Source organism: Camelus dromedarius, chromosome 34, assembly GCF_036321535.1.
Source record: "Camelus dromedarius isolate mCamDro1 chromosome 34, mCamDro1.pat, whole genome shotgun sequence".
NCBI classification, from domain to species: Eukaryota; Metazoa; Chordata; class Mammalia; order Artiodactyla; family Camelidae; genus Camelus; species Camelus dromedarius.
Genome location: NC_087469.1, coordinates 3,837,164 through 4,074,871, shown reverse-complemented (window position 1 = coordinate 4,074,871; position 237,708 = coordinate 3,837,164). Strand labels below are relative to the sequence as shown.

At 41.1% G+C, this 237,708-nt stretch overlaps 4 protein-coding genes, 1 long non-coding RNA gene and 1 other non-coding gene across 9 annotated transcripts; 3 read left to right on the top strand and 3 right to left on the bottom strand.

Moving 5' to 3' along the window:
* The first annotated feature begins 10,664 nt into the window (after nt 1-10,664).
* On the top strand, nt 10,665-44,382 carry PPP2R1B (protein phosphatase 2 scaffold subunit Abeta). Of its 2 annotated transcripts, XM_031443750.2 has the most exons (16): nt 10,665-10,821; nt 11,651-11,741; nt 12,251-12,351; nt 15,315-15,547; nt 15,825-15,972; nt 20,061-20,216; nt 20,872-20,986; nt 21,417-21,487; nt 21,948-22,082; nt 22,847-23,020; nt 25,896-25,956; nt 30,055-30,209; nt 30,873-31,015; nt 31,469-31,560; nt 35,961-36,082; nt 44,317-44,382. In XM_031443750.2, the coding sequence occupies exons 1-16, from the start codon at nt 10,696-10,698 to the stop codon at nt 44,380-44,382; spliced, it is 1,989 nt and encodes a 662-aa protein (XP_031299610.1). In that variant the 5' UTR covers nt 10,665-10,695. The 2 variants fall into 2 exon arrangements, with proteins under 2 accessions (XP_031299610.1, XP_031299609.1); XM_031443749.2 differs by lacking the exons at nt 35,961-36,082; nt 44,317-44,382 and adding an exon at nt 31,970-34,468.
* SIK2 (salt inducible kinase 2) lies at nt 42,372-156,256 on the bottom strand. Of its 3 annotated transcripts, XR_010378896.1 has the most exons (16): nt 156,007-156,256; nt 144,127-144,243; nt 141,588-141,651; nt 82,485-82,646; nt 69,302-69,426; nt 68,740-68,863; nt 67,184-67,404; nt 65,339-65,491; nt 59,356-59,520; nt 52,330-52,558; nt 51,573-51,857; nt 51,274-51,437; nt 50,408-50,518; nt 49,589-49,680; nt 49,056-49,212; nt 48,749-48,867 (listed from the first exon to the last, which is right to left on the bottom strand). XR_010378896.1 is itself a non-coding variant. In XM_031443747.2 (15 exons), exons 1-15 carry the CDS (start codon nt 156,139-156,141, stop codon nt 48,237-48,239), a joined length of 2,778 nt encoding a protein of 925 aa, XP_031299607.2. In that variant the 5' UTR covers nt 156,142-156,256; the 3' UTR covers nt 42,372-48,236. The 3 variants fall into 3 exon arrangements, 2 of the variants coding, with proteins under 2 accessions (XP_031299607.2, XP_064338102.1); XM_031443747.2 differs by lacking the exon at nt 49,056-49,212 and having other exon boundaries at nt 42,372-48,867; XM_064482032.1 differs by lacking the exon at nt 48,749-48,867 and having other exon boundaries at nt 49,071-49,391.
* An 813-nt stretch (nt 156,257-157,069) lies between these two features.
* On the top strand, nt 157,070-174,818 carry LOC116150231 (uncharacterized). The gene is made up of 4 exons (XR_010378993.1): nt 157,070-157,175; nt 158,485-158,660; nt 162,589-162,835; nt 174,639-174,818. It is a non-coding gene; the product is annotated as an uncharacterized LOC116150231 (long non-coding RNA).
* An 8,799-nt stretch (nt 174,819-183,617) lies between these two features.
* LAYN (layilin) lies at nt 183,618-205,315 on the bottom strand. Its single transcript, XM_064482030.1, has 7 exons — nt 205,231-205,315; nt 202,015-202,312; nt 196,315-196,472; nt 194,399-194,431; nt 193,699-193,782; nt 191,125-191,227; nt 183,618-189,365 (listed from the first exon to the last, which is right to left on the bottom strand). Exons 1-7 carry the CDS (start codon nt 205,313-205,315, stop codon nt 189,002-189,004), a joined length of 1,125 nt encoding a protein of 374 aa, XP_064338100.1. The 3' UTR covers nt 183,618-189,001.
* TRNAA-AGC (transfer RNA alanine (anticodon AGC)) lies at nt 193,075-193,147 on the top strand. The gene has a single exon. It is a non-coding gene; the product is annotated as a tRNA-Ala (tRNA).
* Nucleotides 205,316-207,545: 2,230 nt separating the features above from the next.
* Nucleotides 207,546-228,529, bottom strand: HOATZ (HOATZ cilia and flagella associated protein). The gene is made up of 6 exons (XM_010985948.3): nt 228,275-228,529; nt 227,724-227,762; nt 227,179-227,249; nt 210,562-210,621; nt 209,916-209,968; nt 207,546-207,750 (listed from the first exon to the last, which is right to left on the bottom strand). Exons 1-6 carry the CDS (start codon nt 228,498-228,500, stop codon nt 207,693-207,695), a joined length of 507 nt encoding a protein of 168 aa, XP_010984250.1. The 5' UTR covers nt 228,501-228,529; the 3' UTR covers nt 207,546-207,692.
* Nucleotides 228,530-237,708: the final 9,179 nt, after the last annotated feature.

Genomic DNA, 237,708 nt, shown 5'->3' with positions numbered 1-237,708 from the left:
AAACAAAAGCCTACAATATGCTGCCTGCAAGAGGCTCATTTTAGGGTGAAGGACACACACTGATTGAAAGTAAGGAGATGGAAAAAGATAGTTCATGAAAATGGAAATGACAAGAAAACGGGGGGAGCAACACTCAGGGAAAATAGACTTAAAGATCATGAAGAAAGATAAAGAAGGACACTACATTATGATAAAAGGAGCAATAAAAGAAGAGGACATTACACTGAACATATATGCCCTCAATATAGGCACACCTAAATACATAAAACTAATACTAACAGACATTAAGGGAGAAATTGATGGAAATACAATAATGGTAAGAGACTTAAACACCCCACTGACATCAATGGACAGATCTTCCAGACAGAAAATCAGTAAGTCAACAGAGATCCTAAAGGACACAACAAAACAGTTAGACTTAATTGATATCTTCAGGACATTACATCCAAAAAAACCAGAATATACATTCTTCTCAAGTGCACATGGAACATTCTCTAGGACAGACCACATGCTCGGGCACAAAGGAAGCCTCAACAAATTTAAGAGGTTAGAAATTATTTCAAGCATCTTCTTGGACCACAATGGCATGAAACTAGAAATCAACCACAGAAAGAGAAATGTGAAAAAAAAAAATGATGGCATGGAGACTAAACAACATGCTACTAAATGGTGAAATCAAAGAGGAAATTTAAAAATACCTTGAGATAAATGACAGTGAAAACACAATCACACAAAATCCATGGGGTGCAGCAAAAGCAGTCCTAAGAGGGAAGTTCATAGCGATACAGGCCTTCCTCCAAAAACAAGAACAATCTCAAATAAGCAGCCTAACCTACCACCTTAAAGAATTAGGAAAAGAAGAACACACAAAACCTAAAGTCAGCAGAAGGAAAGAAATAATAAAGAGCAGAGAGGAAATAAATAAAATAGAGATTTAAAAAAACAATAGAAGAAAAAAAAATCAGTAAAACCAAGAGCTGTGTCTTTGAAAGAGCTGGAGAATCAAAACACCTCTGGCCAGGCCTTCCAAGAAGGAAAGAGAAAGAACGTAAGTAAACAAAATAAGAAATGGAAGAGGAGAAATAGCAACCTACTCCACAGTTCTACCAACTGACGGTTACCAAAGGGGGGAAGTGCGAGGGGGATCAGTCAGGAGTTTGGGATTAGCAGGTACAAACTACTATATATAAAATAGATAGACAATGAAAAAGAAAATACGTACATATATGAAAAACTGGATCATTATGCTGTACACCAGAAAATAATGCAACACTGTAAATCAACTAAGCTTCAGTTTGAAAAATTTGCCACTGTCCGCTTACCTCCCTTAGAAATTCTGAGTTAGTAGCCTGAGATGTGCCCAGTCATCATTATTTTGTAAAACACACCTTAGGTGATTTCTCTGCCCACTGCTATTGATATTAGAGACTGGAAAGCAAACCATCACACCAAAGATCAAATATAATTAAGCAGACAAAATGTTTGGTGTCCTTTTCCCATTACAACCCCTGCTGACCCAGGCCTCTTCCCTCCCAGACCCTTTTTTTCTGCTCTTCCTGGCCTATCAAACCTTACCTGCCCCAATCTCCCATTCTGTTTGGGCCCTGCTTTCTGGGAAACAATTAACTAATGTGGTACTGGAGTACACTAATGGATGTTAATAATTTACTGTAGTTCCCTTCTCATCTCAGGACATTTGAATGATAACACATCCAGAACAAAGGAAGGACTGATTTTGGCAATTTCAGATCCAGTCAAGTGCCTTTTAATCAATTTATTTATTCTGTGGGAGGAGAGAGTTTGAGCAGGTAGATCCAACCTTGAGGAGTTCTGCCTGGCCTTTTTCAAACCTTATTGGCCTACTCAGATATGGCCCTGTGGCTGTCTTAAATAGGAGAATAGGAAAAAAGTGTGTGGGTATAAGCCCTCCTGCTCAGGACACACTTGGGAACCTACTTTGTAGATTTTATTAAGCTCTGTTTATTTGAGACAAGTCCAGGGAGCACCTCTCCCTTGTTATTCTGCCACTGTCCTCTGCAGAGCTTCTCTGGACCTGTTGCTGCCCTCCTCGGACATGAGAGCAAAGGTTAATCTCATTTTGAGAGAAATGACCTGAAATGTGTTCATTCAACCAACAAGAAAACATCGTGTATCCTTCAGGAATTGGTCTTGCTTCTTTCTTGTCTCCCTATTAACAATATGTCTCTAAGTATCCTTGGTATTTCCTATGATATGATCCCCCCCCCCTTTTTTTTCTTGCCAGTGAAATATTTGTGGAGTTATGTAGAAAAGGAGGCTGGTTTTTACAGCGCTGCATTTATAAAAGAACCTTACGAATTTTATTTTTAACTCAGCCCCCCGTTCCTTGGGCCTTTTTCTATTATTGTGTTCCCAGACTCTGTGATTACTGGAGATACTCTAAAATAAAGCACCAAAGTTTAAATTTGTTGCCATGCTTTTTTGATTTTGTTTTTGCTCCCAAGTATCACTGTTTCTGAGAACTTGAGGCCGCCTTGTCTGTAGTGTCATCATAGAGGCTTCCCTGGTGTCCAGCAGAGGGCAGCCTGTTCTCACCAAAAATTTCAGTGCTCCTTTTCCTCCGGGGAACTAATTCATTTCACTATTTGGGGTATCCTTGGTGTCAAAATTCCAGTGTAAATTGAAACACACGAGTTGCATTTCTTTAGAATCTGTATACCCTAGAATTACACTGCTATATTTCTATAATTGCAACACTTTCCTGGAGAAAACCATGCCCATAATTTACAGGGGCTGGATCATCCACTGCAACAGTGATTCCCTGGCTGGTAAATGATCCACAGGTCAGTTCTTCCCAGTTAATTACAGTTCTGTTTGACATGACCTTGATGATAGTCATAGGTAATAAAAGATATGAGTTTGCATGAGAGGGGAAAGCAGCTACTTTTAGGAGTAATTACCAGCCATTTATTCATTTTCAAGTTTCCAAACATGAGCAAAACACAGTCTTAACATTGCCTCGGCTAACTTATTGATAACATCACAGGCAACTCAAAGGATGTACGAATGTTCAGCGTTCCTCCCTGTGTCAGATGCCAACACATTATCCACAACACTGTAGCTCAACCCCAGGGAGCAGGGGCTGAGCCCCTAAACAGTAAAAGGTCTTAGAATACCTTTGGTTGCTCCCCATGTGTAAGTCATTGGGTGAAGAGCAAACATTTGCAGAAGGAAGGAGAATTTGCATCTGAACGTGTAGGAAACCCACCCAGGCAGCCTTAGGCCTTTAGGAACAGACAGTTCAGCTCTCTGACAAAGAGATGTCCTTCTTTGTGTGTGTAACACCTCTCTGAACTCAATCGTAGAACTATATGGGGAATATATTGGAGTTTGAGGGGTTTTTTTTGTTTTGGAGGTTTCTCATATTTCTTTGTTTTCTTAACACCCTCTCGATCATCAGATTTGCTCTGTGAAGAAATAATATGGATAATAGGCAACATTTATTAAGCATTTCCTATATATCAAGAATGTTTCAAGTTGTTTTTTCTCACATAATCCTTACAACAACCTTATGAGCTCAATAACTATTATTATCTGCTTTTTAAAGACAGGGAAATTGATACACAGAGATATTACATGTCTTGCCCAAGATCACCTGCGTAGAAAGTTGCAGACCTGGGATGCAAACCCAAGCAGTCTGTCTGGCTCCAGACTCTCTCTCTGGACCATGATACTGCACTCCCTATTTCATGACCTCTTTTTGAATATTTTGTCAAAGTATCTGGAATGATTAGATGAGCAGAGATAAGAACAGGAATTTGTCTGGGGGATGGTGTAGCTCAGTGGTAGAGCACGTACTTATTAGCATGCACAAGGTCCTGGGTTCAATCCTCAGTACTGCCATTAAAAAAAAAAAAGAACAGGAGCTAGTCAGAGCTGTTTCACTTTCTTAACCACCTTTTTATTCTGCCTCCAGTAATCACGGAGCTTGTCCTAGTAAGACAGAGTCTACAGATAATACGTTTAGTCTTTGTAGGGGCTTTTCTAGAACACTGTGAGCCCTCAGCTAACTTGAACCATGTAGCTAGATTAGAAAGGGAGCTGATTTCCTGAAGTCCTAGAAGTTAGTGGAAATTCCGGTTTCTGATTACAGTCCCAGCTACATTTCTGCTGAGTTGGGAGTGGTGTGTCCAGGGGTCTTGGCACTGCTTCTTTCTTACTCCTATGACCTTTTCCTGAACAGTTCTGCTGGTAAGATCAGAAAAGAAAGAGAAAAAGAATACCAACTTCAGGGGACCACAGGGAAAGGCTTTTAGAGGATCAGGAATATTTTAAGTAATCCCTGCTTTTTCCAAATCAAACCTCTGTTTGATAGGAGTCTGAGGACAGTGTGCCCAGATGCTAAAAGCTACTTATGTTGGGGTGTTGAATAATACATGGTGATAAAGGCTTAGAGAAATAAGGGGGAAGAGAGAAATCTGGACTCTACCTTGTGGACGTAGCAGGGCTAGACAAGGAATAGCTGGCAGGAGGGGACTATTAATACACGTCTATGGACCTCATGCAGGAGGCCAGCCAGGGGGAGGCAGACTTCAGTCTACAGTGGTAACCAAGAACCAAAAGGTTTCTTTGAATATGTAATAATGTTTATGGGTCAGAATTCAAAAAACCTAAGTGCAATGTGGTATCCTGGATTGGGTCCTGAAACAGGAAAAAAAATTAGTGGAAAAATGAGTGAAATTCAAGGAAAATCTGGAATTTAGTAAATAGTAAAACAAACAAAAGGATAAATGAGTATACTGAACATTGAAAAATCTCCCTTCCATTTTTATTTTCCGGATACCCATAACCAACCAATGTGATTAGTCATGTGTGTCCTTCTAAAGATTTTTTTTTTTGATGCTTATACAAGCGCCATGTATGTGCATTCTGTTTTATACAAATTGTACGATATTATATGCATTGTTCTGACAGTTGCTTTTTTAAAAATCTTAAGATATTTTAATATTAACTATTGAGGAGCAATCTATTGTTTTCAAACATTTTCAGCTTAAAATTATACTGTGTACCACAAGTTCAATAACACCGTGTACCTTGCTTTCTCACTTAACACTATAACGAAGGGTTTCTATTGGGCTGTGCATAGGACCTGTCACGACAACCAGGGGTCTGTCCTAAGAAGGTTAGAGCCTGTGCTAGGACTGAAAGGCCTGAGACTTTCAAGGTCACCATGCCTGCTTGACCTAGGTTTGTTGTAGGTTAAATCTACCCTTGTGGTCAGGGCAAGTACTAATTCTGACTGCTGTTCTTATGAACTGGGGGCCTACAGACCTTGAACAGAAGTCTCTGGGAGTTCTCTTCTTATGTTTGGCATGGACACCAGATTCAGTGATTCAGTAAGACCATGCAAATCAAAAACATAATTGCTAGGGGAGAGGGTATAGCTTAGAGGTAGAGTGCTTGCCTAGCAAGCACAAGGTCCTGGGTTCAAGCCCCAGAACCTCCATTAAATAAAGAAAGAAAGAAATAAAACCTAATTACCAACCTCCACCCTGACCCCCCCCCAAAAGAACCATAAACAGTGCTGTATGTCAATGATATCTCAATAAAACTGGAAGGAAAAAAAAATTTTTTTAAACCGTAATTGCTAACATTTGTGTTGGGCCTTCTACTTACAAGGTGCCTTACATCATGGGCCTTCTTCCTCACAACAACCCCGAGAGGGAAGTTAAGTAAGATTTGTCCTGTCTTTCCAACAAGGATGCCTTCTGGAAGGCTTTGAGTCAGATCTTCCGACTCTAAACCATGGAGGTCTCATTCATCCTTTCACAGTGGTCCTCCTTGTTGCCAAAGTTCAGTTGATTGGAATTTCTTACCTGCTTCTTCTTCCTGAGTAGATAATCACAATTATTGGCTGGGATTTGAAAGCCTCCTCTTGTCAGGCACTAATCTAAGCACTATGTATGAATTATTTAATCTTATTAACCACAAGAGGTAAGCTTTACAGCCCCAATCTACAGATGAAGAAACCAAGATTCAGAGAGGGTAAGTTATTTGCCCAAAGTGACACAATTAGTAGTTGGCAGAGCTGGGATGTCAGTCTAGGTCTTCCTGACTCCACTGTATACTCTCTTAAGCACAGTATATACTGCCTGGATTCAGAACCGACTGTCTCATTGACTCGTTCTTCCCAAGAATTCAAGCAAAGTTTTCCCCTGGAAATCAATACCTTATTTAAACATCGCAGTAAAGCTGTGACATGGAGGGACGAGGTGAGGCAAGAAACAGTGAGAATCCCTGATCACGAGTTCTGCAGCTGCTTCTGGCTCACTGTGTGCGTCCAGGTAAAGTCTCTTTCTCTTTGTCAAGTGTTCCCAGCCATAAAACTGGAATTAAAATTTTGCCACAAAGCAGAGAAGAGAAAGGAGGTGAAAATACTGAGGCAAGGTTGACAGGAAAATATTGGAGCCCCATAGAAGGAAGTCATTCTTTGTATAAATATACATTTGATGTATCATTAATGCTATGGTGATAATTACCACTTTGCAATAAATTAAGTACAGCCCTGGGAGTCGGTTTCCCAGGGTCATTTTGCTAAAGGAGGAGTTAGAAAATGCCTGTATGTGCCTCAGGTTTTCTGTGCGTGAACTGAGCCATCCACTGCTTTCCTGAAGGCTTTGTCAATGGGAGGACACTACTGGGTCTGCCCGGAGAGAACCACCTACCCACAGTTCTGTCTCCTGCACTCAGCCTTCTCTCCCAGTGGGGTGACTCTGGGGAGCAGATCCACCCTTAAATGAGTGCTTAATTGTAAAGCTCTGTGAGGAAGCGTCAAACTTACTCAACATGACGCACGAGGCAGAACAGGACCGTGTCCTTTAGGCTTCCTCAGGACTGACCTTTTTCTGCTGTGACACCGAGTGCTGTTGATCCTACCTGCCTCTGCATCTCCGTGTGCTCTGTGCTTCATCTGACAGGAACTGGCAAGTCCAGTCTTGTCTGCCCCTGATTCACGGGATGAGCGAACTGTAATGTATATGGGTGTCAGAACTCAGTACTTTTGTGCTGAGCAGGTCACATTGCTTCCTGAGGGTTCCCTTATCCTCAGCCCAATCTCAGCTGCTGCTTCTGGTGCCCGCTGGTCATTAGTTTCTCGTGGTGTGTGTGGGGGGCATGGAAAATGGACCGGGGATGGGGGTTGGGTGGGGGGAGCAATAGAGAGGAGAGAGAGATTTGGAAACACCTCAGGGCCACAGGAGGCGTTTGGCGTCCTTAGCTAACTTCCAGGAATCTAGCAAATGAGGGATCATTTTAATCTGGCAAAAACCACAGGCAAATAGGTGCAGAATTGTTTATTGATAAGCAGTGGTAGCTGTCATTTGGTTTTCTGGCCAGAGGTGGCCTCCAAAGGCTCTTTCCAGACTCTCCCTGAGCCGATGCTTATTGGTTGACGTGGAAATTATTTTTCCAGATGAACTTTTAAAATCAATGACTTCTGAACATCAGTGTACATTAGCCAGGGGTGCACAGTAAAATGTATCCCATTCTCAGGGATTCTGATTCCGTAGATCTGGGTGGAGGCCAGGAATCTGCATTTTTAACAAGTATTTTAGGTGATTCAGATAGTCAGTGAACCATTCTCCCCCAAACAGCTGTCTTAGAATTAGTTCCAGTTTACATTTGGCCCAATTTTTGAAATAACCTCTTTCTGTTGTTTGTTTTAGCCACTTTTTTTTTTACTGAAGGATTTATTAGCATCTCCATTTTTACTACCTGTTTCATTCTCACATCATCACAGTAACTAGAGAGGGAATCAGCAGTGGTTAGCTCCATTTTATTGGGGGTGAGGAGGTAGGAGGTGGGATTGAGGCATAGGGAGAGGTAAGTCACAATGAATCAGAGACAGAGGTGGGCATTGAAGTCCAGAATTGATGACTCTCAAACCAGGCTATTTTCTGGGACCTGTTTCCTCAGCCTGTGATTCGATATTTAATCATAGTTATTCCATAGGTGTCCAATTAATCATGCTTGGGTAAGCAAAGCGTATTTGTGTTTTAAACAGAATAGCTTAGCATCAATCAGTGTGCTAATTTTTGTTTAGCAGGTTGAAACGCATCTAAGCTTGAGCTAATGACCAGATGAGGACATGTGTGGAACTGACTTAGTGTTTCTTTCTGTGCTTGCCTCCTTTATCGTTTCTGAAGACTTTTTACACAAACTTTAAGGGAACAGCCTTCTCCTCCCCCGTGCCAATAGAAGCCCCCTCTAATCTTCTAATTAATAAAGTATTAAATCAAAAAACCTCGTAGCTTTCTATTTCTCAAACTTGAATAGTATTTGGATCCATTTCCAAAGGATAAAGAAAACTTAAAAAGTCTCAGTTTATCTAAATTATTTTATTACAATGTTACTTAAATTTACCAATATAAAGTAGGAATAGAATGTTCTTTTATTTATAGTTCTTATACAACTAAAAACCCCAAAATAGATTTCCAAATTAAATACACAAAATCAATACTACTCATATTAATACTATAGTAATTTAATAAGGGAAATGATGTATTTTGCTGAGACTAAATTATCCCTTGTGTTGGTTTTTTTCAGTTTTTTTTTTGTATATATATTTTTATTGTAGTGTAGTCAGTTTACAGTGTTGTGTCAATTTGTGGTGTACTGCATAATGCTTCAGTCATACATGAACATACATATATTCTTTTTCACCATAAGTTACTACAAGATATTGAATATAGTTCCCTGTGCTATACAGTATGAACTTGTTTATCTATTTTATATATATTAGTTAATATCTGCAAGTCTTGAACTCCCAATTTATCTCTTCCCACCTCCTTCCCCCTTGGTAACCATAAGTTTGTTTTCTATGTATGTGAATCTGTTTGTTTTGTAAATAAGTTCATTTGCCTTTTTTTTTCTTTAGATTCCACATATGAGTGATATCATATAGTATTTTTCTTTTTCCTTCTGGCTTACTTCATGTGGAACGACAATCTCCAGGTCCATCCATGTTGCTGCAAATGGCATTATTTTATTATTTTTTATGGCCGAGTAGTATTCCATTGTATAAATATAGCACAACTTTTTTATTCATTCATCTGTCGATGGACACTTAGGTTGTTTCCATGTCTTGGCTATTGTAAGTAGTGCTGCTGTGAACATTGGTATCCCTTGCATTGACAATGGTATTGCCTCTGAAAGCTCAGCTTGGTATTGCCACCAAGTGAATCTCAATTTTCTCACCACTTTTCTGTTAGAACTACTGTGTCAGGACAGTCCTGTGATGTGGTTTAGCTTTCATTTTGTGCATGAAAATGCCATTTTCATTTAAAATCCCCCTCTGTTCTTTCCTCATTGTCCCAGAAGAGTAAAAGCAGGACTGAAACACACATGCAAACGTGGGTACTGAAATCGTGTGGCAATGCTGGGTTATTAAGTGGTCATCCAAATAATTCAGAATATGCTTATGCAAATCTAAAACATATTATCAAATTGAAAACAAAATTAAAACCCTAGAGAATACATCCACAAACCTAATTTGAGAATGACTGTGCAGATCCCTTGGTTTCCAAACTTTCACTGCTATCTACTGTGTTTACTTCCAGGAACCCCATGTTTTAAAAAATGTCTCCTAAGTTGTATTTACTAAGAATTTTACATTTTTATTAATCAGACACTGAGAATTACCGTTTCAGAGCTGGTGATCACCATAGGTAGTTATCACTCTAAGCTGCTTATAGTCCAAAACAAACAAACAAAAAAGACAGGACATTTTAGTTATTCTGTGCTGCCCTAATAAGGGTAAATGGAAACTTCTCATTATGTTTTGTAAGAAAGAATTCCCGTATCGTCACCTCCTCCTACCGCTGCCTTTGAGGACTCCTGGAGTTGTAGAGAGGTCAGTTTAGCCTTTCTTGTATAAGCAAAGTAGCCATTCCACTGAATTTGGAAGGATTAGAGCTTGTCCTAGTTTCACTTGATTGTTGTACTTCGAGCATGCTAAAGACCTAAAAAATGGGAGGAAGAAAATACAACAGAAGGCACCAATCCAGTACCGAACTGAAAAGAAACACAAAAACAAGAGAGCAGCATGTTTTTAACAGCTTGCATGGAGAAAGAGGAAAAAATATTGACTGGGGAGTTTGGATGGCACTGTTCATTTTCTCTCACCGCCCGCGTTATTTGTCTTACGGAGCACGAGCCAGATACAAATTCTGGCGCACAGGCCGGAGGAAGAGGTGGAGGGGTTTTATGGAAGCTTGAGGATAGTGGGGAAATTAGGGGCTGGAGACCCAAGTGGCTCAGGGCCAGGATGAAGTCAGGGGAGGCGCTAAATCTTTTTTCCTCCTGGCCTCGGGCATCCTCTTTGGTCCACCTGAGTCCTAAGAGGGCACAGCAGGGATCACCCAGGTAGGTCCCCGACGACTTCAGACCATCAGAAACAGGATGAATCTCTGCCCTTGTTTCTTTCGACTGAAGAAAGGGCATGGGGGCTCCTTTCGCTTTCTCAGCCAACCTATCTTCTGGATTTCAGACCTACAGCTCCCGCGTCGGGGGCCAGGCGGGGGCCGCCACCAGCCCATCAGGGTATCGGTTCACCCACCTCGGCGGAACCGGACTTCGGGCCTTAGCCCCGCCTCCCTGGGGGCGGGGCGGGGCCTGGGCGCGAAGCCGGCGGCGGCGACCAGTCGGAGCAGGAAGAACATGGCGGGCGCGGCGGGGCCCGGGACGGGGCCCGGGACCGGACCCGGGGCAGCGGGCGGAGATGGAGACGATTCGCTATACCCAATAGCAGTTTTAATCGACGAGCTCCGCAATGAGGACGTGCAGGTACTGAAGGCGGGCCGGGGAGCGGAGGCGGGCCGGGCCGGGAGCGTGGTAGGGAGCGGGGAAGGCCGACCCCGTGGTGCGGGAGGCCCGGGGACTGAAAGATCACCCTTGGAGCAGAAACTTGGTGGCGGGGAGGGGAAAGATCCGTGAGGGGCGCTGGTGGCTTGACCCGACCGACCGGGAACCTCTCCAGCACTCCTTCTCCGGACCTGCTGGGGCGTCGGCTCGGCGTCCCACCCGGTCCCGGGCGGTTGTGGGAGAACCGGCTTCCCGCCGGGGCGCCCCTTCCGGGCCGGGCGCTGGGAACGCCGCGTCCAGCCCCGGGCCGGCGGTCCCCGTGGCTGAGCGAGCGGGAGGAAGGCGGCGAGGGGCCGGAGCGGGCGGTAGGGATGCCAGGGCGCCTTGTGAAATGCGGGTGAACGAACGCCTTCCCCTCGGCTTGGTGGAATCTGCCTGGGCTTTTTGGGTAGAAACGGGGTAGGATGGCTTACTTACCTAGAGGAGGCGGGCTCTCAGCTCTGATGGAAGGCAGGTGTACCCAGCCGTTTCACCTGCTTCACCACTGCCAAAGTTCTCTCTATTTAAAATTGTCTTACCGGATATTGTCTTTTATTTAATTTTTTTAATGGTGTCTTTGGCGTGTTCTCCTAAGAACTCTTCTTTTGGTTAGTGAAGCCGTGATCCACTGTTTTTGAGATTCTTCATAGAATAAAATATAAATTGAAGCTTTTCTTCATTATTATCTGTATGTCATTATCTCACCTGTTTGCAACTGCTGTGTTTTGGTCTAAATCACAACTGCTCCTTTTTTCTTTCTATTGTTTTAAAGCTCCGTCTCAATAGTATTAAGAAATTATCAACGATTGCTCTAGCACTTGGAGTAGAAAGGACGCGAACTGAACTGCTACCATTCCTTACAGGTATGTGACCCTTTGAAGAAAAGCATGAGTATTTCTGTTTTACAGGGGCTTTCAAAACTTCGACTATTTTTAAAGAATTTGTTGCCCGCGATATTAGTAAGTACTAAGCTGAGCCTGATGCTTTGGATGCAGAAGAAACAGGACATAGCATATTGTGTGTAACGTTGTGGCCAGACACATTCAGACGTTAACTATTTAGCTAATAGGGAAGTAAGATGTAGGATTGTGAATTTCTAATTCATTCTGTAAAACAGATCTAAGAGGATTCTTGACTGAGAAGGAATTAAAGGCTGTTAAATTATGTTCAGAGTTGTTTATGACAGTATAATTCTATGTGAATATTTGGAAAGAGCCTGTTGAATAAATGTCAAACTTGGGGGAAAAAAAGGCTGTGAAGATTGTGACAGGACCATCTAGTTACATATGGATTCTATTGCTGGTTTTGTGTGAGTGTCCAGCTCTGGGCCAGATATCCTTGCTGATGAGTACTGAGTTGTTGTCATTTCCAGATACAATTTATGATGAAGATGAGGTACTGTTAGCTCTTGCTGAGCAGCTGGGAAATTTCACCGGCCTGGTAGGAGGTCCTGACTTTGCCCACTGTTTGCTGGTGAGTATATTCTGCCTACTCCTCTCCTTCTAGAACTTTAACAGTATAAATGGTACATTGTCTGGTGACAGGCACACTGCACCATTTTTTATGCAGATCTTTTTATGGATAGTCACAGTGTTAGTTATAGAGAGAACAAATAATGTAGACACTTCGGACTCAACCCTTTCTTATTTTTTTTCTGACTGTGAATGTAAGAACTTCCTCTTTTCTTAATGAAAAGACTTATTTGTTAGTTTAGAGGTTGGGAGGAGAAAGTTGTTTTGTTTATGGTTTTTTCCCCCCTTATATTGGAAATCTTAATTCTCTTCCAGGAGTGTGATGCCTTTGGGAATGTTTATTAGTTTTGTCTTTAACTGTAAGTGTAACTTTTGCTTCTGACTTACTTTGTGAATTTGATGAGTGCGGTTTAATTTAGTTGACATTTATTGAGAACCTACTATATCAGGCACTGAAATTACAGTGTTAATGTTAAAGAAGAGCATTGTGGATGGAGGGAGGTCTGAGTCCTTATGTGTCAACAAATAATTACTGTGTGGTGTTAGGTGGAAAAATGTGAAGTACATACAAGGGACCCAAGTAACAGAGAAGAGAAAGCAGTTAACCCAGGGTGATTAGGGAAGACCTGTTGGGAGAGAATGTCTGAACTAGGGCTGAAGGGTGAGTAGGAACTTGACTGTTGGACAAGATAGGGATGTATGCTTCAGGGCTTAAATATTATCTATAGGTTATGTTGCTAACATAAATCTTGTGATTTCTGTCTCTACCTCTAACCTTTCCATAGAACTCCAGATACAGATATAGAAAGACAGATATAAATATCTATGTTTGTCTCTCTCTATTTGCCTGATTTTTCTACTTGGATGTCAAACAGGCATTTCGCATTTAATGTGTCTAAAACAGAACTCAGTTTTCTCCCCAAAATATGCCTCCTAATTAGTTGCCCCAATCGCAGTACATGGCGTCACCATCTACCCAGTTGCATGAGCCAAAACCTAGAAGACATTCTTGAATGCTCTTTCCCACATTTCCCACATCTAATCCTTTAGTAACGCCTGTAGATTCTCTATATATTCCCATTCAATCCACTTTCCTCTATCCCTGCTACTACCTAGCTCACCATTCCTCTAGTCTTTCCGGATCACATGATCTTTCTTGTAGATTACTGCAGTAACTTTCTAACCAGTTGCCTTCCCCTCATCCCTCCCATCCACCACACTACAGTTCACTCTTCACCCAGCAGGTGGATCACTCACTCCCTGCAATGGCACTTAGAAAATCCAGATTTCTACCTTAACTTCTGCCTTAGTTTACAAACCTTGCCTCTGTGAGCTCATCTCATATCCCTGCTGATAACCTCATTCCATTCACAGTGGTCTTTCTGTTCTTTGACTAAACCAAGGTTATTGCCTTAAGACTTTTGCCCTAGGTGGTCCCTCTAATAAAATGTTCTTTTGAGCCTCCTGTGACTGGCTCCTTGTCATTCAGACATCAACTTTAATGCATCTCAGAGAGGCCTTCCTGACCTCCCAACCTGAAATTGCCTCCCTGTCACCCCTTGTCACATCATCCTATTCTGTTTCTTTGCAGAGCACTCAGCACCATCTAATTGTTTTCTTGATTAGTTATCTTTCCCCATTAGAATGTAAACTCCACTAGGGCAAGGAAATCATCTGCCTTGTTTCTCCTCTATCCTCTGTGCTAGAATGCAACAATAATTGTCATTTTAAAAGAAAGTTTAAGGGCTGTGGAAGAATGGAAGAGGTTGAGTTGCAGGAATATAAAATGTTGGAGCTGGAGGAGGCGGAAGTGGTGGTGGGGGCAATAGGAAGAGGGCACGGAGAAATAAGCAGAATTCAAATCAAGAGACAAAACTCTGAATCTCAGGAGCTTGCCCTTATTCTGTAGCAGATTATACAATGATACTGCCTGAGAGGAGGTTAGGTAAGGCCTGGGACAGAGCGTGAAAGGCCTTTGCAAGCAAGAAAGCGGTATCTTTTCAAAGGGCTTCTGAAATCCCTCTTAGGAAAACTGAGTAATTTTTACCTCTGTGTATCAAATAACGTTTGAAATGTATTATTGGACAGACATGCCTCTTTCCTTTGACTCATAATTCTTTTTACTTTCTTGGTCAGTTCTACGTGTGGGTTTTGTCTTAATGTTTGCACCTAATGGCATGTGCGGAATCTGCCTGGACCAGATGTGCACCTAGAAGGAGGTTCAGAGAACCAGGCCTCTTTCTGTTTTTACTGGGCTATGACATTCATGCACTGATCCTAGTCCAGACCAACCCCTTTGGTCTCTTCTATTTCTAAAGCTGCAAGCAGGGTTTCCTGCCATTTCTGTACTCATCACTTAATTGTTCTTTTGGAAACTCTTGCTCTGTCTGGCTCATGGAAAGATTTTGGATGTATTCTGAAAAAAGTGATTTTAGACTCAGCCTTTTATAAGTTGGATAAGTCGATGGTGTGGAGCTAGTGGACAAGCATAGCTTTCACTTCCGGGAGTGGTAGACTAATACTCCAAAGGCTGTGGACTCAGTGGCTGGGTGAGATGTCATCATGTAATTATGGTGCCCAATGTTGGTCATGTTTTTGCATTTCCTCTTGAGGACGTACACATGATCCTGTCTGAATTTGGCTACATATCTTTAAGATCTAATGATTCTGCTCACAATAATACTAATATTATGTCAAGTCTCTTCCACTGTGTGTCATTCGTAGACACCATTTGGGAATTGCCATCTGGGACATGAGATCTTGGCTGTCCTACAGAAGTCGTGTCTTCAGGTTGGACACACCATATGTTATCACTGTGTGAACTGAAAGTAACCATTTGGTGTGATGGAGCTAACATTCTGGTTACATGTACCATTTTCCTTCAGTCACTTTAAAAGGTGCTAATCTGTATATAACCTGATTCAGTAAGTTTTCTTCTCTGGTTTTCCTTTTTGATCTATTCAGCCTCCTTTGGAGAGTCTGGCGACCGTGGAAGAGACGGTGGTCCGGGACAAGGCCGTGGAGTCCCTGCGACAGATCTCCCAGGAGCACACCTCTGTGGCTCTGGAGGCTCATTTTGTTCCCCTGGTGAAACGCCTGGCGAGTGGGGATTGGTTCACTTCTCGCACGTCTGCATGTGGTTTGTTCAGCGTTTGCTATCCCAGGGCTTCAAACGCTGTCAAAGCAGAAATTAGACAGTAAGAGCTGGTATTTTTTACTTATTCGGGGCTACTGGGAACTCATAGCTGACAAGTTACACAGTACCTGCTACCAGTGTGTGGCCGGTATCGGATTGATGGCGTCACTTTATTGTCCACTGAATATACCAGTGGAGTTTTCTTTGTTACTTCTACTAATAGAAGCCAATCCCTGAGGTTTGTAAGAGAAAGCCTCTAAAATCTCCGTATGTATGTTGGGGGATGTTTAATCAGTGACCTTTGACAGGAAATACCTTCATTATTTTGTTTGCTGCAGGCACTTCCGTTCCTTGTGCTCAGATGACACACCAATGGTACGACGTGCTGCTGCTTCCAAATTGGGTGAATTTGCAAAAGTTTTGGAACTAGACAGTGTGAAAAGCGAAATTGTTCCATTGTTCACTAATCTAGCTTCAGATGAACAGGTAGGTTAACTCTTAGTAATCAAGGTACACAGACTTGCTCCTCGAACATTTTAAGAATATCTTTGGGAGTTTTGGTTCTCATGTTAGGATCCTTTTTGCAAAGTTAATTCTTAATTCTGGCCTGGATAAAATTTAGCATGATTCATCTCAGTGTCCTTATAATTCTTTCTTAACCGGACCGTGATTTTCTTTTATGTTAGCAACTGTTAAAAGGAGGGGGTGTCAAAAAGGAAGTGGGAGCCATAATTAGAAAGGAAGACCAGCGCTGTGTTGAGGGTGACACACCCTGGGTACTGCAGGCCGGCTTGTTGGGGAGAGTGGTGTCCCCTAGTTTTTGACTTTCAGATAAACAAGCATAGCAGGTGTTAGGAAAGCTCTGTGTCCTCTGTATGAGTCTATAGGATGACTTAGCATTATAGCAACTACAAATTCAAAGATCTGGATCTCAGTGGTGTAGAAATAGCAATAATGAAAGCTAGCAAGCACCTGTAGAAGTCTTTCTCAGCCTGGCTTAAGTGATTCACGTATGTGCCTTAATTAGTCCTTACAGCAGCCACATGAGGTGGATACTCCATTCTACATGTCAGGAAACAGACTCAGGAGATTGAAGGGACTTGTCAGGGCTGCATGGTCAGCGGTGTTGGAGTCGGGATTCCAGACTAGGAGTTTGGCTCTGAAATTCATGGCCTTTGTAGCTTTGGAGGGTCAGCACTTTCTGGACTCTAAATGAACAGCATTTTGGGTTTTTTAATTTGCCAAGTGTCTGCCCTAGAATCACTTCATGTGTACAGGACCGAGAGCACCAGACACATATGAATGAATCTCATTTGCAGATTCTAGATCTAAAGATGGTAAATCTTACTTTCAAAATAATTTTTAAAGTATACTAAAATGTTATATAGAAAACAGCACCATATGAATATGCATCTTAATGAATTACTACAAGTTAATGTCATCTTGTAACTCATCTGTGAAAGGAGACAGAACTTTGACAGCCACTACCCTGGAAGCCCCCCATGGGCTCCCTCCCAACACCGCTCCCTTCCCAGTTCCCACTCCTCACTCCCCGCCTTTAAGACTATCACTTTATCTTGACTTTCGTGGTAACTACCTCCTTACTTCTCTTTGTACTTTTATTACTCATACATTATAGTTTAAAATATCAGTGTAACAGAAATATAATGTAAACTAACTGTTAATTTTAAGGTTTGTAATTGCCACATTTTAAAAAGTAAAAAAACAAGTGAAATTGATTTTTAAAATATATTTTATTTAACCCAGTATATCCAAAATAATTATCATTTGAACATGGGGCACTAGTTACATTTCAGGTTCTCAGAAGCCCCATGTAGATAGGGGTTACCAATTGGACAGCGCAGGTTTACAGTCCTCATTTGGGATTGTGTTGATTATGTTTCTCATGGTATAATTTTTTTTAAATTAAATTTTATTTTTTTTAACATTTTTTATTGCGTTACAGTCATTTTATAATGTTGTGTCAAATTCCAGTGTAGAGCACAATTTTTCAGTTATACACGAACATACATATATTCATTGTCACATTTTTTTTTTGCTGTGAGCTACCACAAGATCTTGTATATATTTCCCTGTGCTACACAGTATAATCTTGTTTATCTATTGTACATTTTGAAATCCCAGTCTGTCTCTTCCCACTCGCCGCCCCCTTGGCAACCACGAGTTTGTATTCTATGTCTTGAGTCCGTTTCTGTTTTGTATTTATGTTTTTTTTTTTTTTTTTTTTTAGATTCCACATATGAGCAATCTCATATGGTATTTTTCTTTCTCTTTCTGGCTTACTTCACTTAGAATGACATTCTCCAGGAATATCCATGTTGCTGCAAATGGCGTTATGTTGTTGGTTTTTATGGTTGAATAGTATTCCATTGTATAAATATACCACAACTTCTTTATCCAGTCTCTCATGGTATAATTTAACGTTTTCTTTTGTCCTCTGTATTTCCTGCAAGTTGGTAGTTGAATCTAGAGTGAAGTTTTGTGAACTTTTTTTGTAAAGGATCAGATAGTAAATATTTTAGGCTTTGTGGGCCAGCCAGTGTCTGTTGTAATGACAAAGCTCTGCTGTGGTAGCACAGTCTAATGTGTAAGCGAATGGGCATGGTGCTGTGCCAATAAAACTTTATTTACAAAAGCTAGCTGCTTTCCACATTCGGCCCTTTTTTGCCCCAGCCCTGATCTAGAGGCTTAATGAGAATTGGGTTTGACCTTTTTCGGGTGATAAGATTACTGCATAGGTGGAGGTTACTTTTCATTGAGGCATGTAATGTCTGATTACATGTGGTATTAGCAGTGATGGATGCTCAAAAAAATATGTGTGTGTATGGAGACTTTAACTACTGATAGATTGCTGCTCCTGCCTTGTTCATTCATTGAGAAAATATTTATTGAGCACCTTCTACATATCAATCACTGTTCTAGAGCTGGTCTACAGTGTTCAACAAGGCGTACAGGGACCGTGCTGTCGTGGCGTTTACATTTTAATGAGGGAAAACAGATAATAAGCAGATAAGCAAAATATTAAGAGTTAATACTATGAAGAAGTAGTAGAGAGTGTAGCACTTTCCTCTAGCCTGGCTGGTCAGAGAAGGGCTGTGAAGAGGGGTTTAAACTGAGGCGTGAACGAAAAATGCCAGCCACGCCCTTTCCTAGAGTGTCAGAGCTCCAGGAACAGGGGATTCCAGGAAGAGAGGACACCCGTGTGAAGGCCCGAAGGTTGGAACATAGTGGGTGAGAGGGACTCTGATAAGAGATGAGTTAGGAGAAGATGCGCAGGGGCCAGGCTGTGTAGGACCTTTAAACCAGGGCATAGCGTTTGGATTTTCTTTTCTAGGTGCCCTGAGAATAAATACATCGCGATTTTAAGCTGGGGTGTGATTTGATGTAATGTACATTTTTACAAGAACATGCTGGCTTCTGGGTGGAAACTAAATTGGAAGAGGGGAGGGTGAGAGTAGAAACAGGAAGACCAGTTGGGAGGCTTCTGTAATCATCCAGGCAAAAGGCAGTGGTGAAGCGTGGTGATCCAGGGGAGGCGGAGGGAGTCTGGAGATGGGAGGGAGTCAGTAGAACGACAGTTGAATTGAATGAAGGGAAGAGGAATCAAGAACTGGATTTTTGGCTCGAGCAACTGGGTGGATGGTGGTGTCATTGCTGTAGTGGAGAAAGTTCCTCCCAGAATTTGTACATATGTGCATATTTACACGTACTTTTACAATTTTAGTCCTGTTTTCTTCTGGGTACTCGTGTTTACTTATTTTCAGTTCCTACTAGTAGGTTTGTGGTTTCCAGATCTGTAGTCTCAATTTCTAAGTTTTCATTGATTTGTCTAATTGTGTATTTCTCCTTGGCACAAAGGACCAATAGGTGTTACACTGATACTTGGCAGTTTACATTTGGAAAGCTGAGTTCATTAATCTCAGGCCTTTCTAACTTTTTCTGCTGGGTTTTTCTAGGCTTGGCTACCTCAAAGTTATTCTGTCCTTGATCATAAACATTTAAATATAATGTTTTTAAAAAATTACTTTTAGGATTAGTTTTTCTCTGTATTTCTTTTCAAGTCATTATCTTACGCCTAGCCTCCTCACTGCCACCCTAAACTGAGGATTTTGAAAACTCAGCTTCCTGAGTGGTTCACTTACCCTTATTCTCTTTCTCTGCTCTGATCTGCTCTAAACAACTTGTGTAAGGGTAGTTTTCAATTTTGTCCCTCATTTCTTATAATGAGGGTTTAGAGACATCATTAGAATGTTCTCTTTTTTCACTTAATCTTTACATTTTCATTTCATTTTCCTTAAAGTCCTGTACTCTAACCAACATTATTACTTTGCAGTTCGCTCAGAACAAAGTCATTTCTGCCTTTATGGCTTTGACATGCCTTCCATTCCAGGCAAAGGGAGCAGCTGTTTCAAGACAGAAAGACATGAGCTGCATATAGTGTGTGTGTGTGTGTGTGTGTGTTTAATGACACCCACAGCACTACCCTACACCAGACACACTGCCGCGTGGCTTTCCGTAAATACCATGTAACAGAAAGAACTTTTATTCGTTAGGATTCAGTGCGCCTTCTGGCTGTGGAAGCCTGTGTCAGTATTGCCCAGTTACTGTCTCAGGAGGACCTCGAGGCTTTGGTGATGCCTATACTTCGACAAGCAGCAGAAGATAAATCTTGGCGAGTTCGCTATATGGTAGCTGACAAATTTTCAGAGGTAAAATTATTGCACTGACATTGTTTAAGAACTAAAGAAAAAAACCAGAAACCCACCGATTTGCTGTTGTACCAAAAGTTTCTGAATCGAAAGTGCTTGTGGCAAAAGTATATATAGATCCCCCTCAAATTATGATGGATTATGTCCCAATAAACCCATTGAAGGTTGAAGGGCATTTAATTCATCTGACCTCCTGAACATCATAGTTGAGCTTGATTGACCTTAAATGTGCTCAGAACGCTTACATTAGCCTGGAGTGGAGCAGGCAGAATCATATAACACAAAGCCTATTTTATAATAAAGTGTTGGCTGTCTCCTGTAATTTATAAAATACTGTCCTGAAAGAGAAAACCAGAATGGTTGTAAGTGTCTGGTTATTCCCCCTGGTGATCGTGTGCTGACTGGGAACTGCGGCGCCCTCCCTCTGCCCAGCTTCACAGGAGCATCGTACTGCATGTCGCTAGCCTGGAAAGACCAAAATTCAAAATCTGAAGTTTGGTTTCTATCATATGTATTGGTTTCATACTGCCATAAAGTTGAAAAATCACAAGTTGAACCTTCATAAGTCAGGGACTGTCTGTATTTGAAGACTGCACTGTTTTGTGTGTTCATGTTATTTTAATGTACATTAAAACCTTTACAAATTCTTTTGTAGCTCCAGAAAGCTGTGGGTCCTAAAATCACCCAGAATGACCTCATCCCCGCCTTTCAGAACCTGCTTAAAGACTGTGAAGCTGAAGTCCGAGCAGCTGCTGCTCACAAAGTAAAAGGTGAAGGAGTTAATTGACGTTGTAGTACGAATCATTCACTTTGGCTCATTTTTTTAATGTCATTGAATTTTGTGTTTTGTTTTTTTGTTGTAGAATATGTTTTCAAATAACTAGAGGTGATTTTAATGTGTTGAAATGTTACATTGTCATATAAAGCTACTCCCTTTATATATAAACCAAACAGCTGTTTTACCCTGTTTTTAAAAAAAAAAAAAGCGTTTCCAGGTTGGGTTGGCATGGTGCACAGTGGCAGGTAGATTGATGGAACCAAGTGTATCTAGAAGAACCCATTTTTCCTCCTTGGAGCTTATTTGCGTACACATACGATTTGATTTAACTTGAAACTGTTGATAAACCTGCTTCAGTTTCCTCATTTGGCTCCTTGTAAATGGCTGTGTAAGCATTGTTTTTTTCTGTTTATCTTTTTTAGAACTTTGTGAGAACTTGCCCATTGAAGGTAGAGAGACCATAATTATGAATCAAATTCTGCCCTATATAAAGGTAAACCTAACTTTAGTTTTTCACTTTGCCATATATGAAGATAGATCAGACCTCAGTTTTTATTTTTTTTTATTTATTTATTTATTTATTTATTTATTTATTTATTTATTTATTTTTCCCTCAGTTTTTATTTTACCTTAAAGCTCTGAGTTTAACCATGAACAGGAGATGAATGGGACAGATGTTAAGGCGTGACATTGTTATTTATCACTTATTAGTGCTTTATAATATTTTTATATAATTATATGTAGTTACATTTATATATACGTATATACTGCTTTATATATAGTTGTAAAATGCACTGTGGTGCATGGGTTTATGTTATCTGGCAGGTAGTCTGAGGAAACATGAACTAACCAGTACTGAAATAGTGCTGTCTTTCAAAATTCCTTGGGAAATGGTATGGAAGTTCCTGTTGTCTTGCAAAAAAGAAAAGCTTCTAATTTTGATTTTATTTTAGGAATTAGTATCTGATACAAATCAACATGTCAAATCGGCTCTAGCGTCTGTCATTATGGGACTGTCTACCATTCTGGGCAAAGAGAATACCATTGAACATCTTCTACCTCTCTTCTTAGCTCAGTTAAAGGATGAGGTGAGTCTGGCTATAAATTCTGTTGTCATTTGACAGTCGGTGATTTGGATTGGTTTTTGTTTGGGGTCTCACTAGAACAGAACCCGAAAAAGTAACTCACTTTAAACCAGTGCCAATGTTTGGGCATGGGGAGTCACAGGCTTCCCAGAAAATAGGCACAAAGAGCCGTTGATAAGGACTTAAAAATGTCTCTCCATTTTCTCTGCCTGATTCCTGCTTATATTCCCTGATTTCTTCTCTTTAAACTTAACATATCTTTGTTTGGAAAGTTTCTTTCATTTAACTATAATAATATCACAGTTATAATGACAGGTGACGTTCGTTGAGTACTATGTGCCAGGCATGCTCATAAATGCTTTGCAGGTGTTCTTGCATGTAATTCTCACGACAGTCTAATGAGATAGGTCTTACTATTATCCCCATTTTACAGATGAAGAAGGTGAGGCACAGAGGTGGGATAACTTACCCCAGGTCTCACAAGGGCAGATTTGGGATTTGGATTCATGTAATTTGATTCCAGAGCTGTGCTCTTTACTTTTCTATAGACTTTTCATTGAAGGTTCTGGTTAAGATCAGTTAAATTTATGTGCTTTGAATTATTCATATAGTCAAGTATTTCTTTCAAGAGTATATACTTTTTTCACCTGAGTCAGTTCTGTCTTATTTTAAAATTTATTTATCAGTTTTTACCTCCTCATGACAGTAGGAATTGGGCAGAGAACTTAAATCTTTACCTATGCTCTTCTGGGCTTGTGTCCTTGCAGTGTCCTGAAGTTCGTCTGAATATCATCTCCAATTTGGACTGTGTGAATGAAGTGATTGGAATCCGTCAGCTCTCCCAGTCGCTCCTTCCTGCCATAGTGGAGCTGGCGGAAGATGCCAAGTGGCGGGTCCGGCTGGCCATCATTGAGTACATGCCGCTGCTGGCGGGCCAGCTGGTGAGTACGTGCGCGCCGCGTGCGAAGGGCGGCAGCTGGTTTACCGCCGCGCGTGGGGGCCCAAACGGCGCGTGCAGCTCTGTTCACTTAGGCACGTGGAAGTGTGGTCTCTCTCAGTTGCCTGCAGAGTGGTTTTTATTTTCATCAGCGCATTAACTCTGACAGAAAGATTCTGTAGAAACACATTTCACCTCGCCACCGTCTGAAAGCATAGCCATAGAAGAATGTCATTCATTTCTTCTTGTGTATAACATAGACTTAGTGATACTTAACGTCTCTGTGACTTAAGCTATATTGAATTGAGAGGAAAAGACACTATGGTTTCAAGATAAGTCCGTTTTGATTTTTGCTCAGGGCAGCTTCCCTGTTTGCCTCTAGTCTGAGCAAAATGTCTCTGGTCACTACTTTTCGTGCATCCTGGTTAAAGGGAGTGAAGACTCTCCACATAGAAAAGGACTGTTGAGGTTTGTAGTGGTAGTGTTTTGGTCCAAGTCCACATGATCACATTCTATGTTACTGTTTTGAGATTCATGGTTAGTTTTACTGATACCATATTAAGTAAAATTTTCATTGCTGGGTTTTATAACGACATCCTTTTTTTTCTTTTTTAGTAGGTGCCCTGGCCAATTCTAAATTTGATATGCCCTCACCATGTGGGTAGCACTTATTACAGCGTATAAACTGTTAAAATCTAGTAGGGGAGATAAGACAGCTGTTATCTTTTAGGGCAGTGACTGTGTTCAGTCTTGCTTCCAGGCACTTAACATCTGTTGATTGTTGAATAAATGAAAACCTGAATATTTTTTGAGAAAGCTCATAATATATCAGTTGACAGCTCACATTACTGTAGTTTGTTTCCCCGCTTTCACCCCCACTTCAGTTCCTTTCAGATCATAGCATATGAGATTAATTTTTTCTTTTCTTGGATCACTGAATTTGTATTGATAATTTTGGGACGCTTAGTTTATGAAATGGGTCTTGTGCATGTCTGTGGCATCATATGTTTTATAAAGTTTCAAGTGCCCCTTTCTTTAGAGTGGATGCCAAAGATATCAGCACACAGGTTATCCCCACTGTCTGGCAGTAGCGTGTTCCTAAGAAAGTTTTTGTGAGCCGAAATGGTGTAAACCGAAGAAGCAGTTGCCTTATGACACGTCTTGCTAACAGATACACAGAATAAATGGAGACAAAGCGCAGATGCTCACAGTTCAGAGCCGTGGCAGCCGGATGCTGAGGTGCTGGGTTAGTTCCCGGGAAAGGAGCTTGACGGTGCCACTGGCTGCCGGGGTGTGTGCTGCCCCTGTAACGGCTCCTTGCAGAACACATGCTGAACGTGATTTTCGCCTTTTTTTTTCGGTAAAAGTGAAAATCCCCATCGGATTTCTTTTGATTAGTTAAAACGGGTACTAATGTAGTTCTTTTGTAAAAGTGAAGTGGTGTAAAGCAAACTGGAAAAGCGGAGGGTACCTGTGTAGCTGATGGGGTCAGGTGGAGTCCTCTTGTCACTGTCTTTCCTCTGTCACTCCCAAGTACTGTGACTGTCACAGATCACCTCTCCAGAGTGGAAAGGAGCAGTAGTCAGCTGGTTTGCTGAAGACTGAAATAACTGTTCAGAAGTTGGGGTGAATTTTAGTACCATTGCTTTTTTCTTCTTCTCTCAGACCCGGGAAGTCTGCAGAGGGGGAGCTGTCTGGGGGAGCGTGGAAACAGGCGTCTGGTGACTTTGACTGCCTCCTGCTTGTGTAGCAGGGGTGACATGCATCAATCGGGAACATTTTGTTACAGAACTTCGACTTAGTATTATGTATTTCATCCTTTTTTGAAAAATCTGTAAGGACTTTTATATCAGGTAGTCCAGTTATAATATAACATTTTTTCAGGATGATGTGTGGCCTGGTTTACGGACCATGGTGAGTAAATGTCAGGTTAAACCGTAAGAATCAGGAAATAAAAGTTAATTAAGACTCAGGAAAGAAAATCTGTGACCTGAAATGAAAAAGAAATCTTGGAGAGCAGACATGGTAATCTCAGTGTATGCCACAGCCTGTTCATAATCTGTTATTATAGAGCCATTTTATCTTATTAAATCACTATTTTCAAAGCACTGTAACTTTTTATTACATCTCTTTGTTTAAAATATATAATCACTGATCAGAAACTTCTTAAGATCCAAAGAAGCTAAAGACTGAACACATAGACCTCAGGAGGGAGGTGCTGGAGGGTCTGTATAAATCAGCTCTCGGAGCTTGTCACCAGTTGGCTGGTCCCCAGCCTGTGCTGGAGTGGCCACCGTTGACGGGGAGAGCAGAGGTGGGAGAACCAGGATGGCCCCCTCGTGGCTGTGCCGGGACCACGCCACCTGCCTTGTTCTCGCTCTGCTTTCTCCCATGCCTCCCAGAGTCCTCTCTTTAATTGGAGGGACCTGTATTTCTTGATGTCAGGCTCTTTATCCTTAAGGATTTACTATGATATTAACCAAAAAAGGGAAAAATTGGAGAATTATTAATATTATTGACTGGGATTTTCCTGGTAGTTCGTTTTTACAGATAGTCTAGAGTTTGCTAGGCAGCCTGCAGCTGCATGCTTTCCGCTCGTCTGCAGCACGGTGCCTGGCTCCCAGCCACCCTATCCTCTCCCGCTTAGCAACGCCTGGGCCATCTCACTTATGCTTTCCTTTATGGTTTCTGTCCAATAAAATAGATTCACAGTTTGTAAATCAAATCCCATGGTATCCCTTTTCAGCTGGTTCATGAATTCAGCTCATTTGGAAATAAGTGTTATTTTAGCTTTCAGGTCACTTTGGTGTAATGTAAATAGGCCATCTTGTTTTCTAAACTTTGGAGACATGTATTAATGGAATCTTCTGTATCCACAGGGTGTGGAATTCTTTGATGAAAAGCTGAATTCCTTATGTATGGCCTGGCTTGTGGACCACGGTAAGTAAATAACTTAAAAACAGATTATTAGTAGCAGGCCCATGGTTTGGCATATATCCCATTTTGTTCATTTATTTCCTTTTCAGAGAGGAGTCCTAATCTGACCATATTTTGCCTTACCAGTGTAGGGGTGAAGATGGGCTTCGATTAAAGTCCAGTTAACTTGCTCTGAGTGCAAGTTTGACATTTCTGTTTTCTTCTGTCTTAAATTTTATTTTCTCCGTTAAACAATCTCTTTGCCCTATTTCTCACCCATCGTATTACTTTATTTTCAGACTTTCTCTTTTATACATGTACTCTTTTCTTATCCCAAGGTCTTCTGCTTGACCAGTCATCTTTGTATCTTCAGCCGCTGTAGACAGGGTTGGACAGGGATTTGAAGCAGATGAAAGGCCTAGGGGAAGAAATAGCTGCTTGGCCTCTGTGAGGTGACGTAGAGAAGGAGGTATACATGGCATTGTAAAGGAGTCTAGGGGTGGAAGTCGTCAGCTTCCCGGGACAGAGAGGGCCCTGATTTCTGGTTTTGGTGAGAGGTGTATGTTACTTCCTGCAGCCTGGCTGCCGCCGCCATGATGCTGAGCGAGGGTGAGCCAAGAACGCAGGGCAGGGTCAGCTGGGACAGTATTTAGAAAATAAGGTTTTTAATATTTTATCTTCTCTTTGCATTTATTGCATAATTCATTTCAATAATCACAGGATGCTTTATTTCCAGTGCTACATACTGTGTTGCAAATAAAAGCTGGAACTGCTGCTCACCAAAATATACAAGGCAATTGATGTTTTATATAAAGCCACTTTATATAGTAACTTGTTAGCTGTTTACTTTTTGACGGGGCCTCAGGTCTGTTTATTTCCTCTTGTCTGCCAGGCAGTGATGGGTGGGAGGGGCTCCTTCTGTACAGATGAGGTCTAGTGCCAGCCCCGTGTCCAGCCTGGCAGCTTCAGTGTGCCTGAGACCTGTTTACATGAGGGCCCTGAGGACTTAGAATGACTTGTGAGCTTTGGCCCCATATTTTGTTGGATATGATAGGTACCCTGTTTCAGTTCCACAGCATCTTATGTGCACTTTGTGTACTGAGCATGTCTCTGTGGGGTCTTCTGGGTAGCGGTTTGGGAGGAGTGGGGATGTTGTATTTGCTTGTACATGTAGTGGTTTTGTTCGGGGCATATTTGGATCATATGGGAAATCATACGAAGGAGGGGAGGAAAAAAATGTGCGACTCTCCTAAAGGCATATATATGTAGATAATTTCATTGCTTCCAGACTAGACTATGAAGACTTTATGTCCATTTTTCTTGTCCTCCAAAACTACTTTCTAAGAGGCTTAATTTTTTTTTCTTTTTAAGTGACACTCTGGTTTGGCAAATCATAGGAAAGAAATTCTTCTCTTTTTAGATATAAAGCGTTTATATTATTTCTGATAAATATTTAATGTTAGTGAGTCCCAGCAGATTGTTCTATAATTTCTTTGAAAGCTCGTATTCTGGACGTTTTTTTTTAGGAACTCTCAAAGTCCTAATGTTCCACCAAGAATTAAATTCCTGACACCTTTTCTATGTAGGATTGCTCTGTAGGATTGTGTCAATGCAAGTTAATCAATACTTCCTCTTTTCTCTGATTTTTTTCTTCCAATTTGGGAGCAGCAGAGACCTTTGGGTCTCTTTCTGCAGCAGCATACCAAAGTGGGCATTGCAAGCATTCTCCAAAGCAATGAAATGTCGGCTCTGAAACTGCTCTGTGCTTAATCACATGGATTATTTTGTTTGTTTTTGCATTTTAGATAACTGGTATGTAGGACCAATGATCAATTAAATTTTTGGAAACTTTTTTTTTTTTCTGATTATTAAACTACTGAAAGAATACTGTGAAAAATCCAGAGAAGTGTAAGGAAGGAAGTAACACTGCACTGCTGCTCCCATGGTTGAGTGAATAGTGTTGATTAGAGGGAGGAATTCAGGAGGGGGATTTATTTTTTATAGGAGAAAGGAAAAAGTTAGTGAGCATATAGAGTGTGTTAGGAACCTTGCAAGGCAGTCAGACCTTGAGGGGAGAGGGAAAAAGGGGGAGGGGGAGGGAGAGAGGCAAAACAAGAAGAGAAGAGAGGCAGAACCGTGGAATGGTTTGCATTCTTTTTGCAGCAAAATTGAGAGGAGCCAAGAACATAGTAGGCATCTGGCCAAGTAGAGTTGAGTGCAGTTAAGGTCTGGGTCAAGGCCGAGTGCATGTGCTCTGTCTCCGGTTACTCTGGCAGTGAGATCCCTTCCTATGGTAATGGCATTAGGATGAGAAAAATCTCCAGCAAATTAAAAAAACAAAGAAGGGAGAAGACACAGATGCTCTAGATGCCCTTGAGGGATAGAGGTGCTGGGGGTTGGGGGGCTGTGCCCAAGACAAAGGCGGTGAATGAAGGTGGGGAATTTGTATTAGGGGTCAAGCTGACTTGAGCTTGTTCCTTAGAGAGTGCTTCTGGGTGTTCCTGGCAGGTTGCTTCTCCCGCAGACTTTGGTCCAGTTGTGTGTTGGTGATAAAGGATGTAGTTCCTTGGCTGTGCTCTCTTGCCTGTTGTCATCAGTGGCGCTTCCTGAAAGGATTTCACAGACCAGGAAGAGCTGGATATTTCCTGTCTGGAAGCCTCGTGTAAATTGTCCAGGATCAGGGCTGTGGCTTGGCTATTGTCAAGCCATTCTTGCCCATTCTGCCACCAGGAAGGCTGGGCTTACCTGGAGAGAGAAGTAGAATAAGGAATCGGTCCCCACCACTCTAGGTCTGTTACTGAAGACCAGATTTTGGACTTACTAGACACGTGAAATGAAGCAGCGCCACACCTGTCTCTGTTAAGTGCTGTGCGCAGAAACTAGTTGTGAGAAGGTAGTTGCCCGGGCCTTTACTGTCTAGATTTATGATGTTGATAAATGATCTTGTAGGGAGTTGTTAGATATTAAAGCAGACATTGGACATGTTGTCTCAACAGAAACATTTTTAAGGGAAAAAGAGGCAAGTCAATCTCAAGTTTCTGTTTGCTGTTGTCTTGGTGATGACGGTGGCCTCTGAATGACCTCCTCGCTGTCATTCTCTCCTCAGCTGTTCTTGCTGCTGCTGGAATCATGCTAAAATACCACATTGGTCATAGGGTCACATCTTTGCTTTAAAAACCCATCATTGGTTTTCTAACAGAGTCTAAATTTAGCTTCCATGATGCTCTGTGTTCTCAGTCCACCCGAACTGTTCAGCCTTACAGTCTCTCAGTCTATGCCCTCGGTAAATATTTTTGCCCTTTCTAGGAATTCTTCCCTTCTTCTCTGTACTTACACAAATCCTCCCTAATCTCTAAGGCCCCGTGCAAGGCCTCTGTTTCTCGAAGCCTTCCCAGACCTCCCCGTTCTCTCTGCTCTAAAGCCCTGCATCCCTCACAGTCTTCGCTGCACAGCTTCGTGACTCGCCGTAGTCGGTCTCAGGCCTCATGACTCCTTGGAGGGCAGCAGCTTTCACTTCTTTGCTGGAGGGTGTGACCTTCGGGGGAAGTTATCTTACACATTCTTTCTGAAACACGTAGCACCACAGTTGCCACTCACGTTTGTTAATTAATGATGCTTGGAGTGAGCTTGTCAGCCATTTCTTGGTCATCTCCTTTCATGCAGGTGGCTCTGTCCCTCTTTAATAATCCTGGGACAAAACACCACCACCTGCGACTTTGCTAAGCTTTTGTTTTGTGCCCCTTGCCCTCTTCCAAACCCTAACCGAAATAAATCTCTCTCCCTCCCACACCTACAGCCTCTACTACAGCTACTCTCTGCACACCCACATTTTCTTATTTGGACTATTACATTAGATTCTGTATTAGTTTTCCTGTCTTCAGTCTTACCTTTTTATTTTTGGTCCCTTTTTCTTGAACATACTGTCTCATTTTGCAACTGTAATAAGACCAGATCAGTAAGTTAGGCGTCATAACTGATCGTGTTTGCTATTGCAGTATGACTGAATGTGGAGTGTTGACAGAGTTTCATTTTTGGTCCATCTTTGGTGATGATGTAAGTAAAAGTAAACTAGGTTCTGCTTATGGTGTGAGCAGCACTGTGTGTCCTTCGCCTCTTCTGCAGTGTACGCCATCCGGGAAGCTGCCACCAACAACCTCATGAAGCTGGTTCAGAAGTTTGGAACAGAGTGGGCCCAAAATACCATCGTCCCCAAAGTGTTAGTAATGGCAAATGATCCTAATTACTTGCACAGAATGACCACTTTATTCTGCATTAATGTAAGTATGACATAGCTACTAGTGCAAAGCACAAATGTTAAAGCAGTTATTCAGTCCTGTGCTTCTGAATTCTGAATACATTGTCTTTTGTTTGGAATATGTTTCTTATACTGATTAATTTGGACAGTTAGGAGATCAGAGAAAAATGTCAATTTTTCAGTTCCTGTTAAAATCTACAGGAGTCAGATCAGTTAGTTATGAATTCTGATCTAATTCTGGGACTCTTTGCTGCCTTTTATCCTTCATTCAGAGGCTCAAACTAGAAACAGTTTCCTGTTGGCCAGTTACTTGCTTATTAAATATTAACTTGTCTCTTTAGATTTTGGGATATTTAAAAAAGTAAAAGTGGTGGGGGGAGGGTACAGCTTAGCGGTAGAGCATGTGCATAGCATGCTCAAGACCCCGGGTTCAACCCCCAGCACCTCCATTTAAAAAAATTACAAAAGAAAAAATAAACCTAATTACCTCTCCTCCTAAAAAAAAAGTATTTGATTTTATTTTACTTTTTTTTTTAAGCAGTCTTTTTCTTTTAGTTTATTAATTTTTTTTTTAAACAGAGGTACTGGAGATTGAACCGAGGACTTAGTGCGCGCTCTGCCCCTGAGGCGTGCTCTCCCCTCCAAGGAAAAGTGTTTCAGAAGTGCCACCTTGTTGTTTTTCTAGGCGTTGTCTGAAGCCTGCGGTCAGGAAATAACCACTAAGCAGATGCTGCCTATTGTACTGAAAATGGCCGGAGACCAAGTAGCAAATGTCCGTTTCAACGTGGCCAAATCTTTACAGAAAATCGGACCAATTCTAGATACTGAGTAAGATTTCCGTATTATTATTATTTTAAAATAGATTAAAATTTTCCCCTTAGAGTAGGGAGTAATAGCTGTAATTAAAATCAGTAATTTTTCACTTCACCTGATTTTTTTTTTTTGTTTTGGTGAGGGGGAGGTAATTGGGCTTACTTATTTTTAGAGGAGGTACTGGGGCTTGAGCCCAGAACCTCATGCATGCTAGGCATGCGCTCTACCGCTTGAGCTATGATACCCTCCTCCTTAACAACTAATTTTGAGGGCGTCCACTCAGACTTTTACATTTAAGCTCTGTATATGTGCAGATCATTGCCCAAAGCTAATTCTGCTAACTTATTTTGTGCTTGTTAAGTGTATATTATAGGTGTTTTAAAATATTTTAAACTTTAAAAATTATCATACAGCATGCATTTCTCTGGCTGAGGCCTGCCTTTCACAGACCATACTGTTGGATTTTAGTGCTTTGCAGGAGGAAGTTAAGCCAGTGCTCCAGAAGTTAGGCCAAGATGAAGACATGGATGTCAAGTACTTTGCACAGGAAGCTATGAGTGGTATGTCCCCGTTTCCTGCTTTCAAGCTTTCACTTCATCTAACGGGGTGTGAGTGGTGGTAAGTGGGCCAGGCAGTGAGCATCTGGACATGGGGAGGAGCTGAGCTCCTGGAATGCTTGTCTCTTCTTCCAGTAGAACCTTCTTGGCCAACCCCTGAGCAGGCCATTTTCTCAGTTTCATGTCTAGGGCTGGATTAGGGGTATGATTCTTACTGATAAGAGCAGTTTTTTCTTTGGATTTTCATCAGTTTTTAAAGATTAACTTTTGATTAGCCAGGCTGAGTAAAGAAACTGGCCATGAGAAGCTGATAGTCGTATGATTTGGGGTCATTGTTGTTGTGCTTAATCTGCGCATAGATAGTCCATGAACTTTCTGTACCACTAACTTGCTTTTGTTTGGAATTTTCCAGTGCTTGCGTTGGCATAATGAGGAACAGGAGGGAAAAGACTTTACTAAATTCTTACCACAGATTTCTAGTCCATGTGTTCTTAAACTGGGTGGAGAGAAAAATGGAAAACCTTCAAGACCTCATCCGAGCAAATGGCAGCAACTTACAAGAAATCAAATTTCAGTGACTTGATTCTTTCTAAAGATGGAGTGGGATTGTTTTATACTTGTCTTCCTTGTTGGGATAATTATATTTAAGCCATTCTTATTGTTTGTGACCCATTCCTGACACTTGGTGCAGTCATTTCTTGATTGTCTCCTAGTGATTTATCCAGCACCATCTGGTCTCCTGCGTCTTCATTGTTCTACCAAGCCTGGATGGGTTTGGACCCAGACGCGGAATGGAGTGATTCTCTTGATGTTTACATATATCTGTGTCTCTGTCATTCCAAAGTTAAGTGTACATGGTTTAGAACAACTTAATTTATAAACACTCTATTTGGGAGACACATCGAGATTTAACTGTAGTGAAAGCCATATTTTCCTGGGTAATAATGGTCTGCGTCAGTGTTGCACATGAAAGGGGAATGTGGAAACTCAGGGTTCATCTGTTGGTTGTTTTGGTGTTTATTTGCTCGATTCTGATTGTAATCATGTCATTCAGAAACCTGGAGTGCAGATGCATCTTGCTGCTGGTGCCAGATGTTGAAGCCTAACTGAATTTCAACAGCTCCCCACTGTGACCACCTTCAAAAATGCTGCCCTCTCTTCTGTCCCCTAAGAAACTGAAAATGTAGTGCCTTCTAACAAGCAGTGGTTCTCCTGTTTGATTGTAAGATCGCAATTGTTACTTCGAATGAGCAGAGGAACCACTGGTCTATATAACACTGTGAGGACCTCTGCTCTCTACCTGGTTCTGCTTCCAGCTGTGTGAACATCTGGTCCTTGCTGCATGTACAGTAGTGGCTTTCCAAAGTGAAGTTTCTTTAGTAATTTTTTGATATGGGTGATGCTGGAATCTTACCATTTGAAATGTTTCTTTCTCTACTTTTACAGTAAAACCTCATTAATTTCTCATGGAATTGAAGATAAAGAGTTAAACTGAAGGGTTTGCTGAAGCAAATTAATGTAAAGAAGCCTGTTGTGTCTCAGCTACTTAACAGTCTTAATGCTCTTTAAAAAAGCACCCTTTTACCATTTGGTATGCGGGTTACTAATCACTCTATTCAGTTATATTAAAATACCTTCCGTGAGGATCTTTATGAAGCCACACTTTTTGTTTTAATTTTATTTTTTGTTGAGGGGGAGGTAATTAGGTTTATTTATTTGTTTATTTTTTAGAGGAGGTACTGGGGATCGAACCCAGGACCTCACGCATGCTAAGTATGTGCTTTACCACTTGAGCTATACCCTCCCCCCACACATTTTTTTTAGATGCATTCAATTTACTATCTTTGATGTGTATACATATGTATTTCATGGAGAATTTAAATATTTTTTCTTTTAAATTTATGAACATTTTTCACCTAATCAAACTTGCCTTCTCCCTAATGAAATTTTTAATTAATGAGGTTTTATTGTATTTATTTTTTTCTTCTGTGCATCATGCTATGTGGTTTGCTTGTTTCTGTTTTGATTTTCAAATTGTTTCTTTCATTCACAGTCTCTTAAACCCAGTGGGCCCTGTTATGATTTGTGGAGGTCCAAAGACTTTCTGTAAAACTTCGTACCCTAGACTGTTTTATAAAGCCAAGTTTTGACCAAATGCTTTCAGGTTTGTCTCACCTTAGAAAAACAGAGCATTTTAAATTAGAATTATCTGCCTGCATTTAAAACTGCCAAGCTACTTTAGAGTAAGTTTCTATTTTATTACTTTTGGGCTAAGAATTAAATATTTTCCTAGGCAAAAACCTTTTCTACATTCTCATTTTAATATCTTAAACTATTATGCTGTGGACATTTGAATTTGGTTTCATGGTTCTTTTTATTTTTTTTATTACCTGCGTGGTATGTTCTTCTTCATTGAATTTCATGTTTGAGAGAGTATTGTCTTAAAACAAATTTACACAACCAGTGCCTTCCTCTGGTTGGAAATGCCATTGATTTTGGGACAGATTTTTAAATGCCCATGTGGACCCCCTGGGGAGCCCTGACCTCCAGCCGAAGACCGTGGGGCCAGGGAGACAGCGAGCCCTGTCCTTCCCAGCCGCGGGTCAGGTAGCTCGGAGGGGCCCTGTCTCTTTGGGTGACCAGCAGGGACCTCATGGTTTCGCTCTGACTTAAACAGTAGGGAGTCCCTTTTGTTACTCCTCACGGGAACTGTTCTTTGGCTCATAACTTGGTCATTTTCTCCACAGATTAGTTTTCTTCTCCTGATTTCACTGGAATGTAAGCTCCAGGAGCTGTGTCAGGGGCAGGGATTTTTGTCTGTTCTGTCCTCTAGGGTGTCACCAGCACCTGGATCAGTGTCTGGTGTACATAGTAGGTGCTCAATAAAAATGTGTTCAATGACTGTCTAAAACCTGTCCTCTGGTGTGTTGTGTGCGTGGAGCAGGCCACCCAAGGTGCCAGACTGCTTCCCGTTCTCCCGTTGACAGTGAAAGGGTTTCACTGCTCTTCAGACACAAGCTCTGTGGGCCCTTCTCCAGTCCGCGTCCGGCACCTGTTCCGTTCGGCTTACGTTGTGACGCCCGGAGTAGACGTCGCCGTAGTTTTTCAGCCCGGCCAGTCTGTGTCAGTTGTTTGGTTGACCAGCAAAGTGAAGTGGACACATACATACCACCTTATGCCAATCAGAGCCTCACCAACCGTGGGGTTCACCTTAGTGTTATTCTTTCTACAGTTTTTGTGGGGTTTACCCCTCACCGGTGTAAGAGACCAGATCTTTCTCTGTCCATGCTGCCGTGATGGGATGAACCTGAAGATGCAGTAAGTGGGTTGCTGTGCGGTTTCTAATGAGGCTTTGTTGAAATAATAACCCTCAGCTCATGGAAATACCACAGCCTGGCCACTGTGGCCCAAGGCCCTGCGGGTCCTTGCTGGACAGCTTGTCCTGACTCAACAGAGACGGCAGCCTGACCTTTGAGCTGCCTTATCCAGGCGTCCGAGATCCTTGTGTAGACCTCCGGGGAATGAGACGCGTCATTCCTGAGCTGGTGACTGGGCTGTGGCAGTGCCGGCTGGTCACAGTTTCATTAATCGCTGTGTTGTCATGGAGTTCAGAATCTGGGGCTTTCCTGTGGAAATCACACTGGCTCCTTCCCCCTGGGGATGGCAGGGCAGGGTGGCCGAATGAGTTGGGTGCTTGTCCTACCCTCTTGCCTTGCTTGAATTCCTCTGATGCTTTTTTTCCTTTTGGCACTTGTATCTTAAAGCCTCCTATTTCTGCCCCGCCTGGTATAAAACCGCAGGGGGAGGAGCTGTGTCACCTTGTTCTCCTTGGTTTAACAATGAAGTGATTGTGGTCTGATGTTATGTAATTTCCCTCTGATTCTCTCATATTCCTGATTCCATCCAATTCCTTGCTCCTCTTTCCTGTTCACTCACATGTCTCCAGTCCTTTTTTTGTACCTAGAATAGTCTCACCATTCCCCATTTGCCTCCACAAGCCTGCTGTTTCCAGGAAATTACATAATGTTCAGTCGAGATGGAAATCTTAAGAGAGTTTAATTACTCATTGGGTAGAAAAGCCAAGTCATTTCTTTATCCGGAGTTGTTTTCTTAAACTGATAGCATCAGCTCTGAGAGGAGCCAAGTCTTTTTTGTCTGGTTGGGGCTCTGTAGGCTGTCAGTGACCCAGATGTGGGGGGAGCACCCGGCTGGCACTGTAGGCCCAGTAGGGTGGCCCTTGCCATGGCTGTCGAGGAAAAGGCACCTTCAGTAAGGTCATGGGTGAACCGGCTTTCTCTGCACGGGGACCCAGCGCTGCGACAGCGAGGTGTCTTGGCCGGGATGCTCAGGTGGGCATGAGCCCTGGTCAGGGACGGTTACAGCGCTGCTGTCTGTGTCTCTAGTGGTGGCCCAGAGGCTGAGGAAGCTAGACTTGCCTGTGAAGGACAGTGACGAGCCCAGTGCCCCTGGGGCTGACAAGAACCACTTCCTGAGACCCAGAGGGCCTGGAGAGGACGCGGGGAAGGTAAGCGCCACACACTCCTGGCCTGAGTCACCCTCACCCCACCACGGCTAAGGTGTGGGCGGAGGGCAGCCTGGTGGCCTGGTGCCCCAGCAGGCCAGGTGGAGAAGCCAGATCCTTACCTCTTTCCCAAGAGGACAGTCAGGTTTTAGGGCCAAGAGGGTATGCTTTTAAAGCCCGTGGTCCTGTTTCTTGTCTTTGTTCCAGGAGTGCTGAGGGGTGGGGTGGGCTTGCCAGCGCTCTGTCACTGTGACTACAGGTCTCTCCCCCGCCTCCATGCAGGGAACAGGGGTGGGCTGGTGAAGGGTTGCTTATTGAAACAGACTGTTCCCACCTACCTCACAGAATATACACGGTTCTTATTTGCTACAGCTCCTCTCAGGTAGTCACTTCCATTCAAGGGAAAAACCATTTCTGTCAACTTTACTATGTGATAGTCCGAATGTTTTCCAAGCCCCACCTGAGGCCACTCTGGAGGAGGTGTGCCAGGGTTCAAGCTCAGCCATGTTGGTGCTGGCCACTGCCCGGGGACTGTTTGTTAGGAGGGTGATTTATGACTGACAGATACGTTCAGAAAAGCAGCCCAGAGGGTCCCGGCTGCCTTGTGCTGATGTCAGGCTGCATTGAGTTTATCTGGAAGATGATGGCAGCCTCCCACCCACTCCCGTGGGTCTGCTTGTGACAATTCTAAGATCAAAAAGTTGGACTTCTAAATCTGCATGGCTTTTCCTTCATTTTTTTGTGAACTGAGGCCATAAGAACCTTTTCCTGTTGTCCAGGCCCTGAGCTGCCACCTTTCATCTTGGAATGTCCTCCCTTCCTGCCCGGCTGCACACGGTTCTCCCAGGGCCTGGGCTGCCAGGCGCGTCAGGGCTGTCCCTGCCCTGCGGGGGGAAGTGCGGCCCAGCCTTGGCGCCCCGGGAGCTGCCAGAGGCGCTCAGACCTTGGCCTTAGGGAAGACACTGTGGCCCAGCCAGCAGGAGTAATTAGTTATACATTTTTAGGACTAAACCACAGACTTCCTTGTGAAGAAAGGCGTCGTGTTTCCCTGCAAACTTAGGGTCAACTAGCCATGCCACACACTTTGCCTGTGATCTGAGTGTGGTAGAGAGGCAGCCTCTCCACGGGACACCTGCTCAGGTCTGTAGGTGGCCCACGATGGCCACATGCTGGGGAACAGTATTAGCTGCCAGGCCTCGAGCCTTGGTAACTGCAGGCACCTTGTCAGGCACTTGGCAAAATCTTACTTAATCCTTGCAACAGCTCTGTGTGGTAGGTGCTGGTGGCTCTGCTTTTCAGGTGGCCAAGAACCTCCCCCCAATCCTGTCGTGTCTACCTGGGGGTCTTTTCCAGCACCGGAGGCCCTTGAGGCTGCAGATCATTTAACCCAGAAAAATCCCCTGCCCCGTGACTCAGGGAGCCTTCCCTGCATTCGTTTCACTTAAGGAAAATGACTCGAGGGGGAGATGGAAAGGGAATTGGCTGTTGCCAAGGCAGAGCCCTGCATGTCAGGGGCCAGCAGCCAAGTGAGTGATCCAGGAAGTCATCCACTTGCAAACCAGAAATTGTTCTTAACCCCTCACTCACTGTCTGTGGTGCATAGTAAATCCGCCCATCTGCCCGTCCTGGGTCAGAGTGGACCCTACCTGCTGGGAGCCCTGGGAACCACCTCCAGTTGCCACTGGCCTCTGGGTCCTGCAGGAGCCATTCAACATCCCAGGGCTCGGGCCTACCACTTGGTCCAAGAGAGAATGGCCCCAAGGTTGTGGTGAGGGTCAGTTTCTTTTGGTGAAGGATACCTGCTTGGTTCCTCCGGGACTGGCCTTTGGTGTTTGCAGAGCAGTCTGTGCTCTGGATGTCACCTGTGTCCCCATGCAGGGCCTGCGGGGGAGCCTCCTGTGCCCGCAGACCCTGGGTCAGCTCAGCCGCTCCTCGCTGGCGGGGCAGATGGGCGGTCTTCCCCCCTGGTCGGGCGGGACCGCCCTCCCCACGTTCTCCGGGGTTGTTCTCTAACCACAGAGCTGCCGTCGGGCCTCTGTCAGGCTAGGGTTAACAGAGGATTTGTTTATTGAATCACAAAGTAGCTGTCACATGATTTTAATCAAAACACCATTTCCCTGACAACAGTGATGTCAGTCTTGTTATTGCAGGAAGGAGCAGCTGTGAGGGGCGGCCAGTCTCCATGCCGAGCCCAGGTTGAGAGACTGGAATCAAGTGAAGCATTGTACATACTGGTTGCAGGCTCCGCCGCACCGAATGTACCCTCCTCTTCCTCTTCTCTGTCCTGACAGTCTGTCCCGCACAGCACTGGCCAGAGCCTGGCCCCTGCGCCCCGGGTCTCTGCTGAGATCCCACCTTCTGCACCCCCTGCTCCTTCTACCCTTCTTTTGACTTCTGGTTTTCTCAGTTTTCCTTATTCTCCCCAAACTTTTGACCCCTAGGATCTCTGGCCTCTGCCTTCTGGCATCTGTCTTTCCTCCAGGGTCTAAACCAGCACTTGCTGGTGATCCAGGCAGTTCCGTCTAGCCTGAGCTGGGGCCGATCTCGGCTCAGAAACCTCGGCTCCCCCGGGAGCCAGGGTTCTGGGGGAGGAGGGGCTGCTTGTCTTATCTTTGTCCCTGTGAGAGCAGGCTAGTGGGGCTGAGGGTCTCCAGGACACATTGAAGGAGCTTGGCTGTGGATGCTGAAGGGTAAGAGCTCCTTAAGGGCCGACCTCAGGGCTGAAGGATTAGCTCTCTGGGACCCAGAAAGACTGGAGAAGGCCCGAGTCCAGTCCGGCTGAGGGGAGGTCAGCAGCAGACCGCTCCCAGCCAGGTGGAGTAGCATCCTCAGGCTCTGCCTCCGGGCACCGTCCCCACCATGGGGACGGAGCAGCTGTCTCTGCAGAGGAAGACTCCTGGCCCTCCAGCCCTTCACCCTGGAGCTTGGCCTAAAAGTTGGAGATGGATGAAAAAGATCTAGGTGGGACGTATGGATGAAAAAGGTCCCCTAGGTGGGACGTGGATTCTCATGATTGTTCTCTTATCTGTGGCACCCATGGCTGGTGCTGCCCAGATCTCATCACTGAAAATGAAGAAATCCCTGGCAAAATTCTTGGTTCTGAACCTGAAGCAGGTGCTCAGAATAGGGCATCCCCCATGAAATCTGTGAAGAGATTTCATAGGCGCCAAAGGTTGCTGGGGAGTCTCCTGGGCACTCTCTTGTAAGAGGGCAGGGCTAGGCCAGGCTGCATTTGTAAAAGGCTCACAGTGAAGCCTTAGTTAAGTCAGCTAGTCTAACAAGTTACCACTGGGGATAATGAGCCTTTGCAGTGATTTGCCCAGGGTGGTGGCAGGGCTGGGAGTAGTGCCAGGGGCCGAGGACTCGGCCAGAGGTTCCCTGCTGCCTCCGGGCTGTCCCTGGCAGAGAAGGGTTGGCTCCACCCTGCCCGGAGGACCTTTCTGGCCGGGGTGGCTGCTCCCGGGGGAGTCGGCGTGGGGAGCAGGGCTCCAGACTTGCTTCTGGCCAAGCCCTCCTTGCCCAGCCCTTTTGTCTCTGGGGCCTCCTCTAACTGCCTGCTTGCCCTTTGGCCCTCTCTTTGCTGGCACAGGAATCTTGCTAAACATTTAGGCTTCTTTAGTGACCAGAGGGCAGTTCCAGTGGGCCCAGACGGAAGAGTCCCTGTCTGCTTCGAGGAAAGGCCTTGGGGGATTTGCCTCAGGTCGCGTCCCACTCCCTAACTGTGCGGGTGGTCCTGGCCTGGTCAATGGATTTATGAGTCAGGGTTCTCAGGCCCCTTTTGGCATCTCAGGCCCATTATTCCTTCCTCTGGGGAGTGAGGAGACTAAGTCAGAAGCTCTCAGACCTGCCCGATGGGCAGAGCCACTCAGTTTTCCCTTTGAGAGGCCAGATCCCCAGTGCCTCTTTCTTCAGGGCCCAGACATTCTGAGCTGTCTGCACAGCCGGCTCTTAGGGGCTCAGCTGAAGGGGGTGTCTGCTGCCCCTGGTGCAGTGTCTCCCTGCCTGCATCTGGGCTCCTTGCTTTGTGGCTCAGCCCTGCACCTGCTTCGCCAGGGCTTCAGACCAGCTCTCAGTCAGTGTGCCTAGGAAGATCCCCTAGAAATGTATACAAAGGGAGGTATCCACGCTCCCTCGGGGTATTTGCAGCTATCAGTCCAGAGGAATTCAGCTGCATTGGTGGGTCAGGACATCTGTAGCAGCAAGGCTCCTTAGTTGAATGGCTGGAGGCACACAGCAAGCTCCCGACTGCCTGACCTGGCTTTCAGGTTTGGCCTCAGTGATTGTAGCCACGGCTTCATGCCTGGGTGGGACCAAGTATGCCAATGACAGCTGGTGTCTGAGATGAGGGTCCAGCTCCTTCACTTCAGTCAAGACCAACATCTGTCTCCCAAGGGACACTGCAAAGGATGAGCCATGCGTAGTGTTCTGTCCCAGCAGGGCTGCTCAGCCTTGTCATTTCTTTGAAGTGACATCATTGGCTGGGACCCAAATGAGAAGGGCAGAGCAGCTGTAGCCTGTGCAGGTGACATTTACTTTGTCACTGTGGGGCACCCAGGGTTTAGTGCTCACAGCCCAGAACTTCCTCCCACGGTGCTCTGGGCCTGTGGGTGGAGCAGAGGGCTCTCTCCTTACCTGGATGCACCCAGGGAGGGATGGGAACACTCAGCCGGGAGAGCCCTACAAGAACTGTGACTGGAGAACATAAGGGGTTGCAGATGGAGAACCTAATGCTCTAAATCAGGGGTTAGAAGCCCCTCTAGCCCCCTAAATGGGCCTTAGGGGGTGCCGGGAACTAACCCCTCCCCTTGAAATTACCCATATAAAGTTGTATGTCTCTGTACGTGTTTCCCTGGAAGAGGATCCAAAGCTTTTATCAGCATGTCAGAGGGATCTGTGCAACCCCAATTTAAGAACTAGTTGGGTAGAAAGATGCAGATGGCTGAGAACAGAGCCTCGGGCAGGGCCCTGACTTGTGGTGATGGAGGTGGGCCCCGGTGAGAGCCACTACAGACGCGGCATGCTTTGGAAGTGTGGGTGCTGTTGGCAATTCTAGTTCCCAGAGCCGCCGGTGGAGGCCCCAGGGCTGGAGCTCAGGTCGCCCTTGCCCCATTCTGCTCCTCCACCCTGTGCCAGGCCTATGGCTCACGAAGGGCACCAAACTGAAGCATGTTCTGGAGAACGTGAAGGTCAAGGGCTTGACTGACTGGCTGCTAAAGTTCTGGCCAGTCTCAGCTGGCAGGTCTGTTATTTTTGCCTGTGCCCTGGACACTGGGGTTGTTCTTGGCAATACAATATAAAAATGATGGAGAAATTTGGTGGGAAAGGGGAAAGTTTGCAAAACATCGTTAGTGAAATTGAGGGCCTTCCTTAAAAAACAACAACAACAAAAAAAAAACAGCAATTGAAACAGCATTACTGAATTCTCGGGTAGCCGAGCAGAGATAGTAGCAGTCAGGACTGAGCGCCTGTAACTGGTGCTGGGGCAGCAGGACAAGTCGACGGGGAAGGCTCTGCTTTCTTCTTGCCCTTGGCTGTGCCTTCCAGGCCTTCCACCGCCGCCCGCAGCCAGCAGATGGTCCCAGTTTGGGAACTCATACAGCATGGGCTCAACTGGAATGGTTTGAGTGAAACCAAATCTTTGTTCAACTTGCTGCCAGAAAGTAGGATTTAATGCTGCCCTTTCACTCAGGGTCTGGCACTAAAACAAGTCGTGAAGGTATGAGCGTGACCACAAATACCTCAGGAAACGGCTTCTCCGGCACCTGAAGGCACTGGGCGGGTGCCTTTCCCTGGGTGGGGCTAGACTGTGCGCATGCGCGGCGTTGAAGCCTTTTGCAGGTCCCAGAGAGGATGTGCCATCGTGAGTAAGTGCCAGTGTCCTTATGGCCGCCCCCATTCACACCCCTTGCCCTGCAGCTGTCGTCAGGGAGCCCCAGGTGCCCGCCTGCCCTCCTCCTCCTGCTGCGGAGGCCCTTCCTTGCCCGACTCCCCCTGTAACCCGGGGGAGCCCGGCCACGTGCTCGCAGCCCGGGCCCTGCCCGTGTGCAAGCTGCGGTCAGCGCTGCTTCCGTCAGCGATCTGCAGCTCCTGTGTGCTCGGGCGATTTCAGAGCAAGGTATTATTTACCCTGCTGACGTCAATGAGAACATATTATCCACTGTCCTTTTCTGGAGCCTGAAATGAGCCCCAGAGCTCAGGGAACACAGCCACCTTCCATAGTTTCAAAATTCCACCCGAGGCCCGACGAGGGAGAGGCCCCATCCTCCGCCTGACATTCACATCACCCAGGCTCTTAGAAAACAAGTTGTTTTTATTTTAGTTCAAGAGGGTTGGAAACGTAAAAACAGTACATTTTCCTTGCAGAAAATTACCCCATTTAAATTACCGTTTGATACAAAGATCATTTATTAAACTGCATTTTAGGCAATTTTCTAACATTGAGTGACAGGTTACATTTTGATTTTTTCACATTGGAGCTATTATGATTTGCACTCAAAATACCAAAGCTATTGAACTCACCATTTTTTCTTGGTAACTGAAAAAAAAAGCACACAGGAAAAATAACTACAATTAGATTAACTTTATCGAAAGTAACTCTTTCACAAACCAGATATCCAGCAGAGACCACCCTCCTCCCTTCAGAAATAAGCAAATAATCTTGCCCTTTCTACAAAGTGCAAATATCTCTGTATCACTTTTATTTCCTAAACTGCAGTCCCCGAAGAGAAGCAAACCTCCTTTTCTGGTTCTTTTCCCTTCAGAGATTTCGGTGGAGGCAGGTTTCTTTCACCATCAGTAGTGGGAAGGCATCACCACATGAATTTCCTTGACTGAGCAAATCGTGAACAGATAGGCATCACACAGCCAGTGGCAAGTCCCAGTTATCTGCATTTGCTAATGTAACATTCTCCCAATCTGGGGTCACGTTTTTTTCCAGGGTGTTATTTTGTACTTCTATTTTTAAAGCTCCTCCCTATCCACCCACTTTGCCTCTGAAAAGACAAAAGTATTCGATCAAAGGATGTTATTTTCTTAACCCTATGAGTGTCTGGTAACACTTCTGCTTGATGGGCCTTAATGGTAAAGAAACTTCATGACCCCCCCTCAGGACTGGGCTGAGTTCCTGATAATTCTCTGCGCAGCCCCCTTTCTTGAGGTTGAGTCGCTGGCCTGCAGTGGCGGCCAAAGCCATTGGCAGTTAAGGAATGGTGTGTCCCGCCATCATAGACTTCTGTGGGAAATTACGATATTGTGTAACTTGGAGAAACTACACATCTTTGATGTGAACCTAAGCTTCTGTGGTACATTGGACACTGGAAAGATCTGTGGGGTCTGTCTCTCCCTTAGCCTTGTTCATGCGGGGCCACCTGGACAACTACAGTTGTCACCTGGAGGGCACCTCTTCCCCCAAAGCCGGGCAACTGTCAAGCGGGAATAAGGTTTCGAGGACAGTGTCACATCCAGTCAGTGCTTGGCCAAGATGGGGGCTTTGTTTATACAGCTGTTTGCTCATGAAAAGGGTCAACTGCTACCGAGGAGGGAGGAGAGTGGAGTGAGAAGCCAGGAAACCCCAGAGCTTGTCTGGCTCGGCCACGCGTGAGCCCTGTGTGCTTAGAGAGGTCACGTAACCTTCCCAGAGCTTGGGTTTCCTCAGCTGTGGAAAATGAGGACTCTCTGCTCAGCTGATTTCATAGTATTGTTGGGAGGATTAGAAGAGATTACTTGTGAAAGTTCTTGGTAAATTAATGCGCAAAGAGAAGCTACTGCTCCTTTTGGACAGACAAGCTGATTATCTGGGCAGGAACCACCAAACCTACCACTGGCTGTGGGCAGCGCTGCTGTATGTTTCTCCATCTACGCACCAGCAGGTGCCCAGTTCTGCCAAGTGTGTTGAAAATTGCGCAGATGAGATGTGGACATAAGATGGTCTAACTGGGGCGGCTGTGAGTCTCCTGGAGTCAGCCAGGACAACGGTTACTGGGGAATAACAGTAAAACAAAGATGTGAGGGGCCGTGTGAGGCCAGGGATACAGGCCAGGGAGGACCATACTGCTGAACTGGTCAGAAGGGATCCATCAATTTGTTAGAATTGGATTTGTCAAGTTTAGAGAGGCAGGTGGTGTTACTCTCGTCTGTCACACATCACTCAGGATGAGTTCTGTAAACATTTCCTGAAGCAACAAAGTGATCAAAGACCCCTGCCTCTCCATGACTCCAACTTACTACCCGTCCCCCAGTTTTCACCTCTGATGTCTCAGTACAGAGGGACAGAGCAGCTCGGGTGGCTTCCGAGGCGGCGGTAGAGGCAGCCCAGTTAGGGGTAGGGATGCAGCCAAGGTCAGCCCCGGCGCGGGGACTCCGCAGCTGTTCCCTGGGCCCCGTGCTGTCCAGTGACCCTACGTATTGTCTCCAAAGAGGAGGAATGTGAAAGATTATCCAGAGTGTGATTTTCCTTAAGCCAACAGGGAGCTTAGGTGAAGCTGCTCACAGGTCTTTACATGTAGTCTAGAGCTGGAAATTCTGACCTCAACACAGAACCCAGTATTTAAGTACCTGGGGCTTGCCTGGAGATGGGAGGACCCTGCAAAGGAAACTGCGCATTTCATCACGTCCACGTGTGAACTGCCCACCCCTGACGGGCTGCTCTGACTGCCATACCCCTGGACCCCCGGCCCACTAGAGTGGAGGCCTCTGCTTTCCACCTGCCTTCAGCTCCTGGCTGGCCACCCGTCACTCTCCAGCTGAGAATACACCCTCTTCCCGACTCTAACAATTAGGTAGAATTCTTTGCTCTGAGAATCCTCCCTTTCGGGTCCTAATGACAGTGTGGGGACAGAGAGGGAGAGGCCAGTGCCACCATGAGTCCCTTCTGCAGGAGCCTTGAGTCGGCTTGGAGGGTGACATTCCCACAAGGTGGTCTCCTCACTCCCCGGCAGGGCACAGGGCTCCCCACTGCTCTGAGCCGAGGACTGCCTTCAGCCTGGACCCCAGGTTGCTCCTGTCAGTCCTACTTAACTGAGTCAGGACACAGCTCACACGTGCGGAAGTTCTTTATTTCTGGGGAAGAAAGGGACTCTGATTTTCTCTTTCCTTGGAGGCAAAGTTGGTGCAGAAAAGGAGTCCTTTAGTCCCATCCCCTAGCCCTCCTTTGGGGGCCCCAGAAGTTTCCCATCAGTGGAGACTGGAGGGTGGCTGGTGTGGAGAACCTTCTACCGCCCCGTCTGTTCCCAAGGCAGCAAGAGGGCAGTGCCGGCCTGGGGGGAACAGAGATGGTGGCAGGGCGTCAGGGGGTGTTCAGTGCAGCTCCCCAGGAGTTTTCAGATGGAACATCCACCCTCTCTGCTGAGCTAACGGGCTCTATTTGCCTTACAGGGACCAGCATATCAGCTGTGTGTAAATCCTAGAGAGACACTTGCCCACCTGGAAATTGTAGGACTAGTGCATTTTTCCCAAAGCAGAGATTAATATCCCTGGATTAAAAAAAAAAAAAAGCACAAACAAAAAATAAAGTACCACACATATTGCACTTTTTGCTGAATGAAATTTTTACCTCTCGTTCATCTCACTGAAGTCTCTTCAGAGGAGCCTGGTTTACAAGACAATAAAGCTAATGGTTATTATACAGTAGTGTTCACGCTGCTAATGTGAAACAGACTGGAAAGAAAGTCATGACCTCAAAGTACCTCTTAGAAAAAGAAGAGTACTAAGCGTTCTTAGTGTTACTTTAGTATTTGTGAAGAGAGGAGACACGCACAGGTCACCAGTGAGGGGACAGAGCAACAGGGCTGATCAGGCAGGGCTGGCGAAACGCCTCACTGACCGACAGAAGCAGTCTCCTCTCACCAGCCTAGCTTTCAGCAAATACAGATTGTTATGGAATTTATTGATTTCTGCTTGAAACAAATGAGAAAAGCAAACAGGTACTTACAACACAGTCCAGCAGGACGGGCCATGCTCTCCCCGGGGGCTTCCGCCCTGCTGCCGGTCAGTTCCCGACAGGCCTGGCCACCGCCGCGCGCTCCCCGGTGTCTACCTCTGGGGCCTTCAGCCTCCCAACAGCCTCTCCGCTGCCTCTTGTCTGTCAGCCCAGCTGACCTGCCGCAGCTCCCAGGTGTCCTGGGCTAAGCGGCTCATGGCCTTGTCTCATGGGGCAGGTGTGTCTGCCCATCTGTAAATGCCACTCTTGCGACTCTGAAATGAGTGGCCCCCGTTTTCGATCTGGAAGGCATTTTAATTTCATAAATATTATAGCGCTTCTGTAGACTATTTTGGGAAAACATCCTTCAGTTTAAACAAATCAAGCCCTGCTTTATAGCTCTAAGGTTAGAGGTCTTAATGAGAGGATCTCTTAAATGAAATGATGTCTATTTCACGGAATCATCAATCTTAAGCACGAGGAGGATTAAACAATCCGCAGAAGGAACCTACTTCCTTCCTGGATTTTTCACTGCATGTTGTCAAGTCACAAAACACTCGTCCTCCGCACCACTGTCGCTCACACCCAGAGCCCGACCCCAAGCGCAGTGCCTCTGCGGAGCGTCCTGGCGCCAAGAGGGGCCAGAACAGAGCTCCTCAGACCTTCCACGCTTCTCCTCACCTGCCTGGACACGTACTACAAAGAGGAAAGGCAACTTAAAGGTGTTCTAGATGCAGCATCAGTGTAGTATCTCTCTTCTTTGTGCTTTAAGGAAGATGCCTTGTGCTTAATGCATTCATCTGCTGATAGGACACGCCATTCTAAAGGACAGAAACGGTCCTCTTTGTAAATAATACTGAATTTGTAACACTTGGATGTTACTGTCCGAATGACAGAATACTCATTGCCTCTAGGCCGACAGTTCACTAGCGGTAGCATCTATTTTTCACTTACTCTGACGACTGAGCTGTAAGGGTCTCAGTTTTACTGGTCATATCACGTGCTTGGCAGATGACCTGCTTTAAATGGTTAACACATCTGTGGTCTTTTGAATATTGCTGTTAATACTTGAACATTTCATTACAAGTCAAAACCTAAGGAAATTAAGGATGTGATTCCCACATGGTGGAAAACAAACTCTGAAGTGACTTTGGATTTAGCATTGACATAAGTGGGAAACTTGGTTTCTACAGAAAAGAAATAATTAAAGCATGATCTGGGGGGAGAAGGCACAGCACTAACCACTTCACATGGGTGATAGAAGTTCATTTCTCTTGTCCTTAAAATTCCTAAGCCCTATATGAAACTGTTCAAATATACAAAGCTCGATAAACGACTAGCCACATCTAGTGTAAAGTCCAAGTAGTTATTACATTTTAAAAGAGACGCCAGGTCCTCTAAAGACCAACTGCCCCAAACTAGAAGTCTCCACAGAAGATCGCAGGAAAAGCCCGTCTTCCCTGGTCCAGGGCTGCGCTCCTGATGGTTTCTCCAGTCTCCTGCCCTTGGTTCCACAGGTGACATCTCTGGAGCCCTGAGGACACACTGTAACCCAGGGCACCTGCTGAAGAGGTGTGTCACCTGTTCTCAGATGGAGGCGACCGCCAGTCTCAGGGGTCAGTACCAGCTGTTCTTTAGTGGCCCCGGAAACAAGGCTCACGCTCTACCCCTTTGCAATGGTCTTGGGGACAACTTGCATCAGCAGCTTAGAACTTATGACTCAGTGGCAAAGTACAACTTTCCTTTATTTCCTGTGCATCAACTTTAATATGTATTCTTGATTTGCCTTTAAGCAACATGCTGTTCTTGGCTTCAGTGAAAAATATTATATTGCCTTTTTTTTTTTTTTTTTGCCTATATGTAATGGCACACTTTCTTTTTCCTGCTTTCACCAAGATTTCCCTCGATAATAAATTGGTGGAGTTTTGCATAAAACCTAGGGCTGGATGTCTTCTTATAGAAACATTTGCTGGTGCCTCTGACGAGCGCCTGCTCCACCTGACCTAAGGGCACGAGCTTCAGCCTTCAACTGTTCCAGCACTGGCCACGGAAACCGTGGTGGGACAAAGCCGGGGGGAGCCACATCCACCCGGCTGGGCCCTCCAATTCCAGCTGGGCGACTTGATTTTTACCCCATTAGGGAGAGGGCAGGAAAATAAGCTTTACATTGAAAAGGCTGGAATAAAAATAGAAATAACACACGCTGTCTTCACTTGACCCGCTTCACTTCCTGCGCCGAGATTAATTTACCAGGACGTAGCCGCTGTGCTGTGGGTCCACGGCCTCCAGCATTTCACAATCGAAGAGTCCGGGGAACTCCGGGAGGGCTAGAGGATCGTAGCTGGAGGGGGCTTCCTGCAGTCCTGAGCTCTGGGGGCAGTCTGGCGCTGCCAGGCGGCCGCTCTGCGGGTCTCCATCCATGGGGTACGAGCAGGGCGTGGGGTAGTCCGACTCCGGGGAGGCGGCGCCCGGCAGCTCACAAGTCTGATAGGAGAACCGCAGGGGCGCGGGGGCGGCTCCCGACTGCGGGGGCGGCGGCGGCGGCGGCGGGGGCGGGGGCGGGGGCGGCGGGGGCGGCAGCGGAGGGGCGGCCCGGGGACCCGGCGGGGACGGCAGGGGCTGCAGCCGCATCTCCCGGTACTGACCGAGGAAGGGGCTGTACTGCATCCCTCCGGCAGCGGGCTCCAGCACGGGGCTCAGGGGCTGCGTCCGGCTGAACGGCGCGGGCGGGTGGGCCGGCGGGGGCGGCTCCTGGCCGGGGAGGGGCCGCTGCTGGCCGGGCTGTGGGTACGAGCTCTCTGCTATCTGCATCTGATTAAAGTATGCCTGCAGCTGAGACTGTTTCTGCAGGAGGAGCCGCTTCTGCTGGAGTCTAAGTCGGCAACACCAAAAGAAAGAATTTTAAATCTTCTTCAGTGATGCCAATTTTAACGTAAATCCAGTACCAGTCATTAGCGTCAGTCCCCCCACTTCTCCGCTTCCCACGGCAGGAGGGAAGAAAAAAAACAAACAAACAGGGGTAGGAGCCAACTGTGTTTGGTTTCTTAAACACAATCTTACTTTTTGTCCCCCGGTTCTGGCTGATCCCTCAGTGCCCCAGTGGACAGGAGTTCTTTTTCTCTAAGACTCTTGCGTTTCTCCTCCCTACGGAGCGAGAGGCTGATTTCCCGTCCGGAGTGTTTCGAAGCGGGGGTGACACCTTGGCCTCTGTGAGTGTCTGCAGGTTGATGGATTAGGGTAATTCTATCTTGGCCAAGATGCTTCTACTAGTGAGGCCTGAGGGCACGAGTTACTGCAGGGGAGGATGGACGCCTTCTCTCCAGTATAACCCACTTAAACCGCATTAGGTCGGGGATTCTGAAAGCTTAGGTCTATTCATAACCCAAAGGGGAAACACTGGAAGAAAAGGAGAACAAAGCACATTTAGGGCTGCTGTCCCCTGACAGGCCCGTACTCCACGGACAGTGGAACATGCACACCAGCGTACTGAAACCTATGTTCCTGGTAGAGGCAAATTGTAGGGAAAAGGACAACCTACCCGGCTTAAGTTCCCACAAAGAGAGTGACTTCTGTGGCTCAAGACCATCTCTCACCTGTGTTCTTGCAGCTGCTGTTCAAGGCTCCGTGGTGGTTCTTTACAATAAAGCTGGCAGGTGTTCTGGGCTTTTGACAGAAGGCTGGGCTTCTGGAAGAGCAGAAGAAATACAAGCATGACGTGTGTCATCCAGGACGCAGTCATTAGACCGAACTTCTGCCTGGAGTTCGAAGCCACGTGAGCCACAGAGTGAAGCGAATGCCACGTGCTCACTGAGACTCTGGCAAAGCCTTTGGCCCAACAGTATCGAGTCAGCAGGCCTGGGCTCTCTCGGGTCTAACCTAGGTCAGTTCTCCATTTCTAAAAGTCTTCTAGGACTGGGAGGTTCATGGAGACTGAAAACAATGAGGAAGTGGAATTAAATTTATAGCAGAGGCCACAGCACTTGTTGAATGAACAAACAGTCCATTCTTTATGGGATCTGTGTTGTATTCGTTGTTAAGGATTTTCAGGCACCGAGCGAGAGTTGATAGTACATGCTTCCTGACTGAAATTTTCATTTTATTTATTATTCACCAAGATGTACACCGTCAGAAGCAAAGAAGCCATTGTTCCCTTTCCTACCGCTCAGTGGCAGTACCCTTTCCTGGGCTCTGAGGACAAACCTTTTTCTGCTGCCAGCACAGAGCATGAGGATAAGTCTGAACATGTTTCCAGACCTAGATGCCTATCAGGAATTAAGAATTAAGCAGCTACCCTAAAAAAATACCAAGCCCAACAGGCTGCTACTGTGCAGAAAGGCAGACCGTGGATGAGCACAGTGAGCTGGTGCCACAAAGCGAGGCGGGGTGGGGATGGGGGGGTGGGGCGCTCCCACCTGGAGTCGGTGCTGCAGGAACTGGGCCTCCAGGCCGGGCCGCTGGCAGAGCTGAGGGTGTGGGCTGCTGGGCAGCGCAGAGATGCTTTTCTGCTGCTGAGAAACTTCCTCCTGAGGAGAAGGGGTGAACACATTTTCAGTTGTCCGTTAGGGGAGAAAGTTTCAATTCTTAGTTGAAGCACATGGGCGAACGTCCAAGAGGAACTCCAGCTCTGCTAAGACAGAGTACTCAAGAGCTCTTCACATAGCCAGTAGGTAGGCTGAGGGTTAACCACTTTGCAGAACGTGTACACATGCATCTCCTGTAGTAAACCATTACCTAGTCAGTACTGGAGCAAAGGCCCTTGCTGTCACCAGAACGTTATTACCTTCATGTGGCATCAAAGTCCGTGATGCACTGGAAACGGACTCAAATGAAATTTATTAGATAGACAGCAATATTTTGTATTTTTAGCATCAATAATTCATTTAATAAGATTTAATGATGTGATATCACATCAAAAATAGCAGCAACAAGCTTCTCATTTTGTGTCAAGATTCTTATTCTTAATTTCTGTGTGTGTGTGTGTGTGTGTGCGCACGTGAGGGGGAGGGAGTTCACGTTCAGTCCGTCCTGTGAACTGAGCAGAGCTGGCCAGTGTCTAGGCCTCCACGTGGTGCGGATCACCTGGGCCTGCGTGGACGGGCCTAACCCGGCCCGTCAGGGGCAGAGGGCTGCAAGAGGGAAAGCTTTCAGGCTGCGGGCTTTCCAAAAGCATCTGTCTGCTCCAGGACTGCAGTAAGTCCTGAGTGAAATGATGCATCTTCAGGACAAAGCCCTGCCAGGTACTCACAGAGCCCCTGCGGCCAGGGCCCGGGGCACCCACCTGAGGGCAGCTGCTGGCAAGGGCTTGGAGCTGAGGAGCAGGTGATGCCAAGGTAGGGTCGGCCTCGGATCCCATCTGCTCGTAAAGCAACTGCACTTTGTTCAACTCTAGGATTCCTTTGGTTCTAGCCAGATTCTGAAGATGCTGTCTGAATGCTACAATTCCTGAGAGAAAGAACAATGTTCAAATAAAACACAAGGCCTTTCAGTGACCACGCGTGTGAACTCACACGGCAGCAAAGCCTGTCAAGTCCTAGCAGCGTAAGGGCTGTGAGAGCCAGCAGAGAAAGCCGCAGTCACCTTGGGTGAGGGAGGTGTCTGACGCCCGGCGGCCCTCTCTGAAGCTCACTGGAGACCTATTGTGAGCCTCTCGTTTCTGGGAGCTCAGAGCCTGCATGGCTGGGTTGGCAGGTCTCAGGCTCACGAAGGGAGACGTCATGCGGGGTGAGGGCTGATTGGCTAACATGATGTCCTTGAGGGAAGGGTTGTCCTCCAGAAAATTCAGGTCCCTCTGAACAGACCCCATGTCATATTCAGAGTCCACACTGTCAAGGGAGGGGTTGTCACCCACAGAGAAAATTTTCCCTTTAAGAGAAAAAAACCAAAACAAAACACATTATCACCACCAACAAATAGCATATTCTTGGAACATAGGATACAAAGCATACAACACAGCCACAACGTTCTTCATCTCCAGCCAAAACATCTTTCCAGAAACTTCTTATATGGCAATTTAATCAGCTTCAAATTTAGTGGGGAAAACACTCCAGAACCTGTACCCATAAGATCTCTGCCACTCAAAAAGAGCCAGAGAGCCGATGAGTGTCACAGCCCTCAGATGGGTCCTGGGAGTTAGAGGAGCCATCTCAGAGATATTCCATCTCAATCTTTGTGGCTGTTGACCAGGTCTGATCTTCCAGCCCGCTGAATGTGGTCCATGAGGGAACAAGACCCAGACAACATTCTGGGAACCGGTTGGTACTGTTACCAGTTCTTGGAGCTTGGAGAACGAGGTGACGCTGGGAAGACTTAACGTCGTGCTTACTGCCTACTGTACCTGAACCAGGCATCACCACCAGCTGATTGGTCACTTCCGACAGAGTGTGCCGTCTCTGCCCACTGCGTGTGGACTGGAAGGCGTCGAAGGCCTGACTGGGGTCTTCCTCGGCGTCTCCTTCTGTCTCCACGCCCTCATCAATGGAGGTCTCCATCACGTTGCCAGGCAACGACTGGCACCCCTTCCTCGCCAGGACAGGGGGCACAGGGTCCAGCAGACAGCCATTCACCTAAACACCAGCGTGAGAGGGAGGCGGGAGGAGACCGTTAGTGGCTGCTCTGCTGAGACATCAGGAACATCCACACAGGAAAAAAGATTCGAGACCTGTGGCAAGTCGGAAATTACGCGTAATATTCAAGATGTACACATTTGTTACTAATGACAACCTGTAGCTGGGAAGTTGAGGGAAGTCAGCTGCAGTGCTTAGAGACAGAAGCCCTTTATGACCCAAGCTGGCACTGCCTCCCAGGTTTCTCTGAGTCATCTTTATTACAATAAACAATTTTTTTAGTGGTTTCCAGATGAATAGGGTCTATTAGCTTCAGGCCTGCCAGTTATTTTTTTTTTTTTCAATAAGGGAAATGAAGAGGGCGAAGATGAGATAAAAAAAAAAACCCAAAAAACAACTGCATGGCTCATAGCTAAGAAAAAAGAGCAGTCGCCAGCATTCTTCTAATTTTCAACCACAGAACCTATTGGAAGGCTCTAGACATACGTTTATGTTCATAATTTAAGTACCTGCCTGTTTGATTTAGTCTTTAGTTGGTTCTATGTGCCTGAGGAATGGGAAAAAAAAAAAGAATTCTTTAAAGGCAGACATATCACAAAAAGGAGTGGAAAAAAAAATCAAACAGCAAACAGCCAAAGCCTTCCATTAAAGAATAACAAATGACTCGCAGGCCCCAAATTCCAGCAGGGGTTAATGAGCACTAGTGGACTGACTTCTCTCTCCTCCAGCAGCACAGAGTGTCCATCCCGCAGGGACGAGCTCAGCACAGCTCCTGAGTGAGAGCTTGGCCATCCTGCAAGTTGCCAAGCAAACCACCTCATGGCGGGCAGAAACAGCACCCAGAGGGGAGCTGTGGTTGTGAGTTCTTCTGGCTGGGAAAAGCCCCAACGAGGAGGCAATTATTTACCTCATTACCTTAACTAGTCCCCCGTGGAGATCAATCCAGTTTTCTCCTATGAATGGCTGCTCAGGAGCAGCCAGGGTAAGATGCGGAGTTGCCAGCAGGACGTTCACCTGGAATACACTGCGCGGAGCTATTGTTTCCCTTGGAAGCAGGAGAAGCTCTCGTATGTGAGAGGTGACGTGGGACATCCCTGGGCCAGACATAGGAAACTTTCCTCTTATGGCAACCGATCTGAAGGCGCTGCGAGGCCCTTTATTTGGAGAGGGAGACTTGGGTGACTCAGATCTTTGTTTGCTTGGGGGAGGGGACGGTTATTCCATAAAAACTGTCCTGCGGCCAAAGCTATTACTCGGACATGGTGGCTAACGCACTACAGGGTTTTAAAGTGACAAGTGGTCATTTAAAAGGAAGTGGCAAATGCTTTTTCCTAGACCCGGACCAATCTTCCCCATAGCACTGGGAAACAAAAACTCTGAAATCTGGCTGGCAACTCTTAGGCTCCCTTGACCCTTCCCCAGATACGTGTTCCCTTTTTGACCACACTTACAAGTTTTCTCGTAAGAAAGAATGGTTTGGGATCTTAACATTCATACCTCTATGTTCCTTAACTGTTTACTAATGTAATTTTCTAAGACTAGCCAAGGATGATTTAGAAATGGATAAAGCAACAGAGAAAAGACTGTAATCAGGTAAATTATCTCCCAAGCATCTTTATGTTTTATAGCCTCGGTCAAAATTTTATCAGCTATTTCTTGCAGTATAGCCTTACAACCAGGTTCTTTTTTTCATTAGTAAAGTCACCATTTTTTTCTGAGTACTCAAAAAACCTTGCAGTCCCCCTAAATTTGTGATTTTTTTTCTTAAACTGCTTATAAATGTATCTCCTCATCTAGACTACAAGAAGAATTATATCTTACGTTTAAAAGAGTTTGCTGAGTTTGGCTTCACCCTGAGACAGGTGGGTGACAATGATCTGGCTTCTCAGATGGTGACTGAAAACGCTGTGGTGGCCCATTCAGAGTAAAGCAGTACAGACAGAAGGCGGCCCTGCGGCCCATCCAGAGTTTACAGGTGCGAACACTTTCAGCTCTGAGTTCACTTCCTAAAACAGGTGATAGTCATGCCACCCTTGCCGGACAACTTACCCAGGGACTTGTAACAAATTCAGCTCTAGGATTTTGTGGCTGAAATATTGGGCTGATCTACCTTCGTGACCTAAGCTGCTAGAAATGAGTCCTTCTGCTCTAGGAAATAATCTAGGCTAACCGCAAACTAGAGGGCTTCCAAATACAACGTGGATGAAATGCACATCTTCCAACACACTATTTTTGCCGTTCCTTACAGCTCAGCCGACCCCTTCACTTCCGATACGAGACTTCGTATTCAATAGGTGGTATACATGGAGAAGTCAAACTCTCAGAAGCTCCACCGCTAACTGCCAGCACCCTTGAGCTCTCCAAAAATACAAGATTCAAGCACAGGAGACTGATAGGCTGTTATGGACTGAGTGTGTCTCCCCTTAAATTCATATATTGAAGCCCTGACCCCCAGCGTGGCTGTATTTGGAGATGGAGCCCCTAAGGACATGTAATGAAATCAGGTCATAAGGGCGGGGCCCTGAACCATTAGGTTAGTGTCCTTATAGGAAGAAGCACTAGAAAGCTCTCTCTCCTTAGACAGGAGCGCAGAGGAGAGGCCATGGGAGGATATGAGAGCGGGAAGACAGTCCACACCAGACATCACACTGACCACAACCTTATCTGACTTTTAGCCTCCAAAAACGGTAAGAAAATAAATTTCTGTTGTCTAAGCCACCCAGCCTGTGGCGCTTTGGTGGCCTGAGCTGACTAATAAAGAGACTGACACAGGACTAGCCAGTGAGCCTGGAGGCTGGGAATGTGCTGTATTTAATTTGTATCCTAAGTGCCTGCGAGTTTGGCACGTATTAAGGAGCCTCAAACCTCAGCTCCACTTATTAGGCAAGTGGCTTAGCGTCTATAAAGCTCTTTTTTTTCTCCTCACTTATAAAAAGGGAGTAAAGTCATCTCGGAGGATTAACTAAAACACTGTATGTATATATTACCATTACTTCTTGACCAAAAAGAATGCTTTATAACAATAAAAAATTTTAAAAGCATGAGTATAAAACAACAGTTTCTTTTAAAACATTTTTACTATCTTGAGGCAAATTAAAATAGACCACCAGATGAGGAAGCAAAGAAGTGGGTAATGCCAGCTCTAGAAATTTATCCTAAGGAAATGAAGGTATAGTGGAAAATCTAGACACAAGGATATTCACCTGAAGCATATATGAGGAAGCAAAAAAATTTAAAGTACTTGATGTCCAAAGACAGGAAAGTAGGTAAATAAGGGTACATCTAAGCTAATATACTAGGCAGTTGTTAACTATAACTCATGCTTTTATGGTATGGGAAAAATGCTCATGATCTTATAAAAGCAAGGTACAAAATTACATCTAATACAATACAATTTTGTTTTAACAAGTCTACGTACGTCCTGAGTCACTCTGTCTTCATCCACCCACCCATCTGTCTATCCATCCATCTAGAACCCACTCTAAGGAGACATGCCACAATGGCTTACCTTTGGGTAGGGGGATTATGGATACATTAACTTTTTGCTTTATCCCTCTCTGAATTTTCCATGTATGATTCTGACTGGTTTTACCTTTTTCAATTACAAATTAAAAAATTCAAATTCAGAAGTAGAAGTACAATTTCTATTTCTCCCCTTTACAAAGTCTTAGCGGTTAACACGATTACCAGTTTTCGATGAATGTCCTTTTTAGACCATCTCTTATGTGTACTACCTTTATAATGAAAAAAAGGTATGAAAGATGCCAGTAGACACGGAACACAACGTCTACACTTGCATTTTCATAGTTTAGCCTCACAGTTCCCTTCGGCTATCCAGCTATGAAGATGGTAACTTGGAAAATCCTTTTATTATAATCTCTAATAAATGTTAAAGTGACTGGTGTGTGTGTGTGTGTAAAGTCCATTATTCCCAAAGAAACTCTCAAAAGAGAAAGACTGGCCCTACAGGGCTTGCATCTGCCCAGATACGGGCTCTGTGCTGCTCGGTTACTGCTCACAGTTGGGTCGCTGTCTCAGAAAGGTGCTATTTTTGGGAGCAATCCCAAAGCGATGTTTCAGTGCAGACTCCCTAAGGGATTTTACTGACAGTTTTAAGTTGAAGACTTTTGGGAGGGAGGGAGAGGTGAAAATTCTGAGGGGCACAATTCCTGCCACCAGCTGAGAGCTGAAATGACTGGGCAACACGTGCAGTCACGCAGCACCTTTTAGAAAACAGCAAACGGGCGTCGGAGTAAGTGCATACGAAGCGATACGAACAACAAAGGGCCGGTATCTCTGTCTGACAGTTTCGTGCGTGTGTGTTAATTACGGGCCCCAGAGAAAGAGGTGCGAGGGAGGGATGGACGGTATTGCTGACATACATGAAACGGTCCACAAGTAAGACCAGCAGGTGTCTGGAGCCTGGCTAAGTGCCAAGGTGGCCCTGCCAGTGTGGGTGGCCAGTTCCAGCGTGGCACTGCTCTTCCTACGAATGCAAATAGGCCATCTAACTACTGTCTGTATCTTTCACAAAATCATTCATTTCCTGTCTGTTTCCTAGTGACGGTAACAATCACAAGCTTTAAAAATAGCTTGCCCTATATAATACGGCAGACAGAGCCCAATCTGGGTTTCGGGCCTGGTGCCCTCACAGCCAAGCTTTTAGCAGACTGCATTTAATTTTTTTTTCAAGGGAATTAGATTTTAAAAATAAGTGAATGATGTTGCCCCAATTTGTGTCTAAATTTCTGGGTGGGAATGTAATAGCAGTATGTGATGTTACTGAACATGCTGGGCAACCAGGGACAGAAGAACCACTGTCCACAGGGAGTGGCCTCGTCCTCAGGGGCAGGGACACGAGCTCCTCATGGTCAGCCACTTGGCTTAACACCTGCTTACGCAGCTGAGCGTCAGGCCGCCTTGACTACGCTCCAGCTAACTCGTCACTGCACTTCTGCACCAGCCCTACCTCCAGAGCTCCCGAGGTCAGAAGGTGGCCTGTGTCACCCTCCCGTCATCTTGGCTCAAAGCACTGTTAGCGGTTTGGACTTCTTTCCTCTGGACCCTCACGGTCTATCAGTTTTCTCTGTTCAGTCCCTTTTACGTCAGCCCCGCCTCTCCAGTTTCATGAGCACTGTCCCAGGGCAGGCCCTCATCATCTCCCCGCCTTCTGCTGTCCTCGTCACCTTGCTCTAACCTTCTACTGTCCTTGTCCTCAGTCTCTCCCCTCTCCACCAATGCAGGCCATGTGCCCTTCCAGGCTCATTTCTGAGGCACAACAGGGATCACAGTGCTTCTTTATCAAAAAATCTTCATGCAATATAATGTGTATGTGCAGTCGAACTGTAATAATTCTACATAATAAAACTGGAAAAAAATAAAAATTAAAAAATAAAATAAATGTATATTTTATAATTAAAAAAAAAATCTGCAACTGTTTCCTACCACCTTGGAGAAGTCCATTTGGAAAAACTGGCTCGATGATCCTGAAACACGTTCCCACGTTGAAAAGCCCAGCCTAGAGAAAGAGTGCAGCCCCCGACCTGCCAACCAGAGCTCAGCTACTGTCTTCATTCTGTACAATCCCCCTTCACGTGCCCTCTTCCTGGGCGCACTGCCCTACTGCTCTGACTTAGCTGGACCCGGGCTTTCCCGATGTCCGCTGTTGGCCAGGCCTTTCCATCCACTGAGATATCACCCCCTGGGTGCCATCCAGCCACCTCTCAATTCCCAGCTCTGGCAGATCACCCAGACATTCCTGATCAAACAAGCTCAAAGCAACTGCCCCGCCCCTTCTAATCGCGCAGCCCTGTGGTTTATATCTCTTTAAGGGACCGATCACATTTATCGATCTATTCAGGACCTGGCACGCTGTCTCCAGTTATGCACCGTGCCCCTTCTGCTAGACTACAAACTCTGAGGCAGAATTAACGTCTGAGTCATCTTTTTATTACCCAAAGAGGCTAAAAAGACAGGAAACCGATATTTATTGAGTGTCTACGATCTGCTCAGAACCTCACACACAGCCTCTCAGTCCTCACAAGCCTCATAGAGCTGGTATTCTTATTTTACACAAGAGAAAGCGGACGTCCAAAGATGTGAAGTCCCTCTGCCCGAGTGCACAACAGCTAGTAAGGGACAGAATCTATTTTAAAACCCTCTAGGACCTACCCATTAATATGATCCTCTGAATACCTCTTGATGCTAAGTATATAAAACACAAACTCGAAGTTACACAAATATCCACTAAATGAGAGAAGCCGTCATCTTCCACATACTAAAAGCCAACTTTATGCGACACACCAGAATAGACTGCTCTCCTGTAAGTATGTTCAAACAGGACCAAAAAAGATGTTTAGCTGATCAAAAAAAGATGGCCCCTCATTTTATAGCTGCAGCACGTGCAGCAGGAGAGAGGCCATAATCACAGGGGCAAAGCCCAATTCAGCACAATAGTTGTATCTTTGTTTTCAGAATTACAGCCGATTTTTTAAAAAAGCCAAAACCTATGAGGCACCGAGCAGCTTGAGAGAAGGAACTGGTTAAGGAAAGAGAACGAAGGATGCTGAAAAGCACACATGAGGTCTGACAAGTTACATAAAACTCGTAATGACGACACGCTGAACACAGCCGACTGTAAGCCCTGGATGCTTTTCTCAGATCTTCTGCACAAAAACACCACTCTTGAGCGACCTGACGAAATGACAAAGTTCAGCAAAGCCGAAGTACAGCGTCTCTGGACCAGGCTGAAGTCTCCAGCCAACCTGCAAGCTCGGAGCCTCTTAACACAGCTGTACCTTTGGGGTGTCGACACACTCTTCCTCCATGAACGCTGCTTCCGCCTGACAGCCGGACGCAGGAAACGCGAAGGCGTCCACGTTGGGTGCCTGTGGGAGGAGGGCAGATCGCATCAGCCGCACGTTCGGGGGGTGCACGGTCATTGGGAGCCCCACGGTCTGTGCCTGCAGACATGGCAAGAAGAGAAAGTTGGGGAACATTAGTACTTTCTATATAAAGGTACAAAATTCTTAAAAGAAAATAATTCTTCCTGGTGCAATGAAAGGATAAATAGGGATTTGCTGGATACTCCAGGAAAGATGTGATGAAATAGGTACACAGCACAGGTATCCACCTGAAGCAGTCTCAATTATTCTGAGATGGGTGGTACAGGATTCTGTTCCTGTTCCACGATGAGATGTGTAACTTTCACGCAAATGACAAGAAAGCTGGTCGTTGTAAGCAATCTACGGCTGCTCTTTTGTTTTCAACAAACAAATATTGTCTATATCCTTAAAATGTATTACTCTGGAAAGATACAAAGAATGGAAAAGTCCCTGCCTCTCTAGGAGCTCAAAAATTAAATCAGAGAGAGAGAAACATTAACTGTAACACAAAGCACACCGCCATACGTGCTATCCACCTGCATTTTTGGGGGGAGGGGGGTGGAGGTGAGATGGCGGGTCTTTCTCGGCAGTGGTGTGTGTGAAGAGGAAGGAGAGAGAAGCGGTGGTCACTTGGGGGGACAGGAATGTCCTTCTTTGAAGGAGATGCACAGACTGAACACAGCCTATTGCCACCCTACTGCTGAGCAAGCCATGTTCCTGAAGTTAACCTACTAGAGAAAGTCCATCCTTCGTGTCTCCTTTGTTACAAAACTCTAAGTAAACAAGTATTACAAGTTTTTTTTTTTTTTAAATGTCATTTAAAAGAACCTTCCTTTACGACAACTGGCAAGGGTCGATTTTGAAGATGTAACCGTTGAATAATCCTTTCCTCTCCATCTTTTCAAAACAAGCAGACTAATTTATTAGATGCCTTTTGAACATCGCAGACACTGCAAGACATCTGAGGGAACAATCATCATACTAGTTTCTAAAAGGCAGAGGAATGGCCTATTTTTTTCTGCCATCATCACTTCAAGGGATATAAGATGGTGAGTTTTAAATTCAAATGAAAAGAAACAGAACGGTATGATTCTAGCTTTTCCTTTCCCTAGACCTCGGTTTGATTCCTGGCTCCATCAACGTACTGTGTGAACTTACTCAGGTCACTTAACCTCTCTGAATTTTATATTCTTCACCTCCAAAAAAAGACATTAAAATCTACTCCACAGTGAAGTCAGGCAAATTGTAGAGCCCTTCACACAGTTATGTGAATTCCTCCTTTCTCCTTCCTTCTAAAGTCTTAAAATCACAATAATTTAACACAGGAATTAGACTGCAAAATGAATACACAATTTTGTTCTCCGACAGTATCTAATGGTTCCCAGTTAAAATTTAAGGCTGATGCTTTTCAATAATGGGGGGATAGGTCAGAAATACACTTTATATTTGACTATACTTTGAATATACTCAGAATACACTTTATATTCCAACATTAACAGCATTAGATACACTGCATGAGATAAAGAATAAAACAGTAATAGCAAAGGGTTGGTATCATGTGGATGGTGAAAGTGGAAAAAAAACACATTATGTGCTATTCTGAACATGACACAGAAATAGCTTTTCTCACATCATCATTCCTCAGGCCTACATCCTGGGCCACTTTTGAGATTAAACATTTTTTTTCCCTTTCAAGCATTAGCCATTCAAATTGATTTTTTTCAGCCACAATGTAACATTTAAACTTCCTAATGAAGTATATTTGATATTCTTCTTATGCTTATCATTGGCTTTTCAATCAGAGGATAAAGCTGAACTTTGATTTCTGTTTCCCAAATTTATTAGACTGTTCCTTCTTATTAGGACAAAGCATTATTACCTGAAGATGCTGTACTGGACATGAGATACCAACTCGGTCACTACAATGTGGTGTTGCTTTTCACTCTCTTATCAGCTGTGGCTTTTTAAATGGCAGGACCGTGCTTGGGCCAGACCAAGCCTTTTCCTTAAACACATATTCCATATTCCATATTCATATTCCAACCTGGTCTGCAACTTATTGTGAACTTGGTAAGGACAGAGAAAGGACACATTTTATTGTGACGACCACTTCACAGCAAAAAGAGTGGTGGATCGAGGGGTCTGCGTTTTAGGGTTCCAGCAATCACTGAAGGGGCGATCGACATCTTTTTTGGCACAAGTTAGGGTATAAATAGTCAAAGAGCCTAAACAGCACTGAACAGCTGACTAAAGAATCCGGCATTATAATAAATAGATGGTTGATTAATATCCCAGACAAGCAGATATTACCAGTTTCTTTAAGAGTGGCAGTGAACCGTGATCATGCCTGCTAGCTGTAATGACTTTTTAGATCACATGTTTATTGTCTTGAATCTCTTTTTCTGCCTTTATGCTTTACAGAGCCATGACAATGAAAGCAGTGTTCTCTCTGATGGGAAAGATCTCTATTGCTCCAGTGGGAATATGCTTGTTATGGACAAAATTTGGCCCCTGCCCCCACTCCCATCCACGCTGAAGCCTTCATACCTGGTGTGACTGTATTTGGAAACAGGGCCTTAAAGGAGGTAATTAAGGTTATATGAGGTCATAAGGGTGGGGCCCTAATCCAGTAGGACTGGTGTCCCTCTACGAAGAGGCTGACACCGCAAAGATCTCTCTCCCTGCGTGTGCAGAGGAAAGGCAGTGCGAGGACACAGCAAGAAGGTGGCCACCTACAAGCCAGGAGCAGAGTCCTCACCCTGACGGCAGCTGGATCCTGGCCTTCCAGCCTCCAGAACTGTGAGAAAGCAGACTTTGCTGTTGAGGCCGCCTGTCTTTGGCGCTCCGTCACAGCGGCCCTAGTCGACTAACGTAAGGCTCTTCCTTACAGATGCGGAAGGCAACCTCTAACCAGCACTTAAGGAAGAACTGGGATGAGTGTTTCACTCTTGTCTGCTTACAGCGGATGGACACCTGGCGTGGAAGGACTGTTAAAAACCAGTAGCTGGACTGTGTATAAAATAGATAAACAACAAGTTTATACTGTGTAGCCCAGGGAACTATATTCAATATCTTGTAGTAACCTATAATGAAAAGAATATGAAAACGAATACATGTATGTATATGTATCACTGAAACATTACGCTGTACCCCAGAAATTGATACAACATTGTAAACTGACTATAGTTCAATTAAAAAAAAATCCACATGCACAAAGCAAAACAAACAAACAAAAAACCAACAACAAAAAAACCTTGCAGTTCATATTCACAAGAAAAAGGTGTGACATATTTTCTCTTAATAGTCACCTACAGCCAATTTGATATAATATTTCCCACTTGTTATAAGGCAAATATAAGTACTCTGCTAAGATGGACATCTCACTGCTTTCTAAGTGGTGGTAAAGGGTTGTTTATCCCTATACCACAAACTCCTAAGGGCAGGGGCTGTTTCCTGGTACCTGTGAAACTCTGATGGCTGGAGCTGTGCCTGGCACATAAGTGAACCGAACGGCTGCTATAAATTAACTGATTTGATCTTTGTAGCCAACTTATGAAGCAGGCACTGCTATTTCCATTTTGTATTTAAGGTCACTGGAGCCTGGGGACGCTGACTTGCCGAGGTCGCTCAGCTCGGTGTGGAGCCCAAGGTCTGCCTGATTCCACAGCTCCGGGGATCTCTGTGTGGGATTCTGTCAATTCCTTATTCCCATGTCAAGTAACAAGCAGTTTGCCACTTCTTTCAAAAGATAGTAGAACATCAAAGAATTCAAGGGAGAAGGCTCTACTAAAACTTGAAGCACATTACATTCCTAAAACAGAGAAATCTATTTTTTTTTTAAACAAGTTCAACACTAAACACTAGAACGTGAATGTTCTCACAGGGAGGGGCGATCTTGTTTAAACCCAGTGCCCACTGCTTAGAATTCAGATGGCACTTGAGGCAAGTCTATGAATGAGCACTGAAGATCTCTCCTTGAATTAGACACATCTGAAGTCACACTAGGTAGCTTTCTATGACAACTTGGGTCAAGGCGTAAAATGAAAAGAACTCATGGGGTGCTTGGTCATAAAAAAAAAAAAGTTACCAAACATAAGAAGCTATGCATACATCAGAACCCCCAAGCCAAATCACATGTAAATTACATGTAACCTGAGATCCCCTAGGGAATTTGCTTCAAGTTCAGACAGGACAGGCGATCGTGTACAATAACCACACTCTACGTGTGCTCAGGAGCAGTCATCACGTAGCCCCCTTCCCTCACGTGTGCCACGTGTGTCTCAGAAGAACAGAGACTTGGGGGGACAGCGGTGCAGCTGGGGGCTTCCCTGCTCCCTGTCCTTCTGTCTGGCCGTGTTTTCTAGAGGGAAGGGGCACTCCACCTCTCCCTGTTACTCCCTCAGCTCAGGAATTCTCATTTTATCCCCCTCCTCTCCATCTTGAAAGGCATACTATTCTACTTAAAAAAATTCCAGGGGCTCAGAGATACTTCAACCCAAATATCTGACTTGATTGATACATTAGTGTCAATATTCACATTATTTTAGATACCAAAGTATGTATAACAAAGTATACCATTTGCCTATTAAAATCAAGAAGATTTTCATTTCGTTGGGTTTTTTTTTCACATATTCTGTACAAGCCAATGCAAACTTCTGTTATAATCCTATACATTTTGTAAAACTGCCAGAGAAGAAACACAAAGTCAAAACTTTTCTGCTCTCACTTGCACTTTAAATAAAGTCAGTAGTCACAGAAATAGACGGAAGTCCTAAGAGATCACAGGAGCGAACTGTTTCTCTTTTCAACCTCTATGTAGATGATTTCCTGACCCCCTTCAGCCCGAGCTTCTCCGGGGGATCCAGATCCACCCTTCCCCGTAAGCAGCTGAATCAGTGCCACCCCAGTTCCCTCAGCCTCGGGCTCAACAGGGGAGTCATGTAACCAGCAGTCCCTTCCTCCAGAGTCTGCCTCCGAAGGGGTCCTGGCACTCGCCCCTTCCTGCCTACCTCCACCTGCACCGTCTTGGTTCAAGTTTCAGTATTTCTCATCTCGACTACTATATTGGTCCCCTAACTGCTCTCTACAAATTTCTTCTCTCCCCTAACCAATCTGTCCTTCCCCACGTTACCAGACTGGTTAGCTTAAAGTGTGGATATAATTTATCACTTCTTTTTGCTTAACAGTCTTCAGTAGTTCCTCATTTCTTCCTGAATTGTAAGTAAACTCTTTACCCTTGGCATTCAAAGCCCTTCACAACACGGCTTCAACCTCCACTCCAACTCCTCCATTTCCCTGGGCTTCAATTTAAGTGGATCGATTTGAACAAGCCCTACACTTGCCCACTTGAGGACTTCTGTCCCCACTGCTTCCTCTGCCTCTGACTCCCGCCTCTCCCTAACGAAGTCCTACACGTCTGTGGAGCTGTCGTAAGCGCCCCCTCTCCCACACAGCATCTCCCATTCAGACGTCTCTCTCGCTCCCCTTTGCTTCTGTAGCACTCACCTTCCTCTATTTTGAATGATGGTTACTTATGTATCGTTTTCCACACCCTCTCCTCTACAGTGCCTCCACCTAGTACATCTGCGATAAAAATTTATTAAGTGAGACTGAACATAGAGGCTAGTGACATTAATTCTCAACATAAGTGAATGATGTGAAGTAGGTGAAAAATATTGAGAAATCTCTTAAAGAAAAAAACTGAAGTAAAGTTAATCCTTAAAAGGAGGAAGATGATCCAAACATTCGATAATCTATTGAATGATGGAGAGAAACTTTACAGAAGAATAGGGTGTAGGGGATGAAATCCTAACCCTTTATACTACACGATGAAAAACGTGTCCAACATGTGAACAGGCACACGCACGGATAAGACTACTGGCTGTCGGGGCGTTACCTTGGCAACTGTCTGTTCTGCGATGGTGCTGGGCCGACGCTGGCGGGCGTCGAGTCTCTGCTCCACCGGGAAGCTGCTCCTGTGTGATTTCAGGCGCTCCACCAACAAGTAATAAATGGCAGCAAAGTGGTTATAGCTCTTGTTCTGCAGAGACTGGACAAGAAAACAAGTGCTGAAGGCAGAGGACCATAAAAAAACCAGTCCAGTGATTTACACCTTTCTAAACAAGTAGGCAAGATATCACGTATTCTTAAAAACAGAGTATGCGTCAAAATGAAACCTATCCCTGAATTGAGAATGGAATACAGATAACCTCATTAATTATACAAAGGGCGATGCCTCTGAATGACCTGACTGGCTCTTTTTTTTTTTTAGTTTTTTTTTTTTTTGGTTGGGGAGAGAAGGAGGGAGGTAATTAGGATTATTTATTTCTTTACTTTTCAAAGAGGTGACACTGGGGATTGAACCCAGGACCTCGTGCATGCTAAGCATGCGCTCTACCACTTTGAGCTATAGCCTCCTGCAACTGGCTCTTTCACATTAACAGGATCCACTTGTGTGTCTGCATTCAGAGAAAATGCCCCAGTGCCGTCACGGGGCCCCATCTCATTGTCGCAACTATGCTGTAGGGTCAGGTAGCAACCTGAGCCCTGAGGCTCTAATTCCATTGCCTCAACACAAGTCCAATCCATTGCAAACTCTGAAGTGAATGATTAAAGTCTTTGGGGAAATTTCTGGTGATTACTTTGGGCTGGAGAATGACATTTGGACGCTAGGTTGAGAGACACTGTGTCTCCGTTCTTAGGTAATTTTTTCCTCTTGTTTTTGCAGTCCCACCCTTTTGAAACCTTGAAAATAAAGTTGCTTCCCAATTTCTCCCATCCCTGGCTGGCGAGCTCTCCCAGGATACTAACGGAGCAGAGCAACCACGGCTCCTCTGGTTCTAACTCCACGTGACAGGCTGCCTGGGCGCCGGGCAGCACAGCCCGGATGCAAAGCTCTCACGGCAAACACCAACGGAACTACCCCCAACCCCCCAGCGGCTGTTCGAGATCTACTTCACGGGCAAGTACAAAAAAAAACCTCACTGAGCACATGATGAGCAAAGCAGGAGAGCAGTCTGGTTTCACTCATGGCTCCCACGAGGGAAAAGCCAGCACAGTTTGGGGCACTTTATATTCACTGGGGGGCGTTTTGCATTCTTTCTTGTTATGCTTCATCCTTAAAGGCACTGGGGTTTTTTGTTTTTTTAATTGCTGTGGAGTTATTAAAAATATGTATATGCTGACTATTAAAGGACAGAAATAAAGCTGACAAGGAATTTCCCTGGTTCATGACCTTCTCAGCTCTATGACCCATAACACTTCCAAATCAGGAATCCACCTGGTTTTGCCTTCTCAGTTTCTTCAGTTCACAATCTAAATCCCAGTGTTTTTTCTCAATCTGATGCCCATCCTTCTTCCCTGCTCAGTCCTCAGCCTTGCTCCAGATCTGCAAATTTATGTTCCATTTAAGCTAGTTCATTACCTGTAAAAAACCCTTATTCTTCATCTTAGCAGAAACCTTCTACTCTGTGTTTGTGAAGATTCTACCTTTGTCTTTTCTCAATCCTACATAAACCCTTCCTTTTGAATTTTCTGGCAGATGAGGAAAAGGGAGGAATTCACACACTGAATAGAAACAAACATAGAGCGTGATGTGCTTTTCAGGGAACACTGATCAGTCACCTAGGTGCTGGGGATGGCCATGCCAAAGGACCAGATGACAGGAGCAAGCATGAAATTTCGAGTTACCAAGTACAGCAGAGTTCTAAAAAATCTTCAGTTGAACCTCTACCCACTTTACCTCAATGGTTTTCTGTTGATCTATCCCAAGGCTGTGCATAAGTCGCAGGACCTGCTCATTAAATTCCCCAATGGACGGCTCGTTTTCTTGCCCTTGTGGATAGAGAACAGGTCTCTGCACAGGAACTTCTACGAGCATCCACTTATGCTCCTTGATCTGGGCTATGGTTAGCCGTTTGGATGGATCGAGGACCAGCATCCTTCGAATAAGGTGCTCACAATCTACGGAAAACACAATGTTACAAAAGTCGCGTAAGTCACCTTGCACCTCGGGGTAAGTGCTTGACTCAGGTGGCTTGGCACAGTGGTGGGAATCTCTGCACCTGCACAGCACCCACTGGAAAGCAGAAGCTCAAATGAAGAAATGACTGCCTGAAGGCCACTGGTAACTGTCAGGTTCACATGGTGAAGGTGGACACTACAACCAACATCACCGCGAGTGAACACTTAAGAAAAAGACGAGGATGCGGTTCTGGCCTGTTTTATACTAAATGAACCCAGAAGCTGAATTTCTCAACTGAAAATATCTAGACAGACTCAGGCTTCCTCCAAGAATAAAACAAGCCTTCTTCTTTGAATAAGCAAATAATAAACGGATCCTCAGTCACTTCCGAGGCAAGAGCTCTTCTGTGGACTGTCGCTTTTCTCCAAGTCAGCGTAGCTGAGAAAAATGTACGTGGAGCAGGAGCTACTTCTGATGCCACTGCGTGACCCGCACGGTGCAGCTCAGCACGGGCGCCCTTCCCGAGCTGACTGTGCTGTTCACCCCTCCACGTAAGCTAACCCTGTATCATCTGCTATGTGCCAGGCAACAGGCTGAGTGCTTTAAGATTAATTTAATTAATCCCACAACACCTCCATTAGCAACTGCTGTTATTACCATTTTACAGACTGAAGAAACTGAAGCACAGAGGGGGGCTGCAACCTGCCAAGGCCAGACCACCAGTAAGCGGGGGACCCAGGATTAAAACCAGGCGGTCTGGCTTCTCAGTCTATCCCCTTAACTACTATATCATTACTTCTGTTACAAGGAAGAAATAAGTTAAGGATGATAACCAAAACCTAAACTAATGAGTTTACTGCTGCCCACGTAACAACTCAATGCAAGACTGGCAGGGACTACGGGATTTGATCTCAATTACAGATTTGCTAGTTGGTTTTAAATTTAATTAAAAACTTAATTTTGAAAAAAAAACCTAAATTTTGCAACTTCCCACCAAAAGATAGGGGAAAATCCATCACATATTGTGAAATGGTTGTGGGTCTGTATCGACAAAGTGCTTCTCTAAGTCTAAAACAAACCTGGGACATTTACAGACTGACAGTAAAAGGAAAGACTTGCTGTTCTTAACCCAGGAAACTCTGTTTTCAGTTACAAGTAGGAAGGCTGGAATTCCTCTCACCTACATGGAGGGGTGGCTTATTTCTATGGCTTTTAAAGTGACGCAGTCACATTATTTGGCACCTGAACTCTTAGACAAAGGGAAGCCTTTTTCTTGGCACTGATCTGGAGAACCAACTGTGTAAAGCTCAATTTTAGGATAAACAGCTTGTTACCTTCTGACATGAAATATGGAATCCGGAATCTTCCTTCTAAAACCCTCTGCCTCAAAATTGGAAGACTTGGTCCATCAAAAGGCAGGGCTCCACAGACAAGGACGTAGAGAACAACTCCCATGCTCTAGGGAGGAACACAACACAGTCACTTTTCCACTGACAACGTCAACACTCTTCCTTTTCCTACATACCCCTGGGGCCTTTAAAAACACATGGACTGAAAAATTCCTGTGTGAATTTACCACTATCTCAGAATTAAAAACAACAAAAAACCCAAAACACTGACTGCTGCAATAAAGTATCCTATAACAAATAACAGACGGTCTAAATTTAATCATTTTGATTGCTACTTGACTTTGAATTATTGCTGATGTTAGATGTTAACATCTGTCCCTAGAAATTCCTAGAATCAAATTCAGGATGCTCTGACTAGTTACAGTCCAGTGGACAGGGAAAGCATGAACTTCTGCCTATGTGTTAGGTACCAAGAGCTTCCAAGATGGGCCAGGGTACCAAGTATTATCTTTATAGATGCACTTAACACAGCTAAGCAAAGAAATACCCAAATATCCAGCTGTGGTCCTTCATACTGCTGCCCTTCAAAGACTTCTGGGGCCGCATACGGGGGGCTGCCACACCATGTCGCCAGCAGTTCACCGCTTTCAAAGAAATTTCCAAAACCGAAATCTATTGGGATGGAAATAAACGTTACTTTCATCTGTGCTCTCAAACTATACTGAATTTCTCATAACAAACTTTATAATATGCTACATGGACAATGTCACTACTCATGACTGTGAGAATGGGTTGACATGTATCTCATGATGTTTCCTTAGCACTTAGCATAATGAATAGCAAACATCAGGTGTGCGGTAAACACGTATTGAATGAATGAGTAAATGAATCAAGTTTTCTTCTCAAAGAGAATGAGTGAGAGATTGGAGAAAGACTTTAAATCATGTATTTTTAAGGCTGAGAGAAAATCCATTGGTGTAGACAACCAACTTGAATTTGATAATCTTAGACTTTCCATTCTTCCATGATTAAGAGCTCTTTAGCTCACATGATCTATAAAGAAAAAAGTCAAATGAGTCGAAGTCCAAGATACTCACCTAAACACAATCAAAGGGCCGGCTGCTCTTACAGCCCTTACCCCGGAGCAGCAAGATAAATACCCTTTTAAGGCAACTGAGCACAGTGGTTCCTAAGTAACAGCTCTTCTAAGCGTTGCCCGCACATCCTGAATTAGACAGATACTCATCTGAGCAGCTCATTAACATGCGATGGCTTTGTGGGCCAGCCACAGGCCACCCAGCACCAGCTATCACTTATTTACTCATTTATGGAATGCGGCGGCGTGACACTTCAAAAGAGCTAATGGCCTTCCCCTCACGACATTAGTCATACTGCGTCTAACAGCTCTGGTAAACTGCACGCACCCCGGACACACTGCACCCAGACGCCCGCAGGCCGCGGGAGCGTTGCGGCGGAAGACAAACGCGGTGAGCTCTGGGGTAAACGCGAGCTTGTGCCCTTTCGCTAAGCCGTCACAAGGTCTCATGTTCTTAGTGAAGGAACAAAACTCCTGCTATTTTGTTAAGTTAGAGCCATACTGTCTCAGGTTGGAACAGACTCCTGACTGAAGGACACACCTTGGTGACAGGAACTGGCTCCGCTCCCGGCCAGTGTATGCGCTGCAGGCAGAGCGAGGGGCCCCAGGGGACGGGAGCAAGTCCCCAGTGCCAGACTGACTGGCCGTGTGACTTGGGTTCAGTTTTTGTGAGCCTCGGTCACCTGTAACCCTGGAATAGCCGTAGTCAGCAGGTTCCTGTGGGGATCCCACGAGTTCACATAAACTCACATTCTTTGCACACCTTGAGACGATGGTGCACTTCTGTACCCGAGAAGAGGCATTCTCTGAGCTGCCGGTGTAAAAAGTGGTGGCCAGCAGTAGTGACAGCGACATCAGCTGTGATCCCCATACCACAGCCTCACGGGGGAGGATGACCTAGGAAGCTGGGGGGACCTACACCTGATTTCCAGTTTTGCTGCTTTCTAGCCTCAAGTCCTCTGTGTAATCTAAATTATTTCACCTCCCTGAACCTTACTTTCCTTATCTGTCAGTGTGGGGATAATACACCTACCCAGATAAGATATTGTGAAGATTAAATGAGGTTAGGAATGTAAAGTGCCTGGAGCACAGGAGATATGCAATGTCAGCTTCCTTCTGCTGTGAAGCCATCACTACCAGTTACTGCCTTACAGAGAAAAAGGTCCTGAGGAAATACACAGGAAGGGTAGACAAAGTGTGGAGAAGCTTAAGGGTTCAGAAGAGAAAGCATGATGCACCGGGGGGAAGGGGCGGGGCATCTGCACCTGGCGGAACAACACTGGTCTGTCCTTGTCATCCAGGACAATGAGAACGCCTCCCTCCACCACGTGACTGTAGTTCGGTCCCGTACTCCACTTTCCAAAATGCCTGTCAGAGAGGTCTTCACTTCTCGAATCCATCTCTGTGACTAAACCCGCCACAACCCATGTGTCTATATTGACAGGTGTTTCTAATTTCCTAGAAAAACTATGCTCTTAAAGGAGCCAAGGGCTAGATGTCCGAATAACCTTTCAAGAGGAAAACATTAATTTCACTCACATGAAAAGCACAAGATCTTGAAATAGGCCCAATAATTGCTGTACTTTAAACGGTAATCACAGGATGAGTTTTAGCCCATGCAAGTTGAGGACGCTCTCCAAACAGCATCGTAATGTTTTAACATCTCCAAGAGCCATGACAGGGCTCCTTCGTTCTGAACCTTCCCCGACTCTGGCGGAACGAACGCGAAGGAGTGACCGGTACAGAGGACTGTCAGGAAGGCGGTCTGGACTCTTTGCTGCCCTGGGCTCTCTCACTGGTCCCTTCACACGGAGGAGAGCAAAAGCGAGGGAACTGCCATGGTGCCTGTGCCAGCCCAGCCTCAATCTTGGCTGTGCACATCTGCTAACTCACAAGAAGGGGGTGCTAGACAGAAGTTACTTCTATTTCCTGTAAGGAACTGAAGAAAACAGGAACTTGAGTCTGTAGGATTATTAAGAGAGGCACTGAAAGACAAACAGGTTCCCTAAAACTATGATAATAGCACGTATGCAGCCGTCTTCCATAACCCTGTCAAAGCACTTACACGCCGTACTTGTCATCAGCTGATGCCTGGGTGAAGGAAGGCTTTGGAGTCAGGCAGATCCTGGGTTTTCCACTTGGACAAAGTGTGGAGAAGCTTAAGGGTTCAGAAGAGAAGGGATGATGCACCGAGGTGGGGGGAGGGGCATGGGCAAATGACTTAATTTCTCAGAGCCTTGGTAGCATTTGCAAAATGGGGACAATGTCCACACTTCATAATGAGGAGTACCTTATACTCACAACAAGTGAGTCTATGTAGGTACATACATTTGTAAGTAGACAGTACATCATGCTCTAGGCATGCTACTGAGACATGGCAGGTGCTCACTAAACAGCAGTGACCGAGGAAGCTGCTCAACAGAAGCACAGCAATTCTCCGTCTCGTTTTGTCTTTCCCGTCAGATGAACTCCTGGAGAGCAGAGAAGTGGGAAATGATACGTGTCTGTACTCCTAGCACTGAGAACGCTGTCGGCAGACAGCAGCTGTTCAGCACAGGTTTGCTGAATGAATTATGTTGTCATTGTCTTTTTGAAAAATGCCAGAAGCCGACCCAAGCTCTCCTAAGATGATTTCCTCTTCATAACCCCATGAGGTATCCTTATTTTAGGAGAGTGAGAGTAGAGAGTTAAGTATCTTTGCTAGAGGTTATACTAAGTCGTGGACGTGGAAGAGAAACCAAGTCTGAATACAGAGCCTTCCCTGTTACCCACCACCGTCACGTCCTTCTCCAGCACAGCGATAGGATGCTATTTTTGAGCAAGTTAGTAATTGTCAGGTTTAAGAAGTAGCAATGGGAAGGCCCTTAAAAATAAAAGCCCTTTTTATTTCCTCACCGGAACCTGGACAATTTGCTTCATTCACAGCCTGCAGCTTTCTGCCTAAAAGCATATAGTGAGATGAGGGAAGAGCAGGAGGGATGAAATGCGCTAATGGCAGAGCTACGCAGGATTTCTCTCTCATCACTATTTATTAACGTTTCATCATCCCAACCAAGTTCCTTCCTTCCTTCATTTAACATGTGAGTGCGGACAGGTGTCAATCACCATGCAAACATAGAACGCAGTCTCACAACAACAGAGAATCATCAAGGACCCCTGATTTTTGGAAAGCATCCTTTCCTTATGCTTGACCCAGGCTATGCTGGCCTTGCTGGAAAGGACCAATCCTTCTAGTTTAATGTCTTCTCTGAGCTCTGAGCTGCCAGTTAATACCTCAAATGCCCCTCAGGCACTTTGCTTCCTGTTTCTCTGTCATGGAACTTGACGCCATGCTATGCCGGATTGACTTTGATATTATTTAACTTTTAATTTTGAATTTATAGAAGAGTTGCAGCAATCAAGTAAGGAGAATTCCCTATGCCCTTCATGCAACTTTTCCCCCTAATGTTAACATTTTCCATAACTATTAGCAAAATTATCAAAAACTAAGAAATAACATGGATTCAATACTTTAAACCACACACTTCACTAAGATTTCACCAGTTTATTTCACTAACGTTCCCCTTCATCAGTGCTGGATTCCATGATGCACTTGGTCATCATGACTCCTAAGTCTTCACTAAGTTGTAAGACAGTTCCTCGGTCTTCCCTTGTCTTTCTTGACCATGGACAGTGCATTTGCAGACTGTCTCCCAGTCCAGGTTTGCCTGATGATTTTTCACGAGTAGATTAAGATGATGACTTTGGGGCAAGAACATCACAGAGGTGAAGTGCTCTTCCAAGTGGACCAGGTCAGGGATGCACATAATTAGGTCTGACTACTGGGGTGGGGGGTGTTAACCTTGATCTCTTGATTAAGGTAATCTCTGCTGGGTTACCCCACTGTAAAGGTATTATTTCTCCCTTTGTAATTAATAAATATTATGGAGAAGATATACTGAGACTATACCTACCGTTTCTCCTTAAACTTTCACCCACTAATTTGGCATTCACTGGTAGGTCTTGACTGCAACAATAATTACTGTGGTGTTCTAAAGGTGAATTTTCACTTCCCTCATTCCTTCTACAGTTATTAATGACAATTCTTCTTTAAGGAAGAGTCGTCCCTTCTTCCCTTCTTATTTATTTATCATTAAATCATTTGTTTATTATTTATAATATTGTCATATTATAGTCATCATAAGTATTTATTTTATTCTTTGGGTTGTAAGTCAATATTATGGTTATTTATTTTGATACTCAAATAGTTCCAGCTTTGGCCACTAGGAGCTAACTCAGGTTGGCTCCTGTACCCTTTCAACATGGCCCTCTCTTTTTAAAATTTCATTTAACTTTAGCTATTTCCTTATCTTCTGGCAGAAAAGAAGATGTTCTAAGTCTCATCTTATATTTTCCTGCCGTAGCCCTGGAATGAACCACTTTTCCAAGGAGCTCTGATTCCTTTTACAGAGGAATGGTACTTAGAAACCAAGGCTAAAACCTAAATGTGCTCACTGCCAGTGGGATGTCATTGCATCTAGGCTCTGTCAGCATAGTTAGGAAATATATGTATGAATGCTAATCCATGTTTACACACACACGCACACACACACATATTTATTTTTGTACTCAACTATACGTACATGTATTAAGAAAAAACATCAACCCATGACTTCACAGTGATAACGTCTCACTCTAACTCAGGGTTCATTCTAGCATTATTTTGATACTATTTTTATTCATATATGATTGACTGAACAACTCTTGACAAACTTTTGAAGGTATAAGGGAGCTTTTTTCCTCTGCTGTAATTTGTCATTTGTGTGGGAGTAACTATTTGAACTTTCACTCATAACATACCTTGAATTTGTCAGATCAATCAAGATTGTCAACTTTTCTTGAACATAGGAGGAGAAAGACAAATCTTTCTCAAAGAATCTCTTAGCTTCACAATTTTAGGGATGCTCAATATGAAATCATAAGAAGTTTTTGAAACAAAATGAGCAGTCCTTCAACATGGTGTGTAAGTTATAATCAAATCCAAAAACCCTTTATGTCTTGCCTTTGGACTAGGCATCACACACTTGGTACTTTTGTATAAATTATCTCATTTAATTGTGATGGTGGCCCTGTGAGGCATGACTGTCCTTACCTTACAAAGGGGGAAATAAAAGCTCCAAGTGGTTAACTGACTTACCAAAACATCTACAGCTGCAAGTGGCTTAGCCAGTATTCAAATCCAGGTCCTTTGAACTCCAAGCCAGGAGTCCTTTTTTTTTTTTTTTTTTTATATCACAGATGTTCTAAGAACATCATTAAGTAGGAGAAGTTTAATCCAACTTAAAACTGGAGGTAAGGCTGTTTAAACCCCAGGAAAAATCCTTTATATTAAGCAGAGATGAGAGGTTTTCTAATTTATTGCTCTGCTAGCAGAACCTGATGAGTGAGGGTTTTCTGGTCTCTACAACACTGGATGCTATGTTGAAATCATCCTTAATAAATGAATAGGAATAATTAAGACATTTGCAGAGTAAATGTCAGAAACACATTCCTACATTCATTTCAGAAATCTATATTCATTTGAAGCATGTGGGATGTGCTAAAATAGACGCACCTTGTCCTATTCACATGAAGATACACGCTCCCATCCTTGCAACGCTAAGACATATAGTCTGAGGTTTTACACGAACATTAGTTTTGAGATTTCCTGATACATCTGTATTCTCTCACTTGGTTTCTGTGTGGCCTAAAATGTCAGTAGAAGAGAGGGGCTTGGAGTGGACTCTTTTACCACAGAACAGATCAGTCACTGCTAACTGACTCATGGAAACCAACCTGGCCTCAAAAGCCAAGCCCTCCAATTACCTCTTATCTAACTACCCAGTAACAGACCACGGATCTATTTGAAAACAGCATTAGAACTGCTATTATGGTTTTCTGCTTTATATTTTGAAAGTGACAGATTGATCTGTATCTTCCCGATAACAAAAAACAATTATTATTACTGTCATCACTAAATTACACAAACTATCAGTGCCCAAACATCATTAGCAAAGGGCCAGCGCTTTAGGAATAACAGACCCTTGCACAGTGAGCAAGCTGATTCTGACGATGACTGTCTGATGGGAACAGCGCACATTAGCGAATCCTGCTGTGTCTGTCCGAGTGAGACAGATCAAACATTAGCATGCCCACGAAGCACCTGGGGAACCTGGTAAAATGCAGATGCTGGTCCCCAGGCCACCCTTCTAGCCGCCAGGAAACAGAATAAAACAGAGGTTGTGAAAAAGATATAGAAGATGTTAATTTGCCACTGTTTATTGTTGCAATAAAATTTAATAAAAATAAAATTATTGTTGCAATAAAAATTAAATACTTTAATATTTAAATGACATAAAAACTAAATAGAAAAAGTCATTAGGTAAACTAAGTCATTTTTTTAAAAAAGGGAAAAAAGCAAACAAAACATTGAAAACCAGTCTTCCAGCTAAGAAAATGTAAGTGATTTCTAGGAACCAACACAACCAAGGTGATTTTTTATCTCCAGCCGTGTGTTATAATGTCTAATTTATAATTTAAAAAATCCTCCCACAGAGAAGCAGATGGCTTTAGGGTTAAATTTATCCTCGTTTCTAAAATTACCAGGAGAATTCAGATATCCAGTCTTGCCGAAGAGTTACACATCTTTTGTAATTATTAAAATCGGAGCGAAGACAATTAATGAGGAAGTGAAAGCTGACAAATGGAAGGTAGCAGAGTGTAGAGAGGGAGCTGACCCGCTGCACAGACTCAACACCCATCAGCCGGCACTGACGTCAACGGATATTCTGCTGCCCACCAGCAAGGAAGGGCCAGCTGCACAGTTTGCTTCCACACATCAGTCACTCCCTCCCCACCTGCCAGGAGGGCACAGGGACAGTCACCACAGTGGAGATGGCACGTGGGTCTGCTGAGCAGCGAGAGATACCTATGTGTCCAATGAGCGAGTTCAGTGAGCGAAGAAGCAAATACGTGATTCTCCTTAGCCCCAAATGGAGTGGGGAGGAGGGAGGTGAAAAAGGGGGAAACACAAAACAAAACGAAACCAAACCCTTAGCGCTGTCTTCCATATTCCAGGCTTAACATGCTGCCAGCACTAAGTAGGCTTGAAGGATAAAGACAAGGTCTCATTGTGTTTGCTGATGCAAAGCTCTTTTCACATTTTACGTAATATGGGTGGCGGCAGGATAACAGATGGAGACTTTTCATAAATATTTTACCAATAAAACCTGCCTCAGCCTCCCCTGCCCTTTTTTGGTTCCAGGGTACAAAATGTGAATTACGTATACAGAAACCTTGTCTCAGGATCTAGTAAGCAGGGAGGCTTTTAGAAACAATGATGAAATGATGGGCTACTCAGGTCATAGGTCAATTCAGAAAGCAAGCATTCCTCTTGGGCTAAAGGCGAGTGACTTGTGGTGCACAGGTCAGAGTGATCAGGCTCACTACACATTACTAGTTACATTTAAGGTCCCTCTCAAAAAAAAAATTAACTTGCATCAAGCAGAGACAATTTAGAAAACAAATGATGAACTCCCCTTGGTCCTCAAAGATTTGTATTAATAAGGCTCTAAACCTTGGTAATTAAAAAAAAAAAAGACATGCTGAGGGGGGTTACATGGCTATCAAAATTGTCAGGATTTGTTTTCACATGGAATTAATTATACCCTGAAGATAAATAATAGCTACCTTTTATTGAGTGTTTACATGGTGCCAGGAAGTTCAATTGACAATTTATTTAACAAACGCTTAAACAGCGTTAACTATATACCGGGCACTGTTCTAAGAACTCTGCAAATATTAACTAGAAACCGCTATAAGATACGAACTTCTGTCACTCCCTCTTAACAGATAAGGAAGCCGAGGACAGAGAGGTTAGGTAATGTGTCCAAGGTCATGGAGCTAGGAAGTGGCAGAACCAGGATCCAAACCCAGGCAGCCCGCAATCCTACCTGTTACCCTCCCTGCCTCTAACATTATCACTAATCCCTACCGTGTTCCTGAGAAACACATTAATCTCTGTTTAATAGATTTGGAAACCTAGGCTCAGCCAGGTTAAGTCACCAGCCCAAGGTCAAACAGCCAGAATTTGCACCAGTCCTGCCTGACACCAAACTCCACATTCTTTATGTGAAGCTGTGCTTGAATTGTGATATTTTCTGAAAACTTCCTCCAAGTAAAATTCATACATTTTAATTCTTATCTAAGTATTTGTTATAAACATTTCAGATCAGGAAAGCTGAAGAATAAAACTAAATGCCCTTCTTCTATTTATTCTCAGGTTTAATGCCTGAGAATAACAGTCATGGCTAAAATGGCTCGGGGGAAACAGCACTGTGATGATTGAAACTCACGAAAGCCAGCATTTCTTTGCATCCTGCCTGTTACTCTGAATGTCCTAACACTTGTATTTTGTGAAGGCTGGAGGTCTCATAATTGGGGTGACGAGCGCACCCAGATGGGGGTGAACCCACGGCTCACCAGTGTCTGAAGTCTTCACTCATTGGAGGAGCACAAATGAGAAGCTGATTTCAAAGCCAAGCTTCTGCATTTATTAAAATGAGCCACATCTGATACTTCTACCCCATTTCCTTTCTTATAAACAGAGACATATATTTTAATTTAAACCTCGTTTTGGTTTGTGCTGCTCTTCAATTTCAACACACAAGATGGCTGAAACAGTTCATTTATTCAGCCCATTTAGCAATTGAAGCGATCTTCACAAGCAGAATAAACAGGAAAGTATGATTTGAGGGAATAATTTTGTATTTTATTCTGGGGTTTTGCAGTTTTTCCATGGAGCCCCATCTTTCCTAGATGTGTTGGATTTCCTTGAATTCAAGAAGAAAGGGGAGGGTATAGCTCAGTGGTAGAGTGCATGCCCAGCCTGCATGAGGTCCTGGATTCAATCCTCTAAAAAAATAAATAACTAAGTAAACCCAATTACCTCTCCCACCAAAAAAAATAAATAAAAATTTTAAAAATAAAAAACCCCCTAAATTAAAAAAAAAAAAAAACCAAACAAAACCAGAAGAAACTTTTAAGAAGAAGCCTCAGAGATCAGAAGATATGTTCTGAAAGGGAAGCAAGGCCATAAAAAAGTCTAAAAATCCATGGGTAAAAATAAATACCCTGGAGAAATTCTTTATCAGCACTGGGACACATCTCAACTTTTGATGGCATGTGGAATCCTTCATGCTCTGCGTCTGCCCACCTGTCCAGGCTCCTTCCCTACACTCCTCACTGGCACTTATGTTCCGATGGGTCTGGTCCGTACTGTCCTTACACACTTTATGAGTTCCCTGGCCCGCCTGTCTTTGCACCTGCTGATCCATCTGCCTGGAGCTGCCATCCGTACCTCACCCCCTCGACACACTCTCCCCCTTCGTCCTTCTCTTCCCCAGTCTAACCACAAATGCTTCCTTCTCAGTCAGGTCTTAGCTATCAATTTCCCTGCATCTTCGAGGCAGAGTCAGTCCTTCTCCCAGCTTCTTGGCCTCTACAACAATTATTATTATTTTTTTAATGTTCTGTTTCCTTAAAGGTCCAGCTCTGGATTAACTCCATCAGGTGAGAGCAGAGTTGAGCTTTTTTGCTTTTTTGTCTTGAAATATCTGAATCTCCAGGACTTAGCCCAGGAGCATAGAAGATGCTTAATAGACATTTGTTAAAATTTGGGGGACATGCTGGTAAGGATGACAGAGAAAAAATGTGGGCAGGAAGAAACTTGAGAACCTATAATACTGTGGGTACACGTGTGTGTGTGTGTGTGTGTGTGTGAGAGTGTGTGTGTGTGTCCACTTGAGAGGTATGGAATCAAAGACGCTAAATGTACATATACTGAATGATGGAACCCCAAATTTAGTTAGTGAGTACTCCTTGAGGAATAACTGACAAGCAACGCTTGGAAACTACAACACGGCGTCATGGAGGAAGCACAGATATTGTGGTCAGAGACCTAGGTTTGAATTCCAGGTCTGACTTATCATCTGAGTCACCTCTGCAAGTTACTGAATCTCTTTGTGTTTCAACTTTCCCATCTAAAAACTGGCAGTCCCCGTGCAGCTTCTGCGGCTGCTGTGCAGATCAAATGATACAAGCGCCCAGCAGAACACCTGAAAATAGTGAAGGCTCAATAAATGTTAGCTGAACCAGCGAGAACCAGGGCAGGTCTCTGACACTTTACCTGTCTTCCAGATAAAAATCAGAAGGCCTTGAAGGTTACATATTCAAAAATAAAAATAGTAAAAACAAACAGAAAACTGAATTTCACATAATGACATTAGGAATATTGAGTTTACCTACTTACATTACAGAAGACATTTTTACAGCCAGGCAAAACTCGGTTATAACCTTAAAGGAAGATTCTGTATATTCTGTTTGCAAGTTTATTTGGTGTTCTATTTTGACATTTTCTTCTTGAGATGCTAGTGGCAGAGCACTCTGTAAATTCCTATAGCACAGGACTCACACCTCTAATCTCTCTTTCTCTGCCTAAAAAGACCCCCAGAACCCCTCTGAGGTATTGTTTTTGTGAACTTTTTGTTTTGGCTATAAGGGAATGTAAAGGTGAAGTAGGGTATCCCCCTTCTTTCTACAGAGTAAAGAACTTCAAAACAAAAACAAAAACACAAAAAACCAAGAGCCTTCTCTGAGAAGGACAATTTTAGGGCAGCTGATGCTTTCAGGGAGAAGTAAACAAAAAACTCCAATGAGGTGCCCTACAAAAGGCCGGCAAAAAAGAGCGAAATGAATGAGACCAAGGAAGGGCCAGAGGAAGGAAAAGTGGGAGAAATGAACACACATTATAAATTACAAAAACACTAATATACTAATAAAAAACACTGTCTTATTCAGGCAATCCCGTTAGGAAAAAAAAAATCACAGACTACAGAATGGAAGAGCCATTACTTCCCTGAAACATATGTGACACTGGCATTTAAAATTAATTATTAAAATTAAAATAAGTAAAAGTTAAGTTAGTAAAAATTACTTATTTGCCTTCCCCCAAATGCCCAAGGCAAAAATGGTAAAAGGCACAGACATAAACCAGTTAAATGCACAAATCAGAGGCTTTTTCACTTACATTTTGACCAAAATGCAGCAAACTGGGGCAGGTGATTCCTCCCTAAACTTAGTGAGTCCAGTGAGTGTCCAAGCTGGCTAGTCGACCATTTCTTGGTCATCCTTTCATGCAAGCGGCTCTGTCCCTCAGCTTTTGTTTTGTGCCCTTTATCCTCTTCCAAACCCTAAGCGAAATAAATCTCTCCCTCCCACACCTACAGCCTCTACTACTGCTCCTCTCTGCACACCCACATTTTCTTAATTGGACAGTTGCCTTAGATCCCTATTAATCTCCCTGTCTTCAGTCTTACCCACATCTCCCACCCCTCTTCACTCTGCAGCCAGAGAGAGACACCTTTCTAACATGCAAATCTAATCATGTCATCCCAGTCTCCCTTCATCCCCAGCCCCACCCCCACCCCAAGATTTCCAATAGGCTACACTCCCTATCACCTACAGAATAAATAAATAAAATCTTTTCCATGAGATTTTTCCATGAATCTTTCACGTTCTGGTCTTTGCTTACCTGCTCTTCCTGTGTCAGTGCCCCTCACCTACAGATTTTGCATTTCACCAAATACTGAAACAATAGTTCCCCATCATTCCAATCTTAATCTCTCTCTCTCTTACACGTGTGGTATTTACATAGCTTCCTACCTGTCTGCAATACCCAACTTCTGTTTATCTTCCTGGCGAGATTCTAACTTCTCTCTCAAGCCTAAATTCAAACAGTTCCTTCTCTGAGAAGCTTCCCTGACTTCTCAGGTAGACGGATTGGATGTTCCTATGTCTGAATTTCCACTGCAGTTTGTACATATGTTTTTGGATAACTATCACCTTGTATTTTAATTATTCTTATCTCCCCACTAGACTTTTAAGATCACAGGAAGTGACTTTTTGATTTGTATCCTAGCACAGAACAGCACCAGACACATACATATTTATTGACTGAACGACAGCTTTGACCATGTGAATAAGGAAACTTGGAATATAAAACATAAAAGTTTTTACAGCTGTGAAAAGGGCAGAAGGAAAACCAGCAAAATAATCCTTAGTCTCCATGTTATAAATCAAAACCCTATTGCATCAGAGCCAGGCAAAGAGCGTCTGTGCCCCAAAGGCTTCTCATCCTATTTCCATCACCTCCTTTGTCTTTTCTCTGTCTGCAGTCTCTTGGCAGCCACCAGTCATTATTAAGAGAGCAGGTTTTTACGACATTATTAAGACAGTGACCTACGCTTTGCCTCCCGCCCGATCAGCCCCTCCAGTTGCCCACACGCTCAGTGGCCTGCCACAAAGGGACTTGGACGCAGATCAGACTGAGGATACAAGTCAGACCCCAGTCGCGCTCCTGTCACTGTGTGTCTATCAATAACCTTATTTCTGTTCCTTTCATTACACGCAGAACTAAGGAAATGAATAAAATACACTGTGAGAGAGCTCCATGTCACGGGTAGAGGCGGGCCTGAGTCTCCGCCTGCAGGTCTGTGTCCCCACCCCGAGGGCCATGGCTCCTGTCTGATCCCGTTAGAGCCAGCTGAGTCCCAGGTACCTGCTATTTTGATGTTCATGTTGTTATCCAGCAGGAGATTTTCAGCCTTGAGGTCACGGTGTACAATCTTCCGACTGTGACAGTAATCGACAGCAGACAGGATTTGCCAGAATTTGCGCCTGGCCTCAGACTCATTTAGCCGGCCGTGATTTGCAAGGTAGTCTGTGAAAGAAGAAAGAATTTAGAATTCTTCACACACACACACACACACACAAAACCTCACTGTTAGTATTCAGCATTGTTTTTTCCTCTAAAAAGTTCTTTTAATAACAAGGGTTAGTGTTCAAGTAAAATGCTATTTTCCAACTTCCTTGCCTTGAGAAAAGTAATTCCAATCATATTTCATGGGAATCCAGATGAGTTGGAGAGACCCCGAGATCAGACAGCAGTAATTGGCATAATATTCATAGTACAATTCAAAATGCTTTTTTAAATTAAGAAGTACAAATTACTATGCATAAAATAAATAAGCAACAAGGATATATTGTACAGCACAGGGAAACATAGCCAGTATTTTATAATAGCTTTATTTAAAAAAATTTTTTGTATATATATATTTTATTGAGGTATAGTCAGTTTACAATGTTGTGTCAATTCCTGGTGTACAGCACAACGCTTCAGTCATACATGAACATACATATATTCATTTTCATATTCTTTTTCACCATGAGTTACTACAAAGTATCGAATATAGTTCCCTGTGCTATACAGTATGAACTTGTCTATCTATTTTATCTATCTTAGTTAGTATCAAAAAATCTCAAACTCCCAATTTTAGAACAGCTCTAAATAGAGTATAATCTGTAAAAATATTGAATCACTATGCTGTACACTTGAAACTAATATAACGTTGTAAATTAACTATACTTCATTTTAAAAAGTGCTTTTTTAAGCCTAAACCCTCCCTCTGTTCTTTTGTTGAAAAATTTATTGAATATTTTTCCTAACCACGTTTTAAAAATAAAATTTATATAAGACAAAGAAGATAAATAAATTCTCTGATATCCCATCAGACAAACGGTATCATTCTTTCAAACACCCATTCATGCTGTTATTATACAAAACACCTGTAAGAGGAGATACGACGGTCCCTGGAAATAGCTTAAATAATTCACTCTGTACTCCTGTTCAGTGGAGCAAGTCTGATCTACCCTGGAACACACAGACTTGTTCTCAAAACCGTGTTCTCTAAACGTGTACTTTTACAAGATACATTAGCTACCTTTGTGCAATGTTAGAGTATCTATTAAAGCAGTTTATTTAAAAAATTAATTCTGCGTATGTTCACATGAATTCAATAAAACTAAACATTACAACTTAGTCAAGTCTCACCTGAAGACCTAAAAGGCCTCTGAAATGATCTTTTGAAGGAAAGGGGTCAACATAAACCTTGAAAGGCATTTCTATTTAAGATTATTTTCCGAAGTTAGGAACTGTATGGGTACATCAGTATTCACAGTCACCTCCACATGTTCTCTGCACTAGGCTTTGTGGTTTTACTGGTTTTTAAATTCCATGTCTTTGGCTCGTGCCACCCTCAATATTTATGGTAAAATTTACTAACACCTGCACAACAATTTACAATGTATAAAGCATGTTCCTATCACAGTATCTCACTTAATCTTCCTAACAGCCCTAACTATCGCTCTAATTCCCATTTTGTGGATGAGGAAACTGAAGATCAGAGGGATTAAGTAACCTGGCTGAATTCACACAATTGGTAAGCAAATGGCTGATGTGGAACTAGAAACTTTGAGTTTAAAAAAAAAAAAAACCCCAAAATGTAGCAAGCTTCTTTACTAGACTCCTGCTGCATCCTATCTATCCTTTCAGAACCCTGCTCAGATGCTCCCTTGCCCTAAAACAGTCCCTCATCACTCAGGTAGTAACAATCTCTCTCCTCTCAACCCCTTATCACTCATAACACACTGCCTCATACTTTCATTATCTGCTTATGCATCGTAAATATCTTAATGTGCGTGCACATTTGCAAACGCACATGCAGACACATCTAGCCCTCACTTGAGCACATTGTGCCTTACACAGTGAAAGATCTTCATGTAAGCTTCCTGAGGGCAGGGGCCTTTCTCTTCTCTACTCCCCACGTTGCTCAGCACGAAGCACAAAACATCACAGGCAGAGCACTTACTAAATACTTAGCTGGTTAAGGTCTTAATATGGATGGTATCACGGACCTTCCCAAAAACACTATTATAAAACTGGGGCAGCATCACTCTACTGTACATGTTACAGGCTTTAAATGTAAGTGAATGTTTTGTATCTTTTTCAGGATCTGCTATCATCACAACCTGAGATGATCAGCTTGTCACCCCTTCCCTTGGCCTTTACAGAGCTCACAGGGTAGCTATTCATACCTCTAAAGAAGAAGGAAAGGCTCACTGAAGAACAAATATGTAGGCTTTTCAGCCAAAATGTCTGAACTGACATCAGACTGACTCCGTCTAAGTAAACTCGCAAGTGGACAATTCTATTGACAAGAGTAAACCAAAGCCCCGTGTCTACACTGGATGAGCTGGGAAGTCTGAACAAAGGGTGGGACCCTTGGGCAAACATAACTTCCTCAGGGGAATGAGCATGCTTTCCGTGAGGGGTTATCTTTTGGCTAGTTAGCATTATCTTTCCTAAGACTGCACCCAAATGCTACATAAACTCCATCACTAAATGAGACAGTTTTTTCTCATAGACAGTTGGTTCACTTCCCCAAATAGACAAAATTTCTTCCTATTGAAAACGCTGAGTCAGCGTGGGCCAGTGGGAAAGATTTCAACAACTCAGACAAATGTTAATAAAGACCTAACGTGGACAAGTCCAAGTTAATATATATGGGAAAATAACCCAAACTATTGCCTGCAAAACGAGTCCTGGGAAGCTCAGTAGAACCTACAGTAATGGACTGTTTGTTGACGTGATCAGTCCAAGCTGGAGCTCCCACAGCCGAGGGGGATAAAAAGCTTTGAAGCCTGGCTGGAAGGGCACTGTCTGAAAAACAAAGGCACGGTACATCCGAACCTAAAATTACCATCTAAAGCGACAGTCATCACACTTCAGTAAACCTGTAACACACTGTGACAAAAAGGATGACATCCATGTTTCAGAGATTAAGAGACCAACCATTTAAAGAGGAAATATTTTCACTCTTTAAGTGAAAATCTCAGCGAGTATTCCAGCCAATCTATGATCTTCCCCATTCGTTATGATTTCTGTGGTGCAGTCAGCCTGGAAAACTCTCTGCTGGGAGATCAGTAACTGAAGTAACTGAGGCAAAAACCTGTGGCTGCAAATTACATCAGTTAGGTATAAACACCATTCCTACGAGGGGCACTGCTTTCAACCCAAGCTCAGTTAGTGCACAGGGTCTAAAGATAACATGCGAAAAGCATATGGTTCACATTAAAAACTTAACTATGGTTACAGAAAAAACTTATGAGTGTAACAGCAATTCTCTATACTAACTGCCCATGTGTGTATTTTTTGATGAACGGATACAGTTTAAAAAAAATTCTTCTTTCTTATGTTTACATTTGTTCTGATTGTTAAGTGAAATGTAATTTTATGTTTGTTGACTTTAATAATGGAACTTTTTAAGGCTATATTTTGTTATGTCCTCTTCCCTCCCCTGGTTTTTGCCTTTAAGGTAATTGATTTTTATTGTATGTTATAAAAATCAGTCTGAGACAATTAAAAATATTGGTCTTTTAATACTCATAATTTGAGGAATACTGGTATAGACAACTAAACAGACAATTTGAATATACTGTGACAAAGCTAGCCCAGGAATAAATACATCCTAAGAAGTATTTTTGTACATACCTTTAAATATTTTATCATCAAAGTTTCCTTCCCTCCTTCTCCTCTCTCCCTCCCTCCCTTCCATCACTGCAGCAACATAAAGCAAATCTTGACATCATTTTATTTCATCCTAAATACTTTTGTATGTATCTCTAAAATAAATGACATTTTTCTTACATAACCGTAATACCATTTTCACACAGATAAAATGAACAACGCTCTCTTTTTAAATTACTTTCTGGTGGGGAGGGAGGTAATTAGGTTTATCTGTTTATTTTTAGAGGAGGTACTGGGGATTGAACCCAGGACCTTGTGTATGCTAAGCACGCCCTCTATCACTTGAGCTATACCCTCCCCCCTGAACACCTCTCTTAATATCTTCTAATATGCAGTCTGAATTCAAATCTCCCCGGTTGGTTTATTTGAATCGGGATCCAAACACGGTGCACTTAAAAAAGAGTTTTTTTAATCTAGTTTAATTTTTTCACTAATATATATCATTATATTCACTTTAGATGTGACGCTGAGGCTCAGGGGAAAATAACTTCTTCAAGTTACGCAGCTAATAAGCAGCAAAGTCAGTATTGGAAAGCAGATTTAAAAAAAAATCCCCAAACATGTGCTCTTTCTTCCGTCTCAGCGCATGCTCGCTCCACATCCCTTCTACACCTGTGCTCACCAGGTCATCTGACACATATTTACAGGTCTGAGGAGTCCCTCACCAGTTAAGCAGACAGCCCTACCTCCAGTGGCTTGCCAAACCTTGTAGGTTATTCCTGCACATTCTTTTTCCTTTCACTCATTCCTTCATCCTTTGTGGTACACAGGACTGCAGAGGAGATGCTGTGTCACACGTAGGCCACCTCTGACTTCATGGCCCAGTGCCTGGGGCCCTTCCATGTTCGCATAGCTTCTGGTTTCTGCACCTCTAGTCACACCACCTTCTAATCTTTCTGACACAGCCAAAGAAATATACTTCAAAGCTCAGTGTGAAATGTAAGGCCTCTGCTCAAAGACCGTCTTCAAAAGATCATCCTCTTAATCTGGATTTGAAACCATGACTCAGCATCACGAAGATGTACATTTTGTATTTCTGTGTTTTGTCTTTGGAGTCCTTTGACTCTGGAACAGTCCTAACTGCCATCCCCTCCCCTCCTTCCCCATGCTACTGTGTGTTGAATAAACTGAGTCGGCTGTCCTACAGAATTTCTGGATTTTCCCTTTGTTTCCTCATAATACTGTTTAACTTAGAAGATTCTTCTATGTCATATTTCCTATAATTTGGAATTCAAGTATAAAGAATAGACTAGCTTCAGGTTTCATTTTTTTGGAGAGCAGCAAGAACATGTCATAGGTGCATCTGCTTGGAGAAATAGAACACATGGCTCTCCTGTTTTTAGGAGAGCTAAGCGTGATCAGTGAGTTGGGTGGGGGTTGGGGGGAGGTGATGGCTCAATCCTTCAATTAAAGTTTCTCATCACTCTTCCTTCTAGCATCATGGCGCTCAAGCTCCAGGATACATCAGAACCGTGAGAGCTTCTCAAAACACATCACTGGGACCTACCTCCAGAGTTTCTGATACAGTAGGTATTGGAAAGGGCATAAGAATTCATATACTTTTTAGAAGTATTCAGATAATGCTTAAGATATTGGAACAGGGGCCAGCCACACTTTGAGACCACAGCACATAATATTAATATTTAATGGAACCTGAATCAATTACTTCATCAGGAGTTGCAAAATTGTGATTTTCTATTTTTTTTATTCCTGCTATATTTATTAGATGAAATTCTTCTGCTATCATTTAGAGCTATTTAGTTATCCTGAAATACAACTAAAACACATCAAGAAATATTTCTTCCTCCTTAGTACCAATTTTCAGAGTAAGGGGCTGACACACTAGTTACTTCCAATTATAACTATTAAGATTTGTGTTCACTTTTTAGCTTTCTTTCCCCCTACCCCATATTTTATGATTCTCTAAAGTCATCATAATGACTGCATGAATTTTTATATATTCAACAGTTTCAGTCAATTATAGTCATTATGCTTTTTGGTGCTCAAAATTTCCCATCTTTGACCAGTGGGAATACCTTTATACCGTTTTTTGGGTTTTTTTTTTAACATGACTACAGAAATAACACCTTTGTTGCTTTCTGGCATAATAAAAATGCTCACGTTAATCCTGAATTCTTCCTGCCTCCAATGAGGAATCAGTCATTTTTTCAGGAAGCCTTGGGTGTTTTCACTGGGGAGTGGTATCTGGGTGCTCGGGGTGCTTTTTACAACTGGGTTGGTGCCGTTTCTAAGCCTTTTCAGGGACAGAGCTAGAAAATAAGTACCTTTTCAAAAAGGAAAAATAAAAATGAATTCCTTCCATTTCAAATTTAACATTACAGGAGTTACTTTTCTTTGAGTTTTGTACTTGTATTTCTTTTTCTCTTACAGGAAAGATCCCGGTTCTTAACATTAACATAAATTACTTGTTTCATCCTACAGTACACGTGAAATGGTTTCAAAATCGCTATACCAACACCACTACTGACAACGAAACTGCTGATGAAGTTGAAAAGTTAACATTTCTTTGCAGCTTTTCTTTATCTTGAGATTATTTTGTTTTAAAAATGTACAGTGTAAATACTACATTTTAAAGTTACTTGAAAAGTTCTCTCGTGTGTTGTCAGCGTGATATACAGTATGTTGATGTGTTTGTTTACAAATATTAGGGAGTATTCTTTTTTCTCCTACTGGATTTAACTTTATTTTCTGACTATGTAACATATTTACCTGACGTTTAATTTGACACTGATGTTAAAACTAAGTAATGAGATACAGTCTGAGAAATCTTGCCTCCATCCCTGTTCCCTTCCTCTGCCTATAGGTCACGGTTTCTATTAGTGTTTGGTTTACCCTTTCTGTGTTTCATCTTTGTGTGTGTGTGTGTGTGTGTGTGTGTGTGTGTGTGTAGGTAGTGGGGATTGAACCCAGGACCTTGTGCATGCTAAGCATGTGCTCTGCCACTGAGCTATACCCACCCCTCTGTGTTTCATCTTATATGTAAAAATATGTATATATCGCTCACACAAAACGCATCCCTTTTTTTCCCCACTTCATAGCACTATATGGAAATCTTCCATATTCCTTTTACAGCATTGCAGATGCTTTTATTATTTAATAGTATGGTGCTAAGAATGAAGGTTCAGGAGTCAGGCTGCCTGGGTTTAATTCTCTCTTTACAAACTTGCTAACTAGGCAACCTTGAGCAAATTACTTAATCTCCCCAAATCTTCATTTGGCAATCCAAAAATGGGAATAAGAGAATCTACTTCACAAGGTTACGGGAAGAATAAATGAAAAAAAAAAAAAGCAATTAAAAAAGAAAAAAGAAAACCTCTTCATGGTGCCTGACACACCTAAGTGCTCAAAAACGTTAGCGGCTGTTGTTTCAACTATGATCATTACTATTATTGCTGTTATTACATTATCAGGGGTTGACCCGGCCTGCCTTCCACCCTAACTACTGTCCACCCATTAGCCCCTTATGATATGGCTTGCTTCACACTCCAGTGACATTGCTTTAAAGCCACGGTCAGCTTCCCTAGGCTAAAGCCACTGACCTCTTCTCAGTGCTCTTCTTTTGTGACCTTTCAATTATATTTTATACTTAACTGGTTTCCAAAATGAGCCTCTCTCCCTGTTGATTCTGTGTTTATCTGGCTTTCCTCCCATCTCTCTCACGAACTGGCTCTTCTTTCTCTTCCAACCACATAAAACCACCATAGTGTTAGTTCTGGTCCTTTGCCTTTCTTTGTTTATAGTCCTCCCCTCACAGAATCAATCCAAACTACAACCTTCTTGGAGATAACTTTTGATCTGCTTTATTCACAGCTGGGTGACATTAGTCCTCTTTCATGCCTCTCGTTTACTGCCTGTCTCAGGGGTACTTCCTGAGTCACTCTAGTCAAAAGATGCCTCAACATCTGGCCTGGAACCTTCTGGTCACAGATTCTATTGAGAATCTATATGAAAATTATACTTCCATACAAACACACACATAAAATCTTACGTGCAATTTCAAGGGCGTCTAGAAAATCTCAGGTTTAATCAAGGTTAGGAAATTCTGCCTTGGGGGATTTCATTCACTGATTAGAACTTTTATAAAAATAACCCCCCAGATCTGCCAAGCACGTTTGACCTTTCAACAGTCACTCAGTTGTGTACCTGTATAGATCTTCTTTCTGCTACTGCAGTGTTATCAAGACTGAGCTCATCTTTCTTTTTATAAACTTCATTGCCACCTTCTAAGTCACCATAACTATCATTTCACAGTCAACCTCAAAAATTCAAGAGTCATCTTCTACCACCCTCTAAACTAAGTATAGCTGAAACCCCAATAATTAGGCTTTGAGTTATACAGATTTAAGTTTTATAAGATATAATTAATCAACGTTTTCATCCTGTGCTTATAGATTATAAGTCTACATTTCATAGCACAGCGCCTGACACAGAATAGATGCTCAGTAAATCCGAGCTGCTAACACTACCATCATTATCAACACCACCACCACATGGCAGCCTCGTCTTTCTCCAGGGATAAAGGGTAGCTTTCTCAGCATCTTCTCAAAGTGGAGAAACTCAGCCAGCTGAGTTTTCTTAAATTTTAGGAATGTCAGAATCTTTGAAAGACTACCTTTAAGCTTAATGATCTTTGGTCAGAAATTATCAGCATCCCTTAAAGCTGAAGCTGAGTAATAGTCCAAAAAGATTAATAATTAATGCAATTAAATATTTAATGTTATGTTAAAAGGACTTAATTTGTAATTTCATTAATCTGTCATCTGGGAGTAAAGTAAAAAGGCTGATGCCAATTTAATATTTTATGCTTAAATGGCCTTTTATTAAAAAAAAAAAAACACCTCAGATAATTAAATCCTGGTCAGAGGTTCCTAACCCACAAATTTACAAAGACTTCACATTTCTAATTACTAAATTTGAAAAGAGAGAGAGGTAGGAATATGACTACCATGAATCCTGAAGCTCCAATTACGCAATCAAAACCGGTTTCATTTGTTCTCTCCAAAGTACTTTGAAAATCCATTATTTTCAATCTCCCCATATTCAAATCCTTATTCATCTTTTTCTCTAACATTTCTTTCCTCTAATCAGTACCAAATGCTACTGTAAAACAGAACTCTGTCTCACTGTAGAATGGGACTGGCCTTTCTCAATCTAGATCATGCTAGTTCTAACCAACTACTCTTGGATGAAATATAACCAGGAAAGGAAGGTCCATTAAATAAAAAACTTGAAAAAGTTTTTAGCACATTAATATATATACCACCTAACACTGAAAACACTAATAGAAATTGAGTTAGGTGTATGATCTGTACTGAATTAGGATAACACAGGTTACCCTAATTTTAAATAGTGCATTATAATATTACTTATAATATTAAATTACACTAAGCTTTTAACCGAGAGACACACTTACGAATACGAAACTACAGATTTTAAAACATTTTGGTTTTTTTCTGTTTGTTTTTGTAAGTAAGAGTCATTTCAAATTGGGTGTTTGTCAAAAATTAAAGGGAATTCTAGCTTGTGGTTTACTCTGGCAACTTAATTGTGCTTTCAGCAATTTCCCTACATTAGACTGTTCACATCTGTCAGATTCTGCATCAGTTCTTCAAGCTACGTGGAACCACTGAAATAAACCCTAGTCTTCTGGAAGATGAGTGTTCAGTTACACAGTTCACAGTTTTGAAGATTATTTACAATCAACTTCTGTGACTATATGCTCAAGTTTTCAGCAACAATTAAAAGCAAATATAGTCAAATTTTTCTAACATTATTTATAAATCCCACATAGAAGCCATGAGATTGCAGTATCTGATTACAGTAATGAACAGGAACAAAGAGATGACTTCAAAATATTGTCATATCTTTAAAAAACACATAAATAAAATAAAGTTCTGATTTCTTTGTTCCTAGGGAGATTTTAAAATAGCAGAAAAAGTTACAGAGTCAGACAAGCCTGATTCTGAATGCTGTTTCTACTTCTCACTGCTGTGTGACCTTGGACAAGTTATTTACACCTCTGTCTGCCCCAGTTCCTCAATAATAAACCTCAAATTTTGTTATTTGTGGGAGGGTCCTACCTTAACTGCTCCACACTTCATGGCAAAGAAACTTTTTGGAGAATGTTATTTCCACATCTATCCTATTGACTTCTGTCTAACACAGCAATTTCTTTATCCTGTGGCATAAAAATATGCCGCCTGCAGCGTCTAATAAGAGTCTAGTAGTTACAACACAAAATATGCATTAAAAAAACTTACATTTCCAACTCAAATATTTAATAGGGCAAATCAAGAATGACGGCTTGGCATGGAAACAACCTAAATGTCCATTGACAGATGACTAGATAAAGAAGTTGTGGTATATATACGCAACAAAATATTACTCAGCCACGAAAAAGAATAAAATAATGCCATTTGCAGCAACATAGATGGACCTGAAGATGGTCATTCTAAGTAAGCCAGAAAGAGAAAGAAAAATACCATATGGTATCACCTATATTTGGAATCTAAAAAAAGGGCACGAACGTATTTACAAAACAGAGACAGACTCATAGACAAAGAAAACAAACTTATGGTTACCAGGGAGGAAGGCGGTGTGGAGGGATAAATTGGGATCTTGGGATTTGCAGATACAAACTACTATATATAAAATACATAAACACCAAGGTCCTATTGTACAGCACAGGGAACTATATTCAGTATCTTGTAATAGCGTATAATGAAAAAGAACATGGAAATGAATATACATATGTATAACTGAATATATATAACTATGCTGTACACCAGAAATTAACACAAATTTGTAAATAAACCACAAGAAAAAAAGGAAGAAGGAATGTAAAATATGAAAAAAGACTTGGAAAAAATTTTTGAAAGTACAAAACCCATGATTTTTGGCCCAGTTTCCATATGTGTGTACAGATTTTAAAAGCAGACACATACACATCTCAGTTATGAATCAGAATAAATTCAGTTACAAAAGAACAATAAGCCCCGCAGCCATATGATGACTTGGGTCCTCAATTCCACTGGTTCTTTTCAGGTGAATCTCAAAACACAATGCCTCCTCTCTCATGGAATCAAATTAAGGACGAAAGTTAAACTTTATTCTGAGTTTCAAGCACAAGAGTCATCTGTTCATTCATTCAACAAAGACTTCAGTGACTTCTTTGTGTCAGCTGCTACGCTCTCATGAAACTTCTTTTTGGGTGGAGGAAAAAATAAATAAATAAGTAGACAAATAAAAATTATAATTATAGAGTGCAATAAATGCCAGGGAACTAGGGTGATTGTCTGGAGAGCATCTGGGGGAGGCCCCTTTATATAGGGTGATCGGGAGAAGCCATAATGAGACGGTATTATTTCTAGTGGGGAGAGAAGCATTCAAGGAATGGATGCAGCACTCACGAATCCCAGGAGGAACCAATGAGGCTACAGCCTAAGGGGCAAGGGGGAGGGGAAGGCATGTGAAGAAACTGAAAAAGTGGACGTCAAACTCAGCAAGAATTTAGAAGCCTAAGGAGGGAGTCTGCAAATTTAAAATATTGGGAAACTATCTAATGGTTTTAGTTGGTGAGAGACCCAGTCTAATTTACACTTTAAACACACTTAAAAATAATCTAAAGCTGTGAACTCTATGTTAATAAGGTATACAGTTCTATCAAGGAAAAATTCAAACAAAAAACTTAAGCACCCCTATGGGGAAATGGTCCTGAGAGCCAGAAGGAAACAAAATTCAGTCCCTGTGCAAACAAATGATAATACACATGAGAAAAGAAGGTTAAATAATAAAAACTTTCATCAGCCCTTCAAGATAACAGAAGAGGTGTCATGAGGTAATACTGGTTTACAGACAGAAGATGAGATACTGTCTGAAACATCATAAACTCTCTTAATATAATTCCAGAGCAATAGCTGGGTTTCTTACTGAATTTGACATACGCGGTAACATTTCATTAACTGTACCAGACCTGTTTTTAAGGCAGTAATCTTTTAAAAATATATGTCAACCGACTAGCCTAAGAAAGTGCCCAGAGTCATATTTAATACTACCAGATAACGATGTCATCTCAATGGAATGAAACATTCCAGACAATTCCCTAAATAGGTATCTTCATCCCACCTATTTTTATCATCTCTACAGGACCTCAAAGTCTGCTGTGAACTATTTCTGTGTAATGAATATGACTGGACTGGTAAATGAGTCACTCCAAGCTGAACTACTGATGTTGTGTGCTATTTACTCAATTTATGGTAGTGTTATAATAATATTTATAAATGCAATCTGGTCACACTTCTAACACATTCTTTACACAGATAAATACATCCAGATAGCTATTTTGATATGCAATTATTGGAAAGAAATACGGCCCAAAGGACAGGCTGTGGTTTACTGAACCATGCAATTTTTAGGAATTAGGATTCAAATGCCAAACTTAAAGAATAAGATGCTGATGAAGAAGGAAGAAAATCTGTTAATTTTAATATTTTTGTGTCTGTCTGTATATACTCAAAAGATACGTTTTTTAGCAAATACTTGAGATCTAAGATATTGTTAGCATTCACTCATAAGTCAAAGAGCAAATGTATTTCTTTTATTTTTTTCATTGAGTTCTTCAGGTGAGTTTAGAATAGAAAACAATGAAGACAGGTTGGTCTGTTTCATTCCGAAATGTGCGCAGAGAACTCAAGGGGGTAGATTAAGCTGTGCTGAGTAGGAACAATTTTTCAGCGAAGCTCTTACAATAAACAGCAAATTGAGTTTCTCGGGTAAACAAGTTCAGGGACGGGAAGCCGTGAGCTCATCAGCCAGGGGCTTGACTGTAACGCATGTTTCCTGGGGTCCTACACCAGCAAGTAATAACAACATGGTGAAGTCACTGGAGTCAGAGAGGAGAAAGGGCAACAGTGAAAGAGAGGGGCTAGCTGGGAAAAACAAGACCTGAGCTACATGCTCAACTATTCAGAAATCAAAGGGGACAGTTAATTCAGCAGCAAACTGACATTACAAGGTTGGAATGCTTCTGTGGTAGATTTCTGTCCCCATTTCTTCCCTCTGTCCCTGCAAGAGGATTCTACATCCATACCTTCTGTTGTGACTTCACCGTGTCTCCCAGTAGGATAGATGGTACCTATCACTACCCTGCTGCTTTTGGTCTTGATCACGGGGAACGTGTGTGGTTTGACCTGATCCTTGTGTTTCTACCAAGTGCCATGGGAGGAGCATCCTTCAGACGGAGAGACACGTGGAGTAGATCTGAACCCAACCTACAGCCTGAAAATAAAGCCACCCCCACTGACGCACAGAAAAAAAATCTTTTTTTATGTAAATGTAAATTGTGGAGATATATAACATTATCACAACAGAAATATGACTGATAAGATTTCCAACTTTAGAAAAGAGGTTTGCTCAGCTATAAAATGACCTACAATTGCACAAAGAAATCTTCTGAACATTTTTGCCATACAATTTATGTAATATTTTGTTTCTTATCATAAGTACTCTTGTGTTATTTTTACACATCTGGATGACTTTTTAAGACATCAAAACCAAACGGATGGCCTTGAAGAACAACTGGTTGGAAATTGCTCACATAGACTGTATTACTTATTGGCTCTATTATCTAAGATGATATAAAAAAGACTAGCCTGGTTTCCTCCCAGAAGGTCACTTGATCACTTTTTCCAAGCCAGTTTGCCCACTATTAGCACCACGACTTAGCCACTGCCTCCTATTTCCAGGTTCAGTGCTGGGTAAGGGGAACAACTGATAAGGCATGGTTCTGAAGAACCAATTAGGATTCAATTCCAAAGGAAGATAAAACAGACAGAGGGGTTAGTGATGGCTACTCCCAAGCCAGGAAGTAACTTAACACAGCTCCAAAACAACACGGACTGACGCTGAAAACCCTGGGCTCCGTTCTCAACTCCTCCACAAATCACTTCACCTTTCTAGGCCTCAGGTTCTAAATATACTTACTACACTTACAATTTCTAAGGTTGCTTTTTAATTCAATATTAATGCTTCAATGGATATCAGCTTTGTGTAAAAATGTGACTTCAAATTGCCCCTTAGCTTATTAAAATTGTTTTTATTGTGGTAAAATACACATAACATAAAATTTACCACCAACCACTTTTAAGTGTACAGTTTCCCCGTGGCTTATTTTTCTCTCACCTCTTTCCCTGTAATTTGTGGGACAAAAATCCCTAGGGCACTTATTTTAGGACTGGCGAGGAGTTAGACATATTGGTGTGCAGCTCTAAAATTATTGCTCAACCAGCAGTTGACACTGTAAGGACAGGATCCCAGATGGAAATGACCGCTAGAAAACAGATCAAAGCCCAGAAGCTCATGTAAAGACAAAGGTAAATGGTTCTCGTCTGGGCAGTGTTCAGGGCTTGAACACAGGTAGGCAAGCCTGTATCTCTACCTCTGGCAGCTTCAGATAACAAGATGTGACATTCCAGAAAGCCAGCAGTAGTGCGCCAAGGAAGAGTACCGAGGATGGCAGAAATATAACTGAGGCCTCTAATCATGTAGGTAATTATTGTTCTTTGCAACAATAGAAAATATACTGTAAATGCTTATGAAGGGTCTAAGACCTTAGTGGCGATGATCCTGAATAACAGAGGAACAGGCATAGTCTTGAGCAGACTAGACTTTTCTCCTGTGGCCCTTGAAAGATGAATATTCGACAAAGGACATGACTTCATAGAGTTGAGTTTGCAGATTCAACTCTCACATTGAATGATGTCTCCAAGTGGTTTAAGTGGCTGGCCTTGTGTTACAGCTGTGGTTGACCAGAAGAGAGATTAGCACGGGTTTCTAATCGTTACTGTTAGGAAAACCAGACACACTGTTACCACGTACTGCTGACACACGAAGGTTTAAAATAAAGCACTGTGAGATACAATTTCATACCTTTCTCACTAATCCCTGAATTCTACTAAAGCCAGAGTTTAAACTAATAGTGGCCTGATCTACAGTGTTTGGAAAGTGTCTGCATCCTTCTCAAAGCTCCATCTCCACCAAAGTTAGAATATGGCCCTTTGATTTGAAAAACACTAAAGGCCTTTGTATCTTCTCATAGGTGTTGTTGTCCATAGATTTCAGAGCAAGAGCTTTCTGACTACCTTGTTGCTGGCAGTTTCTCAACAGCCTCTGACCTAACTTTCTAAACAATCTTTTCTAGCCTCTTGTTTCTTCCTCTTTGAGCAAAGGGAAAAAAATTAATGGTAAATCCATTTTGCTTTCTAGGAATCTGTTAAGACATGCTAATTCTAATCACGGTTCAACCGGCCAATTATGAGAAGGATGCTAACGATAAAAAAAAAATAAGTGGATTCCTTTATAATTTTGATTGTGCACTTAAAACACTGCCACTCTAAGGGTCACTCAACATTCTAGGTATAACTCAAAGAATATTCCATTGGAATGTAACATACCCCATAATACGAGAGGCTTTTACAGATGTGTACCTCTAAGAGGAGCTGAAAGCTAAAAAGCCTTGGGGGATATTCTGAGCTTGCACTGTTTTTAAAGTCCATCATGTGCTAGTATTACCAACAGTTCAGACAGAATACCTTATGTACTATTCAAATACTTGTGAACCATTAAGCTTTTGTATAAATAAGGATGTCTATTAACCAAACAAATGGAAAAAGCCAGTGAGATCTGTCAGTGACCTTGGATTTGATCTTTTGACATCTACAGGATTGAGCAATCAGTGCCAGCATGGATTTATCATTCACATGCAGTGGGTTTCTGGCTTTATGTTTCCTAAAGAAAATTTCATCATGCAGATAAATGACAAAGACTTAATTCACAGCCTTTTGAACTACTATAATTAGGTTGTAGTTTGTGCCATGAATGGAATGAAGCTTTATCAAATATGGGCACCCCCATAACTTACACATAAAAGGGAGAAAAGATGCTTTGGGAACTGAGAACATGGAGTAGGCTTTGGAAATGTTGTCTATAGTCAGTAAGAAAGGGATAGTCAAGATCAGAGAGGATGGTAGGGTAAGGAAATGATACATTCAAAAGGCAAACCAAAGCTGAGGTCTAATGACCGGTAAGTCATCATGGCTGGGTAAATCACCAAAGCCAGAATACCAGAAAATAATTAATATCTTAACTGCTGGTCTACTAAGAAGTTTTCCAACTCAGCTTATTAGGGATTTTTGTGGAAATAAATTTCTAATTTTATACGCAAGTCAAAATGAGAAAAGGTTTTCTTTATAATCATCTTGATGAAACACAGCAATTCCATAAAGATAGGATATCTCAAAACAGAATTATTCATAGCAACTATTTTTCTGAGGACTGCCACATCCTAGAGGCAGGGAGATTCTGAGAGAAATAAATGTACATATACAAATGTACTCTCCCCCTCCCACCTCTCCAAACTCCTACCAGTTTAATTCTATTCCAGTCCTACCTGGAAGCAGAGAGAAAAGGACCACGTTATGGGAGTCATAATAAAAGAGTTAGCTGTAATTCTTGTTCCTTTCAAATTTTGTTTACATATTTCCTTCCTGATTTACCTATCAACGATTCATTCCTTCATTAACAAAATACAGGGCACCCTGATCTCTAGCCTCACTACTAACTGCCGACTCACCAACTCCACATGGAAAAGTAAATATGCATCTCATATGGGTCATTTCTCCTAAGCCTGCACCTTTCCCAGTCTTCTCAGGAACAGGCCTAGAACGCTCATCTTAGAGTTAATCTTAAGACCCTCTTCTCTCTCCACATATACTCCATTAGCAAATCCTGTCAACTCCAATTTTAACATATGTCTAAAATCCTACCATGTTTCTTTATCTCCATTTCTCCTCTAGTCCAAGCCGCCACTGCCCCTTGCCTGGACTACTTCAGTAGCTTCTTATCTGGTTTTCCTACTTCTGTCCTTGACTCCCTGTCTTCTATTCTTGACAGAGTGATCTTTAGAATTTTTTTTTTATATATCATGTCAGTTCTCTGCCTAAAATCCAACAATGGCTTCCCATATAAAGTGGCTTTTACTCACAGTAAAAGCCAAAGTCCTGACCATGGCCAAACATGATCCTAAATGACCAGAAATGGAATACATCTTTGATTTAGTAAAAAATAGCTGACTCAAAAATTTGCGATATAATGAAGAGTGACTGGTCATAGCTTAGCCCTAAGCTGTATACTCGAAACTGTCAATGCTCTCAAAACCAAGGCCTCATCTCTGACCCAGAATTATGTTCACAAGTTTGTATAGACACATGTGTAAGTATGCTCAGTGCAACATTATTTGAAATGCCCAAAACCAAGCAACAACCTAAACATTCATTAACAGAGGAATGGTTAAATAATTAATGGCATATAATCATACTGCAGAATACTATGAAGATGTTAAAAAATGTGATGCATCTTTATGTATTTACATGGAAGGATTTCTCTCTCTCTCTCTCACCATTGCTCCCCCTCCTTTAGTAATTCCAAACTGAGCGCAGTTCCCCACATTTATTCACTCTTGCACAGGCTGTCACCTCTGAATCTCTCCACCCTCCTCACTGGGGTGATTCCTATCCATCATTCAAGGTTCATATCAGAGCATCACCTCCATTAGGAAGCATTTCCTGACTCTGGCTGGCTAGGACCAGTGTTCAATGTTTGTTTGCCAGATTAAATGCAAACTATCTACATATTCTCTACTCTAAAATCTAGCTTGAAACTTCATTCAAAAAATAAACTGGCATCTACTCTCTCTTTCCCTCAGCTTCAATGTAATTTATTTGTATGTCGTAAGTTCTACCACTGATTCAGGGCTAAGGTCTTTCCCCAGTGATCTCAAACAACTACTTGGAAATGTGTGCAGTGAAGAATAATTTTTTAACAGCTTTACTGAGATTTAATTAGCACAACCATGCAATTCACCCATTCAAATCACACAGTTCAGTGTCTTCTAGGACATTCACATGGTGAATGATTATTTTTTAAAATAAGAGTAAAAACAGTCTCTGAGTTTGAAAACCATCAATTTGTGATTACAGTAGGATGCAACACAGAGGTGGTAAAAAAAAATTATTACACCTTTTATAATTCGGTTAAAATATTTCCTTAAGAAAATCCAACTGGGGACCACATTAGTGGGCTTATAGGAGTAAGAAAGAAACCTGTAACTCTCAACCTCATCAAATGTTACAGACACCTCTAGGGCGCGATAAACATTTGTTAAATGAATAAAATTTCCAACTATCTAGTAAATATACTGGGTATCATCTCAGCCCATCATACCCAACATGTTCTGCATGGAACGCATTACCTACTGGCTTCCTCTGTAACTTCCTCATTCCTACTATGGGCACCAGTATTTCCCTCATAGTCGTCTTTGACAGCTGGCATTCCTTCATTCTGTCATGTTCTGTAGTTTTTTCTTGTAATTTCACAGCTGTAAATTCACACTCAGGACACAATTCCCCTCCTCTTCTCAGCCCACCTGAAAACCTTCCTGCAGTTAGCCTCTTGATGTTTTGATGCATGTGGTGTGAACCACAAATTTAAGTCTCAGTCCAAACTCAGTTCACAAACACAAACTGGATCTACTGCATAAAGAGTATTAAAAATACTCTCTAATTAAGATAAACAACAATAGCCATTAAGAAATACTTTAAAAATGCCTCCTGAAGGAGACACACACTTCTGGTACAATCTTGTTATCTTTCTCCCGAATACTTACTATTTTTATCCATAACTAAATCTAATTTTTATTTTTAATCTCCAAAATCAGATCAGAATGCTCATGTAATCCTGGAGACTTCCTTTTCATCATACATCTTTCAGAGATTACTTATTTTTGGCATTGCAAATCAGTTAGCTAGTCAGGAATTTGTTTGAACTCTCCTGTTCTCTCAGGCAGTATAAAAAGATAATGAATGCATCTTAGAACTGTAAGAGAGGATAAATATGTCATGGTTATTCTCTGCAATAAGCTCTATTTTATAAGATTTTCTGCCCTTTGCCATTATTACCACCAGGAGTTACTAGTTAGGTGTTTTCTGAAATTTAGATTCCAGTTCCTAATTTTTAGCTAGAGATGGCATCATCATAAATGTAGATTAGTTTAAAAAAGATTTTTAAATAGTTAGGTGAAGCTTTAATTGAAGCATTAGAAATGTATTAATCTGATGTGAAAACCACAAACATGAGCTAAAACTGAGGATAACAATGAAAATAGAAATGTTAGGATTTTTTTTAGTGTCTTAAAAACAAACAATAAGCAAATTAGATTACTGAAACTAGAGGAGACAAATCAGCCTGCAATTTATATTGCAAAAGTCCGTTTTTGCTGGCAATAGCCTGAATTACTTTAGCTTTTATAAATCACCTCTAAAACACAGAGCACCTTTTTAAAAAATCTTTTTACAGTTACAAACATAAGTGCCTACCAGAAAGCAAATTTTAGGCAAATCTACCCTCCCAACCCTGCAAAGGATTTTGGTTAACTTTATAACTTCATAATAATTATTACTATAATGTAATAGTAAATAACATAGAGAAGCAACATGATACCTTAGGAGAGTCCTTAGAAGAAAGAACAGGTATCTGAAAGCCCCACGTCCCTCTTGTAATACCAGCATTTAATAGAAACCCCACTGCAACTGTGATAGCTTTGTGGTTGTTCCATAAGATGGACTGAAATCTCCAGCCCCATCAAAATTTCCATAAGGTTGTGTAAAGGCAGAGTTAAAAGAGCCTTTTAAATCTTAGAGGTACCAACAGAAAAGCAAACAAGAGCATCAGTTGTGAGTATTTATTGTGTCTACTACATGCCAGCGCAACAGTTGCAGTCACATTTCTCCTGCCCTGCTCAGTCTGGAACTCTCCAAGGTTCTGATCCTTAAGGGTGGTCTAGTAACCTGGAGAGCAGTTGTTGGAAAACCAAAGTCCATGGAAAACAGAACTGTAGACTAAGTGGTCCTCTGCCATTGCTAAATCTTGATTCTAATACCTCACACCCACTTTGGCATTAGTCAGATCACTTCATCCCATCCCTGGTCTACACCTGCCTCACAGCACCCTTGGTTTATCACCAAATCCTATGAAATTCCTACAGTATTTGGATCTATTCCTTTCTTCCTTGTTTCAACCATTCTCCCAAGTCCAATATTTTAGAAACAGTGTTCAATGAATTGTGGAAGAAGGGTCAGATTTAATTTAATCTCGGTTTGTTTGGTTAGATTAGAGTCAATGCAATGGGAGAAAAGAATTTCTCTCAACACTTTAAGTATTTTAGTCTCCTAACTCCTTGTTTGCTTGGTTTCTCAAGAGAAGCTGGATATAATTCTTAACTTTGTTCCTCTGTAGGTAAGGTGTTTTTTCCCCCTTGTTGGCTCCTTTCAAGATTTTTTCTTTATCTTTGACTTTTTTTTTTTTTGCATTTATGCTGCTTGGTGTTCTCTGAGCATCCTGGATCTGTGGTTTGGTGTCTGACATTAATTTGGGGAGAAATTCTCAGTTATCACTACTTCAAATATTGCTTCTATTCCCTTCTCTCTTCTCCTCTACCTTTCCCATTACTCATATGTTATATTTTTTGAAATTTTCCCATGGTTTTTGGGATATTCTGTTCCACTTAAAAATGATGTTTTTTCCTCTTTGCTTATTGGTTTTGGAAGTTGCTACTGACATATCCTCAAGCTCCAAGAGTCTTTCGTCAGCCATGTCCAGTCTACCAATGAGTCCATCAAAGGCATTCTTCCTTTTTGTTAGTGTTTTTGACTGCTTCCGTTTATTTATTTATTTATTTATTTTTAACATTTTTTATTGATTTATAATCATTTTACAATGTTGTGTCAAATTCCAGTGTTCAGCACAATTTTTCAGTCATACATGGACATATACACCCTCATTGTCACATTTTTTTCTCTGTGAGCTACCATAACATTTTGTGTACATTTCCCTGTGCTATACAGTATAATCTTGTTTATCTGTTCTACAATTTTGAAATCCCAGTATATCCCTTCCCACCCTCCGCCCCCCTGGCTCCCATTTATTTTTGATTCTTTCTCAGAATTTTCATCTTTCTACTTAAATTACTCAACTGTTCTTGCATGTTGTCCACTTTTTCCACTAAAGTCTTTAGTGTATTAAACATAGTTGTTTAAAATCCCCCAGTTTGATAATCCTAACACTCCTGTCATATTTGAGTCTGGTCTGATGCTTGCTCTGTTTCTTCAAACTGTGGGGTTTTTTTTTTTACCTTAATTAATATGCTTTGTAATTTTTGATTGAAAGCCAGACATGATGTGCTGGGTAAAAGGAATTCCAGTAAGTAACTTTAGTGGTGTGGTAGTGAGATGTGGGGGAAAGGGAAGTGTTCTATAGTTCTAAAACTTACAGAGGTGTCAGGTCCCGCAACCTGCCCATGACTGGGCCCCCCTGGAGTTTTTAACCCAGACTTGTCCACATTGAGCTTCCAGCAATTCGTTATTTAGATTTTTGTACCCCAGTACTGGTTCCTTCCGAGGATTCTGCTTATGGAATTCAACTCTAATAAGATGTGATTCTCTGCATTTGCCTGTCTGTCTCTCCAATTTGGGGGGGGGCAGTGGTTTGCCCTGTGTTGATTTTTCAGTTTGCTCAGCATTTTACTTGTTGTTAGGATGGAGCGATGACTTCCAAGCTCCTTAGATGCCAGATCAGAAACCAGAAAAAAAAAAAAAGTTTCAAATGTGCAAATTCCTAAGACTGCTTCCTCCCTCCTAGAAAGTTCTCTGAATCCCCCAGGCCAAAGAGAGAAAAAAAAAAAAAAAAAGAAAAGATAAGCGTAAGATGATGCTATCAGTAAGAGTTCTCCTTTTCCAATTATATGCATCAGAATCACTCAAAGCAGTCAGGCCACCAGGAGCCAGAGAAGAAAGGCAGCTTACAACATCCTGACTGCTATCCCACTTCCCTAACAGAAGGTGCGTGCGAAGAGGGAATGTTTCAAAGAACAGTCAGAATTAATCCACAAAGAATACCAGGAATCTTATTTCACTATCTCTCACACTCCAGTCTGCCCAGCACCAGTTTATACTGTCCCAACCTTTTCCTCTGGTAAAAACAAACAAACAAAAATAGAAAAACAGTCAGAAAACATGATTTCCCCTGTGAAATTCTGAAAGTCTTTCAAAAACAGTTTCAGAGTACAGGCTTCGGAGTTACAATGCCTGGGTTCCAGATCCAGGGCCACCATTTATTCCAGATCCAGGGCCACCATTTACAGCTGTACGACCTTCGGCAAGCTACATTTCTGTGCCTCGACCTTCCCAATTGTAAAACAGATGTAATAACTGTACCTAGCTCACAAGTTTTTTAATGAAGATTAAATAGTTAAACACTTAGAACCTGGCACATGGTGTCATCAACAGAAATTCTTGTCAATTCTTAAACTTAAAATTTATCTTTAAGCAGACCACTTACTGCCACCTGCACTGCCTCCTGAGTGCAAGCCATCATCCTCTCTTGTCTGGACCTTGGCAACAGTCCTAACCAGTCTCCTTGCCTCCACTGCAGTTCCACGCCAGTCTGTTCTCCAAATGGAAGTCAGGGTGACCGCTTAAGAACTAAGTCACACCTCTGCTCAAAGCTCTCCAACGGTTTCCGGTCTCACTCAGTATAAAACCTAGAGTACTTCCTATGGTCTATCAGGCCTCTTAGGCCTCCATGGTCTTACTCACTCCCTGTCCCTTCCCATGCCTCCTTTTCCCCACCTCCTACCATCCTCCACCTCGCTCTGCTCCAGCCACACTGGGTTCCTACCTCAAAGTCTTCACATTGCTGGTCCCTCTGCCCAGACATTCGCACTGTTGTCTTTCCAGCTTAATTCAGATCTTTGCTTTCACGTCTGCTCATCAGAAAGGTCTCCCTCTAACCAATGCCCATGCTTTATTTTTCTTTTTAGCACTCTTCATCACTTGACACTTTGCATATTTGTTTGTTTACTGTGTTCCTTCTTCTCTTAGGATATAAATAAACTCCATGAGGACAAAGATTTGAACAATTTTTTTCCTTACCTCCTGAATCTAGACCAATACTTGACATGCAGTTAAGACTTGATAACATTTGCTGAATTAATGAATAAGTGAACATTCACTATTATACCCCACCTGTGACACTTTCTTCATCCCCAATTATTCCAACAGCTCCCAAATAGGACTTTAAGCCTCTGGTCTCTTCTGTCTCCAATTCATCTTATATGTCACTAGATTATTCTTATTAAATAGTGCTTTCATAACGTTACTCCTCTGCTCAGGATCACTCCTACCCGACTTTGGCAGTTCCTCAGTATACTCTGCAAGATGTTAGATGTTATGTGACAAGAGAGACTTGGTGATTCAGAAAATGTGGAAAATACAGGATTAGAGAAATGTGTGTTATTTTACCAGAGAACTTCTCAGAATCTTTAATTACTAATGTGCACTGTCAATCTCTTGGAGAAGGATTTGCTATTTCCTCTCTCTTTGTGACTGCAGAATGAATCCTTTTCAAGGAGCAGGTCAAGGACTAGCTTTTGTGAAACGTGCTGGAGGAAATACTGGCCTGTGGAAGTGTCTAAGGCCATTTTCAGAGTGGCCATCAGGAGGGCTCTAAGTCAGAAAGAAAAGAACACAGTTGTCTTTGACGGCCTTCCTGTTTCCTTTCCACAACCCTCTTCCACATTCTGCGGGTTCTTTTCTTATCAACAGAGCTTATTAATAATAAAAAAAAAAAAACTCAAAGTGCAGATATGTGTATTGGCATATATATTTGACAAGAGCCTTCTGGGTTTCTAACCTACTTTGGTTTTCCTTTTGATCCATAAATAATCTTCAATGAACATATGTTATATTTTGAATCTTTTGCTTGCATACTGTATCAAGCAAAGTGAGAGTCGCATAGTAGATACTCAATATTTTTAGATTCATTAGTATGCACAAATTCAGCAAGATACAGGCCATGCAAAGTGTGACACGCCTTACTAAAAATTAATCCTGAAAATCATATTGGGTAACACAACTTGGATCGTAAATGTATTAGGTTTAGGCTTTGGCAAGAATATTTCTACTGGTACTAGACTCTTCCATGGTATGCTCACGGTGAACAACGAGCTTTCTTTAAATTATATTCCAAACTTTGCAAAAATTTTACATGACCAAACACTCATTGTTTTTTTTTTTCATGACAATAATAAGAAGCACTGAAATCAATGCTTTCATTACTGAAAATCTCTGAGGAAGGACTGTGTCTATAAGAATTCAGAAAACGGATCCCAAGAGGTATACACTAGATACAGTTCAAGGTGCCTGTCTGCCACGCCCTTCAGGGAAAGTGACTTTGTTTTATATTATATATATATATTTGTATTCTATATACCATACCTCCCTCTCCAGGCCATAGCTAACTGGGGAAGGGGCGTATACTTGACCCAAAGATAATTGTAGTAAACAACCTTTCATCCTGATAGAACTCCAATTTTCTTCAGGTAAAAATCCCACAGTAATTTTCAAAATTTTCATGGACAGATACATCTGAACAGAAGGACTTTTCTGGGTCCCCATAAATAGACCACCATTCCTTTCCACCCTCCACATACAAGGCTTCATCTACCACGGAGGAGAATGACTCCCATCCCAGCTCCAGTGATGGGCCTGAGTTTGTCTCTGGATGACCACATTCCGCTCGCTAGTGCTGGGTGTAGAAATGATATATTCCGGTGGCTTCTCTTCCTTACCAACGGAGTTTACTAACCCAAACAAATCTCTAACTGCAAATCTGGTCAGTGAGACATGAGGGAAAATCTGCTCATTTCCGGAGCAGACTTTAGGAAAAATGTCCTCACTCCTAAGGAAAGGCCACAGGAAGAAACGGCCACTTCCTTTCCTGAATGTTGTTGTATCTCAATGTGATGCCTGAAATGGCTGTGGCCATTTTACTAAGGATAAAGCCAATGCCAAGGATGGTGGGGTGAGGGGGTGCAAGGAACTCGGGGTGCTTGGTAAAACACTGCTGAGTCTCCCATCAGCCAACTCTAAGGGCTGCCCTTTCTCTGAACTTCCTGCTATGGCAGATAATGCATTTCCTCCTTTTCCAGCCAATTATAGTCAGGTTTTTATTACTTGCAGCTGAAAGACCGCTGGATCAGAAAGGATGTTATGACTTGGATTGCGGGAGTTAGTGAATCAGATTCCCTCTCCTGGGAAATATGAGGACTGAGACACAGGGAAGGAAGCTGCCCGTCAGTTGTGAGGAACTGAACTGAAAGAGTATGCAAAAACAGCGAACTGGATTAAGCCATTATACAAGGAATAAGCAGACAGAGGCAGCCAGTCAGGAGAGAGAGGAGAGGGATGAAGAGATGTGTAGCAAGAAACAGAGGAGCCATCAGGAAGGACAAGGCTGCTCCTTCAAGAAAAAGACACTATTTTAGCTTTCTAGTTCCTCTGCTGCCCAGCTAAGCTTTCTGTACCATGAATCACCACCAGACATCTCTGTAACCTAACACCGTGTTCTTCTTCGTCACAGGCTGAGTGTGTTCTCTGCTTAAGAAGCCCGGTCTTAGGACACACGAGGGTTGATGGAGAGGGGAAACATCAAATTAGACTAAAATTGGAAAATAAAAGGGGCCCAAAATAATGGATGAGGGATGAAAAAAACGGACACAATGATAGTAAAATCTAACAAATAAGATTATAAAGGTAAATAAGAAGTGAACAAAATGATCACATAGTTGGTATCAAACAAATTGGCAACTAAAAGAGATCAGATCGTGTTTAAGTATCAAAGATGCTCTATACACAGCAAAAAGGTATCCAGGTCCCACACTAGATTTTCAAATCTTTTCCTGACACATTTTCACCTTTCATTTATTCTTATGCTTTCAGAAAAGAATGCCAGCGTTTGACATTTTCTCCCTGCAACCTTTCTCCCATCTGTTGCCTCTTTCCTCCACTCCCCCTCCAACTGGGTTATGCTGGTGTTATTCCATATTGGTCTTGATGACATTCACTTGGGTTTCTGGAATACTTGTTAAGGTAATTGCCATGGCTCTGGGATCCCCCCAAATCCAATATAATCTTTCTAAAGCAGAACTCTGAATAGGTCATTCTATTTAAAAATCCTCAACAGCCCTTCCATGTTTATGGCGTTAATGAAGCCTGCATTACTTCTTAGCCTAGTTAGTATAGAACCTCCACAATATACGGTTTAACCCCTTTATGCCCTTGCTGTCTCTTCCTATTTCACCTCCTCCTACTATCCACCTTTCCTCTCCCTTTGTTTTTCATATAAATCTGAACTGCTTTGTTTTTCATATAAACCTCATAATTTTAAAACTTTGTACTTTAGCTCATGTTGTTACCTTCCTCGGAAACTTAGCTCCTCCCATTCTAAATTCTCTTCCACCCCAGTTGGCAGCACAAAGGAGTAATAGATTTTTAGAAAGAGCAGCATACTCTAATTAATAAAATCAGCGTATGAATGGATCAGAGTAGATACATGTAAAGTCACTCTGAGGATGACCAAGTCAGTAACACTTTACTGAAACAGAAAGGCAGAACGCAGCCCAAGTGAGAGTTTATCAGCGAGGGCAGCCACACTCCAAATGCTACCCAAGGGTACCAGTCAGAGACCGGATCCTTTCAACAGTCCTTCTAAGTTCCAGCTCAAATGCCATCTCATTCGAAAAGTCCTGCCTTGCTCTTTAAGCTTTGTCATTGCTGTATGAATATGCTCATCTATTCCAACACAGTAGAAAAAAAAATCACATTTTATTCAATTTGTAGTCCACATTAAGAACAATGACTTGTAAGTAATAGATGTTCAATAAATATTTGCATAAATCTATTGGAGAACAAAAAGGGACACTGAGGTTTCCTTTTCTATCTTCAGGCTAGAGTAATAGGAAAGACCATCGAAAAAGTTGCTACTTCTCTCTCAAGGAGAATGTGAGTTAGCTAAACATCTAGTTTAGAGTGTAAAAGTAATTAAAATGTGTGATATTACACTGAGGGAGGAACATAAGTTTCTAAGAAAAGTTAACTGAGAAAATTGGGAACTGAATTGGGCAACTAGCTTACTAGCAACTCAAGTCACAGTTTCAGAGCATGAGCATTTTATTCTACTTGGAATGCCAAAAATCACTAATAGTAAAGATCATGTGTCATGTTAAGGAATGATGCAAAACAAAGTTTCACATCGGACCGTTCAAAAATGTTAACACGCAGCTCAGAACCAAACTGAATGGGTAATTTTGCATTATGAATAATGTGTCCCTGCTTCCTTCCATTAATGAGTTTCTCTAAAAAGAGATTAAAAAAAATGGTGATAACTAGCATGTCAGTTACTCTCATAGAAACTGGTGAGTCACACATATGGAGAACGGGTAACAAACTTGCTTGAAGTCATTAGAATAACCAGGACAAAGTATCCTTATGTTAAGGCTTATCAGTATTTGACTCTGTTGAACAAAACTATCTGTATCTGAGTACATTTAGGATGTTAAACTTTCTGGGTAAATTGAGAAAGAAGACATTCTCTATTAAATAAATACCTACTAATAACAGAGATAGTTAAAAGCAGTATGTTTTGGCTGACCATCTTGGTTCACAGAGGTACAGGCTTTGTTCAAGACAGCAATCCATCGATGTTATTTCTCTCAATTCCTTAATAAACATTACACAGTACCTACAACATGCTGTGGGCTAAGCACTCTGCCAGGTACTGGAAATACAAACATAAGTAAGAAACATTTTTGCCCCCACGGAGCTTGGTAGTAGGGGAGACAGATCTCAAAGCATATAATTATAAAATGGCAAGAACTGCATTGACAGCTATGCGTAGGCCATTATGGGGGCACAGAGAAGGGACCTCTGCCCAACCTACCTAGCATAAGGGTCAGGAGGGGCTTGGTGGAAACACCCTTGTTCCTTCAATAACATCTATCACCACCATCATGATCACCATCAAAAGCTTCCGTATACGCAGACAAAAAAGTAAACAGCAGATTCCTGACACAGATTTTAAGCCATAGTTAATAGAAAAAATAGAAGCGAAAAAATTATTGATATCTATTGACTTATATAGAAGTTTAAGATGTCAGATTTATCTGGTAGATAAGGTGATCAAAGGAACAAGAAAAATTTTTTTAATCTAAATATTTAATTTAAAAAACCTTTAGAAATCCTCTGTCCACCATATAGCATTTATTATATATGATAAAAAATATATTTATTTATATATGAAGGACCTGCTGATAAATCTAATAAATTGTTTGTTGCATTGCAGAATGTTTTTTTTTATTTTATAGGTTTTTTTTTTTTTAGAGGGGGGAGGTAATTAGGTTTATTTGTGTATTTATTTATTTTTAGAGGCAGTATTGGGGATTGAACCCAGGACCCTGTGCATGCTAAGCCTGTGCTCTACCATTTGAGCTATACCCTCCCTCTTTATTTTTTTTTAGTTTTTTTTTCAGATTTAATGTTAAAATATTCTGATTAACTTTTTTCGCAAAGGAATTTATATTCTGAAGTCAGATTTCATACTCATAATTTTTCCCTACAGGATCTGCAACCACAGTGAAACATCAAAACAGTCCTTACCTGGGAAGGGAAATTTTACCTCACATAAACATAAAGTCATACTCTCCATGAAGCTTTTGTACCATACTCCTCTAAAAGTGTGAAGCTGATGGGTGTACAGATTCTTAATAAGACATAACAGATGGACATGGTTAGTGAAACATGGTTAAGACTGAGGAGAAGCAGTTGATGACAAGCAGAAAAAAGTACAATTCTCACTTGCATTCGGGTGTGGGGAACTAATTTAAAAGCTATTTGAGATGCCTGTCTTAGACTTGTAAAATAACACAAGTTAAAAAGTTATTTTATACTAATTAAACATAGCACAGTATTAAAGAATTTACCTTTCATTTCAATTGGGTGTCTATGCACATGGAACTATAAACAGAGCACCAAGTGACAAAATCATTCAACTTAGTCAAGAAATTAAGTAAAGAAAAAGATGTAGGTAAACAGTGCCGATTTCGGCTAAAGAAGGTGATAATGACCAAATACTGTTTGAATCGTAATGACTAAAATCTTGGTGCATTCTATACTGCAGAGTACAGACCTGCAGCACAGGACATCATATAACAATCAGAGATTCCAACACGCAAATGAAATGTTTAGCAGAGAAAAGGAAATCAGCTGCTCTAACCTTGACATCTATGTTTTTTTTTTCCTTTTTGTTTTTTTTCCATAAAGATTCACCCCATTTTTGAAGCTTCTCTAAGAGTTTTTTCTCTCCTTTAAACATGTTTATTTTGTACTGAAAAATACTGACATAACACAGCAGAAATTCCTTTAAGAAAGAAGAATAAGATCATTGTTATGGAGCAAAAAATATTTGCTAACATACTTAATCACAATCGTTTACCTAAAAAAATTTGTTTTTGCTTTCCTCACAGTTTTTTGTTTCAAATTCTTAACAGTGGATCCCATGTGGTAACTGTCTACAGAATTCTAAAGGACAAGTGCAGGTGCCAGTCAATAAAACGGAATAAAGCAAAGTGAAATCAGAAAGCCATTCAATCTATATAGACAGATAACCTATAAATTGCAGGTTACAAGGAAGGGGAGGAGGGAAGAATCAAGAAGAGAAAAAGACAACTCACATCACAGAAACCCCTAAGCTTACCCCACAGTGACCTTAAAATTACTGGCTGGGACATTTAGGTGCTGCCACTGAAACTGGATTGAATCTACTTCCTGATACGATTCTTTGGTAAAAATTGGCATCGTGTTGCTACAACTAACTGTGACTCATTATTTTAAGTCTTTAGAAAGCTTCTGTGCAAGGCAGTGTGTACGTTCTTGTCTGTATCTAATCTGATCTCCGTCCTGTGAGGAAGACAAGTCTTCATCAAACCAGTGTTAGAAAGCCTCTCTCTGAAAATGCCAAATTCCCTTTCCCATTGACCTTCTATTTGGACTGTCTCTTCTCTCTCCTGCTGTTGGCACAATTCTTCTAGTACAGAGGAAGGATGGTACGAGGGCCGAGAATCAGGTTACTGAGCATTTCTGAGCTATGGAGGAAGAATGAGAGGCTACTTTTCTCAACCTATGGTTCCCAGAATGACTCCAGAAATGACAACATTGAAATTCAAGTCTGAAGTTGTTTTTATAATGCATACTGTGATTGGAGGATCTCCAACTAAATTGCCTTTTCAGAACTGAAGTAACAATGTTCCCGTTACCTCTACTGCTGGATGGTCTCCTGTCTGTCCTGCTCTTGGCGTGACCCTTCTGGTGGAGGGGAAGGGCAGTTGGTCCCAGGGCTAAGAGTCAAGTTACCAAGCTGTTGCATCAGTACCGCTGAGCAGGAGGGAAGAGAGACTGCTGTGTCTTCCCAGAACATCTGGAAAGACTCAGGATTCAAGGCTGGATTAAACTTCAATGGTTGGTTCAAGGAAGCCATGCCACAGCTTAAAGCTCCTCCATGGATCTGCGGGTCTAGACAGGGAGGTGATGCTCAAGGCTCTGAAATTTCTAAAAGTTGGCCCAGAGATGACTCTGGCCCACTTTGGGGCTTCCAAAAGTTCCAAAAGAAAAAAAAAGTGAGATAATCTGACATTTATTAAGGATTTGTATGTAACAGGGACTAGGCTAAGAGATGGAAACACAACAGTGAATAAGAGAATTTCTGGTCTCAAGGAGAGTTTAAGGAAGGAAAGAGGTGAACCATAACGTTTGGGTATTATGATGCAGATGTGAGCCAAGTGTGAATGGAGCAGGAAGAGCTGGTACCCACCTCTGCTCAATCTACTGGGAACTTCCTTCTTTTCTGAAGTACTGTCCTAATCTTTAATTTAGACTTCAAAGTCCTCCAAGTCCTCTATATCACAACCAGATTTTCCCAACATTGCAAACATAGTGAGTCCATATGGAATTTACTCACACTTCCATGATGTCACACGTACCGTTCCTAATGTCAGGAATGTTCTGCATCCTCCTACCCATCAGTCATTATCTGCATACTCAAATTGTGTAGCAATGCAGTGTAGCATAGTGGTTCTCACACCTCAGTGTTCAAAAGAATCACACCGGGAAGCTTGTTAAAAATGCAGAGCCCTAGATCCCATACCCAGGAAATCTGATTCAGCAGACCTGGTATGGGACCCAGAAACCTTTTTATATAGTTATCCAATATAATTTATACACATTGGGTATAAATTATATATATAATATATACAATTACATATAATTTTGATGCCAGTTGTCTATAAAACATAGTTTGAAAAACACTATTATTATGGTTAAGAGTATGAGTTTTTTTGGTTAAGACATTTGGGTTTGAATCCTCCTTTTCCACTCACTAACTTGTTAGCATGAGCACATTTTATTTTATCACTGAGTCTGCGTTTCTTGACCTCTATGAGGATAATGCTAATACATTCACCCATGTGAGGTTTAAATGGAACAAGGCATAGAAAGCAGGTAGAGCACCTGGTGTGTGGGAATGGGCCAAGAAATGTCAGTTATTGTTACTAGCAATACTAACAATAATTTAAAAATTCACTTTCCTAATCAAGGCCATCTGAATCTGGTTGGTTCTGTCTCTCCGAGCACTTATATTAGTTAGATGCCCTGTTATATGAATTCAAGTTACTCTCGTTCATATCTAAGTGGCCTGTGTTTCCATGATAACTTGTTCAAAACTGAAGTGGTGACCCCAAGGCAGCCCCCAACCCCAAGATGCTGTATTAATGACATGCTGTCTATCACCAGGATTCTTGGCAAAACTGCACACTAGGTGCTGTTTCTGGTGTCCTTTTAATTCTTCCCCTTCCTCCACACTCCTACCCCACATACGTATGACCCGTTTGACTATAAAAAGATGTTAACAGGGAGGGAAGGAGGGAGAAATGAATAGATGGAGCACAAGGGATTTTTAGGGCAATGAAAGTATTCTGTAGGATACTATAGTGGTGGCTACATGTTGTTATGCATTTGTCAAAACCCATAGAATGTACAACATCAAGAGTGAGCCCTACTGTAAGCTATGGACTTTGGTAATAATGTGCCCATGTTGGTTCATTGATTGTACCAGACATGCCAAATTGATGAGGGATGCTGAGGGTAGGGGAGTATATATGTGTGGGTGGGGAGGGCTATGTGTGAACTCTGTATTTTCTGCTCAATTCTGCTGTGAACCTGAAACTTCTCTAAAAGAATAAAGTCTTAAAAAAAAAAGATGTTAACAACTCATAAGTGATTAATTTTGGTCACAGCCAATTCCTAGCCACCAATTTCCTATAGGCTTAGGCAACGGCAAGATTTAAAGTTATATGTGTTTTCTGTATGAACTCAGGATTTGATTACATCGTTTTATACACGTATGTGTGTATACATATTTATACACACATTGTTATATATACATATATATGTTTATATATAGCTATATATGTACTTACATACATGTACATATATTAATAATATTTATCTTTTATTGCTGTATAGTTTTTAATGTATACCCAATAAATTTGACAGACTGTTAAAAGAAATGGTGTGTCTAGATGAGGTGTTACAAACACCCATGCATCATCTTCAATCACAAAGTTATACGGGAAACATATTTGTGAAAAAAGCTGATACTGGCTCCTTGGTACAGCTAATAATTACTCTTATGTAGCATTTATGCAATGCTTCTGGAGTAGCAAATCACTTCCATTAAAATTATCAGCCCAGGGGGAAGGGCACAGCTCAGTGATAGAGCGCATGCTTAGCATGTATGAGGTCATGGGTTCGATCCCCAGTACCTCCAGTTAAATAAAAAAACAATAATAAATAAGTAAACCTAATTACCACCCCCACCCCCAAAACAAACAAAAGTTATCAGCCCACCGAAAGAACACTACAGAGCCTACAAAGTCATCCTGGTCAGAGTAATACATTTGCCACTGACGAAGCCAAAACCACGACTTATTATACTGAAGCAAATTAATCACATTGAAGTGTCTGCCATATTGCAGGTGTTCGATGTACATCTGTTGAATGAATGAATGAATCAGTGTACAAACAATGGTTACCTTTATATACATCAACTCGACTAAAAAGAAGTAAGCACATCATTTTACTTTAAAACACACACACACACAAACTAAAAATGAGCAAGTTTCCCATTAGAACTCAGTTAAAGCCTATCTAATTCCTACAGACCACTACATTTATAACTCAAATTTAAATTACCTTTAATTTTACTTTACTCCAGGGAATTAAAAACCAATCCTCCTTGAATATAATATGTGAAATACTAAGCATTTCAGCAAAGAATATGTAGCTTGAGGCAACTTAACAATATTACAAATCTAACTTGAACTCAGAAGTGCTCCTAACAAAAGACTTAAAAGATATCCACTGAAAGCAATAAAAATCAATTTCATTTTTATATACAAAATCAAGGGTAGAAAATACAACTCTTCCTCTATCCTACTGAGACCAGCCATAAAAGTAAACACAAAAATAGATTTCACTTTGGTTTTAGCACTACTGAATACAACCTTCCTTTAAGCTTTTTATTCTTACTCTCACTTACTTTATATGATTTTTATGAAAAGTATTTCTCCAATTTTAAACATAAAATCACATAGGGAAAAATAGCAACATGGTTATTTCAAAGAATGTATATTTTGATATCTGAATTATTGGAGGTCTGAATAGAAAAAAATGGAAGAGGTTGAGAATGGCTATTTAAGAAGATCAACAAAACACTTCTAATATTTTTGGGTGCCTAGCTTTTACTTTCCCCAAACTAATAATTATGCCAAAGATTTGGTAACTCTACTAGAGCACTATATTATTACAGCTTCGGTAAAGGTGCACAATAAATGTTTTAAAAATAATAAGCAAGAAGCATTTCTGCTTCTTAGGGAAACGCTATTTTCATAAGAGCTTTGTCTTATTGATTTTCAATACAGGGGTCAAAATTCTTCTTCCAAGGTCTTAAAGAATAGCAAATGAAACACATAACTACTGGTAATTAAAGCCATGTGTTTCTATAAAGGTCAGAGATTTTCTTCTACTTGTTCATAAAGTTCATATGAGAGAGTTTAACTAAGCCATGAGTTGAAATTTAGCTGCTCAGAAAAGCCAAAGAAAAGAATAATTGCTAAAGCTAAAATTTAAAATATATCTAAATTAAAGATACTAAGCAATATTTTAGCTGGTTAGCACATTGACATAAGGTGTACACATCTACTAATCTAGTATTTTATGAGGAAAGGACCTACAGAATCACAGTCAAGCAGTAAAACTTTCAGGGCAAATGGACTATTTAGAGTTAATGTTGAGAAGGTACTACTGAATTCACATATGCCTTGAGTATGTAATTATCAGTAAACCACTATATGATATTTTTCCGCCTCTCTTCATTCCGTAGACTGATTTCTGGATGTGCAAAGGTTTATGAGTGCTCCTAGAATAGCCAAAAAAAAATTTTTTTTAAATCAAAGACCTATTCTAGTGAACAGATCTTGTTAGCTATGAAAAAGTGATGCTGAAAAATAATAGTGATGTCTTCCTTCTCTGCACTCCACCACCACCACCACCACCACGACTGGTGCCGTTACAGACTCTCACAATAGCAAAAGTAGATGTAAGTGTCAGAATAACACCTGTATTGTCCTTACCAGTTATAAAATACTCTCACATACATCGTGTCGCTTAATCCTCATGAATGACTCAATGCCCATTCCTTGTTAGGTTATCTCAACAAGCACGTATTATTAGCCCCAAGGAGATGACATGACTTCTTAAGCACATAATAGACTTAGGATAATTACATGGGTCTCCCAGTATCTAGTTAAGTGCCTTCGCCACTATGGTACTATAAACTTCAAGGACTACCTTCACTTGGTTACCTGTGGTTATCTTGGTAGACAAGATGTTACCTGATTTGCAGGGAAATTTTTGCTACGTATTTGCAATAAGAATATATTATTTTAGAACACAGTGGTCACCAGCTTAAGCGTATAGTATATGATTAACAGATTCAAAGTCAGAGTATAGACAGATACACGGAGTACGTGCAAGGATCAACAAAATACTGTACTCACAGATGGAGAGACAAATGCGCAGGAAAGAAATGAAACTGTGTGACACTCCCCTACCCAGCTGCAGTGCTGAATTATAATAGGCAGGCTACATAACATATCAATTATAAAATATGTGTAGCCTGACAGAATTTAGGAAGGCGTAAAAAGTATATATTTTGCTGACTAACAATTCAAGAATGCAAACAGTGACTGGGAGACCATAATTGGTAAACAAGACATACATTCCAGCAATGGAATACACACTTGTCACAGCCTTCTATCTAGCTGGGCCTTGTCCAAAAGATCTACACTCTAAAATGTCTTCTGAACTTAACTGCAGAGCTGTCTCATATTTTTCCGAACAGAAATATACTTATTTTTTTCCAACAGTAAAAGCTGTGCATACTCATTGGGAAAAAAACTTCAAACACAGAAATATGCAAAGTACGAATGAAAGCCCCCATAACCTTACTCCCGACGTAGCACTGTACAGCTCAATTCAAATTTTCTAAACTTTGCTTTATGTCTATAAAAAAATATAATAAAATATACACATTATATGTATAAATGTATTTGTTATATAAATATTTAATATCAATATGAACTGCACATTATATAAGCTGCTTTAAACAGTAAACAGCATTAATTAGTAACATATCTGAAAACCTGAAGCAAGCATACCATACATACTATTCTGTAATTCATTTTTTTTAATCTCTTAACAATTTATCCCTTAACTTTACAGATTCCCTAATTCCAAGGGTAATCCTTTCATAGCCACATTTGATTCAGAAAGACAAATTTAATTCACTACATGATACAAATAGAATAAACTATTTTTAATATTCTAGGCTTATTTTCACCTATGAATCCTAAAGAAAGTAAAATAAAAATGCTTCATTACACAAAAGGAGTATTCTGACTAACTGTATCTAACACATAGCTTTAACTACATCTGACATAAATCTAGTATTCAAATGAAAAAGTCTGACCGATGAAGATTCAATTTATCATGTCTAGAAAGCAAACTGCAACAAAAGCTTGCATGTTTAACTAAGCAATGTCATCTGCAGTCATTTATCTTAAATAATTAGGAATTTATTCAAAGATTAAGTTTCAAGTACATTCATAGTAATGCTTTCTATATTAGTGAAAAAAAATCTAAATATCTACCCACAAAGAACTAGATAAATACATCATGTTTAATTGTCAGACTACTACAGAGTGATTTAAAATAATTTTACAGGAATATATTTATTGACTTGAAAATATTTTCACAAGACATTAGAGGGGTACATAAGTATACCTGTATTTCTTAGAAAGTTAAATATACACCTATCATATGATCTAGCCATTCCATTCCTTTAACCAAGAGAAAAGTAAGCATGTATCTATACACAGATTTGTACATGGATGTTTACAGCAATCTCAGTTGTAATGGTCAGAATTTGGAAACAAACCAAATATCTATCAACAGGTGAATGGATGAACAAACTGGTGTATCCAGACAAGGGAATACAAATCAGCATTAAAAGGAATGAACTACTGATACATTCAACACCATGGATGAGTCTCAATACAATTACGGTGAGTGAAAGAAGCCAGACAAAAATCAGAGAGTGTGTGTGTGTATTTATATATATGCAATTTATGTGCCTATGCAATTCTAGAAGCTAATCTACGGCGATAGAAAGCAAGGCAGTGGTTGCTGGGGGTAGGGGCTTAGGAGGAGGAACAGGTAGGAGGGAAGGTTTACAAAGGGATAAGAGGAAACTTTGGGGGAAGGTGGGCCCATTCATTATTCTGATTGTGGTGATGGTTTCATGAGTTAATACATATGCCCCAATTTTTCCGGTTGGGTAGTTAAAATGCACGACTCATTGCATGTCAACTGCACCTCAACACAGCTGTCAAATAACACAAACACACACACGCAAACTATACTCATGCTATCATTTCACTGTTTTGTTTGAAATATAAAACACAAATGGTGAAGTGCTTAAACCATAAAGCATGCAGTTTAATGAATTATTAAAAACATCTATAAAAGCACCACTAAAGTCAAGCAACAGAACATTTCCAGCACCCCAGAAACACCTCCTGCCATACTCCCCTTCCTAATCACAGCTTCCTCCCTCTCCCCAGGGTGACACTTATCCTTTTACATAATCACTTCTTCAAAAAATAAATTTTTTTTTTACTATCTAAGAATATATCTCCAACAAAATAGCTTAATTTTTACATACTTGGGGGTTTTACATAAATAGAACGTGTTCCTCTGTGTCTGTTTTCTTTCCCTCAACGTGTGTTTAAGGACCATTCACAGAATGCCGGACACTGGTTTTCCCTGCTGTACAGTATCCAGCTAGGGCTCAACAGGACACTTGGCCTTGCTCAGTGGTTTATATGTTATGTAATAAAAATGGTTATATGTTATAAAATAAAAAATGGATTCATAGAACTGAAGTAACATGATTCTTTTCTTTTTTTAAAAAATAATTAAATTCATTTATTTAACAAATATTATTGAGCAGGCTATGGTGTTCCGGGCTCTGATCTAAGCTCTGGGTATATGATATGAATAACACAATAAAGATGTGGTGCATCTTCTCTAGCCGAGGAAATTGACAGTAAACTGGTAACTAATAAATAAAATGTCATGTTTTGACTAAGCTCAAGTAACATGATTCTAACTATTGAAAACTCCACGTATATACAAAGAACAAAAGTGGAAGGAAACAAACTAAAACTTAGGAATATTTGTCTTTGAACACGAAAGGGTCTTTCTCTCTCTTCTCCCCACCTTCACCCCTCTCTTATGTATTTTCCAAAATTTCTTCAATAAACATATTATTCTTATGAAAAAAGGTAAACTTAAAAATATAGAATAGCAAAGAGAAAAAATGAACTACTGATACATGTAACAACATGGATGAATCTCATAGACATAAGGTTTAATAAAAGAAGTGGGCATAATAGAGCATTATGCCATTTATCAGAAATTCAAAAACAGGTAAAACTTATTTACGGTGAGCGAGATCAGGCTAATGGTTACACTTGCGGGGATACTGACTGGGAGGGAACACAAGGGAGCCTGCTAGGGTGATGGAGATGTTCTATGTCTTGTCCTAGGAGATGGTTACCTAAGAGGTGAATGTGTAGCAGAGTTTTTCTCATTCCAAGCAAATGTGAATTTTCCAAAATCAGTGATACTACTACTGCTTTCAACCACAGAAGTCCTGGGAACAATCACCTAGAAAATGGGACATAAGCTACGTGGCTTATATGTTAGGGAAAGTGCTTCCCTTTTTCTCAATTCCATGTGGGAAAAAAGGATTTTTCTCCATTTGTCACCGTGGCAGATGTAAAATACTCTGTCTTACTATAATGTCAATTGGTGTTTTGTTTCGCTTTGTTTTGTTTCGGGTTCTCAAGATATTGCCTACTTCTCACGAATCAATAAAATCAGTATTCAAAAATTATTGGTCTATTATCAAAAAGTTGTCGCTATTGAAAAATAAAACCTATTCATATGTTTGTAATGACCGTTTGACTGTTCGACGTTTTAAAACGTAATGTACCTTAAAAGCAAAACAAGCCCTACCTCGTCCATTCAACTACTGAGCGGCTAGTATGTGCCAGACACCACTAGGTGCTGAGGATACAGAAAATGAAGAGATATGAATTCCGCCCTCTAGAAAGTCACAGTGGAGCAGGAAAAAGATACACAAATTGATAATGGTTCTTTACAACAAACCAACCGACCCATGAAAATGTGACTGAATTAGTTTTAGATTAAACTGGCAACTGCACATAGGATAAATTGATAAGGGAATTACTAGAGGCAAGAGAGCACGTGGGATGCTCATCATGAGCTGGAAGTGAATTGATGAGACTAAATTAGGGTTAAGGCAATAGAAATATAAACAGCAGAAATGAGAAATGCTTTAAAGAAAACATGGCATAAGTCTAGGTAACTAAGCAGATATTAACAAAAAGAGGAAGGGTGAGTCAGATAAGAGCGATCAAGCCAGTGACAGAACTCTGAACACAGGAAGAGCTTATTTAGAAGAGAAGGTAATGTGCTCAGTTTTGTAATTTATTCTCCAGATATCAAGGCAGAAAGTAAGGATCTGGATGGAAGGTTAATGTAAAGGCTCAGGTCAGAGATTTGAGAATCTTCTTCCTAGAGGCACTGAAGCCTTCAGAATAGAGGAGCTCACAGTGAGAGAATGAATAGAATTCCTTCTCTGAGGGGAGGAAGATGAGACAAGTAGACAAGTCTTAAGCAGGATAAGAAACCTGTCACAGAAAAGAATTTCCAAGAAAAAGAGAGTGCTTTGCTAAGTGCCAAGTTGCTGCAGTGAGGACAAAGAATGAGGACCAAAAAGGAGCAAGCAGACTTGCCCATTAGGTTGGTCACTGGTAAACCTTACCAGATGCTACATCTTCACTGAGTTTGTAACTCCTCACCCTGCAAATACTATCTTTGCTTGCTATGATTGCCTAATTTTTCCCTGACTTTCTACAGAACTTTTCTTGTACTTCCTAATAGCATTTATCATATACTATATTATAGCATAATTGTATCTGTAATTCTCCCTCCCACTCAAATATCTAGATAAGAAACCTTATAATTATTTCTTGAATTAAGATAAACGGCCCACAATGGGATAAAGAAGCAAAGAGAAAAATGTCATACTACTTAATGTTTACTTTGCCAATAGTAAAGCTAGATATCTATTTTTTAAAAACCCTGATAATTAATAAAAAGTAAATCTATCTTAAAATGATTGAACATAGAGTTAAAAGAGATTATTCTGCCTGCTTCAAGATGGCAGACTGAGAACTAGCCAGATGTCATTTCCAGAACTGGAAATGACAGAAATTAATCAGTGGTCACATGAGAATAAAAGGAATTGAAGAGGTAGAAAATAGACTATTCTGTGATCTACAACAGACTAAATCAAACTAAGAGGAAAATCAAGGGTAAGATCAACATAGATCTCTAGAAGTAATACAGACACACACAAAAATGGCCACAGAACCCCCTGGGTTCCATGCCCAAAGGTGGAATTCAGGAACAGAAAAGGGCCAAGGAGTAATCAACAGCATTAATAGCTGGAATACCATAGTGGTACAGCCAAGTCAAATCAGCCTGTATTCATACTGTGCACAACACCCCTGGCAGCGACAACAGGTATATGGCCCCATAAAGGGGTAACATGTCTAAGATCTTACAGAGACAGGCAGTGTCCTGGGTGGCTGGTGACACTAGAAAGAAAAGGAAGCATTCGTTCCCGGTAGATCAGCCACCAGGATGTCTAGCCCGGAAAGATTTCTACTTGCTCCTTTACTCTCACTGAGAATTAAATGAGAGCTCCAACATCAAGTCTTAGCTCTCTTCCCAGGCAAGCTGCATAAATAGAGGCAGGAGAGAGTCTAACAAGGAATTTCAATTATAAAAATGTATATGCAATCAATGAATGAGCAAATGCACAAGGAATGTCAATCTTATTTAAGATGGAAAACAAGCTCAACAAATGAAGAACACACCTAGAAAAAGAGTGAAAAATACAGTTGGAATAGGATTTTAAAATAAGTATGTTATGGAAACAACCTAAATGTCCACTGACAGATGCCTGGATAAAGAAGGTGTGGTGTATTTATACAATGGAATACTACTCAGCCACAAAAAATAAAATACTGCCATTTGCAGCAACATGGATGGACCTGGAGATCATCAAACTAAGTGAAGTAAGCTGAAAAGAGAAAGAAAATTACCATATGACATCACTTATACGTGGAATCTTAAAAAAAAAAATGACACAAAGGAACTGTTTACAAAACAAAAACAGACTCACAGACATAGAAAACAAACTTATGGTTACCGGGAGGAAATGGGATGGGGAAGATAAATTGGGAGTTTGGGATTTGCAGATACTAACTACTATAAAGTAGATAAACAACAAATTTCTACTGTATAGCACAGGGAACTATATTCAGTATCTTGTAGTAACCTTGAATGGAAAAGAATATGAAAAAGAATGTATGTATGTACATGTACGACTGAAACATTACGCTGTACACCAGAAATTGACACAACATTGCAAGTTGACTATATCTCAGTAAAATAAAATAAAATAAGAGCTGACTTCCGCTTCTAGCCATAATGTAGTAACAGAAACCAGATATACCCTTCATGTAAAACAACTAGAAAACTGGCCAAAATATATAAAACAACTGTGTCCCGAAATGACAATAGGCAACATAGGTGTGTGACCCCTAAGAGAGGGGAAACAAACAAGAAGAGGCCTATGGTCGCCTTACACTGTGTCTGGAGGCACATTCGGAACTTCACAGCAGGGACAGAAATCCCAAACAGAGCATGGCTCTTATTGAGTAGATAAGACAGAATTTTGAATTCAAGAAATCTCAGGTTTCTGGAAGATGTGGGGCAAAGTTCTGGAGAGGAGGGAGCCACGCAGGAAAAAAAAAAAAAAAAGATCACAAATCTGCAGAGGGGTGCCATTAAGTTGTTGCTAAATTCTAGGATATGTGTAGACAGGAGAAATTCTACAAGGCTGGGCAAGGAATGACTGGGGTGAGGCAGGCTGAAGAGTTTCCAGAGCTCACACAGGGCTGAGAATTGTTCAAACTTCCACCAGCCACAGGGGAGAGTCCTCGCTGATCATTCAAGGCATCCAAGTAGAGACCTTCATGGTGAGGCTAAGTCGGATCTAGCATAAAGGTCACACTATCACACACCCCTCCCTAACAAAACTCGAAAGGGTCAAAGAGAACTGTAAGTAACTTAACTGCCTATCAAGTCTCAACGCTCTTTTTAAAAAGACAGTAAAATCAGAGACTTGACAATATAAAGTTCACAGTGTCTGGCATCCAATAAAAAACAATTAGACATAATAAAGAGCAGAAAAATGTAACCTATTGCCCGGAGAAAACCGGACAATAGAACCAGACCCAGAAATGATACAAATGATGGGATTATTAGAAACCAACATTAAAAGAGTTATTTCAATTATGTTTAAATATTTTCTTAGAACCGAATTATATGAGTATTTAAAAGAAAACATAGTGATAAGGAAAAAAGGAACACCTAGAGATAAATACGTATGTTTAGTATCTTCCAGAAATAAACAAGAAATCACATCTAAGAAAACATAACAGGAAATGGGAAAAAGAACCAACTAGAGAACTCGGAAACAAAAAAATATAACTGAAATGCCTTGAATCAACATAACTGACCCAGAAGAATTCCCCCCAAACTTAGGAACTGATGGCACAAGGAACTCTGAACGTCGGTGTGAGTGAAGCTGTAAACGAAGATCAACTGAAGATGTTTTAAGAAGCAACTCAATCCCCAGATCTCATCTCTCATTCTGTGTAATTGGTACCTGCCCTGACTTCTACTCCAGTAGAAATCCAGAAGCTTCGTCTCTTGAGAGACTAAAACAGAGGGTTTCTAATCTCAATGACCCCAGGCACAGGTGGGGACAGGGAAACCCCACTGAAAACAGAGGGCTTGAGTCTTCCTTACCTGTGAGGGAACCAGGCTTTTACCTTCTGGGTGAAGCCTGGAAGGATCTTCTGGGATTCTATCAACTCAAGAATAAAGATACAAATGCTGGGTATCTCCAGCAAAAGAAGACAGTCAGATCACTCTTACAGTAAAACTCACAGCTGACAAACCCCATTCACTGGCTTAGTTTCCAGTCAGCTTCTTAGTTCCTCATTCTTGCCAGCAACTGTCAACTAAATATGTCTAGTAATCATCTAAAAAAAAAAATCCTAACATAAAATATATAGACCATAACATACACACCAACAACAAAAAAATCAACTTGGAGGAAAAAAAGAGAAGAAAATATAACAAAATTATTGTTCTCAGAGAGCTAAGACACTGTAAAAACATCAAATAAGAAATGGGCGTTATTTTTAAAAGGAACCATCAGGGGAAAAAAAAACTTACAGATATTAATAGTATGAGAGCAAAAGAAGAGTTGGAAGAAAAAGATGATAAAATTCCCCAGAAAACAGAGCAAAAGACAAAGACATGGAAAATAGGAGAATAAAAAAGAAAAGAAAATTAAAGGGTCAGTCCAGGACGGTCAATATCTGAATAGGCATTCGTGATAAAGAAGAAAGAAAATTAGGGGAGGAATCATCAACTGAGTAATTTAAGGCAATTTCTTAGAACCAAAGTGTATGAGTTTCGGGATTAAAAGAGCTCACCAATAATGAAGCGAGACAGACCCACACCAAGGCACATCACTGAAATTTCAGAACACTGGGGACAAAGAGAAGATCTTACAACCTCACAGACAGAAAACAGTAATTCACTGCAAAGACCCAGGAATCGGATCACTCTAAGCTTTTCAAAAGCAATCCTGGAAACTACAAGACAAGTGACCAATGTCCTCATTATTCTGAAGGGAAAGTATTTTCAATTAAAATTCTATTACAAGACAAACTATTAAATATTATGGGTGACATGTAAGATCTCAAGACACGCTAAGGATTCAAAAAATTTACTCCTATACATCCCATTTTCAGGTTTCTGCTCAACTATGTATCAGAAGAGACCACCTTTTAGTGAAGAACAATCTTCACCCCCATCCTGGTTTTCCTGTCCTCCTTAGCTTCTCTGAAACACTGATGCAGTACATTTTCTTTTATTTCTCCCAACCGGAAACACTCTTATTAAAACATAAGCTCCAAGGACCACATGTTCACTGACATGTTCTGGGCACCTAGAACCATGTCTCATATGTGCCAGACCCTCTCTAAACAAAGTATGGCTCTGACAGAAATAAAAAAAAATAATTTTACAGAAGAAGAGACAGTGGAGCTATAGCAAAATCAGACTATCTATTTATATGGAGATAAAATGCAGGCATTTTTCAGAAATCTGAAGGCTCAGTGGTCTCTTTCAGAGACCTGTTTCTGAAAGCAGAAAGAATATTCTCTAAAAAAGGGAAGAAAAGATCGCTCCCCATGTGGACTACAGTTTCCCCATTTATTCTAAGTAGGAAATCTACCACCCTCTGAACACCTTAATTAGCAGATAAAACTTACCTCTGGTTCTCCCCTTTCACAAACAAAGAAATAGCTTTCTCTGAATTAATTCAATCTTACTGACATTCCTTAATACAATGATTCACTTAATAGAAATTCATGCTGAAAGAAACAGAGAACACAGACTGCCAAAAGCCTCACATTAACAGAACTTCGCTGGGTATGGTTATGGCCAAGATCCCAGGAGCGGCGGCTTTTCTCTCTCCCTTCCCTGCAGCTGCAGCTGCCAGACATGGGAGAAGCTCACTGCTCACAGCACAGAATGTCAGCTTCGAACCGTAACTAGAGGCAAGCTGCCAACAATCAGCAGGAGATAGCTGAAACTAATAGAGAAGTTAACAGGAAAACTGGACTGCTTTTCAGAAACTTGTCTATTCAATTAAGGCCTGTTACATTTTTATTTCCAAACATATGATGCTTAAAAACAATTCCTTTAATCAGCTCTGACAAATCCATTTCATTCATCAGATGTTCAGAAAACTCTGTTTCCTGAGATTTACAGGCACCAGCTTTTTAGACCTGGAAAACAGACTGTAAACTCTTCCAGTGCCCTGGTCAAGTCACTCATTCCTTCTTTTCTTTTCAGTCCCCCGTATGAGTCATAGTAACAAGCACAAAGTACTTAATAAACTCACACAAGCCCTTCATTTCGAGAAGACACTGAGGTTCAGAAGTGTTGTGTGGCCTGGCCCAGGATGTTTAAATTAGAAGTTAGATCTAGGACTGGCACACAGACGTCACTCTGGACTTTTCTTTCAATGTCTGACACAATTTAAACAAAGGTCAGGGGGGACCAACAGCAGTTTTCTGAATCATGAATCAAGCTGGCTCTTTCATGTAATTACCAGTCTCTCTAAAGGTTAAATAGAAAGATTTACAAATAATCCAATTAGATCTGACCTCTTCAAAGGTAACTGTATTACACACATCTAATAAAAATTCAAAGGGAAAGAGCTTAAATTTTATATCCAAGGACAGGTGAATTTTACCTGCATGAAGTCAACACTTGCATATCCCTTCTGAAGTAGACATCGATTTAGTATCTTTCTACATTGACATCTACCATCCTTAGGTGCGTGGAAGAACCATTTGCCTATGTATCTGCACAGCAGATTATGTTCAGTTAATTAAGCTTATAAAACATGTGATGGGGATGTGATTGGAAAGACAGTGACACAGGGGCCACATCATTACACTGATTCCACACCAACTTTTGATTTTAACGGAAGGCAACGGGGAACAGCAGAAGTGTTTTAAGCAGAAAGCCGACAAGGATCAGAGCTGCATTTTAGAAAGATCACTTTGACAGCAACATGGAAGATGGATTAGAAGAGGGACAAATCTGGAGGCAAACAGACCTTAGGCTGCCAAAGTAATTCAAGTGAGAAATGATGAAGGTCAAAAGTAAAGCATGGATGGAAGCAGTTGGAGAAGTGAGGACAGATTTAAGAACTACTGCTCCTGGAGCTTGGCTAATTAAAAAACCCATAGAATTAAAAACTTTAGAGTCATACTGGTGTTATAAAGTGAGCAAAACCTTCAAAGTTTATTTAAACTCATAATAAAAGGCAAATGAACAAACTTTTCTAACATTACCTTCATGATGCTAAGATAGTAAGCAAATGCCACAAAAGTTAGCCCTTAGGTTCTCTGAGTAACCAAGTACCTAAAGGCATTTTGGCTAAAACAAAGCCCTTTTTCAATCACCACAGCCAGCATCCTACCACAATACTACTGAAAGGGAAAGACAGGAAATGAATCAATAATCCTCAGGCACATGCTTGGCCTGGAAAGACAGAGCGTATCAAGGAGCAGAAATCTCAAAACAAAGGCCCTGGGTAATTTCATTACGAGGCTGGAACCTGCTGGCTGCCAGTTTAGTTGTCTGAACTGCGCCCAAACTGTCTGACAAGGTGACCACCCTAAGACTTTTGCACCATTTTCTGTGTGTGACCACGTGGACAAATAGGAGAAATAGTTCTGAAGAATGTAGGAATCTCGAGTAACTTTCATTAATCACACCTATGATTCCAAAGGAAAAATTTTAAAGAGTCAGAACTTTATATTTATGAATAACCCAAGGCTCTTGTCAGCAAATTCAGTTGCCATCACATGCACCATGCTGCTCGATCGAGAAAATAACACCCTTCAGAGAAGAACACCGATTGCTATGTAAGAATCAGCAAACAAAAATCACTCAGATTAAATTTATATGCTCTTATTTATCATTATAGTCCCAGAAGGTTACTTCAGGGAGGTGTGGGAGCTGGAAGAAAGAACGTAACTGCAGGGTGGTAACCACCAGTAAGTACTCCAATACTGCTCAGTACACTAGAGGAAGCCAATTTTCTCCCCAATTCAGTTAGTATCTCCTCATTCATGTTTATCTCCTGAAGAGTAATCCAACAGAAAACTCCTTTCACAAACTGAACAAAGTAGCTTCAGACTGACCACTTAAACTGGCAGTGTTCTCCTGTTGGTTCTCCTTATTTATAAGGTGCATAAGGCCAAAGCAGACCATGACAGCACTCATCCAACAGGTGTCTGTAAAATGCTGTGTTTTGTGCTAAGTCCTCAGCAGAAGCTGACAATCTCGCAGAGATAAAAAGATACACAGGAAGACTTTAAATAACAACGAAAGGGAGTATGTAGACAAATTCTCAAGTGAATGGTGCAGGAAAGAGAACTTCCATGCTCTCAAGAGAAGAAATCAAGGTGGGCAGAATTAATTGAGAAAAATCTTACTGCAGAGATGGAACTTCAGCCAGGCCTTTAAAAAGGGAAGACTTGACTATGCAGGGCATTCCGGGGCTCCGGATCGACTGGAGCTCAGACATGGAATCAGAAATTCACACATTCTGTTTTGGAATTAATACGAAGATCAGCCTAGTTATGGGTTTTGTGGTCATTAGATTAGATTTGATTGTTAGATTTGGTCAGAAATCCACTAGCCAGTTTCCAAAGTACTGAAGATAGGGGCTCAAATGCTTCCCACTTCATTAAAAATAAGGAGGGAATAAATACGAGACCAAAGAGACACAGGAAGCTGTATCAAGAAGAGCTATGCAGACCAGAATGGGCAAAACTGTTACGCGCTTTGCCTGTTTCTAGTTTCCAATGATAACTTAAGTAATTGGGATTAAATTAATTCTATCCTTCAAGATTTAACTAATTGACACACTTAAGGGGAAGGGGGGAGGGGAGAGAATCCTTCAGGCAGAAGAAACAGTAATGTGTGAAGTCGGGACAGAAGCTTCTCAAGTTCAAGGAACTCTAAGAAGGCATAGAACCAGCTGGCACAGCAGAGTCTTTAAAAGCTCAGGCTCTGAAGTCAGACCACGGCTTCAAGCCCTGGTCATGTTGCTTATCTGCTTACGTGCTCTGTGACTTGGGGAAATGTTTGACCTGTTCCTCAGTTTCTTCTACTGTAAAATGGGGATATTAATAGCCCCTGTCTTATAAGGTTTTTGAGAGGATGAAGTGACACAGTGGATGTACAGGACATGGCACAATGCCTAGCACATGTATGTGTTCAAGAAACGATCATCTTTGTTGCTAACGTTTTTAAAGCTCGGGTGTGTAGAGGGTAATTATCCTTGTCGGCCTTGTTGAGATTCCTGGTCTTTAGAGCATAGGTAAGCTCCTCAGTTAAGTTTATTTCTAGGTATTTTGTTGTTTTTGATGTAATGGAAATGTTTATGTCAGTTATAAAATTCCAGTTTTTGAAGTGAAAAAAAAAAGTGAATGAAGGGCCACAAATGGCAAAATATCCTTTCTTATGGGTGAGCTGTATTCCATTACACATACACGCTGCATTTTCTTTATCCATTCATCTATTGATGTGCACTTAGAATGCTTCCATATCTTGGCAATTATAAAGAATGTTGCTGTTAACAGCAAGGTGTATGTATCTTTTTGAATTAATTCTTATTTTGTGGTTGGCTTTATCCCTTTGATAACTATGTAAGTTTAACAAGCTAAAGCTCTAAACGTTCTTAGAAACAATGAACAGTACATATATGTAAATTTTAAAAAATATGTGCAATATATTGTGTATATGTATCTACATGCAATATGTTGTATATGTGCAGTCCAAGGGTAACAATTCTACCTAATAAAACTGAAAACTGAAAAAAAAAAAAAAAGATTCCTGGTTTTTATTCCAGAAACAATGGAAGCCTCTGAAAAGTTTTAACAGTTTTAATTGGATTTTTGTTTTAAAAAAGTGGCTTACTTTGCACCTCTTGTAAGAAATCCCAAAGGAAAAATTTATTCTAGAATTTATTACCAAGAAAAGTTGTGCTTTCTTTGAAGAATAGGTACCCTTCTTCCTCTTAGGCAAAATTCTGTAAGTGACTATGTCTTCTTTTCATTCTGACAGCCAGGATGCTCAGAGCCACATCTGAAGCTCTTGGGCCCTTAACTGCCTGCATATCTGTGTTCCCTTCCCCCACCTCCTATGGTTGCTTTCTACTCTGATATGTATTTTCTGACTCAGTTCTTTATTCTTATTTATATTTTAGACTGTTTTTGTATTGTTCTCTTTCAAAGCTACTTCAGCCTTTTACGGAATGATGCACTCTAATTAACCAAACAGAAATAAAGGGCACAAACACCGCAGCCTCACGATGCATGAGTCATGCCCTGTAGACGTATTCCCAGCAAGCCACCAAACTCTGTCTTTTGGCCTAAACCTAGTTGGATGAAGCAAGAAAACCAGATGGCACAAGAAACCTCTCTCTCTGCAGAGAAGGAGCAGATGAGGAGAGGTCAAAGACCTCAGGCCGTTCCCGAATTAGCAGGGCACGCTTAGGGCCATCAGTGCCAGGGGCAGAAGACAGCTTGAAAGTCGCAAGCTGCTGGGAAGTTCTGTATGGACTCAAGGTTAAGAGTTTTTATTTTCTGTATATGAATTTTTTTTTTCCTGAAAGCACTTCACCCCGCTTGTAACCTCCAGTTGCTCCACTGTTCCGTTTCTCAGCTCATGTGGCCCCTTTGTTGCTTCACTTCTCTCCCTCCTGAACTTGGAGCCCACGGTCAGCCATTTCAACTCTGACCTCTCTGGCCACCGCAGCTCCTACACGCACTGGTCCTTCCACCACTCTGATCCCCACTCTGGGTCATTTATATTGTCTGCTGCTTCTCTTCCTGGTTGGGAAGCACTGCTGACTGTGAGTCTACCGTGAACTCCCACGCTGCTAATGATCGATGCTTTCATTCCTCCCTCGACTGTCATATGAACACCACCAGCTGCTTAACCTTTCCCCATCCTGCAGTGTCTAATGTATTGCTCTTTTCCCTGACGGCTCATCTGCCACATTACAGAATGAATTCAGTCTGTTCTAGATTAAACTCATCTTCCTTTTATTTCACCCAGAGTGCCTGGGTGGCCTAGCCCTCAGCACCAGCTCTAAGTCCCACTGGGCTGCACAGGGGCGCGCCTCCTCAGGGCAGGACAAATCCCTCTCCACTAAGCCAGCGCTCCCTCTGTGCCCCTGATCACTGGTCTACCTTGTTACACCAACTTCTCTTCTTTCCTGACTACATTCTTTTCTTTTCTAGCTTCTTCAAACACCAAGCCCAGCACCACAAACAAAACCACGACACAATGCTGAACTCTATACAGCCCAGTAAAAAGTCTTCCTACCTTAAAAACTTCAAAATCGTTTTGTAAAACCTTTCTCCCCTTTCTCACCATCCATATGCCCATAACTTCCTGAAATTTAGTTTTATCTCCCCATTTATTGAGAAGTACTGTCTTCTAAGCACTGGTGATCCCTTAATTACCAAACACACCCCTCTTCACTCCAAACTCTCTCCCCTTTGCCTAATCAGGACAGAAGCAGTCCTTACTTCCCAAGGTACATGCCTACTTCACCAGTTCCACTTTACTCACCTGCCTTGTCAACGAAGGCATCATCAAGGCTCACCTTCAGCCGCCTTCTCTCTGAGATTTCGTTATTAACTACAGCTACACTCATCACTTCTACGTAGCTAATTCTCAAGTCTATACCTCGACTACTAAACTCCCCTTTTTTAAGAGAAAAGGAGTTACGGAGGTATAATTTATATATCATAAAATGCAAATTCATAGATGCCTTCTGGTAACTGTACACTCTGCCTCACCACCACTCAAAACAAAAACAAGAATTTCCATCACTCAAGATAGCTCCCTCTTACGCCTTTTGCAGTCAATTCTCCCCTCTCCTTAGAAAGAGTGAAAAGAGACAATCACATTCCTTTTTATTGTTGTCATCTTTCAAGGTATGACTAGATCGCAATTTGCTTTGGATACGTTTTCCCATTGGTGGACATTTGGGTTGCTCCTGCTTCTGAAAAAAGTTGCTATGAATATTCTTGCACAAGTCATTTTATGAACATTTGTTTTCATTTTTCTTGAGGAACAGAATTGCTTCGTAATAGGCTGTGTGTGTGTATATACATACACACACACACACACATATTTAATTTTGTAAAAAACTGAAAAATAGTTCTTCGTAATAGGCTGTGTGTATACACACACACACACACACACACATATTTAATTTTGTAAAAAACTGAAAAATAGTTCTCCCAAGTGGTTGTACCATGTTACACTCCCACTGGCGACGTATGAGAACACGAGCTGTTTTACATCCTCGCCCATGTTTAGAATAATCTGTCTTTTAAATTTTAACCATTCTTGTTGATAATCTTATCTCACTGCAGCTTTTAACTTGCATTTCTCTGATGACTGATACTGTTGAGTAATTTTTCCACATGCTTTATTGGTCATTTATAGATCCTTCTTCTGTGAAGTGTCTGGTTCCAGTCTTCTGCCCGTTGTTAAGTTGGGTTGTTTGTCTTTTTACTGGTGAATTTAAGTTCTCTTCTGAATGTCATTTGCTTCTATTCTTCAGCTGCCAACAGCTCACATCAATCTACATGTCCTGATGTTATCTCCAACAGCACGTTTAAAATCTAATGTGTAATTTTTTCGTTGGAAACCAGACCTCTCTCTTGCTGTCAACCACATGACAAATATTCTTCAATGACATTTGCTTTAATTCCTAACTCTTGATAACTTTTCCTCTTGACAGTCAGTAAGAACTCTTGAGATCTAGCAGAATACGATTATTAACTGACAGGCTCTGGAATCGCATGGTTCAAATTCAGACTCTTCCACCTACTTGCTGTGTGATTTTGGACAAATTACTGAATCTTTCAGTGCCTATCTTACAAGGTTTCTGGGAAGTTTAGACAAATAAATGATGCAAAGTACTTTAAATAGTACCCAACAGAAAGGGAGTGCCCAATAAATGTTACTTGTTATTTTTAAAACTGGAAATGCCTTTTGCCTAAATTCTTTTCTTATGAATCTGACAACTAACTTCTGAAACTAGGCATTCAGCCTCCTACCTGTAGGCAATAAAAATATTCCCACACATCCCTGCTGGATGTATCTTCCTAAAAAGGTCCTTAACACACATCATCACTTTTTGGCTCATCAGTATCTTTTGACTCACAGATGCCCACTCTAACGAGTCAGCCTAACCCTTTATCCAAACACTCAAGGTCTCCCACAAACGGTCCTGCACACCTAACACATGCCTCTTACACCCAGGAGTAGGGAAAAAATTCAAAAGGTATTCAGAAGATTATGCCTTAAAAAGAATAAGCCAGGAGCTTCCATATAAGCATATTACTGAAGGAAATGGAGGTACGTCTAAACTAATCAGATGAAAGAAGAGAAAGTAGTTACCGCTAAGGAAGGGAGACAGGGGAGGGGAGGAGGGTGGGAAACTGGTATGTTTTGTAACAAACCTTGCAGAATTACCTAACTTCTTATCCTGGTACATGCTTAACTTTTATATATTAAAAAAAAAAACTAACAACAAAAACTTGTAAGATAGAAAGATACAGACGAAAGAAAGAAAGAGAGGAGGGAAGAGGGGGAGGGAGGAAGAAAGAGGGGGAGGGAGGAAGGAAGGAAGAGGGGGAGGGAGGAAGGAAGACAGACTGAGTATTAACTGAGGCAACTGGGTTGTCCGTTTCCAGGGACAACATGTAGACCTGTGCAAGGAATAGCTGGGCACACTCATTTACTCAGTGCAGTTACTCTACTTGCAGATTGAAGAGTTTGAATTTTATCCACTAAGCAATAGGAAGGTTTAAGTGAAGGTTACTGAACACACAGTAGTAACCTACTAGAAATAATAACCGAGGAAGATTAAGCAGGAAATGTATCAGAAATGTACTTGACCGGAAAAGAAACGGGGGCAGTAGAACATGAGGTCGTTGCTAATTGAGACATGAGGTGATAAAAGCCTGGATATGGGTGGTGACTGTGGGAACAGAAGGGCTTAATTTCACGTCCTTTGTCAAGAATACAGCGCATGATGTGCTGACCACATAAACACAAACTTTAAGGAATGAAAAAATACATAAGGAACAAAATGCCCTCTAGCACAGAGGAGGTACTAAAGGAATACTTGTTAAGTAAAGAGTAACTCCTAAGTTATAAACACCAATGAGAAATCTTCACAGTTCTTAATACATAGTTGAATGTTGTGGTTCTGTTTCGTCTAAGTCTCGAACTGAATGAAAACACTTCTGCCTCAGAATTCACTTTAAATGTTACACATACTTTTCACCATTTGATTAACGTTCCACAAAGTGCACCTCCTCACTTCTATTTTACTGTCCTTGTGAGCTCCATGCCAGAAACCGTTTGGCTGCCAGAATGTTCTTTGCTTGTACCTACCTGAGTCTCCAGCTTACTCTGTCTTATCTTCCTTATTTATTCTAGCTTTTTTACATTAAAATTAAACTTTACACATTATAAAAATCCCCAAATTATGCTTCAATTTATATAAAACAATGTGATCCAAACTTTTATCATCAAAGGTCTTAGCAAGAAGGAGCAATTTAGAATACTCCATTTTCATAGACATGACATCTAACATGTGACAGCTATTTCTAGAGGGGGGAGGGTATAACTCCATGGTAGAGCACATGCTTAGTATGCATGAGGTCCTGGGTTCAATCCCCCAGTACTTCCATCCAATAAATAGATAAATAAACCTAATTACCTCCCCCTCAAAAAAAAAAAATGAAAATAATATGTAAGAGCTATTTCTAGTGTACTCATAAAACTATAGCCTGAAGTTCTTAAAAATACTCCAATGAATAAAGATTTAAAAATCCTTCCCTTCACCCCACTCCCTGTCTCAACTAACCTCCCACTTCTCTTCTCCCTTTTTGAAAAAGAAATCCTTTTAAGAGTTGTCTATTTGATGCTATCCATTTTTCTTCTCTCATTTTTTATTAGAACCCCTCAGTGTAGCTTTGGTCCACTCACTGCACCGAAAGTGCTCTTACCAACTGCCAAATATAATGGCCAGTTATCATCCTTCATCTTTCTTGATCTATCAGCAGCATCTGACACAGATGTTCACTCTATCCTCCTGAGGACACTTTCTTCCCCTGGTTTCCAGGAAACTGCATTCTCTTGGTCTTCTTCTCTGTCTTCTTTGCTGGTTCTTCCTCTTTTCCCAAGCTTTTAATGCCTCAGGGATCAGACATTGGTCTCTTCCCTAATCATACTCGCTACTTAAGTGGTCTCCACCTGTCAAGAAATCTGACTGATTCGACTCATTCAAAACATACTGTGACCACTTAGCACCATGTGCACTACGGCTACCCTGGTCTGAGTCATCATCATCTCTCACTTGGACTCCTGCAACAGCCTCCTTGTCTCCCGTTTCCACCCTTGCCCACTACACTCTATTCTCAACATAGGTGCCAGAGTGACATTTTTAAAATGTTAAATTAGATACAATCACTTATTTGCTCAAACCCCTCCCCAACGGTTCTTTAATTGTATGCAAGGTAAGAGCCAATATCCTTATAATGGTCTACAAGTCTGCCCTACTCCTGGCTCCCATTTACCTTTCTGATCTCATCTCTTATTATTCTTCCCCCTTGCTCACTCTTGTTTTTCCCTCTTGGTTGCTTCTCTCCAGCTACACTGGCCTCCCTGCTATTCCTTGAACACACCAAGCACACTGCTGCCTCAGGACCTTTGCACTTACTCTTCCTGTTCCTTGAATCTCCCTCTTCCCCACATACCTATATGGCTGTGCTTTCCAGTCTTTGCTCAGCTATCAATGAGGCTTGACACTCTACCTAATACTGCAATCAACCAGCCCACTTCACACGCCCCCTTCCTTGCTTTCTCATTCCCGCAGCACTCAACACCATCTAATGTACTATGCAATTTACTTATTTTGCTTGCTGTCTCTCTCCCCACACTAAAATGGGAGGTTCGTGAGAACAGAAATTTTCACCTGTTTTCTTCGTTGTGATGGTCTTCCCACAGAGAACAGCGTGTGGCATACAGCTGGTTTTCAATAAAGATTTCTTGAAAGACTGACTCCCTAACTAAATGAATGGGTGAATATAAGAAAGTATAGGAAAGAAAAAGGAAAAGAACAAAAAGAAAGAAGAAAGGAAAAGAAAGGGAAGGGAAGGCAAGGGAAAAAAGAAACTTGCCCAAAGCAATGCAACAACTAATACGGTACAGCCAGCATTGTAAACCTCGTTGGCTTCAAAGCCCACACCATTCTATTATAGCATCAGCTAAGAAGCTCCTAATTGAAACAAATAGCTTAAGGATTTAAATAAGCTTAAAAAGCAGCAGAATAAAAAAGAAGTAAAAGAGGCAAGCTATGAATACATAAAGAAGTTTATACTGTATAGCACAGGGAAATATATACAGAAGAAACTGACACAACATTGTAAACTGACTATAACTCAATAACATTAAAAAAAAAAGTGGCAAGCTGTGACATACAATTAGAAAATGATTCAATCTAGAACTATTTACTTAGAATACAACTGTAAATGACACATTTTTTAAACTACAGAAATGTATATAATTCTTTCTTCTATAATTACTAAAATTAAAGATAATTTTGAGAGGATCAGACTTCCGCTTTCCACCAAGATGGAGTACCAGAGGCCAGATTTACCCTCTTGCCCAAAACGACTCCCTACTTCAACAAATAAACAAAAAACAGACAAAAATATATCAAGCACTGATTTATAAGACATTGAACACCAGGAGAAGAAGGAAGGTGATCTCTGAGAGACAGAGAATAAAGGAAGTGAGACCCATGAATGCCCTCAACTAACATCTTGAGAGAATGTCTAAGTCACAACATAGGGAGGGGAAACCTGGGCAGAACACAGCAAAGTCCTTGAGTTGAGGAGACAGAGCTGAGAGTCTTAAAGGAGAACAAGGCAGACAGAGGTCACAAAACAAAGTATCAGAGAAGAGAGAGCTACACATAGGGAGAACCCCAAGGATCTGTAAGGGGTACCCACTGAGTATTCAGGAGAGGGTTGATGGGCACACATGTGTGAGAAAACTACCCAAGGCCAAAGAAAGAACCGTCTGAGAGGATTAGAGAGAACAGTGCCGTGTACAAGGAGCAGTGCTGGTTCCTACTGGCCAGGCTAAACCCCCTCCCCGGTAATTCCTGGGGCATGGGGTAAAGTATTCTGAAGTGGGAAAATCATTGGACTTAGACTGAGTACTGCTCTAATTATAAAAGGAAGACTCAGATGGAGCAAACTGTTTCCAAGTAACTTGACTGCATCCCAGAACAAAGCTCAAGACAAGTTATAGGAATACAAAATATGTGGTAACCAATAAGGTTAAACTGACAATGTCTGGCTTCCAGTCAAAGACTACCAGGCACGTGAAGAAGCAGGAAAATATAACCAAAAATGAGGAGAAATATAAACCATTTAAAATTAATCTGATGGATATGCCGGAATTAGACATGGGCATGAAAAGTTATTAAAAGCGTACTCCAAATGTTCAAAAAGCCAACTGAAGACATAGAAGATTTTTTTTTTTTAAAAAAGACCCTAGGCAAGTTTATAGAGCTGAAAACTACAAAGTCTGAGATGAAAAACACACTAGATGAGATTAATGGCAGATTAGATATTGCAGAAGGAAGAATAGTGAATTTGAAGGCATAAAAATAGCAACTATCCAAAATTAAATACAGAAAGAAAGAAGAATTTTTAAAATTGGAAGGAGTGAACAGTGAGACAATCTCAAACAGCCTAACATATGTGTAAGTGGAGTCTCTGCAGAAGAGGCCAGCAAAACTGGTTAAAAAAAATGTTGGCTGAGAGGGAAGGGTTTAGCTCAGGGATAGAGAGCATGCCTAGCATGCAGGAGGTCCTGGGTTCAACTCCTAGTACCTCTGTTAAAAGTAAACAAATAAACCTAACTACTCCACTCCCCCCATCCAAAAAAAAAAAAAAACCCCACAAAAATCATTAATAAAAATATTGGCTGAAAATTGTCTGAATTTGGTAGAACTACATTCACAGATTTAAGAAGCTCAATGCTCAGTGAACACGAAACAAAAGAATCATGAAGAAAACCACACAAAGGCACATCATAATCAAGTGATAAACAGATAATCTTTAAAAGCAGCCAGAGAAAAAAGGCACATTATACACAAAGGAATAGAGGAAACAGATGACAGCAGATTTCTTGTCAGAAATAATGCAAATGAGAAGACAGTGGAGCAATATCTTCAAAGTGTTAAAAGGAAAAAAGTTAACCTAGAATTATATACCCAGTACAACATCATTTAAAAATAGACAAAATAAGGAGTTTAGACATAACAAAAGCTGAAAGATTTTTATCACCAACAGACCTGCGCTGTAAGAAATGCTAAACAAAGTCCTTCAGGTAGAAGAAAAATGGCACCAGATAAAAACATGCAGCTACATAAAGAAATGAAGATGAACACATGCATCTACATAGGATGTGGCAATGGCAACGCCACTGGTGAATGTATAAAATTTGTTTAAAAACTGGTATCTTTTTAAAACAAAAGTGATTTTTTAAACAAAAATGATGACACTGTATTTTGTGTTTTTCAAAATAGGTATAAATAAAATGTGTGGCAAGAAAATAAGAGGCCAGGAGGGGTAAAACAGAAGTGCATTACTGTAAGGTTCTCACACTACATGCGAAGTGGTAAATAGTTTTTGAAGGTAGACTGTCAGTTGAAGACTTGCTCGTGAATGTTCATAGCAATTCATGTGTAACAGCCAAAAACTTAAACCAACTCCATGTCTATCCACACATGAATGGGTAAGTGAACTGGTTTATTTACATAATAGGACACTACTTACAACAAAAAGAAATGGTACATAAAATAGACAAACAGTAAGTTTGTACTGTATGCTGTATATCTTATAGTAACCTACAACGAAAAAGAATATGAAAATGAATATATGTATGTATATGTATGACTGAAACACTACGCTGTACACCAGAAATCGACACAACACTGTAAACTGATTATACTTCAATAATAAATAAATAAATAAAAATAATAAGTAAATAAACACTAAGATCGATTGCCTCTTTAAAAAATAAAAGAAATGATATGTTGATAAGTGCAGCAAAATGGGTGAACCTTAAAATAATTATGCTGAGAGAAAGAAGTCAGACAAAGAAAAGGTACACACTATATGAGTACCTTTATATAAAACTCCAGAAGACATAAGCAAATATAGTGACAGAAAGCAGACCAGTGCTTGTCTGGTGGTAAGGTGGGGCACAAGAGATAACAAAGGGGCACAAAGACACTCTTGGGAGTGACCGTGATCTTGACATGTATATGTGTGTGAAACGTATTAAACTGTATACATTAAATATGTGCAACTGGTTATATGTGAATTATTCTTTTTTTTGAAAGTATGCATTTTTCTTTATTTCCATTTTTTTGGTTTGTTTTGCAAATGGAAGCACCTGATCTAATCTCTGGTTTCAAATAGTAAACTTGACTCTACTGCTCCATCTTACGTGGAACGCTTTTCTTCATTTAAAAAAAAATTATTTTTTAATTGACGTAATTGACGTATAGTCAGTTTACAATGTTGTGCCAATGTCTGGTGTCCAGCATAATGTTTCAGTCATACATGAACATACATATATTCATTTTCATATTCTTTTTCATTATAGGTTACTACAAGATATTAAATATAGTTCCCTGTGCTCTACAGTAGAAACTTGTTGTTTATCTATTTTATATATAATAGTTAGTATCTGCAAATCTCAAACTCTCAATTTATCTCTTCCCACTCCCTCCACCCTAAAAACCACAAGTTTATTTTCTATGTCTGTGAGTCCATTTCTGTTTTGTAAATAAGCTCATTTATGCCTCTTTTTAAGATTTCACATACAAGTGATATCATATGGTATTTTTCCTTCTCTTTCTGGTTTACTTCTATATGTGAATTATTCTTTAATAAACCTGTTTAAAAAACAATTTTGGACCTAAATTTATGTTAAAAAACAAAATATTTCAATTATCTATAGCGTTCTTGTTCCATAGAGTAAAAATAAAATAGAAGAAAGCTAGAACAATGTAATAGTCATAATTTTTTAAGAATTAGAATAGAGCATAGAAGCCAATTAATCAAATACTTTATTATTAGAGATAAAAGAACTGAGTCCCAGAGAGGCTTGGTGACTTGCCGGAGGTCTTAGAGCCACAGTTAGCTGCTTACCAGACTGTAAGAACCACAATGGCAGGGACTGTGTTATTTACTTAGGTGACCGCTGTACCTCCATATCTAGTACAATGTCTGAGACACAGTAGAAGCTCAGTAAATATTTACTGACTTATCTTTATACTGCAAAGAAAGGTTAAACGAAGATAATAGGAAAGAAAATCTCCTTTGCAATATGACTGCAATACCTCCCTATCTCTGATTCTCCAATCTTAACACAGATGAATTAAGCAATAGCTTTAATATCATAAATACAAGAGAATAAATACATTCTATATTTTTTAGCTTACGGGATACTTCATTATATTCTAAGGCTTAAAATTTCTAATTCATGTTCGCAACTTTTACACAAGCAGGAGAATTAATAGGAAATACTCCAATAAAGATGAGTGATACTTTCAAATGAAAAAAAAAATTTAAAGAAATGTGCTTACCAAAAATTTCTCCATTTTTGGCATATTCTGTCACAAGGTACAACATGTTTTTGGTCTCCATTACCTATTGATAAATAATTCCATTTTAGTCTGATAGGAAAAGATGGTAATTTGCCACAATGTTCTATGAAGTTACTTAAATTAAAACTACTAATAAAAATATCAAGTTATGAACATTTCAGAAGCTGGCAAAGTTTACAAGGCTGACGATACTCTCATGCTAACACTTCTGCGAAAAATTTAGACCTTTGGTCCTCCACGTGTGGTCCATGGATCAACAGCAACAGCACAGCTGAGACAGCTGTTAAAAATGTGAAGTCCCAGGCCCCACCCCAGACCCACTCACAAAGAATTTACATTTTAACAAAATCCTCCACCGTTACACAGATTCAAGTTTGAGTTAATACAGGGAACAGGAGTTTTTTTGTTTATTTGTTTGTTTTTGTTTTTATTTGTGGTGGGGGACAGTAGTTTTGAAGATCAACTTTTTACCATCTCCTCACTGACTCTCCGAGCCCTGTGTTATAGGGTAGACTCTGATTAAGAAAAGAATAATAAAAACAGAGCTCAGTTAATCTGGCCTGTAGCCCAACTCACCTGGCACAATGTGATATTTCTCCCAATGCACTTTAATGTTGTTACAAAGTACCAGTATTTTAAAACATCCTTCAAAAGCTTCTTCATAACCCCACTGCTACACACTTTTATTTAAATTAGTTTTTCTAGGTTCACAAAGGAAGTGTGTCATTGCCACAAAGTTTGATTTTCCAAACTACACTAAACTGAAAGGAAATGAAATAATGGATTCAAAAGGAGTGAATTTTAGATTGCTTCTCTGTAACATTCTTTATCTTTTTTCATACTGGCACATGCTAATAATGTCATATTTAACTGCTACCTCCTGAAAGGCTAAAAACTAATTTTGATCTAGCATTTTAGGTTTATGACTATACCCTATCGGGCCAGAAAACTAAGAGTTACCTATAATTTGGGTCTAAACAAGTCAAAAGGTAAGTCAATATAACTGATTATTTAGTTCAAAAAAAGAGAATTATCATGTGAGTCATGATAGTTTTTGTTTATTTGTTTGTTTTGTGTTTTAATTGAAGTATAGTTGAAGAATCATGGTAGTTTTAACCTCAGTTTGCCTTTGGTTCATCAGACTCCTAAGGATGTGATTAGTTTCTCATAAGTATCCACTTTAGGGAAAAATAAAGAGCTTACAGGGAGAAATACTCTGATACAAATTTGACCTAAGAGACCCACCATAGTTTTAGAAATTGTTTCTAAATTTCCTTAAGAATTGTTTGGAGTGGCACAAAACAGTCGCTCATTCTTAGCTAGTGGTAATGCTCTCCAATGGTCTCCACACCTTTTAAATTGTAAGTCTTTACCAATAAAGTTGCTTAGTCAAATGTATACACGAATGTATTTATGCATGTATACATAGACACACATATGTATTTATGTACATGCAGAGACACAAATTACATACTTATGCCCCTGTATAAATACTATATTAAATATATACATTATAAAATGCACAAGAAGATAAATATAAAAGATAAATTGAATTAGAAGTTCTAATAGTTTCTTATTATGCCCCAAGGGACACTCGTGCTAACCAATTTGAGTGCACAGAGTGGTGTGTTAGTGCTAGCTCTCTGAGAGGGAAATAAAAGGCCCTGACTTGTAAACCAATTTCTGCGGTGTAAAAATACTCCTACCATTGCTAATTTTGAGTTATTAACACGTTAATCGGCTCACAAACCTTCTGAAAATTTAACAATCAGCTCTCACAAGTCAGCCCAGGCTGATCCAGCCCACCACTGGGCGCACACATCTTACTTTGGAGATCGAAGCCATAGACTCGCATACTGAAACATTTTAAAATAGATTTCCAATATAAAATTTCTAAGTATTAATGGATAGAAATATTTTAAAAGGTCGTTCGTAAACATAAATGACTCTTTAAAAATCTGAAAAAAATCTTCCTTTTAAAAAACATGGCTTATACTTGAAACAGGCGCAGTTTATTTTACAAAAATTATATCTTAGGTTAATTTTTTTTAAACTAGCTTATTTACTTTATCTGATAAAAAAAAACTGAAACAAAACATAAAGTTTGGCTCTAGGTATTATAAGGTACGCCCTTAGGTAATATATTATTTTAGCCTTTGTATTTCATAAAACATAAACAATATATTTTTCTAGTCAGCAAAACTGCCATGTCCTTATTGTTAATGATACCACCACCCAAACCCAGCAGGTTCAAGCAGGGTATCATAAACACACAACTACAAACTTTTAAATTAAATAACTTACAGTCTGAGAGACAACTTAAAATTAAGCTGCTAGTAGTTTTTGATTGCTTCATTTTTTATTTAAATAAAGAAAACTGGAGGTACTTAGCTTAATAAAAGCACATAATTATCTTTTATACAGATTAAAAAAACTAACATAAAAGAGAAAAAAAATGATGATGTAACACAGGGTACCGGGTATGAGAAGCAGAGAGAGGTGCAAAGCTACGCCATACCTGATACAGTTTGATGATGTGAGGGTGGTCTAACATTTTCATTATTTGCACTTCTCGGTAGATTTTCTCAAGGTTCACTGCATCCAGCTGAGATTTATCTATTATTTTTATCGCCACCTGCATCCCAGACACAAATAAATACAATTAGTATACAGTGGTTAACATTTTCCAGCTAAGCATCTTTTTAATAAATGACATCTAAGACTTCGCCTGTAAGTCACTATGACAACAATGGTAACTAGCTTAACTCCAGTGTGCGTTCATTCATCATTCAGCAGCTATTTCTTAACTATCCACCATGAATAAGGCCCCGTGGTAGATTTCGTCTGGGAGAGTCTTTAGTGTGCTATGAAGAATAACCCTGCAAATTTACTTTAATAAAATACATTTCTCTTTCAGTACAGCTGTAACGCCTTCTTACTCCATTTAAAAGCAAATTCCCAGCAGTTTCAACTCGTCATCATCCCACAGCAAACTATCTATAAACAAATGGTCGGCCAAGTAGAAGACAATCTCTATTATACTGAAATACAATTTTTCTAGAAAAGAAAGTGACAGGTTCCAAAGAATATAGATATACCTTTCTGGGGAGGGGGGGAACAACTAAGTATAAAGTATTAAAATCCATCTAAGTGAAAAAAATCCCAATTGGATTAAATTTTGCTTTAAAAATCAAAGTGCAAAGACTCAAATGTTAGTAATTATGCTGAATTTTGACTTCCTTAAAGGAATGTGACTTCAAAATATGTGGCCTTTTCCTGTCATAACTGGATAGGAACCCAAACCACTGCAAGGTTAATAATTCAAGGGAACTGCATTTGTTTTTGTTTTTGCTTTAATTTTGTTTTTTTATTGGCGTGTAGCTGACATACGATGTTAGTTTCAGGTATACAGCAAAGTGATTCAGTTAATATATATACATACATCCTATACACTATTTTTCACATTCATTTCCATTATATGTTATTACAAGAAACTGAATATGGGTTACTGTGCTATACAGTAGGTCCTTGTTGTTTACCTATTTTATATATAGTAGTGTGTATCTGCTAATCCCAAACTCCTAATTTATCCCTCCCTTGCCCTTTCCCCTTTGGTAACCATAGTTTGTTTCCTATGTCTGTGAGTCTATTTTTGGTTCGTAAATAAAATTTGTATCATTTTATTTTAGATTCCACACATAAGTGATATATATTTGTCTTTCTCTGTCTGACTTACTGAGGGAACTGCATTGAATGTGGATAAGTAATCAGAAATGAACAATTGCACACTTTTTGCATGCAAAAAGAACAAATTTTTAAAACTTGGTATTTGGTTATGAAATAAGCAATTCTAAGTAAAATTTTTTCAGATAATTGGGAACCACCCAAACTTAATTATAATAAGCTCTGAAGAAACTCTGAAATGTACTCCACATTCTACCCAAAAGTCTCCTTAAAGTAATTCAGTCTTATGTTGTGGTTTCTGGGTAATATATCAATTATTGTATGTGCTATAATAGTCCAATATGTCTAAAAAGGTAACCAAGATGATTTCTTAACTCAGGTTGTCAATTCACTTAATTCCCTTAGACTCCTATTTATACAATTAGTTTTTTCTTCTTTCCTTACAGCTGCTCTGTCCTCTGCTGTTCTCCCTAAAGTTCTACTGTAAGGTTTATTTCTTACCTTTCTCTCTTTCTATTTTGCTGCCTATAGCTTTTTCCCTAATTTGAACTTAATTATAACCCATAGAAGAACTCAAGCTTCCTGGAGGAAATCAGATTACTAAATATGGTGAATAAAATTAAATTTATTGCCTAAGAAGAAAGGGGGTAGCTCCTTCTGTAGTCAGTAAAGTGTGTAGATTTTGTGATAACTATTTTTATGATGTTTGGCAGTATTTTATTTATTCCCATAATCAAACTATTCTAGAAAGTAAAATGTACTAACCTTTGACGGCTAGATAAGTGACTGATCAGTGTTGTACTTGTTACTAGGAACATTCTTGGACCACCTCAAAACTAAATACATTTAAAAAGACTTCACCTGTCCAATTAAGAGGACAACAGAATATGGTATCGCTTTGGGTAATTTGGGGTAAAAGCTGCCAGATAAAAGGATAAGTATATATTTTAATTCCCTCAATATTCCTGAGGAAGGTAACGTGGAGTTTCACAGACATGCATATTTTGAGGAAAATGTCTTGCCTTACAATTTCTAGAATGTATCTAGATACCAGTAACCCCTCCCCAAGAAAAAACTTTTACAACCAAATGATCATCTAATACATAGAAAAAGAATTGGAGAGAAAGGAATCATGGTTTAAAAAAAATCTCATTATGATTACTGTTATTAAGAAAATTTTTTATTATACATATTTGAGCATCATATTTAATGTTAGAAAAAGTTTAGATACTAAATACAATATAAGCGAGGTATTACCAAGAGATATATTCTCTTTGACACTATTGAAATCTTGGCCTCAATGAAAAAGTGAAAATACATAAATCATCTAACTAAACTTTAGTAAGTTATAAACCTCATTATTTAACTGTTCTCAGCCAAAAAAAATTCTCCAGTGACAAAACAGAATTCCGTCCTCACTTTTATCTGGGGCCACAGACTATATGTTATGTCATCCACAGCCCTGTGTATTTATATCTTGACACTGCTGTCCCTTGTTTTAAGGCTGCTATCAGAGGATTATGAAAAAGCGGATGCTGTGTCAGCTTGCTGCTTGTGATAGTTAGGGAGAGTCTAACTGCTCTAACACGGAGGCCCCAAAATGTATACTGATTCAAACACAACAGAAGTTGATTGCTCACATAGCAAAACTGGATGGGTGAAGAAGTTAGCAGGTAGCCAGCCCTCTTCTGTACAGGTATATGAGGATACAAGGAGCCTTCACTAGTTTTAACAGGTAAGCCAAGGTAGTAAAGGGTAAAGGGTAGATAACCCTGAAGTCTGCCTCCTTTCCAGCTGGACAGAAGGAGAAAAAAGCTCTTCTGCAAGTTTTAATTGGCCAGGTCTGGAAGTGGAACACAGTGTTTCTGTTTACTCCGCTAGTTAAAACTCAGTTATGTGACCATACCTATATGCAAGGGAGGCCAAGAAACAGCCAAGCTGTAGGTCCAGGAAGAAGAGGAAACTGAATTTTTGGTGATCAGCTAAGAGTCTCGGCGATACTCTTCCTGGTAATTTCTTAACAATGGGACTCTTTGCCAAATACTTCCCAGAAATATAATAATGGTGATGATGATGAATTTCACAACTGCACAGCACTTTTTAATTTAACAAGATACTTTCACACATTTTATCTCACTCATTTCTCCATTTTTTTAAAGTACATGGTACAAGCAGTACATCCATGAGTTGATGAAACTGAAGTTCAAAAGATGTCACATCATCTACAAAGGTCCTAAAGCTCAAGTGAATTAGTGGGGAGAAACCACAGGCCTTCTAACTCAAAGTTCCAGCTTTTCACTCTTCAAAGAGCCTATTACTCACACATTTACTGAGCACCTGTTGTGTGCCCAGAATTAGACCCAGGAAACAACAATGAATGAGATCTGATTCCTACCTTCAAGGAACTTAGTAGGTCTGTGAGAAAAAGGAGAACACATTTTGGAAAACAAATTTTATGAATAAAAAAATATACATTTGGGTGTTTCCGCAATGGTGTACAAAATTCCCAACTTACGAAAGGGTTCATTTTAAAGATAACTATAAACTTAGATTTCTGGGAAATTCCTCTCTGCATCCCTTCTCTACTTAGTTCCAAACATAGTACCAAGGACAAAATCTGTATGGTCACAACAAAGTCAAGCAAGGGACTCTAAATTGAAGGATCCTTTCTTTGTTGTAGTTCACCTAAATTATTCAACTCTCTAATTATGTATGCAGTATCTTTAAAAAAAAACCTTCAATGAATTTATATGGTGATTAAAAAAATTAACATTCCTTCCGCTAGGACACAAAAGGAAGGTTTCTTATACAACTTTGGAGAGCATATTGATAAACTAAAATAATTACTATCAAAATAAATCCCATGTAAAGTAGCAACACTGAATATTCAACCTTATAAATAGGAAAATGCACATATACCTAATACAATGTTATCTGTCAATTATATCTCAAAAATACTTTTTTTCCTTATTATATTTACAAAGATTAAAAAGTAAACCCCCTTGTGGGCTAAAGTTCAATGAGATGGCCACTTTTATAGATTGCTAGTAGGAATATAAAATAGGTTATAATTTTTCTGGAAGGTTATTTGGCAATCTTTACCAAAAAACTTAAAAATCATCCATCTCACTTAGTCTAAGATTTCTACTTCTGAAAAATTATTTGTAGAAAATAATCTGAAATGATGATAAAGATTTATGTGCAAATATACTCCAGTATTGTTTATAATATAAAAAGAGAAACATAAAACAATTATATGAATTATGGTAAATCTCTATTATGACTATTATACAGCTATTAAAATAGCTCCTTTTAATAATATGGAGAAATAATTAGGTTAAATATTAAATAAAAATTCAAGGTATCAGTGCAGTCTCAACAAAGGTTATGTATAGAAAAAGACTTGTAAAAACTAGATAGAAACATGACAAAAATGTTATCAGTAGGTGAAAAAATCATGAATTATTTTCCTGATTTATTTTTCTGTGCAATTTTTCTTCTGTGAGCATGAATTGTTTTTCCAATAAGAAAAAAAAGTGAAGTGGGGAGTTATAAGAAGAAAAAGAAAAGTGGAGTTGTATTTATTATATATGTTAACTTCTCCATCTGTGAAATATTAGTCATTTTCATTTTCTTATTTTCTAAATTCTCTATAAAATGGCTATATTATTTAATAAGGTTTAAATATTAATTATGCAGACTCTATACATAGAAGTGTTTCCAACCATGTTAAAAAATATATGCAAAAATAACAACTATGAAAAAAAAATCCCCACTAAATGAAGAAAAAGCAGCAACTATGTAAAACACAAACCTGCAAGGAAGAAAAGGGATTAAATCTAAGAGGAGAAATGAAATAGTGTTAAACTGATGGATCAAAGGGATTTTTTTTCATTTTTCAAAATGTAAGTTTAATGATAACATTATTTTTTGATAATTTTAGAAAAAATGATTTCACTTCTCATAAAAGAAATATTAATCTCATGCACTTAAAGAGACCACACACAAAACTGGCTGTGGGGGAATTTATAAGTCACACAATAAGAGCTATTCTTCTAGTAAAATATTAGAAGAGATTAACATAAATTTGCTTTCTCAGGTGGTATTTGCTTTAGCGCTCTTTACTACTAATACATTATTTCTCTGTGGTCCTTCTGAAGTACCACGTAGCAAAATCCTGACAATACAGTTAGATCTTTGAAGTTAAAAAATTAACACACTTTCAAGCTTGTATATCAAAACATAGGTGGAATCAGAACATTCCTGCCTATCATATGATTAAACAGTGATTGTGATTGAGCTACAACGAAAGGGTTTCTGAAAGCAGTAAAAGCCAATGGTAAAACTGACATGGAGGTCTCCAGTTACCCTTTAAGAATAAATCAATTAGACATTTTTTTCCAATGTAAAATTTGACTTTGAAAATGTAAGAATTTATATAATAAAATAAATCCTCATTAAAGTTTAATTTGACTTTTATAATGGTGGGTAAGGAAAAGAGATTGCAGGAAAGGTTAATGTCACTGCACTTTTAGATCCACAAAAACTGAACTGAGAATTCTTAAGACCTTATAAGAACTGATTAAAAATAAACCCTATCTTAAAAATTACTTAAACAAATTAGCAAAAAAGACAACTCAGTTTAAAAAAATGGGCCAAAGAACAAAAAGCAATTCACAAAATATAAAGTCATAAAACTGCATGATCAAAGTAAATCAAAGAAATGCAAATTCAAATTCAAATATTGTTTCCCCCTACCAAACTAGGAAAGATTAAAAAAAAATTCCTGCTAAATATGCATTTTCCGGATGAAAATTATTACCCTTCTGGAGGGTAATCTGGTATCTCATGCCATCAGATACGGATGTAAAGACATACTCCTTGAGCCAAGAATTCCACTGCTATGGGATAATCCTGAGGAAACAATCAGATAGATGCACAAAGAGGTATATACAGCAATGCTCTCTGAAACAGTATTTTAGAAAGAGAACTCACAAGAGAGAAATAATCTTAATGTTCAATAATAGGAAACTGATGAAATAAAATACAGATGGTGATACACAAGGATACTATTTAACCATGCTTTCGATGTATTTTTTTAAAGCTTGGGAAAATGTTAGCAACACATTAATTAAAAAACACAGATTGTATGTATAGATAACATCAATTTTATTGCATACATATAAAATAGCTAATAGAGTATGAACCAAATATTAACAGTGGTTGTCTCCTGGTCTGGATGATGGAATTAAAATAAGCATGTTTATTTTATTTTCTTCTTCAAGCTTTTCAACAATGTCTACAATGAAAATGCCTTCCTTTTGTAACTGGAGGAAAAACACACAAATATTTATTTTAAAGAACTTAAAAAACTAATTTTAGCATCAATTTTCAGTTTAATTCCTTCAAGATTTATCTCTAAACCTGTTTATTAAAAAAAATTTAATGAAAAGTTTCTGATGAAATTCCCAAATGTAACTGTCTATCATTCTTCTAATAATCTCAAACTGGATATATGGGCTGTTTCTCTTTGAAAGGTGGGGAAGCATTCTCTACAAATGTTCTGCATAAAGGAACTTTTACATAAATAACTTATTTCAAAAATATGGAAATGGAAGGTGGAAGAGGTACGAGGTACACTAGAGAGGAAAGAAAACTATCTTAATGAATTTCTGGAATCCATTTGGCCCTAAGGAAATGAATCTGCCATCAGCAGTGGGCCATAAATCAAATATCATCATGTGAATCCAGGAATCAAGGCCAGTTTCAGTTATTTCCAAATAAGTCTTTTCTTAATTGCCTGATGACTGAGACAGAATTTCCCAGTGGAATCAAAAGTAGAATGTATTAACTGTTAAAGCATTTACACAGAATATAAAAATTTATACAATTCTTATTTTGCATGTTTGTCCCCCTCCAAACTCTCCCAAAGAGCAGATCATTTTGAACAATATTTAGCAGAATAATCTGCCAAATATTACTTGTCTGGGGTGCTAATAAACTAGAGAACAATTCCTAATAAAGCATATATGTTCCATGACAAATATAATTTTTATTTCAACACACAATTAAAGATCATACATAGGCCTAGATACAAATATTAGTGATCAAGTTAAATGGTAACAATTCCTCCTGGTGCACACAGTACAGCTGCTTCTTCACATCTGGGATATTTCACAGGACAAGGTTAATACGAAGACTACTGAGTGTAGCCTTAAAATTTTAAAGCAAAACGTAAAATTCAAATGTATTAAAAAATTAAGTTCTCTTCTTCAAGAAACACTGTAATCAGGGTGTAATATGCCCTTCTCTTGCTTCTACCCTTGCCTTAAAAATGAAATTCTAAGTATACGGAAAATTTTTAAAGTACTTACAATTTTAAGGTGGTAGTTAGTTTACAAATTATGCCTAAATATAAAAGTCCCAAAATGCACACAGAAAGCTCTTCAGTGAACAAAAGCAGTTTCAGAATGCCCTTGCTATCACTTTTGGGTTTTTTTTGTTTTTTTTTTTGGTGGGGGAGGTAATCAGATTGATTTATTTACTTAGAGGAGGTACTGGGGATTGAACCCAGGACCTCGTACATGCTAAGCATGTGCTCTACCACTTGAGCTATATTCTCCCCCAAGAATGTCCTTGCTATCATTTTTACATTTCAGGTTCTCTTAAGTATAAGCAGCCCAGTATCTACATGCCAAATATCTTTAAGATTATGGACCATTCATTTACATGCTCTTTAGCCGAGAAATGAAGGAGGTATGGTACTGAGGAAAACTCAATTATCTGTCACAGAAAAGAAACTAGAAAGTAACTAATGATGGTTATCCCTGGGTGGTGATATTATAGGTAATTCTTTTCATTTATACACTTTAAAAAATGTTTAATATAAAGCACAATAGATTTGATAATAAAAATGAATTATTCTTCAATGTACAAATAATAACGTCTCACTTGGTAATTTCCCTTCTAGGAACTTACCCCCAATTCCTCCTCTCTAGGAAAACTGAAAATGCAGAGAGTTATATACACAAAAATTATAAACTGCAAATTATTTATTATACGTGAAAACTGGAAACTGTATAATGTTAAATAATAAGGAAATTGCTGTGAAATAGGATTCATCTACAAAGTAGAACACTATGCAGCTATTAAAAATGTTTTATAGAGTTCTATTTAATAAGCAAAATGTTTAGGCTATAATGGTAAATGGGGGGAAGATACAACTTATAAGTGTATCTAACATGTGATCTCATCTATGGAAAAAATGCATTAAAAAAAAGACTAGAGGGAAATATGTCATAATGTCAAGAATGATTTATTCCTACTGGTGGAGGAATTAATTACACATACACTTTTTTGTGCACTATATTCTTCTTTATACTTTCCACAATAAGAATGTATTTCTTTAATAGAAAACAAAAAGTTGAAGGGCACAAATGACTTTTCTGAAATTTTACTCAACAGAAAAAAAACAAAACAAAACAAAACCATGTAAAACTAGCCATCTGATTAGTTAGAAGGAAGTTCTTTGCTGGTGCAGTATTAATAAAACACACTTCTCAAGGACACTCCCAGCATAGCAAACTAGCAAACACTACTGCCTAAAATAGTTTAACAGCCTAAATGCTATTATTCTTTTTCCATTATGCTAATTTTATAAAATTAGCTACTCTAATTCATAAATCACAAACCAATACGACAAAGCTTTTATGAAGTATTATGTTAGGAAGCTGGATTCTGCCACCACCTGCCTTCCCTTTTGTGTGCAAAATTTACATAGAGAGCTAACATGAGAACTCTGCTTCAGATGAGGATGTAATTACACTTCTTAAACAATGTTAAGCTACTTGATAGAACAAAATGAAGATCTCTTTTGTCTACTGATTTTTTTTCCCCCAAAAAGGCAAACAGTCTTGGATTTTCCCAGCTCTGTAGGAAATACATCACGTTTGAGTGATACGGAACAAGAGACGAAGAGTTGATTAAAAATAAGAGTCCAGTTGTTCATCACACAGAAGTTTAAACTGTAAAATTTGCCTGGGGTTCAAACTTGGGAAAAAAGACCTCTAAGTTTTAAAATACACAAACTTATACTGATGCTAATGCATATTATACTGAAGAAATTTTTCTAAACAGTAAGTATAATTATGATATTTTGCTGATATTGGTCTTTATGCCATATTAATTGTTCTCACAGTATTTACTGTAGTATGTTCAGCAATGAGAACCTCAAATAATGTTAAGTGACACTTTAAAGTTTCCACTAGCCATCTTATTTACAGTGTTTGAGGTGGTTGTCGTATTTATCAAAGATACAAAGATTTATCCAGTGAATGAAGATAACAAATACAGCTTTAAACATCCTCTTAACAAACAGCAAGAAATGACTGTATCTGTGCTAAATAATTTTTAATGCAAATTACCACAGAAGCTCACAGACAGAGCAACTTTGTAGGACTTGAGATTTACAGGACCTTTTCTCTTCTTTAATTCCTTGGTATTTCCCTTACCTCCTCATCTTTAATATCTCCAATCACACCAAATTATCCCAAGCATTCATTCATACTCACTCACCTTAAATTCACACTATTTCTTTTTATATGTTAAGAACACTTTCTTACAGAAAAGCAAAGGAAGTTGGGTTCTGCAGACTAGAAATTTCACTTTTACCTTAAATCATTTTACACACATACCCTGCACACACAATTCAGGATCTGAGCGCTCTTTCACGACCCGCCCTGTGCCATCAGCTACAAATGCGTGGTTGATCTCACTGAGAGCCAAACCCTGACACTACTACACAGTGCCCCCTAGCTCTACAAGATACATCAGGTTAAAAGCAACACGGTGTGAAATGTCAACCTCAAGAAAAAGCGTCAGTCACTATCAGCTCCATTTAAGCAGTTCTTAATAGATACTATATTACCTAAATTTGACCTAATAAGTAACAGCTGACTTAATTAACTCTTTCGACTAATACTGGTAAAAACTGATGAGAAAAAAAATATTATGAGCTCATGGATTTGGAATTCAACCACCTGACAATATAGTTCAAAAGCTCTTTGTAACTGAAATTTGCCTGACTTTTAGAGTCATTAAGCAAGGGCTCCTATAAAAATACACATTAAAAATGCCTTCTTTTCATGTAATTAAGCGGGGAAACAGCATGGCATTAGGCCATGGTTCTTTAGAGGAATGGAACCAATTTCTTCGTTTTTAAAATTGCTGGGATCAGGTTAATCTCACTAGAGTCACATTATCTATCATTACAAACTTAACCTAAATTGCTAACTCTGGTAAATTTGTGAGAGGAAAATTTGTGACCTTCGTCCTGATGCTTAAAAAAAAAAAGTCGGATTTGGGCTGCCTCAGGATCAGTAGGGGAAGGCAAAAAGTGAGGATAACATAATGACATACGTCCTTTCTTTTTGGAATTGGACTCCTTCACATTAAGCAAAACTTCTAAGAACAGCTACGAAAATCACTCAAGTTTTCAAACGTCCCTCACCTCGCACAGCCCTTCTGAAAGAGTCCTACGTTAGTCCATATTCAAACTCTAGAACATTCGCACTAATAAGGGGAAACACTGAATCGGATGAAAACTGGGGGGAGGGGGGTGCGGGGGGACAAACTGAAAAAGGATGAAACTCCAGAACAACTACAATAAGGTAGAGTACGTCAAAGACACAGGGTTTTATTCTAAAGAATGGTTTTGTTTCTCCCGTTTTTCTAAAGTATTTAATTTGCACGTCTTAAAATAGAGACCCTGAGGAGAGCAGCTTGAGGCGGTGAAAGAAAGGGGGGCGGGTTAGGTAAGAACAGAGACTTGCGAGAAAATCTGTGCGGTGCATTAGAATGTGCAATGGAAGGGGTGGGGGATGCTGGCTTCACCGTCAGGAAGGAGTCCAGGGCTTTATGAGTATATTAGCAGAATCTGGTGTGGCGTAAGGAACGCGTATTCACAGCCAGAATGCACACCTGGTAAAGGGATAACCTAGGATAAGAAAGAGCAATTCACCAACTGTGCAAATGCAGAAATGACCATTTTTAATCAGCTCTATTGTCTGGAGTATTAGATGGAAATACCTCAGGCACGATATCCAGCTAGCCTGACACCAAATCAGGGGCACTGTCGGGCAAAGGGAGGGAGAGAGGTAGACGGTGGCATTCCCGGCCACGGGGCCCCTTCCTTGCGGCCCGCGGAGGGGCGCCGCGGGCACCGGGACCGCGCGAAGCCCCGTCCGGGGAGTCCGAGCGCAGCGGTCCCCTCCTCGGGGCTGGCGACGTCTCTCACCGCGCAGCCCAGGAGCACGGAGACTTCCCCTCCCACCCCACCCCCAGCTGAAAGCAGGGAAGACGCGGAACTTGGGCTCCGGAGCGGAGGCCACAGACCAGGTCACGGCCCGGGTGGGAGGCTCTGGGCGAAATTCCGTGTGGCCACCGGGGTGGGGTGGGGGGGCCTAGGGAAGGCAAAGCCCCAGCCGGTCGGGCTTCCAGTCGGACGACACTCGGGTCCCGGTGACCCGGCCCCGATCCCTGCGGCGCTCACCAACCCCGGGACCTCCTGGGTCCTCACACTCCCAGGCCCTCTCGCCCCAGCTGGGGAGCCGGCCTCTCGGACCTCCCTCGGCCCCCGCTGCGGCCGCCCCTCTCGGTCAACGGCTCCTCTCCAGAACCCTCGCCTCGGACGCTCCCGCCGAGCCCCGGGCCGCACCTCCGTCCTGGTGATCCGGTGCCGCCCCAGCTTCACCACGGCGAAGTTGCCCTTGCCCAGCGTGCCCTCGATGTCGTAGAACCCCACCCGGACCGGCCCGCGCTGCAAGTGCCTCGGGCCATCCGCCATGACCATGCTGGGCCCCGCTGCTAGACACGGCGGGCTGGAGCGCGGGCTGGCGGGCGGCGGGCGGGCTGGCGGCGCGGCGCGGCTCGGCTCGGGCGACGGCCGCTCGGCTCGCTGCTTTGCTCCGTCCCTCCCGCTCCGCAGGGCCCAGCCAGGCGCGCGCCGCCGCTGACGTGCGCCGACGTCAGGGGGCCGGGGCCGAGGGGCGGGGGCGGGACCGGGCCTCGATTGGTCACCATGGCGACCGGAGCACCGCCGACGTCGGCGGCGGGAGGCAGAGAGGGAGGGAGGACGGGCGGGGCCTGGACGGCGCGTTCCTTCCAGCCCCGGCGCCCTCCGCGCTCCCCGCCGCCGCGCCGCTGCCAGGGGCGGGGTCGCCGCCCGGCCCGCCCAGTTCCCCGGCCACCCAGCAGAAGGGCAAGAGCGAGCCCTGGTGGGCGGAGCGGAGGGCTGCAGGGCCCGGGGCCCGGCCCGGGTCTTCTTCCCCCGCCGTGGCGTTCTCCGCCCACGCGGGGACCTTCCCGCCAAAACCTCTCACCTCTGACTACTGTGCGTCCTAAATTTGGCTTGGGCAGACAACTGCGACTGAGCAATGCATTGCTCACAGGCTCCTTTCTTTGTATCCTTTTCTCATCCGTTTCTATATAAATCCCTCCAAATTTGATGTCTCTGAGGAATCATTCTGACAGCAGCACGGACGCTTATAGACTCAAGGAATGTGGGCGTTGAGGAGACCCGAGAGATCACTTAACACAGGGATTTGGAGCCTCAAACGGGCTTTGGAGCCCGAACCTCCTAAAATGTATGCAAATTTTTGCCACTCTGAGCTTACCTCTGGGGAGATGGGACTAAGGCTTTTATCAGATCCCCAAATATGTTGGTGACCCCGTTAGGTTAAGAAATACTTATCTAATCCAATTTCTTTTCAGGTGGGGAATCAACCTCCAAGGAATGAAGGGAATTTCCAAGGTCACAGGGGTAGTGCTAGAGTTAGGATGGCACATCGCGACACCAGTCTTACATCTGATGTCCCAAGGAAACAGGTACAGCGCTTTTTAATATTTTAGAACATATTATGTGCCTCTACATCTTGGTTTCTAAATGCCAGTCTCCACTAAAAGGACCCAGCCTCTGGAGAAATGGCTGATTCCTGGCAGAAAGAGGGAAAGTATAAAATGCCCTTGGAAGATCTTTTGCCGGAAAGTGAGATTTTCAAAGTATGATGAGAACATGCCCAAAGGAAAGAGGAGCCAGTTTGAAGGCACCTCCACTTACCAATCTGGGACAGTTTGAATGTCACGAATGAATAATGATAGAAATGGATTATAATGCAGTGAGTTTTTAAAAAGAATCCACGAGTGCTTGCTTATTCTTACAATGTTAAATAAATAAGTATAAAAGGGGAAGAAATGATAATTCTTCCTGATGATAGAATGCCGGTTAATACCCATAGAAAAAATGATGAAATTAGGAAATCACCATTTTGCAACCATATAATTGATTCAGATAGAATTATCAATAGATGTTAAAATCATTGGGTGACAGTTCACTGGGGAACAGGATATTTACACAGTCTCAAAGTATCCTCGGATTTCTTATTCAGAGGGATAAAAACAGTACTTTCATTGCGGAGAAATCTAACAGATACCACCATGACCAAATGATCAAAGTTAATGTCACCAGTTATGGGATAAAGTGACATGATGTGCCTCCTGATGTGACGTACTGAGAAGGATACAGTATCTCTTATGTAATATTCCTGTCAAAAATACATATTCTGAATCTAACCCCCCCCCCAAAACTATCAGACAAATGCAAATTGAGAAACATTCTACCCAATCACTGGTCTGGGCCAGTTTCCTAAAAGGCTGAGGAACTGTTCTAGATTAAAGGATTAGAGACAAGACACCAAAACCAATGTGTGACCCAGGATTAGGAGAAAAGTCCTATAAAGGAAAGAATAGTTTCAGGACAATCATTAAAATTTGTGCATGGGTTGTATATTAGATAATAGTATTCTTTAAATGTTAAGCTTCTTTAATTTTATAATTGTGTTGCGGTTTTTGACAAAGAACGCCCTTATTAAGAGATACACACTAAGGTACTTAGGGATAAAAGTTTGGGTATATGCAACTTGCTCTCAAACGATTTAGCAAAGATCAATAAGGCAAAGAGGCAAAAATGTCAGTTTGATAAGTCTAGGTAAAAGGTATATGGTAGTTCACTGTATTGTTCTTGCAATTTTTCTGTCGTTTAAATTTTTAATGACAATTAAAATATTTATATATCTATACATTTTAGTCTATTAATTTAATTTTATTATCTTAATTTATTTTCTATTCTTTGTATAAGATCTTCTGGCTCTTGGGACCTCCACCTGCTCACTGTACTTCTGCTGGTCATTGTCCCCAAGCAATACCTGATTCTACTGTGAGTTATGTGGTTTGTAAAAGCGAGGAGGAAATTGAGAGGAGGCTATAAGACTGATGAGATTTCTGGATTGTGAGGAGTAATGTATGAAGTTTCATGTAAGTATACCAGGAGCCCACGTATGTACCCCAGTTCAAAAATAGTTCGCATATCGATTTTTCCAGCTAGATTAATGTGTTTTAATAGCTTTGGGGATTGTTCCTTTGGGAATCCAATGAAAAGCTACTTACTTAAGAGCGTGAAAATACGCATAGGGACCCACTATAACTAACTACCTCCTCTTTTAAAGTACGTCTTTGGAACAGAAATTCAGACTCATTTCTATCTGATTATCTTAAGCAAATAACCAGGCCAACTACCTCCTTGCACAATCTGGGAATAAGATGTGATTTGGGGCTGGAAAGAAGAGAAAGGGATGGCAGGGAGCACCAAAGGGTTTCTGGCAAACCAGAGTTCAATGTGAGGATGCTGAGTGTCTAGAGGTTAGAGGTAGAGAGGCTAGAGGTGGGGGAGAGGTAGGAGGGGCTATGCCCAAAATCAATCTTGACCACTTGGAAACACAGCAGGTGAAAATTCCTGGTAGGTTGTCAATGTAATCCTGAAGAGATACATGTGGACTGAGAATACAGCGAGCTTGGAATCTGTGATCCAGCTTTGCTTCCTGGATCCAAAAGATCTACTTCTCCCTCTCCGATTTCAGCCCTGTATGTCTCCTATGTGCTTTTGCTTCCATTAATTTGTAACTATATGCATTTTAGCAATTATTAATATTATCCAAGTCTTGCTTTCCTCTCCCCTTTCTCTCTCCCTCTTTTTCCTTTCTCTTTCCCTACGCTGCCCTCCCATCCCCCACCTGCACCCATACCATCACGACTCCGCCCCTCAGGAGAAAGAATAAAAGGGAAAAGGGAGAAAGAGATGATAAGAGAGGCTTCTTACAGTTGACATCTTTCTCATCTCCAGTTTTTGTATCGATGAGGTGGAATGCTCTAGTCACCAGATTTCCTATTGGCTTGGCCTTTAAAATCCAACATTCCCAGCTAAGGCTGTGAGTCCACTATATTTGCCTTTGAGTTGATTAACAAAATTTAAGCTAACACTTAAGCCAAAAAGGGTATACACATAGAAAGAATTAATAAGATGGTGAAAGTCTGAGATTAGAATTAATTCTATGACATACTTAACTTAGAATAAAATAGACTCAGAATGAAAATGTGGAATGGGGGGAGGAATTAACAAAGAGGTAATGAAAGAGTAATTTGAAATGTGAGGAAAGAAAACTTCATAGCTTGCAGTGCTATATATATTTTGCTGAAGGAGACCGCATGAACTTGAAAAACAAAATAGGTACTATGTGTTTCCTTGATTGTGAACAACACCTGCACTTTTACTGTATCATTTTGGGGCAGAATGAACGTCAATACACCGGTAGGCTCAGGTCTGAATTCAGAGTTAGTTCAAATCAAAAATTGGTGAAATCTTTATTAAATGACGTTGCTTAGAAAAAAATAGATTACAAGGCTAGAAAGAATACTTTGTCTTTTATGTTACAAAAGGCAGAAAGTACGTCAGAAAATCCAAATTACTGACCTGTGCCAGTTACAAGTTCTTGTTATTATTATAAAATACAGGTATTCCTGAAATATGCATCCATCTGTCAGGTTAATGAACAGGTGGGTGCCACTATGTTTGAGGTACCATTATGGAAATAAACAAGAGGATTGACATTATTTAAAGAAAACTTTCTTTGGCTCTTTTAAAGGATGGGTAACCATGCCCTGGTTTTAATTTTTAAAGTGTAGTTGTAGTTGTGATGGATCTTGTCTAAATGAAGAATGTGTGATTCTCTCTAAACTTTTGAAATAATTTGAAAATTTTTGTATCTCCTCCCAGACGACAGATTTTCTGAGGAACTTAAATTTTAAAGGGATCTTAGAGAGAATCATAGGAGTCCATCTTCCCATCTGATACAGAAATCTCTAGGCTTGAGAGATGACATCAAGCCTTGGTTTACTGCTTCATGCTTCATTACATGTCTCACCTGTGATCTACATGAGATAGTTCGTATCAGGAGAAACTACGTCCTCGTATTGGCTTCATAGCTGCTGTTTTCTGACTTCTGTCCATGGTTGATTTTCTCTGGTGCAAGACATCTCAACCACACACACACTGATTGTTGTACACTTTCTTCAGCTCTCCAGGCAAAGCATTCCCCAATTCACTGTCTAGCTGACTATTTCTAGCCCTCTACCCTTTCTTCTTGTGCTTCTCTGGACTCTGGTTTCCAAGTCTCTCTTAAAATAGTGTTCCCAAAGCTGAATGCAGCAGCCCAGGGATAGTCTAAGCCCTGTAGGATCCTTTGACCCAGACATTCTACTGAGATGAATTCAGCCAAAGATTGCGCTAATTTTCTTTTTAGCAGCCACAGCCTACAGTTAAGTTTAAAGCCAACTAAAACCTCTGGGTCTTTCAAAATAACAATTATTGTTACCACTTTCCTGAGCAATTGTATTTTTAAAAAAATGGAAATGGAAATTCTGATAGCTAAAATGTCATCTGGTTGATTTTGCTTATTGTTCCAGATAATAGAATTGTTTGGATTCTTCACTCTGTCATCTACCGTATTACCTCATCTTAGTTCTCTGAGCCAAGCAAATTCAGCATGCCTTCTCTATCTTTACTGAAGTTATTATTTTTTGTACCACCACTCCTAGTACAAGTGTGTGGCTCATAGTAGGTTTGTGACTGGATTGACAAACTGGTAAATAGGGCAAAGTCATGGGCAAAGTTTTAGGGCTTGTCACTAGACATCTTCTAGTTTGACTTCCAACAGTTTATGAGTCAACATTCGTTTGATTTGGTTTTTCATATAACCATGAATTCCAGAAAGATTCTATGTCTGATGCTGCTAGGGGAAGATTTGTTTTTATTCTTATTTTTTATTGAAGCATAGTTGATTTACAATGTTACTTTCATGTGTACAGCAGAATGATTCATTTATACATATACATACATACATATTTTTTCAGATTCTTTTCCATTACAGCTCATTAAAAGAAATCGAATATAGTACCCTGTGCTATACAGTAGGTCCTTGTTATTTATCTATTTGATATATAGTAATATGTATATCTATTAATCCCAAACTCCTAATCTATTCTTTTTCCCTCTGGTAACCACTGTTGGGGTAAGATTTTAAAGAGGGTCCTCAACATTCTAATACAAATGTTTTAATATATAAGCTACTCTGCTCTCAGTTACTTTCCCTTTAGTTCATTCCTTTCTATTATTGGAGTAGTTGGTTAATCTTCCCTAACCCCACCAGATTGTGAACTTCTTTGAGGGTACGGATCATATCTTAGTCATTTTTGAAATTCCTTAACTTTTCACCAGAATTCAACAAATGCAGTTTAGTTTGACGTTTATTGCATCCATGTGCTAGGCACCGTGGGAGACATGGGGGTTGCAAATATGAATAAGGCATAGTCTCTGTCCTTGAGAATTTGTGGTTTAGAACGAGAGCTCTAAAATCTGATAGCTGTAGTGTGAATTGTGGGCCTACAACTTACTAGCTGGTGACCTTGGGAAAGCTGTGTAACCTTTTTCTGCCTCAGTTTCTCATTTGTTAAATAGTGCTAGAGAGAGCACCTGCCCCAGAGGATGATTGTGAGGAGGACAGATACATAAACAGATACTTATAACTTGAAGAGGCGAGAGCTAAGATAAAGCATCTGCACAAGGAGCTCAGAGGAGAGGCGGTTAGCTCAGTTTAAGGGTTCATAAGAGAGGCTTCCAAAAGATGAAACTTGAGCAGAGCTGTAAAGGTCTACTAAGAGTTAGACAGGTGAAAAAAATTGGACAAGTATTTGAAGAAGAAACAGCATGAGCAGTGGTCCCGAAGGTATGAAAAGACATGATGTGCTCAGGTAACTGTCATCGGTTGAGAGTCAGTGATTCCAGTGTCCACAGACAAAATGGGAAGATACATAGGACCAGATCATGGCGAGCTCCTTCTTTCCCTTCTAGCCAGACTGCTGCTCCTACACCCCTCCAAAGAGAAAGTCTGAAGTTGCAACTGGGCGGGAAACTGCTGGAACGATGGATTCCAACTGTGGAGCAGATGGTTCCGACTGTGGCGGTGATGAGACGTGAGGGCTGGGAGAGAGAGATGTTGAGAATTGCTACCAGGTGTTTGACAGGAGTGTACAGATGCAATCAATTACCAAGTGCTTACCACATGCCATTCACTCTGCTGGACACCAAACATGCAAAGGTGGGTGAAATAAGGCCCCGACCCTCAAAGAGCATATAATCTATTTCATTCAGACATTTAGTCCTTATTTCTCTAATACATATAAAGATACCATGAAAACCTGTTAAATAATTTGCAGAAATCAATATATATTATGTCTGTGTACTGGAGCGAAATGAGTTGTGCTAGGGGTCAGATGTTCTGCACTGTCATTTACAAGCTCTGGATACATAATTCTGGAGCTTGGTGGGGAGATCTAGGCTGAAAATTTAGAGACTGATAGTACTGATAGTTGAAGTCAAGGATGTGGGTGGTATCACACAATGGGAAAATAGAGTGAAGGGGGCAGGTAGGTATAGCTCAGTGGTAGAGTGCATGCTTAGCATGCAGAAGGTCCTGGGTTCAATCCCCAGTACCTCCAATAAAAAAATAATAATAAAATTTTAAAAAATTTTTAAAAGAGTGAAGGAAAAGATGTTGCTCCTTATTGCCTCCTGCTAGTCTAGGAGCCTGTTTCTTACAGCTCAAGGAGATAAACTCACAGATTCATGGGGCCCCGGTTTTGAGTTTGTGCCATTATGACTCATCTCTTAAAGGAATAAACCTTACAAGTAAGTAAATAGTCATCCTTTTCTAATCTTCAGTCTTGGAAAATGTGTTATATTATGAAAACTGGCCATATTAGCTACTAATTTACTAATGGACCTATTCTTTTTGATTTCATGGGTCTATTATGGGAGCTGTGAACATATAAATTTCAGTTTTTAAAAAATATAATCATATTCAGTTTTGGTGACTATTAATTTTAACCTAGTTTTAGCATGTATTTTTAGGCTAAGTGTTTGTTGAATTTATGTTGGTAACTTCAAAAAATTATTTTAAAATTTGCATTTTTTTTGGTCTTGAGAAATACATTTATTTGCTTAGTTCACTGGCCTAAAGATAACAAAATGCAAAAGCAAGGCAATGAAAAACTCCATCTTCCCCTCACCCATATACGCATACAAAAAAGAAGTGTGTAAAAGAGGAGAAGACAGAATCCTACAGCATTTATTTAGCACTCACAGGAGTGAGCACACAGGGGGAAGTAGCCTTCCCTGCCGAGGAGGAGAGGCCAGAGAAATAGAAGGAGAATGGATCAAGAGGGAAAAATTGGTTTTTAATCTAGAGAGAGGGGCGTTTAAAGGAGGAGGCTTCAAGAAGAAGGGAGTGCTTTCAATCCCTGAAAAGATGTCAAGCAAGATAAAGATGAAAAGGATTCATTGGATTTAGTCATGAAGAGATAATTGATGATCTTTGCAGAGGATTTCAGAGTACTGAGGGCGGAAGCCAAACTGAAGTGAGTGGGAAGAAGTGAAGAAAAGTGAGTGTAGACCATTCTTTCAAGAAATTTGTCTGTTGAGAAACGAAGATAGAAGAGGATGCGGAGTCAAGAGAAACTTGGCATTTTGTTTTTAATTGGTAAAGAGTTGAGCATTTCTGGAGTCAGAAGACAGAAATATTGAAATAAATATTTATCTATAGAGAGTAGTGAAATCTTGAACACAAGAGTCAGGAGCGGAGATGCCTCCTTTACTCTGATGTGGGCAGGGGAAGGAAGCCAGGGCAACTGTGGCTGCTGGTGAGTGGGTGGTTTGCAGTGCAGGAAGTTTACTCCTGGCATCAGTTTCCTCTGTGAAGTAGGAAGCAGATGAGAGTGGAGGAATAGGAGGGTATGGATGAGTTGTGAAGGTCTGAAAAATCTGCTATGAGAATGGGAGAGGAACTTGCTGAGGACACACAGAAAACTTCCTGGGCAATAAGAAACTCCAAGAAGGTCCAGATGAGGCCAGAAAACCATGAAGTGGTGGAAATACCAATCCACATGGTCACGGGGCTTTTTGCAACCACGTTTGGTAGCCTGGGTGTCAGATTGTTACAGGGCTGGAATTTGCTGGGTGGATCCTACAGAATGTCAAGGGAGTTGAGGATTTAGCAAGAAAATCACTGAAAAAAGTACCATATAGTCTGGATAGAGAAAGAAGTGAAGATAAGGAAAGGCAGGGAGACTGATGAGAAAATGGAGGACTCAAGAGTCTGGAGCATAAATGAGCTGAGAGCAAGGACATGAAATATCTTGAGAAGGAGCTATGTCTATGCCAGAACATTTAAGTTAGATATGGTTTTAGATGAGGATAAGATCCAGGGGATACCCTCAAAAAGGATGATTAAAGTGCAGAGGAATGGTCTACCGCTTTCCCCATTGTATGCCCAGTTACCTAACACAACGCCTGGAGCATAACACATTTTTCAATATATATTTGTTCAAAAAATGAATATACATTCTATACCTTCCCAGTATATTATGCCAATTCTCCTCTTCCTCACATAGTTCATTAGTTTACTATAATTATGGTAAATTCTCTGAAAGAAATGTACTGCTTGATATGAGATTGTATAACGTGGGGACCTGATTTTGTCTGGGGTGTGGGGGTCCTAAGGAAGAGACGTGTAAGGTAAAGAATCAGTAGGAGAAAGCCAGGGGATGACAGGTGGGGAGAGCCTCCCCAGTGAAAGTAAAAAGATTTCTGAATATCTTGAGGTGGAAAGAAGCTGAGAATGTTCCAACTGAATAGTAAGAATGGAGGTAGAGGGCTGGGGCTGCAGGAGATCATATTACATAAGGTCCTATATATATAAATCATGAAGTACATTTTGATCCATTAGACTTGAAATGGGAAAAGTTGACATGCTCTTCTTGTTGTTAGCTTATAAGCATTAATAGGAATTATAATATTATGTGGATATGTGATTATGCACAGAGAAATTTGAAAGCTGAAAGATTATATTGTCTAAAAAGTCTCCAGCAGCCTGCTGCTTCCTTCCACACAGCCTTATTCCTTTGGATTAAACAAAGCAAATGAGATAGGCTTCCAAAAAGCCACTATCAAAATGTACTTTGGTTACCTGGAGAGAAAGTCTCTATGCCGCCTTCCTTTCTGCTATTCTAATTTTTTCCCCATTAGTTTCAAGATTGGGTTAATTAGGTATTTGCCTAGGAAAAAGATGAGCATATAGGCATCACTAATGGGATGTAAGGAAGGCAAAGAAGAGACCTCTGGCTGATGATGTGGAAGGGAGGCTTAGGTAGGTGAGCATTGTAATGGAGATTTTGAATATTAGACTGTCCTGATGCAGCTAAAGTCCCAGGGGATACTTGTTTCACAATTCTGTCTATTATAAACCTATGCAAAACTTCCATTTTGCCAAGACAGAGATTCACCATCGGCTGGCTGCCAACCCCAAGATCAGTCTCAGAGGAACTTTCAGAAACAGTGGGGAAAAACATCAGAGAAATCCCCTGGACAAGGAAGCCTGTTTTGAACTGATTTTGTGTGTGTGTACATCTGAAGCCTGGGGTAGAAGGCTTCTGTGGAAATTAGCAATAGAGGCTCAAGACAATTGGTGCGTTTTCAAGGATAACAGTCAGGGCAGAACAAAGCCAGCCTGTGGAAAACTGGTGGGGATTGACTGACCTTGAGTATTTACTCACCGTCCACCCCCAAGGTCAGGGGTCTTCTGACCCCTAAGTACCTCCTGTTAAGGCTGCTTCTTCTTGAGGGGTGGTGGATGGGGTCAGTCTAAAAGTAGGGCCTGACCTGAAGAGTCACTTGGTGGCATGGCACTTGAGCAATTAGTTATGTAGTCTGGTGCTTGGAGCTCTCCACCCTAGGGTTATCCCTACCCTTCTCCTTGATCTCACTGGATGTTGAAACAGACTGGAATCTGCCCTTTGGTCTTTTCCCATACTAAATGCTAAGATAGAACAGCTGATACCATCAGAGAAATATATGCTCATAGGCCAAAGTAGTGAGATATTTCAGAAGCACAACTACTTCAAAAGAAAGCAACAACCTGGATTACAGATGCTGCCAGAAGCAAATACGTTAAATTCAATGGTTAACAAATATAAAGTAAGCATAATAAATAAATGATAGGGAAATTATAAAAGTCAGGAGGAAATACTAGGCATGAAATATGTGTGTAATAGTAGAAATAACACAACAGATCAGATGGCTAGTAGAATAGACATAACTGAAAAACAAATTAGTGAGCTGGAAGATCAGATTAAGGAGCTCTTCGAGAAGGAAGCAGGGAAGAATAAAGGAAAAGAATGTAGGAGATAAAAGCTAAGAGATAAAGAAGATTGAATTGGAATGTGAACTTCAACTTACAGATAACTAGAATGTCAGAAGAAGAGGAAAATAAAAGTGGAGAAGAGGAAATACTTGAAGAAGTGGAAATAAATTCCCCAGAAATAAATAAAGATGAAAGATGTCATATTTATGCAGTTCCAAACAAGAGCCATAAGGAGAAACTAATGCTAGTAATATTATAATAAAATTAAAGTTTTTATAGGCAAAGATAGAATTCTAAAAGTTTCTAGAGCAGATCAACTATAGAGGAACAATGATCATCCGGTTCTCAGACTTTTCAAGAGCAACCAGAAGATAATGGTAATATTTTTAAAGTATTGAAGAGACAAAAGAACTTTGAGCCTGAATTTATATCCAGCCAAATTGTCAATTAAATGTGAGGGTATAAAAATATGTTCAGGTATAATAAGGCCTCAAAAGGTTTGTCACTCAAAAACCCGTATTGAAAACAGTATTGGAAAAGGTCCTCAAATAGGACAAGAAGCAAATCCAGGAGACGCTACTGGAGATGTCTGAAGTAAAAGTAATCAAATACCTGGATAAAGTTTGCTGTTGTCTTTCCAAAACTAGAAAAGACCAAAGAAAAGAAAATAAGAAAGCATGTTTACAATAACCTAGACTTAAAGTCTACACAATATCAAATAGTGGTGTCTTTAAGTTAGACATTTTTAAGATAGAAAAATAAAACAGGATAAATTTAAAGAAAATAGAAGGAAGGAGATGAGAAAAAAAATTACCAAATTAATGAATAGACAAAAAAATACAGTACAGAAGATCAATAGAACCAAAAGTTGATTCTTTGGGAAAAAAAAAAAACTAATAAGATAGACAAGCCTTTGGCAAGAATGATCAAGGGAAAAAGAAAAGTAATTTAAAAACTAATATTCTCTTATCATCTTTTAATCTCAACTTTAAAACCTCAAGAGTCTGGAGCTTGAATGAGATGAAAGCAAAATATGTCCATTTTATTATTCATAATATCATTTTCACACTATATGAAAATATTTGAAGTAAATGAAATGGACAACTTTCTAGAAAAATATAATCTACCAATTGAATTAAGAAATAGAAGGCCTTAATAGTACTGTAACTTAAAGAAATTAAAGCCATTAAAAAAAATCATCTCACAAACATTGGGCCAAGCGGTTTTGCAGGCAATTCTACTAAACTTTTAAGGAACATGTCATCTTAAACTTAGTACAAACTGTAACAAAGAACACTCCCTAACTCATTTACGAGGCCATATAATCTTGATCTTCAAACGAGACAAGGATAGTATGAGAAAAGAAAATTACAAATAATTTCCTCAGTGTACAAATCCTAAATAAAATATTTGCAAATTAAGTCCAACGATGTATGCAAAGTAAAATATACCACGTAGAGTTTTCCCAAGAATGCAAATCTATAATGTAAATTCGCAACATTAGCAGCTTCCAGGACAAAAATAACACGATCATTTTAAAAAGATATGCAGAAATATTTTATAGAAATTGAGCATAAATTCATGATAAAAATTCTTAGCAAATCAAGAATTTGCTTAACCTGATGAAGGATAATTATGTTGTGGCAAACATTATACTTACTGGAGAATAAATAGTAGCATTCCTTTAACATCAGAAATGAGACAAGGGTGTCCAGTATCATCATTTCTATTCAGCTTTGTATTGATAGTTTTAGATAATGCAATAAGGCAAGAAAAAAAATAGAGACATAAAGACTGGAAAAGAAGAAGTAGAATTGTCTTTATGTGCTGATGACATGATTGCCTCATAGGAAATCAAAGACTCCTGGGGCAAAGTATTATATCATTTGAAATAATAGGAGAATTTAGCAAAGTCAGTTCATTCTTATACACCAGGAACAAATAACCGTAAAATGAAATGTAAAAGTAAAAATCACTTGTGATAATATTTTAAAAAATTAGATACATAGGAATAAAATTTTTTAAAAAGATGTGCAGGACTTCCTTGGAGAAAATGTAAAACTATTGCAATTCATTTTATTAAAGGTCCTGAATAAATGAAGAGAAAACTATGGTACATATTTCTTCTTTCTTTAATGGAAAAAAACCCCTTAATATTACATATATTTCAATTCTCCTCATACTGGATTATAGACTTAATGCAATTCCAACAAAAATTTCAGTAGGATTTTAATGGAACTTGATAGTTGATTCTGAAATGTATGTGGAAGAATAAAGGATTAAGATGTCAAACATTTTTAAAGACAAGTAGGGAGGGGAGATTTGCTTTATTAGATAACAGAGTTTATTTTGAAGCTGTAGTATATGAAGACAGTATGATACTTATTCAGAAATAGAAAAATAAACTTTTGGGCAGATAGAAAACTCAGAAACAAACCCATATATATTTGGAACTTTGATATATGATTGGTGTGGCTTGGCAGATCAATGGGCAATGGAGGGACTTTCAATAAATGTATTTGTAAAAACTGGTTATCTACATGGATAAAATGATATTGATTACTATCTCATATCACTTGTAAAAATGAACTCCAGATAAAAGTGAACTCCAGATAAATTAAGGGCTTAATGTTAAAAGTAAAATTTTATACATTTCCTTAAAAATTATAGGTTAACACCTTTCTGACTTTGAGGTAGGGAAGCATTTATTAAAGACATAATAAAGCTTCTAACCATAAAAGAAAAGCTCAATAAATCTGACTACATTAAAATTAAGATCTGAACACCAAAAGATATCTTACAAAAAGAAAAGAGAGAAGGTACCGACTGAAAGAGGGTATTTGCAGCATAATTAACCAACAAAGGATTAATAGTGAGATTAGATGGCAGTCTCCTCAAATCGATAAGGAAATGATAAACAATCCAATAGAAAATGGGTAAGAAAGACAAACAGGAATGTAGCAGAGAGGAAAACATAGATGATCAATAAAATCATTATGAGAAAGTCAACTTCATTATTTACTGGGGAAGGCATATTAAAATCACAGTGATATATCAATTTACACCCATTCCGTGGGCAACAATTAAGAAGTGGGACAAGGCAAAGTATTGAAGAGAATGAGAATTAACAAGGTGTCTCATACAAACTCTTGGGAGTATAAATGGGCACAACCAGTCTGCATAGTTTTTCATTATCTAATGTTGAACATATCCTATAACTCAGCAATTCTACCTGTAGGTAGGTATATACCCAAGAAAAACTCTATGTGCAATAGGAGACATAAAGCAAGAATCTTCCCCCAGCACCTACTGCGCTCTTAGTGTTGGCAAGATAAATACCTGAAGCATCCCAAATACATTTATCGACAGAAAATAGATAAATAAATTGTGGTAATTGCTCACAATGGCATATTATACCGTAAAATAAATAGCTATATGCAAAAATACAAATAATCTGAGCAATACAATCTCTTTAAAAAAGGAAGTTCCCAAGGATTTTCTAGAGCATAATACGCTTTTATAATGTTGAAAACAAAGAAAATTGAACAATGTAAATATTAGGAATACAAATATATGATAAAGCTATAATTTCAAAAACCAATTATAATAATAATAACTGCAAGATTCAAGGAAGGGGAAATAGAGGGCTAGATTGGGGAGAAGTCCGTGGGTGGGTGTAAATGATTGTTAATGTTCTAATTCTTGTATTGCGTGGTTGGTTCACATGTGTTTATATCATTAATAATAATAAATACATAAATAAGGGCACAGTATATATAAATAAAAACAAAAGAGGGCCATGCTTAGACCAGGGATGAGTGTTACAAATGAAAGATAATCCGATTCTGTGCACTTGAGTGGAAAAACAAGAATGATAACTTCCCCATTACGTTTTCCTCTTATCATTAGTTATCACTTAATCCACTCAACAATCCTATTTTTCGTTACTACTGTGATCTCCTTTTTCCAGATGAATCAGATCATAGTGAGTTAATATAACTTGCTTGAATCCACAAAGCTGGTATGTGGTAGATCCCAGGGTTTGAAGTCTCATCTGTTTGATTCTAGGGCCGACCCCTTAACCACTGGGTTAGGCTCCAGGTCATTAAGACTGTTTTAACCACTAGGATACCAACCTAGAATAGTTGTTCTACTGAGAATAACAACCTCTAGATATTTGAAGGTTAGAGATCACGACTAGCGTTTAAGCATTTTGCCAAACTAAGTAGGCCGCGGCAAGTGGAGGAATTTGTACATGCTTATCATAATGGAAAAGCTGTGTTAAAATGAAGTGTCATTGAGTAATAAGAATTTGAATGCAAGAGAGCTCAAGTAAGAAATGTCATGCGCCGTTGGATCAGGAGTGATTCATTCCTCTAGTCTGCATAATGTTCCTTTTCCATATGCCCACGCAGGAATGTAAAGATATGGAGAGAATGTTCACAAAGCCTTTTTTGTGGTTGTAAATTTGCTCTACACCTAATTTGTTCTGCCTGGTGACCTCACCCAAGCTCCCTTCCTTCTGATTTCTGGATTTTTTTTTTTTTTTTAAAAGAATACCAGGTGTGAAGCCCACGCCCCCTCTACTGGTCAGCCACGTTTTGCCATAAATGTCTTCCTAAACAGGCATCCATCTATTCCTGTGAGTAAAGATAATTTGAGGCTTATTTTTAGTGCTTTGCTGTTTTTTTGGAGTGTAGCGCTGACAGTGAGAAAGAGAGAGGAGTATGCATTTTTTTTTTTTTTTTGGAATAAGACAGAATGTCACCAAGAACCTGGTTTGTAGGCAGATGCCATATAATGGCTTACACAGAATCTTTGGGGGCAGGATATCAGAGGTGTGGAGATCAGCTTGCCAGGCAGCATCTGCAGCCTTCACTTGACAGCTAAAAAATCGATTAATTTTCTGCAGCACCTCATCAAATTAAATTTATTAGGTAATCTCCAGACAGATGTCTGTCATTTTAGGTGTGTCTCTACCGCATTTCCGCTGAAGATGGTGTTCTCTTCTTCCTGTGTTTACATGGCAAATCTATTCATCAGAGTAAAATGAGGACCTCTGAGGGCAGAAATCACATTTAATTTTCTGTCAGGTTCGGCCCCCAACTCCCAAATAGTGCACACCACATGGTAAATAACAATTATGCTACTTAGCTACCCTTCTCAAATTGCCATGTGAGGACACAAAACATCCCCATCCAGTAGCCCAAGGAAATCCAAGTCAGAAGGATGAAAGAGGACGCTGACCACTCCCCAGAAGACTAAGTACAGTCATTTCATTGTTGTGCCCATAATCACTATTCAACCGGAAACATTTCAGGATTTGTTGGTTCCAAGACGTTGAAGTTCAATAACCAAGTTCGGAAAACATCTATTAAAACGACTTCCCTTTTCCTCCACCCCTGAACCTCCAAATCCTTAAATACTAGAGAGGGCAAAACCATAGGATTCTTTTATTCTTTTCAACACACATAACCCTTGACCACAAAACCTTGACAGAAATACAGAAGCAACTCTGAGCGTCAAAAAGCAGACAGGAGGCAGCAGGTTCTCTCGGGGGAGGGGTAGCCAGGAGCCCGGGGTTCTGGTCTCAGCTGCACCAAATCTAGCTCAGTAACCATTGGAGAATCACTTCCGTTTAGTTCGTGCCTCAGTTTCCTAATGCGTAAAGCGGTGCTAATCGTACCTGCTGTGTGTGCTAACCTCACTGGGTAGGTGATGCATGAGAAAGCGCTTTGTGAACTCCTTGTTCCGAGGTCCTCTTCTGTCTCTGTTCTGTCTGCAACAGAGTGCAGGGGGTCATGTCATACCCACTGTTTCTACTCCATTACACATCATATACTGGAGATTTCTGGCCGCCCTCACACTGGGGCAAGCGAGGTCTACCCTGGCTTTAGAGGGCCTTGCATGTCACAACTCGCCCTCCCACCCCCCACCCCCCAACACACAAATTAGTCAAGAACACACGGCATTCACTAGGCATTCAGCATTGACACAGCATGGCTATGAGCCTAAATATCCACTTTCATAACGAACACTGACTAACCCCCAGAAAAGTGTTTCTGCACATCTCTGGCCTTAGGTCACCACAACAGGCAATGGCTGCCAATGCTGGAAAGGTCTGTGGGCTGTGCTTTTCCCAAAGACAGAGGCCCACAGTGCTTTCAATTCTGGGGAGTATTTGGTGATGACAGTGCTTGGGCAAGAGGAAAGAGAAATGAATCATTTCTTCAACTTTCTCTTTCAACAAGAATGACAGCATTTTTCCATATCCAGTTACTGTTCTCCAATAGTGCTGAGTGTACATTTGTTTTACTTCTTTTGTGTTTACAAATTTAGGGTGATTTCACAACTGTTGCATGTGGCGGCTGAGGAATATTTTGCAACTTTAGATAATTTATCTCTCTCTTCAACTCTATATATGAAAGTCTTACAACATTTATGAAGTGTGACACCAATTTTTTGCACTGCGACTAGAAGGACAGTAAATTCTGAAGAATCATTTTCTTTTTATAAACCATTAGTCATGTATAATTAAATTTTCAAACATTTAATTTAAAATGTTTAATTTAAAATATTGACCTTTATTAATTTTAAATTACATTTTCCTTTTAATTTTAATAGAGGCTTTTGAATATTTTAGAAGAGACGTAACTTGTTTGACAATGTACTTTTTTATTTTTTACATTTTACTTTTAAAAATAATTTTACTTCTTTTTTGACATTTATTTTAGTTTACATTTATGATGAAAATATGACATTTTAATACAGTTTGAACACACATTTCAGTTTTATATCATTATTGTCAGTAAAACACAAATCATGTGAATATCTTCATTATGACATCTTAATTAGTGATTTTACTAAAATAAAAGCAAGAAAAACAGTAGATACTCCATAAATATTGGTTGAGTGAGTAGATAAATTGCAATTTTAAAAAATATTAAACCACCTTTAAGAGTATGAATTCTGGTGGGGAGGATATAGCTCAGTGGTAGAGTGCATAACCCTAGCATGCATGAGGTCCTGGGTTCAATCCCCAGTACCTCCACTAAATAAATAAATAAACTTAATTATCCCCCCCAAACAAACAAGCAAACAAAGTATGAACTCTACCTAAGAACACTAAAAATCTTTTATATGAATTTCTCAAATGGGGATTTTTCAAATGGGGATATCAGAGAAGTTCCATGACTGAGGAGGGGGAGGGATTTCTCAAAGTCTTTCTTAAATATACTACATCTTCTGGAATACAAATTTTCCCTTTTAAGCTTTTATTTATATATGGAAAACAGAGTAGGTGTGAGAGTTAAACAAATAAGATAAACATAGGACTTTGGAGAAATGTTTGTTTCCTAAAGATTGTGTTGGGCCACTATCCCAGGGCTGTAGATTTACACGCATGGGTACTTGTGTGTGTGTGTGTAATGTGCTGTGCGCAGCTGGCGCTCTTCTCAGTCCGTGACTGGAAAAGTTTAAGAAGCACTGAAAGAGGTAATAAACAAATGACTATCGGACAAGATTAGTGTGCCTGGGGAGGGATCGTTGAAATCCTTTAGAAGTCCTTCATTTGAAGAGGAGTGACGCGTGCTCGCTTCGGCAGCACATATACTGAAGAGGAGTGACGCATTATACCATGTCACCAGCTTGGTGGATTGTTTTTATGTGTAGCACTAATGGGACCAAGTCATTCATTCTGTTCCAGTGGGCTGGCACGTTGAGCTCTTCTACTCTGCTGAGATGGCCCAATCTTGGTCAGCCTGGTATGAGGCTGCTTGGCCATTAGCAAAAGGGAAGGACAGAGGACACAGCGCAACCTAACAGTGCTTTGAAAGAACAACTAAGTGGACGCCTTCAACTGAATGTGGGTGAGTACTGCTTCCGTCGTGCGGGTCTGAGTTCTTGCTTCCTCTGCGGCACTACGAAATCCTGAGTGAGCTCCAACCTCCTTTCTGTTCCTCTCTGCTCTATTTTCTCAGTTCTGCAACATGAGAGTGGTAACACTAGGAAGAGGAGTCAGAAACAAAGAAACAAGAATATCAGGAGTTAGGTGACCTGGTCCTAGTTCTGCCATGGGCACCAAGTAGTTAGGAAACTTGGCGCAAGTTTGTTGAACTTTGCTAGGTCCCCTTTCCCTCATTTATAAATGAGAGTTTTATAAATGATGATGATCTCTAAAATTCCTTCGAATTCTAATGTTCTGGATTATTTTTGAACACTTTCCTGCAAAGTTTTCCTTTTATTTTTGTAACTCCCCTAAAGTGGAAACTTAAATGAAATTTAAAAAGAGGCTTAATCAGAAAGCTTTCAGGAACTCTGTTAGGGTCCATGAATTTCCAAGCTTTTAAAGATAGGTTTATACATGTAGTTCTGATTTTGAATTGGAAGCATCAATATGAATGCTTGATGTGTATTAAAACATTTGCCTAGATCTGTCCATGGAAAAGGCTTAGAAATAGAGACCAAACCGGGAGCCATGAGCACCCCTAGCACCCAGACTGTATATACTAGGTTTCTCTAGACTAATCAAGGCATGTAGTGGGTGCTGTGGTGTACCAGCCAGATCTCCCTTTCAGGGTGAAGGCCTCATTCTCCCAGTGCTGGAAACGGCAGCTGCCGGCTCTCGGCTGAGTCACTATCTGGGCATTGCCCTAAACCAAGATTTCTCACCCTCAGTACTATTGACATTTTGGACCGGGTAAATCTGCATTATCTGCCCTGTGCGTTAGAAGATGTTCAGTAGAATCCCTGCTTTCCACCCACTAGATACTAATAGTTTTCCATTCTTGGTTGTGACAACTGTGTGTCCTTGTTGGGCAGGGGGGCAAAATGGCCTTGACTGAGAACCACTGCCCTAAAATGAAGAGAGCCACTTCACCCAAGGTTACACCCTTCTCCCCAGGGCCTTCTCCCCACTGGTTAATGTAGGTTATAAAAGTCAGGCTCTCTTGACTCAAAGCAAGACAGCTTGAAGGGCTAGACCGTGTCCAGCACCCTCTGTGGGATTAGTTGTGGGTGCCCATTGTTCACCTCCCTCTACCCACTCCTAGCTCTGTCACTGCCCGGCAGGTGCTGATTCTGAGGGCAGTCTCCAGTAAACTTCTGGCATGGAAATATTTAACTCAGGGTCTTTCCTGGGGAAAGCAAATCTGAGGCAGGGTTTCTTGAAGGAATGGCTGATTCTGGGTCTGAAACAGGAAATATGCCAGATAAGCCTTGGAACATTTCTGAGGTCAGAAAGCAAGGAAGCTGTCAAAGAGTACCAGGGTCATGTCAGAAGGATTCAGCAGGCAACTTGGATAAGCATTCATGGGTTAAGATGGTCAAATGTGAGCATCAGTAATGGGAGTCACTCAGTGAACTGATGCCTAACATTCATGATATAAAGACATGAAAGACCAAAGTTATTGGTTGCTTTGGATGGAGGATGCAAGGAACTACCTCTTTAATTTGAAAACTGATGAAGAAAAGAATTAACATTTTTCTGTTGTCCTTACATTATCTTTATCAGATATATACAGATATCTAGATCTATCTGTATCTATGTATCTGATTTAGATAAATGATAAGGGAAAGATTAATAGAGAGGAGATGATAGAAATAAAACATCACTGTTTTGCAGTCCCTGAAGAATTAATGACCTTAAGCCATAGTCATCAATGGCTGATCACTTTAGAGGCAGAAATCATGTACCCAGCAATCATGGACCTCCTGATACACAGCGGATTAGTCACCACCGCCGTGTAGTGGTCTTGTGGGAAGTTCTGGCATCATTGCAGATGGCATCATTCACTTCTGGCAAGTTTGGGGATTCCTAAAACCACCCTTCGTTTTGGTAATTTTCTAGAAGGACTCACAGAATCCACCTCAAGGGTTTAGAGATTACCTTTCACAAGTCAAAAGCCAGATCCCTGTGGGGCAGGATTAAGTTTTTGACTACATGTCTTGCAAAACAAAACCCCAAACTAACCTACATTGAACTGCCTTTAGATGCAATTAACAATTTACAGGAAACATAAGGGACAGAGAACATGTTAAACAACAACTATACGGACGCAAATTCAGTTCGTGGGAAATTCTACAGACAATCAACCTGGCATTTTTCATGGAAGAAATTGCCAGGGGAAAAAAGGTATGGAAGAGGAGCCTATAGATTAAAGCACAAAAAGGCACATCCCTCAGTTGCAGTGTGTCTTGTTTGGACACAAATGGAGAAGCTGAAAATATTTACAAGACAATAAGATATGTGAACACTGATCAGTTATTGATGGGATTAAGGAATTATTGGTAATTTTCGCCTTTGATAATTGTATTACGGTCATGCATACAGAATAAAAAGAATCTTTATTTCGTAAAGACGCATACTGTAAGATGTACAGGTGAAATGATATGCCTGGAGTTTGCTTCAAAATTAGCTGGGGTGAATGAGTAGCGGGTGCCGTTTTTGATGAAACAAGACTGTGTGTTGCAAGAAAGCAAAAAATATGAGTTGTGTTGGTTCATGTGTTCATTTTGGCCACTTTAAAGAAATGTAAAATGGAAATGTAATGCAGGGCACAAGCCACCTTCACTGTGCCTTGTTTTCTGCTGAGGTGCTTGTGTACAACAAGCCATTCTCAGTTCTCCAGTCCCCAGTTTTCTCTGGGCCTTTGAGAGAGCAGGAGTTGGTAGCTTTGGTTGCAGTTGGAACTAATACGCATGGCTGTTTACGCTGTACAGTCACTGAGACATATAACTGTGTATACAAGACGGTGGGTATATTTCATCTGTTTTTCAAGGAGAGTGTTACAGTTTTATTAAGGTGATAAGTTTAATATGGATAAACGTTATCATATTATTCTGTTAAGAACAATATGGTTTTTTTTAATTGAAATATAGTCAGTTTCCACCGTTGTGTCAATTTCTGGCATACAGCATGTTTCAGTCATAATGTACATACATTGATCTAAGGAAAAGATCAATATATTTTAAAGTTAAAATTAAAAGCTTGATAGTTGCCATTTAACTATATGTTTATTTTTGTTTATCTAAATAAATGCTGAGATGGAATACTAAAATTGTTAAGCAAAGGGAGCTTACGGATGATGAAGAAGAGGAAATTAGGTGTTTGACAAGAGCACTGAGCTTTAAGTATTCAGTCTGCTCTGAACAAAAAACAGTACAAAGTTATTCTGTGCCTCATTAGCAGAGATTCCAGGGGTCACTAAACTAACGGAAGAGTCTGTTGACATTTTGTGAATGTTTTTGGCCACAAAACTAAATAACTTTAAACACAGCTTTAAACAAAAGTCTATTTCTGAAAAGGCTTCTAATACTAACAAGTTCCTAATACTTACTGTTTCTTGCCAGCAGTTTCTTACATTTAGGCACCTGTAATTTATGCTCCCGTCTTGTGTCTTCTGACAGTTTTTTTATATTGACTTTTACAAGTTAAGTCCCCAGATTTCTAATAAGAAAACTGCTCAGATTTCTTTTAGAACCAAATTATCTTTGAGGTTTCTCAGACAGCTGCTGGACAGCACCAAAGATTTACTTTCTCATTTTGTTAAAAGAATGGGTGTTAGAAATCATTAGGAACTCTTGGTATTCTCTGTACTGTGGGAGCTGTTTGCGAAGCCTGTGGGGGGTGGGGAGATGAGCTGCAGATCAACCTTCCCTGGGTCAACTGCTTACAAGGCAGACAGGTAAGATGTTATTAATACTAAAATGAACGTGTTTCAGCAACTGTGTTGTCTTCAGGATGGATAGACCGTACTCATGGTCGTGTGCAAAGAGCAGTGTGGTAACTGTCAACAAAATGTATTCCCCTGTGTCAGTTAGTTAGCATACACACTAAATGGGCTAAATTAAAAAGCCCTGGGGATCTGTCAGTGCCCTAATTCCTTACAAAATATTTATGCATTATGTCTCACTTGTCTTTTCGTAGGTACCGCTAGTTCCTATAGTACAGTAACCCTAGCCATTCAATCTTCTCATATATGCTTTTTTTGTCCCTTTTCCTTTACAATTGCCTAAAGGCTCCTGCAGTTACACTATAGACCAGTCATGGAGTCTTCTAGAAGAAACATTAAAAGAATCATCACCTCAGGGAAGGCCTGAAGCAGGTCCTCTTCACTGTTGACACTGAATGAAATAGATTCGCAGGTGGTGGCTTTCCAGAAGAAGCTGATGTCACCACCAAGCACATGGCTGGATGATGTGACTGAGGCTTTCCAGGACTTTTCTCTAGTTCAAAAGCAGATGAATTTATGAGAGTAGATGGCCAATTATACCAAGATTGCAAAACAAGAAATTAATTATCTAGGACTGAAAGAAATTAAGACGAAAAATTTGCTTATGGCTAATGTTCTATATTCTATTAGGCAAGTAAGAACACTCCTGTCCAACCTGATTTGTCACTAATTCTCTATTTAACGAGCTAACTCTGTACAAAGTGGAACAAAACACTCTTTAAATGGTGTCTTATTGTAACTGGTCTCTCAGAGTTCAGAAAAAAATTTATAAAAGCTCTTAGGAAATGGATTATAAGCTAATAAATCAAGAGGAAAATCTAAGAAAAATGACTTTTTTAACTCACAAACATTTTATTTATTTAAAAAATTGAAATGTAATTGACATATAACATTAGTTTCAGATGTACAACACAATGGTTCAGTATTTGTATATATTGTGAAATGATCACTAAGAAAAATGATTCTGAGGAAAAGAGTAACACATACTAATTGACTTCGCCTGTAAAACTACACAGCAATGATTACTATTCTATTAAAGTGCCATTTATTGCTTCTCTTTGCTTTTTCATGTCATTACTTACACAGGTTCAAAACAAATCTGTCTTTTTCCTACTGGGATATGATTGGATAAAAAAAAAATTGTAACAGAGACCATGCCAAAAATGTCATTCAAAAACCAGCCTCATTTAATGAGGTACAAGAAGCTCACTGTTAAGAAACAAAGACTACACTTCAATATGTGGAAACAGTACCTACAAAATCCTCCCAGAAAACCGACCTTGTACCTGCTCTGTGGCGAGGGAAGTCTCAGCCTTGCAGGTAATACAGAATGCTGCTTCCTGACAGCCCAGGAATACTGGCAGACTTGGAGTCTCAGAGAAAGGAGAACACCCCAGCTATACAGCTACTGCAGGTAAAGCTTGGAAGAGGCAAACTGGATGCCTTTTGTTCCTGGGCATAGAAAGTCCAGGTGGATGACAGCGATTTAAATACTCCTGAAACACTGGTGTGATCAAAGCATGCTAGGGGCTTTATGAAGCCTCCGGACAGATGCTAAGTCTTCAAGCATTAGTATCACATGATGTTCGTTTTGTTTTTTTTTTTAAACCACACAATGAAGAAATCTTTGCATATTCCTCAACACCTCCTGGGGCTCCTGTGTAAGTTAAAACTGGCCAAATAGGAAAAACCCACCATGTTAATGATATGAATCAGAAAATTGTTCAACAAACCTGTATGGTCAAGTCTGTCTTCAGGGGCAGGAACTGGCAAAGCAAGCAGGAATGATACTTGCCCTGCTGCCCTCTTGATTAGCACATCGGGTACCACAGTCACAACCACCCCCCACCCCCAACCCCAAACAAACAAAAAAGAAACACCGGACATTTGGCATCCTTGAATAAACTAAAAATAAAAGGCAGGCACATTCTGTATAACACTAGCCTCTGAATGAAGACTCGTGCCCTCCGGGTAAGATGCTAACAACCTAATAAAAACCACCCTATTCCTGACTTTTGCAATATTGCTATCTACAGATCAGCGACAACCCTCGCAACATGATAATCCTGTGAGGAATAAACTGACTGTAAGCTTGGCAACTTCTCATTTTTCTCTCTAAATACCTGCTGTGTTCTTTGTTTGGAGAACCCCATTGTTCTGACCGATGGTCCCCCTTGCAAAATAGTGAAAGTAAAAAGTCTTTTCTTCATGGTTCTGCATCTTGGTTCTCCTTTCACAATCGGTAATTGTTGATGCTGGGCCAAAGGTACTTCAGGTCCTCTGACTCTCCTCTCTCATTTTGTGTCTGTCCTTAAATCTGCATAACAAAAAAAATTAAAATAATATAGAGCGACTCTGCATACAGGATTGAAGAGATATCGTTGGTCCTTTCCACGCTTCGTCTCATCTTAGCTAGTTTCCAAACTTGAAGGCTACTTGGAAGCTGTGTTCAATTTTTAAGCACATGCTGCTGGTAGAAATGACAAGCCATCACAATGATGGCCCTGGAGCTGGCAGCCTGGAACCAAGGAAAGCTATCTTTGTGGTTGTGAAGCTGGTGTTTTCTGGCCTCACTAGTGAGGTTAGGTTCCTGAATGTCAAACAAGAATGAAAAGGAGCCAGAGTTTCCATATTACTTGCTGTGTTCAGTGTGCACGTCAAAAATCCATCCAAAAGCTATGGCAACTGAAAAATATTTGTTTTAATCAGTGTTTGGGAAACAAATGCTGGTATTTGGCTTCTTCAGCCTTGCTATTGGCAGACCCCATTCACAATAAAGTCCTAGAGCACTCGTGTTGTTTTTTAAAGTCCCATATGGACTTCCTCTGGAAAACCTCTTAGCACACTTCAACATTTTTTGTTTCCTGGAGGTTCCTTTGGATTTGTTTGGCTCTGGTATCATGATCATTTACTATATTTCCCCTTGAAATATAGAAAGAAGATACTTGTTACATTTTGTCATTTGTATATTGGACAAGTATCTATTGATCACCAACTGTGTACAAGGCTTCATTCTTGGCACTCTGGAAAGATATGAAAATCAATCATAAATATTGTGATCTGAAGGTACTTTCAGCCCAATCAGGAAGACAAGTGGTGACTCAGGCATTGAACTAGGTGCTGGGATGCAGACATGAACATACCAAGTTCCTGACTCCGTGTTGCTCCATGTAATTAGGCTAGATTAAGTACGGAGGTCAGAGAAGGCCTCATGGAGAGAATAACTTTGAAGATGGAGTCATAAAGGACAAATTAGAGTTAGCCAGATTAAATGGAGTGGGATGGAAGGTGTCTTTTAAGGAGAGGGAACAGCAAATATGAGTAGGGGTTCTGGATAGGAAAAGGGCTGGTGGTGTTTCTTTTGCAGGTCTATAATTCTGATCTGTCATGGGTCTCAAAGTGGACTGGACTCAGTCTAGAGACAGCATCATGGGAACCAAATAACTGTGGTCTTGTACATAAACAAGGCTAGTAATGATATGTAATGAAATAAATATGCAGACCAGAATGCCCATGACCCAAGTATTTCTCTCCCCGTTGACAGATCTATGGGGAAAACGTATTTATGCTAATTGAGGTTGCTCTGTAATCCTGACATCAGCACTTGACGTTTGCTGCCTGATTCAGAGGTTCCAGTCTGTGAGTGCTGGTGCGTGCGTCTCTGCATTATGGACGGAACTACCACTGGGGGTAGGTTAACTACATTTCAGGGCTTTGTCTCTTAAGTTGTGTTGAACATCCCACCTTGATCTCCATATTTTTCTCTGTGACTATTTCCTTTCTCTTTTTGGTGCTGGCCATTCAGGTTATGATTGCCATTTTCTTTTTATATATCCAGTAGATTGCGAAGTTTTTTATTAATTCTGCTTCCTTAAGTTCTCATGAATCTACCTATTTCTTTTAATTCCTACTGTCTCCGTAATCTCTTGCCTTTATTATGAACGTTAACCTCCTAAGGGGTCATGCTGTCCCTCAGTTTTGTTTTCCTACAATCTCTTCTTTAAACTATGGCCAGGATGAACTTTCTAAAGTAAAAATCTGATCATGTGATGTTCCTTTTAAAAACCCTTGACTGTGTCCCCATAGCCTTTGGGATTAAATCATTTAGGGTCTTGATAGGAATTTACCCCAGAAGGTTCGATGGAAGAGAGTTAAGTGAAAGAATTACTTGCAAATAAACAGATAGGGTTAAGGAAGCAAACAAGGGTTGGGAAGGCACCCAGAGAATAGCCACAGGAGGAAGCTGTTACCCCTCCCAGGGCTGAAGGGACAAGAAGGCACAGAGTTATTGGTTTGCAGTGAGAGCGAGGGGTGGGGGGCAACTGGTGGAACTTTCACTGCAGAGGGCACAAGTACCACTGTAGATAAGACACCGAAGCAAGAAGGGAGTGGGGAGGAAATGTCACGATCCTTCCTCCCTCCTGCCCACAGATGACCCACTGAAGATTCCCATTGTCCAAACTGGGAAAGCAGCTGGCAAGGAGTTGGGGTGATGCAGTCTGCAGTGGTCAGCTTGCTGGGGCACAGGGGGAGAACATGGATCTGGGCGGGGTCGGGGTGAGATAATGGCAAATGATGAATAATCAGCACAGGGATTCATAAAAATAGTATCTAGCTTGCTAAACAGTTTTATTACGAGGCTTAAATAAAGAGACATTTGTGAAAATAGGTTCTTAGTGTATTTACAGAGTGGGTGCTCAGTGAATTACTATCCTTTCCTGTTATGAATCCTAGCCCCTGGAAGAGACTGGAGATCAGCTGAATGGTTATTAAACTAGTTCTAGTGTTCTCTCTATGCTACTTTATTATTATTACTTCCTATAAGCAGAAACTCAGTGGGGTTTCTGAGCCTCTCACCTAAAACCCCAGAAGAAGAACTTTCTTTCTTTCTTTCTTTTTTTAACATTTTTTATTGATTTATAATCATTTTACAACATTGTATCAAATTCCAGTGTAGAACACAATTTTTCAGTTATACATGAACATGTGTATATTCATTGTCACATTTCTTTCTCATCAGAACTGGAAACCTGTTATTTTTTTCCCCTCCCGTTCTTTTTATTTTAAAAAAAAAATTTTAATGGTAACTTTCAAACATACATAAAAATAGAATAATACAGTGAACCTCCCTGTGTCTCTCACTCACAATAAGAAACTACCAACCACGTGCTAATCTTGTTTCATTCACTCCTCTTTTTTCTTGTTGACATATTTTTAAACAAATCCTAGAAATTCCTCTTTAACCCATAAGTCCTTTTATCTTTCACAAAACCACTGTGCAATTATTACTTCTAATAAAAACAGAGAAAATCTTTAATTTTATCTAATGCTCAGTCCGTGTTCAATTTTTTTCAGTTGTCTCAAGATGTCTTTTGTGGTTAGTTGGTTTATTTCAGCAACTAAACAAGGCCCCAACGTCTATAATTCCTTTTCGTTAAAATTCCAGTCCAAGGCATTACCTCGCAGGTACTTCTGTGTTCTCCTATGTCCTGTTTATGATGCACCCAGAAGAGGCAGCTCCAAATTCCCCGAGCTGCCAACAGCCCTCCAGCCCTCCCAGTGGGGCTGAGTCTCTTCCTTGAGTCTGGGGAAGGGATGATCTGGGGTGAGTTATCTGCCAAGTGTGACAACTTGCAAGGCTGTCCATACCAGCTCAATTATTCAAGACTCTTTTATTCATTGCCTCCGGGGTAGCGCTAGGGGTGAAATGGTGATGGCCTGCGTAGCATAGGGTGGGGGGATTGGGGGCAATTCCTCAGCCTTAATCCTACCTAGCTGATTTTAACCTTTAACAAAATTGGCTGTTACAGAGTCTAGATCTACCACCAAGCCCCCTTTGCCCCCTTTCCTTTCCCAGCTTTTATCTAAGGAAAATGGCTGAAATTCATGCACTGAGATAAAAGGGATATTACAGATTATTAAATCCAACCTTCCAACCCTGGGAGGGCCCCTCTGGTAAGAACTAACACCTTTACAGCATGTGGCTGAGGCTCAAAACCACAGGGTTCCAAATTCTGTCCCCTTTAGGGAGTCATGTGGCCTCTGTGCGAGCTTGGTTGGAGAACGGAGACCTTACAATTCTCATTGTTAGAGAATATCCTGCTGTGTTTCACTGAACTCCCCCTTTCCGCTGGGAGTTTTGCTCTCTCTGGCTCCACAGAACGTCATGAATTGAGGGGCGGTGGATATAAATCCATAAGAGCTGCAAAATGCACTTTAATTTACAGTAGAAATAGTCTTGCTGCCTCAGTGCAATTATATTAAAAGTGTGCAGGGCTAATAACAGCTAATATTAATTAGTATTTATCACGTGCTGTTTCCCAGGGCTGCCCTAACAAAGTACCCCAGACCGGGGGGGGGGGGGCCTTAAGCCACAGAAATGTATTGTCTCCCAGCTCTGGAGGCTGGAAGTCTGAGATCAGGGTGTTGGCAGGGTTGGCTCTTTCTGAGGGCTGTGAGGTGGGGAGGACCTGTTCCATGCATGCCTCTCCCCAACTTCCCGTGGTGGCCGGCGATCTCTGTGTCCTCTGGCTTGTGGAAGCAACTCCCCAGTCGGCTTTCATCTTCTATATGCCATTCTCCCTTTGTGAGTGTCTGCGTCCAAGTTTCCCCTTTTTATGAGGACACTGACCACACTGGATTGCAGTCCACCCGAATAACTTCATTCCCGTTAACTTATTACGTCTGCAATGACCCTCTCTCCAAATAAGGTCATGTTTTGAGGTCCTGGGGATTAGGGCTTCCACACACGGATTTTGGTAGACGCAGTTCAACGCGTCAGTGCTTTGCACATATTTGTGATTTTATTCTCACAACACTTGTAGGTAGGTGATGTTAATCTCATTTTAAAGATGGGGAAACTGAGGCTTAAATAATTCAGTGGTTTGTTCAAGATTGCACAGCCAGTAAGAGGCAGAAACAGGATTTAGAACCTAGACACTCTCCTTCTAGAACCCAGGATTTTAACTACTTTATTGTACTGTCTTATTTCTCCTTAAGTCATTTTTTACTTCCCTTTCCGTTATAGTTGCAGGAAATTAATTGTCAGAAACTAATAAACGTGAGTAATAAAATTTCTATTGTACCCTAATGCTGCCACCTGGTGGAGGAAACAATTAAAGCAGCTTCCGAATTCCTATCAAAAGTTGCCTTACACGAAATGCTCACCAGCCTTTTCCTCTAATTACACCAATACAGACAAGCAACTATGAATTCTGCTGGATCCTGCTTTGCCCCAAATTTAAGGCATCTGAGGAAAAGATACGAACAGAATAGCTCAAATTTTGAGCCCTTGATGAGCTCAAAATTTTGCTGATTAAAATATGTAACCCATGTTAATAGAAAACTCTTGAGTGCCTGTTCTGTGGTAATACATATTTCACAGCTTTCTATTTTTGAAACATATACCATGTCTTAATTCTATTTTGAAAAACTGGTTTCTCCTGATGCCCTGGCTCTAATGACTCATTCTAGACCCTATTTCATTCTGCTGTTCAAACTCAGGATTTGAAAATAACTTGAGATTAGTTAGCAATCACTAACCAGTTGCTGTTCTTTGAAAGAAAAAAAAGAGAGGACGCCCAGATGAATCAGCTTTGCTGTTTTTCCATGTCTGAGTGTGCAGCTTCCTAGGCCTTCATTTGGCACCTACAGTTTGCTGTCCACTATTTGGTTATTAATTTATTATTTTATATCAGTGTGGACTCATGGCTTCCTGTTTATCCAATGGGTTATAATCTATAATTACATTTATTTAATTAATTAATTAACTTATATTTTTATTGATGTAGAGTCAGTTTACAATGTTGTATCAATATCTGGTGTACAGCACAGTGCTTCAGTCATATAGGAATATACATATATTTGTTTTCATATTCTTTTTCACCATAAGTTACTATCAGATATTGAATATAGTTTCCTGTGCTATACAGTTATAATTATTAACAGATGCCTCCCTACCTCTGATTTACCTAATGGCTTTAGGACCCAAGTGTTCAGGAACAGAAAGGAAGGGAAAGGGAAGGGAGACCAGAAAGAGCTGCACACAACTGAACAAAACCCAATTAAAAAAGAAAACAAATTATAACAGATTCTCTTTCACTCACTCGTGTTCTGGTGTGGCTTCGTTCCCCACTAGAATGTAAGCTCCATCTCATGTCTCATTTAGCATGTAGTTATTAGCACTCTGTGCCTAGAACTTAGCATTTCTCCTAACACACAGTAGGTATGCTTAAAACTGCCTTAATGAATGAGTGACATAAGAAAAAAAGAGCCTTGAAGCCACCCTGTTGGGAAATGTACATAACCTACAACCCAACTTGTCTAAGCCTCAGCCTGACCTCTGGCTGTGTGCCACGGCTAGCACCATGTGTGGCACATAGTGGGTGTTCAAGAAATTATTTTTAAGTGGCTGGACCCAAGGAATTAGCTGATATGTACATTTCACCTATTGTGTGTCACAGTGGGGGGAAAAAAGCTGGAAACTATGGTTTTAAATGATGAAACAGGTGGTCTACATTTTCAGATGATACCAGGATAAGTTCAATGTTCAATCTGAACATAAAACAACATTTAACAAGTGTTGTTAAATTAGTAAAGGGCAATTATCAGAGATAGAAAGGGAGCTGGAGAAATTCGGGCTGGTAAATCTGAGGAGGAAAAAAGAAATTGGATAAGTAAGTAAGACCAGCTGTGTGCAAACAAACGAGGGAAATCTGTGAGTCCAGGGGAGCTAAGACACTGATAACAAAAGGACTATGCAGAGGGCTCGCTCTGACTACAACCTAAAGAATGGGTCTTCTTGGTAAGTTTTAGCGACATAATCAAGTTGTTAACACAATTCGCCAGCTCCGGTTTACTTGTTAAGAGGTTTCCTTTTCCCCAGGCAGCCGGAGTGCTTTTCAAACTAAAATAACTCAGTTACCTCCCCGACCCAGGTGGAGTGTGAAAAATGGGTCCTGCAAACTTGTAAGTTGAAATATTTAGGCGATTTTACATCAATCTGAAAGATGAACTGTCCATCCATCCAACAAGTTTGGATGGTCTGCTCCGTGCGAGGTGCTGTCTGGGGTACAGGGGGTACACGGCTGACAGGGCGGATGGGACTCCCGCCTTCTTGATGCTTGTAGACTAGTAGAGGCCAGAGTACGGGGGGACAGGGGAGGATAAAGGGTCATAGAGCCGGGAAGATCTGAAGCAAAAGTGGGAACTTCGATGTTTGGGACGATAAACCAGTCCTTCTGGGATCACTCTTTTTGCTTGAAATATTGTAACTCCACAAAACACACTTCCCTGAAGCAGGCATAAATGCTGTTACTACCCACCCTGTTCTCTGCCCCAGAAGGGCAGGTAATTATGCAAGGACCATAATTCATTACTGCTCTGACCCAGACTAGTTAACTCTGCTTAGTGTGGGGCTCCACGTATGAGACAGTTACAAACCTTTCAAAAACAAGATAAATGAGGAGTGGTTAAAATAATAAGATTATTAAGCTGATAGAAGGATGTTACTGACAATTTAAATAACGGCCTTCAGAACTGCATATGGTAAATGAATGATAAGCCACTTTTCTCTGCCTTTGAGTCCGAAAGTATTTGAAACACATCCCAAAAACAAAAAGGCAAAATCATTAGTATTATTACTAATATTATGTCGATACTGCAATAAAACAAACAGACAAACAACAACGTGCATGTCAGAACTGGGAACACACATAAGCCCAGAAGCCGAGATTCAAACTTCGTTTTTAGATCTTTCCAAGTTTGGATGTCAGGAGAAAGAAAAAAGGTCCCTCGAGGCCACATGCAGAGGAAGGTCTGTAGACACAGACTAACATTCTGTTTCCTGCTTTTTATTTGATTTGATTCTTTGGGAAAAAGAAAAAAAAAACAGATAAGAGTCACTGATGCACAGGTCAGCGTGATGCTAGCATACATGGGCTTTGAAAAGCTTCTGTAATTTCTGTCTCTGTGACTCTGTGCACTGCTGTTCAGAGCAAGAAAAACAAAGCTGGAGGTTGGTTTCCCGAACTCCACGGCCGCAGCCTTTTCCCCGCCAATGAAAGCACTGTCTCTTGATAGTCACTTCCGACGAGCAGTTATTTTATTTTCTACGATGTGCCAGACCCTGGGCAAGGTGCTATCTCAGAAGTCGGAGAGGGTGAGGGGCTGGGATAAGGGGGTACAGCCCACACTGGGGATCCAGCAGGGGCTGTCGGGGTCTCATGCTCACCCCCAGGACCTGATCTGAGCGCTTTCGTAGACCTTCTGAGTATTTTCCTTATAGAAAATAGGAGAATTTTGCTTTTCTCGTCTCCCTCATTCCTGTCCGTGCGTCCTAATAACCGTAGATTTCATTTTCCACCCAGCCAGACTCCTTGCTCCTCCCCGCTCGGTCCGGGGAGAACTCGTAAACGTCGTTGGTCACGAAGCCGCCCTCCACGCTCACCAGCGTCACGAAGCCGCTCTCGGACGGGTTCACAGCCATGTTGTCATAGTCACAAGACACGGCGTCGGGAGTGGCTTCTCCCGATCGCACTCGGAATGAAACGTTCTTCGCGTCCGGCCGCGTGTCGGCCAAGTCCGCCTCGCTTTGTTTCCGTATGATGTTGTAAACCTCCAGGTCCGGGCTGTTCCCGGGCTGAGCGGCGGGCCAGCGGGGATGCTGCGCCTTCGAGCTGGGGCCCGGCTGCTCCCGGCTCCTAGGAGGAGAGGGAACCATGGCTGAGCAGGCAAGGGGGCTGGGGCATCCCGTGCCTCCCGTCCTGGCCGCAGGACGCCACCCTGGGCAGTCACTGCACGCTGCGCTTCTCAGCTACAGGTGGGGGCTTCGGGGTGGGGCGGGGCTAAAACAGGAAAGTGCCCCTTGTATCTATCAGCCACTGCTGCCAGAGCACAGAACAGTGGTGGTGATCCTGGGACCCCCAGAGCCCCCAGAGGGTCCACGGATAGAACTGCATAAGGGAAAATACCACATTAAAAAAAAATTTCTAAGTGAAATTTCCCCTGTCCTTCAATTCTGAATGTGGGCAATCAGTCCGAGTAGAAGCAGTAATACTTTTGACTTGATCACCAACAAAAATCATAGACATTTTCATATCACATCACAGTTCTTATTTAAGATGCCTTAATATATTTTATGCTCATCTCTACGTCAGTATTATACCCACCACTAAATAAAGAAGCATTAATAAAGAAGCCCATGTATTACTGTTTCACATTCATTTTTGGAAATATCTTGCTAAACTATACATCAATGTTATTGCTTCTCTTGCAATCTGATGTATTTCATTTTATGCATTTAAAATATTGTTCTGGGAAGGGGTCCACAGGCTTCACCAGACAGCTACAGGGGTCTTTGTCACAAAAAGAGTTAAAAATCCCTGAAATAGACTCCAGCGTTAAAGTCACAATTCCCAAATCGTGGCGAGGCGTTAAATAGAATAAGGAAAGGAAATCAAGAACCAACTGCAGAGCAAGCAGTTAAAAAATATATTTGCAGAGGGGAGGGCACAGCTCAGTGGTAGAGTGTGTGCTTAGCATGCACCAGGCCCTGGGCTCAGTCCCCAGAACCTGCATTAAAAATAAGTAAATAAATAAATAAACCTAATTACCTACCCCTACCTCCCCCCGAAAAGAAAATATACTTGCAATTTTTTGAACTGAATTCTGTTTTTACATGAAAAGGAGTTAACTAATAAAAATGATCATCCTAAGAGACAACATTTTTCTTTAATTTTTTTATTTTAATGGAAGTGCTGGAGATTGAACCCAGGACCTCATGCCTGCTAAGCATGTGCTCTACCACTGAGCTATACCCACCCCCTCAGGAGAGAACTTTTTTTGAGAGCTTACTGTATACCTGTTCTGTGTATATTAACTGCTTTAATTCTTCTAATAATCCTATAAAGAAGTTATTATTAAATGAAGTAGGTTCTACATTGGAATCTTACTAATTTGTCTTAAATTTGCCACCTAGGGAGTCAAGTCTTAAACTGTACCTTTGTTTTCCTATTGTAAAATGACAATGCCAGCCTTCTTCTATGTGTACCATGATGATGGGGAATAAAAAGGTAGCTGAGAAGAGCTCTGGGTACCTCAAAAATGGTGGTCCATGATCCATTAACAGAGGACAGACATTTTTGCAGTGAGAGCACACATTTCTGAGAGCACTTTGCTGAGTGACATGTGGGTACCCTGGTGAATGCAGTCTCCCCTTACGTCATGTAAAATCGTTCACATACAAAAATTAAAGAATGTAAGATCATTCTCTTAATCACAGCTAAGCGCACATGCTTAGTACTTCTGAGTGCCCTGAGCTCGCTGGAGAATTTACTCTCAAATGTACAGCGGTGATTCTCTGGGAGCTGCCATGGCTTTTAATGAAGTAAAGAGGGCAATGTCCAAAATCTCAAAGAGTTCAGAAGACACAAAGATTTACATGATGAAGGTGTTACTTGCCTCCTTCTACAGATCCAAACCCAGCATACACCGGCGGTGACCACGAGGAGAAGGAGAAGGGGGATGCTGGGGATGAGGATGTAGGCAAGATTCAGGGCAGCTTCTGAAAAGAAAGGCGTACATTGTCAGCATCAGTGATGTTTCTAAATCTTCAAAACAGGCTTAAACAAGCATAATCAACACCAAGTATTACAAGGAGCACATTCTGCAAGGAATAGATATACGTTTAACCCAGCCTGCAAAGTCTTCCAGTTTCAGTAAATGAGGATTTTCTACCTGTCCTATTATCTGCAGGAATAGAGAGAAAAGAAGCTTACATTTTCAGGTCTCTTGCAAAAGATAAGAAGGGTATTTCTGTGAATCAAATATTTTTTTCAGAGGAAAGAGATGATCTCTTTTCTTGTCCTCCCTCTTTGTAAACAAGGCAGAGGCTGTTTGAGGGAAATGACGTCTTTGCGTCTAAGGACAGAAATGGTCGTTTCCAAGATGGGATTTAGTTGGGGGGGCAGGGAGTAAACCAGGAGTCTCAGTGTTATAACCAGGAATGAGAAGGTCACGTGAAGCAGGCGAATCAGGCTGCAGAGCATTCGCAGCGTTTCTGGCTCAGACTGACTGGAACAAGTCGGGTCCATGAGCAGGGACTGTTGAGGGCACTCAGAGATCTCCCATCCAGAACTTCCTGTCCTTTAAGCCTTAGAACCAGAGAATTTTCCCTCAAGGGGCTTTGGGAGGAATCAAGGATTGAGGACTGGCCCCTCCCTTTCCTACTCCTACTGGTCCAAGATTCCTGACCCATCCAGAAGTTGTTGCTTTGTTCTTCTGTGAGGCTGCAAACCTGACAACCACCCCAAGACCCTCACACAAAACCCACTTTAAATATTACCGTGAATAACAATGAGCAATAAAAATGCTACCCACCTCTGCACAGCACTTTCTTCTTTTTCCAAAGCATTACATCTGTTGTGTGATAAAGAATTTGACTGGCCTTTGTCCCTCAGAGGGAGGCTCTAAATCTTTGGAATTTCTCAGGTAATAGGAGCGACTTTGTTATTCATGAGCCCCTTAGACCAGATCAGAGTTTACGTTGACAGAGATGACACAGGATAGGGGGCTGGTGGGGAAGGAGTGGGGCCTACGGGATGAGTTCAATGACACGGCCAATGATGGGTCAATGATCAAATCAGCTGTGCTGTGTAATGACAGCGCAATAAAATCTCTGCACACCAAAGCTCAGGGGAGCCTGCTGGTTGGTGAACACGTGGATGCGCCAGGACGGTGACAGGGCCTCCTGATTCCACAGGGAGAGGACACAGAGCCTCTCCACTGGGACCCTCCCAGATCTCACTTTACACGTTTCTTCATTTGGCTGGTTTGCATCCTTTATAACAAAAGGCAGTCACAGGCATAGTGTTTTCCCGAGTTCTGTGAGTTGTGCTAGTGAATAACTGAACATGAGTGGCTCGTGGGCACTCCGAGTGGATCAGAAGTGTGGGTGGCCTGGGGACCCCTGAACTTGTGCTGATATTGGAAGTAAGAAGCTGTCTTGTTGGGGACTGAGCCCTTAAGCTGTTGTGAGCCCTGCTAACTTGGGATGGCTAGTGTCAGAACTGAATTGCAGTATTGCAATATCCTATTTCATTTTATGGACACAGTAATGTTCTCAGGTAGGTGAGAAAAAACTTTTTTTTTTCCCATTATGCAAATGATTAAACGGAAAAATTAAGTGATTTTTAAAAAGTTGCTCAGTGACAAACCCCCAGATCTTCCTCTCTTTGTTTTAATTGAGATCTAGTTGACGTACAGTATTATGTTAGTTTCGGATGTATTACGTATTGATTTGATATTTGCATACAACATGAAATGATCACCACAATAAGTCTAGTAAACAGCCCAGACTTTCCTCTTTAACCCAAGGTGAGAGTTGAGGCTGAAAGTACATTAGCACTTGGGGGAGGGTATAGCTCAGTGGTAGAGCGCATGCTTAGCATGCATGAGGTCCTGGGTTCAATCCCCAGTACCTCCATTAAAAATAAATAAAGGTAGTTCCCTGCCCCTCAAGAAAAAAACCAAAAAAATTTTAAAGTCCATTAGCACTCCTGTTTATCACCCCATTTTCTTTTATCTTTTATGATTTAACATTTAAGATGTTTTACCCATTTCCTCTATTTGTCTCAAAAATTAATATTAATCATGGCTGTTATGCATCATGGCCTGGGTTTTTCTGCTCTTATTTCTCTACATCCATTCTCTAGTCCACCCTATCCCCTGACCCCAACACCCTCCTCCACCCTCCCCACCCAGGCTTCTGGGTGGTTCTCAAGGCTCCCTCCCTCTTCATGCAGCTTTTCCCCTCCTGTCTCCTCTGTTCCCCCCAGTTGTCTTAGGATAACTCCATTTGCATATTTCACGGATGAAATCTAACATTTAATGCAGTTTTTACAAAGCCACAAGTGCCCTGTCTGGTTCCATTTTTAAGTAGCTGTGGGAAGGAACAAAGTAGGGAATGTAACCACGAGTAATTTGTGATCAAGAGAATCCAATGATCTGTTTTACCCTGGGAGAGTCTGTAGATACCTTTGCTTTCTTTTAGTGTTTCCGTGGCATCTTCTTTCTCTGTGTCTTCTGGAAGTATGGGTGTCGCTGGCTCTGTTCCTTCACCTGGAGAGAGACACATGGACTTGGGAACCTGGAAAAACACATCACAATCTAGATGTTCACTGAGGTCCTACCAGGTTCAGGGTAGGATGCCAAAAAGCAGTAGCAGTGTGACCAGTGCCATTTATAAACAGACAAGTAAAGAGCTGAATTTGCTGGGCTAGAGATTTACTTGTCTTCATCCTTCCGGTGCGACTCTTGCTGCCAAGAATCCCGTACAGACACAACCAGCAGGCAGCTGGCATCAAGGCTCATAAGGCACTGAGGTGCCAAGGGGAAGGGCCAATGACACTTCTCGGACCATAAATTATCAGTGTGGCTCACTTCTTGTCTCGTTAGATTGAATTATTCCTTTCGCATTGTCAATAATGACAAGAGACATCCCAAACTGAATTTGCAGCTGTTCCTTTTCAGACGTTGGAGAGAAAGGCACCACTGGAGGTGAGATTAATGAACCACTTGTCATGACTGGGTGTGCATGTACCTGTCCAAATGGTCGAGGTTAACACCAGTGGTCTCTCCATTGAATATTCTGGTCTAAAGAACACATGGTTCTAGACCTAGAAAGAGGGATTGTGAAACAGCCCAAATTAACCCAAATCGCAAACGACAGTCTTACCTCCAGGTCTGGTAGAAGGAGCTGTTGGCTTCTCTGCAGCAGAAAGAAACAAGAATGAGAACAATAACCAAATTTCCACGCCATCTGGATGAAATTGGCAAGAGCATGGTCTTCATTGACTTGCTCATTTAGTCATCTGGTAAACCTTATTTAGTGTAATCAGACACCAGGAACTAGGTTAGCAAGTCCAAAGAATCACTTCTGCACAAGAGCTAGCCTTCCCCCGGCTTTACCTGGGTACTTTTTTTTCTTTTTAAAAAAAGTATTTTAAAACTTTTAAATATGAATATTTTCAAATATACCCCAAAGTGGAAAGACTGGTGCAATGAAGCCCTGTGCACTGTCACGCAGCTTCAGCTCTGATCGATGTGCGGCTGGTCTGGTTTCAACTGTAATCCCTACTCTGTCCCAGCTATGCTCAGGCCTGGACTGTATTAAAGCAATCCAAGACGTCTGATCAATTCCTATCCGGGATGATGTCGAAGCAAGGGACTCTCTGGACTGTGTCACTGGGGCTCCCTTTTTGACTGGACTTCACCAGTTGGAGGCAGAGGCATTCTCTCAGTTCCACTAAAACCGTTCCCTCCCCTTGCTCCTTGAAGCCTGGGGGTGGTAACAGTTTTAGCTGGTCCCCGGGCACTGCATCCTCTTGTGCCCTGTGCCCACACCTCTGCCGGTATCATCATAGTGTCCTCTGAGCGTGCCATCTCTTTCCTGCCAGGACTCAATCTAACACAGGCAATAACAAAATTCATCAAGAACATGGTTCTAAAAGACTAACTGGGTTCAAAATCCCAAAATAAAAGGATACGAAAACAAAAGTCAAAACCTCACATTTCCAAAAACGTTTAAAAAGCATAAACATTTAAATCACAGAGATCATAGGATGTAATGAAGAAAAGTGATGGGTCTTGCTTCCACTGCTCTGAAAAGGTGCCCCGCTAAGCCAGCCTCGGTCCTTGCAACCTCCCTGCCTGAGACAACTCTGTACGGTGAGAAGGGCCAGGTCTCTGGAGGGGAGTTCCTCTGTGTGGTTGAAGAGGGCGGAAGAAAACACTTTAGCAGCAAAAGCAGTCAAATTCAAACAATTTTAAAATGACGGGATTGTCTGGTCCCCAACTAGACGTAACTAACAAGTCACTCTCCTCTTGTCAGGAAAGGGTGCAGAAATGAGGTCAAGCAGTTGGCTTCAGGGAGGTGGAAAACTTTAACAGAGCAAAAATCATGGCATGTCAAGTTCGAAGTCCGACATAATGGAGGAGTTTGGGGAACCCTGGCACAGCGAGACTACAGACTTGTAGCCAATTCAAAACCCCTAACAGATCTAGAAGCAAATGCCAGTTGAGTTTACAAGGCATTTACAGAGGGTGGCCTGAGGAGTTCAAACCTGCCCGTCAAAGTGCTGCCATCTGCCCAGTGCCGGTAAAATTGGTGTCCTTTATCACCTACCTCCTCTGGTTATTCTGTTTCCTTAAAGCCCCAGAAAATAATCTCACATGGCTGGTAGAGAGCTTGCAGGAATAATGGCCAGCATCCTTTCCCATTTCTCCTTCATTCCAAGTTCCTACAGTGCACAACCTCACATATGGAAAGAATAAGAATTTGTAATTGTCCACTGAGAGGGCTTTTTGTTTCTTACAGTTCTCATAATTCTTGTTTTATCATACATACATCAGATCCTTTCATTTCTTCATCCCTCTCGTAGCATCGGATACCTCTCTCCTTTGCTACAATTACTCCTCAGTAAGGACGCATCATTACGTTTCCCTTTGTAAGAATTCCCAGTGTTTAACTGCTGGCATTTGCAACACTCTTTCTCAGAGACCACATGACAAATTCTTGGAACCAGCAGCTACTTGTGAAATGAGAGAGGAGGCTCAGAATGCAGCCACATAACTTGGGAGAGAATTCATTACCATCGGAATACTTGCAAATGAAATTGTTCCTCATGGTGCATCGGTCGTCATTCCACTGGAACATGTAGGGGCCCCCGATGCCGGCGGGGGCTGATGGCTGGTGGTACATGACCACGCAGATCTCACTGCCGCACGAAGGCTCATCCACGTACCAGTTCCTGCAGGAAAGGGGTCAACAGTGGTGGCAACTGGAGCAGGATACTGCAAGCCTGCAAAGCCTTGGTTTGCCCATCAAATTCCACTGAGCCACAAACTTAAGAGAGAGGGAGGAATTGAAGTGTTGCCAATAAGCAGAAGCGCACGCTTTCTAGGACGGACATCACAATCAGTCATCTGACATTTGCCACAGCCTCTCTGCAGGGAAGAATAGATTACCATATAATGTCTGCAAAGTAATTATGAGAAAAAGCAGCTGGCAGGGCCAGTCTGGACAGTCTGATTTCTTTTTTGATTTTGGCTAACTGGATTTTCTTTCTTTGTTTCTTTTTTTTTTTTTTTTTAAGACATCAGATGCGCTGAGAAGAGGCATGGCTTATCTCAGCCAGAGCTTGCCCTGCTCCCATCGCCCCATCCTTTTCAACAGCCATAACTGTCTTTCTAGCTCTAAGGAGTAGATAGAAAATTCAAGCATCTGAGCAAGACTTTCCAAAATGTGAAGGCTTCAAAGCAGGAGAAGGGGTGGGGACATGAATGGGAGGCCCACATCGTCTTTTTCAGTTTTTAAGTTGTTCCCACTTCATCAGGCTGGTAAGCCCTGTCAGCCTCTGCTGCCTGATTTCTTGTCTTGGTCTCCCTGGCTCCTGGATGGGGTGTCTTAGCAGCCTTCATGGTACTTGGAATTAAATGGTGCCGCCATCTCGTTGGGTATGTGGGTGCCAGGTTAAAGCCTCTGATTCCATAGATAGTCTAAATCCTGCGGGCACCCACCCCGTGTGCTGACTCTGGGCCGGCCTTGGTAGTCTGCTGGGTTACCCAGCTAAGCTGTCTCCTTGCGGGACCCAGATCATGCCCTGATGCTCAGACTTTAGCTGAGCCCTGCTGCTCTGCCTAGCTCTTGTTGGAGCCCCTTCTTAGGAGACAGCTAAGACAGGTCTCCAGGTAGCACCCCAGTACGGCTCTGCTTGAGTCTTGTGCTGCCGTCCTCCAAAAGGAAAATCCTTTCCTGCACCCACTGTGCCGAGTTTGCCTGGATAATAGCTGAGCTTGCCGCACTGCTCGGACACTGCCTGGACAGCTGGGGACCCTGCCTGGGGCTGGGCTCTGCGCCTCATTAGTTACCTCCAGGCCATTTCCCAACCCTGTTGGTGGACCTCCTACCTTGACTTGTCTTGTCCTCCTCCCCACCGGCCCTCTGGCTTTATGTTCTTTATCTCACAGATGATGGAATGGATGCAATATTATGCCTGGCATCTAGTTTCTGGCACCAGCTTTCAGGCTAGGAACTCGCTGCTAGAAGGAGGAAGGCCCTGCCACACCATGGCCAGTGCACATGATAATAATTTCATCTATTCTCCCAAAGGGACTTATGGCCATTTACTCAAGTAACCATATCCTGGGGAAAGAGAAATACACAAATATTACAAGGGCAGTTGGACACAGGGTGCAAGTCAACCCAAAGACTTGAAGTGTTATTAAGGCTACCCATTTGAGTGGGAGCATATTGAGGCCAAGTATTAAATGGGTTTCTGGCTCAGGATCAGCTCCCAGTGGGACTCATCCAGTGGTCGTTATTCAATCTCAAAATATATGAATTAAAAACCTATGGGGTAAGAGCTAATAGTGGAGAAGGTCAAATGGAAGCCTCTGAAATTGCACTCTTCCCCATCCTCTCCAAGGTACTAAATAAAGACCAGTGTCTTAACTAGATGAAGATGACAGAAAGTAGTGCCACCTTTCAAGACCCAGAGACTAGGAGAATGGTATTCCCTGTCATGTCTCTATGTAATTTGCTAGTCTGGCTTCTGCAAAAATCAGGCAATCCTGAAGGATGACAATGGAGTAGCACAAATTGAACCAAGTAGAAGCCTCCATTGCACTGCTAAGCCTCATGTGGTATCTTTGCTAGAGCTGGTTAACGTGCCCTTGGGTCCCTGGTTTGCAGATTTGGCGAGCACATTCTTTCTTATCTGTATCAGAAAGAGAATCAGAAACAGTTTGCATTCATCTGCAATGGACAACAGGGTACACTTACAATCTTGCCTCAGGATTGTGTTAACCTTCCTACCTGTTGTCATAATATGATGTGAAGAGACCTGGACCGTCCTGGTAGCTTGCAGAGAATCACACAGGTCCGCCATGTTGCTGACATCATTGCTAGATGAACAAGGACTGGAGGCCTTAGTAAGACTTATGGGCTCTAAGGGTTGGGAGATAAACACTCTGAAGATTCAGGGCCCTGCTACTTTGTGAAAATGTGCAGCTGTCTTGTGATCTAGGGAACGCCAGAACATCTCTTTCAAATTAAAGGATAAATTACTGCCTCTCAGAATAATATGAACCATCTTGCAATAATTTGAAGAAGGAAGCATTGCACTTGGCAGGCCTCTTTGGGTTCTAGAGGCTGAGTATTTCATACCTGGAAATACTGCTTGGCACGTTTATCAGCTGACATGAAAGACAGCTGTCTCTGAGTGGGGCCTGGGGCAGAAAAGGGCTCTGAAGCAGTTCTAGGCTGTGGTGTAAGCAGATTTGCCCCTTGGGCCACATAATCCAGCAGACCCTATTATTAGAGGTATCAGTGGTGAGAGTAATAATACCACATAGAATGAGTGCAAGCCCCAGTGGCAGAATCACAACGCAGAATCACAACGCATAGGCTCAGGATTGCGTGGGAAGGCCATATTATCTGTAGCTGAGACAAAATCATCTTTTGCCAAGCAAACCCTGGCTTGCTGCTAGGCAAGGAGCACCAAGAGACCATGCAATCCAACTCGCTCATCATGACTGAGATACCGGAAGACACACCTCGTCAGAAAAATTGGGCAGGCCTGGAATCGATCCATTATAAAACAGAAGAGGTACATTCAGGACCGAAGTGCACAGCATGAGCACTAGGACAGACGGCCATGACATCTCCCACTGTGGAACAGAGCCTGTCTCCCAGCTTACTCCTGGAAGGGAGTCCGTCATGACTAGCTCACAGACTCAGTCTAAGCTTGGTTCATGGATGAGTCGGCCACGCATCAGGGTGCAACTCCAAATGGGCAGCAGCTACACCACAGCCCCGCTCAGAGGTGGCCTTGAAAGATCAAGTGGCAAGGAGACGTCCTCCCGATGGCCAGAGCTTAGCTGGTGCCCCTAGCTAGCCACCTTATATGAAAAGAGAAGTAATTGGAGGTTAGAATATATAAAAACTCAGGGGTAAGGCAAAGAGCTTGGCCAACTGATCAGGAGTCTAAGAGGAGAAAGGGTGGAAGACTGGGGACAAGGTGTTCTTGGATAGAGTGATGTGCATAGACATACAGGAGGAGGCATCAAATATGGAGATCTCTGTGGTAAAGACAACCAAGAGGCACCTAGCATGGAAGAGGCACTAAACAACCCGGGAGACAGAGTGACTCAGCCAGCTGATGCCAGCCAGCCTGTTACCAGCCGCCCCAGTGCTGGTGTGACGGATACATACTGGAGTAGCCGTGGTGGCAGGGATGGCGGCTACGCATAGGCTCAGCAGTATCCGCTCCCTGTCACCATGGCCGATCCAGCTACTGCCCAGCACCCAGCCTGCCAGGAACAGAGGCCAGACCAGCACTGGGCGGCAAGCTGACTACACTGGACCCCTTCCATCCTGAGAGGGGCAATGATTCATGTTGCTAGGAAGAGGCACACAGTCTGGATATGCGTTTGCCTTTCCTGCCTCAGGGTCTTGGCACCACCATCTAAACGCTTACACAGTATCTGATCTAACAGCACAGCATCCCATACAACACCTCATCAGACCAAGAGACATGCTTTATAGCAAAGGAGATGGGGGAGTAGACAGGGGGTTTACTAGTTGTATCACACATTCGGCCATCCTGAAGCTGCCAGTCTGACAGAGCGATGGATGAGCTTGTTGAAAACACAGCTGAAGCACTAGCTTAGAGGCAATACTTTGTGAAGATGGAGCACCATCCTCCAAGATGCAGTGCACACTTTGAATCAATGACCTATGTATCATCCTGTGTCCCCATAAGTAAGCTGGGGTCTAGGAACCAAGGGGGTGGAAGCCCTGCTCACCATCACTTGGGGAATTTGTGCTTCTTGTCTCTGCAATGTTGAGCTCTGTGGGTTTAGGGGTCCTGGTACCCAAAGAGGGCATCCTTCCACCAGAAGATCCAGCAAGAGTCTTACTGAACTATGAGCTTTGGCTGCCACTTGGAGACCTGGGATATTTGTGTCCAGGGACCCGCAGGCAAGAAGAGGAGTCATGATCTTTACAGGAGGTACTGACCCTCATGACGAGAAGGTATCTCTGCTATTACACATTATAGGCAGGAAGAAATATGTTTGGCACCCAGGTTATCTACTTGGGTACCTGTCGGTACTCACATGCTTAATTTTGGTGGTAAATGGAAAAGTGCAACCACTCCAGCCCAAGAAGTACCAGCTGACTAGGGCCTCAGGGATGAGGGTCTGGGTCTCGCCACAAGGTAAGCAAGCCATTGAGGCTCCCCGAGCAGAGGGTGAGGGGGAATGTAGACTGAATAGAGGAGGAGGGAGGTCAGTAGGTATCACTCATCTGGGACCAGCTGCAGTGATGGGGAGTGTGGTTCCTCCTACTAACCTTCCTTTTTAGAGTTTCTCCCAGGAAAAGAGGCCCATGAGACTCTTGGAGGAGATACTCCCGGAACTTAGATGAAGGTGTGGAACTGATTAGCATAAGCATAACGTGGACTTGGATAGATACTGACATGCTGTCTTAAATATATGTTCTAATCTTCATTCTTTTGATTGAAAAGGGGTTTTTAAACTCCCCCTCCCCCATATTATTGTTTACAAATTAGATTTTCTATTTTGTGAACTGTTGGTTGGGGCTCTTCCCTCTTTGTCTTTTGGGCTTTTATTGACTTCCATAAACGGCTAGTGCTTTATTGACTTTTTAATAAAGTCTTCATTGTAAAAAGATAGTAATTCTGTTAACTTTGCTACATTTTCCCAGTCTTTTATCTGCCTTTTACTTTGGATATTTTTGGACATTTTTCCATGTCACTGCATTTCTTAAGAAGAAACGATGGCCATGCCACAGTGCTGGGGGCAGGTGTGTGACGAGAGTCCAGTGCGGTGGATTTGGAAGGGCCCTGTCAACTGCAGGCTTCCTTAAGTCCCCTCTTGGCCAATGCAGAGAATTAGATCTTGGCTCTAATTTCTTGCCTGTCATTCCTTGTGGCCTGGGGCCCTATCTTGAATCTTCAGCCCACAGGCCTTTAATGTCTCACTGGGGTTCTAGTCCAAACGGGCAGATAGGCAGAACCACTGGCTTCGAGCATCGTGTACCATTGAAACAATGCTTCTGGGCCACACCCTCCTGAACAGAGCTCTCAGGACATGAGTTGGGCCCCAGTTAGAGCTGATTCACCACCTTGGCCACTTTGGTCACTGGCTATGCCAGTACTGTTGTCCCTCAGGGTTTTGCCTGCCCCACTAACTGGGCCCCGTGGCTCCAGCCTGCCTCCTTTCTGAGTTATGTGCAGTGAGTTAGCCGCTGTGAGTTCACACACTTACCTAAATGTTGCTGTGCTCCCGTCGGTCCAGGCATAAAGGTCCCGGCAGGCCGTGCCGTTGCCCCGTTTCTCCTCACCCCTCCTGAGCCCGATCCAGAAATCGCCATCAGAAGCCAGCAGGTTTTCAATGAACTTTTCTATCAGTCTCTGTTCATCTTCAGACTCGATGCTGACGAGCTGGCCCCCATCCCTCCTGCAGGCCACTCTGGCTTCTTCAAAGTTCAGTCTTCGAGAAGCATCATGGGAATAAACGACTTTGTAACAAGGCCGCTGTGTTCCACCCCGGCACACCTGCTGCCCTACAGAAAAAAGAGGCCAACCTGTTTCAGTGCCCCCAAAAGCCTACCAGGGCCGGGCTGCTTGGAGGCACCTGAATGAAGCTACCCCCAGGCAGGAATTCTGACCACTCATCAGTGGACCCTTTTAGCATCACTTAGGCTTTCAAAGCAAATGAACATCACGTTGCTGCATGAGGATGCAAACTAAACTGTGTAGGAACTCCGCGTTTTGTTTGTTCCATTACAGATTACTGAAAAGCAAATATTTTAAAATTAAGTTTTAAAAGGGAGGTAGATGAAGATGTATGGTTTCACTTAAAGTTACACAAATAACACTTCTTGCCATCAGGGAGCCTCAGGGGGTAGTGTGGCTTAAAGTCAGTTATCTCTGTTTGGGGGTTCCTTTAGGTAGGAGAGGTTTTCTGATGTCAAAGGTGAGCTCCTCTACATTGGAGCCCTCTGCCTTTGCAGCGGGACTGAGAATCACCCAGTCTGTGGTATAAGCGGAAGCTAAGAACATCAGAGCCGTGGGGTTTTCCGCTACTGATCTCATCTAAAGACATCAGCTAAGGTTTACTGAGCTCTTACTATGAGGCATGTCCTATGCTAAGGGCTTTTATATTTACATACGTACTTCATCCCACTGAATGCTTATAATTCCCTGATGTAGAGATTGTTTGTGCCCCATTTTACAGAATGGACAACTGAGGCTCAGAAAAATTAAGTAGTTTCGCAAAGGTCATATAAACTATCAGTAGCATCACCTGAGTCAGAGCCCTGATCTAATTACAAAGTTATAGCATAACCACTGAGCCGTGCTCTCCATGCCACCCCAGGATCACGTTGCATTGGGAGTCCCTGTCATGTGTCTCATCTGATTGATACCTGAAGGCCTGAAAACCGTCTAGGACAAACGGATGGGATTCTACTGAGGTCGAATAACAAATCGTTCACCATTTACCGACCACCCTAGCTTGTGTCTGGGTGCCTGAAGCCTTGCCACACCAAAAACATTAGCCTCATCGCTCCTTTGTTCAATCAGCATGTACAGTGTATAATGCTCTGTGTCTGGTGCTGTGCTAGGTGCCGGGAATACAGAAACACATGCCATGTCCTTGCCCACAGGAACACACAGCATGTGTTTCTGAATCCAGATGTACGAGTGAAAACCTGATTTCAGCAAGGGGAATCCCTTGCAATGGAGAGCCAGATCGTGGGTCGGGGGTGTGACCTGCTGCCAAAGAGGAAGGGATAAAGGATTTTGGTTTGGGAACCTCTTCCCAGCCATCACGGAATGTTCTCATCTTTCTAATTTGTTTTGCAACTGTGCAGGGAGCCAGATGGCATTTGTTAGTCCCAGTACTGTCCAGAATACAGGGCAAAAGGCCACGGACAGTTAACTGCATTTTCAGTGCTAAATGGGAACAGAGCACACGCAGATAATCCAGAAAGCTCCTATGAATTCTTATTTTCTATTTCTTCTTTCATCGCTTTTGTAAAGAAATTCTCAGTGATCAACAAGTTGTTAAAGTTTTGCATCTTCTCTTCTTCTCTATCATTTTTCTACAGTTGCTAGAGGAACTCTAACAGGATTGTTTCATCAGCAAACTAGGAGGCCTCAAAAGCAGGACATTTTCAGCAAGGTGTTCCAGAGAGACTGGGGACCACTGGTCAGAGAGGCTGTGGCTGGGATGCTGCCGCGGAGAAGGAGAGCCAGCCCCGCTTCTGTGCGTCCTTAAATGCAGAAATGAGGCAGCTGAGGGAAAATAAATGAGCCCCAGGAACTCCTAACCTGGAGTTGAATTTCCTGGCAGTCCCCTCTTTTCCATCGTTGGATTATCAAGGGAAAACTTAACACCTTAAACGAGTTTCCTGTATGGCCCAGCCTGGCCACACATCCCAGGTCAGCCAGTGAGCGCCAGAGAAGGCCGGAGCTGGAAAGAGGCCGAGGGTGCATCTGGTTCCCCTGCCTTCAGGAAGTGTCTCTCCCCTCTCATTTGCAGGAAGAGGGGGGGCAGGAAGGACTTCTGTTCCCCACCACCGAGGACAGAGTCGGTGCAATCCTCAACCCAAACAGCCGAACTCAGTTACCCTCGTCTTTCGCAGCCCTGCATCTCAGCCCATCCGGAAACCAACTTAAGATTCTTTCAATCAGCTTCGGAAGCACGGATAACAGAGTGGAGGTTTTCATTTTCCTCCATCCTTCTTGGCCAATCTGTTGCCTGCGAAGGAAATCTGAGACAGGGGCACGGACATCCCTCCCCGACTCCGACATGCAGGACAAATGGAAGAGGCAAGAAGCCAGAGCACTGTACCTCCTCTGAGGTCCAAGTCCGAGGCTGCAGTGACACGACAGGAGGAAGGAAGCAGAGAGAGTCATTCCGCCGAGGCAGGCGGGGCTTGCCCCGCGCTAACTAGGCTTCTTTCCCAACCTTTAAGCGCTCTTCTTCCAGGCGCTGGATCCTGCCACCCTCCCCTCCCAGAGGAGACCGGGACTAGCAGGCTGGGCTCCCACGGCACAGCGGATCCCGAATCCCAACGTCTCTGGGGACAGGAGACCTCCCTCCGTGGGGGTCCCGGGGACTACTGCGCCGCGCTCAATGGAGCGGACCGAGGGGGCGTCTACGAGAGCAGTTTGCTCGCTGTCTCGCCTGCCCTAAGCCTCCCGGTATTCCGGTGACTGGGCCGAGAACGGACTTTCAGCGATCCAGGACACGCAGGGAACCGGCGCTGCTCTCAGCCGCCGGGCGATTGCTCCCCTGGAAGCAAGGGGCGCCTGACGGCCGAGTGCACTGGTGGGGCGGGGGTGCCGCCCCTACATCCACCCCACGTAGGGCCAGAGAAGAGGCACCGTGGCCCTGAAGCAGCGGCTTGGGTGCTGTGGGTGCACCAGACGAGCGCGCCCGGGAACCAGCCCCCGCCCCAGAGCGCGCACTCACCGCTTAGCAGGCGACCGCTCGCGCCCCCGGGCCCCGTCCGCAGCGCGGCCAGCAGCGCGGCCAGCAGCGCGGCTCCCGGCCGCATGGCCCGGCTCGGGTGCGCCTTCGGACGCCTGGGCGCTACGGCGGCGGAGCGGGCGGACCGGCAGCGGCGTGCGCGACAGCTCCAGCGGCGGCAGCAGCATCTCCCGAAGACCGACGTACCCGGCACCGGGAGGAGGCGGGAAGGGCGCGGAGCCAGCCCGCCGCCCCTCCGCCCCCGGGAACGTCACCGCGGGGAGGGCAGCCCGGCCGGCTGGCCCGCCCCCGAGCGCCTCAGTCTGCGCGCTTGGCGCCAGACACCCGGCCCGCCCGCGGGGAGTGAGCAGAGGAGGGGAGCCAGCTCCCTGCTCCTCTCCGAGCTTCCCTGGGAGATCCTGCACTTGCCCCGGGCGTGGGGCCGAGGAAGATCCCAGTCTCGCTTCTCCGAAATCTAATGAAGACGGCACTGTGGCTAAAAACCGGACCACATCTTGGCCCCACTCCTCGGGGCCATCGTCCCAGGCTCCGCACTTGGGCCAATGGGAGAGGCAAACTCTGAGACCTGCCTGGGGCTCGGTAGGCTGCAGTCCAGGCACTCAGGGCTACACCTGAGAAAGGAATCTTGGGGAGAACAGATGCTCAAGTAGGCAGTGTGCCCACTGGTCAGGCAAGTTACGGGACAGAGTGGAGCGCGTCCAGAGGAGACAAAATTAGTTTTGGCCGAGAGGAGAATGATTCTACCAGAAACCACAGGGTGTCCTGCCCAGCAAGGAAAAAATACTGCTTTTTGCAGGGCACATGGGTGGGGGTGATTGTCCAGCCTCGGACTTATGCTAGAAAGGAGATGACCCGCTCCCCTCCCCCCGGGAAAGAATGACCCCATTTCCTCTGGAAAAGCTTTCCTCACCACCGTAGCCCTCGATGTGTGCTCCTTCTAACTCCTACCATAGGCTTTTTTTTTTTTAACATTTGCTTCTTGTAGTAAGCAAAATATTTTCCAATATATTCAAATAATAGTGAGCCTCCTGTCCAAAAACTAAAGTACTGAGTGGTGGAGTGTGGGTCTGTTTTCTTCGCCCTTTTTCCAGCACCACGCTCTTGTGAAGCGGGGCAGAAGCCCCATCTAGGCCACTGTCTTCTGAGTTTTGGTCTCAGACTGAGCCACTGCAATTTTAGACAAATGGGCCTGAGGCTCTGATAGCCTGCTACGTCCATCTTCGCAACAGGGAGCTAGCTGTCTGGCAGACAAATGCATCATCTCAACAGGGTAACTTTTATTCCTGATAATGCCGAGCTTGCCAGTTTGTAACTTTCTAACTTTCCCTTCTCTCGGCCTGATTACCTTCCTTCTGTTTAAAACATTTTTCTCTCAATAGTGTTGTGGCAGAAATGCTAATATCCACTCTCCACTTCTTGTTGTAACAGAGTCCTTGAATTCAGTGACTCGTTAGAATTCCATTAAAGACTATTTCCCAGCCTCCCTTGCAATTTGGTGTGTCCCTAATGACTAAGTTCTGACCAATGGGTGACCCACTCCTCCGCTGGCCCTGTGGACGGGAGCTGCATCTTATAGAGGCTGTGTCCAGGGGTTGCAGATGGAGGCCAGGAGGAAAGTGCATGGTGGTCCTAAACAGGTCTACGAGCACTGATGCGGCGTGTACAACCCTCCAATTCGACAACGTAGAGGGGACAGACTCTCAACCTCCTCTTTTCCAGTGTATACCAAAGGGAATGACCTTTGAAAGTGAGGGAGGTTGGCCGTGGGATTACATGCATGTGTATAAAGACATAAGAATGTTAAGCCAGCTAGTCACAGAACTAAAAGCAATTCATTTCTGGCTTCAGACATGTTCCAGAAACTGAATAAACCAAATTTTGGAAAATAGACTTTCTTTTTACAGCAAGAAGACAGAGTTTTCAGGACTGACATTTCTTTAATCTCTATTTCCTTATTGTTTTTACTATTTCTTATTTTTCTGATTATTTTTAAATAAACATTTATTAAATTTTTGGGGGGCTTTGAGGTATGTATGTATGTATTTATTTATTTAACTGGAGGGACTGGGGATTGAACCGAGGACCCTGTGCATGCTAAGCATGCCTTCTGCCACTGAGCTATCCCCTCCTCCCCTGATATTTATAATATAGATCAAATATTAGCAATTTTGGAAATACCCTTCAAATGAAAACAAGATTAAATAGGAGTATGAGAATGTATAAGATAAGAAAGATGATTACTGTGTAGTATCAAATACAGTAGTAAAATAATTAAAGTAGACACAAGTATTCAATAACTGGTAAAATTCCTAAAGCGTTGCATATTTAACTTTTATTTCTTTGTCTAATTGAACTGATTCCAATGATCCTGATGTAAGAGCAGGATTCACTTGTTTCAGAACTGAAGATCTGAGTGAGCCATCCTCTCCCATGTGTCAATCCACTTAGGCCAATGCTTTCACTTCTTCTTGGTCTTTTTTCTCTGACTCTGAAATCACTTTCCTGTTGGCAGTAACGTGAATTAGTTCCGACGCACAGAACTCTGTAGTTGTGAACACAATGTAGTATGAAAAACAACTTTTGAAAATTTCTCCAATAAAGATCTCTTGGATTCTGATGATTCATTAGAGTTTACAACCAAGTATAATCTTGTAGGTGGAAGGAGTGGTCATTCCACCGTGAAGTGTGACTTGAAGGGCATGAAAGCAGACCTCCTAAACTTAAATGTAATTTGCTCACCCCAAGAGTCAAACTGAGATTTCATCATCGGTAATTGATTTCTTTGGATTACCCACTGTTCCTTCTAGTCAGCCCACTTCTAAATTGCAAATATTCCTGGGTGGATTAAAAAAAAAACCCATATTGCTACTAAAACTTTACTGTGTACACACTTTTTAGTTCTTTCTTTGTGACAGAAAAGGACATGGATTATCCTAAGGACTGTTGAAGGAGTGATGGTAAGGGCATATCTGTTTATGTGGGGGGTTTGGGTAGACAGAAGGATGGAAGGGGGAAAAAAGAGGGCAAAATTAAAGTGAAATTGTGTCTTAAGATATTTCAAACATTTAAAAAATGTTTATAAATTAATATGCAGTATAGAAACACTACTTTCTAAATTAGCTAATACTGAATGACATGACTTTTTTTAGCTAAAATATGTGTGTAACAAAATATGCACACTACCTACATGAAATATTTGTAACAAAAAAAATTTGTTTTTTTTGGGTGACCCAATTTCTCATGGAGCTTACACTACCGTCATAGACAAGTAAAAAGTATGTGAAAAGTTAACTAACAACTTAAGACATAATAAGAGTTCAATAATGACAAAATATGGGCACAAAGCAGTGCATGACCGATTGCCAAAAGAAGGGTGCAGGCAGTAACTGCATAAGAAGCTTGGAGGAAGAAGATGTCACAGTAAAATGGAATAAAATCCAAGGTTTTGGGACAGAGGAGGGAGGGCAGGCTGACATATAACAGGAATTCGGTAGGCACTTAAATTATTAAGGGAATTGTCTGTTCAAGCTGTGAAATACTGTTGAACTCTTAGATGGATCCACATGGGTAGTAACAGGACTGTTCTGATCATTCCTATAAAAATGTGCATGGAAATCTAAGGTACCAGACAGATCTATTGATACTATTCAATCAGCAGTCTTCATTCTGTGAATCAGATAAGTGAATCTTTTGATTGGACTAGTTTTACCCCATCCTTAGAAGCTAAGTCAAATTATCTGTCTAAAAAGCAAAAAGTCAAGTTACTGAGCATTGTATAGACAATGCAGTCAGGTGATTAAGTAATCTTTCCTTTTATTTAAAGAAGTTTTTAAAATTAGTGTAGACATTCATTTTTCTTTAATAACATTTGATAACATTAAAGAGAGTCAATCTCAATACCAATGAGATTAATAATAAAAATCCTAATATGTGTGTATGTATATGCATGACTGGGACACTGTGCTGTACACTAGAAATTGACACATTGTAACTGACTACTTGAATAAAAAAATGGAGAAAAAAAAGAATAAAAATTCTATTACTTTTTGCCTTTCCCTGAATGTAGTATACAAATAAATATTTGTCAAATTAATGTTGAGTTAGCCACATTGGTTTTCAGTCATAATACAAAAATGGAGACATTTTAAATTAGGGGTTCTTTAATGGTGAACCAGTGACAGCCAGTTTCCTTTAAACTCTTCTGGACGGTGTGCCTGGTCTTGCTCTAACATTATTCCAGGGATAAAGCTATTAACCCATCACTGTGAGTCTAAAGCTTTGCTACATGAATGTAGATTTAGCATCCTTACACATGCGTTTGGTGGTACCAGAGTTGATAATCTAGAAGACTGCTGATTTGCTAAAGATGGGCGGGCTAGGTGTGGGTGGGGGAGAGGGGAGCTGAGAGGGTGTGATGGCAGGTGAATACAATTACCCATGAGAAAGAGAATGCGTACAGAGACTCAAGTTTGACCTCTTCTCCTGTTTGCACCAACTTATGCTTGCATACTGCACAGACAGGTAAATGGGCACACAAGCTTTAACGCAGATGAACGCAAGAAAGGTTTCTCAAGGCAACAAATCTCTAAGACAATGAGTGGGGTTTTAGATTTGAAGGTAGGGGACAAACAGCAAGAAAAAAGAAGCACTTCCTTAAGGGAACTTACTTTGCTTTGTGCACCTTGGCCTTTGGTTTATAAGGAAGGGAAACCAGTTCTTTCTTAAAAAAAAACAAAACACAACAAAAATCAAAAGGGAAAATTTTTACTTCTTGCCCTGACTGAAATTCACTTACTAGCAAATTAATCTGAGGTAAAATTATCACAGAGTTTGTAACAAGTAGCTTCTTAAATCAGGAGACTGTAAGCTCAGAAATGGTCCGGATTAGAGCATTTGGGGCTCATTCCGGAGAGTGTTTGTACATCCATACGTTTATGGGGTGCTCTTGCTTTTGTTGTTTGTCCCTCTTCATTTAGTGTTTGTTTTTGTATGATCTAAGCAAGATCAATCATTGTGAAATAAATACTAGCCCTGAAGCATGGGCTCATGGTAATATCCTACAGCTTTACAACATTTGACAATAAGCCAGTGACAATGGCACCTCACTTCTATTTCGGCAGCGCTGCACACTCTGGAGGTAGCTTTGGTTTATCAATCACTGCCAGATTATCTGATGTCTATGCCCTGCCCCACCTCCAGCATAGAGAAGGCTCTGGACCATGAATATCTAGATTTAGGGGTTAAGCTATAAAACCTCTGAGAATTTGCCGTAGTTCAAACAGATTTATCTGAATGCCTCCCTATCAGTCTCACCGAGATCCTTTCTTCTCTTTGTTTTCTTAAGAGTTGGATAATCTCATCTCTCTTTATAGCCTGTGGAAAGGGAAAAAAAAAAAAAGTGGGTGAGTCTTTTGGCTCAATAATCAAGATTTCTCTCTATGGAGGGTAGAAATTTTTTCATTTTCCATTCTGTATTTTGGGGCAGAATTAAAATTTTTCATTTTAATAAAAATATTAGCTATGAACCATGAACCAGCTGAACGACGCTAAGAACTTTGTATACATTTTATCATTATTTTCTTATAACACAGAAGTTTGACACCACTATCATCCTGTTTTACAGATGAGGAATACGGAAAGTACTAAGGTTAAAAACTTACCCAAGCTTTCAAGTGGCAGAACTAGATTTGTTTCTTTTTCTTTTTCTTTTAAAAATTTTTTAAAAATTTATTTATATTAAAAGTTAAAAAAATATATTTTACAGAACTGGATTTGATGCCAGCCCTATTTAACAACAAAGCCCAAGCTATTGGCCACCAAATTGCCTAATTTTAACTAAAATTATATGGTAGCAAGGCACAGAATCAGCCAGCTCAAATAGCACGCCACCACCTACGTCCACAGCAAGAGGGCTCTTCTAAGTAGCTTGCATACAGAACAGAGCCTCACACTCTTGGGGCTCCTCTGTTGTAGATATTGAGACAGGTAAATTTTCTTAAGAGTGAAAGAAATCAATTTAGTGTAGGCATGAAGATTTATCACGATATATAGACTGTATAAAAAGAGGCAAGCACAGGTCCAAAATTTTTTTTTCATAGAATCTCATTATGTTCAGTTTTAGAGACAGCCAGGCAGAAAGTTGCACATCGAGTAGTTGAGAAAAACGTGAGAATCTGACAAACCAAACTTGCATCTTCATATGGCCAAATAAAATGAATGAAACACTGTTTAGATTGAGGCTGGAAGCAAGATACAACTGAGAATGGACATAGATTTGTCCGAGTGAGGTAAAAATTCTAAGCCATCCGTCCATCCATTCAATTTTATTGATTTTATTGAGCACCACTATGTTCTTAGAGCTGCAGTAATAATCATAAATTGGGTGGCTTAAAACAATATATTTATTGTCGCACAGTTCTGGAGGCTATAAATCCAAAATCAAGGTGCCAGCAGGGCCAGGCTTCCTCTGAATTCTGTAGAGGAATCATTCCTTTCCTGTCCTAGCTTCTGGTGGTTTGCTGGCAGTCTGTGACACTCCTTGGCGTGCAGCTGTGTAACACCTGTCTCTGCCTTCGTTGTCACATTGCTTTCTCCCTGTGCGTTTCTGTCTTCACATAGCTGTCATTTTGGATCAGGGGCCCACCCTACTCTAGTAATTAACTTCTTAACTAATTTTTTTCTACAATGGTTCTATTTCCAAGTGAGGTTACATTTCGGGGCACTGGGGCTAGGACTTTAACATGTCTTTTTTTTTTTTTTTTCTTTTGTGGGACACATTTCAATCCATAATGAGCACCTATGATGTAACATTACTGTGCTCGGGCGCCGAACAAAATACAGTTCCTGTCTGCCAGGTGATGGCAGACTTGTAGAGAAAAAGACAAGTAAGCAGTTTCAAATGAAGAGGGATCCTTGATCAGGGAAGGTGTTCCAGAGGAGGTCATGTCCAAGTATAGACCTGAAAGTGTAGTCACCAGATAACAGGAGAGACAGTGGGAAGGAAGCTTTCGAGGTAGAGGAAACAGTGTGCAAAGCTCCAGAGGCTGTGCATTGCTGAGTAATTCCTCAGGATGATTCTTCAGTCCTGATGTCTGCAAGAGAAGCTGCGGGCTCAGGCACGCTCCCCTGCGATGCGGGAGGTGGAGCCGTGTGGGGACAAGAGTAACCAGCAGCGGGGACCACTGATGCTTTGGCTTTGCACCACTCTGTTCAAGTCGTATTAATCTTGCCTTTTATAAGCCTACAGTTTTAAGTTTGTTTATTTTGGGACAAGATTTCTACTTTACACTTGAATTTTAGGCATCATTTATTATAGCTATTGAAAGAAAAAAAATTCAGGGTCCTTTAAAAACTAAGCTAACTTAAAAATGCCTGTCAATTTGCTATGGAATAAATAAAATAATGTCTATAGATAAAGATTTGGGATACTTTCAGTGTACATGTTCAATGTTATAATTTCTCCCACACTGTGATTACACAGCACTTTTTACCTTTATTACAATGTTGATCTTCCTTTCTCTGCTTTATCTCATAGTTGCTACCATGTCCTTTTCAGAGTCTTACATCTTTTTATTCTTCCTTATATCTTAACAGTGTCTTGTAAACGGTACTCAATGAATTTTTGTTTAATTGAATTAACTGAGTCATGATACGTGAATGAAACCATTGCATTGTCTAATACAAAATTATTAGTCTAAGCAAAAAAAAAAGTCTTAGAAAGTGAAATTAAACTGTAGGTAAGTTTAGTTCTTAAAATCTATGAACAGAAATACATGATTATTTTCTGTGTAACTACTGGGTAGTCATAGGCAAGCTAGATTGTCAGAATGCTTTTAATGTAATAACAGACAAATATTTAAGTAATCTTGTTAATACAAGGTTCTAAATAATAGTGGAATAAAAAGTCATTCATTTAAAATTTTGATTTCAGATACTTTTCTATTATAATGGATTTTAATGCCTAATCATTTTTATAATATAATATAATGCACCAGAAACAAAGCTTTCAAATATGATTTGATTTCTGCTTCCTGGACATGCTTCCTGGGAATGACAACTACTGCAGGCAACTGTGTCATCAGAACAGAAACACTGGCAACTATTCTAAGAAATCTCTGCCAGGATAACTAAACAAATTCAGTAGCAGGAGAAAATTCTTACAAATAAATAATTCTTATAAATAAATAATTTCATAACAACAAAAGAATTCTCATTTCTAACCATGGCATGGTGTTTTGGCTGTGTTCATTAATGGATTTAAAAAAATTAGACTTTATTCTTTTAGAGCAGTTTCAGGTTCACAACAGAATTAAGCAGAAAATATAGAGTTCGCACATTAATGGAATTTTATAAGATATTTTAATTTATTAATGTATTAATTCTTAAAATAATAGTATAAGGGGTTCAGAATTTATATTTTAATATTGGATATCTTCTTATATTATTCACTGTAGTTACATTCCTTATATACTACTCCTGAAAAAAATAAATTATGGAATAAAAGTTGATCTCAGGAAATTAGGATAAGATAAAATATAAGTTTAATGTCTTATAGAAGGTTAATGAATTTTAGTGTCACTTCAATAATTAAGTTGCTGAGTTCTCTATTTTTGGCTTTTCAGAGCCAAACAGTTTGAGTGGCAACATAGATTAGTGGAGTCAGGTACATTTGGGTCTGAATCCCAATTCTGCTGTATGATTAATGGCTCCTCCTTTCCTTCCTCCAGCTATAACCACTAACCCATTGACTAGAGGTTTGTGATCTTGGATAAATCAAAGAATCACTTCTCTGAGTATCGATTTCTCATCTATAAGGAAGGTTGTGAAAATTGGAGATAAATACAAACATTGCTTAGCATAATGCATGGCATATGGTGGATATTTAGTAAATGGTATCTATTATTATTATTAGAGAAAATTTTTTTTTCAGTGCTTTCAAAAATGTCAAAGAGTGGGAAAAAGAAAGGAAGGATGGATTACCCATCCTCTGTGTACAGGCATGGAGGGTTTCTGATGATTCAACCTCTTACCTACAGGTGAGTTAGTGAGTAGAGTTGGAAGGAAGGAAGGAGAAACAAGGAGAGATATTAGATGTAAGATATTATTTGCCCTTAATTATGCAGTAGAAATTCTTTGTCTACAAATTCTCCAGTGTATTATAAACTTCCCCCTCAGTTAGTCTTCAGTTACCAAAAAAAGCTCTTAACAAACACTAGACTTTAAAAGAAAGGTCCTTTCTTCTCAAAACCTAATTCTCATATGAAAAATGCATTTCTTCCTCATATTATGATTGAATTTTTTTGTGAAACATTCATCAAAAATAGCATATGGTAGTGTATAATTTTGATTACCTCTCTCCATTACCAAAACAAATTTATCTTGACTCCCATAGTATAAGAGCCTAATTACTGAATTTAATTTTAAGAACATCTTAGAAGAGTATTGAATTGGTTCCAAAATCAGCTCTTTGCTTAGTTACCTGGCAACCATTCCAATACTTGGAGAATCCAGAAGCTCCTGAAACCAGTGTGATACAGTAATTAAGCACCTTGGCTCCATTGTCAGGTGGACCGAGGTTCAAACTGTCTTTACTATATTTTAGCTGAAATAGTCACTTACATGTTTCAGCTTCAGCTCCTTCGTCTGCAATAGGGGTAATTATAAGGCTTCTCAGATAGAACTGTTCTGATGATTAAATGTGAATGTGAGTAAAGGATTTAGAGTGTAAATGCTGTGTAGTTAGTTCTCAAAAATATTATTGTCCAGTGAGAGGAGCAGATGGTTGGAAAAGGAAACACACACACACACACACACACACACACACACACACACACACACACAAAGAAAACAAACTTAGAAGCACTGGGGGAAATATATTAATTCAAATAGAAATTTAAAATATTTATTCTTTCCATTGAATATAAATGCAATGCATGCTCATGACACAAACATCAAAACGTGTGAAGGAAAGGACATAAAGCAAAATAATATTTACACAAATCCATTACTGAATCTAAAAATCTCAATGTAAGTTTAAAAATGTAAAACATGTGACATTTTTAGAAGAACCTTAAAAGAGTTCCAAAATAAATAATCTAAAGATTTAAAAACAATGCATCACATTCAGAACAGCAGCTAGAGAAGCAGTGGTCTAGCTTAATGATCATGACCCAGAAAGCACGCTTAGTGATGGGAAGAAGATAGCAGTACAAGTAAAGGTAAACAGAGACACAGAGGCAGGAGTGGGCTCAGAGCTGCTTAAAGATGGTGTCTGGGACAAGAAGGTATACAGGGAACAGAGGTATACAGGGTAGGACAGTTGAATGGCATCATGTTGAGGAACTTGACATAAAGAAAGCTCTGTTTAAAATTGTTTTAGTAGAAGATAGGAACTATGTTTCTGACCTCAATATTAGTAAGTTAGAAATAAAAAACAGATAAGAAGACTTCACACATTTGGAAATTAAAAAGCATACTTCTAAATAATTTATGGGACAAGTTATAAATCAGAATAGAAATTTTAAAATACTTAAAATGGAATAATAATGAAAATGCTACATAGCTTGTGAGATGCAGCTAAAATAGTACTTTGAGGGATATTTATAACCGTAAAGGCTTATATTAGAAAAGAGATTAAAGTGGAAAATTAAACAACAAAACTTTTCACAAAGTAAAAAGGGAAGGAAGTTAGAAGGAAAGTAAGAACTAACTCAAAATTGAAAAGAGAAGTAATAAAAATCAAGAACTGATTACACAGAAAACAAAAATATGGCAGAGGATAATAAGACCAAATATTGAGTTTTTGAAAAGGCTATTAAAATAGATACTCCTTCGGCATAATTACTTAAGAAAAAAGGATACAGAGAGTGGTTTCAAGATGGTGGAATAGAAGGACGTGGAGCTCACCCTCTCCCACAAATACATCAAAAATACATTTACACGTGGAATAATTCTCACAGAACACCTACTGAACTCTGGCAGAAGGTCTTGTCCAAGTGGAATTACAAAAAAAAATCATCACAAAACCAGATAAACAACTGTATAGGTCCTACTCTGTAGCCCAGGGAACTATATTCAATATCTTGTAATAGCCTATCACGAAAAAGAATACGAAAAGAATATATATATGTATAACTGAATCATTATGCTGTACACCAGAATTTAATACAACATTGTAAATTGACTATACTTCAATTTAAAAAATTTTTATGTAAAGGCAAAAAAAAAAAAAGAAAAAAAGAAAAAAGGATACAAATGATTAGAAGTGAAAAGGGGTAATAACTAGAGCTGCAGTAGAGATTACCAAGATGATTAAAAACACTATGAATGCTTTACAACCATTAAATTTGAAAATATAGATGAAATGGATAATTTTCTAGGAAAAAAATAACTTACCAAACTATTTCAAGAAATAAAAAACAGGCCCATCTATTTATTCAGAAACAAAAAATAAACAAGCAGACCAAATCTGTAGCACTTAGGTAGATCAGGGCCATATTTATCATTTCAACTAGTTTTTGTCAATATTGAACTCATCAGCTGGATTGGCCTTGGACTGAGTTGGGTCTACTTGCTGTACTGTTCTCCACTTCTAATAGACTTAGTGTCTAAGTTAGCTTCTATTCTGGACTCTTTTTCTAGGTTTCCAAGAACTGTTGCGAAGGGTATGTGTAGTTGGAATACAGTAATATTCTTTTCCCACTTGATTTTTGACAGGGTTAGAGTTGAGAACCACTAATCCAGACCTTCAGAATCATCATGATGTTTACCTCTTAATCTACATTTGTGGAGAGAGGCATTATGATAAATTTAATTACCTTTTATTTACCTGCAATGGGTAAATTAACTTTGCCCTCACATTTTGCTCCAAGGTTGAAATTTCAAAATATATATCTTCAGTGGTAATTTTTCTTTTGCAGATGATAAAGATAGATTAAGAAAAATCTGTGAGAATCTCTTTTTAACACTACGAGCAAGCCAATCTCGATTGTATCTTTTAATCAGGATGTGGATACCTGGGTGACCATGCCTTTCATAATTTACTCATCATCCTTTGAGATTTACCACTCTGGTCAAAGCATTTTATTGAATAATAAAGCTTATTTTGTACCTGCTAAATTTTTATTTTTCAATTATGTGTTAAAAAGAAAAGAGGGAAAGTGGAGAAGATAAAAACAAGCTTTCATTGGGTAACTGCTGGATGTCAGGCTTTGTGTGAGTAATTCGTTGAATCCTCCTAACACAGTGAGGTGGTGATATTATTGTCACTTTACAGGCAGAAGGAACTCAATCAGCATAAAAATGAACAGCTTTTCTCTGGGTCACTTAACATTAATTAGGTAACTAATAACTGGCAGTAACTTCTTTTGCTATACCACCTCAAACACATACTGGAGATTTTGGCACACTTACATATTCATACACACACACACAGTCTCTACTCTCAAAGAAAAATTTATATTCTAGTGGGAAATGTGTGCTCTGTTAATACACAGCAGGGGGAGCTAATTCAGTGTGAGGTCTGCTTTGATCAAGCTCATTTACTTACGGTATCACGTAGTACTTGCTAAAAGTGGTGAAGGGTGAAGAATAGTTGAATTACAGTGGTTCTTATAAACTGATGAACTGAGATCTTATTTAATGTACACTAAATATTTATGATAGAATTTTGGATTGCAAGTCAATTATAAAATGGGAATTCCATTCTAAATTTAGAATATTACCTAAGTAGAACCAAGATTCTGTGGTTTTACAGAGGTTAGAGAACATTATCTGATTTTTTTTTCTTGAGGCTCCAGAATTTAACTATTATTTCTATGCCAATAATTGGGAGTTAAAATGTCCAATGGGATCACAAGGGAATTTTAGTTCTTATTCTACGCAGTCTTAATCTTCAGTAGGTTCCAATTCTGTTCTGTTACAAATGCATCTGAGGAAGGTGAGAATTATTATTGGCTTAAGGTAAAGTTATGTATCAGTAAAAAGCCTCACATTTGGGCTTGATTCCAAAAGGCAGTATGCATCTCTTGGTTTGTTGATTTTGATAACAGAATGATTCAACTATGAATTTGCTCCATGAATTTACTACCATTCCCTGTATTTATTAATTGAAATCTGCTATATAGATTCTACAACTTCCACATAGTAAATTTATATCTGCTCTAATAATAAGATACAGAAATGTTGGACCTCAAGTAATCTACCGTGCCCTTTAAAAGATAGCTTGAATAATCAGTGAAAAGGCTTTCTCTAGCTCTAATCTGATATTTAGGTAGACCTAAAGGCAGTAATCTATGGGAGTTGATGAAACGTGTTAGAGGATTATTAGTTGGAGGGAGAAAGAATGCTGACTTGAGGAAAAAAAATGCATATTCAAGCACCTTTTCATACCTCCTGGAAATTGCTTGGTCCTGGCTCAAATCCCAGCTCTGGCATATTTAATTTTCATTTTAAAAATAATGGCTTACTAAAATGAAAAAAACATATCAGTCATTTTATATAAAAGGGAGTCAATACAATTTTTCTTAAATGTAGGTTTTGATAAAATATGAATTTATCTGTTCTGAAGAAGAAAAATGTTTATTTTCTTGGTTCTGTTATATATTTTAAAATCCTGTTACCTATATGTTAATGAAAAACCAATAATAATCACCTGATGGGCATAGCTCTTGTTTTAAAACATTTACACAAAACAAATGCATGAAAGTAAAAGCAAAAATGGTTTTTAAAAACTGCTTTAATGTCTCTTTAAAAGGCACTTGTTTTAAAAGTCAGTGAGATTTGAATTTTAATGTTGAGAAAAATATGAATATAAATGAATACTACATCTTTAAATTCAATGACATGTAGATATCTTAAGGATACTCCTATATAGAACTGAATTATATGCTACTGATGATTCAATCTGCAATAATGATCAAGGCTTGTCCTTAGCAAACAAGTAACTACTGAGTCTTAAACATTTTCATCATGTTCATGGTTTCATAGAAAAAAAAGCGGTGAATGAGTGAATGGGACAGATCTCCCCTTCCAGGTATGTCTTCCCTGTCCTGCCCATTAAGATGTGAGGAGGAGGGGGTGCGGGATCCTCCATCCAGATGACTCTATCTCATCTCTGCACCATATGTTCACAGGCCTATTTGACAGCTCAAATAGGCTTATCTTTGCTTATCTGAAGGCACCTCACACTCCATGAGTCTAAACTGACCTTCTAACCCCTTCCCCCTCCAAAAAATACCCTAACACCTGACATTCATTTAACATTCCTTGTTTCAGAGAATGGCACCATCCATCCCGTTAGGCAAGCCTTACTTTCCATATCCAATACACGACTCAAGTCCTACCTGTTTTGCTTTCTAGATATCTCTTAAATCTACTTTTTCCTCATCCAAGCCACCATCACCTCCCAACTGGATGATTGCTTTGACGTCTCTGCTTCTGCTCTGGCCACTTTCAGTCCATTCTCCTGAACTTTTTCAAACAAATCAGATATTATCATCCTCCAACTTAAAACCTTTCAATGGCTTCTTATGGTTCTTCCCATGGTCTGACCGTCCCATGACCACACTGGCCATTCAGCTTCTGACATGCGCGATGCTGTTTCTGCTATCCGGAATGCTCTCCTAACGCTCCCTCCTCCCCTCCTTCTGGCTTAATTAATGCCCACTCTTCCTCCAAATCTCAGCTTCATCTTTGCAGAAATCCTCCCTGACTCCCTTGATTGGATCCACACTGCTACACGTAATGTTAAATGTTCTTCTAACATCATGTATAATTCTTCCATAAATCTCTCTCTCCCTGATTAGACTGCAAGTTTCAGATAAGGGCAGGGTTTGTATCTTTAAAACACGTTTCTAGTTGTTGTTCATTATTGTACTCCAGTGCCTAGCACGGTGCCAGGTACGTAGAGGTTCTCAATAAATATTTGTTGAATGCATCTTGCACAATTTTTCTAAATCAGGTTCTTCTAACTTTTGGCTCCAGGGCTCATCCTACTGTTAGTGGCTTTGCTCAGCCGCTCATGCCTGAGCTTGACACTGCCTCTTCAGCTTTGATCCTGACCTTGCCTGTATCTCTTACTAAGGCCACAACGTTTTCAGCTGCTTTGGGCAAACATTCTGTAAAGTTCACTCATAAGCGTTTATTTGGTGGGTTAGGAGAGCATCTACTACTTGTCAGGTGCTGTGATTATAAAATCAAGGAAGTCATGATCTTTTTCCTTAGGGAATTTAGAGCCTGCAGGAAAAATACATCAACTACACCACAGGACTGTGTGTCAGGGACTGTGCTGGGGGAATGCACGGGGTACTATGGAAGCACAAAGGAAGGGGCATTTGCATCAAACCGGGGAATATGTGAGGGTGAGGAGAGACTTGAATGTGACTATTTTTGCATTGTTTTTAATTACAAGTAGGCATCAGCTAAAGAGAGAAATGGGAGAAAGGCATTTCCAGGCAGAAGAAATGGTAGACTCAATGTAACAGAGGTGACCATTGTTCCGAGGTTCTTGCTTGCCTTTGGTCACAACATTTTATCAATGGATCAGTATATAACCTTGTTTTATGTGAGTTTCTCTTTAAAGACACCATATTTAAAATACCTTGTTGATTCATCAACATTGAATTCATGGCCAGTAGCACTTATAACTCATGTCTGAATAAATCTTATCCAACGCATGTATTTTCTCTGTAAGACACATCACAACCTTCCTACACTTAGGAACACCAGACAGTACTTCAGCACTTGGAGGCTAAATCATAAAAATAAAAAAAAAAGCAAACACCGTGGCACCAAATAAAGTGTAAAAAGGAAATGTGTTCACAATACGAGAGCTGAAACTGGAAGGCAGAACATCATCTTGTTCAACCTCAGCTAGGAAAATTCAAACTTTTCACTGCTCTGTGAACGTCCTCCAAAAACTTCCAATGGAAGTGCTGTGAGTATTGATTTGGGGGTTACAAATAAACTGCAGCTAGTAAGTGAATTTGCAAATACGGAATCGTGAATCATGATGGTTGGCAATATCACCAACATGGTGGCTTGGGGAACGGCATAATCTCAGGAGCCAAATGGACAAATGGCTCCGAGGATATTCCTGACCACAGTTCATGTGACTAAAACATCTTATCATAGAAAACAATAAAATGATGGAGCACGTGTAGATACAGAAATTGTTTAACTACCTGGCCCCAACGTAACCTCTCTGCAGAGCTTTTCATCCGCCTTTGATGGAGGCAAAGGAAAAGGCAGATTTTGGCTGTGATTTCAGGTGTGCTGTAATTATTTTTTAGTTACTTGACCCACAGAATAATCCAGTTCTTCAATAGACCCTGCTTGATTTGCCCTACTGCTTAGAAGGTGTTTACTAATTTGAACAATAAAGCTTTGTGTAGCTGGAATCCAGTTGATAGTTCTGCCTTTATTTTTAAAAGTGTGTGATCCTTTTTGGCTTCATTCTGTGTTCAAGTGTTTCATTTAATCATGTTTTGCAAGCAGATAGCATGGGTTCTTGCCTAATTGTACTGTAGGGCTTAAAATTCTTTTCCTTTGTTCTTAAGGTGAATGTATACAGAAGATAAAGTATATAGATCTTTGGAAAAAAAGGATGAGATGCACTTGGGGCATGACCTGATCCAACTCTAGGCCTGGGTCTGTCTGGGCCAATGAATTCAGCTATTTGATCTCAAATCTCATTTCTTACCGCAAGTGTCCTTTTAGGGACTGTAGACGTTACTAAAGAAGACTAAGAGGGGAACCTCATCTATACTGAAAATGTTTCCCAGAATTGAATAATGTTTGAAAACAAAGTGGTACAATAGAGGATATAACAGAGTAATTCATATTTATACAAGCTTTTAATTATCATTTGCTACCAAAATATTTGCTTGTTACTGTAAATGCACAGTCTGTTTTTATTATTCTTCCACTTGAATTCTTTGACAAATTGCAAGCAACAAGAATTTAAACAAGGATTTTTGTTGGTGAAGAAGAGATCCACCACTTCCTAATGGTATTTGTTTTATGGAGGAGCAGGAACTTTGTTATTATTACATTAGAGCAGGAAAGCAAAATTAAAACAAAGCCAGATAACACTGTTACTGAGAAGATTTGGGTTTGTCTGGGAAGCCAATACTGGGCAATTTGACACCAAAGAGGATTTTGATCTGAGCACCCTGGCAATGACAGCGAGGAAATCCCTTACATCTTGGATTGGATCTACAAAACTGATTCAGTGATTCTGAGAACCCCTTTTAAAATGTAAGATAATGGAGGATAATGTTACAGTTTCCCACCTTCATGATTCGGTGCCTAAAAACACAGCTTCATGAAGCTCCTTAGATTCTTCTTCTTCTAAGAGTGCTCTCATCATAGCACAACTGGCTTCTGGTTGATGGGTGTGCCATAGAGCAAACTCACTTTCGAGGCAGACTTACATGAGGGCCAGCCCTGGTTGTACAGGTTGTGTGACTGAACAGATTAAACCCTCATTCCCAGTACAGAGTGTACCTTTATTGCTGTTCTGCAGATTGCATATTCTCCTTGGAAAAACCTTTCATTTATATTCACTCATGTTAAAACTTTAATTCCAGATGGGCATTTCCTAGTATGTCATCTATACATATGCCCTAAGATACTACTCTGATCTCTTCCTGCTTCTCCCAGCAAATGAATTATTTATAATTCTTTTCATAAAGAGATAATCAGCTAAAGAGCTTTCTTAAAGGTGGCAAAACTAAAAAGCAAAGAAGTTTTATGATTTCAAAGAATTAGCTGACTATTCATTTATTATAATGTTTTCAGACTACTTTAGAACTCTCAGAGGAAGAATAATGGTCCAGCACAGTGCTATAAGGTTTCCTTTATGGACAGAGTAAGCCATTTAACCTCGACAGACTCAAATTGTTTTTGATTTTCTGCCATGGATATCCATCACAGAAATAGTTGTGATTAATAGCATCTGTCCACTAACCGAAAGCATTTATAATACAAACCTGGAAAATATTCCAAACTGGAGGATAACATCAAAGTTTAAAAAAAGTTCAACAACTGAAAAATCAATATCAGTTGGGGAGAAAAAGCTATAAAGGTACTTTCAGAAGAGATGGAAAATACATTTTTAGATTTTTCATTAATTTTAAGGAGAAAGTGGAAGAAAAAAAGCTTTAAGAGACTTGATGGGAAAATATTTTTTCCTCTCTTAGAATGAAAATTATTCCAGAAATTTACTTCTCAATCTGTATGTTCAAAACATGGGGAAGATTCTCTTAAATTAAATAGATCATTGTAAATGTTTTATTAGTTACAGAGAACCTCCCACCCCCATTTATGTTCTGCCATCAAGCTAAAAAATTCTAGAGCAGTGGTGGCAGCCAGCAGAGAGAGTACCATAGACAGGAAAACAGTGGAATTCAAAAATAGATTCTAAGTTTTAGTAATTATAGGGAGTCACATTTCCTCTCATCATATATAGACCCATGAGGTAAAAGCAAAACTGAGGTGATCACTAAATTGGTCCTAAAGGAGACCTGCAAACAGATTAAGTTTGAGGAGTATTCTTGTAAAAATGATCAGCCTAGGAAAATTTTCCAGATGGATATACATAGAAAAGGCTAAACAAAACATTATCACTGTGTAGAGCATACACTCATTCATTCATTGATTCAATTATGCATTTATTTAATCAACAAAAATTTATTGAATTTCACTAACCAGAGAAGCATCAGCGTTGAGCAATAAGAAATGACCTCTGCCCTCTTGCAGGAAAAGAGAATTAACATTTGTTGAGAGCGAGTGATGGCTTTATGTATCATATCACCTCTGTGAGGTGGGATTTTTATCTTTCCTCCTTCTCTGTCTGAGGAAGCTGAGCCTCACAGGGGTTGAATAGGTTACTCAGGGTCACTCAGGAAGTGGCAGAGTTAGACTTGCAAACCCAGCTGTCTCCAAAGTCCACTACACTGAGGAGCCTATATGCTAGCCAGAAAGACAGAAACATACACAATTAGCCATAAGGCAGATGGGAGGCTGTAGCCGACACTGTGAGAGGTGTGTGTGACTTGCTATGGGAGCACAGAGTAGGGAGCTATTTATTCTGTTGTCTCTAGGTCACTTCTGGGATGGCTTCACAGACAATTGCACCTGAGCTTGGCCTTGAAGGTAAATGGGGGAGAGCATTTTAGGCAGAGACATAAAAATGCATTGCAGGTTTGTGGCTTACAGTCCCACAGGGCTGAAAACAGCATTTCTCATACTTGAATTCATACCACAGTCTTGAATTTTAGAATATTTGGCAGCGTACCTGAACACTGCCTCGGCTGGCAGTCATTACAATACAATGAATCTCCTGGGCTTTGCTTGGAGATTGGCTTTGGATCTAGGCTCCACCACTTACCAGTTGGGGAAACTTCGGAAAATCATGTAAGCTGTGTTACATTAAATGGGAATAATCATCATGAGGCTATTTAAGGAGGATGCGAGTGGATACATGCACAGTGCTTAGCTTAGAATACACAGCACATCATATGCACTCACTAAACTGGGTGTTATGAGCACTACATCACAGGAATATCGGAGGAGACCTGTAAGAACATTCAGTTATTATGTGATTCTCTTGGTTGCTTTTTCACCATGGCATCGTTTGAACAGAACTGCACTGTGCTGTACTGACTAAACTCACCCATATAATCACAAGGCACAGTTTTAGTAATATTCTCTTTCTGTCCTGCTGGCTTGCTGTTCTATTAGGCCTCTGATCTTCTATTCTCAACAAATAGAATCATCTTATATACTGCATTGCAGGACCCACTCGACTTAATATACAAGTTGGCAGATATCATAGAATAATGTGTGTATGTTTGGGTTGAGCAAAAATACACTTTATCCATTCACCACTTTGGTGGCATATATGGGGGTGGCACACAGTGTGCCTTAGCCTAGTGGTTGAGAACCAGCTGTACAGAGGAGGCTGCCTTGGGGGTAGTGGTGGGGTGAAGGGAAGGAGGAGAGTGGTAGGGAGAAGTGATTCAGGCTATGGGCAGATTGGAAAAGAGCTTGAATACCATGCTGGAGGTTTTGGTCTTGATTCTGCAGAAATGGAGAGCCAGGGGTAAAAGTGAAAGTAGGTGTGTGGACTGAATTGTGTCATTCCCACCCCCTGGCCCCTGCAAATCCTATGTTGAAGACCTAACCCCCAAGTGTAACTGTATCTGGAAACAGTCTTTAGGGAGTTAATTAAAGTCAAATGAGTCGTAAAGGTGGGGCCCTAATATATGAGGACTGGTGTCCTTATAAGATGAGGAAGAAAGAGACACCTGAGCTCTCTCCCTCTGCCACGTGAGGATGCGGGCAGTCATCTCTAAGCCAGGAAGAGAAGCTACATCAGAAACCAACTCTGGTGGCACTGTGATCTCACACTTCCAACTTCCAGAACTGTGAGAAAATAAAATTCTGTTATTTAAGCCACCTCATTTGTGGGGTTCTGTTATGCAGCCCTAGGAGACTAATACATACAGTAGGGAAGCAGCAGAAAGGATTTGGGTTTTAGGAAGATGACTAGTGCAAAATGGAGGTTTGCTTTGCACATTCTTTGGTCATCTCTATACATTCTTTGAAACTCAGTTCCTTTGGGAAAATGTCTTGATTCCTTAAGCTTGATTTTGATGTCCTTCAGTGTGTTCCCATGATATGAGGCACATACATCTATCATAATAATGTATCATAATTCTTGTCTTTAATTGGCAGTCTCCCCCACCAAATTATAAGCTCCTTGAGGTCAGGGACCATGTCTTATCTTTGCATTCCCAGCATCTCGTATTGTACTGGCCATGGCAGGATTTCCACAGATAGCTGGGAATTAATTAAGTAGTTAATAATAGAAGAACCTGGGGCAAGGAAATCAGTTCTAAGACTTCTTGTTGTCCATTAGCAGAACATCCACTTTAACTCATCATATTGTCTTAATCGTTTGACAAAAGATGATACAATTTGATAATACTTTGTCTTTAATCTTTTATTTCCAGTCCCTTCCAAAAATGAAATGAAAAAGTTCTGAAGAAGTTGATTTTTAATGATTTTTCCTCACTGATTATTAGGCTCCTTTCCCCCACTAAGTTCTGATATAAACATATAGTACCTAATAGCCTCAAGAGGGAAGAAAATGCTGACTATTTCTAATCACTTAATTTGTTTGGAGGCATCACCAAGAGTCCACAGAGGGAACTAATGTGATCAGCAAACTCAAATGCATTGTTCTGTAATTTATGTAGAATTCCCGATAAGTCTTTTGGAGTTTGCCAATACATCTGATGATGAAAGACATTAGGCCAGACCAATCTTCTATCTTTGCTTTTGTAGTACAGGAAGAGTTACAGGAATGGAATTTATCCATTAACCAAATAAAATGTTTCTATAAATCACTGTACTAATTGCTGAGTTAAAGGTGGTGCCTGCATCAAGAAAAGCAAACATGGGATATTGCCAAGAAGAGACATGCTCAGTTGATATGACAACACCAATGTGTTTAATTGTAGCCTTTAGTCAAAATGGTTCTAGATGAGAACTCGTTTAATTGTGACTTATTATGACAGCCAATTCAATTTTTTCCTGTTCTTACAATATTTCTGTTCTTAGAACATTGTATATGGTTTGGGGCCTTATTGGGTTGAATTGTGTGAATCCATCTTCCCCCACTTTCCTTTGATTTATTGTTCTTACACATCCTTGGGCTTTTGCACAGACTGAGAATAGCCAAAGTTTAATAGAATTTCTTAACCTTCAATTCAAATTCTATTAAAGATTTTCCAGTTGGTTAAGCTGATACATCAGAAGTAGAACATTTTTATACACCTGTGTTAAAAAAATAATTGGGATGACTTAGAAAATAATAATGAGCTTTTAATAACAATCAGATGACCTTCTGAAATATTGGCCTACCTTTTGGAGATACTTTTTCTTCTCCTCAGATTCCTGAGTCTTTAGAGCTTCAGCAATGACATCTCTACTCTCTAAAGAAAATAAAGTCAAGTTCAATATGAAATAATGTTATCATGATTTTACAATACTGTTGATCTAAGATTGGATAAAGGTTAAAAGGTAATACATAGAGCAGGAAGGTAAACACAAATATGTACTACCTTTAGACTATGAACCAGATTTGTAAATAATTGGAGACTGAATTAATTAGCTATGGCTGCAGGGAACCTCTAACCTCTTTAGAAGATGGGTAGCCTGAGTCCAGAGACAAGAAAAGGTCTCTAAAGAGAACATACATGCAGCATCAGAAATTCCAATTTCTACATTCCTATTCAATGTGTTGTAGGATTTTAGGCATTTTTCTCTGGATAAATAGAGTGGTCCCTGAGGCTGGGTCTTGCTATGCAATTCAGGAAGTTATGCCAGTGTGATATTGTATCCTTTTTACTTATTTTCTGAAGAATCTAGGAATCAGGATGTTGAAAAGCATAAAACTTGGTACTTACTGCTTTTCTCAAGGATGAAAGGCTGGACGTAACTTTTCTCTAAAAAATACAAAAGGGAAGTAAAGAAGTTATTGGAAAAACCACAGCATTAAAGATGTTTAAGCTTTCCATACCTATAAAAATTGCATAACAGTTTCCACATCTTAGGCCTTACAGGTCAGGGAACTTGGTTTTTTAATGTTGACTCTGCCTTCAACTTTCTCTACGGCTTTCACGTTTGAACTCAATTATGTAAACAACCATTCTTAGTATCCTGCCAGCCAACATGTAACATTTGCCCAGATTATGCTATACCGTTAAGCCAAACAAATGTCATAACTCAAGGGATATTTTAAGATGTACTTTTAGATGCAACAAAGATATCTCTGATCCTTTTTGGGTGGAAGGATTGCTGAGAACGTTTAAGAGCAATTTGAATAGGGCGTTAGCCATCTGCAATGAAAGATTCTTATTTTAGAATTAGGTCCGGCAGTTTCTCCGAGGAGGGGCTCTGGTATCTTCCAGGTCGGTTTGGAGGAGGCAGAAAGCGTCGACAGGAAGCAGCCACTCACCAGGCGCCCTGCTCCTGGAGGGCCGCGCCACCGGCAGACGCTGACTGCTGCCTCTGGACAGCACCAGCTGAGATTCGTTGTGGGGATACAGGGACGCCGCGGCCCAGAACTGCTTGGCCAAGTTGGCGTCTCGATCCGAAGAGCCGGTGAACACCAGTAATCCCTGGTGGCAAGTTTCAAAGGACTCCTTTCCGCTGCTTGGGTCGCTGCGGAGCCTCGTTTCCATGGCAACTCAGGACGCCTCTCCACGCTCCCTCGCCCTCCTCCCAGCCCCGCCCCCGCCCCACCCCCACCCGGAAACCCGCTAAATTGGCAACAACTTAGGCCGGAAGCCTTCAGTTTCCTCGGTGGAGGTGGTTGTTCAGCGCGCGCTTGTGGGCCACCTGAAGCGCACTTCTTCTGCAGTGATCACAGGCTTCGGGACCAGTCCAAGCCTTGGAGTCGAGATAAGAGTCAAAACATCAACCCTGGGGGGTGTTGTCCTGTTGGGAGTCAGTGGGGAAGCATTTTAGCTCTCTTATATCCTCAGTCAGACTTCTACTGACCTCCCCCTCCACCCGCCTCCCCCGCCCCGCCCAGCTTCCTTTCTCCGAAATATATCTAAATAAAGCTTTCAATTCCTTAGCCCCACCGCCCCAGTCCCCTTTGCGCACCAGATTGCTCTGGCTCAGCACCTACTATGGGGAAGTTCTGGGCCTGCACACGTTGGAGAATTCACTACGGTAGCTAACATCCTGCCTATGGGAGCTAAAGTTGTGAACTCCGCTGATAGGTACCCCTGTTAGCGTTTTTGTTATACATTTCCCCCTCTGAATCCTTTAAAACCAATCTTACGGAAAGAAGCTCGATTTAGAGTGTAATGTCACTCTCAGTCCCACTAAAAGTTGTTCAGACTTCGTTGTAAATGATTACTTAAAAGAAGTACATCTGATGAATACTTAGTTCCTTCATGAAAAATACACTAGAAAAAATGTGTTGATGCCTTCTTATAACAATATTAACAAGTGTGCATGCACAGCTTTCCTGGGAGATTGTTAATCTAGGAACAATTTAACCGTTTCAGTGTTAGGAAAGTCGTAATTACTGTGGCAGGAATTGAGATGGATATCATAAAACCAACTTAGGAAAGGAAATGGACACACGGTAATAATCACAATTTAGTTTCCTTAGTGTCTTATAGTTTTCATAGTGACCTCATGGCACTATTTTTTCAAGATATTAATACAGTCTCACAGAAAGATAGTTCAAAAGTTGCTAATCACAAATCTATACAATGACAGCTCAGGAAAATATCCTATTCCCTAATATATCTGAAAATTTTTTGGTTCAGAACCTGAATACTGAAAAATAGTATATAAAGAGACACATAAGATATATTACATACATTGTATATTTAGCAGCCAAAATGTTGACTTCTCTCTTGGCTGAGCAATGAGAAATAGGCAATGGGTGATATTAGCGAATGCCAATCCCCAATCTTCACTTCCAACCCACCCCCCACCCCCAAATACACACATTCCCAAACACCTCAATATGCACAGGCAGCTCATCTGGTTGAATTTCCAGATCTTTTTACCTGGCCGTGTGGTTAGTGATTGGTACTATCAGCAATCAGCTAACTACACTGCCTAGTAACTAGACTCACAGAAAAAATAAAGGTTTATCACAAACTGCAGTCTCAGGTTGGTGCCCCTTACGTTGTGATAGGCAAATCATTGATTCAGTTGTAGTTCACTTTAGTTGATTGGTTGGTGAATACGCTACTACATAATAAAAAAGAGGTACAATGAATCACAGCATACAGCATTAAACATTACATAGGGGGTTCCAGCCAGCAATTTCAACGTCTTAAAGCCATTTAACACCACAGATTTCGCTTTCCTTAACATGCGATCGCACAGTCTTGCATTTACCCCTAGAGATAGTTAACAGTGTAACTGTATCTAGAATCAGCAGCCCGCCGGAGTTTGCAGAGGCTACTCGCACGTTGACAACGTGCTCGGCCAGCAGCGCTAAATGCTGACGCATCAAATCTCGAAGCGCAGCCGGCTCCTCTCAAACGCTCGGCGTCCGCTGTTTGCCGCAGAGGGTGGCGTCTTCCTCGCGGCGGGGCGGCGGGTGATGCTGTGCCTTGTTTTGATGGCAGTGGAATTAGTGATTGTAAGCACCAGAGTACAATCAGCTAATTACACTGCCTACAAACCGAGCACCGGGCGCCCGTGGGCTGCAGCTCCTGGACAGGCTGCAGCTCCTGGACAGTCCGCAGCGCCGACGCGGTGTCCCCGAGCGGGCTGGTCGCGGGATCGGGCCGCCGCGACCCCACATTTCATCCGGGCCGACGCCCGACAGTGCCTGGGCGCGAGGGCCAGGGCGACCGTCCCCGGAGGACGCCTCGCAATCCCCGGGGACCCTCGCTGGCCCCCGCGGGCTCCCCGCGCACACTTGGCACCGTCAGCGGGCGGCGCTCCATAGGGATCTGCACCCCCAGTTTCGGGCCCCCCAGGCCCAGGTGACTCGCGGGGGGCGCCCGGCCGGCTGGTTTCACTTGGGCCCCGCCTCCCCCCTACCCTCCGCAGCCTCCCGCGGCTCCCAAGGGCCCTCCAGCTCAGAATCGCTTCCCTTCTCTTTCCCCTTGGCTTTCTCGGCTCGGCTCCCACCTCCTTCACCCAGGTCCGGCCCGCCCCAGAAAACTTCTGTTCCCAGCCCAAACCCTAGAGCCGGCTCTCTCAACCCCGTGCGCCCCGCAGCTCCGAGTGGCCGAGTGACCGTGGCCGTGGAGGGCCAACTGCCCTTGGAACCCCGCGGGCGGAGGGGGCGGGGCGGGCGCGAGATGGGGTGGGATGGGGGAGGGGCGGGTGGGGGAGGGGAGGAAACAGCGAGACGGGGCGGAGGGCGGGCCCCTGTAGGGAAGAGGCCCAGGAGACAGAGGCACAGATCTTAACAAGTTTCTTTTCCTGATTTGTCAGGAGAGATTGAGAGCGCCTTCACCCCTTCCCCCTCCCCAAGAAGCCCCACAAGTCCACCCAGTTTTCATGCCCAACCCCATCAGGGAAAACAGCTTGGCAGGTACCAGATTGTAGGCTCCTATCTTCTAAATGGACATGGGCCTGGGTATCCTGTGATGTGCAGGAGGACTGCTCTTGAGGTTCCATATGCACCCTTGCAATCCCCTTGGGTTCTCTTACACTCTCGTAGGGCCCCGCAATGAGGTGGGAGCTGGACCGTCTAGTCAGAGTGAGCAGCCAACTCTTTACTTAGATCGAAGTGTGGCCCTCTGGAGATCAGGGCCACAGTTTTGTTCTCTCTAGGTCAGCTTTAGGCAAAACTGTGCCTACTTCTAGCATTTTATTTAAATACCTGCTATATGTTCAGCACCTAAGATCATTCACTCTATGTTCCCTGTGTACAATCTAGGTGGTAACACAAGTGAACATACATTATTTCCCATTTGAGATAGTATATAATAAATTACTAAACTGGGTAGAAATAGAAGGGGGTGGTGGTGGGGGCATGGAGGAGGTGGCACTAGAGTAGGTCCTTGAAGCAAGACTAAGTTTGGATGTTCAGGGTGAGGGCTGTGGAGGTCAGAGAAACAATGTCTTGTTACTAGTTTCATTTTCTTATTCTCACAGTTGCACATTTGATGATGCAGATTTGTTTATGTGTGCTTGTGGAGTAGATTGGGCAAAGAGGGATTGCTGGGAGACCTCTAGTAATAATTCTGTCCTTTGTTACTCCTTCCCCTCTTTTCCTTCAATGAGTGAATCAGATGGGGATAAAGAATATTCTCTGATCACACCCTTTGTAGAACTCAGTTGGAAGTATTCCTCCCCCCACCCCAATATGGTCTTCAAGTGCCTAATACATGGTACTTATTGTGGGTCCCAAAAGCTTAGTTCTGAGTAATTTTCCACAAAGGAAAACCTCCCAGCTATAGATTGATTCCCTAAACCCAGCAAGTGGTCTCAGAGATGCCACTGTAACATGCACAGGTACAGGTGACCTAGATCATTCAACACAAATTCCAAACGCACACCATTAAAACACCAGAAGAACTTCTCAAGGATGAGTTTGAGTGAGTTACAGCATTATCTTTGAATATGAAAGACAGTACTTTTTTGTTGTTGTTAAATGCATCATTTGTTCTGTGAACACCAAAGTGAAGGGTAAGAAACCAAAGTGAAGTATACAATGTACAGTAGAGAAAACATTAATTGTAAAAATTAACTTGTAATGTTAAATTGCAAAAGGCAAGTCATTTACGACTAACTAGAATTTGTATTTCATCGTATCTTTGGGAGAGGCACAGCATTGTAGAATACATCCCATAAATCCCTCACAATCCTTTTCCACGTACAGGATACCGAGCTTATCAGGCAACATGCTGTAATCAGACGTCATTAACCTCTGAGCTCTCTAGAGGTAACGTAGAGCCAATTTTGTATTTTATAGTTAAATATACATATATAAATAAAATCAGGAGTGAAATAACCTCCATTCCGTTAGCAATATGCAGGCTTATAAGTCTCAGGACATAGTTACAAAAACAATTCTGTTCTTTCAAATTGTTAGTTATTTTTACCCAGTACAATATTTAATACCTCTTCTTGATTGATGTCTTATGGTTATTAGTTCCATCTTACATGTCTTACCTGAGTTGAATTGCTGCCATCCAAGGCAATGGTTGCAGTAGATGCTTCGAAATTTAGATTTTTAAAGCTTTTCTTCAAAGATCATTAATAAAAAGAAAGAAAACTCATATATAAAAGCCATCAATATGCATTGCCTCCTGAAATAAGATTTTTAAAATGCCGTTTATTTTGTAGGTGGCACAATTAAAAAATTTAAAATAACGAGAAAAAATATGTGTGGCCTGGTTCTGTCTAAAAAAAAAAAAAGAATGCTTGTTCTTGGGGTTGCTGTTGATTTGGCCTACAGTTACTAGAGAAACTCCAAGGATCTCATTCCCTTTATGGTTCATGTCTAGACATGCCTGGAGACCAGGGAGACCCATGATTTAATCCAAGTAAGAATGCTTGGGGTGTTTTAAATGCTCACACAGAAGATTGCATTTGTTTTAGACAGCATCAGGAAGGTACCTCTCAGGGCAATTGTTTACTGTTGTATTTAATTTCTGGGCATTTGGTGATTAGGGAGATGAGGAAGGCACACCATGGAAAGGAGGGGCAATAGGTCGTTAGGAAGAAACCAAGAAGAGTGTAGACAACAAACACCTTCTGCTTTAGGTTTGGCAAATTTATATTGGCTAAATTTACCACTCCTAGATTAAAAACTAGAGTGATGGGAGTTGGGAATTTACAAAGGATGGAGACAACTTATTCTGTGCTTTCAACACACACAAACACACCGTCTGAACATTTTCTATCTTCCATAGCTTTTGTTAGGGAGGACGGAGTGAAGAATCAGACTGATGAGACATTATTGGCGTTTAGAGCTTCTTTTTAAAACTTTTTGAAATGCATGTTTTCTCTTAGGAAATATAAAACCATGTTTTGATTTTTATATAGGTCAATAAATGTCACATTACCTTATTCACATTCCTGATACTACATTTAGGAACTAGGTTATATGTTGAAGCAAACTGGATTGAAGTCAACTTGGTGCCTTTGAAGAACTAAAACTCAATGACTCTGTTTCATTATGAGAGGAGATTTTCTTTCAAGCTAAAGTGAACCGCCAACAATTTTTCTAATTTAATACTTCGGATTCCATTTCATTGTACCTTCATTAGTAGGAGTGCATTAGATTCTTAATTAGCTTCGTTTCCATTTATTGATTAATCAATACTGTTGCTTTCCACATGAAAATGTTAATTTAATCTATCTTTTAGTACATCAGAAGCCATCTGAAAAGTAAGTTTCACAATGAAATTTGCTTGAGCTCTTAGCTATGATTTAGCAGCAGGAGCAAACTTGTTGCATATTTACCGTCTTTAGAGAACACAGTTTAGAGATCTATGGTCTAGTCGGAGAGGCAGACAATTTGTATACACAGATAATTAAGATAGTTCTAGTATATTAATTTTATTGATACATGCACTGTAATAAGTTATATATTATTCATATATTTATATAATATATAATTATTTTAAGTACCAAGATGGTTAGATTAACAGGTGCTTCAAGACTTCCAAATATTAATGAAGCTTTATTATTGCCAGCATTTAGGAAAAAGGAAAAGGAAAATCACCGAAGATTGGGACTTGGAGAAGGCTGTATGAAAAATATGGGCTCGAACTGGGTTTAGAAGGAAACGCAGAACATAGTAGATAAAGGGAGAAGATGGAGAGTGGATGTTCTCAGTGGCAGGAGCAATTTATGAAGGAAAAACACCAGCAAACTCATGGAGACTGTAATATCCATGGCTAACGGGAGGGCAACGAGTGCGTCCCCACTGGGGAAATAAAATTAGAGAGTCAGGTAAGTAGGCAATAGATAGTGGAGGACTTTGGATGTTAGGCCAGGGAATTTTAATCTCATTCTTCTGTCTGAGGGGACTATGATTTATATGATGTGTTGTTTTATGGAGATGAATGAAGTGGCATAGATTAGAAGAGGGAGAGACAGAGGAGACAAAGTCCATTTAGGAGATAATTTTAATAGCCTAGGTGTGGAGCTGTGTAGAAAATATGATATGAATGAAAGAGACTTTGTGAAGGGAACTTCACAGGACTTGGCGACTGGTTACAGCGAACAAGGAGAGATCAAACTTAACCTCCAGGTTTCAGTGACGAATAGAGATGCTGGGAGGCAGATCTAGTCAGAGGAGAATTATGATGTATTTAGGTTTAGGTGTGTTTAGCTGTGGGTAATGGAAGGACATCGTAGTGGTGTTAGGTATTTGGAGCTGGACCGCTGGAAAGAGGCTGGAACTGAAAGGAGAGATTTAGTAGTTTTCTGAAGCTGTACTGGTTGAAGTTACAAGGATAAGTGAGATCTCCAAGAGAGGCACATTGTCTTATTTTTCATTGAGCCTCGAGCACCTGTCCACTCAGGACAGACTAGGTGCCTATCAGCAATGTGCTGTTCTTGCACAGAGAATAGAACGAGGAAAGTGGGAGGTTCAGGACCAACTTTGAGAGCATCTGCTTCCTATTTAGGGGCTGGCAGGGGGAAGTAAACCTTGAGAGGTGATAGTCCGCAAGGAGAAGCAGAAGAGAGGACTCACAGAAGCCGTGCTGTTGTTTGTTTGTTTGTTTGTTTTAATTGAAGTATAATCAGTTTACAATGTTGTGTCGATATCTGGTGTACAGTATAATGCTTCCATCATCCATATACATACATATATTCGTTTTCATATTCTTTTTCATTATACGTTACTACAAGATATTGAATATGCTGTGTTATACAGAAGAAACTTGTTTATCTACTTTATATACAGTAGTGTGTATTTGCAAATCTCAAACTCTCAATTTATCCCTTCCCACCCTGGCAACCATAAATTTGTTTTCTATGTCTGCGAGTCTGTTTCTGTTGTGTAAGTAAGTTCACTTGTGGTTATTTATTTATTTTTTATTTATAAGCCATGCTGTTTTAAACAGGGTCATAGACACATGTGAATTCAAGGGAGAATGCTGCCTCGACACCACCACATCACAAGGTTCTGTCAGTGGAATGAGCCAGAGGGCAGGGGATGACCCACTGGCTCCACCGGAAGGTTTGTGTCAGGGCTTGATTCAGTGAGTCAGTCAAGGGGCAATGAACTTCTCTAGGCTGTTAGTCAGCAGATGAACTTTCCCGACTGCTTCTCACCACTGATTAACCTCTGTCATCGCTCCAAGAAACCTCAGGTAGATTTTCAAGGTTTATAGAGAGAATTTGAGAATTTTAGGGATCCAGTATACTCAACAAATCATCTGGGTGCACAAGTGAAGAAAGTCTGTTCTCCTCAAGAGGTCTGTGAAACCAAAAGAAGGAAAATGATAGATTATCTTGTTTATTCATTTACGAGAATGAAAGTACTTTAAAAATGCCATTCTCTTAAGCATCATTCTGTGTCTACTTATCCTTTTTTTTTCTTGTCTGTCTTTTTTATTGAAATACAGTCAGTTACAATGTTGTGCCAATTTGTCTAGTTATTCTTGTTTTAATTTTTATTTTCCCATTTGGTACTTAAGTCTTTTTTTTTCCCTAGGCAGAATTGATATTTTTTAGTTTTTAAAAATCAGTAACTCTCATTTGTTATCTTTATTTCCTTAACATCCATAGAATATCTCTCAAGGGTTTCATCACGCTTACATTTAGTCAAGTTCATTTGGTTCTTCTCTTTTAGCTCATCTATAGCTTGTTTAAATCACAAGCTCAAATCCTACTTCCTGGGTAAAATCTTCCTTGGTGCCTTTAGTTCATCCTGACAGTTCTCTTGTCTAACTCTTTGCACTTAATATATTTACTCTACGATTTATATCTTCCATTAGTAAGATAGTATTATTATCCAATACTCAAATTGCATTTTGAAATCAGCATTTTATTATAGTAGTAGAGAGGGCTGTTATATATAACACACATTTATTACATTAGTACAGAATATTGTATATAATTTTTCTCATACCCTGAATTATTTTTAGCAGCATAACTTGGTTTCCAACTTCATGCATGAGTTTATATATATATATGTATGTATTTTGTGCCCTCTAGCACAATGCCACTTACCATTTTGTGTGCTCAACAATACACATGGAAAATACAAATACAGTAGGAAAAAGTCTTGTGGTAAATAAAACACTTATATGGTAACTTTATGAAGAAGATGAATCATATAGTTTAAGATTCATTTAGTTTATCAGTGAATGAGTTTCACTTAGTAGATTAGGTAGCTCTAAACTTAATTTCTTTTGGGTTCAAATTAATATTACATGAGCAGAATTTTATTAGGTAACATTTTGGCATATGTAGTTCTTTTTAACAATTAATGTGACTTCCTTTGGATGTGGTTTGAATATAATGGAAGTGAGTTCATGTGTGGGTTTTAGGATAGTTGCTTTAGAAAATGGTGCAATTTAGTTGCTATTGTCAAGAAAAAAATACACTTTTTTCAGAAGTGGAATTTTTGCTAAAACATCTCTATTTTCCCTCTCATTAGCAATGATGTGCATTTGCAAAAGGATGGATGAGCCTATGGATGTAATCTGCAACTTAAGGAAGGGAAACTAATGAAATCAAATAGGTCTGATTAGAAGGCTGGCTATGACATCCAAAGTCCAGTCAATTTAATGTTCAATTTAGACGATATTTAAAATTATTTTGCCTATTTTAAACACATATGCATAAATAATTTCATTTTATAGGTGAAGTTTAGCTAAGATTAAGAAGACACATGTAGAGTCAGATTTTCAAGGTAAATCTTTATTGGTGAACCTTTGGGCTTAAAGATACCTTAGCGATCAAGTTGAATTCCCCTCATGTTAACATGAA

Coding starts and splice junctions, on each gene's coding strand:
- PPP2R1B (XM_031443750.2), top strand. CDS start 10,696: ATGGCGGGCGCGGCGGGGCCCGGGACGGGGCCCGGGACCGGACCCGGG. Junction 10,822..11,650: donor TCCGCAATGAGGACGTGCAG/GTACTGAAGGCG, acceptor ATTGTTTTAAAG/CTCCGTCTCAATAGTATTAA. Junction 12,352..15,314: donor ACTTTGCCCACTGTTTGCTG/GTGAGTATATTC, acceptor TGATCTATTCAG/CCTCCTTTGGAGAGTCTGGC.
- HOATZ (XM_010985948.3), bottom strand. CDS start 228,500: ATGGAAACGAGGCTCCGCAGCGACCCAAGCAGCGGAAAGGAGTCCTTT. Junction 227,250..227,723: donor TTTCATCCTTGAGAAAAGCA/GTAAGTACCAAG, acceptor TATTTTCTTTAG/AGAGTAGAGATGTCATTGCT. Junction 210,622..227,178: donor AGAAAAAGTATCTCCAAAAG/GTAGGCCAATAT, acceptor CCCTTTCCACAG/GCTATAAAGAGAGATGAGAT.
- SIK2 (XM_031443747.2), bottom strand. CDS start 156,141: ATGGTCATGGCGGATGGCCCGAGGCACTTGCAGCGCGGGCCGGTCCGG. Junction 68,864..69,301: donor GACCACAGCTGGATATTTGG/GTATTTCTTTGC, acceptor GTTCCTCCCTAG/AGCATGGGAGTTGTTCTCTA. Junction 51,858..52,329: donor GGTGGTGATGCCTGGTTCAG/GTACAGTAGGCA, acceptor TTTCTCTTAAAG/GGAAAATTTTCTCTGTGGGT.
- LAYN (XM_064482030.1), bottom strand. CDS start 205,315: ATGCGGCCGGGAGCCGCGCTGCTGGCCGCGCTGCTGGCCGCGCTGCGG. Junction 191,228..193,698: donor AACACTAAAAGAAAGCAAAG/GTATCTACAGAC, acceptor CTTTCTTTTCAG/AAGCTGCCCTGAATCTTGCC. Junction 189,366..191,124: donor GTTTGGATCTGTAGAAGGAG/GCAAGTAACACC, acceptor CTCTCCTCCTAG/GAGCCGGGAGCAGCCGGGCC.